Raw genomic sequence first — 288,358 nt, 5'->3', positions numbered from 1 at the left:
TTTAAAAAGAAAGAAAGATACTTAGGAGATCAAATCTACTGGTCTTGGTGATTGGATGAAAGAGGGAGAGAAGGAGTCAAGGTTGACCCCTAGGTTTCTGGCATGAGCAGCTGTGTGGATGGATTGCTATTACTGCCTCCCTACCCCACTCTTCTTGTACAAGTCTCCCCACACTCATCACGATGTATTGAAATCATCCGTTACATGCCCGTGTCTCCCACAGACAGCCATCTCCTGGAAGGCGACAATGAGCTTGTTCTTTGTCTTCCTAGGGCCTGGCAGTGAGCTAGGCATAGAGTTGGCAGCAGTAAATGTGTATGAACTTTTCTTCAGTTCTTATTTCTGTTTCTTACAGGAACTCTCTATCCTTCTGACTGCTCAGGTTCAAAATCTCAGAGGAATCCTGGCTTCCTCTTTCTACCTCATCTACCATATGGCATCAGTCACAAAGTCCCATGTATTCTGTCCCCAGAACATCTGGTGAATCTCCTAGTACCCTGTTTCAGGCCTTCACATGTCTTAACACGTGCAAAGTGATTAGAACAGGGCCTGGGCCAGAGTAAAGGGTATATAAGTGTTGGCTATGATTAAGGACTCTTCCTCAGTCTCCCTGCCTCCTGCTTCTTTCCATTCAGGCCATCTTTCAGAAGGTAGTCCGAGTGCTATCTCTCAAGTACAACTCTGATCTGAAGCCCTGGCTCCAGTGCTCTCAAGACCAAATCCTAAATCCTCAGTGTGGCCTACAAGGTCCCATGTGGCCTAACCTCTGATTATCTTCCCAGCTACACCTTCACCTTCAAAGGCATTCCATTGCCACTGGGATGAAGGGCAAACTCAAGGCCTTCCAGCATCTAAACTCAATGTCCTCACCAGCCTCAGCTCTTTCATACACAATGCTCCAGTTGTGTGTACTTGTCTTGACCATACTCTGGGTTTCCTGCCTCCTCATGCCAGCTCATGCCCTTCCTCCCCAATGGCCCCATCTATCAAAGGCTTATCTTGTCACTTCAGGGTCCCCCTCCGTCAGGAGTACCCCAACATCTACTCTGTATTTGTCAGATCCTACCTTATATTGTGGTTTCTGCACATCTCATTCCTCCACCACCTGGGAGCAAATGGATCGGCCATCTGTTGCCATGCCTGCTCAGCATCTTTCCAATCCTCCTCCTCTGGTGACAGCACTCTGATAATCCTTTGAGATGACTTCATTCCCCCACTCTGGCTGATGAGCACATTTCATTCCTTTGGCCACAGTTATTGGTAGGTGGCTCAAACCAGGCTAGCAGAGAGAGTGAACATCAGCCTGAGACCTATGCTGGAACACTGAGAAAAGAGCCCTCTCTTTCTTCTAGGATTGCTAAACTAGAAGAATAGCAACCTGGACTTGTTTTTTTTTTTTTTTTTTTTTTGGCTGTGTTGGGTCTTCATTGCTGCATGCAGGCTTTCTCTAGTTGCAGAGAACGGGGGCTACTCTTTGTTGCAGTGCGCGGACTTCTCGTTGCTGTGGCTTCTCTTGTTGTTGAGTACGGGCTCTAGGAGCACGGGCTTCAGTAGTTGTGGCACGCGGGCTCAGTAGTTGTGGCTCGCCGGCTCTAGAGCGCAGGCTCAGTAGTTGTGGCGCATGGGCTTAGTTGCTCTGCGGCATGTGGGATCTTCCCGGACCATGGATCGAACCTGTGTCCCCTGCATTGGTAGGCGGATTCTTAACCATTGCACCACCAGGGAAGTCCCCATCCTGGACTTGTTAATGGTCATCTTTACCATTATTTGGAGAGAGGCTTCTTGAGAATAAAGCCAACAGAGTTGGAAAGCAGAGCCACGAGTTGAGAAAGACAAATTCTCAGCTATACCAATTTGAGGCCTTGGATTCGGCCATGCCTGAAATTAGTAGCACCTTGACTTTTCCATGCATGAGCTAATAAATGCGTTCATTTGAAATGAGTATCTGTCACTTCTGTGCTGGAGTCATGAATAGCAGACTGAAGCTGCTTGGGCTATCTGTTGTGTACAAGAGACTTTCAGAGAAGGAAGTTGGGAGGGGAAATCAGAAGAGACTGGGACTAGCACCAGTGTGTGACCCTCTAAGCTTGAAGGTCCACCTGTGGAAAAGAGGAGCAGTTACCTTTGCTGTTGCTCAGACCAACCAAAGTGCCTTCACCTCCATCTCTGCTTTGCAGAAGAACCAAACCAAACATTCTGGTCAAGGTAACAGTTGCTTGTTTTGCTGATGATCATTGGGAAGAGGAGGCTTTTAATGGCTGAGCTTAAGCAGGAGGTGGTTACTCCTTAGCCAGTTGGCTAGCATCTACCATCAGAGAATACTCTAGTCCAGTGGTTCCTAAACTTGTCTGCACATTGGAGTCATCTTGGGATATTTAAAAAATTCTGACACCCAGGCCACATCCCAGACCAAGTAAATCACAATCTCTGGGGGTGGAACACAGGCATGGCTATTTTTTTTTTTTTTTTTTTTTTTGGCCATGCAAGTTCTTAGTTCCCTGACTGGGGATCGAACCCATGCCCCCTGCAGTCCTGCAGTGGAAGCGCAGAGTCCTAACCACTGAAACGCCAGGGAATTCCCGCTATTTTTGAAGTTTCCAACATCAGACACGTTTGGGAACCACTGCCAAAGGTCCCATCTTCCTGTTCCCAAGGCTTACACTTCTATAAAGCAGAGATTCTCCACCAAGTTGACATTAGATCACCTGGGGACTTTTTTTTTTTAATATTTATTTTATTTATTTATTATTTTGGCTGCACCGGGTCTTAGTTGCGGCATGCAGACTTCTTAGTTGTGGCATGCGAACTCTTAGCTGTGGCATGCATGTGGGATCTAGTTCCCTGACCAGGGATTGAACCCGGGCCCCTTGTATTGGGAGCACAGAGTCTTACCCACTGGACCACCAGGGAAGTCCCCGGGATTTTTTGTGTGTGTGTGTGGTACGCGGGCCTCTCACTGTTGTGGCTTCTCCCGTTACGGAGCACAGGCTCCGGATGCGCAGGCTCAGCGGCCATGGCTCATGGGTCTAGCCACTCCGCGGCATGTGGGATCTTCCCGGTCCAGGACACGAACCCGTGTCCCCTGCATCGGCAGGCGGACTCTCAACCACTGCGCCACCAGGGAAGTCCCTGGGATTTTTTTTTTTTAGTGTCCATGTCTGGACCTCACCTTCAGAAATTCTGATTCAGTGGTTTGGGGTGAGACCCCAATACTGGCTGCTATAGACTGAATGTTTGTGCCCATCCCAAATTCATGTTGAAACCTAACCCCCAAGGTGCTGGTATCTGGCAGTGGAATCTCTGGGAGTGATTAAGTCATAAAGGTGGAGCCCTCATGAATGGGATTAGTGCCCTTATAAAAGGGACCCCAGGGGAATTCCCTGGTAGTCCAGTGGTTAGGAGTCCACACTTCCACTGCAGGGGACACGGGTTTGACCCCTGGTTGGGGAACTAAGATCCCGCAAGCTGTGCAGTGCAGCCAAAAAATAAAAAAATAAAGAACCATTGTAGTTATAAAGAAAAAAAAGAGAGAGATAGAGAGACCCCAGAGAATTCCTACCCCCACCCCCACTCCCATTCCCTTTCTCATTCGCTTGCTCTTCCCCTAAGGCAAAAGAATGTTTTGTGGGAAGGATGAGGCTGAGAGAAGCTTCAACAAGCAAATAAGACTCTGGCTCCCCTCCCTTTTCAGATCCTCCTCCTCCTGCCTTCCATGTGGTGAATACATGGCCAGGGCGCCATCAGATTTCTAGAGGCAAGTCTGGAGATCTACCTCTCTCATCCCACTCTCAGGGTTGGCCCAAGGATTGGGTAGGTTTGTCTGTCCTGCTCAGACTGTCCCTTAGGTGGGTCTTGCCAAGGCCTAGACATGGGAGGGGAAAGTTTTTGAGTTTAGGTCCAAATATAAGCAATTAGCAATAAAACTGACTTGGCTCTCCATCCTACTGCCTTGACTGGCTGGTCTGAACTTAGGGTTTGGGGCGGAGTGGTGCACGTAAGTATCACTCTCACACCCCAGCACCAGCATTTGTACCAGCTTCCATTCATTGGTTTTCTCACTGAACTGGACTGCACCATGTCCTGTGTCCTCTGTATATTCCCCAAGCACAGAGACTGCCACAGAAGTTCTCAATATATATAAACTGACTCAGGTCTTGGGAATTCCCTGGCAGTCCAGCGGTTAAGACTCCACGCTTCCACTGCAGGGGGGCACGGGTTCCATCCCTGGTCAGGGAACTAAGATCCCAAATGGTGCATGGCAGGGCCAAAAAGTAAAAAAAAAAAAAAAAAAAAAGTGAGTCAGGTCGTCTCTGAATTCCTACCCCATTTAGGAGATAGGAAGGGATACAAAATATACAAATGGGACATAGTATGATCCCTGCTCTCGGGGTCTCCAGTGACCAACATCCCCGGAGGAGCAGGGAAGACTTCCCAAAGAGGAGGCATTCAGCTGATTCCTTAAAGATGGAGGGGTGTCACAGGAAAAGTGGGAAGGTGCGGAGGTATGAAAGGTTCATCTAAGGGAATATTGTGCTCCCTCAAGGGCACTTGGAAGGGCTGTTCTCGATGATAGCCCCATCCCCACCCCCCCCATCCCCACGAACAGCTTCACTACGGTTCTCCTCAATCCACTCATGTGGGCAGATCAAGAGACTGAGACAGACACTTAGAGAAGGAACCAGTACCAGACACAGAAGGAAAAGAGACTCCTAGAATAGGGCCTGTGGACAAGCAGCATGTGGCACCAACCACCAGTTGCTGCTCCTTTTCTTTTTTTTTTTACTGTATAATGTATTTTTTATTATACTTAATTTCTAGTTCAACAATCATTCTATCAAACATCTAAAATGCATCCTTTGGTTTATGCATTTTACAATCCACTTAGAGAAAAAAAGTAAACATCTTTTTCAGTTGACTCATCTGCAAAATTGGAGAGGAGGTGCTGCTCTTTTCCCACCTCGGCTCTGAGCAACTTCCTTTTGCAGCTGGGGCATCCCCTTTGGGGATGGCAGTAAATATAACATCACTGACCCCTCCTGGACTCTGATTTGATAGAGCCGGGTACCGGTAAAGCCAGTTATTCCCAGGGAAGTCGGCGTCAGGCCTCAGAGGATCACCACAGGCCCGGCTCCTGACTGGGATTCAGGCCTTAGAAGCTTCCTCCCCAACCCCCTCTTGCATCAGAAGCAGAAGCCTAAACCTCAGTGATCTATCTCCCCCAAGCTACTTCAGAAGAGGGGACTTATTCCTCCCTGACACATTTTATTTATAAGACCTGCTTTTTTGAAACAGCTGCTGTTTTATCTTTTGTCTAACTCAGTGGTTCTCAACTGGCGTGGATTTTGTCCCCACAGTGAACATTTGGCAGTGACTGGACACACTTTTGGTTGTCACAACCTGGGGGCGGGGCTGGGGGTGGGGCATGGTACTACTGACATATGGTGAGTAGAGGCCAGGGATGCTGCTAAACATCCTACAATGCACAGGACAGCCCCTGACAACACAGAATTATCCTGCCCAAAATATCAATAGTGCTGAGGCTGAGAAACTCTTCATCTTGCTTAGGGAGAAAAAAGTTTAGTAACACTAGCTTTAAAATATCCCCGTGGTCTGGTCAGCAATAACCAACACAAGGCTGTCGTCTTGCAACTCATCCATAGATTCGTGCTTGCTCTCCTTTCCCTGGGTCCTGTATGGGGAGGAGTGGAGGTTGTGGTATGGGGGATGCTGCAGAAGTAGATAAGGGTCAGGTGGGGATGAGAGATGGGGGTCACACAGGGCAAAAATCACAGGCTTTAGAGTCAGATCTGAGTTCATATTCCAGCCTTGACTACTTCTTTTTTTTTTTAGTATTTACTTTTTTGGCTGTGCCAGGTCTTAGCTGCGGCCTGCAGGATCTTCATTGCCGCGTGAGGGATCTTTAGTTGCAGCATGCGGGAACTTTAGTTGTGGCATGTAGGATCTAGTTCCCTGACCAGGGATCGAACCCCGGGTCCCCTGAATTGGGAGCACAGAGCCTTAGCTGCTGGACCACCAGGGAAGTTGTTTGAGTACTTCTTTTTTTTGTTTGTTTGGGGTTTTTTTGCGGTACACGGGCCTCTCACGTTGCAGAGCACAGGCTCCGGACGCGCAGGCCTAGCAGCCATGGCTCACGGGCCCAGCCTCTCCACGGCATGTGGGATCTTCCCGGACCGGGGCACGAACCCGCGTCCCCTTCATTGGCAGGCAGATTCTTAACCACTGCGCCACCAGGGAAGCCCCGGCTTGCCTACTTCTTTAGCTGTGTGCCTTTAGGCAAGTGACTTTCCCTCTCTAGGCCTTGGTTTTCTCCTCTGTAAAATAGGACAACTCCTACCTTACAGGGTCCAGGTACTCAGCTATTGCTATGACTTCATCCTGAGGTAGTCACAAGCCATCAGAGGAAGCCTGTGAGCCAGGGGGAGGCAAATCAGCTCTGAGTGGTCGCTGGGGCAGCCTGGAGGTGAAATTACTTACGCTCACAGTGTCTGCATTTAGTTCCCTCCAGGCAGGTCCAGTCTAGCTGTAATCTCTCCTTGCAAGGCTTATACTCTTCCTTTTGTTTAGTTCAGTGCCTCAGCGGGTTGTTGCCACCACAGTAATCTGACTAGAGCAGAGAAATACATTGAGGTTGTAATTTGCATTTTGGTCTCCTTGCTGTGGGTGAGTTTCCTCCTTTTTGCCTGGGGGTGGGGACTGAGGCTGTCAGAGGTTGCCAGGCATCAAAAGACATCCCCCAGGCAGGGCTTTTGTTTACTAAGGCCCCGGCTCTAGGAGACTAAAAACTGGGTTATTCCAGAGTACAGGGCTCCCAGCCTCCAGGCTGGGGAGGGGAAGAAGTGGCCCCATCCAAAAAGGTTTGAAGGTTTTCCCAAGCTTGAGAAAGTGAACAGGGGTCTGCGTGTCTTGACTGTGGCTGTTGTCTTTCCTTGAGTAATAGGGACTTTGCACCACTCCCACTCTGATCTCCCAGGACCTCTGATGGGCCTGCAGAGCTTCTGTTTGCTGGGATGGGGATGGGTGTGAGTACCTGTGAGTACTAAGAATGCTGGCTTGGGAGTCACAGCAAAAGACCACTGTGGCTAAGCCAAGCAGGTCCACGAGGATAAATCAAAGTTGATTGACGATTAAACAGTCCTGCCCTGAATATTCTAGATCGGATAAACACAGGAATTAAACACAGTGCTTTAGAGGGGTGGGGGCATTATAAAAAATTAAATTATGTAAACTTACAATTAAATAAAGTATATTCAAAGGTAATAACATTCAAAGTGTGTCACTTCCTAATTATTTTACTGCACTTTGCTATTACACATGCTCTTGGGGTTATTCGTGTCTACATGGTGGAAACGCTACATAACGGTGCACTGCTGCTGGCCTCTTCCCAGCAGCGCCTTCAGTGACATCAGGTTGGCAGCTTGAAATTGGCAGTGGTGGGAGTATTTACACCACAGAAATTGGCAAATGCTACAGATCTTTCCCTAACACACCCCTCCCCCTTTCCCTCAAGTCGTTTGTAAACATTTTACCAGCACAACACTGGGTAGAGGATTCCCAAAACATGACAGTGATTGAATTTCCCACCAGCTTGGCTGGCAGGGGGTTTGGAGCAGATAATGTGATTTAAAGAAATAAATAAATATGACATCTGAGTATTGTGGGTAAAATGAATACTTGCTACAAATACCTAGTCCAGACATACTTGGGGACTCGTCTCTCCCTCCTCCCTTAGAGACAAGAGTGTATACCCACTCACAAAGCACCCCCTAGAGCACCCCCAAAACACCCTGTGGTGCCTTCTGGATGGAATAAGACCCGAAAAGCCATGAGGACAGGTACTTTGTTCATGGCTGATTCAGCAGATCTTCAGACCCCTTCTCAGTCTCAGCAGCTCTCCCAGTTTGCCTGGCTTCAGAATCAGGGCAGTTGAAGCCATGCGGGGAGCAAAGGGGGTTCTGGATGGGAGAACCAGAACGAGCCAGAAACCAGGAATTGGCTCTCAAGCACATGGATCTACTTGGGAGCAGCGAAGATTGTCAGTCAGGGGCAATTCCTCCCCAGGGAACATTTGGCAATGTCCAGAGACATTTTTTGGTTGTCACATTTGGGGGGAAGGGTGCTACTGGCATCTGGTGGGCAGAGTCCAGGATGCTGTTAAACACCCTACAATGCACGAGACAGTCACCCCTCAATCCCACATCAGAGAATTTCCTGCCCCAAACATCAATAGTGCTGAGGATGAGAAACTGGGGTAGGAGACACAGTGGGGAGACACTCAGACAGGGCAGCGTCTAAGAAGAGATAAAGGAAAGGTCTGCTGGCCGGGTAGCTACTCATCCCTCCCTCCCCAACAAAACCCACTTCTGTGAGTGGCCATTCAGTCTCTTATTTTGTGTCCTGTCCTGGTTCTCTAGTCTCTCTCTGGTGATGTCCCTGTTTATCTCAGTTTATCTCCTGGTCTCTTTTTCTCACTCTCAGCCGTGCCATCTGCTCTGGCTGGATCCTTGTGTTCTGAGACGCGAGACAAGCTTTTGGCATTCGTACTCCCTCGGCCACACTTATCACTCCAGCTGCCTTGGCCTGGGAGCTGGGCCAGGAGCTTAGCAAACGGGAGGGTATAAAGACAGGGGGCTAAAGGGTCCCACACCTCCCACCACCCATCTTGCCTTTGCCCTGAGGGCCCTACCTGTCTGTCTCCCTGAGGCCTGGAGCTCCAAACTGCTGTCACCCCCCAGGGCCTGGTTCCTGAGTCAGCCTGTCCAAGTGACCTTGCTCAACCCACAGATCCCTTCCTCCCCACCCCCAGCTCCTTAAATTTCTCCTCTAGCTTAGTCCAGCAGCTGTTACAAAACAACTGGAGTTAGGCAGCTCCTCCTGACCCGGGGCAGTAAGTGACACCAGGCTCATGACTGCCCCTGAGCCCAGTAACTTCTGCCAAGTAACCAGGCACTTGTGGCCTCTGCCCTGGTCCTGGTTTCCAGGACCCAGAGCCCAGAGCTCAGAGCCATGACAAGGTGCCCGGTGCTTGGAACCCAGTACTCAGCATCCAGGCTCAATTACCAGTGCCCATCACCAGGACCCAGGGCCTGGTGCCAGGGCTACTGACCCTGCCCCTCCCACTCACCACCCCTGGCAGACCCTGGCGGCCTAGGCTGCTGTGTGCAGGTGGGCACTGTGTGAGGACAAGGACACTGCAGAAAAGTCTAGTGGCAATTTTTAAAATAAATTGGAGTGACTTTTAAAGTAAAAATTATTCAAATCAAGATTTAAAATAAACGACTTCCCTCGTGGCACAAGTGGTTGAGAATCTGCCTGCCAATGCAGGGGATACGGGTTCAAGCCCTGGTCTGGGAAGATCCCACATACTGCGGAGCAACTAAGCCTGCATGCCACAACTACTGAGCCTGCGCTCTAGAGCCCGTGAGCCACAACTACTGTGAGCCCACGCGCAGCAACTACTGAAGCCTGCATGCCTAGAGCCCATACTCCGTAACAAGAGAGAAGCCACTGCAATAAGCCCGTGCGCCACAACGAAGAGTAGCCCCCGTTCTCCGCAACTAGAGAAAGCCCACACGCAGCAAGGAAGACCCAACGCAGCCAAAAAAAAAATTTTTTTTCTCAAAAAGATTTAAAATAAAAATCGGGGAAAGGGAACTTCCCTGGTCCAGTGGGTAAGACTCCACGTTCCCAGTGCAGGGGGCCCAGGTTCAATCCCTGGTCAGGGAACTAGATACTGCATGCTGCAACTAAAGACCCAGAGCAGCCAATTAAATAAATATTAAAAAAAAAAATTGGGGAAAAGCCCAGCAGTATGGGCAGAGGGAAGAGAAAAGCTGGGGTATAGGGTTGCCGGATAAAATAGAGGCTGTTCAGTTAAATTTGAATTCAGGTAACAAAAAAGAATTTTTTTTTTTTTGGCCATACCACCAGGCTTGCGGGATCTTAGATACCCAACCAGGGATTGAACCCAGGCCCTCGGCAGTGAAAGTGCAGAGTCCTAACCACTGGACCAACAAGGAATTCCCAACAAAGACTTTTTTTTAATTAATTAATTAATTTTTGGCTGTGTTGGGTCTTCGTTGCTGCGCGTGGGCTTTCTCTAGTTGCAGCGAGTGAGGGCTACTCTTCGTTGAGGCACACAGGCTTCTCATTGCGGTGGCTTCTCTTGCTGCGGAGCACGGGCTCTAGCTGTGTGGGCTTCAGTAGTTGTGGCTTGCGGGCTTAGTTGCTCCGCGGCATGTGGGATCTTCCAGGACCAGGGCTCGAACCCATGTCCCCTGCATTGGCAGGTGGATTCTTAACCACTGCGCCACCAGGGAAGCCCCCTTTCATCCACTCTTTAAAACGATTTTTTGACCAAGTGATATAGTCACATGCTTTAAAATTCCATAGGAACAAAAGAACATGCAATGAAATGTCTCTTCTGCCCTGCCTCTCAGCCACCCAATTCCCTTCCCCACTTCCCTGTGTGTCCTTCCAGAGACATCTTACTGCCACAGCCTCATAACTGTCTTCCTGCCTGCAGTCTGGCCCACCTGCCTCTATACTGTGGCCAGCTGGTGTTTCACCTCCAATCACATTACTTTCTGACTTAAAACCCTGCTGTGGTTTTCCATGCTATGGGATGAAGAACAAAATTCCCAGCTAATCAAGATACAAGGCGTTCGGTGCCTGATTCCTGCTCATCTACCTGGACATTTGGCATCATCCCGGCTGGTCTGACACGCCACCGCAGAAACACAACCCGCCAAGTAGTCTCCCTCACTCTCCCAACTGTTCTGGCATCCATGTTCTTGCTCATGTTTCTCTGTCAGACATTTATTGCACACAGACAGCATCTATGGTGTGCCCAGCACTGGGGACTATGAGGGACATGGTGGACAACAAAACTGAAATGTCCCTGCTCCTGTGACTCAAGTTCTGGCAGAGGAGCATTTAATAGACAAATCATTGAAATAAAGCATTTGCTGTGCTAGGGTAGGTCCAGAGCTCTGGGGTCAAAGAAGGCCTCCTGGAAGAAGAGCTATTTAATTGAACAGTCATCAGCCAACTAAGGGTGGGAGATGGGCAGGCAGGGAAGAGCGTCCCAGGCCCAGGAAACGGTTCATTGGGAGAAGTCACAAATCCAGGGTTGGGGGAACACAGAGCTGCAGGGTTAGCAGCCCTCAGGGAGCCACTCTACAGGGTTTGCGTTTTATCCTAAAGGCCTGAGGGGATTTACGCAGGGGAGTGTGTGGGCACATCTGTGGCTGTTCTGAAGAGACTGGATTGGAGGAGAGGACCTTGTTGCTGTTTCTAGGATGGCAGAAATGATGGCAGCCTGGGCCAGCGAGAGGGCACTAGGGATGGAGTAGGAGATATCACAGAGGTGAGGCGGCAGGAGGAGTGACTTCCCAGGGATCTTGCTTGAGAGGCTGGTGGGTCCTGTGATGCTCTCTGGTGATATTTCTAAGTCCAGATTTGGACTTGAATTGGTGGTGCCTGCAAGATGTCCAAGCCAAGACGTCCAGCAGACACGTATGTTGTCAACCTCGGGAAGAAGGTCTGGACTGGAGATTCTTTTTTTTTTTTTAATTTAATTTTAATAGTGTGCCCTCTTTTTAAAAATATATATATATTTATTTATGTTTGGCTGCATTTGTCTTCGTTGTTGTGCATGGGCTTCTCACTGTGGTGGCTTCTCTTGTGGTGGAGCACGGGCTCTAGGCGTGCAGGCTTCAGTAGTTGGGGCTTGCAAGCTCTATAGCACAGACTCAGTAGTTGTGGTGCACAGGCTTAGTTGCTCTGTGGCATGTGGGATCTTCCCAGACCACGGATCGAACCCATGTCCCCTGCATTGGCAGGCGGATTCTTAACCACTGCGCCACCAGGGAAGCCCTGGACTGGAGATTCTTATTTGGGAGTCATTAGCAAAAAGTTAACCGAAAAATGTTATCTACCCCTTATCAACTGTTAGACACTTTTCTAAGTTTTTTTTTTTTTTTGGCCGCGCTGCGCAGCTTGCAGGATCTTAGTTCGAATGTTCGAACCCCGGCTCTCAGCAGTGAAAGCACGAAGTCCTAACCACTGGACAGCCAGGGAATTCCTTCTAAGTTCTTACATACTTTAATTTATTGATTTCTTACAACAACCCTATGAGGTATTGTGCCTTCACTCTTTTTAAATTTTATTTTATTTCATTTTTTGGTCTCATGCAGGGCCTTTTTTTTTTTAATGTATTTTTATTATTTATTTATTTATTTTTGGCTGCGGTGGGTCTTCGTTGAGATGCACGGGTTTCTCATTGCGGTGGCTTCTCTTGTTGCGGAGCACAGGCTCTAGGCGCGCGGGCTTCAGTAGTTGTGGCTTGCGGGCTCTAGAGCACAGGCTCAGTAGTTGTGGTGCACAGGCTTAGCTGGTCCGCGGCATGTGGAATCTTCCCGGACCAGGGCTCGAGCCCGTGTCCCCTGCATCGGCAGGCAGATTCTCAACCACTGTGCCACCAGGAAAGCCCCAGGAGAAGCATTTTTTAACTGATGTTGTTTAAAATTGCCAATGGGTGGTGATGATAAAAAGCAGGCCAATTTTTAGTTTTTTTTATTATGATTCTTTAATTCTCTACCTTTATTGCCCACACCTGGGGCACACCCAAACCATCATTCTACCCTTGTTGGCCATTGCTAGCAATGCTGGGACCCAAATCCACCTGGCAACAGTGGACCAGAGCTGAGTGCTAGGGGTTGTCCTTTCGAGGCATAACGTTCTCAGTTTTCAACCCTTAATTTAAAGGAGCTTCTCGGAAGTTATCTCCTACGGGTAGCCGCCCCTGAGATCTGGATCAAATATTTCTCCTTTATATTCCCATCACATCCTGTGCCTGGTTCTGTCACTGACCTCTTAGGTTGCATTCAATGCCTCCTTCTACATCTAGACTGAGCACCCTGAAAGTACGGACCTGGCGCTATGTATCACAATGTTCTGGCCACATCGAGGTATGTCTAAAGAGGCTGTCCCGAAGTGGAGTGGTTTGGGGAAGGGGCTGGTAGTACACAGGAGGTGTTGTTGAGCAGCCCCAGGATGTCAAGGCCCCTCAGTTAGGGACGGGGTCTTGCAACTAACAAGACTCTTTTATTCTATGTGTTAGCTCAAGGAATGACTCACCCAGACCACTAGCCCTAATTTGCAGGCGAGGAAATCGAAGCTCACAGAGGTCACGAGAATAGTCCAAAGTTATAGAGTGAGTCACTGGCCAGGACTGGACACTCACTTCCTGACCTCTCTGCCAGGACCCTGGCCACAGCCCTGCCTCTGGTTCCATCAGCTCCGGCCTCACCTAGCTCTCCAATGTGCTCATTTAACCACCAGGGGGAGCCAGATGCCCGTTCATGGAGTAGCCGGGCCCAGGCTGAGGGGTGGAATGACCGCTCCTTTGACCGAGGCCCATCCCGACTGACGCCCGCCCGTGAAGCTGGTAAAGAAAGTAGCGAGAGGATTGGGCGGTTATAAGAGAGCCGACGCTCAGGAGCGGTGGAGGCTGGGATGAAGGGAGGAGGAGGGAAGGGCATTTGTTGCCTCCTCTAGCCCTGCTGGGAAAGGGACAGAACTGGAGAAAGGGAGGGCTCTTCGGAGCACAGGCTTCTGCCCCCGCCTCCACTCTGCTCGGTCTTGCTCAGGAACAGACCGGACATTCCTAAAGCTCAGGCAGGAAACCAGGAAATAGACCAGGAGGCCAGCCTCTCTGCAGCCTGGCCAGTTCTTCCAAAGCAACCCCCCGTGATGTGCCAGAGGACCCAGGCCCCAGGCGCCTGGGCACTGCACCCTCCTAGAACGTCCCCTGCACTCTTCCCTCCTGGCCTCCAGGCCCCTTCCTCCCAGCCTATGGTTTCAGACCCATTCCCAGAGCTCCAGACCTGTAGGAGAAACTGTTATCCACCACCAACTTCTAGGTCAAACTCATGATCTGTCCCCCTAAACCTGGGTCTCTTCCAGAGTTCCTTCTCTCAGTGAATGATACCAGTATCCATCTGCTTATTTGCCTCAGAAAACTTCGAGTCATCCTTGACTTTCTTTTCTTTTCCCCATTTTTTCAGTTCCTCTGTCTACCTCTCGGTTTCCACCACTCACTGGATGGAGTGCCCATCATGTCTCACCGGAATTGGTGTTCTTGTTCGGACTCCCTACTGTCACTCCTCTCTCCTTCTCCTCTGAATTCCCTCTCCATGTGGTAGCTTCTGGTAATCTTTTCAGATCATCAATCTGATCATGTCACCCACCTGCTGAAATCTCTCAACAGCTTCCCAGTGCTCTTGCAATAAAGACCATACTCTTAGTATGGCCAGTCAGGTCCTGCATGGTCTGGTCCTTCCTCCCTCTCTGGCCCCACCCTCCCTCTCACTCTCTCTGTTCCAACTACACTGGCTGTGGTCATCACAGGGCCTTTGCACCTGCTGTTTTCTCTGCACGGAATTCCAGCCTTCTGCCTTGTTAACTCCTATTCCCTCAGATCTCTGCTCCAGCATTGCTTTCTCAGGGACACCCTCCTCTTGACCTCCCTGACCAGGTCAGATTCCTCATTATTCACCCTCCCAGCACCACATACTTCTCCTTCGTGTACCTATCATAGTTGTAACTGTCCATTTGGTTGTAGTATTATTTTTAATATTTTATTTATTTATTTGGCCGCGCCGGGTCTTAGTTGCGGCACGTGGAATCTTCGTTGCCGCATGAGGGCTCATGCGGGATCCCACAAGAGCGGCATGTGGGATCTAGTTTCCTGACCAGAAATTGAACCCGGGCCCCCTGCATTGGGAGCGAGGAGTCAACCACTGGACCACCAGGGGAGTCCAGGTTGTAGTATTAATGTCTGTTTCTTTCACTAGACTTTAAGTTCCGTGAGCGTAAGGACCCTGTCAATTTTTGCTCACTTGAAAATCTCCAGCACCTCTGTCCATATATATATATTCTTTTTCAGGTACTTTTCCATTACAGTTTATTACAATATACTGAATATAGTTCCCTGTGCTATATGGTAAGACCTTATTGTTTATCTATTTTATATATAGTAGTGTGTATCTCTTAATCCCAAACTCCTAATTTATCCCTTTCCCAGCTTGTGGGATCTTAGTTCCCCAACCAGGGATCAAACCCTGGCCCTCGGCAGTGAAGGTACAGAGTCCTAACCACTGGACCACTAGGGAATCCGCTTTCCCCTTTGGTAATGTCTGACTTACTTCACTTAGTATGATCATCTCTATCAACGGGCCTTCCTTAATTCAACAAATATTGAGCACCTATTGTACCAGACACTGAGGACTCAGTGATGAGTAAAAACAGACCCCTTCAGATCTGTCTACAATCCTCCAGATACTCAAATATACCTCCTTTCCATGCAGTGCCTATGCACATGCTTTTTTTTTTTTTTTTTTTTTGCGGTACGCGGGCCTCTCACTGCTGTGGCCTCTCTCGTTGTGGAGCACAGGCTCCGGACACGCAGGCTCAGCGGCCATGGCTCACGGGCCCAGCCGCTCCGCGGCATGTGGGATCTTCCCGGACCAGGGCACGAACCCGTGTCCCCTGCATTGGCAGGCGGACTCTCAACCACTGCGCCACCAGGGAAGCCATATGCATACGCTTTTTTCCCTGTCTAGAAAAGGCTTTTCTTTCCTCTCCTTTCTCCATTCCTGACTTTGCCCAGTCAACACCTACCACCCATCAGATCTCAGATTCAGCACCATTTATTCAGGGATATCTTATCTGACTACAACATAGGTCCACCTGTTAGATGCTCTTATTGCTCAGATATTCCACCTTCATAGCACTTAATCACATTTTCTATTTTCACTTTTGTTGTGTGGTTTTTTGGTTAATACCCATCTTCCCAGGAAGCTCCAAGAGCTTCCAAGTCTGGTTTTGCTTACCATCCTATCCCTCTGGTCCTCCACAATTGATTGAATGAATAAGTAAGTGATTCTCCTGCAGCAGTATTCAGAGGGTACTGCCTTCAGGGAAATGGCACCTCTGCTTTGGTGTGAATATGAGCTGGGGGCTGGGAGGGGTGTCAAAGGAGCTCTCACTAAGGAGAGGGCCTAGAAGCTGTTAGTCCCTTCCCTGCCCCTCTCATCCCCGACACCTGTGACTTGGCCCTGCCCACCTCTCCTCCCCCCACCCAAGCTCTCCCCATTGTTCACAGTGCCCCAGTAGCACTGGTCCTGCCCCCACTCCTCTGGGGCTTCTCACACCCTGATGCCGCTCCCTGCAACTCTTCTCCCTGCTCTTTTTCACACGGCTTGCTCCACCTCATCATTCAGGTCAAGTTGAAATGCTGCATCTTTAGAGGACACTTTCTCTGAGTAGGTCTCCCTGTTATTGGCTATCTTTTCATCCAGTTCATTTCCTTCATCTCAGCTCGCAGGGAAATGCATTTATATATTTATCATCTAGGTCCCTAGATGTGTTAGAAGCTTTTGACTACAATAACAGAAAACCCAACTCCATTGGCTTAAACACAAGGAAAGTTGTCTAGTGGTAGGAATGGTTTTGAGGTGGGTTAATTCAGTGAGATTCTCAAGGTTTTTAAGTTCCCCCCATCTCACTGCTCTGCCTCCTGGATGTTGGCTTTGTCCACAGGTTAGCAGGATGGATGCAGCAATTCCAGGCATCACAGTTGGACTTCATGTCATACTAGTAGAGTTTTCTCCTCATTATGGGTCTTAGTTAACTACTGCTGTGTAAGAAATTATCACAAAACTTAGTTTTCTTTTGTTTTTGTTTTTGTTTCCGGTACGTGGGCCTCTCACCGTTGTGGCTTCTCCCATTGCGGAGCGCAGGCTCCAGACGCTCAGGCTCAGCGGCCATGGCTCACGGGCCCAGCCGCTCCGCGGCATGTGGAATCCTCCTGGACGGGGGCACAAACCCGTGTCCCCTGCATCGGCAGGCGGACTCCCAACCACTGCGCCACCAGGGAAGCCCCACAAAACTTAGTTTAAAATAACATTTTAACTGGAGTGTCTTAGCTGGTTGGTTCTGGCAGGTCTCTCATGAGGTTATTGTCAAGCTTTTGACCAGGGCTGAAGTCACCTGAAGGCTTAACTGTGGCTGGAGGATCCACATCCAAGCTTATTCATGTGGCTGTTGGCAGGAGGCTTTGGTCCGTCCATACGTGGGCCTCTCCATAGGCCGTTCCTAATGTAGTGCTCGCCGTCTTCCTCCAGACTGACCAAGAAACCACGTCAGAAGCTGCAGTGTCTTTTAGGACCTCATCTCAGACGTGACACACCACCACTTCTGCTGTATTCTATCATCAGCCCAGCCCTGGTTCTATAAGGGAAGGGACTACACAGGGTGAGAACACCAGAAGATGCGGGACGCTGGGAGGTCATCTTAGAGGCTGGCTCCCACATGGCATTTTTTCTCTCAAAAGTGAGGGAGCCTTTCCTAGAAACCCGGGGAGACTTTTTTTTGTATCTGCTGGCTGCAGTTGTGTCCCATGCCCGTACCTAAACCAGTCCATCCCGAGGGGCGTGGGACCATCAATTACAATCATGATTCACCCTTGGGCTTAGGAGCCATCTCTGCTGAAGCACAGGATGGGATCCAGGAGGAAGACAGCCACCTGAACAAAATCAGGATTCTGTCTGGAATGAGGAAGGGGCGATGAGAATGGATGTTGAGTGGATGACTGTGCCTCTGACGCTCACCTGCTAGACTGTCAACTCCATGAGAGCAGAGGCCAAGTCTTTTCCTACTACTGCATCCCTGGCACAGAAGCCCCACTGCCTGGTACCGGGTAGATGTAACCATTTATGTTAAATGAATAAATGACAAAAAGGAAGGCCACAGGCAGGATGTCTAGGACTGATACCAGGTAGGGATGGATATCTGCAGGCCCCTGGCTCCTCAAGTTCTTCTTAGAACTCAGGAGGCCACCTGCTCCCAGCCCCACTGCCAGCCCCAAGAAGAGACAGCACTGGCAGAATTATTCTCATTTTATTTCTGGAGAAATTTGATCAGATGCAATAACACTGATTCCAGGCGAGGGCAGGGGGCATGGGTACCCCTAAAGCAACCAGTATCCTGTGGCCCAAGGTGCCCCCCATCCCCAGACCTGGGTTCCCCCTCAGTCACAGTTAAATAGAGGGAGGAAGATCTCCCCAGGGAGTCTTGGGAGGGTCTGCCTCTTGCACCCACCCCTCCACGCAGAGGGGTCTGAGCACAAGCTATTTACAGTATTCACATCCACTGTACCCCACCAAACCAAGGCAAATACTACAGGTAGCCCTTCCCCATGGGAGGAGGCCAGAGAGGCTGTGAGTGTATGTGTGTGTGTGTGGGGGGGTCCGCGCGTGTGAGCACACGAATGCACTGAGGGGCTCCAGCCAAAGAGACATCAGTCTATAAGGTGCAGGTTAAAAATAACAGAGAGGACCCAACCCTCAGGGGCCCAGGCCACTTCCAGCTTTGTTCTGTCTCTTTCTCTTGCAGACATCCTGGTAGATGATGCAAAGGAGCCCTCATAGTTGTGCCTGGATCCAAGGCAATCCCTTAAAGGACTTCTGGGAAAAAAGCAGGAGGGGAAACAGTCAGGGGAAACCAGGCTCCAAGCTCAGACGGCTGGGGGTCTTCAGGGTAGAGCTTGAGAGGGCCTCTGGCAGAGCTAGGAGAAGAGAGGGCACGGCTGAGGAGGCCAGGGAAGGCTGCTGGGAGGTACAGATATAGGTCCGGGAGACAGGGAAACCTACCTGTGACCTGCGGGGCCTGCACCACAGCTTTCTTGAGGAAGGCTTCTGCCTCTGCGAAGGGCAGGAGTGCCTCTGGAGTTCGGCCCAGACTCTTGTCCCCAGAGGGTCCTTTAGGGGAGAAGCCATTCTCCTGGTGTGCTGGGAGAGGCTGCAGGCCATTCACCAGGGACCCCGGCGACTCCTTGTTTGGCAGGCTGTGGATGCAGAGGCCAACGCTTAGGCACCTCCCAGTGTAGGACAGCCCAGGTACCCCACAGCGCCAGCTTGACCTTGCCTCCCTGCTCTCGGCCCCTGGGGTTGGGAGCTGGTACCTCCACTGAGGCTCCTGGGGGGCCAGCTCCTCTTTCTGCACAGCCTCCTTCTGCAGCCCGGAGGGCCGAGCCTCTATGGCTTTCACAGGGTCTATCCCTGGGAAGGAATGGCCACCAGTTAGGGGCTGGTGAAAGGATGAGGTCTGAGGATCGGGATGGAAACGAGGGGGACAGGCCTTTACCTGGGCTGGAATTGTTGGCCTTTGCCTCCTTTCTGTCCTGCTTCTGCTTTTAAGAGGAAGAGCAGTCAGGCTCAAGGGGATATCTGGCCCCATCCCACTGAGCTGCTGAATTCTTCTCTCCCCAGCCCAGACCCTGAGCAGACGGCCTCCCTCCTCCACCCTGGATGCCTTTCCCCAACCTCCCTTCCGCACCGGACCTCCACTCCCAACACCGCTCTTGGAGGCATCCTGACCTTGGTTTCAGCAGCTTCCGACTTCCGAGTCCTCTTCATGATTTCCTCCAGGCGCTGTTTGGAAGCCCCACACCAGTTAGGCCCAAGCCCCGCCCTAACCCTCAACCTCCCACCAGCTAGTCCTGGTCCTGGAGTTTCAAGGCCCTTCCAGCTCGTATCCATTCTTTCCAGGCCAGGAAGCCGACCTCACCCCAACTCCTTCTTGTCCTACCCTCTACAAGTCCAAGGCAGGGCCCACTTCCCAGCCCCACCAGCCCCTCCAACGGAGTGGGGACTGAGCCCAGGAGCTGGCCCCGCCCACTAGGACCAAGCCCCGCCCACAGAACTCCCGCCCGCCGCTCTGCACACCTTTTTGCGCTCCTGCCGCTCCTGCTCCTCGCGCTGGAAGTGCTTTTCCCGCTCCAGACGCTGCCGCTCCGCTTCTTCTCGGGACCGAGCTTCGGCCTCCTCTTTCTGCCAGAGAACCCCGTGAGCTTTAGGCAGCCGGCCTCCAGCTGTCCCTCCCGGTCGGCCCCAGGCCCGCCACGAGGAGGCGCCCGCGCCCCGCCCCGCGGGGGCACCTGCTTCTGCAGCCGCTCCAGTTCCTCCTGCTCCGCCTGCGCCTTCTCCCGGGCCTCCTGCTCCTCCCGCCTCCTGGCCTCGGCCTCCCGCTCTGCCCGGGCCTCGGCCTCCCGAGCCAGCTGCTCCTCTCGCATTCGCCTGGGGGACAGAGGAGACTCAGGCTTATACCCAGCTTCTTCTCCAGCCCCTGTAAAGGCCTCCTCCATCCCCGAGGGCGTGCTCACTTGTCCCTTTCTGCCTGCAGCCTCCGCTCCTGTTCCTCGCGCTCCCGCTGCTCCCGGGCCTGGCGCCGCTTCTCAGCCAGGAGCCTAGTGGCCTCTTCTCGGTCAGTCGTGCCAGCCATCGGTTTGCTAGGGGTCACCAGGGGAGCAGGGGCTGGGGGTGAGGTCAAGACTGCTGTATCTGGAGCGGGATCCAGGACCAGGAATCAGCACACACCAGCACAGGCACCTCCATCACCCCTGCACGCCCCCGTGCCTCCTGGACCTCAGGGCGATCCAGGTGGCCCACCCGCCCAACTCCTGCCACCAACTCAGAGCAGTGAGGTCCTCCTCTCTGGCAGGAGCCTCCTTTTGCCAACACCCAGTCCCCAGGCATCTCTGGCAGCCCACACCTCTGACCGCCTGCCCCTCACAGGCAAAGCTGGCTTCTCTGCCCTGCCCACCTTTTGGCCTCTTCTCTCCTTGCCCACCTGCAGGGATCTCTGTGGGCTGCTCCTCCTGGGGCTGGGCTGGGGTGGGTGAGGGCACAGGCGAGGGTGCTGGTGAGGCTGGGGCTGCAGGCTCCTTCTCGTCACTGGCCTTGCCCTTGCTCTGGTTCTTGTCCTCAGGCCCCACCACACTGAGGCTCTCCTTTGCCTCATCCTTCCTCCGAACCCGCCCCTTGGGTGATGCAGTGGTACCTCGGGGGGACGGTGGTTTTGGGGGCAGAGCATGACCTGGCCCTGGGCTGAGGCAGGGAGAGGCAGGCCTGTGCCAGGATGTGGAGGGAGAGGATGGCCGGGCCTTGGATTTGGGACTGGGAGAAAAAAAGAAGAGTTAGACCTTGAGGGCACAGAGTGTCCACGCACACACATGTACACACTTTCAGCATGTCACTTCCTCAGGGAAGTGTCCTCCCCAGGCTTGGGTCAGCACCCCACCTTATGTGCTCTCACAGAAACATAAAATTTCCTTTTAGAGCATACATCCCAGTTTGTAATTACATATTCATTTGTGATTCTTTGATTAATGTCTGTTTCCCCAATAGCCAGTAAGACTAATAAGAGCAAGAACTAGGCCTAGGAACTTCCCTGGTGGCACAGTGGTTAAGGCTCTGCGCTCCCAATGCAGGGGGCCTGGGTCTGATCCCTGGTCAGGGAACTAGGTCCCACATGCATGCCGCAACTAAGAGTTCACCTTTCACAACTAAGGAGCCTGCCTGCTGCAACTAAGAAGCCCACATGCTACAACTAAGACCCAGGGCAACCAAATAAATAAACGTTAAAAAAAAAAAAAGAACTAGGTCTGGTTTGGCTCACAGAAACATCCTCAGCACCCAGAACAGTACCTGGCAAGGACCATTCATGCATCCAGCAGGTATCTGTTGAGTGCTTACCAGACGCCAGGCACTGTTCTAGGTGCTAGGGTACTTCGGTGATCAAAACACTCCCCCCAACCCCCAAAAAAATCCTCCCTCAAGGAGCTTTCCTTCCAGAGGTGGGTGCCTAACACATATTTACTAATGAATGGCTGCCTGGCTGGCTAGCCGGCTGCCTGGCTGGCTGGCATAGGCAGGCGGTGCCGCACTGCCCGGCCCACCTGAGCTCCGCGTTGCCAGTGGAGAGGCGCGGGCGCGGAGAGGCAGGCAGCGACTGGCGCTTCTTGAGGGTGCGCTCTCGGGCCAGGGCACTCTTCTCCTTCTCGTTTTCCCGCTCCTTGTCCTTCTTCTCCTTTTTCTGCACCTGGGGAGGAGGGTTAAGGAGAGCGTAGAGAGGGGGAGCAGAGGTCAGAGGCGCCCACACTGCCCTGGATGGGATCCCTGTCCCCACCACTCACCAGCGAAGCCTCGGGCCGGAGGCGGGCCGGGGCAGGGCTGCCTCCGGCGCTGGCCTTGCGGCGCTCCCCGGCGGGGGCGCAGCGGTGCCCGCTTCGGGGGGCGCTGCACGGCGTCAGGGGGCTGGCGGAGGCCGAGCGAGGGCACACGGGCACGGCTGCGGAGGGATGAGTGTGGTCGGGGCGCGGCCCACTCACGAGGCTGGCCCCTGTCCCGCCTCTCAAGGGGGCTCTCCCAGGACTGTGGCCCCTACCCTGGTCCCGGCCATTTCGGGGCAGGGTGACTGCACTGCGACTCCGTGCCAGGAAGGAGAGGGTGGGCGTCATCAGACGGTCCACAATGCTGCTCTCCCATGGGCTCAGCTGCAGGCTGCGATCTAGGGGGAGATGCCGGGAGAAGCGGGTTACCGCAGGGCCAGAGCAGGCAGAGGCATCCGGAGACCGCCAGGTACCACCCCCATGCTGAGCTCAAGGAGTCTCCTCCCCCAGGAGACCTCTCCCCCCAGTCGTGGGGGTTACACAGGTCTGTCCTGGGGTCTGACCTCCACTGCAGACCCAGGCAACGAGACACTTCCCATGGCAATGTCCTGCAGGGCTAGAGGGTCCCCTCCTACCGCTCTCCCCAGGTGAAAGGGTTCTGCATTGAGTATAGAGAGGAGCCACCCAAGGTTGGTGGCAGATCCAACCGCCCACTTCCATGTCCCACTTCCTGCTCTCAGAGGGCTGGCCTGGGGAGGCATGCCCCATGGATCTGGGACAGTGGGGTTCCTTGTGCTCCTCTGACTGAGGAGAGGCCCAGCTTTTGTGCATCCCATGCCAGGGAGAGGCTGCTAGGGGGGCCTGGCTGCCCTGGGCCACCCTGCTCCGTCCCCTCAGCTGCTGGGTTATTTTTAAGCTTCAGTCAGGTGGGGTTGGTAACAGCAGCTGATTTGGTTGCTAGGCAACAGAGCAACCAAATAAAAGCTGGAGAAACTTATAAATAACTCCTACCATGGCCCCTTCACATGTGAGCACCAGGGCATGGTGGGAACACAGGGGCTGTGCTACCCTCCTTGGCCAAGGCTCTGGAGCCAGCCAAGGCCATGGCTGGGGCTCTGAAAGCAGAGATGGCAGGGTGGCATGGGCCCTCCAGGGTGGAGTCAGAATAAGAGGGCTCCTCCACACACGGCACCCAGGCTCGTCGGGTACTCGGGGGCGAGGCCACCTGCCTAAGGCTGGCCTAGGCCAGCTGGCTGTGGTTGGAGATGAGGCTGCCTGCCCATTCCCACCCTCCACCGCCAGTCCCACCCCCAACCCACCTGCTCTTGAGGCCCCAGCCAGGCTCTCTGCCTGCTGGGTCACTGCCCTTTGTCTCTGTTCTCCTCCCCTGTGGGGCACACCTCTGTTCGCAGGGCCCAGACCCAAATGCCGGCTCCCCCGAGGGGTGCATAGCCCCGAGTGGGGTCGAGTGGGGATGGAGACCTGGGGTATGTGAGGGCTCCTGGGACCTGGGGTTCTTGCTGAGCTCTGGATGAGGCTTGGTGGGGACTACAGGAGCTCTGGAGGGAGGAGGGCTGGGCCTTCTCTTACTTCTACTGGGGGAGTTCCAGAGTGTGGCAGAGGACTTTGAGAGCCGCTTGTTGATTATAGAGTCCACGTGTTTGGGCAGGTTTACTGCCGACACGGAGCACCTGCTCCCACCTGGAGGGGAAAACACACGGCATTAGGGCCGGGCCGGACGGGAGCCAGTGGGGGCACTGAGGCCTTCCATGCAGGATGCTCCGCGGGCAGGAGGGGACAGGGAGGAGTGGGCAGGCTAGGAAGGGGAGGAGGAGGCAGACTTGGCTCTGAGAGGACGGGGGCGGGGGGGGTGGGTAGGTGACCAGAGACAACCTGGATTGGGGGAGCCGACGGAAAAGGAACAGAGGAAGGAGATGGAGTAAAACTAGAGAAACTACAGCCTTCCTGGCCAGGAAGTCACTCCCTAGGGCTGGGTGCTGCAACCCCGCCCCCATAACCACCCAGCGTCGGCACTTGCTGGCACTGCCCAGCCAAGGCTCTATGGCTACAACACCCACGGTACTGGGACAAATGCAGAGACGTTCCTAAACAGAAGAACCCATGGTCAAAGTCACTCACACAAATCCACATATTCATAGGGACACACAAAGACAAAGACGTGCAGGCCCGGGCATATAGAGTGATAGGTACTTCCACATGCATGCGTGTGTGCAGACATGCACAGATACAGAAACAAAAACAACAGAAAGAGGGTCAGACCCAGATGCACACAGGCACAAATACATTGAAACAACTTAATCATATTTGTAACAGCTAGAATTTGCTGGATGCTTACCGTGTACCAGGCACTGTGCTGGGCACCACACACATGTTACCACACTTGATCCTCCCCAACATCTACCTACAACCTCGGAGGCAAGTAGTACTGTTATCCCCATTTTACAGATGAACAAAGTGAGACAGCAAGAAGTCAGAGGTCACACCACACGTGCCAGAGCTGGGATCCTGACCCAATTCCGTCTGACTTGGGAACCCACACTGAGGTACACAAGGCCACAAACAAACCAAGGCAAACACATATTAAGACACATAACGCACAGATCCACGAGCACATACGCCAAAAGATGCACAATGAGAAATAGAGTCTTGCCGTTACATAAAGACATCCAAACACAGCAGTACATACATGCCAGCAAAAAGACCAAAATCCGCGATGGCCCTACGTGAAGAAAACTCAGAGACAAAAATCTACCTTCCAAGACAGATACATAAGGGGGTGGCTGTTTTCTTTAAACATCCAGTGTCTGCAGGGTATTAAAGTGCTCTTCTATGTATCAGCAACTAATAGTAATTGACAGGAGCAAAGAAGGCTAATCTAAAATGACAGAGGTTTGAAGAGCAAACCAAATGAAGAGACTCGACCTCTGACTTGATAGTGGAAGTCCTTGTAAAGGACTTGGCTGTACAGACTTGGGTTTACAGATCATTCCAGAAGGCACAAGTCACATGAAACAGGGCATACCTGCTGCAGGGAGCTGCCAGCTCCTTGCGCTGAAGCTGCTCCCTTCCCCCACCTCTCAGGCCCCAACCTCCCCCACCCACCCTGCGGCCCCTCGGGCGCACTCACTGGTCTTCCGTCCTGGGGAGCTGTGGTGCAGGGCCCCTGCCCAGGACCAGCGCTGCTGCCGGATTTCGGCCCACGTCTTCTTCACTGACCGCTGGATGGCTGCCTCATATCGCTCCTGGTGAGGAGGGGGCAAAGGGGAAGGGTCTGGGCTCAGAATCATTCCTCCTACCTGGGAGAAAGGCCCTCTCTCTCCTGGGACAGTGCCTCCCCCTATGACTGAAGACAGTTTGCAACAGATCCCTTTCAACTTGTTCTTGGGGAGCTTTTCACTGTTCTTGACTCATTATCTGAGTGTATGAGCTGTTTCTCTGAGGATGGAGCAGGACTCTCCGTGCCTGGGACTCCCAGGTGGGCCACTGGCACGAGGATCCTGACCCTGGAGCTGTGTTTGCTTTTAGCCTGAGGCCCCGGGGCAGGGCCAGGCTGCCTTTTCCTTCATATCTTCATGGTGCTCAAGCCAGGGTTCTCCTAACTAGGAGCTCGCTCAGCGCACTCAGACATCTCTGCACACCTATACACACACACGTGGGGCACACACACACACATACGTGTACTGACAGCACAGGGTTGCAAGTGCTCACCCTGGCGTGTACAGAACCAAACACATCTGCACAGATGCCCAGATGTAGTACCCATGGCACACAACTGCAGACACATGAACACAGATGTGCATACACACTAAGCCAGTGTGCAGATGTGTGCACACACACGCACACAGATCCACGTGCACCTGGTCAGAATTCAGCGTAAACGCACCTTGTTTTTCTCCAGTTTCTGCCGCTGCCGCTCCTCCAGGGCTGCTCGGCGTTGCTCGGCTTTGAGCCGCTGCTCCTCCAGCCGCCGCCGGCGCTCCTGGAGCTGCTTCTCCCGCAGCACCTTGGCCTTCTCCTCCTTCTCCAGCCACACTGCCTTCTTGGCCGCTGTGGGGAAAGGAGCCCCAGGGGACATGAGCAGTCCTGCAGCGCCCAGCCCAGCAAGTGTCTCCTCCAAGTGGCCTTGCCTGTTCCTCCGACCCTGGGTGGGTCTTCCCCCTGCCTGCTTGTGGGGGAGGTGCCTCTGCTCTCAGACTCCCCCCTCAAATTGAAGGGCATCCTGAAGATGGGGTGAGGCCTCAGAATGAGGGCTTCCCCAACGGGAGGCCTGTTTCTCCCCCATTGGCCTCATGGTCTCTGGGCACCGAAGGAGAAACAAGCTCTTTAGTGCCAGATCCCCGTCTGACTTTGGGGTCTGCTGTACCGATACTCATGTACTGTGATTAGGAGCGTGAGATTTGGGGTGAGATGAGGCTTCTGGGTCTGAATCTCAGCTACGCCCCTAGCTGTGTGGCTCAGGCAAAGGATTTCATCTTTCTGAGCCTCTGTTTCCCCATCCTCAGAATGGGTAGAGGGTTAAGTGGGATAAGCGTACTGCTCTTAGCACAGTGCACATAATAAACGCTCCAGAAGTGTTAGTGTTACCAATAGGACGTCGATGGTGGTGACGCTGAGGAAGATGCTACTGCTTCCCACACACTTACCCAGGTACTTGGCCCGCTCTTCCCGACGCTCCTTCGCCAGCTTGTGTCTCTCTCCTGCCTTCTTTGCATCTTAATAGAGGGAACAAGAAGAGACTTAGGTCAAGAGCTTCCCCCAAGAGGGGAGTCAGCCTCAGGGCCCTCCCCAAAGGCCTCATTCCATGCCTTTTCTTATCTCCTCCAGGGTAGAGACTCCCTCTTGTGGCATCATCCAGGGCTGGGACTGGGCCCAGGACTAGGGACATCACACATACCTTGCTTCGTGGGAGGGCTGTCGGCAGCTGACACTGCTGTTGGAGATGGCTGGCTGCTCCTTCGAGGAGGCCTGGCATCCCGTGGGCCTGTGGCTGGTGGGGTGGGTCCCCTGATCTTCACTTCTGAGAAAGGGGACTCTTCCTGCTGCGGGGCTGGCCTAGGCCCTACCAGCTCTGGGGGGCTCTCTGGTTCCAGTGGGAGCTGCTTAGGGCCAGTGATGTTCTTCATGGCGGGAGGGGTGTCTGGGGGAGTGTCGGGCACCAGGGCTGACATCGGTGGTGGTGGCGGTGGCGGGGAGGGGTCACCTTCTGGAGAAGGTCTTGGCTCTGGAGGGGTCCTGGCTGCCACATCTGGAAGAACAACACAAGAGAGGAGAGAAAGTCAGATAGAACATCTGTGCCATCAGTTCAACATGTAGCTCTCTCCCTTGTCCAGCTGATATTCATACATGTTTATCGAGTTCCTTCCATGTGCCAGGCCCTCTTCCAGATACTAATGATATAATGGTGAGAAAATGGCCACAGTCCCTGCCTCTGTGGAGCCCACACTCTAGCAGGGCAGACAGACAGATAGCTAGGCGATTACAGTATAGAATAAGTACTATGTCTGGGGTAGCAAAGCAGAGATGGTTAACCTATATTGGAGGGGCTTCCTGCAGAAATTATAGCCAAGCTGAGGTCCAGGATGAGCTGGAGTTGGCAAACCAAGGAAGAGAGGGTTCTGGCTAAGAGAAGAGCATTTACCAAGGGGCAGAAGGGAGCAGGGTGTATCGGAAAAGCTGAGAAGTTTGTAGTAGTTATTAGTGTACCAAATGGTAATGATTGGCTTCCATGTCTGCCTCCCTCGCCTTTCTGCTTTACTTTGGGGTCACAGTGCCCATCCCAAGGCCTGGTGCTCAGGGGCTGCCAGTGCTGGGCACAGTGGGATGCCTGTGTGGAATCCCCAAAAGGGTAGGCAACCAGTGACATCCCCTTTGTCATCTTTTTTTTCTTTCCCAACCACCCTCAGATTTCTTCTTTTAAGATACTGATATTTCAGGGTCCCTGTAAAAGACACCAAAGTGCCAAGTAAGGAAGCCACATGATTTGGTGTATACATGTTCATGTACACATGTGAGCACAAGTACACTATAGCGTAACAGAAAGACAGGCTTGGGAGTCAGCCTGATGAGGGCCTGATTCTGACTTCACCACCCCAAGACAGGAAGAGAGGGCCTGATAACCTTGGGGAAGCCACTCAACTGCTCTAAGCCTCAGTTTTCATATCTGTAAAATGGGGACTATAAGCCCAAGCTGATAGGCATGTCAGTGAAGTGCCTGGAACAATTCATGTGCCAGCAAACAATACTTCCCTCTATTTTCCTGTGGGTCTTACGAAGCTGCCAAAGAGAAGCCTCTGCATGTTGAGCCCTGGTGCCATCTACTGCTGCCCTCTGGGCACTGAGGGGATTGGTGGGGACACAGCCACTGCCTGGGAGTAGGAATCAGGGCCAGGGTCCATGGAAAGGTCAATCTAAGGAAGATTTTTCGCTCTCGCCAGGTGCCTCCACCATGCAGGGTCCTCTGCCCTAGGAATGGTGGCCCTCTCAGGAGGTGACAAACTCCCCATCCCTGTGTGTGACAATGTGTATGCAGGGAAAGGACACTCCCAAGCAGTCAGCTTTGGAACTCTGGGGACCCTTTTCAGGGAGACGGGTGTCCAGTGGGCTCTGAAGAAGGCCGGCTATTTGAATATGTGGCCTCCCCACTAACTGTGTGACCTTGGGCTAGTCACAGGCCCTCTCTGTGCCTTAGCTGCTCTTCTGTAAAATGCAGATAGTAGGACTGTGATGAGTGTTAGTGACAACAATAACCGCTAACGTGTATATTTCTCGAGAGCTTCCTATGTTGAGAGCATTTTACACATATTAGTTTTAATCCTTATGACAATACTTCTGAGGAAGGCACTATAAATATCTTTCACAGAGGAGGAAAGTAAAGCAAAAAGAGGTTAAGTAAAGTAGTTTGAGGTCATTCAACTGGGAAGTGAAGGAGCCTGGACTTGAACCCAGTGTTTGTCACCACAGCCCATGCTCTTAGCCCCACACCCTCCTGCCCCTGTGTCAGGCAGTATGGGGTAACACATGTTACACAATGAAATTATCTGAGGCTCACACTATTTCCCCCTCATTCCTTCCCTTCCAGCTTCCTGGGCTCCAGGCAAGAGCCCCAGCTAAGGCCCTTTTCCCCCAGCGGTCCCTCAAACTCTGCCAGTCCCTAGGCTCACGACAGCTCTCACCAGACCAGCTCCAAAAGGCTGCCTGGTCACTGCTAGTCGACTTCCCAGCCACCCGCAAACTCCTTTCCAATTCCAATGGGCAAAAAAACTAGTGGCAACCATTTAGTGAGTGCTTACTACATACCAAGAACTGAGCTGGGCCCTTTGTATCCCCATCCTGCATCTTCATATGAGCTCTGAGAATCTTATCCCCATTTGACAGATGAGACTATCAAAACTTACCCCACTAAGTGATTTGTCCAGGGTCATAGAACTAGTATATGGCAGAGGCAGGATTGAACCCAGGACTGTCTGGGGCCAGAGGGCCTAGGTATGTAGGTATCAATACAAAGCTTGAAGGCTGAGGTTGAGGCCTGCTTATTGCCATTCTCCTAGCACCTGTGACTGCTACATGTGTTGCAAGGAAAACTGGTAGGCGGCTGTTTGTCTACACCTAGGCAAATCACACCCACCAAGCAAGACAGTGAATTTCCAACTAGCTTCTTTTTTTTTTTTAAAGCACTTTTTTTTTTTTTTAATTTATTTATGGCTGCGTTGGGTCTTCGTTGCTCTGCGCAGGCTTTCTCTAGTTGTAGTGAGCGGGGGGGCTACTCTTCATTGCGGTGCGCAGGCTTCTCATTGCAGTGGCTTTTCTTGTTGTGGAGCATGGGCTCTAGGCTCTTGGGCTCAGTAGTTGTGGCTTGCAGGCTCTAGAGCGCAGGCTCAGTAATTATGGCACACGGGCTTAATTGCTCCATGGCATGTGGGCTCTTCCCAGATCAGGGCTCAAACCCGTGTCCCCTGCGTTGGCAGGCGGATTCTTTTTTTTTTTTTTTTTGTGGTACGCGGGCCTCTCACTGTTGTGGCCTCTCCCATTGCGGAGCACAGGCTCCGGACGCGCAGGCTCAGCGGCCATGGCTCACGGGCCCAGCCGCTCCGCGGCATGTGGGATCTTCCCAGACCGGGGCACGAACCCGCTTCCCCTGCATCGGCAGGCGGACTCTCAACCACTGCGCCACCAGGGAAGCCCGGCAGGCGGATTCTTTTTTTTTTTTTTTTTTTTTTTTTTTTGCGGTACGCGGGCCTCCCACTGCTGTGGCCTCTCCCGTTGCGGAGCACAGGCTCCGGACGCGCAGGCTCAGCGGCCATGGCTCACGGGCCCAGCCGCTCCGCGGCATATGGGATCCTCCCAGACCGGGACACGAACCCGCATCCCCTGCATCAGCAGGCGGACTCTCAACCACTGCGCCACCAGGGAGGCCCCGGCAGGCGGATTCTTAACCACTGTGCCACCAGGGAAGTCCCCCAACTAGCTTCTGACTAGCCCTGTGAAGGGAGTCTCGAAAGAAGTAGAGGGATGAGGCCTGGAAGGGCCTGCACCTGGGCATCAGATGCAGCGGGGTGGAAAGGTCTTGGGCTTCAGAGTCAGACAGGCCTGAGTAGGGAATTCCAGCTCTGCTGTGGGACCTTGGACAGGCCCTGAACCTGTCTGAGCCCCAGTTTCCTCAGGCTGGGGCCTATGGTGTTGGGACCTATGGTGAGTAGGTACACCACCTCTGGCACCTGACAGGCGCTCAGTAATCAGCACCTGCCTGGAAGAATTGGTCCACTTCTTCCCATCTCTGCCACAAGCGCCCACGTGGGTCAGGTCTTCACGCCCACTGCTCCATGACACTGCTCTTCTCAAGGTCACCAATGACCTCTGCATTGCTAAGTCAGCAGCCATTTCCTGGTCCTCATCCTGCTGACCTGTCAGCCGCATTTGACACGGTTGATCCCTCGGTGCTCTTTGAACACTTTCTTCAATTGGCTATGGAGACAACAAGCTCTCCCGATTTCCTTCAACTTGCTGGCTGTGACTTCTCAGGCTTCTTCGCTGGTCCCCCCTTAACTTCCTAACCTCTTAGCACCGGAGTGCCCCAGGGCTCCGGTGAAGACCTCATCTCTTTTTGGTCTACATGTACTCCCTTGGTGATCTCATCCAGACTCATGGCTTTAATACCATTGCTCTGCTGATGACAACCAAATTTGTACCTCCAGCCCAGACGTCTCCCTTGAGTGCCAGTTTAGCTCATGCAACTCCCTACTTGACACCCCTGGATGTCTTACTGATGGCCCCAATTTTTTTTTTAACATCTTTATTGGAGTGTAATTGCTTTACAATGGTGCGTTAGTTTCTGCTGTATAACAAAGTGAATCAGCTATACATATACATATATCTCCTCCCTCTTGCGTCTCCATCCCACCCTCCCTATCCCACCCCTCTAGGTGGACACAAAGCACCAAGCTGATCTCCCTGTGCTATGCGGCTGCTTCCCACTAGCTACCTATTTTACGTTTGGTAGTGTATATATGTCCATGCCACTCTCTCACTTCGTCCCAGCTTACCCTTCCCCCTCCCCGTGTCCTCAAGTCCATTCTCTATGTCTGTGATGCCCCAAATTTAACATCCAAAACTGAGCTCCCGATCTTTCTCCCCCAAACCCTGCTCCTCCTCCAGTGTTCCCCATCTCGGTCAATGGCAACCCAGTCCTTCCAGTTTCTCAGGGCAAAAATCTTGGAGTCATTTTAGAATCTTTTCCTCTTGTCTCACAGCTCACATCTAATGTCTCAGTAAATCCTTTTGGCTTCACATGCCAAGTATATTCTGAATCCAATCACTTCTGTCTCCACTTCTATCATCGTGGTCCAGCCACTATCATCTCTCATAAAAGCCTCCCTGCTGCCATTCTTTGTTCCCCTTTGGTCTTCTCTCACCACAGCAGCAGAATGATTCTTTTCAAGAATAAGTCAGATCAGGAGTTCCCTGGTGGCCTAGTGGTTAGGACTGCAGGCTTTCACAACCGTGGCCCACGTTCAATCCCTGCTTGGGGAACTGACAAAATCCTCCAAAGATGCCCCACCTCAAGGGAGGAAAAACCAAAGGCATCACAATGGCCTCCAAGGCCCTTGGGGATCCTCACTCTCCAACCCATTACCTCTCGGCCTCCTCTCCTCCTCCCCTTCTCCCCCTGCTCCATCTCTTCTGGCCACTGTTCCTTATTTGTGACAGGCATGCTTCTGCCTCGGGGCTTTGCCCTCGCTGTTCCCTCTACCAGAATTCTCTGCCCCAGGATCCTGCATGTCTCACTCCCTCACCTCCTTCAGATCTTTACCCGTATGTGACTTCTCATTCGAGCCTTCCCTGATCCCCTCCTTAAAACTAAAAGCTGTAGTTGAAGTCTCCCTCCCCTTTCCAACTGTATTCTTTTTCCTTCCAACTCTATTTTCCCCAGTAAGCATTAGTAGCCCTTTAACACTGTCTCCCACCCCCAGAAGGTAATCTTCATGAGGGCACACATTTTTGTCTACTTTGTTTAGCTCTTCTATTTCTAAGGCCAACAGAGCCTGGCACACAGGTGCTCCACAGCTATTTGTTGAATGAATGTATCAATGAACTCCACCCTGGCAGATACCATCAGCACCTCTCTTCCTTGGATGACTGCAAACTCCCCCCACTGTCCTACCCGCACCCTTTCCCACTCTGCTCTTCACTGAGCAGCCAAAGTAATTGTTTCCAAATGCAAATCTGGCCATGGTACTCTTCCCCACTGGAAGCTTCACAGTGACTTCTCCTTGTTCTGAAGAGAAAGACAAAATTCTTGAACCCAGGCTGCAAGTCTGGCAGAGTCTGAAGCCCCTGTTTCCCTCCCGATACCTCTTGAGTCCCCACCTCTGCTCCCCTGCTCCCCACTTGCTCTCCACACTCCAGCCACGCTGACCTTTTAATTCTGATAGCCTTGCACACTCCCTCTGCCACAGGGCCTTTGCACATGCTCTTTTCCCTCCATCTTTTCTTATTTAACTCCCATTCACCCTTCAGGTCTTCGCTTAGGCATCATTTCCTCAGGGAAGCCTTCCCTGGCCTCTCTGAACAGGGTAAATTCCTTCATTATATATAGTCATGGCTTCATGTGCCTCTTGTTTGGAGCACTGTGACTGTTACGATTTTATACTTCCTTGTTTGGTTCTTTTGTTATTGTCAGCCTCCCCCTAAGGGCTGGGCCGCATCTGCTCTGCTCTCCACTGCTTCAACAGCAGCTACCGTGGTGCCCAGTATGTGGAGAGCGTCACGAAATGCTGCCGAATGAGAATAAAGCACAGTACCAGGAAGCCACCCTCACCTAAAGCAGGTGCACAGAGGAGGAGATTTTTGCTCTAATAATGAGCAAACCCATGTTGCAATTTCTTGCAAAGGGATGAGCACTTGAAGGGAAGCAAAACAACTCCCCCTCAATTGAGTTTGGGCAGCTTATTGGACTAAGGTAGTCAGGGAGAAGTTAATAAAAGCAATAACGAGTGTTGACTCCAGCAGTTCAACAGGAAAAACTTCCCAAGAGGCAAATAGCACGTTTGGAATTCTTCTTCTGACCTGGAGGACTATTGACCCCGAATCCAAATATTTTCCTCAGAATTATGCCAACCCTGATGAAATATCATTGGGACAGTGTTATTCAGAACAAATTATGTTAAGCCAAATTAATTCCTTGGTTAATTATCTATATGGTGTGGTTAAACCAATATCTGATTATTCCCATTTTCAATCATCAAATGTGATCCTTCAAGCCACCTCATTTTATTGTATTTTTGTGTGTGTCAAATTGTGAGGTTTTATTTTGCTATGCTGATATCTACCAGAAGTATTTGTTAAGAACTGGATAAGTGACAGATAGTTTGTATTCATTTCTTGGCACAAAGAGCATTAGCAGGGCAAAGGTGCAAGAGCTGGTTGCAGGGTCAGTAAGTCTAGTCTTCTCAGAAAACCCAAGAAGGACTGCAGAGAGATCGGGGCCAAGTCTCTCGGAGGGCCTGTCACATGTCTCAGGGTGCTTACTCCCCATCTCCACCCTCTGGGCGCTGGCAGGCCTTTCCTCTCATCCCTCCCCAACAACTGCTCCTGGGCCAAAACTCCTCTCACAATACTGATAACTCAGTCTGCCCTTTTGTCTGCCGCTGCCCCTGCAAGAGTTGGTGGCGAGAATCCTTTTTGCAGCCCAGAGCTTTAGACAGGACCTACCCAGCACAGAGTAGGAATTCTGTGTCTGTTTAATGAACACCTGCATGGATGGATGGATGGATGGATGGATGCACTGTGGATAACATAGTAAAACCCCAAGCTGCTCCAAAGTCTAGCCTCTCTAACCTTAAATGTCTTTACTATATCAGAGCCTTGTATGTGCCCTGCCAGCTCCTCAGCCCAGGAAGGGAAACACAGCTGAAGCCCTACAGTACACCAGGCACCTTCCCTTATCTCATCTAGTTCTTATTACAGCCCCAAAGGGAAAGTGCTATAGGGGCCCCCGTTCCCCAGGTGCGAACACTTAGACAGGTTAAGTGAACTGCTCACGTCAGTGTCGGAGGTAGGACAGGGCCCAAGGCTGTCTGATGACAAAACCCTTATGTCACACTGTTTCTGGTGGGTGTCACATCACCCCTCCCTAAGGCTCCTGCCTGTTCCCTGAAGAAGGAAGTGATTCAGTGGTTCCCCTGGGGAGGTTTCCCCCATGAAGACGAAGGGTGCAGGTGGGGCAGGCAGGCACTGAGCTCAGAGGGCAGGAATGCAGGGAAGGCAGGCTCCTGCCCAGGCTGGCCACCAGGAGCCAAGAAGTGGGGCACCTGAGCAGGTGTGAGGGCGAGTGGCCCTCCTCCAGGAGGCTGAGCAAGGGAGTGCCCAGGGGAGGGGCTGCACAGACAGCAGAGGTCAGCATCTAGCTGACCCCTAGCCAGAGCCTTCCTGGCTCTCGTAGCAGCTCCTTAGGTGGCAGCACTGGACCAGACAAGCGAAGACAGGGAGGCAGACAGAGGGGCAAAGACACACACGCAGACAGAGGGTACACACTGCAGAGAGAGAGACCCAGACAATGTGGACAGAGTCTGCATAATGGCTAGAGACAAGACACGTTTCTTTTCTCTCTCCTGTTACATACAGAAAACAGACCTACTGGGATTCAGAAATCTGCGCATGCACGCGCGCGCACACACACACACACACACACACACAGTCAGGCACCTCCTCCGAGGCACAGACAGAAACCTCAGAGATTCATACAGCACTCAGGGACGTGATGTCCCAGTACATTTACACAGCCTCATCCAGGTCACTTCGGCCCTGCCCCTCTGGGCACTCCTTTACCTGGGCCCAGGGTAAGTCCAGTTAACTGCAGCAACAGCTAATGCTGTGTCAGGCACAGCTAAACACCTTAAAGCTTCAGTCCTTTTCATCTTCACCACAATCCTATGAGGTCGACATTATTACCCCATTTGACAAAGGAAATAGATTCAGAGAGATTAAGACACTTGCTGGTGAGTAGCAAAGCTGGGTTTGGGTCCCAAATCAGGGTGACAGTCGGTACCTTCACTCTGCTACCCAAAGGGGGCAGCCTCCTGGGTTTCCTCTCCTGGAGAGATCTGGGCTGGGAGGATGGGGTGGGCAGGAAGGACAAACCCTGGGAGATGCCTGATCATGGGGCTGGGACAGAGGGGAGCCTTAGGGGGCAGCATTACTCCCAGCCGGGACAGAGCTGAGCCAGCTCTGAAAGGGAGTGAACTAGGAGAGGGACAGCCTGCTCCGGTGGTCCTCCGAACCTGGGCCACAGGCCCTTCGCAGCAGGGCACTGGGGCCAGGCCGTGGGCCTCTGTGGGTGATAAAGCCGGGATCCCACCTGAGACTGCAGATCTGAAGAGCTCTCTGGCCCGGTTGGTGGCCATTGTTCCCAGCCTCCAATCAGGAGCACCCACTTCCTGTTATTTTAGGCGGCAGGAAATGACCCCATCCCACAGCTTGGGCCCTCCCTCAGCCCCAGCAGGGCTGCCCACGCTGGGGCCTAGAAGCTGAGGACAGAAGCCCAGACTTAGACCAAGGCCTGAGGATGGCCTACTGGCTGAACAGCCACCACTGCCTGAGTCCAGGGCCTCCTTCCGGTCCGACTTGCTCAGATTCCAACCCAGCGGGAGGCACAGAGGACCCAGGGCTCTGCTGATTCTACCTCTGCCTGCCAGAGAAAAGATCACAGGGTCCCTAAAACCAAGACGCCCATAGAAGACCAGTCATGCAAGGACAGTGGGCCAGACTCTATCACCAGCTGGCTTGGCCATGCTAATTCAGCATAGAGGTTTGGTGCACAGGCTTTAGAGTCGGATGGACCTGGGCTCAAATCGTGCTTCTGCCAGTACCTAGCTGTGTGACTTTAAGCAAATTACTTCCCTCTCTGAGCCTCATCTATAAAATGAGGATATGGGACTTCCCTGGTGGTCCAGTGGGTAAGAATCCGTGCTGCCACTGCAGGGGGGTGCGGGTTCAATTCCCGGTCAGGGAACTAAGATCCCACATGCTGTGCGGCACAGCCAAAAACGAAAAAGAAAATTTGAATAAATAAATAAAATGAGGATAATACTAGTCCCTACCAGGATAGTTCTGAGAATCAAATGAGACAATGCACGGGATGTACTAAGTGCTACGTGTGGCACAGAGAAGGTCCTTAATAAACAAGGGTGGGAGATAAAGTAGGATCACCAGGAGGGTCTATTCTTGGCCCATATCTCCTCTTATAACTGGGGAGGAACACTAGATACCAGGTTGTCTACCCCCTACCATGCTCTCTGCTCCCCTCGGGGCAGAGCTGCAGCTGAGAGGTGATGGTGGAGATGCTGAAGGCTGTGCCCTGGGGTGCCAGGCAGAGCTGCCACCTCCAACAAAGCTGCATTATCTGGGCTGGCTTGTTGGCTGCCTTACCGGCCCCAAGGCCCAGTGGGGACCCAAGGACATGGTCCCCAGCTGCTTGAGGCCAAAATCCCAACATTAATCAGAACTGAGACCTGCCCTGACCACCCTCAAGTGCCACCACCCCAGCCTGGGCCCTGCTTTCAGTTCCTTCCCTGCTCCCTCAGCCCTGCCCCACCACCAGCTGATGCCCATCCCTGAGGAGGAGGAGCTGGGGGAGTGAACTGGCCTGGTGCCCCTTCCTCCTTATTTGCATATGCATGACTGCACATTAGGAGCTCATTAGAGGCCTCATTATTGGGCCCACCAACCCAGGGAGGGACAGAAACTGTCAGTGGGAGCTGCCAGCCAGGCTGGCTGCTGTATGCAGAGAGGCAGTCCATTTTCTCATCCACTCAGGTCTACGTCAAATGCCTCCTCTGTGAAGTCTTCCACAAGCAGATTCCACCAACCACTGTATCACTGTTATACCTGGACTTCCCAGCAGTGAACACATCGGCTTCCCCCACTGGGCCAGGAGCTCCCTGAGGGTCGTGACTCGGATTCACTTCTCTGCCATCTGTACAGCCAGCACCAAGCTGGCACATGGCGGGCATCAGTATGGCTGCGCTGGATGGCTGCACCCATCCCCTGGGTCTCTCTCCTACTCCCAACTGCCCCACTTCAAGTATGGGGCCCTCTGTTCTCCAGATACAGCCTGGCTCATGTCTGTCTAGAACGCACCTCCCTCTTGCTCTCTGGCCTACATTTACCTCCTGAAGTTCTAATTAATCACACCTCCACCTCAGGCCTCTGAAGGAATTAAAAATAATAACAACAAAAATAAATAGCGTTTATTGAGCATTGACTACATATCAGGGCCTCTCCTAAGTGTTTTATGCGTTTCTCTAACTTAATGATCCCAATGTCTCTATGAGATAATTTCCAGCATTACTGTCATTTTATAGATGGGAAAATTTAAGACTTAAGCAAATTACCTAAGGTCACACAGTAGTAAGTTACGAAGGGGAGACTTAAACTGTCTGATTTCAGAGTCTACACTCTTAAGCAAACTGACTCCCAATTCCTGCCCTCACTTCCTCCATATTTCCTACCTCGCTGCTGGCACCAGTTCCAATAAGCATAACGGCAATAATGGCAATAACACTGTATTGCAGGTGTCTGTGTGCCAGGTTCCTTTAGGTACATCACCTCTGACCCTCACATTAACCCCACAAGGTTGATAATACTACCTCCATTTTCCAGGGGCATAAACTGGCCAGAGGAGGTTAAGTCACTTGCTCCAGTCCACACTTGACCCCTGCTGCATGCTGCCTCCTGTTAATGCTCAGTGTGCAAAGGGAACTCAAAGAGGGCAGGAATCACATCATACACACTCGGTGTCTCAGACCCATGCCTCAAACTCTCACAAGGGCACGTGTAGTGGACAATTCCTTTACTCCCTGGAAGCTCTTGACTCACAAGGACCCTTGTCACCTTCAGCTTCTCTGTGTAGGGACCAGCCACCATCCTGACCCAGGTTCTCATGTAACTCCATCTAGGTCCCTATGTGTAGAAGTCTTCCCAATCCAGGACCCTGTATGCAGGACCCACTCAGGCGCCCCCCAATACAGCCAAGCAACCCGCCCATGCCCTCACGTTCAGTCCAGACATCCCACTCCAGTGCCCTGCTTATAAACCAGCTACTCACTCCAGCCCTCATCTCTGGCCCAGTAATCACCGCCATTCAGGCCCCGATGTACACACCAGTGCCAGAGACCCTCAGCTGCAGAGGGCCAGTAAGCAGATGGAACTGACCCAGCCTAGGCCTCCCTGGGTCCCCTCTTAGGCTCAGCAGAGCCAAGACGGACCAAAGTGCCATTGTTCCAGCCCAGCCTACAAACCTCCCGAACCACAGCAGTCTGACAGCCTCCCCTTTGCGTCCTCCAGCTCCCACACCCACAGGATCCCCTCCAAGCACCCACACTGGCATGAGGAGGATCCCACCCACAGCCAAGAGGCTCCACCTTGTCCTGCACTCTCCGCACCCACAGACACTGTTTCATCCTGGGCCCATGGCCCAGGGGGCAGGGAGGTGACAGGGATTAGGCTCTAGGACTCTAGGGAGGTGTGGGGTTGGGGCCACCTTCCCCTGAGTCAGTGGGAACAGGACTTAGGTCCTCAGTAATCAAGCTCTTCCCTCCCTTTCCAGGAAGAAAGAGAAGGAGAAATCCCTCCCTCCAACCCCAGGCCCAACCAGAAACCTGTCCCCACCCCCTCATCAGCTGCTCCCAGATCCGAAAGGGATTTGCAGAAGTCCTGGGCACTGGTGGTTGGTGGGGTGAGGGGAGGGGAGAGAGCTTTGATGGTCTGGGGCCTGGAGAGAAAGAGAAAGAGAAAGAGGGAGGGAGGGAGAGAGAGAGAGAGAGAGAGAGAAAGAGAGAGAGAGAGAGAGAGGGAGAGAGAGGGAGAGGGAGAGGGAGAGAGGGAGTGTGTGTGTGCGTGCGTGTGCGTGCGTGTGTGTGTGTGTGTGTGTGTGTAAGGGGGGTAGGTATCAGAAGCCTCAGCCTGAGGAATGATGTGGCAGGTCCCTGGAGTGCCGGCCTCAAGCCTTCACCTCATTCTCCAGGGAAAGACTCAGGACCGGAGAGGCTGGGAAGGAGGGCACCAGGGTAGACAGATTTACTTCTGTCCCCTTCCTCCCCAAATCGGCCTGGGTGGGCTCCAGAGTAGGCCAGGCTGCAGGGGAATCGGCCCACTCCCCAGCTCCCGCCCTCGCCCCAAACAATGCCGCCTCCCCCTCCCCCTCGCCTTTATCCGGCGGGTTACTTGGCAGCCGCCGCTAGAGACCTCCCCTCCCCTCTCCTTCCCTCCCGGCCAGCCCGCAGCAGCAACAGGCCCTTTGCGCGGCAGCTGGAGGGATGGGGTGGGGGCGAGGTCTGGGCCAGGGCCTGGGCGTGGGGGCGGGGGGGCGCCAGGGCCTAGGCTTCGGTATGCAAGGCTTCAGGCCTGAGAATGTGGACCCCCGACACACACGTTCAGGCTGGGGTCACACGTGCCCACCGGGGATGGGGAGGGGGACAGACGCCCCAGCTCAGGAGAAAAGGATCTTCAGGGCCTGAGGTGGATCGGGAAGAAGGATAAGGGCAGGGAAGCCGAGGTGGCACTGGGCTGGGGCGGAAGGGTCACCAACAACTCCACATTGGGTTCCGCGCGGATCCTGGCGCCCAGGACGTCCCAGCGCCCGGGATGGGGGAGGGGGCAGCTGTCAGAAGATGCGTCGGTGGCCCAGAGCCGCCGACGCCGCTGCAACCTTTATTTTTGAACTTCCAAGTGGTCAGAGGGCTCGGCAGGGGAGGGGTCCCCGCCGACCGGGCCGGCCTCATCCTCGGCCTGTCCAAGGCCCCACGATCCCCCTCTCTCATCTCGCCTCTGGCATACCTGGGGCTGCGCCGGCACCGGGCTCCGAACGTGAGCCGCTCTCCATGGCTGCGGCGTCACTAGGGAGTCTTCGGGATTTCAGCAGCGGCGACGGCGGCGGCGGCCAGCGGCCAGGATAGGGGTCCCGCGGCGCATCACGCCCGGCCCGGCCCGGCAGGCAACGATTCGAAGGCGGAGGGAGCTCCGGGGTAGGTCGAGGCTGGCTCGGCTGGTGGCCTGCGGGCTCGGAGTCGCCGGCCGCCCAGTGTCTGTCGGCTCCGGCCGCGATCCTGCTCCTCGCCCAGCGCCGGCCCAGTCCCCGCCGCGGCCCAACCCTATTGTACCGCCCGGGCTGGGCCTGGCCTCGCCGCTGGCGCGTACCAAGTTGGATGCGGGGAGGGCCACCCCCGCAGTGCCCGGGACCTAGCGGCCGCGAGCCCGCCCCACCCGCCCCGCCCCCACTCTGGGGGCGCGGAGCCTCGAGCCTGGGGACGCGGCCGCCGCGGAGAGGACGCCACGGCTCCCGGAGGACGCCCGTCGAGCTGTCTCCCCCTGCGGCGGCGCGTTGGTACGCTCCGCAGCGCGAGGCGACTATGTAGGGAGCGCTCTGGTGACTCACCCGCCGCTAAGACTGGGGGGAGCAGGGGGGAGCCGGGATGGAAGCCCCCAATCCCACCTTGGAGCCTGGAAGCTCCGGCTCTGGGGCCTTGGCGGCAGCTTCAAGTCCTCATTCTCTCCCAAACCCACCTCAAACAAAATCCTCCCGGGGGACGTCGGGAGACCTGAAGGAGGGTCGCAAGGAGACCTCTAAAAGGGCTAATGCTTTCTCTCCCCTGGTGATGGCTGGGGTGGCGAGAGGCCCGGCCCGCGAGCCTTGCTGCCGCCCTTCCTCCATCATCCTACGGTTGGTGTCTTCCCTGCTCCTCTGGGGTAATTACAGGCCTGCACCACCGCTTTACCCAAGTCTCTAATCTGCTGGGTCTCTCCCGGCTCCAAACTGGGTGGTCCTGACCCTGAACTTTCCCCACAGACGACCCCTTCAAGCTCCCCTGAAGGATTTTCTCCCCTGTGTCCTGTCGAAGGAGTGAGTGGGTCCCTTCTGATTCCCCTCCTCCAAGAAGTCCTTCCCAGCACGGGGCAGTGGATCCCCGAATCCCCTTTTTAGTGCCAGCTGAGGTGGGGCCTCATGCCAAGTTGGGCCCAGCCTGGGCAGAGAAGGGGGAGCTTGCTGGGAAGGTGGATCGATGATGGTGCTGCAGGGACTGACTGAGGGGTGGAAGGAGCAGACGCAGCTGGGCCCTGCCCACCCCATCCCTGCCCTTTGTCCTGACCTCCAGAAGGTCAGTTGTCTAGTTCTCCATTGCCCAGAGATTAGGCCCAGCGATATGTTGTCCTCCTGCCCCCCTTTCCTGCCAGTGTCTCCTTCCTTTGAGCAGCTCCAGAGAGCAGTCATTTCAAGGGGGAGGGTTGGGAACAAAAGTTCTGGGTCTCAGGCAACCTGGGAGCAGACTGTCCTGGGAGGAGTGAGTAGATGAGGGACTGAACCTTCTTCGAGGGCCGGGGAGGGAATACTACCTTGCCCAGTCCCAAAACATTAGAAAAGGATGATGCTAGAAGGCCTGCAGCTGGAGCTGGTAACCTTAAGCTACTGTCTTAACTTTTCTGAAACCCAGTTAGCTCACCTATAAAATCAGGAAAATAATAATACCATGAGGTATCATGGGGTTGCTGTAAAGGTTAAATAAGGCAACACAGATGAAGTGCTTAGCACAGAGCCTGGCATATAGGAAGTGCTTAACAAATATGATGATGATGATGGGCATTCAAAAGTAAAAGCAGATTAGGATGAGGAGCAGATCCCCCATCTTTGTTGTCAGCCATCCCATCTGCAGGGTGAGGGGACCATGTGGATGGTGGAGTCCAGCACTGTCCTTTGTGAGGTCAGAGACCTCAGGTCCTGCATCTTCCAGAGCTGACCAGGCCCACTCTGAGCCAGGTAGTGACTAGACTCAGAATTCATGAACAGAACCCAGTAGGGGAGAGCCATCTGGGATGGTTCTTCCCCACCCCCACGCACAATCTTGAGGATACAGTAGGGACAAAGACATATATTGGTGGGAATAGTGAGATACCCTCTGTAGCTAGAGCTCAAGAATAGTAGAGGGGGAACATGCCACGGAGCAACTAAGCCCATGCGCCACAACTATTGAGCCTGTGCTCTAGAGCCCACGAGCTACAACTACTGAGCCTGCGTGCCACAACTACTGAAGCCCACGTGCCTAGAGCCTGTGCTCCACAACAAGAGAAGCCACCGCAATGAGAAGCCCATGCGCCGCAACAAAGAGTAGTCCCTTCTCGCCGCAACTAGAGAAAGCCCGCACACAGCAACGAAGACCCAACACAGCCAAAACTAACTAACTAACTAACTAACTAAATAACTAAATAAATAAATAGAAAAAAAATAGTAGAGGGGGAAATGGGAGCTGAAGATGAAGAGATAGGCCAGGGATGGCCTGTATAGGAGGATTTGAATGCCAGTTGGCATCATGATCTACACAATATAGATATTAAGGAGCTGTTGAAGGTTCTTCAGAAGAAGAGTGAGCAGTGCTTTAGAATTGGAAATCCTCCATTGTGTCTAATGATCTAGGATTGACTTTGAGGAGCCCCCTGCAAAGAGACAGTATATGGTATTAACCTACTCAGTGGTTCTCAACAGAGGCAATTTTTTTCCCCAGGGGATATTTGGCAATGTTTAGAGGCCTTTGTGGTTGTCACAACAAGGGGTGTTACTGGCATCTAGTACTTAGACACCAGGAATGTTGTTTAACATCTTGCAATGCACAAGACCACCTCCTGAACAAAGAATCATCCGGCCCAAAATGTCAATGCTGCCAAGGTTGAGGAACCCTTCCCTAGACTGAGGGTGGAGGCACCTGCACCTACCTCCTCGCAAGATGCTAGTGGTGGGGACATCTGGGAGTTAGACAACTTGATGGACAGTTCTCCTGGCCAGCCCCAGGAGGCTTCCTGCACAGCGAGTCCTGGGAAGGTGACTGAGGGGAGCCAGGAGAGCACCGATGCCCTGTGATTGATGCAGTCGGAGTAGGCGGATGGACTGGGCTCCTCTTCGTTTGCCCCCTAATTGACCAGGATCCTTGGTGGATCCCAGGCCCCGGCAACTGATGGGGTTTAGAGTGGGTGTCTCTGAGTTTGGGGCTGAGTGAAAGCGCTCCATGTAGCCCTCCACGTATTAGACATCGCAGAGAAGGAGCAAGCAGGGCACTTGCAAGGAGTTTCGCAGGGGTCTGAGAATGTCTTGCCCTCTTCAGTGAGGGGCTGGGAACTCTGTGACCTCCCCTGTTCCTCCCCTACGGCCCAGGGCAGTCCCCTCCCCACTCCAGGGAAACAGGTTTGAATGAGCTGTTAGTTTCACCGTGAGGCTGGGCCGGGGCTAAGAGACAGGTCACTGAATGGAAATCAGATACAAGTTCTCTTCCTGATCCCCCAGGGAGACAGCAGGAGCAAGAGCATTTACAACCTCCTAGCTTTGGTGGGGCAGGGTCCAAGATGAACCTGATGGAGAGGTGAAGGAAATCACTGGGAGATGTGACAAAGAGATATGAATTGGGACCAAGGCCCTGGAGGCTGTCTCCACTCCCACACAAGTAGGAAGTAGGAGGGGCCTCATGGTGGGGGCAGCTTGAGAGAACAGATATCAGATTCTGACTGCCACCCTACACCCAAGGCGCTGCAGCAAGAAGGGGTCTCTAACCCAGACCACTCTGCTGGGGAGCTGTAGCCTCCAGGGCCCACCCTCTGGGGTTGGGGGTGGGGAATGTCCTCAAGGACAAGGTTGACACCAGCTGCAAAAAGGCCTCCCTCCCTCCAGCTCTTGCAGAGGGGAAGTAACAGAGAAGGATTGGAGGGGGAGGAACTCAGATCCAGGACTAAAGAGGTTCAACCTTTTGGGTTCTTGAGAAGGGGCGTCTAGAGTCCCTGCTAGGGATGGGAAGCTGTCCCTGCTGCATTCTTTTCCTGGGAGAAGGAGATGAGGGTGGGGAGGGGGTGCCTGGTGTTCTTAAATGTCCTGGCCCCAGGGGTGATGGAGAGGGATTGGGAGTTGGGAATGAGAGCCCTTGAAGAAGTCGCTAAGGAGCCAGGAGGAGACCCTCTAGATTAGCCTGAGGTGGACTCCACCCCCACCCTCAATTCAGTACTGCTGACTTTCCAAGGAGGCGTCCCAAAGAAAAAGCGGAATTCCTAAAGGAGGAATCACAGGCAGAGAGAGGAAGAATCTCAGAGGTTATAAGATAGGCAGGGAGAGGCTCCGCCTTCAGTCTCTCCAGACCCACCCTGCCTGACAGCAGGCTGGGTGGGGTGGAGCGCTGGCTGTGACTGTGACTCAGGTTTCTGTGGGCAGCCAAGGGCAGCCGGCAGGGAGGAGCCCAGACCAACAGACAGGCCAGCCAACTGCAGCTTTCACCTCAGCTGTCCTTTCTCCTGGGAATGCAGGAGGTTCTTCTCTAGCTTTGCTGGCCTCCAAGGGCTAGCCCACCCCTGCTTCCTCATCCTCACCCCCAGCCGACCCTCATGTTCCTTCCCAGAACCCTCAGCCAAGGCACTGACACAGGAGGGAGAGTCAAAGGTCACTGCCTCTAGGAAGGCCCCAGAATGTCTGTGCCACAGGGAGAAGAGTATAATAATGATTGGTCCTGCACGGGAGGGACAGACTGGGGAAATCTTGGGTGCTGGCTTATCAGGCTGAGCAGCCTGTTGCCCAACCCCCCCACTCCCCCAGCCAGGATAGCCAGGATGGCTCATGTCTGGGCAAGCTGGTGGTGAAGGCTAGGGGCTAGAATAGAGCTGCCGCAGAGTCAGGCTCTCCTAAGTGAGGAGAGGGTGCTCAGGGACTCCCAGCCAAGCCCTCTCAGAATTGACCAGCCAGGGAGGGATGGCTGGGGCTGCAACCAAAGAGCTATAGCCAGGGACTGACTGTAGGACTTCCGCTTGGTGATGGGTGAGGGTGCGGCCAGCACATTCCCCTGGTATTTCTGGGGCCTGTTTGCTGGGCTGAGTTTTTAGAGAGTGTCTGGAAGAAAGGGAATGCACATTTGGCACTTTGTGCCAAGTGCCTGCATGCATGTCTCACCAATCTTCACAACAACTGAGAGAGATCCAGCAATTTGCCTAAAATGGCAAAGCTGGGATTAAAATCCAGGACTGACTGCTACAAACACCAGTGATCTTTCTTTTCTGGTAACCAGGCTGTGTACTTGTTCTAGGGGAGGGAGAGGGAGAAAGTGACCTGAACTTTATCAGCCTGGATATTTCATCAGGAGGCCACAGTGGTAGGATGCAGGTGCTGGCTGCGTTTGGGGTTTGGAGGCAGATGACAGTTTGAAGAGAAAGCCACTGACGAAATGCTTGGCACATAGTAGGTGGTCATTGAATATTTTTGTAAAGAAGAAACCAGATCTGTGTATGAGCCATGGCCAGTTTTCTGGGACATCCTGGGAGCTTCTGGCTCTGAATTGCAGCAACAGCACAAGAAGCTAGTTTGAAAGAGGGACTTTCCAAGACCATCCCTGGCGAGAGAGGAATTTGCGGAGCATCACTGAGTGGAGGTGGGGAAGTGGAGGGATTGGGGTGGTGGGGAGGAAAGGGAAGTGTGTGGATGGTACAGGACTACAGCAAGCTGCGGACGCCACCCAGCGGCCATAACGCAGCCCATGCAGGAGCCAGGCTCCAAGAGCTCGCTGTGCGCGGAGCACTCTGGGAGTTGTAGTCCTGCTACATTAAGGGCCGGTGCTTCCAGTGGAGCTGTTGGGTGTTGTAGTCCGACGTTTCCTGGGCGGGAATTACCCTCGTTGGCCGGACCACGAGTCCCGTGGTGCTCCGCGGCAGGCCGCGCAGGCGCGGTGAATCGGTGCCGGTCAATCCCGAATGTTGAGAGGCCGCTAACTGGGTCCAGCGGTGTTAGAAGGGGTCACCGAGTGGGTCTGTGTTGTGGTGGGGTAAGGCGGCCGGCACCATGTCGAGGCAGGCGAACCGTGGCACCGAGAGCAAGAAAATGGTAACCGGAGCGTGTGACCTCGGAGGGCGGGGCGGAATGGAGGTGTTCGGGGGAAGGGGCCCGGCGCGGGGCGCGAGTCGCAACTGGGAAAGCTCCTTTTGCTAGCGCTGGGAGGGGGTGGGTCTGCTGGAAGGAAGGAGGAGGAGGCTCCTTGGTGGGTCGAGAGCGGAGAATCGCTCCGGGGTGGTCCCGGGTGTGAGGCAGGTTGGAGGGCCCCTGCAGTAGCTCGGAGACCCCTCCCCCGAGTGCAGTTGGGTGCAAGACCAACAACGACGGCGGCAATAACAGTAACTCCCACTGTTGCTCTCTTACTGTGTGTTAGGTACTGGGCCTGGCATTTTATGTCCGTTATCATTTAATCCGCAAAATACCTCTCTCAGGTGGATAATGTTATCGCCATTTTAAAGCTCAGAGAGGTTGCATAACTGGCCCAGGTTTACAGCTAGGAAGAGTTAGGATTTGAACCCATGTCGCTCTGACCCCAAAGCTAATACTTCAGACTACTAGACCATAATGTCTCTCACACTCAGCTACTGGTTTTGCCAGAAAGCAAGTGTAAGGGGTGGGCCAGAGTAGGGAGTAAGTGCTCTCCCTCTGGCGAATGGCGGGCAGGCTCTCTTCTTGTCCTGGGAATAGTGGGACATCATCTAGTCCTATGAAGTTTGGCTGCAGATGGGGGCTGGGCCTGGAAAGTAACGTGGATGATGTTTTTATCCAAACTGAGGGGACTTCTTGACAGGTATTCCTTTTCTTTAGCATATTCTTATTCCCTCCAGAATTGCCCATTTGTCTTTGTTTTCCCGTTTACAGACTGAGTTATTGAAGGTTGCATGCGGGACAGACCAGGGGCCTTTTGTTGACACTCAGCTCTAGAGGGGATGACTAAACTTCCCTCACACCTTTGCATCTTATACCAGGAACAGCCACCAAAAATGGGCAGCAGGAGGCCCTATTACTCCAGAGTAGTACTGTACATTTTCTCTCAGATCCCTTTTGAGAAGTTGATGAGAGCTGTGGATCTTCTCGCAGAAATAGTAAATAGACAAACATATACAGAGACATTTACTTACACTTGGGGAGGATTTGTGGGCCTGCGAATATACTCTGTGAATTCCTGTTTTGGAGGAAATACTGAGTTAAAAAGAAAAAGGAGAGAATATTTTGCTAGGCAACAATGTCATGTAGGGGAAAAAACATGGATATCGGTTGGAATTCTCATTGGTCTTCAATTTCCTTATCTATGAAATGGGGACAATAATACCTCCCTAGGATTAAGTGAGGTAGTGTAAAATGCATGGGGCATGGTAAATGTTTGCTTTCCCCTCCTTTTCCTATGATATGAATGGATATGAGAAGTCTTCCTGTTTAGTTTTCATATCTAGCTCTTTTTTGCATCTTTTTTTTAAAACCTGAAACCAATATTGAAACTTTTAATACCATTTTAGCAGGAACCTTCAGTCTCCACCCCCCACCCCCAGCCCTCAGTATTCACTCAGTTTTGGTTAAGTGAGGGAATTAGGGAGGGGTAGCAGTGCATTCCGGCCTCAAAGCTTTTGCTACTGCTGTAGTCTCTGCTTGGAACTTCTTTCCCCAGAGGGTAGCTAGCTACTCCTCACCTCATTCAGTTACTCAGATATCATCTTCGCAAAGAGGGCTTCCCTGACCACCTGACTAGTTCTCTCTCCTCTTACTCTACTCTGTTTCTCTTCAAGCACTGTCTATTTCATTTAAAATATTTCATTATAGATTCTATACTTACTTGTTTATTTTCAGTGTCCCCCATGAGAATGTAAACTCCATGAGGGCAGGGGTTGGTTTGTTCACTGCTCCATTCCCAGCACCTAGAATGATGCTTGGCACTAGGCAATCTATACTGAATGAACAACATGAAGGTTTGGTGCATCCTGTCATTCAATTCCTATTGGTACTCACTCGAGGCTTGTCACATGATCCTCTTTGTAGCCCCCTGGTTCTGACATGCTCCCCTTCTTTCCTCTCTGCCTTTGGAGTCTCCCCCTCTAGCAGCCCACTTCCCAATCAGCCCAACCTTCTGTTAATTGCTGCATTCCCAGGTAAGCCTTCCAAAACTTAAATGGTTAATATGCCCAAGTAATTAGATCTCTGCTTTTTGTCTGTGCAAACAGAAACAGCCCATTTGTCTAGCAAACTTTTCCTGAGTCCCAGCTCTGTGCAAAGCATTGTGGGAAATGCAGAGATGAAGCCCTAGTCCCTGACCTTGAGAAGCACATACTCAATGAAAGAGGTGGAAAAATACACAACACAGAAGAATGGTACTGTCTGAGATTGAGTCCTGGCTTCACTGCTTACTTATGTGACCTTGGCCAAGTGTCTTCATTGTTTTTTGGGTTTTTTTTTGCCGTACGCGGGCCTCGCACTGCTGTGGCCTCTCCCGTTGCGGAGCACAGGCTCTGGACGCACAGGCTCAGCGGCCATGGCTCACGGGCCCAGCCACTCCGCGGCATGTGGGATCCTCCCGGACCAGGGCACGAACCCGTGTCCCCTGCATCGGCAGGTGGACTCTCAACCACTGCGCCACCAGGGAAGCCCTCTTCATTGTTTTAAGCATCAGTTTCACCATCTTTATTTATTTATTTTCGGCCACACCAAGCAGCTTGCGGGATCTCAGTTCCCCGACCAGGAATTGAACCCGGGCCATGGCAGTGAAAACCTGGAATCCCAACTGTTAGGCCACTAGGAAGCTCCCACTAAAAAGGTAATAATAGTATCTGTATAATAAGGTTGTTCTCAGGATTAACTGAGGTATCGCATGTAAAGCTACCAGTGTGATAGTGCACCTAAGAACACAGTTGACACTCAGTAAATGTCAGCTAGCAAGCTTCTTCTCTTCTGCTGTGCTTGTCGGATCCTAGTTCTCCAACCAGGGACTGAACCTGTGCCCCCTGCAGTGAAAGCACAGAGTCCTAACCACTGGACTGCCAGGGAATTCCCAGCATCCTTTTTGTTTTAATTGAAGTATAGTTTATCTACAACACTATGTTAGTTCCATGTGCACAACATAGTGATTCGATATTACTATACACTACAAAATGGTCACCATACAAGCATCCTTATCAGGAAAGATATTAACCTTAGTGTGTTTAGGCCTGCCCTTCTTTTGTGTTGTGGCTCTATTCTCCAGAGCGCAGGCGAGTTACTACTTGAGTAGCAGCACTCAGAATCTCCATGACAGGAGGCTGGAAAGTGACAAAAGAGGGATGGACTCAGTCCTGTTACTGACCTTCCTTCCCCAGCTGCTGGGGAGCAGTCACACTGGATTATTTGTGTTGACAAAAATAGTAAGTATGACTCAATAAGTACCTTGGAGCATTAGCTCAAAAGATCAGCCCCTTAAGGAGTTTTGATGTTTTGTTTGGGGCACTGCAAGCTGCCTGAAAACCGTGCAGTAGCTTACCTAAGTGTAGGGCTTGGCTTACTTGCTCTGCTCAGGTTGTGCCTGAAGTACTTGGCTTTGCCAGTATGAAACCACTCTTGTGGTTTCTTGGTCTGCAAAGCATCTTTAAGTCCAGGATCTCATTAGACCCTCCTACCAACCCTGTGATTGGCATGACATATTTCACTGTTACTGTTTTTGTTGGAGAAGATTGAAGTTTAGCAAAGTGAAGTGACAGGTGAAGTCTCACAACTAGTGACAAGTCCATACTCAGAACCAGGTCTTCTGACTATAAACCGAGCATCCTTCTATATGCCTTACTAATTGTTTTAAAATTCTTTGTAGCGATTCAGAATCTCCCTCTTTGAACCTAGTTCAGGGTGCTTTCTGGCACCACACCACAGAGAACCCATTTAAGAACAAAAATAACAATATCTACTTTTATTTATTTTTTTGGTGAGCAGTATGTGGGATTGAACCCGTGCCCCCTGCCTTGGAAGCGCAGAGTCTTAACCACTCCAGGGAAGTCAGGGAAGTCCCACAATATCTATTTCTTGAGTAGGTACTGTGCAGCAGGTACTCTACACATATTATCTCATTGATAACCCTGAAGGGCAGATAATATTATCGCCATTGTACAGATGGGAAAAGCTGATGTTCAGGGAGATTAAGCAGTGGCTTAGGATGACACACCTTTTTTTTTTGGACATAATAACTTACAGGACAGTGCTCAACTCTAAGAAGACTGAGTCTCAGTTACTTAACCTATCTCCTGTAAAATGGGGATAAATAATGTTTGTTTTGCTAACCTCTCATGGTTGTTATAAAGCTCAATAAGTATCTGTGAAGACACTCTGAAAGTTTTATAAATGTTAGTGATCATTATTATTAAACAAAATTAAAGCAGTCTGAAAGTAGAAGTTTTGCAGAAGAGATTCATGTTTCTGTTGGAAGAATGTGCTTATGTTCAGTGACGAAATGGGACTGGTTGAATTGGTTGACCTTTAAGGTCCCATGGAACCTTAAGTTATAAGGGTCTTCAGACTCTGCAACCTCTTGGTACTTTTCTGACTTCCTCTTCTATTCTCTCTTGTGTTTACTCCTCTCTAATCACACTGGTCTCCTAGCTGTTTCTCACGCATGTCAGACATACTCCCACCTCAGGGCCTTACACTTACTGCCTCAAATTTTTTCACCCAGATACCCTTACGACCTTCAGGTCTTTGCACAAATATTATCTTAATGAGGCCTTCTCTGACTACCCTATCTAAAACTGAACCCCACCCCCCGACACACATATAGGTAAACATAAATACTCCCTAATCTCCTTTTGTGCTTATTTTCCTCCATAGCACTTTTCACCATCTGGCAAACCATTTATTTTATTTATTCAATTTATTACTTCTTTCCCTCCTGTTAGGTAGTTCCTGGTACATAGTAAACTTTGAATGAATGATTTTTTCTATACCACAGCTCATTCCTATTTTTAAAGTCTGAAGACCTTTAAGTTGTATATTTATGTCATGCACTATTCCAAATAGGCTTGGTTCATAACTGAAGATGGAGATAGACTTACAAATTAAGAGAGGGTGTGGGGAACCTGCATCAGGGACCCTATTCCCAGATCCCAGGCATATTGATTCTGTGACCACTGACAGATCTATTTAGGACCTTGATTTTTCTTATTGGTAAACTGGGGGCTGCTGCATGTATAAAGTGCTTGGTAACATCATGATATGCATGTTACTTGGCATCATGGTGGGCTGAGGCTCTTGGAGTCTCCATCCAAGGACTCATTAATAATGGAAGGAAAGCTCTCCTGATTTAATGCCTTGGTGCCAACTCTATGGACTGGTTACTGCTGGATTGTCTCCATGCATTCATGCCTAAGCCATTCTAGTGCCAAACCCTTAACTTTACTAAAAATTATTCTCCTCCTTAATAGCTTCCCTTTAATTGCCATATTTGGTATATGGTCTCTTGGAGACATCCTGATCTGTTTTAGTTGAATTCAAAGAGCTTACTTATTCTGAAACTGATTCTCTTTGACTCCCTGGTACAGCTACCTTTTATTTGTTTGTTTTTTAGGGGAGGTTATTAATATTGCAGTTGTGGGGAACAGTGGACAGAATGAACATCGGCTTAGAAACTCCTGGTTTTTGTCCCCCCAAATTACTTTTGTCAATAGTTAGCTGTCTCTTGGGGACTTCCCTGGTGGTCCAGTGGTTAAGAATCCGCCTTCCAATGCAGGGGACGTGGGTTCAATCCCTGGTTGGGGAACTAAGATCCTACATGCTGTGGGACAGCTAAGCCCACATGCTGCAACTACTGAGCCTGAGCACCATGAGTAGAGAGAAGCCTGTCTGCTGCAATGAAACATCCCACGTGACGCAGCCAAAAATAAATAATAAATAAATAAATAAATTTAAAATAAAAGTAATAATTATCTGTCCTTGGTCAAATTACTGAACCATTCTGAGGCTCAGTTTCCTCATCTAAAATGAGATTAGTTTCTGCCCTTTCTGCTTTACAGAGTTATTGTGGGGTGAAAAATGAGATAATGAAAAATAGAATGTAGTATGTAAGCAAAAGGCATTCACATTATTATTCTTTTTTAAAAAAATTTATTTATTTTTGGCTGTGTTGGGTCTTCATTGCTGCACGCGGGCTTTCTCTAGTTGTGGCGAGCGGGGGCTACTCTTCATTGTGGCGCGTGGGCTTCTCATTGCGGTGGCTTCTCTTGTTGTGGAACACAAGCTCTAGGTGCACGGGCTTCAGTAGTTGTGGCACGTGGGTTCAGTAGTTGTGGCTTGCGGGCTCTAGAGCACAGGCTCAGTAGTTATGGTGCATGGGCTTAGTTGCTCTGCGGCATGTGGGATCTTCCTGGACCAGGCTCAAACCTGTGACCCCTGCATTGGCGGATTCTTAACCACTGTGCCACCAGGGAAGTCCCTCACATTATTATTCTGCAGTGACCTCATCACCAGACCATGGGGATGAGGTGAGGAGCATTGGGCCGTGGGAGCCTGGGCCTTAATGTTAGTTGTACTTTCCTCCCCAGAAGACTTGCAGACAGGGAGGCGCTCTGCTCCAAGTCTGACAAGCCTCCATTCAGAAAGGACTGGTTGGGGCTTCCCTGGTGGCGCAGTGGTTGAGAGTCCGCCTGCCGATGCAGGGGACACGGGTTCGTGCCCTGGTCTGGGAAGATCCCACATGCTGCGGAGTGGCTGGGCCCATGAGCCATAGCCGCTGAGCCTGCGCGTCCGGAGCCTGTGCTCCGCAGCGGGAGAGGCCACAGCAGTGAGAGGCCCGCGTACCGCAAAAAAAAAAAAAAAAAAAAGAAAGGACTGGTTGGGTAGCAATCTTGATTTTTCAGCCGTGTTTCTGTATGAGTACATTGATCCAAATGTGCTGCTAACACGTTTCTCACTTTGTTTAACTCCGATAATACCTTTCCCCCAACCTGCTGCTTTTATTCTGTAGTCTTGGTATTTGCTGTTCCTTTCACCTTCCACATCTCTCTTTTTTGGTAAGTAGGTGACAGGATTCTTTATCTGAGAGTTTCTGTGCTTTCAACTGTGGTTGTAATAGAAACCAGTCTAGGTCAGTATTGTGTTCCAGGTACACAAAAGATTGTGTTCCTTTCAGAGTTATCCCTTTCCCGCAAACACTTTAGCTATGTGTCAAGAGAAACATTACTTTTTCCCATGTTGGTGACTTAGAGGGTTATCATTAGTGCAGTGGGCTTCACCTGGTACTTCCTTCCTTCCCCCGGGACCTCTGCTGCTCCTGGATGGGGCCTTGGGAGTGCAGTTAGGCTTGGCAGCTGTGGTGGGATCCTGGGTCAGCAGAAGTCCACCTTGGTGTGTTGGAAGGGTGACTGCTCAGTGCATGAGGTACCTTTCACAGCCTGTTTTTTAGTGGGTCTAGTTTCAGCCCTGACACATTGACCCTAGAGAGCTAAATTCTTTGGCTACTCCACAGGGGGTGATGGTCTTTCCCACCAGACACAAGTAACCTTCCTTTGAATTCTGACAGTTGCATTGAGGCCCATCCAGACTCTCACCAAACTTTCTCTTTTGTGTGGCTTGGTCCTGACTGCCTTTTGAATCTCTTTTAGAGCTCTGAGCTCTTCACCCTGACCTATGGGGCTCTAGTCACCCAGCTGTGCAAGGACTATGAAAATGATGAAGATGTGAATAAACAGCTGGACAAAATGTGAGTGAGCTCCTCTCTGGGAGAGACAGTAATGGGACTCCTGAGCACACCGAATCTACGTGGTCCCTTAGAGCCCAGAACAGGGTTCACTCTCGTTACCAACACTTTGGGTAGTTTCCACTGCTTATTTATTGGGATGTTTTGGGATTGTCCTAGTTTTCCCTTTACCACCAACAGCCTTATGTTCAGACATAAGACATTCAGACCGCATAATATAGTCTGTTCTCTCATTTCTTTCCCAGGGGCTATAACATTGGAGTCCGACTGATTGAAGATTTCTTGGCACGGTCAAATGTCGGGAGGTGCCATGACTTTCGGGAAACTGCAGATGTCATTGCCAAGGTCATTATCCTGGGCCAGCTGGCCATACCGAAGGATTGTCATTGGAAGGCACTGCTTACCACTCGCTCCTTTAGAAAGGCCCTTATTATTCCAGAAGAATAGCTAGGCAGCTGTTTGGACCAAAGAAGCCTTCCTGGTGGTTTAGGAATAACACAAATTATGAAAAAGGGAAGAATGGTTGGGATCATCACTGTGGATTAAAGACCCACTAAAATCAAAGCCAGAGCTCTTCAACTGTGCAGATGTAGCAGAGTAGCATGGGGGTTAAGAATATAGACAGACCTGGCCGTGAGGCATGTGGGATCTTAGCTCCCCGACCAGGGATCGAACCTGCGCCCCCTTCATTGGAAGGCGAAGCCTTAACCACTGGACTGCCGGGGAAGTATGGTCCACATCCAAAAAAAAAAAATCTTAGGGGGAAAAAAAAATAAAGAATACAGACAAACCTGGCTTCCAGTTCTGGCTCCAATACTTAGTAATTCTTAGGTAAGTTATTTTTAACTTCTTTAATTACCAGTCACCTCATCTTTACAATGAAGAAAATAAGAGCTACCTCATAGGGTTTCTGTAAGGAGTAAATGGAAAAAATGAACATGAGCATTCAGGTAAAATGAATGCCCTTTTGTAGTGTGTATATAGAAAGTGTTTGCTATTAATAATATTAGTGTTACATATTATAGGGTTAATAATAAATGATATAACACCTGTAGCTTTGTGGTGATAGAAGAAGGATTCAGATAGCAGAGAGAGAGGACAGGAAAGTGTTGGGACCGCTCTGTGGCTAGATGCTGCTTCAGGGCAGCCACCCCTGTCAGAAGATCAGTGCTCCTTTCCACTGAGAAGTGCAGGTAATCAGCAAGTTGTCACCTAATTGTATGATGCCTTGAAGGAGAAGGGTGTGGAATTGTGCACAGTTGCTTTTCGTTTTTTGCCTTGAATACCTGAAGCTTCAGTGTCTTGCAGAGGCCACAGTTTTTTTCCTGAACCATTTAGTTCCCCTTGCTGGTCCCATCACATCACCTTCCCTATCGTACAGCCCCTACTGCTCTTCCTCACAGTGCCATTGTGTGTTTTTTGACAGGTGGCGTTCAAGATGTACTTGGGCATCACTCCAAGCATCACCAATTGGAGCCCAGCTGGTGATGAATTCTCCCTCATTTTGGAAAATAATCCCTTGGTGGACTTTGTGGAACTTCCTGATAACCACTCGTCCCTTATTTATTCCAATCTCTTGTGTGGGGTGTTGCGAGGATCCTTGGAGATGGTGAGTGCAGCTCTTTACCTTCTGAGACACCTGAAACGTAGTAGGGTCTTAATAAATGTTTGAACGGAATGAATGGGGGAGTGAAAAGAAGGGCTTTTAGCTCACCCCAGCTTCGCTGCCTGAGGTGGTGATGCTGCCAAGTGTAGGATCCAAGTTGGAAATCTCCACATGGTGTTGATGCTCCCTGCTAGGCTGGGAGGGTGGTACGCTCAGCCCTCAGAGCCCAGGAACATCTGTTTCCAGATTGACTTATTTGGTGACAGTTTGATTTGTGAGTGTTCTTTGCTAAGTCTCCCTTATTGGGTGGGGGCCACTGCCTTCTGCACAGGAACTGGCAATCTTGTCCATGTGGAAACCAGCCCCCTTGTTTAGGCTACTGTGGATGAGTCAGTTATAGCTCCATCCCTGGTGGTTTCCCAGACGCCGTGGCTAGGCAGCTGCCCCTTCATTTTCGCACTGTCCCCCAGGTCCAGATGGCTGTGGAGGCCAAATTTGTCCAGGACACCCTGAAAGGAGACGGTGTGACAGAAATCCGGATGAGGTTCATCAGGCGGATTGAGGACAACCTCCCAGCTGGAGAGGAATGACCATCCCCAGGACTTCAGCGTAGCTGGCAGGAGCCTTGTTGGAGTCAGAAAGCCTCAGTGCTCCCTCTGCCCTCTAGAATTAAGTCAGCGACTGTTTAGCACGGATGTTATATATTCTTCTAACCTTGTTTCCCTTCTCCATGTTAATAAAGAGAGGACTGTGATATAGTCCATTTACCCTACAAGTGTGCACATTCAGGAGGGAAATTCTTTGCTCCCTTTCCCTTCAAAGGGGCTGGATGTAGTCATCCTTGGTTGGACTAGAAAGAGCTCAAACCATTTTACATTCCTGTTTGAATTTTCCAAAGTAGAACCCACTTTGGCCCCATTAAGAGGCAAGCCTAGCACATTTGTCCCTGGGTCTTCAGAAAGTCATTGGTGAATGGCCGTAGGGAACCCAGGATTCACTGGGACAGGGTAGGAGAAGCTGGGAGGGGTGGGTCGGATTTGCTAGCTGTAGTGTGACACACTGTAGTGCTTGCCAGGAAAGGGGAACCAGTCATACCAGAAACATTGACTTCTGGGAGGCCACCCAGGTCTCTCTTTCCTCCCTGCTGTTTGGAGGCAACATCTCCTCTTTTTACAGAGGGTCCATCTTTTTTTCTTACAAGTTCTTCAATAAAGACACATTCTTGAGTGAAATCCCAATCATGTCATGTTTTCTTTCTGCTCAGCCCTGGGAATTTTGTTACAGTGGGATGAGGAGACCTGCTAAAAGTTCCTGTGCCCTACCTTGATTTCATCTGGTCTAGGAATGGCTTCTTCCCACGGACCAGAGAGTCTGGGAAACAGGGGAGCAAATGAGGCCCCTTCAGAGTCATTTTTGAGTCTACTGTCTGTAGCAAAATCTAGAAGCAGACCATTATCCCAGACGTGCCTAAAATGGACTATCCTGGGCCCTTGGCCACCAAGTTGGAGGATTTGGCTAGAAAGACCATGTAAGCCTTGGTATTGGGGTGCCATTTATTGAGTGCTTACCATGTGTCATCACGGTACCGAGCACTTTGTATGTATCATCTAATTCACAATAATTCCATTTTTAGGAGGAGGGCCCAAGTTGCCCAAGGTCATACAGCTAGTAAGTGGAAAAGCTAGGGTTCAAAGCCCCAGCCAAACTCCAAAGCCCGTGTTCTTAACTGTGATGCCTGGTTCGCACTGTGGGAGGGTGGGGGAGCAGGCCTGCGGCTCCCTCTCAGTGTCACAGAGCTTAGGATAGCTTTTAAAGGGAGCGATCAGAGGTCATCAGGCCATATTTGGTAGCACTGTTCTTGGGGATGGCCTAGGGCCTTGAGGTCTCAGGCTGTTGGGGTGAAACAGAGCCCCAGGCCTTCCCTGGGGTTAGTAGGCAGGCCTGAGATGAGGGGAGCATTGTGCTTGAAGTGTGTCTTGGTCATAAAGGTTAGGACAAGGGTCCTGGGGCACCAGAGCACACGGCCTGCCTCCTCCAGCTGGGTTAAGCCGCTGAGGAGAGGAAAGATCACTTTTGTGTCCCCAAGTATAGGGATCCCATCCTTCTCTGAGCCTCTTTACCTCCCCCTCCAAGTACAATTGGGGGCCCCAGGGCGTGCACCCCATTTTGGTCAACTGTATCCTCAGCGCCCATCAATGCTGGGTCCAGTCACACCAGAGTTTGAGTGAATGAAGGAGAGATGAAGGGAATGAAGGCTGGGCCCCAGATGTGGAAAACGTCTGAGTGGTGTCTGGACCCTGCCAAGAAAAGTGAGCTGCACCCCACCCTTTCCTTCTCCAGGGGGGTCCTTGCCCTTCCTCTCCCCCCAGACCACAACCAACTTCCCAGCAGCTGTTTGTATGGCGTGAGGTTTTGGATATTTCCTTTCCCAGAATTTAACTTGGGCAACGTTACAGGGTCGGCAAGCTGTGGAAACAAAGCCCCGTTGGTGAGTTCTCGCGGTTACAACCCCACAATTGTGTGATGTGCACCCAGGGGCTAAGGGAAGGGAAAGGGCTGAGGGCTGCGAGCTGTTGGGAACATCACCTCATCCTCTCCCCAGATGAGCCAAACATACAAGGCCCAGCTACCCAACAGCTGGTCCCCCACCCCTGAAGTTAATTAGCTGTAGATTACATATCCCTTTGCTTTACTATGACTGAGGCTGGGACGCCACACCCCGCAACCCCCAGGCTAGGCCATTCCCCATTCATGAGGTACTGGTACAGCCAGCAGGATGGGGCAGGTTTGCCTGGTTGTATGGGAGGGCCTGACTAACCGGGGGGACGGGGGGGTTCCCAAAGAGCCTGGGTGGCTGGAGTAGTCCATGCTGGTGGCTTTTGGACTTGGTGCTGCCTGGGCAGAGCAATAAGGAAAGACCTTGCTCTGCAGCCTTCGGCCACCAGGGGTCTCCAGACCACCACTGTACTGTCCCAGAGAGTTACTATTGGATCCCTGGTTTTCAGAGTTTGCCAGAAGATGCACCTGATGGAGTAAATCTCAGAGGCTGGTCAGAGGCTGAAAGTGCCCCTTTGCTTTAGTCACAACCATGGGACCTGAGAACAAAGCTCACATGGCTGCCTGGCTAAGGGCCTGCCTACTGAACCCAGGGCGCGGGAAAGAACACGTTGGCTAAGAAATCACTGGCTTCCATTCACACCCCAAACTCTCATGCTGGCCTCCTGAGTTGGACGAGCTAGCTCTGAGCCCTCGCCTAACCAACCCCCCTTACTTCCTGAGTCGAGACCAGAGCACCAGCCCTGTTCCCCTGTTGTAAGAGAGTCCTGTTCCTGCCTCGGACTTGCACCCAGTGACATTTCCATATTCAGGTTACACCTTTCTCTGGTGGATTGGCTGCCCCTACGTTTGTACTGGGCATCCAGGTCTGAGAAGGAGGTGGCAAGAGAGGCCCGAGAGCAGAAATTGCGCTAAGTAAAGTTAAAACAGTCTCCTAACAAGCAGTTCATTGTGAATGGCTGGGGGTGGTGGGTGCAGGAAAAGCATCCTCCCGTTCTCTCCCGTTCTCCCTCCCGGAGCTTAAGTGCTACCATGTGCTGTTCCCTGGAAGCCAGAGGGCTGGTGGGAGGGGAGGGGAGGGTGGTGGCAGGCGAGGAGCCTCGCTGTTAACCAATCCCCATCCTTTGATGTAGGGCCAGGCCTGACCCCAGGACGGCCGCTGGCCACTGCCAGGGGAGCTGTGGGATGCAGCGCATTCCTGGGGGCAATTTACGCTTCTGGCGGCAGGAGAGGAAAGTTTCTACTGTGGGGAAGGGGGTGGGGGGAGGGCGCTGCAGTAGAGTTGAGGGCTTGGGTGTAGTACGGAGTAGGAATAACGGAGGGAGCCGAGGCACAGGGCAGCACCCTCCTAACTCAGTCTGGCTCACCTAACCTGCTTGGCTAGAGGCCTCCTCCAGGCAGCATTCTCTGGTGGACCCAGAGCTGGTGAGGGGCAGCACCCTCACCCCCCAACCCTCCGGGCTCTGGGGGCCTGGACTGTTAGCCATGAGGGCATCTAGGACTGAGCTAGGCTAGAGGAGGGCTGGGAGGATGGTGTGATGAGCATGACAGCATGTGTGAGTGAGTGCGGACAAATGTTATTCATAGCAACAGCTAATATTTATTGCAGAGTGACTGTGTGCCAGTGCGAGTCTAAGCACTTCACCTGGATTTCTCGTTTAGCACTCACAACAACCCTATCACTGTTCCTATTTTGCAGATAAGAAAACTGAGATACACAGCTAATGCATAGTATCAATAGACTTAGGACTTGAACCAAAATAGTCCAGTATTGGACACCAAGCTCTTATCCAGTACATTCTGTGTTGCATATGTAAGTGTGTGTATTTCAGTGGGTGACTGTTTCCTTGTATTCCTTGGGGAGTGTGTCTGTATGTGAATTCTTTCAGTTAATGGAAATGTAGCCCTGAGCTGGGGACTGGGGACATGGAGATGCTGGGAGCTTCTATCTATGGGGAAGCAGCTGAAGCCATTTGTGGTGGTGGGGAGGAGAGGAGAGGTTGAAAATAAGAGTCAAGGGCAAGTCCCAGCTCTGCACATAACTTATTAGTTACGTGACTCTGGACAAAGAATTTGAACTCTGAGCCTCAGTTTTTTCGTCTGGAAAATGGGGATAATAATGCCTACTTTGCTGACTGTTTTGAGGATAAAACAAAATGAAGTGTGGGGCTTCCCTGGTGGCGCAGTGGTTGAGAGTCCACCTGCCGATGCAGGGGACACGGGTTCGTGCCCCGGTCTGGGAAGATCCCACATGCCGCGGAGCGGCTAGGCCCGTGAGCCATGGCTGCTGGGCCTGCGCGTCCAGAGCCTGTGCTCCACAACGGGAGAGGCCACAGCAGTGAGAAGCCCACGTAATGAAAAAAAAAAAAAAAAAAAAAATGAAGTGTGTATATTTCCTGTCATAGGCTGAGTGTTCCCTAACTGGCAGTTACGATGAACATATTAGGGGAATTGTCTTGCAAAATTGCTGTGGGTGGATATGTCAGTGTCTGAGTGTGTGCAGATGGAAATTTTGCGAAATCAGGGTCGTGCCTCTATTGTTCATTGCTATATCCCCAAGCGTCTAGCACTACTTTCAGCATAAAGCAGGTGCTCAATAAATTTTTATTCACTGTTGGCTTAGTGTAAGAATGGAGTGAGGAGGGCCCATAGGGAGAGGGTTGAGTGAGCAGTGTGGGCTTCCACTGGGACCAGCTACATATATTTTTTTTAATATTTATTTATTTATTTATTTGGTGGCACCAGATCTTAGTTGCGAAAGGCGGGCTCCTTAGTTGTGGCTCCAGGACTCCTTAGTTGTGGCATATGAACTCTTAGTTGCGGCATGCACGTGCGATCTAGTTCCCTGACCAGGGATTGAACCTAGGCCCCCTGCATTGGGAGCGTGGAGTCTTAGTCACTGCGCCACCAGGTAATTCCCCCAGCTACATATTTTATCGGGCTCAGTGCAAAATGAAAATGCAGAGCCCCTGATTCAAAAATTATTATGAATTTCAAGATGACCCACGAGAGCATAAAACTAAGCCCTTCCGAGCTACAGGCCCATGAAGCCAGCCCCAGCCTCCCCTTGCCTTTGAGCATCACCAGCCCCCAGCCCTCTCCCAGCCCAGCTGTTCAGGAGGGAGTATAAGGAGGCTCCACCCAGGCCTGCCGTGCTTCCCAGGCTGTCTGAGGGAAGGTGAGGAAGGGGAAGGATTGCTCAGTGTGAGCAGGCCAGGGAGGGACTCAGTGACCTGCAGACCTTTACCCCAAGGAGCCCCTCCTGAGCCAGGCGGGGCCTGAAAACAGTCCTCTGCCCTCCATCCCTCTAGGAGCTCACCACCCCCTGGCAAACCACCAAGCAGGCCACGGGGTGGTCTGGGCACATGTGGTCACATTTAGACATTGATTGAAGCAAAATTGTTATAAGATTAGAATATTTAAGGTAACTTTCATTTCCACAGCATTACTGGGATTTTTGAGGATGGGGCTGAGAGATCCTCTGGGGTAGAAGTGAGGAGAACGGTGGGGCCTGCGGGAGGAGTCTTCATTTTCCTAGTTCTGTAACAGAGGCCTGTGGCAACTGAAAGGAAAGAAGGAGGGCTAGACAGAGGGAAGGACTTTCCAGGAATTGTCGAGCCAAGAGTCTCTAGTCCCCAGGCAGATATGGAAAGTCAGGGGTGGGCATGGGGGTGTGCAGAATCATCAAGGCCCTGGTGGAGCAGCAGTTTACCAACACCACGCCCCCTCCCCAGACTATTTGCACACCCCAGGCACACATCTGTGCAAACATCCCTCTCTCCCGTCAGCTTGCCAGACAGATGGAAGGGGTGGCAAGAGGAAGGTTCCAGCCAGGCCCTCCCCAGGCTCCAACCTAGGGTGGTTGGAGCCCAGAGTTTTCTCATTGACAGATCAAGAGAGAAATTTAGAAGGAATGGGAGAATCATGGTAACAGTAATAACAATTGCTAACATTTACTGAGTCATTACTATGTGCCAGGCTTGTATTAAACCCTTTATATTCACTGTTTCTAAGAGGCTCTATAGCATGGTGGGAAAGGGGAAGACTGGGAAGCCAGCCTTGGAGTCGATTCCCAGCTCATCCACTTCCTAGCTATGTGACCATGGGTGAGTCAGTTAACCCATATGTGCCTCAGTTTTCCCATCTACAAAGTGGGGACAATTCTCATACCAATCTCAAAGGGTTGGTGTGAGGAATAAATGAACTAATCCATGAGAAGTGCTCACAATAGTGCCTGGCATGGAGTAAGAGCCCTGCAAGGGTTAGCTGTTGCCATTAGGGACTATCATTATCCCCCTTTTAAAGAGGAGGAATTTGAGGTCTGGAGAAATGAGGTCACTTGCCCACAGTCACAGAGAGGCAGAACTGCGATCCAAACCCAGGTCTACTTGACTCCTCAGCCTGTGCTCTGAACCACCAGGCGGGTACCAGCATCGGCTCTGCCAGGGGCTGTGCGAAGCAGGTTACATGCCTCATCTGGTTCAGTTTAACCAGCCACCCCATTTCATACCCCTGCTCAGGCCTAGAACAGTCCTTGAATCCTCTCTGGCCAGCTTCTGATTCTTGTGGCTGAGGAAAATAAAGCCCAGAGAGGGGCAGCAACTTGTCGAAGGCCACACAGCAGGCGACCACAGGCAGAGCCGACCCACTGATATCTAGGCATTACCAGAGACAGACCAAGGACGGAAGCCCTGGCAGGTGGGATGGGGAACCGGGCTGGGAGTCTGGCCTGGCCTAGCCTAAAGGTGAGCCTTGGCTGGAAAGTCTGCAACCTCTGGCACCCAGACACTCATTTCCTGTCTTGAGGTTTGCTGTGCAAAGAGCTGGTAGAACAGGAGGCAGCTGTGGCAGGGTCATGGCAAGACTGTTTCAGCCTCTGTTGGGGGATGGGTAGCTGAGGCTCACCTTGGGGGTCCAGTGAGCATCAGGGGCCACAGGACAACAGGACAGGGCCAGACTTGGCCTCCTAGGGCCGGTTGAAAGGAGGAGCTGGAGCCCTCCCTTCCTGCAGGGCATTCAGCAGGGGGAGAAGAGAGGGACTGGGGACGTGTGTGCCACATAAAACCAGGCAGGGGGGCCTCAGGAAAGTTTAAAGGGTGAGTCAGGAGAATCAGGGGTGGGATCACGTCGGGGACTGAGTATGTGTTGCAGCAACTGTATGCGCGGAGCCCATGGGAACCCCTTCCCGGGCACAGTGCACCCCCTCACTTGCCTGCTTGCTTCACCAGTGCCCCCTTCACTGAGCTCCCCCCCAAGAACAGCTCACACTCAGAGCTAAGAGCTCGATGTGGATTAATGGATTTAATCCTCACAACAAGCCTATGAGAGCTTTTCAGAGGAGGAAACTGAGGCTCCAGAGGTTAGGTAACTTGCTCAAGACATGCAGCTGTTGAGTGGTGGCTCTTGGACTTGAACCCAGGCAGCCTAAGTCCACCCTCTGCCTGAACACTCACCCCCATCTGATCCCCATCAAGGGCCTGGTTTTCACACCAGCTCTGGGGGAGGGCCACAGCTCTCCACCCCAGCCAGTGTCCTCTTAGGTACCCCGCCAACCAGGCCCCCTCCCCTTCCTCGGACAGTGCCCCAGCCTCGCTCCCCTGCTGTCCCTCTGAGCGGCTCAGGCCAGGAGACCAGACCCAAAGACCCGTTGCAATACCCCCAATCTGAGGGCTAGGATGGGAGGGGGCCCAGACTCTGGAGGTGGGTGAGGATGGGAGGCCCCATCGAGGAGTGGCAGGGCTGGTGTGTACCTTGGCAGGGGGACAGCAAAGTGGGAGGCCTTCGGGGGGCAGGCGGTAGGAGGGTGAGGGGGCCATGGAGGTGGGCCCAGACCCAAAGACAGACAGCCACGGGCCCTCCCTGCCCCTTTTCTGGATCTGTGGAGGGTCTTTCCCACTTAGACCTGACACACACACACACACACACACCCCCCCTCACCCTCACCCCAAACCCCCTTCCAAACTCCCCTACTGCACGTGCTGCCTCCACTTTCTCCCCTGTGGCTGCTCCTTTGGCCCCTGCAGCCTGACCCCTGCCCCTGCCCCTGCCCTCCACCCCAACCACCAGTCCCTCATTGCCAGTCCCAAAGGACTGTGACATCTTGACCCTGGGGGCCTCCCTGGCCTTCTAGAAACACCCTGTCTTTGTTTTGTGAGTTACTGCTCTCTTGGTTTCCCCCCACCTCCCAGCCCCACCTTCTAGGTCTCCTTTGCTGACCTCTCTTCCTCTACAGGTCCTTTGAATGTTAATGGTCCTCGGTTGTGGCCTGGGCACTCCTTCCCTGAGCATCACTCCCATGGCATCCGTCACCATCTGTACACCATGGGCCCCTAATCTCTAGCTCAGAACTCTCACTTGCCTGCTGGATACGTGGAAGCCCACAGCAGTGTGTAACTCAGTGCATCTGACCATCCTCCTTCTGGACCACCACCTCCCCACTGCCCAATCAGAAACTTGGGCCCTGTCCTTGATACTTCCCTCTTTCTAGGTCCTTCACCCCCACAGCCAAATCCTGCCTATCCCACCTTCTTTACTCCTCTCACATTTGACCTTCCCTTCCAGTGCCCATTGTCCACCTCATTGGACCAGCCAGGATTATTCCAGCAGCCTCCTCACCAGAGTCCCTGCCTCTCTCTTCCTCCACGTAGAAGTCAGGTGGCTCTTTTTTTTTTTTTTTATTGGCGTATAGTTGTTTTACAATGTTGTGTTACTTTCTACTGTACAGCAAAGTAAAGTAGAGAGGGCTCTTTCTAAAGCACAACTCTGACCACGTCACTGCGCTGCTCCAGAGTCTTCAGTGGCTCCCCATTTCTCTGAAGTGAAGTCTAACCAGCTTCTGCACCGCCTACAAGATCCCGCTGCCCGCCCCTGTGAGCACACAGGCTCACCTCCGTAAACCCAGAATGTGCGGGTCACCACCATCCCTCCTCCCGCTTCCCCCTAGGTCTCCACCCTACCCCACCCCACCCCCAGCCCAGTCCCTCTCAGCTAGGTCACCACTGGCAGGAAGCCTTCGCGGACTGCTCAATTATGGGCCATCACCCCTGTGCTGCCCCTTCCCCGCCCTGAGCACACCATGTCCCCCTTCTCGGCGACAGGGTCGGGGCCTGTGTCCCCATAGACGGGTCGTCCCCGAGAGCACGGGGCTCCAGACGCAGGCACAGGGCGCGTGAGGGTGAGTGGGGACCGAGCTGCCCGGGATGTGCGTGGGGTGGGGGGTGTCTGAGTGGGTCCCCGGAGGGAGGCGGCTGTCGAGGCCAGGCTGGGCGCGGACCTTGGCGGTGCCTGTGGAAAGAAGAGGGTGGAGGCCCCGCCCCGCCGCGCCCCTCCCGCCTCCCTGGCCCCCCCGCGCCGCCCGCCCACTCCGGCAGCCGCGAGGGGCGGCCGGCAGAGCGACGCTGTTCCCCGCCGGCGCGGACCCCGACGACGCCCCTGCCCGGAGCCCGCGCGCCCCGGGCCGCCCTCGAGGGCCGGGAGTGGCGCCAGGCGGCCGCCCCTGCAGGTAACCGGGGGCGGGGGGTGGGTAGGGGAGGCGGCACGGCTGCCGGGCTTGGGGGCTCCGGGGGCAGGACCCGGCCTGGGCTTCCCCCAAAACTGTCCGGGACAGCTGGGACAGCTGGGCTTGCGCCTCGGACCCCGAGGTGAGGACGGCATGGGGGACTGGGCCGGGGGTCGGCGCTGGTATGCGGGCGCCCATCCTGTTTCCTGCTTCCCGGAGCAGAATCCCAGATAAAGCCCCTTCCTCCCTTCCTTCCCAGAAAAGGGGGCTCCAGCTTCAGCCAGTCCTGGGTGGCATCCCTGACCATGTGTCTCGGAGCAGTCACTTCCCCTCCGGGAGTCTCCCTTCCCGCCTGTAAAATGGGGATGACAAAGCTTCCATCGCAGGATGGTGGAGCAGGGAGGAGGGAGCAGTGGCCTTAGACCCCCCTGTAGCCCCAGGCAGGGGAAACCCCTCAGATCTCCTCGCCCCATCTCTCTCACGATTCTAGTTTGCTGGCGACCTCCCGGTTTCCCGTTTTTTCTGCTTCTGCCCCCAAGTTCCTCCTACTCTAGGTGTCCTGGCAGCGCCCCCCAAACTGGAGACTGGGGTTCTGAGGAATGTCCCTGCCAGAGACTCAGCACCTTGCCGCAGCTCAGGCCTGAGACCTGCGGGGGTGAGGGGACTGTTGCCCGGCTCAGAGGGGCCAGGGGTCTGAGGGCCCCAGAGCAGCCTCCCCAGGTGTCTGTCCTGGGGCTGGAGACATAGTGGCCACGTTAGTCCCCGGGCGGAGAGATACTGTTCATCCAGAGGAGCCCACGAGTTGCGAGCCGGGGAAGGGCAGACCCTCTGAGTTTGCTTGTTGTGTGTGTGCATGTGTGAGCCTGTCAGTGTGTGCGTTTGCGGGGTGTGGGGGGGACAGTGAGTGTCTGCTAGTATGTTATTAATGTGTGTGTCAGTCAGTGTGTGCTTGTGCGAGGTTCTCAGTGTGTGTGAGAACATGCTAGGCTTTTGATGCAGAAATACCACTGACCTCCCTCAGGGGACCCTGGCAACCCAGAAGTCCTTCCTCCTGTCTACCTTCAGCGTCTCTTGCTAAGGCCTGAGCCCTTGTCGGGTGGCAGGGTCCATCCCCTCCTTGGAGTGCCCTTAGTGAAGGCAACCTCCTAGGGAGCTGCCTTGGGTGTTTGGAAGATCTGGGGGCTGTGGAGCTGGGATGGCTGGAGGGTCAGGCAGTCTGGGGTTCCTCTCTGGGGACTGACCCTCACTGGTCTGAGTAGATGGGGGGCCCTCAGGGAGCCCATTCTAGAGCCCAGAAGAGGAGGTGTGGGGGGGCAGCAACCTTGCACTGGGAGTTGGTGGTCTCAGTCAGGGCATAGATGTCCCCACTGGCCTCTCACTGGGCTGGTGAACACCGATAGACCCTTGGACACACAATCACCCCAAAACGATAATGAGGATGCACCACAGACAGAGTCACGCACAGCTGCATAGCTACACTCCCTCCCATTGACAGTCATACACAGTCATACACCAGAACACGCTCTGTTGAAACACATACCACCACAGATGCTGAAGCAACAGACAGAGCATGCACGTGCACGCGCGCGCGCACACACACACACACACACACCACACACCACACACACACACACAAACTCCTACAGACACATGGCAGGCCCTACGTGGCCCAGCCAGACGTACTCAGACAGGACAACACACACACACTCACACTCACCAGGGTCTCTCTCTCCAGTTTCACTCTGTCCACCACAGTGAAAATGAGTTTCCACTCTTTGGCTCAGAGGAAGGGGAAAGAAAAAGGGAGGTGAAGATATCAAACAGGGCTGTCAGCCTGAGCACCCCAACTCCCCCCCTCTCCGGTCTGGGCCAGACCAAAGGTTGGTTGCCCTGCTAGTCCCCCAGCCCACTCCAGGCCCCCCAGTGGCACGCATGGGGCTCCCCTTGTAGGAAAGTGGGGCCTCAGATGAGCCAGTCCCATCGGTGGCCTGAGGCACTTACAGAGCCGGGGTGGAAAAACCAGAGGCACAGTGGCCTCTCATACGGGGTGCAGCTGTCTCTCAGGGTGCCCGTGGAGCTACATGAAGGGGAGGAACCTTACAAGCCAAAGTGTGTGTGGGAGGAGCCAGGGGAAGCAGCAAAGAGGTGACTCTGGCTGCGGTTTTCAGGGAGAACTTTGACAGGTGCAGGGCGTGGTAAAGGTAAATGAGGGCATTCCAGTCAGAAGACACAGCGTGTGCGAAGGTGTGGAGGTGGGAAGCTGCAGAGTTCTCTCAGGGGACGGTGACTACACAGTGAGAGACTGAGGGGGAGGGACCGACAACTACTTTGAGGTCAGATTTCCTAGGGCCTTGTCAGAGAAAGGGCATGAGCTGCAGAGTGGTGCAACCTGGGAATCACTCTGGTTGCTCTGGGGGGAAAGGATGAAGAGGAATCTTACAGTCAAGGAGACCACTTAGGAGGCTGCGCAGAGTTTGAGGAGGAAGGTGATGGGGGCTGAGGTGGGTGGTTGCCATGGGGATGGGAGGCAGGTATAGATGGAGAGGAGTAAGGAGAGAGATTGGACAGGCCTCAGTGATGCTTGGCTGTGGGGATAGGAGAGGGCGGGCCAGGAGCCTTGTACTGGGTGGCCGTGGTCTGACCCCAGAGAAGTCAGGTCAAGGGGAGATGTGGGTTTGAACACCAGGGTCTGGTATGCTTAGGTGCAGGGGGCTGAGTGTTGAGTGTGGCCATGGGTCTTGGGGCTAGTTTAGTGTCTGGGAGACCTGGGTATGTATGTTTAGAAGCCAAAGAGGGTGTGTGAGGCCATATGTGTGCACACGTGTGCCCAGACATCAGTTAAGGAAGTCACGGTCCCAGAAAGGGAATTCCAGGCCTGCTCTGTTCTATGGTGGCGGGGTGTAGACAGCAGATCCTGACCTTGGGAGTCAGACATACTGGGGTTACTTTCTGCATGACTCTGGGTAAGGGACTTGCCATCTCTGTGCCTCAGTGTCCTCATCTATAAAATGGGAATGCTAATACTTTTCTCCAGGGTCCTTTTGCCTGCAGAGAGGTGAGGAGTGGTCTGAGGTCACACATGATCAGGGTGCAGTGCCAAGAACTTTCACCCAGACTTCTGATCAGAGTCTGTTACACCTCTCTGGTTGGATCCTGGGAAGGGAATAGGGAGGGCCTGGCCCTGCTTCCATTCAGATTCTTGGAGAGTTCTGAATTGAGAAGTGACTGTCCCCATGCAGGCTGAGATTTCTGGCTCTTGGAGGGCAGAAGAAGTGGGTGGCAGAGGGTTACTGCCTCTTGGAGAGAGCCATGCCAGCACTGCTGGCTCATCTCCTAGATGGGATTATGGAGACTCAGAGAGGAAGCTGCCTCATGGCAGAACTGAGACCTGAGGACAGGACCCTGGGCTCAGGCTTCCCTTCCTCTCAGAGGCCGCCCTCCCCTAGCAGGGGCCATCAGGAACCTGGGATGGAGGGAACCTTGTCATCTGAGGTTCTCTAATTTCAATTATTTCTGTCCCCCTGGGGGAGGGTAACAATAAGAGTTTATTGGGCACCTACTGTGTATGAGGGCCTGTGTTTGCGTATCTCATTTAGTCCTTGTAACACTACTGCAAGGCAAGGGTCGGTAGCCCATTTAACAGAGGTAGAAGTGGAGGCTCAGAGAGGCCCATAAACTGGCCAAGCGTCCCCTTGCTGAGTGCCAAGCTGGGATTCACTCCCAGATCTGTGAGGATGTACAACTCATGTTCTTCCCACTGACCTCCTGGGTCACTGCCCTCTACAGGGCTTGGTTTGGTGGGGAAAGGAATGTAAATTTAATTGTTGAGCATCTGTCCACAGTGTGCCAGGAATTTTCATACACAAGGTACTTTTTTGAGGGACAGGGAACACGGGGAGTAGCAGTCATGAGAAGGTCAGGCCCAGAGGGTGGCCAGAACAGTGAGGGCTAGCATGGTGTTTTCTAGTATCTCAGAATGCGCTGTGGTCCTGGTGGGTCCCGTGAGGGTTGGCAACCTCTGGGAGCAAGGGGTCCTGGCCACGGGTCCCAGTTCTGCCACTGGCTGTGAGCTTTCCCTGGATCTCCATAGTCCCATCCATGATATGGGCCAGTAATGCCTCCCCAGCTCTCCTTGGAGCCTGTGGGGAGGACCAATGTAGACTGTGTGTGGGGGTCATTTCTCCCTCCTGAAAGACCCCAGGAGGTTGACTGGTCCCCACCCCCATCCAGCATCCACTGCACTCACTAACCAGAAGCTCTCTTGTGTCTAGCCTCCTTCCCTCCCGCTGTGGCGGCTCCTGGCCGCCACACAGCTCTGTGTGGGCCCTCCAGGCCATGCTCCCTCTGACAGGCAACCAAGGCTCAGCTCGTGGCAAACATTCTTTTCATAGTTCCTGGAGCACAGCAAATCCGGCTGCTTAGCCAGGAATGCAGAGCCCCTCCAGCAGCGGCAGCAGGGGCTTGGGCAGGGGAGCCCCTGGAGGTCAGGCAGGACAGGGGTGAGTGGAGGACCCCTCCCAACCCGACACACACACACACACACACACACGCACACACACACACACACACTGCCTCAGCTCCAGAGAGCTGCAAGGCTGTCCTCATTATCTAGGAACTCACTCAGCTTCAGTCCAAACTGACATCGTCCACCACTGGCTGGCTGGTGAACCTGGGCAAATGACTTTTTCCTGAGCCTCTGTTTCTTCATCTGTAAAATAGGGTTTATAATTTAACCTCCAGGGCTTTTGGGAGGCGTCATGGTGATGATGATAATGATAATAGGAAACATATATCGAATGTTCTTTATGCCAAGCGCTGCTTGAAGTCAGCTACATGAAATTAACGCGTTTAATCCTCTCCAGTGCTCTGCGAAGTAGGAGTTGCTCCCATGTTATTGACCAGGAAGCTGAGGCACAGACCACTGAGGTCGCTGCTGGTAAGAGGCAGGGCTGGGAGAAGACTGCAAGCAGCTGGGCTCCAGAGTGGTTCTTAACCCGTCATGATGTTTTAGGCAAGACTCTTAGCCGAGGGCCAGCTCATGGTAGGGGCTCAGAAAATGGAGACTTCTCCCATGAGCCCCCCCTCTGGGAGGAGCCAGCTGTTCACCTCATGGCCATCAGCATGTCAGGTTGGAAAGTTGGGATGGGGAAGCAGGCCTGGGGTCCTGGCCAGTCTCCTTGGGCGCCTGCACTCGCCGAAGCTGGTGGGGGCCAGGGGAGGATAGACTGTCCCCCCCACATCTGGCCTGGGATTTAGCTGGAGGCAGGCTCTGTGCAAGGAGGAGATGTCGCCAGGGGAGGAGCTCAGGAGGAGATTAGGGAAGGCAGCTGAGGGCGGAGGTTAAGAACAGAGTCCCATTGAAGTCGGCTCAGGCACTGCCCTGGCACACTCACCCACCCCACCTTCTATTTTGTAGGACCGCGGGAGCCTTGGTCAACTGGAGTGGGCTCCTGAGGCCCGTGATAGGAGCTGCTCACTCTGTCGCCAGCTGTGCTGGCATCTGGGTTGAGGCAGCACAGGCGGGGGTGGAGGAGAAGTGGGGAGAAGTACCGTGGCTGCGGTCTCCAGGAAGCCCAAGTATACAGGGGTTTGGCCATTTAGGGGCTGTGCAAGCCCCAAGGTTCAGATCCCAGCCTCGGTGCTTCCTGTCACCTTGGAGAATGGATGTCACCTCTCTGAGCCTCAATGCTCCTCCTCCAAAAAATGGGACAGCAGTTCCCGCCTTATAGAGTTATGGGAGAGCATGATAAAAAATAATGCCTGGAGCATGCCTAATGCTATGCCTGGTGCAGAAAATGTACTTGGGATTTTTAGAGACCATTATTATTAAGGGCTAACATGGGTGGAGGGGATGGGGAGCCAGCTTTAAGCTGTGCTTGAGGTCTTTTTTTTTGGCTGCATTGGGTCTTCATTGCTGCACGCGGGCTTTCTCTAGTTGCAGCGAGCAGGGGCTACTTTCTTTGCGGTGCACGGGTTTCTCATTGCGGTGGCTTCTCTTGTTGCGGAGCATGGGCTCTAGGCGCGTGGGCTTCAGTAGCTGTGCCACGCGGGCTCAGTAGTTGTGGATCGCAGGCTCTAGAGCGCAGGCTCAGTAGTTGTGGTGCACGGGCTTAGTTGTTCTGCGGCATGTGGAATCTTGGGATCGAACCCATGTCCCCTGCACTGGCAGGCGGATTCTTAACCACTGCACCACCAGGGAAGTCCCTGTGCTGGAGATCTTTGATTCTGATATTTAAGGCATTTCTCAGGCTGACCCCAGCCAGCCCTTCTCATCTCAAACCATCTGTGTTTGGAGAGGTTAAGAGCCCAAGCTTTGGCACCAACAGCCTAGGCTCTACCCCTCATGAGCTGTGTGACCTTTGGCCAATTACTTAACCTCTCTGTCCCTTGGTTTCCCACTCTGTAAAAAGGAAAGATGAAGAACCTACTTCACTGGGTTGGTATGAGGATTAAATGAGATAATTCATGAGAAGAGCCCAGAACCGTGCCTGGCACATAGTAGGTATACAATAAATGTTAGCTATGATTAGTTAGTTCGTTTATTTATTCTAATTATGTTCAGGGCATTCACATCTCCATACCCTCACACATGGTATTCCCTTAGCCTGGACTGATCACCTCTCCTCACCACCACCCAGTTAAATCCATGTTCATCTTTCAAAAGCCCAGATCCAACATAAGTCACTTCCCCTCCCTGAGCCTCATGGTGAGGGTGTGGGCTGGGGCCAGACAAGCTGAGGTCAAGATGGCCAGTGAGGACCTCCCACCCAAGCTCCAGCAGCCAGTCTGGGCCCTCAGAGAGAGTAGCCTCATGACCCACCTCTGGGGTCATGGTGTCAGAGGGGCGTGGATGGAGGCAGGGCTCAGCTGAGCTGGAGAGAAGGCTTAGGAGCTGCTGGCTTCGGCATCTGGCTGCTTGTGCAGAGAGAGGGCTGGGATGTCAGAGTTTCCATGGGAGCGGGCAGAGGCGAGCAAGCAACTGGGGGAGAGAGTGACGCAGCCGGCAGGCCTCCCTGCCAGGTGGGCTGGCTAGGCGTCCCCTCCCCATCCACCCAGGATGCATATCTGGGCTTGGACTACGGTCCCAGCTCTGCTGTGTGACCTGGACTAGGGCTTATGATAGCCAGGCATCATGGTTGAGCCAGAAATGGGGACCTGGCCATCGAGGGCTGTGACCGTATCATCTCCCCCTGCTCAACAACCCTCCATGGCTCCCCATTGCCTTCCAGAGATATACAAGCATAGCATTTAAGGCTCCTCACTAAATTGCCCGAGGCTTCTCAGTTCCTGCTTGTCCTCTCAGCCCCACAGCACTTCTGGACCTTCCCTGTATCTGCCAAGCAGCTTCCTACTGTCTGAAATTCCTTTTCTTACTTTGTCTACCTGTCAGACTCCGACTCACCCTTCAGGATCCAGCCTTAATGTCCTTTCCTTCATGAAGTCTTCCAGGGAAACTCAAGGGAGGGCAATATTTCCTGCTCTGTACTCCCACCGCCCGGAGACCTTAGTCAATTGTGTGATGGCCACTTGTCTGATGCCTCCATCTAATTCAGGGCAGGGCATGGGGCTGAACCATTTCTTTGTCCCAAGGCCTAGCCTCAGGTCCCCTACCTAGTACAAGCTTCCCCAGGCAGGAACCCTAGTCTATAGTAGGGGCCACCCCAGCTTAGGGCCTGACAGAGTGTAGGGACTTCTCCGGTATGGACCCTGGCCCACAGAAGGGGCTTCCTCAGCCCGGGCCCTAGGACAGGAGGAACTCCATCAATCCAGGGCCAGGTCCCCCATGGGCATTGCTAAGTGCATAGAATGAATGGAGTCTGTGGGGGCGGCCTGGCTCCCTGAGAGGAGACTGAGGTTGGGAGCCAATGTTCCAGCAGGGGCTCCTGGTAAAAAACCCATGGAAGGCGCTGGGGTGGCTGTGAGTTAGGGCAGGAGGCTTCGCCAGCTCCTGGCACCTTCCTCACTGTCTCCCCCTTTTACTCTCAGGCCTTGTCTCTGCTGGCACCTTCAGAGGCCCCTCCAACCTGAAAGGTAAGCTAGATTTGGGGGCAGGGCTCTCTGATATCCCCAGCTGGATGAGGCCTGTGCTTGCTGCTATCTACCCTTGCTCCCTCCAGCTGCAGCAGATGCCCCTCCCAGGCTTGGGGTGGCCTAGCGGGCAGGTGACCTCAGCTCCCTCCGGCCCAACTTGGAAGCAGCTTTTTCTCATTTGTGAACTATTTCGCCCGGCTCCTTGGCGTGGCCGTGTTTGCTTGGCCTGCCCGGGTGCAGTGGCCTGGCCGCGCTCCCGCCGGGCCCCCTCCCTGCCCAGCTCAGCCCCTCCTGCCGATGCCGAAGCTGCCGCCACCGCGCGGGGAAGCCGAGAAGGCCCAGGAATCTTGGCAGGCGTCGGGAGGCAGCGGGCGGCGGGCGGCGGGTGGCGCTCCGGAAAAGGCTGCAAATGCGAAACAGAAGGCGGTGGGGGGGCGGCGGGGGGACTGGTGGCTGAGAGAGACCCGCCTGGCTCGGCCTGGGGCCTGGGGGTGCCTGGGTTTGGTGGCCCACCCATGTCCGGTCTCGATCAGAAGCTCAAGGCCTCTTCTTGGAAATGAGCAATGGCACCAGCTGAGGCCTGAGCCCCCGGCAAGCAAGGGCCGGTCCCCTGGCCACCTGCATGAGGATACATTGTTGCCCTGGGTCCTGTCCACTGCTGGGCCCCCACCTGGCTGTCCCTACCTCCCTGGATGCTTTGTTGCCCCGCAAGAAGCTCCTCCCCAGGGTGGTAGTGGGGTGGCTAGCCTCAGAGATGGGCAGAGGCTGGGGGTCTGGGAGGTAAACCTAGTTACCTGCAGGGAGGGAGGTTCAGCACAAGCCCCCTCCAGCCCAGAGCTGAGAAGGACCCTGGAAGAGCCACAAAGAAAAAGGGACCCTATGAGAAGCCATCTTGCAGGCTTGTCTGGAGGTGGGAGGTGGCGTTGTCAGAGGCCAGGAGCTGGAGCACACAGGCTGCAGACTGCAGAGTGCCAGTGTGCTGAGCCCCAGCTGGGGATGGGGTGGGGTTGGGGGAAGACATGCCCTGGAGGAGGAGCTCTTCTGCCTGAGAGAGGCATGGAAGGCTGCTTGGAGGAGGCAGCATTTGAGCTGGGTCTGAAATGAGGAATAACATGTTTGCCTGGAGGAGAAAGATAGAAAGAGCAATTCAGGCAAAGGCAGGCAGGTGGTACAGGGAAACATCGAAAAGTTTGGGTTGTTTGGATTCAGGATGCTGGGGCTCAGGGTACAGTGGGCTCCTCTCACTCCCTGAACATGGGTGATTTCCCTAAGGGTGAGGCCATGGCCCTCACCCAGGCTGCAACAACCCTGCCAAGGAAGCCCTATTTTTATCTCCAGGCAATCTCTCTCGCTCTCAAGTTTCAGAGCCACAGGTTCTCTGCCTCTTAGATGCTGCCCACCTCAGGAGCCACTCAGTCTTCCTTGACGAGATTTTTGCTCTGCTGTCAGTTTGGAATATTCCACCATCACTTGCCCCTATGAGTATGTTGAACTCTCCTCTGTCCTTCAAACCTCCTTCCAGTGCTGCTTTGCAAATTGAGGTCCCCTGTGGTCTGGGAGCCTCACCTGCAGGGGTGAGGGATGTTAGGACTCTTGAAGCCTGGTTGGGTAGACAAGGTGTGAAGAGGGCAGCACTCCTGTCCTGCCATCAACCTGGATGATAAGGTGTCCTCCAGGCAGCCTTGTCCCAGCCTGATCACCTCCCTCCACCCCGCCAGCTCCCAGATTTCAGGCAGCCCTTTGGCTTTGGAGCAGTCCTCACGCCTGCACATTTAAATTTGAGGGGTTCAGAGTCCCAGTGGCCTGTAGGACAGTGAGCTCAGCTCATGGGCTCTGGGCCCCACAAATCTCCACCCAGACCTTGTGGGCTGCTCGTGGATCGTCCACGGTGGTCAGCCCCAGATCTGACGTTAACATTAAGGCCATAAGTGCTGGCCTTCTAGAGGCTCCCATCAAGTGACCAACAGCTAGAGATTTCAGAACCTGGAACTCTGACAGGATCTAGGTCCAAGGCACAAGAGAGGACGGAGAAAGACTACAGAGAAAGACAGGGTCACAGAGGTGGGTGGACAAATGGGATGGCGACACAGAGATAGGAGGAGAGAGACACACCAGGAGATGCCTCAGATACACAGGCAGGTGAGGATCTGGATTCAGTGACACAGAGGAAGGGACACAGGTGGGCATGTCACATACCCAGAAGTAGAGGAGACAGAGTCCATAAGACTGGATTGGGGGTTTGAGGGTAAAGGAACAGGGCTGTCATGTACAGTTGTACAGGTTGGTTACTGTTCAAGGGCACTCAGGAAAGGCAACGAGTAAGGCCTGAGTTGGCTGGAAGGAGGGGTAGCCTTTTCTACTTGTGCTAAGGCATGTTATAGGCTAGGGAGATTCCATGTAGAAGGAAGGGTCAGAAGTGTCAGAAGTGACATCCAGATATCTGGCCTGGGCACCAGGGAGTGGGGGAGAAGCAAGTAATAGGGGAGAAGGTAGTGACAGCAGTTTGGGTGGAGGTGTATGAGGGACAGCCAGGCGAAAATGCCCAGCTCATAGTCAAACTCAGCAGTCTGGGGCTCAGGAGACAGGTAGCTGGAAACAGATGTGGGAGTCCTTGGTGATGGGATTGGAACTGTGGGAGCTGGGGAGAGCTGGAAACTGCAGGAGAAACATCCAGAGAGAAGAGAAGAGGCCTGAGCCAGCTCCTTGGGGCAAGCCTGGGTCTGCAGAGTGGGCAGAGGGGAGGAGCAGAGAAGAATCTGAGGAAGAGCCTTTCCAGGAAGGAGGAAAGCAGGGTCACAAGGCGGGAGTCAGTGCTGGGGAGAAGGAAACACGAGGTGAGAGGGTGAGGGGTAGAGACAGTTCTTTTGAGAAGCTTGGCTGAGAAGGGCTGGAGGGCGGGGGTGAGGCCTGTGTAGATGTGGGATGCAGAGGCTGGAGACTGGGGGAGGCATCCACAGAGAGTGAGAGGTCCCCGAGGAAGAGGAAGAGGTGTGGAGGGGCCCAAGGCCTTGAGTGGGAGACAGGACCCCCTTCATCTGAGACTCAGGAGAGGGGGATGGGAAAGTGCTCTCTGATCTCTGCAAGCTGAGAGAGAGGTGGGGGGCTGGGAGGCTCAGGAACCCTGGAGAGGTCTGGAGCCACCCTGCTCAGCAGTGGGGGTGGGCATCGTGCCCAGTGAGGGAGGAGGGCAGTCCCTCTGCTCCTCTCCAGGATCCATAACTGCATCCTTGTCCTGAGCAGGCTGTGTGACCCCTGGTCAGTGTCATCTCAGGAGTGGTTAGGGAAAAGGCCTAGCAGGCCAGAAATTTGACTTTAGGGAACTTCACAAGGTGCTGGCCTTTGGCAGCAAGTCACCTGAGGTTTTCAAGGGTTGGAGGAGATGTTGCTTTGCAGCAGGAGAAACTGAGGTTAGACTGAAGGGAGGACTTTCTGGCCACCGGGGTAACAGGACAAGGCAGCATGGAGGGGCTGATGGCTTAGACCATCTCAGTTAACCCTTTCACAGATGAGGACACCGAGGTTCAGAGAGGTTAAGTCACTTGCCCAAGATCACCCAGCTGGTAAGTAGCTTTGCTGAAATGGCAGTTCAGGGGCTGCCGGGACCTAGAGGGCCTTAGGGCCCCCCAGGGCTGGATCCCTGATAGGGAGAGCCTGAGCAAGAAATGCTGCTCACCTGTTGAAGTGGCAGTGACCGGGTTGGAGAGAGAAAGAGAGACAGAGAGAAATGAGTCAGGGCCAGAGACCCACGGAGAGAACAGAGCGAGGCTGGGCGAGTGGGGAGGCAGGAGGCACCGGGGGAGCAAGTGGGGCAGCCGATCCGCAGAAATGTCTCCACAACAGGAAGCGTCTCATAACATACCTGTGGTTTGGCCAGGCCCTGGGCTGCCTGAGCTCCCCGAGGCTTCCTCAGCTGCAGCTGCCCTTCTGGGGTGGGGGGCTTGGAGCAGCAGGAGCCTGCACAGAGCCACGTTCCATCCACCCACTGGGGGTGGGGGGGGCTGCCAGGGCCACGCTAGCCACACCCCTGCACAGTCTGTTGGGAGCCTGTGCCCCACCCTCAGGCTCCCCTTTTTATCTGGACCTCTGATAGCTCACGTGCGAAATGGGATGGGGAGTGGGCAGGCCCTTAAATTCCACAGGATCACCTGGGCCCCCTCTGCTGGTCGCCCCCTGGGACAGGACCCTTTGAGAGGGGACTGGTGGGGAGGGGTCACTGTTGCTGATGCCCCTTCCCCTCCCAAAGCCCTGTCCAGGGAGAGAGGGGTCTGTATTCACGCGCTTCTTCCTACTGGGGTCCATTCCCCTCCCCTCTCAATTGGTCTGAAAGACCCTGGAGCACTACCCGCTCCCAGCCAACCTCCTCGGCCGCTGCTGGAGGAGGCCCAGGCTGCCACAAAACGCTGACTTGGACAAAATGCTGTTTTACGGGGATTTGTTGAAAAGGGGGGAAATCCCCGCTAAGGACTTGCAGCTGTCCAAACACCGCGTCTACCCTGCTGCCGCCACCGCTCCATCCCTTGAATTACCGTCTCCTTTTGCATCCCATCTCCTGCCCCTGCCAGCCCAGCCCCTTCCCAGCTGCCCTGGCTCCTGCCTTCCTTCCTAAGAGGTCACCAGAGAGGGTGATGGACTGCCCAAGGTCACACAGCAGAGCCAGGCTTGAGCCTCAGGGCCCTCCGCCAACCCCTGACACCCCTGCTTGGCTGCCATTCCTCACAGGGAGGCCAGGAGCAAGCAAATGGATCAGCTGTTCCTCCCTGTGTGCCTCTATTCCCTGTGCAGGCAGTTCTTAGCTGAAGATCCTTGATTGAGGCCATGGGAATGTCCCACCTGTTTCCATTCTAGCCAACAGATAAGCCCATCTGGCCTAGGGAGGGGGCTCCCAGGGCCGTGTGACATGTATCTGTGCAAAGTCCTGGATGCTTCCTGGAGTGAGTTATTGGTGTGGTCATTAAATCTGACAGCAAATTGAGCTCATCAAACATTTATGGAGCATCTCTGTGTGCCATCCAAGTCCTGTGCTGGGCATGGAGTCGGGGGAATGTGGCGGGGAGAGAGCAGAAGAGCCAAAGAGGGAAACAAGAGCTGTGAGGGAGACCTGCAGGTGTCAGAGGAGCCCGGGGGAGGCATCCAGTAGGCTTCCAGGATGTCCAAGAATGAGTAGGAGTTAGGAGGTGGCGAAGCAGTAGGGTGAAACGAACGTACAGAGGCCAGAGAGCCTGGGGAGCCTGCAGTGGCAGGGGGAGGGGTGGCAGTGAGCAGGGGCTCAGGGGCGCCCAGGCACCCTTGGCTCTGACGGTGGCCGGCGTTGGGGGGCAGTCCCTCCCACCTGGGCTGCCACGTCGCACCATTCCAGGGCCATCAATTCTCAGCCCCTTCTCTGGCCAAGCCCCCCCACCTGGAGTGGCATAGCCACCTCCCCTCTAAGAGCTAGAGTAAGTTTTCCCTCCCTAAACCCACAGGCAGCTTGGAGCTGGAAGAGAGACTCTCTTTCTCAGTTTGCTTCTCTCTCTGTCTAGCTTGTGCTCTCTGGCGCACTCTCCCCCACTCCCTCCCCCATGGCAGTCTGTCCCAGCAGTTAAGAGCTCAGGTTCTTAACAGACCTCCGCTCAGATCCCGGCTGCCAGCTGTAGCCAGTGGGCGCATCACAGTACTTGTCCGAGCCTCAGACTCCTCATCTATAGAAAGAAAAAGCACAATAGTTCCTTTTTCCCAGGGACCTTGTGGGAATTAAATCAAATGCAGAATATGCAGCACTTAGGCAGTGCCCAACCAGAGGTGTGAGCTGTCATCCTCACTCAGACACCCCTCCCTCCAGAGGAAACACCTGCTCTGGGGCCCTGCAGCAGATCTGCCCCACCACCATGATGCTGTCGGTGCTGGGATGGGGAAAGTTCAGGGAGCTACAGGGTGTAGGGTGGGGATGCTTCCTGGAGATCCACCTTGCCAAGGAGGAAAGAAAAGTGGGCCGCTGGCAAGGGGCCCTGCCCCTGCCCGGGCTCCTGAGTGGACTGGGGGCTCTTCCTCTGGTGCCCGGCCTGCCTGTGCTCCTCCACAGTTCTCCCCACCCCAGACACCCTCCCAGCTGAGCCTGAGGTTGCCTGCACCCTCCATCACCCCCCACGCCTAGTGAGGCCTCAACTCAGCATGGGAAGGGGACCAGGGCTCCCCAGACCCAGGGCTCTCTTGAGTCCTCCTGTGGGGGTGCCATGACCTTGGCCTCTGGCCCACCCAGGCCAGAACTGCTCACTCCCCTCCCCCTGCTGCCTGCGGCAAGCTCTGCCCCTCCACCTGCTCCCCCAACCCTCTGCCCCCCTACCAGGCAGAACATTCTGGCTCTGTGATGTGTGAGCACCACCTCCACCCTAATAGCCCCCCAGCTCAGGTGGCAAGTGCAGGAGGGCCCTTATCCCGCTCCGGAGAGGCCACATGGTGTGGTGGTTAGGGATTGGGGCTCAAGAGTCAGAGTGCCTGGGTTTAGGCTCCGACTGCACCTCGGTTTCCTCATCTGTAAAACAGGGCCGACAAGCCTCGCAGGGCTGCACGTGGATGGAACGTCAAAGAAATGTTAGGGCAGTGCGTGGCCAGAGCTTCCGTCAGCAGTAGCTGAGTGCCAGGCCTACACCGTGTGGCCTCACGAGGCCCAGCACCAATCATGGTACAGATAGAGCAGGTGGCCTGTGTTGAGGGAAGGTGTTCTGGGCAAGATTCTTAGTCTAAGCTTCTGTTTCTATGTCTATAAAATAGGGGATTATAATTTTATGAGCTGGTGGGGGGATCATTAAGAGGATTAGTGATGTGAAGCTGGTGAAGCCCTGCCTGGCACGTGGGGAGCCCTTAGGTGGCAGGTGTTACTATTATGCTGGGGCTGAGGGAGGCTGAACGACCTGCCCAGGGTTACAGAGAGGTTGATGGCAGAGCTGGGCTGGCAGCTTCACCGACCTTCTCCGGAGCCCCCGCGTTCGTTCCTGCAAAGCCCTGAGTGATACTGAGTTTGGAGGAACACCGCACTGCAGCTCCAGACTCAGCCCCACGTGCATCCCTGGGTGTGCACAATGCACCCGCACTCCCTCCTGCGGCCAGATGCAAGTGTGGAGAGGCCCCTGGGTGGGGTGAGGAGAGCCCGGAGCAGGGATGCCAGGGCAAGTGAGACTTTCCTGGGGTGTGTGAAATGCCAGGCTAGTCCACTGTGAAGATATTGATGGGTGCTTGCCGTGAGGCACTGTGATACCTCTAATCATCACAGCAGCCTTGAGAAGCAGGTTGTTAGCCTAGCTTAAAAAAAATTTTTTTTTTTAATTTGTTTTATTTTATATTTTTGGCCGCGACCAGAGACCAAACCCGGGCCCCCAGCAGTGGAAGTGCAGAGTCCTAACCACTGGACCACTAGGAAATTCCCTAGCCTAGCTTTTTTTAAAAAAGAACTTTATTGAGGGCTTCCCTGGTGGCGCAGTGGTTGAGAGTCCACCTGCCGATGCAGGGGACACGGGTTTGTGCCCCGGTCCGGGAGGATCCCACGTGCCGTGGAGCGGCTGGGCCCGTGAGCCATGGCCGCTGAGCCTGTGCGTCCGGAGCCTGTGCTCCGCAACGGGAGAGGCCACAGCAGTGAGAGGCCTGTGTACCGCAAAAACAAAAACAAAACAGAAACAAAAAAAACAAGAAAAAGAACTTTATTGAGATACAATTCACGTAGCATACAATTGATTCATTAAAGTGTACGAATCAATGTTTTTTTTAAGGTATTCACAGAATTGTGCAACCATCACAGCAAGCAATTTAGAACATTTTCATCACCCCTAATAGAAGCCCTGTGCCCATTAGCAATCACTCCCCATTTCCACTCCCCCTGGCCCTAGGCAACTACTCATCTATCTACTTTCTGTCTCTATAGATTTACCTATTCTGAACATACAAATAGAATTAGATAATATGATTTTGTGACTGGCTTCTTTACTTGGTATAATGTTTTCAAGATTCATCTGTATTGTAGCATTTATCAGTATTTCCCTTCTTTTTATTGCTGAATGATAGTCCGTTGTATGGATATACCACACTATCCATTCATCAGGGGATGCACATCTGTGTCGTTTCTACTTTGTGGCTGTTATGAATAATGTCACCATGAACATTCATGTACACGTTTTTGTGTGGACGTGTTATTCCATTTTACAGATGAGGAAACTGAGGTTCACAGAGTGGAAACCTCTTGCCCAGGCTTTCCCAGCTGGTGAGCGGAGGACTCAGGGTGGCCATCCAAATCTGGAGCCTGTGCTTCTTCCCAACCCAGGCCTTGTTCTCAGAGCTGAGCTAAATGCTGTGACAGGGCTAGATCAGGACACAGGAGTGAGGGGTTAACTCTATAGAGGAAGGGATGACAGCTTCCCTGGGCCTTGAAGGACGAGTTGGAGAGAGGAAGAACACTGCAGGCAGAGAACTAGCAGGTACAAAGGCCCAGAAGTGTGAGGCTGCCTGGTGTCTGGGGCAAAGGTATGGGGGAGGGGAGAGGCAGAGAAAGGGGTGGCAGGTGATAGGGTTGGAGACACAGGCACCCACTAGGTGATTAGATTTAAAAGGCCTGAACGCCATGCTGGGCACCAAGGACTTTTTAAAAATTTTTGTCTGCATTGGGTCTTTGTTGCTGCACACAGGCTTTTCTCTAGTTGCGGCGAGCGGGGGCTACTCTTTGTTGCTGTGCGCCGGCTCCTCATTGTGGCGGCTTCTCTTGTTGCGGAGCACAGGCTCCAGGTGCGCAGGCTTCACTAGTTGTGGCACACGGGCTCTAGAACGCAGGCTCAGTAGCTGTGGCGCACAGGCTTAGATCCCACTGCATGTGGGATCTCCCGGACCAGGGCTCGAACCCATGTCCCCTGCACTGGCAGGCAGATTCTTAACCACTGTGCCACCAGGGAAGCCCCTTCTTTTTTTTTTAAATCAATTGATTTTTGGCCACACGGCTTGCAGGAGTTTAGTTCCCTGACCAGGGACTGAACCTGGACCCCTGGCAGTGAGAGCATGGAGTCCTAACCACTGGACCGCCAGGGAATTCCCACAGAGGACTTGATCCTGAAGGCAGTGGGGAGCCCCAGAAGGGCATCGACATAATGTGAGGTCAGAGAGACCTTAGTCAAATCCCAGTTCTGGGACTTCCCTGGTGTCACAGTGGTTAAGATCCCATGCTCCCAGGGCTTCCCTGGTGGCGCAGTGGCTGAGAATCCGCCTGCCAGTGCAGGGGGCACGGGTTTGAGCCCTGGTCCGGGAGATCCCACATGCCGTGGAGCAACTAAGCCCGTACGCCACAACTACTGAGCCTTCACTCTAGAGCCCGCGAGCCACAACTACTGAAGCCCCCGTGCCTAGAGCCCATGCTCCAAAACAAGAGAAGCCACCGCAATGAGAAGCCTGCACACCGCAACAAAGAGTAGCCCCTCTCGCCGCAACTAGAGAAAAGCCTGCGCGCAGCAACAAAGACCCAACACAGCCAAAAATAATAAACAAATGAATGAATTTATATGTTAAAAAAAAAAAGAATCCATGCTCCTGATGCAGGGGGCCTAGGTTCGATCCCTGGTCAGGGAACTAGATCCCACATGCATGCTGCAACTAAGAGTTCTCATGCCACAACTAAGGAGCCTGCCTGCTGCAACTAAGCCCCAGTGCAACCAAAAAAAAAAAAAAAAATCCCGGTCTGCTTCCTAGAGACCTCTGCGTTAGTTTTGTCATCTGGAAAATGGGGATGACAATAACAGTACCTCGTTAAAGTGTTAGGAGGATTAAGTGAGCTTCCATCTCTAGAGAGCTTAGCCCCTGGCTGGCAGAGAGCCAGCCCAGCACATGGTAGTGGGTGTAATCATCAAACAGTTTCTGGCAGAGCTGTGCCAGTGTTAGAGATGCTCTGGAAGGGCATCTAGCTGCCAAGTGAATAGTTAGGGGGAGGCTGTTGTCCAGGGAGGGGTCCTCGGTAGACTTGGGGGGGAGGTGATAGAGAGCTATGGGCAGGATTAGGAGAGGTTTAGTACCTTCTGCAGACTCTGAGACTTTGAGAATTGCTTGTGAATAATATCTAAATTCTGATCTTTTTGTGAGTCCCTGGGCCTGGTGCCAAAGTACCCATGGGCTGGCTTGATGGCCCCTCTCGTTCCTCCCTGCAGCAAGCCCAAGGACGCCATGCGGGGCGCTCTGACGTCCCTGTCTTCGCTGCCGCCGCCACCTCTGCTGCTGCTGTTGCTGGTGCTGGGGTGCGGGCTGAGGGCGGCCGCCAGCGGTGGAGCCGCCGGGGCAGCGGGCTACCCGCCGGTGCAGTACGTGCAGCCCATGCACAAAGGACCCGTGGGGCCGCCCTTCCGCGAGGGCAAGGGCCAATACCTGGGTGAGCACCTCCCCGCCCCGCCTCGGACAGTCCTGACCCCCAACTCCCTGCCTCCCGACCTCCACCAGCTCTTCCCAGGCGCCCCCGCCTCCGGCCACAGCCCCTCAATCCCCACCAAAGACTTTCCCATCTCCACTTTCTTCCTGATGCTGGTCCGGGGCGGGTGCAGAAGTGGGGTGGGGAAGTGGGGTGCCGCTGGCTGGCGGAGATGGTCTTTAGGTAGAGGGAGGGGCGGGAAGGTTTGTGGGGAAGTGGGGCGGGGGGGGCGGGTCGGCTCCGATCGGCTCTAAGGAGGGATGCTGGTGCCACCTGGTGGCCACTCCACCCCGGTCAGGCAGGGATGAGAAGCTCTTAGGGAAGGCCTAGTCTGGGTGGGTTGGGTGCTAAGAGCGCTGGGTGTGGATACCCTGCCGTTCCCAAGGTGCCCACGGAACCTCCTAAATTCCATCTTCCATGAAAGCAGGGAGGGGGGGACCGGGCCTGGTCTTCATGAACAGATACAGAACCTTGTCCCCTCAAGTTGCACCACATGCTAGTATGGGGAGTGGGAAGATGGGTCCCCTGTCCCCACTGTCCAGGCCCCTGACTGTCCCTTCTCTCTCTTTCTCTCTCAGAAATGCCTCTACCGCTGTTGCCAATGGACCTGAAAGGAGAGCCTGGTCCGCCTGGAAAACCCGGGCCGCGGGGTCCCCCTGGCCCTCCTGGCTTCCCAGGAAAACCAGGCACTGGAAAACCAGGGCTACATGGGCAGCCTGGACCCGCTGGCCCCCCTGGCTTCTCCCGGATGGGCAAGGCTGGTCCCCCAGGGATTCCAGGCAAGGTTGGCCCACCAGGGCAGCCGGGGCTTCGGGGGGAGCCAGGGATACGAGGGGACCAGGGCCTCCGGGGTCCCCCAGGGCCCCCTGGCCTACCTGGGCCCTCAGGCATTGCTGTCCCTGGAAAACCAGGCCCCCAGGGGGTGCCAGGGCCCCCAGGATTTGGGGGGGAGCCAGGGCCCCAGGGAGAGCCTGGGCCCCCGGGTGATCGAGGCCTCAAGGGCGAAAATGGAGTGGGCCAACCAGGGCTTCCTGGAGCCCCAGGCCAGGGGGGTGCCCCCGGACCCCCTGGTCTCCCTGGTCCAGCTGGCTTGGGCAAACCAGGTTTGGATGGGTTTCCTGGGGCCCCTGGAGATAAGGGTGAGTCTGGGCCTCCTGGGCTACCAGGACCCAGGGGGGAGCCAGGAGCTTTGGGCCCCAAAGGGCCCCCTGGGCTGGATGGTATGGGGGTACCAGGGCCAGCAGGGGTGCCAGGGCCACAGGGCCCACCAGGGGCCAAAGGGGAGCCAGGCACCCGGGGCCTTCCTGGCCTGATAGGCCCCACTGGCTATGGGATGCCAGGGCTGCCAGGTCCCAAGGGGGACAGGGGCCCAGCTGGGGTCCCGGGGCTCTTGGGGGACAGGGGCGAGCCAGGTGAGGATGGGGAGCCGGGGGAACAGGGACCACAGGGACTTGGGGGCCCCCCTGGACTTCCGGGGTCTGCAGGGCTACCTGGCCGACGTGGGCCCCTGGGGCCTAAGGGAGAGACGGGGCCTGGTGGGCCCCCAGGAGTGCCTGGCATTCGGGGTGACCAGGGCCCTAGTGGCCTGGCTGGGAAACCTGGGCTCCCAGGAGAGAGGGGGCTTCCAGGGGCTCATGGACCTCCTGGACCGACTGGGCCCAAAGGCGAGCCAGGTTTCACGGGCCGCCCTGGAGGACCAGGGGTGGCAGGAGCCCTGGGGCAGAAGGGTGACTTGGGGTTCCCTGGGCAGCCTGGCCTGAGGGGCCCTTCTGGAATCCCAGGACTCCAGGGGCCGGCTGGCCCTATCGGGCCGCAGGGTCTGCCAGGCCTGAAGGGTGAACCAGGCCTGCCGGGGCCCCCTGGAGAGGGGAAAGTGGGGGAACCTGGCATGGCTGGGCCTACAGGGCCACCTGGGGTTCCAGGTTCCCCAGGACTCACGGGCCCTCCTGGGCCTCCCGGACCTCCCGGGCCCCCTGGTGCCCCTGGGGCCTTCGATGAGACTGGCATCGCCGGCCTGCACCCGCCCAATGGCGGCGTGCAGGGAGCTGTGCTGGGCAAGGGGACCAAGCCCCGGTTTGGGCTGGGCGAGCTGTCGGCCCACGCCACGCCCGCCTTCACCGCTGTGCTCACCTCGCCCTTCCCTGCCTCAGGCATGCCTGTGAAGTTTGACCGGACCCTCTACAATGGCCACAGTGGCTACAACCCGGCCACCGGCATCTTCACCTGCCCCGTGGGCGGGGTCTACTACTTTGCTTACCACGTGCACGTCAAGGGCACCAACGTGTGGGTGGCCCTGTACAAGAACAACGTGCCAGCCACCTACACCTATGACGAGTACAAGAAGGGCTACCTGGACCAGGCGTCTGGGGGGGCCGTGCTCCAGCTGCGGCCAAACGACCAGGTCTGGGTGCAGATGCCCTCGGACCAGGCCAATGGCCTCTATTCCACCGAGTACATCCACTCCTCCTTTTCAGGATTCTTGCTGTGCCCCACATAACCCATGCTGCCCCGGCCTCCTCCTCTTTAGCGGCAGAGAGACCTTCTCACTTACAAAGAACCTCCATTTAAAGAAAAAACCAAAGGCCGAACAGAGGCGGGAACAGAGGCGGCCGTGGCCTCGGCCTGAGGAGACTGACTGGGTTTCTCCCGCCGCGCAGGCTGAGGTTGTTTCTGGAAGAAGGTGGCCTGCGTTCCTCTCCCCCGAGTGTCTGTGCAGCGTCGGGGTTGTGCCCCCTCTCCTGCCCTGCCTGGCCTGCAGGCAGGGCCCCAGGACACTCTGCCCAGCTGGTGGAGACCCCTGGCCCCCTGTGAGTGCTGGGCTCTGCTGGGCGGCAAAGGATGCTGCTGCTCTGTGAGTCAGAGCTGAGAGGGGACTGAATTCCCCCACCCATTCCCCCGGGCAGACATCTTCACAGCCCTGCCCTTCCGGCCTGCCCGCAGACGGCCCCTGCTCAAGGAATGGGGCAGGGCCTCCCTCAGTTCTTGGCTGGGGCTCTTCCGGCTGCCCCGGGCGGGACCTCCAGCATAAGACGGTGGGTCCCCTGAAGAGTTTTTGTTTCTCTCCAGGGGAAGGGAGAGGAGGGGGACCATCGAGGTAGCCAGTGGACACCCTGTCAGGACTGCCACCCTAGCGGTGGGGCGGTGGCATCAGGCCTGTCCCTGGCAGGTGCAGGCGTGTGGCCCCTCCTTCAGGCTCTCAGGAAGTGCCGACCCCCCTTCACTGCTCAGGCTGCAGCCATGGGGAACGGTGGTTTGTGAGGGGTAGGGGCATGGGTCTGGGGCAGGATGGCAGCTCTTCACGTTCATCTCCATCCCCCAGGCTGCCCCCACCAGCTCTGGCTCTGTCCATCATAAGGCCAGCCACCCAGACCCCTAGGGACCGCCACAGGCGGGCACGAGGCAGGATGGGCAATCAGCAAACATGAGTAGTCCTCCCTTTCTCTCCTTTCAACTGCTGGGGGAGGGCTGATTTTCTCAGACAAAATTGTAAGGGATCCTTGCCACCCCCAACCCCAGTATCCCCAAGGCAGAGAGCTTCTTGTTTACCCTCAGAACAAGGTGCACACAAGCTTGGGGATGAAGGCCACCGCCTGCTTTTTCTTAATAAGAGCCATATGATGGGTGTGTGTTGACTACAGGGGTTAATCTGCTGGGGCTTCCTCTCCTTCACCCTCTGGTTCCAATTTCCTGTCCTAGGCAGGATTAGGGCCCAGGAGGATGAGGCCCTGAGAAAAAGGGTGCCAACAGGCCCCTTTGGAATGAGTTGGATGTTTCTGCCATTTTCCCCAATCAGAGCTCCGCCCTGCAGGAAACAGGCAGGACCCCCTCCCATGCCCTCAGCCTCTAGTTCAAGCCGAGTGGATAGAGCTGAGGACCCAGAGTGAACCTGCTCCAGCTCTGGCCCAGGCCAGCCTTCCTTCCCACGTTGAGGAAGGAGGCTGGCCACTGACTTCTTTTTTTTTTAAACATCCTTATTGGAGTATAATTGCTTTACAATGGTGTGTTAGTTTCTGCTGTATAACAAAATGAATCAGCTATACATATACATATGTTCCCATATCTTCCCTCTTGCATCTCCCTCCCACCCTCCCTATCCTACCCCTCTAGGTGGTCACAAAGCACCGAGCTGATCTCCCTGTGCTATGCGGCTGCTTCCCACTAGCTATCTATTTTACGTTTGGTAGTTTATATAAGTCCTTGCCACTCTCTCACTTCGTCCCAGCTTACCCCATGTCCTCAAGTCCATTCTCTAATAGGCCTGCGTCTTTATTCCCGTCCTGCCCCTGGGTTCTTCATGCCACTGACTCCCGACTTGTTACTCTGTGGCTCCTCAGGCCCATCGCCTGGCCACAACTTCTCCAAACAAAGCAGACCGTTTGCTTGCTTTAACTTTCAAAAGGAGAGACGAAAACCCAAATCTGCCCAAGTGACACTTCAAGAGCAGGTTGTGGCTACGGTTCCTGGTGGGTTTCTTATTCATCGGCACCCACGGGTACTAAGTCTCAAATCATACCTCGTGGGGCCATCTGCTCAGCCTCCTTCCTGGGTCAAAGCCACTGCCATCTGACCTGTTAGGGAGGCTTCTGTCAGGCGGAAATGCATCAGCTCCTAGTGGGAGCCCAGGGCCCTGAGGAGGGTACAGGGAGCCAAAAAAAAAAAAAAATGCTGTTTCACAGAACTGAGTTTCTGCTAAATGTCATTCCTGAAGCCTTTGGGGAGAGGTGGGTGGTGTTTCCGAAATATTTATGGGATTTCCAGGTGTCTACTTAACTGACTAGCTTTGATAAACTATGTCAGGTTTTAACAATGAAAACTACATTACCTTGTGCATTTTTATATTCTGATTCCTCGTTTTTGTTTTTTTTTTAAGATTAAGGTTTAAATGTTTTCCGTTAGTAATTTCCTTTCTAACCTGGTATAGGAGCTTGGTTCTCTACATACCTATTATGTACCCTGTGTCACAGAAGATTCGGGGAAAAATGCACTTGGGAATCAAAGAAAATGGGACTTCTTTTTGAAAAGAAAAACAACGGTATTGACTGTATTGACACAATCTCAATAAAGCCTGTTGAATAAACAGCACTGTGCTGAAACTGGCATTGATTCAGAGGTGTCTCGAGCCTCTGGATTTCATAAAGCACCCAGGGAGCTCTCTGGGGCTCTTGCTCTGTGCCCTCTCAAGGAGCGTGCATTCCTCCCAGCCAGGGGTCCTCTCACCACCGCATCAGAAATGCTTGATTCTCTGAAGCTGCCGAGGCTCTGCACCAAGTAAATGCCAAGAGGCATTTTAAGAAAGCAAAGTAAAGCAGTGGCTGGAGCTAGGGGAGACGGATCAAGCTTCCCTGGAACATTCCTGCAAGCTCTCAAGGGTAGTGGAGCATGACAGCTGGCTCAGGATCCCAAGGGTCAAGTTTCAACATCTGATACAAATTATGAATGAAATCAGGAATCTTTGCTCCTGTGGGCGGGGCTAGTGCCAGGCCCAACGCTGAAGGCAGGGCCAGGGGAGCTGTCCTGGGAGAAAGCACTGCCCCATAACTTGCCGTACTCTGGGAATCTGGACAGCCGACCTGAGACCAACCTGTGCCCTGAAAAGTGCTGTGGTTTTCCCCAGCCTGGAAGAACCCCATCTTGGCTGAAAGCAGGCCTGTCCAACAGTCCTGAAACCTCAGGCTAGCTGCAGAGCTGGGCATGCGTCTCTCTCCACCGAGGCTGGAATATCCCTCAAGTTTGAGGGGAGGTGCCTCCTCCATTTCAATTTTCCTTTCTTCAGAATGGATGGTGTGCAGAACTTCGCAACAGGCCAAGGCCTTTGACTGAGGCCCAAGATGCAGAATGAGGCCTGGCCTTCACCTGAGACGATGTGCCCCCCACACACACAAAGGTCAGCAGTCCGGTGACAACACGGTCCCCTCTGCATCCTCCTACAGCGTTCTGGTTCCTGGCTGGGCCTGGGTTCTATCTGGGAAGCAACCTATGAAGTCAGGCTCTGAGAGCAGGAAAATCTGGCTTGTTCCTGCCCGCTGCTTGGGCCACTGTGAGGGGTCTCCAACAGGAAAAAGCACCAAACCATGCCTGCTCTGCTTTTCCTGGCTGAACAGCTGGAGGAGTATGCCTCCACAAGCCAGCAGCTTGGGTCCCTAGCTCCTAGGTGAGGCCCAGACAGAGAGGCGTAGGCACAGAAGGGCAAGGGGGGAAGAATCCACTCAGGGCAGAAGAGGAACACAGCAAACAGTGGTGGGATTTAAAGAACTGTTTATTGCTCTGTAACTTCGTCGGGAAGCTGTTAACAAGACCCATGACAGCCAAGGGCCAGGTGTGCATCTAGATCAGCTAGATTCACGTGTCCACCTCCTGTTCCATATAAACTTGGCGCTCGGGGGTCCTGTGCAGTCAAAGGCAGGCTTCCTGGCAAACTGGTTAAATCCCAACAAGGAGAAATGATGCCGCAGATCATTTCCACCTCCCCAAATTCCATGTCCTAGATAATAAAGGAAAACACCACAAGTACTGCTCTGAAATAAAACCTGCCCCGGTCCCTTATGTCTGACTGAGGAGCCAGGAGCACCGAGGCTCTGCAGAAGCCAGGAACCCAGCACCAGAAGGCACCCGTCCCTCCCTCACTGTTCAGTGACCTCCCCAAAGGAGTCCCCAGCGCCAAGGGTGCACTCCGGCCACACTGCAGGAAGGCCGAGGCAGGGAGCCAAGCCTAAGGGAGCCCAGGATTTCCAATCCGAGCTGTAGTTGGTCCTGCTGGGTATGGCGGAGCCCCAGCAGCTGTGGCCCTCACAGATTCTTCTGGAAGACCCGGTGCAGGCTCTGGGCCAGGACGTCAGTCTCCTCATAGCCCTCACAGCTTTGCTGCCAGCTCTCTGGCACCTGTTCCATGCCATAGTAGGCGCCAGCAATGGCCCCGGCCATGGTGGCAATGGTGTCTGTGTCCCCACCAAGTGAGATGGAATAGATGAGAGTCCTCTGGAGGCTGTTGAAGGCAGAGGGGATCTCGGGGTCGGGCTCCATGCAGCGCAGGAAGCAATAGATGGCGGTGGGCACAGATTCAAAGGCAGCAATGCCATTCCCTGTGGGGAAGCCAGATCATGGGAGCTTGAGCCACCCCCCTTCCCGAGCCCCACATGTCCCCAGGCTTCCTGCCACCTGCCACAAGTCAACACTCTCAGCTTCAAGTTGGGCTGCGATTAAGAGCACAGGCTCTGGAGTTAGGCTACCTGGGTTCAAATCCTGGCTCGCCCACCTATTGGCTGTGTGATTCCTGTATCTTGGGTTCAGCTCCTCGTGTAGAGAGTGAATAAAGTTAGGAATTCTCGCAGGGCTGGTGTGAGGGTGAAATGACATCCTAGAGGTAAAGCATTCTGCATAGTGCCCAGAACACAGTAAAAGTACTGTATGAATAAACATCAGTTATCACCATTAGCTGTAAAAAACTAGCGGCCGGCTGCCATCTCTGGGATGTTTATCTTTAAGGCCGAGGGTACTGTCGCCCTAGAACAAGAAGGCGCTGTGCTCGCAGCCTGCCAAGGACCCTACGGAACATGGCTCTGCTGTCTCAGCAACCCTGGCAAAGGTGTGACGGCGGCAGGCGTGACTCCAGGCACCCCTCCCACTCCTGAGCCCAAGACCGACCCTGAAGGATGACGGGTGGGGGACTACCCACCTAGCTCGGACACCACCTCCTCTCTGGTCACTGAGTCCTGCTCTAGAAGCTCCCCAATCTTCTTCAGTCGGCTGGAGTACGGACGCTCCTCCATGCCCAACCTGTGGGTTGGGGGCGAGATTTCAGGGAGGTCGGAGCCAGCAAGGTGGAGAAGGCAGGAGGGGGAAGGGCTGCATGGGAGGGTGAGGCAGGGACGTGGGCATCTGACACTTAAGCACGGGTGTCAGGGCAAGAAGTGGGAAGGGCGAGGTGTGAGCCGCCCGGTTTGTTCTCTGGGACCTGGAGAGCCCTGAGGCACAGCCAAGGCAAAGGGCTTCTTCCCACCCCTCCTTAGGGCCTGCAATTAAAGAAGGAAGGTTTCAGCTTGAGGCAGGGCCACCGCACCAGCATGCACATGCACAGACACGCCTCCAGCCCGCCTCCAGCCTGCATACTCACTCCCGGGCATCTGACACAGACTGGGCATCACTCTCCAGCTCCTCCATGTGGCCCAAGAGTTGTTCAAGGAAGTGCTCACTGGACGACTCACCCTGCAAAGCCAGGTGCACAGCCAGGGCCTGCAGGATGGCACCGTTGTAACCCAGGGAGGAGGCGTGTGTCAGCTGGGCCGAAAGCCGGGCAAACTAGGGCAAAGGTGAGGGAGGCAAAGACCTGCTGTCACAGCACCCAAGCTGCAGAGGAGGGAGGGATGAGAGTGTCCAGAAGCCAGCCCGCCCTAACTACCTTCTGCACATCCTGGACACTGCCATAGGCCAGGGAGATGCCGGCCACCCGCATGGCGCCCCCATTGCCGTAGGAGCCTTTGCCATTAAACTGGGCCCGGGCGGGCTCAAAGACATCGCGGCACTTGGGGCTCAGGAGCTTCCTGAAGACGGTGATCACTCCAGCACCATAACCCCGGTCAGGGTCTTTCTTGTACTCCTGAGCAAACCTAGGGGAGAGAAGGGGACAGTGTAATGATCTAAGAGATGCCTGCCAGGGTTGGGAGAGAAGAAACCTGGCTGGTTTGGGAAAAGAGGAATCCTTGGGGACCTCAGGAGACTGTGCCAGCGGTGCTGTCACTTCTAGCTTGGGAAGCTGCAGCTGCCCCAGGGAGAGTGTCCTGCGGCGGGGTGTGCGGGGAGGGTGTCCCGGCATGCACGGTTGTCACTGCTCTGGTCAAGGGGTGCAATAACTCTGCCCACCTGGTTTGCTTCACCCCAGGACCACTGCCCTCACCTGTGAGCCATGTCCATCTCGTCGAAGGCCTCCTTGGCCAGCAGGGACTGCACCAGCGCCCTGGCCATGGCTGTGTCGTCTGTGTAGCACAGTGCTTCTGCAGGGACAGGGTGGGGGTGGGAGATCGAGCTGCAGGGCTCGAGGGTGGCGGTTTTGGCCTCCCGCTCACTCCTCCTTTTATCTACTACTTCCAGAAGGCCTCAGGTCAGCCTCTCACTCCCATCCAGTTTCCAGGGCTCTGAGTCAGGCCCATGTCCTGCTGATTTCTGGAGGAAAACCTTCCACCCCTTCTGGCTGCCATCACTGCGTCTCCAGTCTTAATGGACCTGCTTTGGGCCTCTCAAATCTCCTGCATATTCCCCACCCTCCAGCCCAACCTATATGTGCAGCCAGAAATAGAGTAGAATATCACTTTCCTCATCTCACTCTCCTGCCCTAATGGCTGACTGCTGCCTTCAGGATGAGGTCCAAACTCACTGCCTTGGCCATCTGAAGCCTGCCCTTCCTCACCCATCTTATATCCCACTGCTCCTTTCCACATCCTCAGAACCAATCCTGGAGCCTGGGTCAAGTCCTTCCCACCTGGGGCTGCTCCCCCGCCCTCCTCTGGCCCTGTCTCCTTCCTCTGGGTGCCCGAGTCTACTGCTCTGGCACTTGTAACACACACCATTGTCATGTGGTAGCTTCTCAAATAGGCTATAAGCCAGCTAGGGCCAAGGACTTGGTTTTATCTGAAGAAGAGACAGTTACAGAGGACAAAGCATACTCCCTAGTGAGCCCCTTCTGTTCCTCACATCTGCCCTCTGCCCTCGCCCCCCATCCCCGCCCTGCTCTGGGTATCCCAAGCCCCAACCCTGCCTTCTCCTCCCCTTTCACCCTCAGGAGCCCCACCCCCTACTTCACCAGGAAGAGAGGCTCACAGGCACCTACTCACAGCCACACTCTCCAGTCTGTCCTCAGAGGGACTGGTCCCTCTTGAAGTGCCCCCCCAGCCCAGTTCCCCAGGGACCGTGTCCTTCTTTCGTCTCCTCAACTCCTCCGTGATACAGCAGCACCCGGTCTCCCTTTGATGGGTCCCTGCACCCTGCTTTCCCCCAGGGAACCATTTCTCTCCCACTCCCAGTCCAGATGATAGGGGATGGAGCCAATGCCACCTCCGGCCCAGCCAAACAGCACCCCATTCCCTGTTTCAGGGATGGACGGGTGACATAAGCCAGGCTACTGAGCCTCCATCAGAGACCTCTGCTGGTGCCACTGTGAAGAGAAACTTCCTCTGCTGGAGATGCTGAGCTGGGAACTGCTGAGGGCCACCCTGTGGGAAGGGTCTGCCAGAGTGAAGCCCACCCAGAAGAACGCAGATCTGAATAAGGAGAGGAACTGAGTCTTGAGGAGATGGCGTGATTTAGCTCTGCTTAAAGCCAGACCTGCCCTGGGACTTCTCAGTGATGCCAGCCAATGCATTCTCTTTTTGCTCAGGCCATTTTGAGTTGGGTTTTCTGCCACTTGCACCCAAAGGGTCCTAAAATCTCAACCTAAAATGTCTTCCCCTCATCTTAACATCAAACCAAAAATGAAATTATAAACTGTCTCCCCGCATCCTGTCTTCACCTCAGCCACAGCTCATCTCTCTCCTTCCCTTCATACCAAACATACTCTATTTTCTCCTTTTCCATTTCCTCCTAAACCCACTGAAATCTAACTACCAGGGTTCAACCTTCTACTGAAAATGCTTTTCTAAGTCTAGACTTCCCCCCACTTAACCTCTCTGTAACCTCACACCAGTAACCAGTGTCTTCATCTTGAAATTCTTGAGTTTTGTTGTTACCCATCTCCCCTCTGCTTCTCCTCCTATAAACTGTTTCCTTCTCTAGCTCCTTTTCCTCCTCCAGGGTTACGGGTGTGGCCCCTTTTTCTTACTATTCTACATGCTCTCCAAGAAGAATCATCCTCAGCCGTGATACTGCGCTGAGATCTGGGTGATGAGTTGACTGCACAGGGAGGGAGAGGCAGAGAGGAGAGAGCTTTACAGGCAAAGGGACAAGCAGTACATGCAAAGGCCTGAGCTAGAGGAGGCACGACGAGAGAGGAAGTGCAGCGCAGACAGCAAGGCCAAGGGTAGTATAAGGTGAAACTGGAGACGCAGGTGAGGGCCGGCCTTAATGTAGGGAACATTAAGGAGTTTGGCTCTGTCCTAAGGGTAATGGAAAATTACTGCAGAGATTCACGAGGGGAGGCCGCGATAAGATCTGCTTTCAGAAGTGCCCTCCAGCTGCGTGGAGATGGACTGGTGGCCCATCTCGGGAGACCCGGGTAAAATGCGTAAAATGAGTAAAATCGGCAGGGACTTAAGTATTGAACTGGGCGCAGTCTAGGCGTGGCTTGCACAGCTTGGAGGTCTGTGTAGCCAAGCCCCGGGCTGGCGAACGTTCGGAGCGAGACGTGTGAAGACGGGGCTCGGATTTGGACACGGTGAATCCGAGGTGCCCGCGGGTCGTGCAGATCGGGCCCCTCCGGCCGCTGTCCCCTCCCTGCCCGAGTCCCTCGCGGCTCCCCGGTGCCCAGTGCGCCCGGCCCCGCCCACCTGTCCGCGCGCTCCCCGGCGAGCCGGGGTCCGGCTCCAGGTCCTGGACCCGACGCAGGACTGACGTCAGGTCGACGGTGTCGCGCGCCTCGTAGACGGCGCCCACGCAGTCCCCGAGCAGCGCGCCCGCCAGGCAGCCTCGGAAGCGGGAGAGGGAGCGGGCCGCCCCAGCCCCTCCGCAGCCCGCCGCCGTCATCACCACCGCCGCCGCCATCCGCGCGGACCAGCCGCCACTTCCGGTGCGGCCCGCGCGCGCCCCACCGCGCGGCTTCCCCGGCCCCACAGCGCCGCCCCGCGGCCCGGAGTCGCAGCTGCCCCGCGGGTGACAAGGGGCGGTCCCGCAGCCTTCGTTCGATTGGGCCCGGCCTCTGTATTTAGCCCGCGTTTCCCCGACCTGTAAACGGCGTCACAGCCGGGCGGGAAGGCCACTAAAGGGTCCCCGAGGGCTGCGCACTGAGCCAGACCTTCGGGCCACTGCCCCCCACGGTCGGCCAGCCGTGCCACAGCAGCCCCAGCTCGGGTCACTCAGTCCTGGGCGGCCACCCCCAAGCCCTCCTCCTGTCACCCTAGCCCCCTCTGGGCCTCCCCTAGGCGTCAAGAGGGCACGCGAGGGTCCAGCTGGGACAGAGCTGGTTAGAGGTCACAGCGCTGGAGCCCAGGGTGCTGGCCTAGCCCGGAGAAGGGCATGGGATTGGGAACATGGAGCTTGAGGGATGATGTTACCATCTTTGCTCCTCCGTGCACAGGAGAGCCAAGAGCCCTCTCCCCGCTGGCTACATGCAGGGGTAGCAAAGAACCGTCTGGACTGAGAACCCCCGACCTTTATTAGATTTGTTCTCTCCATTGCCCTCCCTCTTTCATTTTCCACCAGCCTTCCCCTCCTCCCTCAGCCCCCTTGCTAGGTTAGTTCCAGCTGGCAGGTTTTGAGTGGACTCAGGGTGCGGTTTGTGGTGCGGGTGAAGGTGTCCACCTCCGGCACAAACTTCTCAGCCGGCATAGTCAGCTTCCGCCGGGTGTCCATGCACTTGGTATCCAAGAGCATGGAGTTGGCCTTGCAGGCGATGTCAGCCTGCAGCCGGGCCAGATGCTGGTACAGGGCGTCCAGAGCGTCCCTGGGGAGGAGGGATTAACAACCCACCACCCCCGGCGTGAGGCTGGGAGGTCAGGGCTGAGCTCACCAGCCTTGAGTCAGGAAGACAGCAGGGAAGCTGGCAGGCAGCAAGGGACCCCAATGGTGGGAGGTGTCTCCCCACCCCTCCTGCCCACCCCCCAAACCTACTGTGCCTGCGCCAGCTTCTGCTTCAGGGCAGCAGTGGTTGCCTCTAACTGGTGAACCTCCGCAGTGAGGCCGTACTGTGCCTGGAGGCAGAGGGGCCGGTTGGGAGTCCAGGTCAGCCACACTGTCCTTCTGCCCACGGGTCTGGGGGCTGCCCTGCGCCAGCACCCCTGCTCCACCAGGGATTGAGTCATCCTGAGGAACCTTAGCCGGGGGCCCATGCCCCACTGGGGTGCCCTCGTACCTGGTCCCTGCAGAGTTCCACGTTGGCCCGGTAGGTCCTGGTCTCTAGCCGGGTGTGGCATAGCTTCAGGTTCTGTAACTTTCTGCGCAGATCCTCCTCCAGATTCCGGATGTCCTCCTGCAGCTCGGCAATCTCCTCCAAGGTCTGCAGGGACAAAGTGACTGGTCTCCACCTGGTGCACCCAGGCCGGGGCTTCCTGGCAGGGCATCAGGCTCCTCATCCCACAGCAGGAAGTCCAGGCCCCAGGAGACCAAACGGAGAAGGCTCACATTCTTCTCTTGCCACTTGAGCTCACTGTACACTTTCTCCATCTCCCACAGCCGCTTCCTGAAGGCAAATTCCGTTGCAACCCTCTGGGCTTCCAGTTCGTTGTTGGTCTGAGGACAGAAAGTAGGCAGGGCAAGGGGAGGGTATAAGCTCTGGCCAGCTGAGGATCTCGCTCAGGTGAGGGGTGGGATGCCACATGGCTGACAGGGAACAAAAGACAAGGGCTTGAGTGCATGCTGGGGCCATCTCTTAGCCATGGAGGATCGGGGTAGGGGGAGTGGTCAGTCACCTTGGCAATAGTTAGGGCGATGGCCTCCCTCAGCTCTATGGCCCCTTTCATCTCAGCCTCTGCTTGGTTCTTGTTGAACCGACTGCAGTCATCCCACTGCTGGAGTGTGGTGGAGCTGCAGGTGGCAGGAAATAATCAGAGTATGGCCTCTGCGGGGAGGAAGAGAGACTGAATGAAACGCCCTTCTTACCCGCTGGGGACACGTGTGGGATTAATCTTCAGAGAGATGTTCGGGGACTTGAGGTTGAGAGAGAAGCAGCCTCTGTCAATGTCCAGTGTCTCCATTTTGCCCCGATGGTCAGAGTTGAGCTGCTGTCGGACTTCCTGCAGGAGGCTGGGGACAGAACAGACTGGATTAGGAGCCATACCTCCAAGGCCCTGGAACACAGCCCCCATGGTACTGAAGGGACAAGGAGGGATGGGAAAGCTGAAGTGGCAATGGAGCTGCCGCTGCAGCTGAGACAAATATAGGCACAGCTGGATGAGCTCCCCACAGACAAAATTATGGCACCAAGTGCTTGTACACACCCACAGGGCACACTCCAGTAGCTACACTCACAAGGCTCACACTCCCAGAAAGCCGGGGTGGTGGCACATGGGCTTCATCTCTCATGCTTCCAATGAATTGATAATGGCTGCCTAGAGCAGGTTCATGAGAAGTATTCTGAGACCACGTCCAGGTGGTGCAAAAAGTGCTACGATCAGTGGGTGAGTGGTTTCTGCCACGGGCACAGCAGGGGCAGAAGGCAGCCTGGGAGCCAGTGACTTGTAACCCACGATACACACGTTCTACATTTAAAACACAGCCTTCAAAGGCGGGTGAACATGCCAATGACATAGCTCTCTCTTACCAGAGCTTCTCAAAGGCCTGGCTGATCTTCTGTTGCAAGGCCTTCTTGGTGGCTTCAGTGACCTCTACCTCTTTGTGCAGCTCTTCCTCCACGGAGTCTTTCACCACATCAATGTCACGCCGACTCTCCCGCAGGGTCAGGCACTCAATCGCCACATCCAGAGGCAGGTTCTTGGCCTGCAGGTTCTGCTCTGCTGACTCTTTCATCTAGAAAAGAGAGGGCACAGGAGGCTGGTGGGGCCATCCGCTGGGAAGCAGCTCTCATCCCCACTTAGGCCAAATGACTCAGATGGACATGCCACCAAATACCCTGACCCGGAAGAGAGGAGGGAGAGGGAGGTCCTTGCAGGCAGGGTCTCCTGGCACCCTGCCCTGGCTCCCTGCCTGTGTCAGGGCGTCGATCTCAGCATCTAAATCCGTCAGACACTTGTCCAGCATCTCCTTCCACCAGCTGACAGTATCAATCCTCTCTGCCAGTCGAGTCCTATTGTCATGTTCGTCCCAAATGGTCTGGAAGAGACAGAGACAGATAAAGAGGTTGTCTGGAGTTGGGGGCTATCCCTTTCCCACCCAACTGGGCTCCGGCCCCCAACCTGGTTGTTGGTCTCATTGCAGAGGACCCGGGCCTCCTGGCGGATCTGGTGTGAGGCATCTCGCTGCCGCTCGGCGTTAGTGGACAACAGGTAGCTGTTGGTGTGCCAGTCCGGCAACCGGAAGCGTGGACTGGACTTGACACTCAGCGTGCCCATGGTGCAGGAGCCAAAGGCTCAGGGACCCCAGGCCTGTTCCAAGACACCCACCTCTGCTGGAGGGGGCAAACAAGGCTGCAGGAGACCACTGAGGAAAGCCTCTCCTGGATCAAAGCCCCTGCAAAGGACGTGCTCCTGTCCGTTTCGCTCCAAGCCCCTTCCTGCTGGAAGCCTGCTTGGAAACAGCTCTCCCTACGCTCAACTTCGTGTGAGGCATTAACTAAGTTTCCTGCCACCCATCCATCCACAGACACAAACTGCTGGACCCTACAGGTCCTGGAGCAGGTGAAAGGGGATAATGGGGTTCCTCGGTGTGTGTGCGCCTGCGCGCGTGCGCGCGCGTGTGTGCATGTGCGTGTGCGTGTGCGTGTGTGTAGTGCCAAGTGCTCGGCGGGGCTGGCGGAGGTGGGGGGCAGGTAGCAGGAAAAATAGCCCTTAATCCAGTTTCCACCACTACTTCCAGTAACCAAGTCCTGTGGAACTTTCTTTGCTTTCCCTGCCCCAGCTTTGGGCTAGGGCCCTGCTGGGTCTAAGAGAAGAAGCCCTGTCCCCATCCAGAGAGGACCGGCTTGTTTCGAAGGGGCTTCGAATTGGCACTAGGGAATTGGGGGTGGGGCGCTGGTCTCCTCCCCACCTGGGTCACATTCCCTCCCTCCGCCCTCTGCTGGAGGAGGAGGAGCGGGTGTGTGAGGGGCCCCAGCGGGAGGAACTGCGGTCTGTCTAGTTCCCAGCCCAATCCCTCCCTTCCCCTCCCAGGATAATCATCTTCAGTTTAAATTAATACCTCGGCACAGAGAAAGGAGCGGGAGGGGGAGAGCACCTCCCCACCCCTGTCCCCTCCTCCTCTCACCTTCCCAGCGCTCACTTCCGCCTCCCTTCGCGGGCTCCACTGTTAAGCGCCCCAGGTTGCTAGGCACCCCCCTTCTGCTCGCGGGTCATCACAGCCCGCGTTCAGCTTGGTAACCGCCGGGCGGCGCGGAGGCGGCGGCGGCGGCGGCGTTGGGGCCCAGAGGCCTTCCGAGTAGGAAAGGGCCGGCGGCGGGGCTGGTGCTGCAAGAGTGTGGGGAGGAGGAGGGCATCAGGATATCCCGTTCACTTCATTCACAAGTTAAAAATCTTTACTTTGATAAAGGTTACGCATCGACACGGCAAAAAAATTAAAAAGGTGCCGTACATAGCCAGAGTAATCTCCCAGTCAGGCTCACTCTCCAGCAGGTATCCTTCCCAGAATGTGTATATACTTAACATTATTTACACACATTCTACTGATTCTGTCTTTCCCAATAATTTCATCATCTGCTTTACGGCATAGAAGGAATGATCATCGTAATTGGAGAGGGCACGTCCCTGGGAGAGGTAACAGGTATTAGAAGTAATGCTCAATATCCAACGATTTCTCTAAAAAGGAGAAAGAAGAAAAAATTAAACCGTGCTAGTACCGTTCTAGACATTGGAAGATGTTGACAGGTAATGTACATAACTAATAGGTGAGGTAGGCATTACCCCCATTTTTGCCAGTAACTGAAGAGACTGGTAAGGATGGAAACCCAGATGCATCTGGTCCCCAGGTCTACCTTCTCTCAATTTCGACTCCGCACTGCCCCTCGTGGTGGCGCTGGACAACAAGAGGAAGGCAGGGATGCTCTCCCCAGCTTGCCTGCCTGCTCCCCTCTGAGGCCTGTGCAGAAAAATCCTAGGAGATGGATGCTCTGACCACCATCGTCTTACAGGCGAGGAAACTGAGGCACAGAGAAGTGAGGAACGTGCCCAGGGTCACAAAACTAAGTGATGGAGCTTGGATCTAAACTCAGGCAGTCTGCTCCAGAGGCTAAGTTCTGGTTTGATGGATGGAGGGTAAGAGAGGAGTCCAACAAGAGTCCTCAGTTTTAAAACCTCAGTGATTGGTGGGATAGGGTCACAGTGGGAAGAGAGGCAGAGAACCCAGGGCTTGGTAGGCAAGGGGATGATGAGGCTGGCTTTTGAGTAGTTGAGGTGATCGTGGTGGATTTAGGTATTGCTGTCCAGGAGGCAGTTAGAAATGTGAGTCTGGAACCCTGCAGAAAGACTGAGACTGGAACATTTCCAAGACTTCCTTGATCACAGAATTTTGTTTTTTCACAGAATATTTTCTAAACTCTAATACATGGCTCATAAACCAGACATGCATGGGAATTTGTGATATAGCTCTTTTACTAGGATTAAAGAAGACAGAAAAATAAAAGGTCCTGGACAAATTAATTGCCGGGAGAAATGATAAGATTTTGGCATAGATATTTGGAAACATAACAAAAAGAAGTAAACAAATATGGAAGAATGGTGGTGGCTTTGGCGTGTATCTCTGACCATGGTGGTGGTTTTGGTGTTCATGACTCCCTAGGCTCCTGCACATCCTGACCAAAGGAAGAAGATATTAGCAGAAAAGGTCAGACAGCTGATGGACTGGATTCAGAAAAACAGAGTGATAAGAATGAATGATGCCATGTTCAATCGTTTTGTATTAGAAAAACCAAGAAACTATTCTGTTATTGTGATGTTTACTACTCTCCAGAAGTTTAGATTATGTGTAACATGCAAACTTGCTCTTCAAGAATTTCAGATCTTGGCAGATTCCTGGCAATTCTCCAGTGCATTCAGCAACAAGGTATTTTTTGCTATGGTGGATTTTGATGAAAGCCCCGAGGTCTCTGAAATGCTCCAGGTGATGTCTGTTCCGAATGTCCTCCACTTTTCTGCTAAAAGTAAATTTACAGCAGATGACATTTATAATTTCAAAGAGGGGGTATCATAGCGCAGCAAATGTTCACATGGGTAGCCGAGAGAACTGAGAGACGGATGGTCAATGTCAGAACCAGGAAGCCTATAAATGATTACTATTCCTTCAAGTTAGGGATATCTTTGGCTCTCATCGGTGGACTTGTGTATGTATTGAAATGGAATAGGAAATTTATTTTTAACAAAAATTTATGGGTGGTTTTAGCTGTGCTTTGTGATTTTGATGTCATCTGGTCCAATGTGGACTCGTATACGAGGAGCCCCATTTGCTCAAAGCAATACTCACACAGGACAGACACATTATATTCATGAAGTGCATTACTTTCAGTTTGTAGCAGAAATGTATATCATTTCTCTGTTTCATGTGTGCATTACTACTCTGGGAATGTTGCTCTTAGATACAGTTGCCACCTCTCCTATGAACATTATAAATAGGAAGATAATGTCCATGACTTGTTTGTGTCTAGTTGTAATATTCTTCAGTTGGCTGCTTTCTCTCTTCAGATTTAAAGAACCTAACTATCCATTCCACATTCTCGTGGATTAAAAAGGACCCTAGAGATGTAGACAAGGAAGCAAGAAATTTTTTTTAAATGTGAAAATAAAAACATGAAATAGCAGAATATGAACTCGTAACTTTTTTAATTGATAAAGACTTAGCCAAAGGAGACATGAGGTGCCCTGGAAATAACAAGCTATTTTCTCTCAAAATCTGTGAAGTGTTATGTATCTTCTCTGTTCTTCTCAATTTTCTCCTCCCAGTAAATGTCATAGATTACCTTACTTAGTGAATTCCAATAATTAAAATCCTCAGAGTGTACACCTTTTACTGAATTAGGACAGTGTTTAAAAGTACTTTAGTTAGGGCCTCCCTGGTGGCGCAGTGGTTGAGAGTCCGCCTGCCGATGCAGGGGATACGGGTTCGTGCCCCGGTCTGGGAGGATCCCATATGCCGCGGAGCGGCTGGGCCCGTGAGCCATGGCTGCTGAGCCTGCGCATCCGGAGCCTGTGCTCCGCAACGGGAGAGGCCACAACAGTGAGAGGCCCGCGTACCACAAAAAAAAAAAAAAAAAAAAAAAAAAAAAAAAGTACTTTAGTTAATACTTAGTCAGCTGATCTTATTCTAATATGAAAAATATCTTGATAAGGTATCCATCCCCACATCTAGCTACTGAAGTTAAAACTGTATTGCCTTTCTTGGAGGTGTATATTTGCACAGCTTACTTTGTGTGTTGTTCCCTGAAGGCTTATCTTTCTTTAGTGTGCACTTCCAATGTCTAGAGGCAGATACAGTACTACGTGGTGCTCCATCTCCCAAGTCTTTCCTACTGAAATACGCTATTGTGCTTCTTGATGGTTGTAGATATTACAGACTAATTAAATACTGGATTGTTTCTCCACGATCGTTAATGACTTTTTATCCGGAAAGATTTCAGGTAAATTATCTTTCTTTATTTCTCTTCCAAGAGGGCAATTTCTAACAAAATAGTAGTTCCTATTTTGGTGTTGATGTGAGGTTGTTTTCAATTAAATTTAAATCTAAGGGAAAAATATAAAGACAATTCAGAGGATGAATGATGATTTTATTCACCCTTTTCTGTTTAGAAGCATGCTAAAATGTCAGGTTATTTCCAATATGCAGAAATGTAAAACTGAATGTCTTAAAAGCTGTTCTATTTTGGCCTTTCTACCCTCTTAGGTGGAAAAACAAAGTACAAATTTGGAGATTCCACACCCCCCCACCCCCTTACCTTCATTCTGTCTTATGTAGATAACCAAAGTTACGTTCTAAATAGCTTATTAATGTGCTTGGCAAATGACAGCAAAGTTGTATTTTACTATTAAATTGAACTCTGGTCTTCCCTCTGGAAATTGCTGTTTTAGAAAAGTGAGAACTGTGATTGTGAAAATGTTTTTTGAGCAACAGCAATTTAGTGTCACATTAGAAGATTTCTGCTTTAAATTGGGACTGGCTTTGGCTATTTACAACCAAGTGACCCACCTTCGAGGTACAGTGGAAGATATTATTTATTTATTTTTTTTGCGGTACGCGGGCCTCTCACTGTTGTGGCCTCTCCCGTTGCGGAGCACAGGCTCCAGACGCGCAGGCCCAGAGGCCATGGCTCACGGGCCTAGCCGCTCCGTGGCATGTGGGATCTTCCCAGACCGGGGCACGAACCCGTGTCCCCTGCATCGGCAGGCGGACTCTCAACCACTGTGCCACCAGAGAAGCCCCAGTGGAAGATCTTGATGTTTATTTTTATTTTATTTATTTATTTATTTTATTTGTTTATTATTTTTGGCTGCGTTGGGTCTTCATTGCTTTCCGCGGGCTTTCTCCAGTTGCAGCGAGAGGGGGCTACTCTTCGTTGTGGTGCGCAGGCTTCTCACTGCAGTGGCTTCTCTTGTTGTGGAGCACGGGCTCTAGGCGCGCGGGCTTCAGTAGCTGTGGCTCACAGGCTCAGTAGTTGTGGCTCACGGGCTCTAGAGTGCAGGCTCAGTAGCTGTGGCGCACGGGCTTAGTTGCTCACGGCATGTGGGATCTTCCCGGACCAGGGCTCGAACCCGTGTCCCCTGCACTGGCAGGCAGATTCCTAACCACTGTGCAACCAGGGAAGCCCTGAAGCTCAGGTTCTTGATGTCTCATCGCAGAAAGAATTCAGTGAGAGACAAAGTGATAGGTAAGAAGTGGATTTATTCAGAGAGCTCAGAAGGTGAGAAAGGCCTATCTTGATTTTTTTTTTTGTATGAGTTGTTTGCCAAGGGATTTGGGTATAGTTGCTTGAGTAAATTGCACTTTTTTTTTTTCGGTACGTGGGTCTCCCACTGTTGTGGCTTCTCCCGTTGCGGAGCACAGGCTCCGGACGCGCAGGCTCAGCGGCCATGGCTCACGGGCCCAGCCGCTCCGCGGCATGTGGGATCCTCCCGGACGGGGACACAAACCCATGTCCCCTGCATCGGCAGGCGGACTCTCAACCACTGTGCCACCAGGGAAGCCCCAGAATCTTATTTTAAAAAAGACTTTATCTTCATAGAATACATCTTCACATTAGAGATTCCCACAATGGGAAAACAACTTATTACTTATAATTTTATATCTGTGGACAGACTATTTTAGGACAAGTAAAATAAACACATTTGAGGATTAAGTCTAGGTTTAGAATCTGTAACAATTTGAAACATCTATAAAGGGACCTCTTCCCTACATGGAACTTCTCTATATTCAGGAACTCTCCAGGCTCTTCTTCCTAGGATTTAGAAATCAGTAATGTGAAATATCAGCATTTCTAATTTGCCAATTTACCTTGGACATGTAACCATCAGTAACTGGTATCGACTGAACAGAGCGGGGAAGTTTGCAAAAACTAAACACTGCCTAATTTTCTGCAAAGTCTTTATTCTCGAATTAACAGTCTCTCCCTTTCTCTACCATTCTAGGACAAATATAGAAGTCTGATCAGCTATTGAGAGCAATAACGCTGAATTCCCTTTAAGAGTTTGATAAATTAAAAGGCAAAAGCTCATATATAATGTTTAGTTATACGGTGAGTCTTGTGAGAAGCTGAGAGACACCCCATTAGCTCCTCAGCATAGAGAACTCAGTCTGACAATTTTTTGGTTACAATTGCTCTCAAATCTTTCCTCAAAGATTACATTCTAAAAATAACAAGGTGATTAGGAGAAGAGGTTTGTCTCACCAATGGACTTACCTATTTCCTCCTTACTGTGAATTGAATGGCATGACAGAGCAGAGGCAAGGGAGGTGTACAATCAATTTTCAAGGTATTACGTCTAAAAGGTCAGAGCTTCCATCGCATAGCAACAGCTGTGCAGATGCCCTCATCATGATCGTTGAAATAACAAAGCCTAGCAAAGGTGAAAGCTGAGAGTGCCAGTCCCTGGAATATAGTCACAACTTGTCCAATGTCCCAGTGACTATGAAGAGGGAGGGGCTGCAGCCAGGGAATAGTCCATTGCAGAGCACGGATTCAAATAAGCAGCTGGAATTAGGCCCAGGAGCAAAACACTGACAACCCTCTCACCAGTCCAGTGGAGACATGCAGCCTTGGAACCAGAATGGTGGCTGGGTGACAGGTGAATGTCCTGTATTCCACACCATCCTGGGGTAGGTTGGTCCTGGAGAAATGCTGAGACATGAATGGTCTGACCACTGGTGCTCGGAGGAACAGAGCTTGTCCTCCTCAGGCACCACAGAGGACGCGGCCTCCAGAGCCGCCCTGTCGCTCCTTAAAGGGTCTTAATGTAGATACTAGTAATACTTTTAAATTAAAGATTTAAAACACACCTTTTAATATAGTAAAAAATAACACTATTTAAAGGAATACCACAAACGGCAAACATTTATGATCTAAAATCTTTATAAAAGTACAAAAATAAATTAGAAAAATTAAACTCATAAAATGGTTAAGCAACTTTAATTTTACATTTGTATAAAATACAAGTGAAAACCATCTGAATGATGGTGGTGACTGAAATCCTGTTTGGTAAAGTATCCTATTCCTATGTTGTTTTTGGTTTTGGTTTTTGCAACATAATGTGCAATTTCCATTTGACAGTTTATGTTGCAGTAAATAAAGAGTAATATTGTACAGTTAGCAGTTGCAAGTACTTTTGAGTTGGGCTGTTTCTGAGGTCAGTTAGCAAAAAAGTCCATTAACATTTTATTTCAGCTGAGAATCAGACATCATATAAGGCTTCATAATCCTAAACCACGAATATGTCTGCTTTGTTTTATAAGTAAATCTTGAACCCAAGCATTACTCTTTTTTAAAAAAAATCTTTATTGGAGTATAATTGCTTTACAATGTTGTGTAAGTTTCCCAAGGATTATTCTTTTTTTAAAAAAATATTTATTATTAATTAATTAATTTATTTAGGCTGTGTTGGGTCTTCGTTGCTGTGCACAGGCTTTCTCTAGTTGCGGCGGGTGGGGGCTACTCTTCGTTGCAGTGCTCGGGCTTCTCATTGCGGTGGCTTCACTTGTGGAACACGGGCTTCAGGTGCGTGGGCTTCAGTAGTTGTGGCACTTGGGCTCAGTAGTTGTGACGCACAGGCTTAGTTTCTCTGCAGCATGTGGGATCTTCCCGGACCAGGGCTCGAACCCGTGTCCCCTGCTTTAGCAGGCGGATTCTTAACCACTGCGCCACCAGGGAAGTCCCCCAAGGATTATTCTTAAAGGAAAATATTTTAATAGAGAAAAGTATGAGACAAGTGCTGCTCTATAAAGGCATTGCAAAGATCTCTATAGACTGTGGAAATTACAGAAATAACAAAAGTGACAGAAGGCAGGAAAACAGTCATGTTTTTTCTACAGATAAAACTAAAGATTCCAGTCCCCTTTATGATAGAGACATTTTATCAAGTAGAGTAAAAATGATCCCATCCTTTCCTGGCGCTGACAAATTAACCTAATTAATTTCCTAAAAGCATCTGCAAGGTATGCAAGTCTCAGCAGCCAGGGAATTTGTCAAATGATCAGACGACTGAAACATGGAAACTACAAGAACTGAGAGTTCAAGATGTATGGCCCCCCTCCAAACAAAAACCACCTCGGGATTTTACCTCAGACCGCCACCTCACTTCTCCACGCTTTAGCGTAGTGCTCTGAGCACCCTTTTCCCTGGAGTCTCAAGCAGGTGAACTCTAATGTAATTGGTGACTTGTTCTGTCCCGTCCAGCACGTCTCATTACTCAATCAGAGCAATCGTCCGATTACTGTCTGCCTAGATAACCGTCATGCTTTTCTGGTACTACCCTTAGGGATGCTACAGCCTGATTTATCAGAGCATGCCTTCGCATCACCGTTACACATATTTCCCCCATTTAACTGTATGCATTTGGGTGTAGTTATTGACGTTTTTAGAATTTTCCTATATCAGTGTAGTTACTGGGCAGATAGACAGTAGAGTGATTCTCTTCAATTTGTCAAACTTAACAACTGACACACAGTTAAAAAAAACCTCAACCGGGCTTCCCTGGTGGCGCAGTGGTTGAGAGTCCGCCTGCCGATGCAGGGGACACGGGTTCGTGCCCCGGTCCGGGAAGATCCCACATGCCGCGGAGCGGCTGGGCCCGTGAGCCATGGCCGCTGGGCCTGTGCGTCCGGAGCCTGTACTCCGCAACGGGAGAGGCCACAACAGTGAGAGGCCCACATACCGCAAAAAAAAAAAAAAAAAAAAAACCTCAACCCATCAGCATTTGTTAGTTAAGCTAACTAGTGCTTCTTCAGCATCAGTAACAAGATCCTTTAAGAAAACAAACTGTACTGTTAGGGTTGCACAGACTCTGGTGACATGTAGGTGGGAGAACACTGGGGTGAAGAACACATAATAGCCAGAAGAGAACAGACTGAATTCTCTGATGTTCTGGAGAACATAAATAGGGTAAATGGAAATAAGGAAGGGACAAGTTTTTAATATTTAGGCTGGACTGCTTCCAAGTAGTGAGTTACCCCCAGGTAAGGAGCTCATCCTCACAGGGATTCCTGCTTGCTTGGAGGCCTCACCTCACACTAGGGTTCCTTTGAGTCCAGAGATGGCAAAGGAAAACATGTGGGCTGTGGAGAGTGTGCTCCATCCAAAGGGACCAACCACTCCTGAGCTTCCCCTGGTGGCAGCTGTGAAGGGATACTGAAGGAATAGTGAAATTGATGACCCTCCTTACTTTTTAAGGGATTTTTATGTGAGATCTTCTGATTTTTTAAATATTAGGGACTAATAAAAATATTTTAAATACCAAACAAAAATTATTTGCAGACAGAAATTGGCTGCCAACTTGAGACCTCTGATTTTACTCTATTAACTTCAATTATGAAATGAAAAGTGATATACCTGAAGCTATGCAGTTAGGACAGTTGAGTGCTGGTTTTCAAAATTTCAGTCCAGGGTTTTCTTGCATATCATACCTGGGCTGTGTATCCACTTCAGTGCCTGTGACGATTCCCCGTCCATTTCAGTTTCTTTTTATCCTCCCTATTCTTAAGTTCTTTCACTGCCTGGCAGAGTTTGCAAGCCTGGCTTCTTGCTTACCCCTCTTTCCACACCACCCAGTGTCTTAAAGGGAGGTGAGTCTAAAAGACCCAATGTCTTTTATTTAAGGTGGGGGAGAAACTCTTTATTTATTTATTTATTGAATTGTATTTTCCATCACTTTAATTTTTGTTTATATGGAGCCCCAGCCCCAACAGGCATTTTTTTTTTTTTTTTTTTTGGCCGCACTGCAGAGCATGTGGAACTTCCCCAAGCAGGGGTCAAACCTGTGCCCCCTGCAGTGGAAGTGCGGACTCTTAATCACTGGACCGCCAGGGAAGCCCTGGGTTGGTGGGGGGCCAGCGCAGCAGAACCTCTTTAAAACCTGAGTTCCACCTACATGCCCAGCACTATTACGTACCCTCCATCTATTAACTCATTTAATGTCCCAACAGCCCTACTATTATCTCATTATAGTGGAGGAAACTTGAGATTTAGAAGCATCAAGGAACTTGTCTATTGTCACGCAATCACGCAATCCAGGTTTGAATTCAGGACTTCGTCATTATTAAAGCCTAAATTCTTTCCACTCTATCACACTACCTCCCTTTACCTAAGCCTGAAGTGCTGTAATGATGACCACAAAACAAAGTTTGGAGCAAAGCTTTTCTTTTTATTGCAGTTATTAGTGAAAGTTACACTTCAAACTGAAGCTAAGCAACACTAAAACCATTAATATTTTAAAATCAAGGATTAAAAACAAATACAACTAAGAACACTTCCAATACACAGAATGGCAGAAAAAAGAGGAGTGGTTCTGTCACAGGACATTTTAGTGACAGTTTGGCTCAGAAAGAATTATGACAATTTCTTTAACATAAAATATTGTAAGTGACTGAACTGCTTAAAAAGCGGCTTGAAGCTTCTCAATCTCAACCCTAGGTTTTTTTGTAGTAAATTTTTTTTGGGGAAAGAAAATTTAAAAACCCCCCAAAAGTATTTTTGTTTAAAAATTTTATTTGCCTTCTGCTCATCTTAATGACATATAGTCTTTAAGGAATTAAAATGACAACCATATCCAAAGCCTGGCCCCCAAGTACACAGTGATAGGACTCAACATTTGGTGTTTCTAATTATACAGTGATTACATATATATCATAGACTAGCTCCCACCCACCATATAATCCAATTTCCTCTTAATAAAATGTGGCAGTCAAGTTTAATATCATTCAAGATTTTATCTTGTAGCATATTACAAACTCAGACTTACTCCATTGTTTTAACTAATGTTATCGGGTAACCAAACATTAACAAAGGAAGGCTTATAAACATTTTGAAATTCTGCAGTCTCTAAAGTACTACAGTAAATTGTTCTTACTTATGAAAAGCCAACAAAAAATATAAGGCCAGACCAGGTGTAAGACAGGATAGGGAAGATGAGGAAGGAGGTTTGAGTGTCCATCATTTTACCATGCTGGAACTTGGTATATTTGGCAAGAATAGTCAGTGTGGAAAAGGGGGATGGAGAAAGAGGTTACTCTGATTTTATGTAATAATTCAGTTTCAAAACATACTGATATTAACTCCCCAAAATATTTCACATCTGCAGTACAAATAGGCACACACGGTTAAGATGGTTAAAAAGTAAAATTTAAAAGGCTATTTGTCCATCTGCAGGACATTTGCAGGAGGCCCCACCTCCCCACATGTCCTATATTTACATTTTACTTCTCAGAAAAGCCCCTTTTAAAAGAGTGCTATTTCCTGTCCACTACTTCGGGCTTAAAAAAAGCAGCAATTATCTCAAGTGGGAGCAGTTAGCAATGCTTTAGGGGTGTGTATTTGTGTGTAATATAAATGTTCTCTAGAGTGAGTGGTCAGATTACACTGGAATGGTTATATTACAATTTTAGTCCCCCAAAGAATAAAGAAACACATTTTTTCTATATAAACTTATGTAATACACAATGTTATAAACATAGAATATTTACATACACACACACACACACACACATCACTGCTTCCCACAGCCTATGAATGCATCCATATACTAGTTCACAAGAATGATCTTTATTCACAAGATACAGTAATACTTTCATGGGGTCCATAACTGAAGACAGATATTAAAGCTACATATTACAGCAAAAATTGTTTAAAAGTATTCCTGATATATCCAATGTTCTCAGCTATCTCACCCAGCAAGGTGGATTTTTTGTTCATTTTCCAAGCATGAATCTCCCCAACTTTTCAGTACTTGTAATTCTCATTATCCTATAAAACTAAGATAGATCTCATCCATGTTAGTGATGAGCTGAAAAAGCCCAAACTGCCTGCAACAAGGGGAGATCAGCATCTATAGAGATAAAAAAATAAATGTTGAATGCATTCATACCCTGTGTACCTAAAATGCATCCTTTTATTTCTTAAACAAAACAAAACACAAACCAAACTTGTCTGTTTCAACAAGGAATTGCTTACACAACCTGTGGTGATGTGCCCTTTGTTTTTTTCCTAGAAACAAGAGCCCCTTCCCCTCAGGAAAGTGGGTAAGCGTGTAGAAATGTAAGGTTCTGCCCACAATCCATAAAGATAACTGGGTCAGACGCCAACAGGCTGCCTGATATCACCTGCAGATGCTCAGAACTGAATTTAAATGAAGAAAAAACCCTTTTACTATATTTTAATTTTTACAGGTACATGGTGATTGGAAAGCAACGGTCAACTCTGCAAAGTGGTAAGTGAAATAAGCACACTTTCCTTCTTAAAACCTAACCCCTTACTCCAAAAAAAGGTTCCAAAAAAAGGTACCAAAAATCTGCAAGAAACAAAGGGATAACTATCTGGTTGTACAACAGCCTTTGATGCCAATCTGTAGCAAAAATGCCTGAAGGCAAAAGGCAAAGTTAATTTCTGATTATCTGATGGTTTCACCACATTAATCTAACTCAAAATACAATCACAGCTGCCATAGCACCACTAAAAGGAGTTTGGTTTTTGAAGTTACACTTTTTCCAAAGATTATTATAAAGAAAAATTCAGCCTGTGCAATAAATATCTAACAGGGGAGAAACAATACATTTGTAGGTGAACACCATACCATGATAAAGCCTCAGTTTCTCTTACACTTGTTTGATAAAATGATCTAGGGTAACTAAAGACAGTTTCATAGAAGCAAACTGGAAATGAACCCTTCACACAACAATATTCTTTTATCTTCAACTTCTGAATAGCTTTTCTTTTGGAGAACTCAAGCACTGTCACAAACATTATCCTATTCTTACAACTACTTTGTGAGGGAGGTGAGGGCAGGTATTATCACTACCGTTTTATAAGAACCTAGGCACACAGAGATTAAGGAAATTGCCTTATGGACACAGAGCAAATTAGTGGTAGAGCTCTGACTAAACTCCAAATCTCAGTTCAAGTTTTAGAGCCCTTCCTACTCTCAAAGGCAACAAGTTCTTAACAGTCTTTTTCCAGTTGTGATCTTCTAAAATTTCCTGCATTTTAAACCTATTTATGTCTTCTCCTTTACAGCTCAGCTTTGACTAGGAAATGAGTTTAAGAAAACTTTTAATATGGAATTCTGCACACACCAAGAGGCATATATGTGAGAGAGAAATCAATATCTATAGAACTAAGGTCTGAAAAAATCATTATGTAAATTAAGAGGAAAGAATAGTCTTAAGTATTCATTCAGTGTAATTTTTACATATTTAAGAAGATGTGTCAGAATAAAAGTAACAAATCTTCTGAAGTTTAAATCAGAGTCTGATTCATTAAAACCAGGAGCTACATTAATTTTCCTTAAGAATATGGGCATCTCTGTTAGAGAAGATTGAAATATTACTTTCAAGAATAATTTCTTTTATCACTTTGCTGTAACATCATATTTCAGATATATATTCTGTTCATATTACCACTCTATAGCTAGCAAAAAACTCTATGGATAGAGATAATACCTGCAGCACTAACACTTTCAGTCTTAATTCTCATTTAACCAAGTTAGGATTTCTTTCCATCTATATTAACTAGAGTTACATTCTAATGATTCTCATTATCTCTTTTTTTTGTTTTAGTCCTCCCCCTTTTATTTTTAACAGTGTGTGTGTGGAGAGGGAAAAACTGCGCAATTCATAAATGGCATAAAACACTGATTACATCCCAATATAGAATAATGGCACTCAAGTAAATCAAAGAATTGTAGGTCAAAGAAAAAATTTTAGAACCCAAACATGAAAACAGTATTCAGAGTCTCTCAATCAAGCTATAACTCGCGACATGTGATCTTCCTTTCCCACGTATTTTAAAGACTCTATTATTTACTCATAGTAGAATTCTATCTAAACTGCCTCTAAATCCTTTTTCTTTTCTTTTTTAAAGAGGAGAAAGGCATTGTACCCTGGGCTAAGAAATGAGAAACCTCCTGGAAAACTTGTAAAGAATCTTACAGGACAAAGTATTAGAAGATTTTGGTTAGTGCTTGCTAGTCCTGATTTTTGAATTAGAGAAAGAGCACAGGCACATTTGCAGGATCATCATCAATACTATGAGATCATTTCCTTTCTGTGAAACAGGGAGATACCTGCAGTTAACACTGGAGATCCAAATCTGTTGCTACCAAAACCAAAGGTTTACCTGCTACCAAAGGCCCCTCTTGTTAAACTCCCTGGGATCAAACTGTATCCATTAACCTGGTTGGACCATCTATGTTAGGCAGAATTCCCCCTTCATTACAATCTACCAGTGTTTCCCCCAAAGCTGTTATCAAAATATATTTTCATTACAGGAAAGACTACCTTGTCTGGAAAGGTCCTGTTTTGTGTTTTCTATATACAGGGAAAAGCTGGAGAAGCCGTGTTGATAGCAATGCCATGGCTCTATTTAAGGATAAATACTTCATTTCTTTATTCAGAAGCAACTTCTCTAATCAAAACAGATGCAGCTTTAGATCTGGGACAACAACATAAAATAAATTTAGGTTACAGAGACACTCTTCTTAGGTTCAAATGGCAACAGTTCGTCTTTTACAATGTGACTGTGAGAACCAGACAAATATCAAACAATTGTAAGGTTTCTCTCCAAGGATTCTGGCAAAGAAACCTTTTCCTTTTCCTCATTTACCCCCTCACTACATACACTTACAATCCCACTAGTCCATTTCTTCACAAAGATCTCCTATCACATCTGCAAACATTTTTTGTAGAAAGAGTCTTTCCTTCTTTGGTTCTAAAAATAAAGGGCCAAATTAAAGGATTTTTGTTTGTTTGTTCTTCCAACTAAAGCCATGAAGTAAATAAAGATGGAAAGTTTTAGGCATTAAATCAGGGTAACCTCCCTCTCTAGTTTCTGGCATGGCCTCTTAAACTTTAAACATAAAATTACAGATGTGCATGCAGTCAATTTTTAGAAATAATAAAAAAAAAAAAGGCAAAGAAAATAAAGTTCTAATGACCAACAATCTCATCTGTTTTCTACTCACATAAGCCTATTCATGACAGTTCTAAGAGATGACTGTAAACTTGAACGAGTCACCAAGTACTTCACCCTGGTAATTCAGTTACTGATGCCAGGTACCCTGACTTATGGAGCCAACCAGTTAAAAGAGCAAAATAAGCTCTATGTGTCAGGTTCCTATGAGCTTTTGGAAGGAAAAAAGAAAATAAAGGATGATTTCTACTCAAAGCTGCCTTAAAAATATTGATCTACAAGAATTATATGCCTGTCAATCTAGGACAATGTTGAAGCATAATGAATAAAACTATTAAAATTATAACTACAATAAATATCCTTAAGAGGGGAGCATATATTTGCAATAAAAATATATCTGACTGATTGAAACATATTGAGTTTTTTAGTATCAACAAATTCCTATAATCAGAATACCAACCTTCAATTAATACTTGATGTAGGGGTAAGGAAGAGGCTGTGTGTGTGTGTGTGTGTGTGTGTGTGTGCATATCAACCTACTGAAACTGGCAAAAACGTGGGGAAAAAGTGATATGGCTAATGTCGATACGAAATCACATGCTGATTCATTTTAAATCATTAAATTTCACGTAACATAAAAATAATACTTTTTTCCAATTACAGTTACTTGAAACTTTCTCATTTACCCCTCTCAGTGAAAGAATGTAGTATGGCAAAATGTCATACATTAAACCCTGTTAACTTAGAATTTAAAGCTCAGAGGAGGGATAAAGTTTATCTTTTAATCTCTTACAGAAAAAAATGGCTTACCAAGCAAATTCACCATGTAAAAACACAATGGAAATATTTTACCTGTTTAACAGAATTCACTTTTTTCATGCACCTTTATAAAAAGTTAATGTCAATACAAATAATCTTGATTTATTCACTAGGAAACTGGAGTAAGCATATATCCTTGAAATTAATTTTCTATAATCATACTTTTAACTGTCTTCCAATTAATTCACATTCATAATTATTACTTAAATTTTTAAGTAGCTGAAATACTATATTAGTCTTTATCTCTGATTCTACCTAGCCACTTAAACTCTGTTTCTTCACTGATGAAGAAGAAACAACTTTAAAAGTATGGTAGGGTTGAATCAACTTTAAAGGTATGGTAGGGAAAAGATCAGGGTAGCAAATCTTCCACATAACATAATCATGGTGGGGGCTGGAGCACCCCATTTCAAAGTCAATTATCACTGACTTCTGGATCATTTGCTATTTGTTTTCCAGGCCTATGAGAATGGTATCACAATCCTAACACTGGATGATGTATCCATTTAAAGCAGTTTCAATGTAGCTGAAGTTAGAAATAAGAGGTGTAAACAATCAAGTTGCCCCAAAACTGCAGATCAGGTAAAATAAATCCAATCCATTAGTATTAGTTTTCTACTTAAGGGAAAGAAATCTAAAGAAAAGCCCCACCTCCCCTCCACGTTTAGAAATCTGTCTGAAGACTGTCTTTAATGCCCACTATTATAAACAACATTAAGTATTCTAAGTTAGAAAATAGTGTTAATGGTTTATTGGTAAAAATCCAAACTCTAGACTTTATGGAATTAGTAGTTTGGTTGGCATATTAACATTCCATCTTAATCTTTGCTAATATTACAAAGAAAGAGGAAAAGCTAGAGATATCTATAAAAATAAAATACCTTAAAACCAATATCTAAGCAAAATATAAAAGTTGCGCACAAATTGCCAATAAATATAAACATCACGATAGAAAAATTAATATTAAAAAAATAAACTCGTAATTGCTATTATGACATTATAAAAAATGAAAAAGTTTAATGTGCATGTATATTTGCAGACAGACATAGTACACTCCAAACAATCAATATAATTTTACTATCATTATTACATAATGCAGCATACAAGGTTACTGAGGTGTGGTTTTTTTTTTTTTTTTAAGTCTATTTTCTGGAAGAGTGCTCACCAAATTCACAAGCAAGAACTGGTTAGGGGATCATTTACTGCTGTTTACTACTTCCTAGTTCAGGGGAAAATTGCTTTCTGGTAGATTACTAAATTTCCAACCAGTATGAATAGTCCTGCTATTATCCTCCCTCTTACTTATTTCCTCCAAAGCCCAATTCTACCTGTTCTATTTCTAATTAATTGATCATATAGATGCACTGTCATCATTTTTCACCTATGCTAGAAAAAAGAGGGAAACATTTAGAATATTTCTTGCTGCCTGAAAAAGAAAAAATTTCCCTAAAGATAGAGAAATAATCATTTTACTTCTCCTCTTACACTGATTTCCATGATGACTTGGCTCCATCTTTATAAGCAGTCTTCTTTAATAAAGATTAATTAGAAAAGGCTGCCAGTAGATATTTACAGAAGGGTCAATATGCTGGGGGGGAAAAGGTAGCCTATGACATAATTTCTGGCAAGTTACCTTTGCCGTTGGGCACTTACTACTATATCCATACTCTTGTTAAAAAGTTAAGCAAACTTGCTGTTTTATATGCCTTATATAATACCTGCAACACAGCTAAGAACTGAAAGGGTTAATTCTGTTAAAAACTGTGTTTTTAAACTTACAAAATATATTTGGTGAGCATTTACTTAGATACTTTACTGAATAAAAGCTTTACTTGGTTCCCTTGGACCAGATTCAGAACAACAAATAACATTATTTATATGAAACGGTCATACTCTTGGAATTCTAAAATAATTTATCTTTCAAATTTTTAGCCTCATGCTATTTGAAAAATAAAAATCTACAGCACCATCTTCTGAAAAGGCACTTTCTAAGAACCGCCTTACTTTAAAAAATGATTTAAAAATTTAATTCAGTGTCTACCCTGAAGAACATCTCTGCTTTACTGACACGCTAACATAGACACAACATTAGAGTTTGGTTACCTAAGACATTGATTTCAAAAAGGAAGGGAGACCAATGGCCAGATAGATGATTTGATAGCATCTTAATTTTGTCACACTGTTGGCTACCTGATATTTCAATAGAGCTTCTCATTGGTAAATCTCAACCCTCCATACGAAATTTATTAAACTTCTATTTTAATTCAAATTAAAATCTTTAACTTCCATACTTTAAGAGCAAAAGATTCTTACAACGATGTAAAAATATAGAGCACTATCTTTGATGGGTAAAGAAAAATAAAATTGAACTAGCAGTAGATAATATTAGCACAAGCCTTGACCATTATATCTTAGTTAAAAGAAATGATTTTGACCATCATGGAAAATTATAAACTGAAATGTACCACTTTTAAAAGTAGGAAAAAGTTAAAAATATTTTTCCCTTTGAGGCTATATATATATATATATATATATATATATATATATATATATATATACACACACACACACACACACACACACACACACACAGAGAGAGAGAGAGAGAGAGAGAGAGAGAGAGAGATTCAGTTTTTCTTCCTGGGAGTCAGCTTAGGTTTCACTAATCACAGCATCATTTCCAATATTGCCACTGATCAAAAATGTTCTTAGTATAAGCAGGAAATTTTTTAAAAAAGGTTTTTTGGAGAAAATTCTGACTTTCACATCTATGTACTGATTTTACACATTATTCTTGGCTTGTTTTCGACTCCTGTCGAATCACAAAGTGCTTTATATGATCAAATGAGAGGGAAAAAGGAAAATAAAGACAGACTTTAGAGTCAGGGTTATACTGCCACTCACAAAGGCCTCACTTGATATAAAGTCTCCCAGGTATTATTATTGAAGCTTTAAGACATCCATGAATTCTCAAAAAGAATGAAAAGGATTAAAAAAGCCAAAATAAAGATGCCAGTTCAATGGTGTCCTTTTGCAGCTTGACTGATAACTCATAAAAGATAATTTAAGTAGCAAGTTACTGTTAGGGGCAACTTGTCTTTAAAAACTATTCAATAGGAGAACATCTAAGAGGATGAGTTAAATAAATATTTAACCCAGGTTTAATGATACTGAATAAAATTTATGCCGAGCTGTCAGTTAAGCTTCTTGGCAAAACATCGCTATCAAGTTTTAATAGCAAGACTACAAAATATTCTAGCTGAATCCAAGTGGCTAGCTTCACAGATTTCATAAAAATCACCACCCATGGCAAATTCATGTTGGCCTCTGAATCAAACACCCACCAAATTCCTTGAATAAGAGTCTCTAATTCCTGGTCTATAATCCATCAATAATAGATCCTTCAGACTGATTACTGGCACTCTGAGTGGTCACCTTTTCCTTAAACACTGAGATCCTCAGCCAGCCGTTTCTACTGAATGGCAACTCAGCTTCTATCTCCTTAGTCATACTTTAAGTCTGTCATGACTAAGCCTGTCATGAGGTCTGTCATACTAAAATCCATTAGAGAATATATAAGTAAACTTTAGGCAGTGGTGGGTCATCAGAGAACCTAGTTTGGAAAACCAGTATAGGTGTTTAGAGGGCTAGAAGTCTCCATGCTAGAAAGTAGAGATGAATCTTTATCAAGTGCCTTCTAAAACACCCAGTACATTCCTACTAGAATCCCACCTAGACTCTCTTGTAGGAAGATAAATAAATTAATAGGTTACAAACAGGAAGATTTCCACAGAAGAATACTTTTTCTGAGAAACTTGTTAAAAGGGCACCTGTACTCCTGTGAAAAATATGCTAAAAACCAGTACTGAGGAGGCTGAGGTACCCTTTTCCAAAACTGCTAAAGTAAAAATACACATTTCTAAAACAAAGAAAGAGTATCCTGATATTAAATTGAAACTAAATTGGCAGCACCCTTTGTTACCTTGATATTTCATGTTCTTAAATCTTATTTAGGAAAAAAAAAAAAGTCTAACACTAGCCTTGAATCCTGCTCATTTCCTTACTGTTAAGTGCAGTAACTGTCAGACTCTACTTCATTAAATAAATATAGCAGCTACGGTATTATAAATGCATGGTCCTCAATGCCAGTAACTTGATACTGTAATATAAAACATGTATCAGCACTTTACACATTTGCCATCCAGAATATACATTAAACTCCCAATTCTGCTTCACATGAAAATCTATTATACCAGTTGCTGGGACTGACATTTTAAAGTCGCTCTTATATCACAGAAAACAGCAGACAGAAATTTAGCATTCATTGTATAGTTAGTGAGCAAGGGCAGGAACAGAAAGGTCACTGTTGAGTTTCATGACCATTAAACTCAAAACCACCTTTTTTTTTTTTAAATAAAAAAGATCAGCAATTCTACAACAGAAGTATAATAATGAAACAAATTTCAAAGAATATTTGCCAGTTAGTATTTACCTTAAAGTTCTAAGCACAAAGTTTCTTATAATTAAGTTTGATATACCAATTTGTTAGTAAGCAAAATAGAATATACTATACATATTCTTTCAAGTTAACCAACTTTAAACTAGCAATGTTGAAACTCTAAGAGCACCCTAAAAAGAACTCACTTCAAAGGTAAAGCTTTATATTAAAAAAAATTTTTTTTCCTCTGTAAAAGTCCTTCTAAATAGTTTTAAATTATGGGCTTTACTTTAGCACATGTGAGATTAAGTGACTGAAAATTAGGTAAAGCAGGTAAATAGGGAAAGGTTATCTACAGTTCTTCCCTGGGCCCTAAAGTTTTCCACATCAATCTGTACAGCTCCCACTGATAAAGGAAGATGTTTTACTCATACTGAGCAAACATACGCCATCAGGTTTTTACCACCTAGGATATACTATTTTCTTCTCTTGCCTATGTTCTTGACTATATTCAGTGAAATTTCAATGTAAAAAAAATACACTCTTTATAGAAAGTTTTTGGAGGAGGGGGGAGGGTTGGGAGAAAAATGTATACACTACACAAACATTACCTTATGTAAAGAGCTTTAAAACAGTGTTGTAAATTGCATTTCAGACACTTCAATATAATAAACATACAAAATACAGTACTTTCTTAGTTTTCTGGCAGAGGGACAAAAGATTTCATACCTGTTGGAGGATATGGGCTCAGATTTTAGGCTCAAAATACAGTAAATTGGCAATAAGTGTGGATTATAGGTAAGAGAGAAACTAAAGAGCTAATCCATTTGTTTTCATGTGCAGATGGAATTCTGAAAGGTTAACAACAATGCCCACTGGAAACAATCTGTAATATCTATACTCTGAACCAGTGCAAAAAAAAAAAAATTAAAATGCAATTTTCATGAGTTACAAAGTGCAAAGCTCCCCTGAATCCAAGGTTACTGATAAACTCGGTTTTGACAGCTTTATAGTATTTTTTAATATCTTAAAGTGAAGTCAATAAAACAAAAGTTTCGCAAAACTTTTTTCAACATTTCAGTGATTTAACTCATTTCAAATGCTCAAAGTCCTAACTTCCTTTGTCACCATCACCCTAATTTTAAGAGGAAAGTTACACTGGTGATGAATTAGCAAAAAAAGTTTTTAAAATATCATTTTATATTTTCCTGACTCATTTTAGTAAGTGAAAATGGGCACCTTACCAGTATGATTCTTCAATAAACATGATCTATTTTCAAAGAATTTAAATATCTTCTAAATCTTAAGCTAGTCGCTGTCATTACTTAAATCAAAGTTCTTCAACCTTATTTCTAATATTCAAGGTCAACACTCATTTAGGAAATTTTACTTCCTTCATTTTCATTATGATTTTTATAAGACATGCTTTAAACTTGAAAATTACAAAACTTTCCTTCTGAAATTAAGGCTATATACTTTGCCCTTTTAAAATTATGGAGGTGCCTGTTTCTCCCACTATCTGTGGTAAAGATGTCAAACAGACACAGCTTTCTTTTAAAACTGCTTATTGCACTAAAAGAGAGCAAAAACAAGTTGTCATTTCTTAAAATAAACATGATTATATTTCTATAAAAGATGTTGCCAATATGATTCTATAATTATTAAAGCACTATTCTAATAAATATAAAATAAAAGGAAGCTATACTTCAAAACACATACATATATGTTTATATATATACAACACACATATATATAAAAATATATATATATGAAAATCACATTAAGGTATGAGAGGCAGCAAATAAACTAGTAAAAAAAAAACCAAAAAAACCCTCCACAATCCCTTCTCTCCACCCAATTTCAGAGGCCTCAACCCTACACAGTTCCAATCATTTAAAATATTTACCCTTTATAAAAGTTTTAAGGGATTTCCATGTATAACACATAGAAACAGAAGACTTTAGAATACATACCACTTATATATAGAGAGAGTTACAACTTCTGATAAAGTTGTGTGTTTTTTTTTTTTTATATATTTATAGCAGCTTTAACAAACTCACTAAAGAAAAAGAATAGTTTAGGTTGCTACTGCTTATGTACACATTGCACAAATGGCAAATGTAAGTTGAGAGTAGGAGGGGGCAGACATTCACTCTCACAAAAACATATTTTTTATATATATATGTGTGTATATATATATAGATATAGATATATATAGATTCTTAAGAAAGCAATACCAAGAGTTGAGGACTCAGAATTATGTATGAGACAAGACAGGAGTAGGGCGTGCAAAATAAAAATCTAGTTTGCCATGCTTCATATTCAAATGAACCAGATACATGAACATCTGAATGTTACTGGTAGCATCAAGGAAAAACAAATGTAGTTGATGAAGGCAAGCGTGGTAGAGAGAGAAATCATAGTGGTGGTGGTGGGAGGATAATAAAAGGGAAAGAAAGTTCCCCAATGGAATGAACTATAAAATATATACAGAGATACATATATATCTATTATCAGTATAGATCCAGATATATATGCATATGCAGTATGCATGTATATAAGTAAAATATACAGATAACTTTTACAAGAATACATGAATGCACATTTTTTGCACACATAATTGTGAACAATCACTTTGATTATTCATATAGGTGTGTTTTTTAAAAAACCATCATTTACTTTTTCTTTACTTTTTTTTTTTGCAAAGAGTTGTGCTGCCAAGCAACTTGAGGTAAAGGCATTAAAAGGGTTAGACTACAAGAAAGTGAAAACAAAATGACTGCGATACTTCCTACAGGAGACCGCACAAAAAAGCAGTTGGCTGGTTTCATATTGCATAATGGTGCTGTGTTCCTTGATGAAGTAAACAATCTTCCTTGTATCAACATAAAGATCATACCCTGGCCCCCACACAGCGTTGGTTTCTGTATGGCTGGAGGCATCCCCACTCAGCTGACTCCACTGGAAACATAAGTTGTATGTTGATTCATCTTCCAGTTCTTCCTCTCAGAGAATATTCTTAGACTTTTTAAGCAAAGTACATTGTGCGTAAGGTATCTTGGTGAATCTGTACAGCCTTGGCAAGAGCTTGTGGATCTCGTCCATTGCTCTGTCCTGAAACGTGACTTCCTTCAGCACTGTAAGAAAAGTGGCAGTGAACACAAAACCAAACCCTATTCTGATGTAATAATTCTGAAAAATATTATTTGTAGAAAATTTTTTAAAAATTTAAAAAAATAGAGGCCAGTATAATGAATTCCTACATATCCATCATCCAGTTTCAATAATTATTAACTCAAGGCCAATTCTGTTTTACCTCTCACCTCTCCAGGACTATTTAGAAGTAAATCCAAGACATCCTATAATTCTGTCTGTATATATCACTTTTATTACCAATAATCTCTCCCTTGAATTAACCTGGTAAAGCAACAAAATCACTACATTACGCTATTACTAAGAAGCCCAGACTGCACATTTTAATAGGAACCCTCATCTTGGGCAGTCAGTTCTATCATAGCTTTTCATTTGGATCACTGACTCTTCTAACAGCCTGTGGAACTTTAATTCTAAATGGCAGTACTTTATGGCAAAGAGAGAGGCACCTACTTACATGTAAACACTTAAAGAAATTTCCCACGAAAATCCTAACACACAGAGCATACTTGGATTTGGGTGAGAATCTGTACTTGTTATGCTTTTATATTACCTGTCATGTTCTTTGTCCACAAGATGATATCTGGCTCTAAATGCTACCAGGTGAGCATAATACGCTGGTGCAGGTATAGAAACAGATCGTGTGCAGCGCACGTAAGTGTGGCAGAGCTGGTAAGTTAGCAGTTGAAGTTCATCTGCAGTAAAGCAGTTATCATCCCATAAAACATGATAGTGTGAAGGACGGCTGGTACCCTAGAGAAGGCAACGGAATATTCTGCTGATTTCTAAACTTTTAAATAAATATTCACCACAGACTAAGTTAAGTGAAAAAACAAGCTTTGTACATTAGCAAAATATATCCTAATTTAATAATCAATAAAAAAACATTTAGTTGATCTGGGGTATATATCCCAAAGAAGTAAAAACAGGGACTCGAACAGATATTTGCACACCTAGGTTCAAAGCAGCATTATTCACAATAGCCAGAAGGTGGACACAATCCAAGTATCCACTGATGGATGAATGTATAATAAAAGGTGGTGTGTGTATGTATGTATGTATATGTATATATATATGTATATATATAACGGAATACTATTCAGTCTTAAAAAGAAAAATCTGCCACATACTGCAACATGGATGAACCTTGATGATGTTATGCTAAGTGAAATAAACCAGTAACAAAAGGACAAATATTGTACAATTCGCTTACATGAGGTACCTGAAGTAGTCGAGTTCATAGAGACAGAAAGTAGAATGGTGATCACCATGGGTTGGGGGGGATGTGGGAATGGGGAGTTAGTGTTTAATGAGTACAGAGTATCAGGGAAGATGAAAAAGTTCCATAGATAGAAGGTGGTATGACTGCAGAATAATGTGAATTACTTAATGCCACAGAACTGTATATTTAAAAATGGTTGAAATGGTACATTGTATGTTGTGCGTTTTTTACCATAACAAAAAAACAAGAACATTAGTTGAGCTCCTATGTATTAGTCACTATGCTAGGGACTGTGAATTCAAAGAAAAACAAAGTAAACAATGTCAAAACAATGGAAACATAATTCAGTAGAGGAGTAGAGGAAATAGAGCATCTGTAATTATAAAACAACTAATAAATGGCTATAGTACTACTGGTACTTAGTCCTATATGAGAATACCAAAGGAAGTAATTGTGAGGGTGAGCCCTGGGGGTTCTTTACCAAGAGGGGAATGAGTGAGATTTGGCCATTATGGGATGGGTAGGGTGAGGAGACACTGGAGAAAATGAACAGCCTTAACAAAAGCACGGGGGCATAAAATTTCATGGCATATTTGGGGAATAGCTAATAGACTAGGATGAACAGAATATGGGGCATAAGGGGAAAAAGATGAAATTGAAATGAACATTTGGAATCAGACTGAATGACATGCTTAGGAATTTGGACTTTCACCTGTAGGCAGCAGGGAAAGCACTGCACAGCTTTTTTTTAATAGGAGAGGTTTTGGGTGTGATAAGATTGGGGGTTTTATAAAAGTAACATCAGCAGTAATATGGAGGATGGGTTAGAAACAGAATCATGATGAAGCAGAAAATAGAAAATCTGAACAGACCTATTACTAGTGATTGAATCAGTAATCAAAAGCCTCCCAACAAATAAAAGTCCAGGACCAGACAGCTTTACTGGTGAATTTTACCAAACATTCAAAGAAGAATTAATACCAATCCTTCTCAAACTTCCAAAAAATAGAAGAGAAGGGAGCTCTTCCAAACTCATTTTACAAGGCTAGCATTACCTTCATACCAAAACCAGACAGACAAGGATGCCTCAAGAAAAGAATTACAGGCCGATATCCCTAATGAACATAGATGCAAAAATCCTTGACAAAATATTAGCAAACCAACTTCAACATTAAAGGGATCATAAACCATGATTAAGGGGGATTTATTCTAGGATGTGAGAATGGGTCAGCATCTGCAAATCAATCAATGTGATACACCACATTAACAAAATGAAGGATAAAAATCATATGATCATCTCAATAGAGGCAGAAAAAGCATTTGAGTATTTATAATAAAGACTGTCAATGCAGGTATAGAGGGAACGTACTTCAACATAATAAAGGCCATATATGACAAGCCCACAGCTAACATCATACTCAATCATACTCTAAGATCAGGAACAAGACAAAGATGCCCACTCTCACCACTTTAACATAGTTATTGAAAGTCCTAGCCAGTGAAATTAGCCAAGAAAAAGAAATAAAATATTATACAGATCTTCCTTGACTTCCGATGGGGTTATGTTCCAATAAACCCATTTTAAGTTGACAATATCCTAAGTCAAAATGCATTTAATACACCTAACCTACTGAACCTCATAGCTTAGCCTAGCCTAACTCAAACGTGTTCAGAACACTTATGTTAGCCAATAGTTGGGCAAAATCATCTAACACAAAGCTTATTTTACAATAAAGTGTTAAATACCTCATGTAATTTATTGAATACTGTACTGAAAGTGAAAAACAGAATGGCTATATGGGTACAGAATGGTTGTGAGTATATCAGTTTTTTACTCTTGTGACCGTGTGACCTATTGGCAGCTGTGGCTTGCTGCTGCTGCCCAGCATCATGAGAGTATTGTACTGTATATCACTAGCTGGGGAAAAGATCAAAATTCAAAATTTGAAATACAGTTTCTACTGAATGCATATCACTTTCGCACCACTGTAAAGTCAAAAAATAGTCAAACTATCATATGTTGGGGACTGTATATTATAAAGCTATACTAATTAAACAGTATGGTAAAAACAGGCACATAGATAGATCAGTGGATCAGAATAGAGCCCAGAAATAAACCATGCACATATGATCAATTAATTTATGACAAAGGAAGCAAGAACTTACAATGGGGAGAGGACAATCTCTTCAATAAATGGGGTTGGGAAAACTGGACAGCCACATGCAAAGAATGAAAATGGAGCACTATCTTATAGCATACACTATACACTAAAATTAACTCAAAATGGTTTAAAGATTTAAATGTAAGACCTGAAACCATAAAACTCCTGGAAGAAAACATAGGCAATAAGCTCCTTGATATAGGTCTTGGTGATGATTTTTTTTGATCTGACACCAAAAGCAAAAGCAACAAAACCAAAAATAAACAAGTAGAACTACACCAAATTAAAAAGCTTCTGCACAGCAAAGGAAGCCATCAGGAAAACAAAAAGGCAACCTACTAAATGGGAGAAAATATTTGCAAATCATGTATCTGATAAGGGGTTAATATCCAAAATATATAAAGAACTCATACAATTCATAGCAAAAGAAAAAAATCCAGGTGAAAAATGGGCAGATCTGAATAGACATTTTTCCAGAGAAGACATACAGATGGTCAACAGGCACATGAAAAAAAGGTTAACATCATTAATCATCAGGGAAATGCAAATCAAAATCACAATGTGATATCACCTCATAGCTGTTGGAATGGCTATTATCCGAAAGATTAGAAATAACAAGTGTTGGTGATGACAGAAAAGGGAACTTTTTTTTTGCGGGGGGGGCACATGGTGGGGCATGCGGGATCTTAGTTCCAGGGATTGAATTCATGCCCCCTGCATGGAAGCGTGGAAGTCCTAACCACTGGACTGCCAGGGAATTCCCTGGGAACTTAAAAAAAAAATTTTTTTTGTATTGAAGTATAGTTGATTTACAATGTTGTGTTAGTTTCTGGTGTATAGCAAAGTGATTCAGTTATACATATATATACATTCTTTTTTATATTATTTTCCATTATCGTTTATCACAGGATACTAAATATAGTTCCCTGTGCTATGCAATAGGGCCTTGTTGTTTATCCATTCTATATATAATAGTTTGCATCTACTAGTCCCAAACTCGCAATCCATCACCCCCGCCACCCTAGCAACCACAAGTCTGTTTTCTATGTCTGTGAGTCTGTTCCTGTTTTGTAGATAAGTTCATTTGTGTCATATTTTAGATTCCACACTAAGTGATACCATATGGCATTTGTCTTTCTCTTTCTGACTTACTTGACTTAGTAGGATAATCTCTAGGTCCATCTATGTTGCGGCAAATAACATTATTTCATTCTTTTTTATGGCTGAGTAGTATTCCATTGTAATATACATACCACATCTTCTTTATCCATTCATCTGTTGATGGACATTTAGGTTGTATCCATGTCCTGGCTATTGTAAATAGTGCTGCAATGAACACTTGAGTGCATGTATCTTCTTTTCTTTAAAAAAAATTTATTTATTTAATTTATTTATTTTCTCTATTTTTTTGGCTGTGTCGGGTCTTAGTTGCAGCACGCGGGATCTTTTGTTGCAGCGCACAGGTTCTCTCTCTAGTTGTGGCAGAGGGGCTTCTCTCTAGTTGTGGTATGCTAGTTTTTCTTTCTCTAGTTGTGGCGCACAGGCTCCAGAGTGCATGGGCTCTGTAGTTTGTGGCATGCAGGCTCTCCCATTGAGGTGTGAGAGCTCAATAGTTGTGGCATACAGGCTTAGTTGCCCTGCGGCATGTGGGATCTTAGTTCCCCGACCAGGGATCGATCCCAGGTCCCCTGCATTGGAAAGCAGATTCTTTACCACTGTACCACCAGGGAAGTCCCTCATGTACCTTTTCTTTTACTAAATTCCCTCACTTCCTTTCCTTCTTTTTAAAATATTTATCTATCTACCTACCTATCTATCTATCTGTCTATCTTTGGCTGCTTTGGGTCTTTGTTGCTGCGTGTGGGCTTTCTTTAGTTGCGGTGAGAAGGGGCTACTCTTTGTTGCGGTGCGCGTGCTTCTCGTGGTGGCTTCTCTTGTTGTGGAGCATGGGCTCTAGGCACGCGGGCTTCAGTAGTTGTGGCTCACAGGCTCTAGAGCGCAGGCTCGGTAGTTGTGGCACACGGGCCTAGTTGCTCCATGGCATGTGGGATCTTCCCAGACCAGGGCTCGAATCCGTGTCCCCTGCATTGGCACGTGGATTCTTAACCACTGCACCACCAGGGAAACCCCCTGCATGTATCTTTTGTATTTATAGTTTTCTCTGGGTATATGCCCAAGAGTGGGACTGCAGGATCATATGGCAACTCTATTTTCATTATTATTTTTTAAAATTAATTAATTAATTAATTAATTATGGCTGCATTGGGTCTTCGTTGCTGCGTGCGGGCTTTCTCTAGATGCGGTGAGCAGGGCTACTCTTCGTTGCAGTGTGAGGGCTTCTCATTGCGGTGGTATCTCTTGCTGCGGAGCGTGGGCTCTAGGTGTGCGGGCTTCAGTAGTTGTGGCACGTGGGCTCAGTAGTTGTGGCTCACAGGCTCTAGAATGCAGGCTTGGTAGTTGTGGTGCATGGGCTTAGGTGCTCCGCGGAATGTGGGATCTCCCGGACCAGGGCTAGAACCCGTGTCCCCTGTGGCAGGCAGATTCTTAACCACTTCGCCACCAGGGAAGTCTTGGCAACTCTATTTTTAGTTTTTTGAGGAATCTCCATACTGTTTTCCATAGTGGCTGCACCAGTTTACTCTCCCACCAACAATGCATAAGAGTTCTCTTTTGAACCCTCCTACACCGTTGGTGAGAATGTAAATTGGTGCAGCCACTATGGAAAACGGTATGGAGGTTCCTCAAAAAATTAAAAACAGAAATACCATATGATCTAGCAGTTCCACTTATGGGTATTTATCTGAAGAAAACAAAAACACTAATTCAAAAAGTATGCACCACTACGTTCATTGCAGCATTATTTGCAATAGCTAAGATACGGAAACAACCTAAGTGTCCATCGATGGATGAATAGAAAAAGAAATTGTGATATATATATATGGACATTATGCTAAGTAAAATAAGTCAGACAGAGAAAGACAAATGCCATATATCTGGAATCAAAATGAATAAATGAAAAATAATTTAAAAAGCACGGTCAAAGATACAGAGAACAGATTGGTGGTTGCCAGAGGCAGGGGTGGGTGAAAAGGGTGAACGGTTTTTGTTTTTACTTTAAATAAACACCACCACCACCCCCCCCATGGAAAAAAAAAAAAGAAAAAAAAGAAAACAGGAAGAGACTAAAAGCAAGGGGAGCAATTAGGAGGCTGCTGCACTAGTGCTGGTATGAGATGATGAATGTATGAAGTATGAAAATGGCAGTGGTAAAGGAGAAAAGAGACAGGTTAGTTCGTACAATAGCAAATATTTGTTTATCATTTTTCAGACACTGTGCAAGATTTTGGGGATAAAGTTCAAATTACTACCAAATCCTGCCTCCCCCAAATTTGTATGTTTATAATGCATGTATAATATATTGTACATTCACACATTCAGTATTTACTGAACACTCACTATATGCCATGTCCTGTATCAGGTTCTGGGCACACAGTAATGAATAAGACACACATTCCAGTGATGAGACAGATAGCACATAAATAAAACCATCAGAAACTGGGCTATCAAGATAGACCTAGAGTCTCTCATACAGAGTGAAGTAAGTCAGAAAGAGAAAGACAAATACTGTATGCTAACACATATATATGGAATTTAAGAAAAAAAAATGTCATGAAGAACCTAGGGGTAAGACAGGAATAAAGACACAGACCTACTAGAGAATGGACTTGAGGATATGGGGAGGGGGAAGGGTAAGCTGTGACAAAGCGAGAGAGAGGCATGGACATATATACACTACCAAACGTAAGGTAGATAGCTAGTGGGAAGCAGCCGCATAGCACAGGGAGATCAGTTTGGTGCTTTGTGACCGCCTGGAGGGGTGGGATAGGGAGGGTGGGAGGGAGGGAGACGCAAGAGGGAAGAGATATGGGAACATATGTATATGTATAACTGATTCACTTTGTTATAAAGCAGAAACTAACACACCATTGTAAAGCAATTATACTCCAATAAAGATGTAAAAAAAAATAGAGAATTAAAATATAGGGTAGCATGGAAGACTGACTATGTCTGTGGCTACATTAGATTCCACGGTTAGAGAAGGCCTGTCTCTCTGAGAAAGAGACATGGAAGTGAGCTCTGTATGATAAGGAGGTCTTGTAAGATCAGGGGAAACAGCATTTCAGGCGCAGAGAAGACATAGGGCTAAAGTCCTAACTATTTACAATTCATTCAGTTCTCTCCCATCACCATTCTAGTCCCAACCACCAGTATCTTTTGCTTGGACTATGTTAAAAGACTCCTAACTGATGTCCTCAATATCACTCTTACTCCCCAGTACAAACAGTACTTAAATAAGAGTGAATTAAAAAACAAAACACACACCCAATTATGTTAGTGTCTAGTTTAAAGTATTTTAATAGCTTCCCAATGCACTTAGACTAAATCCAAGTCCTTATCTTTGCTCAACAAGGCCCATAGGGTCCAGCCTAGGCTACCTCTCTAACTTACTCTCATACTGCAGCAGCAGCCTCCATTTGATTCCTTCAGTGGACAAATTTTTTTCCACCAAAAGGGCCTGTATATGCGCCTCTTCCTCATTCTTGGCTTGGTTAACTCCTACTCATTCCTCAAGATCTTATCTTAAATGTCATTTCTCAGGGAAGCTTTTTGTGATCTCCCAATCTAATCTAAATCAGTTCCGCACTGAAGTCTCTCTTCCTATCTTTACTTTCCTTTTATTGCACCTAACCCAATTTATAAGTATGTATTTGTGCGATGACTTACTTAATAAATCTCCCCCAATACACTAAAAGAGGAAAGGATTGTGTTATTTGTTCACTCCACATACCTAGTATCAACACCTATCTTCTAAGAGGTACACAATAAATATCTGTTGATTGAATAACCTCTGCCTTTTGGGACCTTATAGACTAGTGGAAAGGGGAGAGAAAGAAAAGTTTGATTACAATGCTGTGTAATAAGTGCAACAAAAAGGTATGCATAGGGTGCTCAGGCAGTGCAGAAAGGGGCACTTGTCTTGGGGAAGGATACAAGACTACTGGGAAGAGCTGATGTCTGAGATGAGTCTTAAAGGATGAGCAGGAGTAAGTTAGGGAAGAAATACTTAAGGTAAGGAAGCAGCATGGACAGGATACTTATGAGAATTACCTAAAAAGTAGTTTAGAATGGCTGCAGCTGTGTTGTATGTTTGTGTATGTAAAAGAGAGGAGACAGTCATACACAGAGGAAGAGAAAAGGAGAGGGAAGGAGTAGGAGGGAAGAATAGGAGGGAAGAATGGGAGAAAAGAGCGAGAGACAGAGAGACTGAGGGTATAGCAGCAGCGCAGGGAGCAGGATAGTGGATATAAGGACTTGAGTCTATAGGTTGTCCTAGGAAGATGAGACTTCACCTTCAATGGATGTGAAGCACTAAGGAGATGAATGATAGGATCTTAGCTTTTTTTTTTTTAAATAAATTTATTTATGGTTGGGTCTTCGTTGCTGCACTGTGGGCTTTCTCTAGTTGCGGCGAGCGGGGGCTACTCTTCACTGCGGTGCACAGGCTTCTCAGTGTGGTGGCTTCTCTTGCTGCGGAGCACAGGCTCTAGGCGCACAGGCTTCAGTAGTTGTGGCTCGTGAGCTCTAGAATGCAGACTCAGTAGTTGTGGCGCACGGGCTTAGTTGCTCCACGGCATGTGGGATCTTCCTGGGCCAGGGCTCGAACCCGTGTCCCCTGCATTGGCAGGCAGATTCTTAACCATTGTGCCACCAGGGAAGTCCGGATCTTAGCTGTTTTAATTAATCTAATGAGAACAGACTAAATGAGGGCACCCAGGATCATCATGTAATTATATAGGAAAGTAATAATGAGAACTTGAACTAAGCAGGGGAGGTGAGGATAAGAATAAGAGATAGGGGCTTCCCTGGTGGCACAGTGGTTAAGAATCCGCTTGCCAATGCAGGGGGCATGGGTTCGAGCCCTGGTCCGGGAAGATCCCACATGCCACTGAGCAACTAAGCCTGTGCGCCACAACTACTGAGGCTGCGCACTAGAGCCCGTGAGCCACAACTGCTGAGCCCACGTGCCTAGAGCCCACGCTGCACAACAAGAGAAGGCATGACAATGAGAAGCCCGTGCACTGCAACAAAGGGTAGCCCCCGCTCGCCGCAAGTAGAGAAAGCCCACACACAGCAACGAAGACCCAACACAGCCAAAAAAGAAAAAAAAGAATAAGAGATAGGTCTTAGACTAAGAAGATAGATTCTGTAGAGTTCAGGGATTCCATTAGATAAGGGTGGCAGGTGAGAGGGTACAATCAAAAATAACTTCAAGATCTGGAAATCAGGAGAAAAGTTGTATCTGTAAAAAGAGATTTCAAAGTCATAAATATTACTTGAACTTAAATTTTTTTTTTTTCGGCTGTGCTGCACAGCCTGCAGGATCTTAGTTCCCTGACCAGGGACTGAACCCAGGCCCACGGCAGTAAAAGAGCTGAGTCCTAACCACTGGACCGCCAGGTAATTCCCTGAACTTAAAATTTTAAAAGGTGGGTGGGAGTTTCCCTGGTGGTGCAGTGGTTGAGAGTCCGCCTGCCGATGCAGTGGACACGGGTTCGTGCCCCGGTCCGGGAGCATCCGACGTGCCGCGGAGTGGCTGGGCCCGTGAGCCATGGCCGCTAAGCCTGCGCGTCCGGAGCCTGTGCTCCGCAACGGGAGAGGCCACAACAGTGAGAGGTTCATGTACCGCAAAAAAAAAAAAAAAAAAAAGGTAGGTGGAAGAAGAACGAAACCTAGAAAAAACAGAAGGGTAAGATGACAGGTAGGATAAAATGTGTAGTGGAAGCCAAATGGTAGACGGTTTTGATGAGTGCATGATTATAACAGAGTCAGAAGTTACAGAGATCAAGGAGCAATAATGGTGGGGCAGAAGGCAGTTTGCTATAAGTTGAAGAGGAAATAAGTGTAGTCTTTTTTGTTCTTAATGTAAACCTTTTATAGAAGTAAATATATATAGAAAAAAATTCATGTACCATACGTGTAGACTGATGAATTTTTCACAAAGAGAATATACCCATGAAACCAGCACCCAAATCAAGAAACTCAATGTTAACTGCAACCACAAAGCCCCTTTGTGCCCTCTCAGGGTCACTACCCTACCTGCCACCCTGGGTTCCTTGGGATACATGGAGAGAAACTTAAGGTTAAAATATGTACTCGAATGATAATAGATTTTATCTCAGAAGGTACTTTTAACTTTGTTTTGCTGACTGTTACCACCCACCATGAAAATGTAACACATTGATTGTACACAGGAGCAGTTATAAGAACAAATGTAAGTGAGTAGGACAATAATTTTAAAGCCCTAAGAGTGAAACTGGGGTTATTGTATGTGGGACATATAAAGCTTTAAGATTCAGATATACAGTTAGGTACATCTTCCTGAAATTTCTATTTTAATCAATGGCAAGTATACTAAAATAATTTTGGGCTACATCTCTCAGATATCCTGCGAATGTGGATTCACTCTCTGCTGCTGGAAAGTTTGAGAAGCACTGAATTACAGCTTATGTTTTACTAAGTATAGCTAAAAAATTAACAATAAGATTTTCTGAAAATAAGACTTAGAATTATTTAACTGAAACTTAAAGCTGTAATTCTACAACTAAACTCTTTCACATGCTCAATATCTGCCAGTAAATGTCAAAGTTTTCTATGAAGTATTATTATCAAAAAGAATATATCAAAGGAACAATCAGGTATTTTAGATTTTTTTGAAGTTTTACATTAAATTAAGGACATAGTTTAGGGAGATGCCTTCTATTAAAATACTTATATTCTGGTACTTTCGTAGAAATAAGTCCCTCTCAAGGTGAAAAAGGGGATATGATTTAGTTACTGAAAGTTTCATCTAATTTCATGTGGAAAAAATCTGAAGTGCAGAGAAGAATATTTCTTTCTCTTTTTTCTGAGATTAAAAAAATATGCCTAAGAACAGAAGTTCCTGAATAAAAACATTTCACCCAAAGTATAGGCTTACCTGTATTCCAGCATGGCTACAGAGGTAAAAATCAAACTCATATGGGTGTGTAATGTCTGTATCAACTGTTGTTCCAGCTGGGATATTGCCACTTCTTCCGACCTAGATTTGTTTGGTCAAAGTTTAAACAAACAAGACAAAGGTAAAGAATGTGTCTGAAAGCACTTTTAAAAAGATATAAATACATAGGCTGATCCCATGTTTCACTACTTTTGGCTTGAAATATTACTTAAGCAGGCATTAAGAGCAGACCTTATTCTAGTCCTAGTTCCTGTTCTTAAATGTTGCTGAAAGTGAAAGCTGATAACAAAGAGTTATTAGTCTCTACTGATGCTTAGTTGGTAGTTGATCGCAATATGGGTAGAAAACTTAAAAAAAAAATTTTTTTTAAGTTACTTTAAGTGCTCCAATTTATGACATCTGTGCAGAGCAGGTACTCTTGAATGTGCAGTTTTATGAAAATAAGCATTTTTCTCAGAGAACCCTATATTTTTAGAGGGAAAGAATGCTGACAACAGCATCAACTGGAGTCACCATTTGTTAACCATTTATATGCCAGGTACTTTACATACGTTATTTCTAATCCTCATAATCCTGCAAGTTAGGTATTATTCCCATTTGTCTGGGGGGAATCTACAGCTCAGGAATACAAAATAACTTGCCCAATAGCATACAATAAAGGGCAGAACTGAGAGTCAAAAACATGGAAATGACTGCAAAGGCCCTATTTCTTTTATTTCATATTAGCAGTTTCAACATCTTGTAAGAAAACAGATACCGTGATTTTCTCTGAATAATACATGATGTAAATGAAAAAGTTCGAAACTCCTGATAATGAAAGTCTCCTAATAAAACACTTTAAATGCATATATATACTTACCTCTACCTCCTTATCCCTAACATATTTAAAATCATTAATTGTAAGTCGAGGTTTACAAGGCTAACAAATCAGAGACTCTTTTACTGACTCAGACATTATTTCTGCTGTGTGAGGGACTGTTACCAGGTGGTGGCTGGAGTTATATCTGTGTGGACCAACCAGCTAGCTTCACCAAATCACAAAATAAAGAAAACAGTTCATAAACTACTAAATTATGCCTATTCTTAACACACAAATCTCCTAATTAATATATATTTAAAAGTTTTATTCTCTTTAGAGAGGCGGCAGAATGCCTGGGTTCATATCAGAGCTCCACCAGTTTCTAGTCATGAAATCTAGGGCACGGTATTTTCCTCTCTATGCCTATTTCCTCATTTATAATTATCTCTCATCTATTATGATTAGTAGATTTAGAGCAAAGATGAAAGAGAAGCAAACAAATGAAGGAAAGGCACAATTAAACATCAGTTGCAAGAAATCATGAAATCTAACTTAGGTTTTCCTGATCTAACTTTTGAAGAAACCTTTGGTTTTCTAGGTACAGAAATGTAATTTGGGGCACAGGCCTTTAACAACATGGAGGCCAAAATAAAACTATCATTACTGCTATTAGAGATGTGGTATAGGACAGTGATTAAGAGTACTCTAGAGCCAGATTGCCTATTTTGAGTCCTAGCTCTACCAATTTAACCTCCATGTGCCACAGTTTCCTACTGTGAAAAATGGGGATAATAATAATAAGTACCTCACAGTGTTGTTTGTGAGGGTTAAATTTATAAAAAATATCCAGAACAGTGCCTGCCATTATGCCCTCTTTTTCTCTATCACTACCACCATTACCACCACTCTACAACTAGGTAACCTCCACTGAGTGCTTAGCATGTGCCAAGCACAGTTCTAAGTACATTACACATTTTAATTAAAAAAAAATCCTTTCAAAAACCCAAATAAGGCAAATATTAATATTATCCAAACCTTGCTCAGAAAGAAACCGGCACAGAGATGTTAAGTTCCTTGCCCAAAGCTACACAACGAGTGTCATCAAAGACCAGATGTACCAAAGACAAGACACACTCCTTTCTTTTTCAGTCTTTTCTATTGACCCCCTTTCCCAAGGGGACGCTGGCCCTTGTACTCCTCAGATTTCTCCGCTCTAAGGTTTACAGGATGGGGGCAGAGCGCTGAAGAGGACAGTTAGTTTGCATGAATTTTCACTAATCACTCTAGAATGTCCCTAGCTTGTAAAATTAATTTTTACAAGATATTTTAAAAATAGAACATACCTGTTTTCTTCTGAACATTTAAGGAAAATATGAATAAAAAGAACAATTTTAAAACTATGCGTTTCTTCACAACAACGAAAAAGTATAATGGGATTTTGAACATTTGGAGGGTTACTAGAAATTCTAGAAAGTTAAAAATTAACTTATTTTGATGCTTCTATACTCATAATCAATCTGCTTTGCTGTAACCTACTACTATATATCAGAAACTCTGCTGTTGGCAGAGAGCCTCTGTTAAGTGCTCTATGAACTATGTTAGATAACCTTTGATTATAATAGTATTACAATAAATGTAAGATTACCCTTTCAGTCCTATCAGCACAAAATAATCGAGTGTGATGTCTCTTCTGAACTACAATGTAAGTTATTCCGGGTTGATAGTCTTTCTCCAAACTGATGCAGGCTTCTCGAATTGCTAGTAGTTCATAATATAATACCTAGAGAAGATGAAATGGAAAGATTTGATCTAGTCAGTTGTTCTCCTATACATACTTCAAAGTAAGACAATGATTTAGACTTAGAATTTCTTAAACTCATCACCTCACAGCTAATTATACTTCTCTATTCCATTTTAACTATTATCAGAGCATGGTCTTAGCAATCAAGGCTTACATATCCAGTAAATATTTTAAAAGGGAAAATCTAAGGAAGTATCAACATTTGACTTTAGGAACTCTCAATTAAGGTTCCTAACTTCAGAACTAGACACCATATTATAAACACAGTATCTGATTTAACCACAGGATGATGAGAATCCCAGGCAACCAACCTGCCTAAACTGCCCCTCTGAAACACCATCCCGATAAAAGATGATACGAGTAGGTTTGAACCGAGTTGACTTATAAAACTGAATGAGAAGTTCTCGGACCATGGAGGCAAGGTCCTGGATGATCTCCTGTCGGGGTCTCTGAACTCTTACTGTAGCACAGTATCTGCTTGGGTGGGCATCCATACTACCTACAACCTAGGTTGAAAAAAGTAAAGAAAACATAGAAATTAAGGTATTCAAAACTATACGAATATGAATTTTACCATAAAAAAGTTGAAAAAAAAGGAAAAGGATTTCATTTAAATTTGTATTTTATTATAACCTTAACTATTTATCACAGTTCATTTTGAAAGTAATAAAAATAGATAATTCCAGTGAAGAACAGAATAAAAGACCCAGTCTAGGGTCAAAAACTATTTTCCCATAAGTAGGCTGTACTTTATATTTAACAATTTGGTTCTAATGTACAGATGTTGCTGGTAAACCTAAATATTAGTAAGGAAAGAAAGACAAAGAGATGTACATAGAGGAAGGAGATAAATAAAAAAGAAGGTCCATTCAAACTCTTGATTTCTCTTTATAGCTCTTACAGTTTAGCAAACTACCCCAGAAGCTATATTCAAGATGACTTTGGCATTACCTTAAGAACTCTTATGCTTCATAAATTTTAAATCTTGGTTTTGAGAGTAGCTATCTTAATTTTTTCTCTCTGTGTCTTAATACTGTTATGTGTTTGGAGCAGAGGGAACTCTGAAGCATGAACTTATAAGTTCTCCTTGACTGTAGTCACTCAGAGATCTACTGAAGCATGATCACTGGAACCAGAATATTTAAAAGTGTTCACACATCACTGATCAGAGCCTGGGCCAAGAACCAGCTGGTTATTCTACCTCCAGCTTCTCTTTCTTCTAGGGTAGAGTATCTATAACAAAGTCATGCTTCAAAAATGGACCTCTGCACCTCCATGTTCACTGCAGCATTATTTACACAGCCAAGACATGGAAACAACCTAAGTGTCCATTGATGGATGGATGAATAAAGAAAATGTGGCATATACATACAATAGAATATCATTGGGCCATAAAAAAGAATGAAATCTTGCCATTTGTGACAACATGGATGGACCCTGAGGGCATTATGTTAAGTGAAATAAGTCAGACAGAGACAAATACCATATGATGCCACTTATATGTGGAATCTAAAAACAAAAAATCCCAACTGAGTTCACAGATATAGAGAACAGACTGGTGGTTGCCAGAGGGGTGGGGTATGGGTGAAATGGCTCAAAAGGTACAAACTTCCAGATGTAAAATAAATAAGCCATGGGGATGTAATGTACACCATGGTGACTACAGTTAATACTGTACTGCATATTTGAAAATTGCTAAGAGAGTAAATCTTAAAAGTTCTCAGCACTTGCAATTCAGGGGACGCCAGTTTGATCCCTGGTCAGGGAACTAAGATCCCAACATGCCTTGGGGCAACTAAGCCTGGGTGCCACAACTAGAGAGCCCTCGCGCTGCAACGACAGAGCCCACGCACTCTGAAGCCCAGGCGCCACCAGGAAAGATCCTGTGTGCCACAACTAAGACCCGGCGCAGCCAAAAAAAAAAAAAAAAAGTTCTCCCCATAAGAAAAAACTTTTGCAACTATGTATGGTGACAGATGTTAACTAGACTTATTGTAGTGATCATTTCACAATATATATGAATATCAAATCATGTTATACACCTGAAACTAAAATGTTATATGTCAATTATATATCAATTAAAACATAGATAAATAAAAACAAACTATTTCAAAACAGTACCTAAATTCCTCTCAGTAATTTAAACATCTTATTAGAAACCAAGATATGGAAAATTCTTACATTTCTCTTCAGTCTTAGGTCAGATTAGAAAATAACCAAGAGTTTTTAAAAAGTGAGCTAGAACTTGTCTACTTCTTTAGGTACATGGAATTGTATCTGCTTTTTAAAATTTTCTCTAAGTAAAAAAAAAAAAAAAAAAAAAAGGAACCTGACCATTTCTTTTCCACTGCTAAAAATAAATCCATACCCCGTCTGATGGCAAAAAAAAGCCTTACAAAATCTTAAAAGCCTCACAGTCTGCTATAATACATTCCAATTCCCTGCATTTGGAATTCCTCAACACACCAGATTTTTGCAATTTTAATTTACATCACTATCATGGTAGTATCTATTATACTACATGGCATTTATTACTTACATTTTTTCTCACACTAGTCTTTAAGTTCTTGGGAATAGAAGATGTATAGCAAAAATAATCAAATTCTATTTACAAGACCTCTGATAATTATAAAAGAAAGTGAATATTTGGTAGAAATGGATTTAGCAAAAAAGGACAATGACAACCCAGAAGTCCAAAAGAATTTAAATGTGCTTAAACTTCCCTGGAAAACAACCCTAAAATAGCAAATCCTAAGTAAGTCTTTAGAAATTTTGTATTATTTATCTTCTCTAGGAACATTTTAATGAATATCAGAGATTGCTCAATACTACCTCTAGGACACTTGAAATGTACACAATTTATGCATAACATTAAGAATACAAGGAAATATAATTTATTAATAGATAAAAGTCAATTTTCTTCATTAATGAAAAGAGCTTTGGAAAAATAAGTGAAAAATTTAATATTACTATCATTTTCAAGGAAAGATTTATCAGATTTTAAAAATTAAAAGTAAAGATGATAATGAATGATGTCAAGCAATTTTCAAGTTGGGTAAAATATCATCTGGCTTTATGAAGTTTATAAGAAATACACTTTTGAACTGACACAGAAAGGTTACAAATATAAAGGTGGGCAAAAGATAGAACAGGCAGATGTTAAAAGTAAGAGGAGCAGTAATAAAGAGTTCAAGTGCAAAGTATTAAAGTGGACAAAGATGAAAGATATTTTATACTGAAAAAAATGCAATCCAGCAAACTTATATGTAATGCATCTTTCTGTAACAAAGACACTACTGAAATACATAAACAAACTCTGAATTACAAAAAGTAACTGAAAATATACAACCATGGAGAGGTCAAACAGACAAATTGAAGTAGGATACAGAAGACATGAGTAATATAATTAATAAACTTGATTTAATAGATATATACAGAACTTGCAGCCTCCAAACCAGAGAATAATCATTCTTTTCAAAAACCCAAAGAACATTTGAAAGTCGGCTCTGCATAGATCTACATATAGATATATATATTTATAAAACTTTATAAATATATTTTTTAAACTTTGTATTTATAAAAGTTGGTTTCAAAGAAAATGTCATTAAAATTCAAAAAGTTAAAACTGAAATGTTGATCTTTGTCTAAACTTTAGATAAGATAAACCTGTCTAAAGATACTCACAGCAGCAATAGAAGGCTTCTTCCCATCACCAGCTGGTGGATGAGTGACATCTGCTCCCAAAAAGATCACTGGTTGCTGGAACACAGAAGGTCTTAAACACAGTTTTAAAAAGAGTTAGATCATTTTTTTCATTATTCTTTTACCTATTTCACACTACTGCAACACAACTGCAAGTTGCTGGCATAGCACAGAGGAGGTCCGTTATAGACAACTTCATAGGCTTGAACTACTGACAGCTTTATTCTCTTAAATCATGAATCTCCATTAAGTGAAGTATTCAGAGAAGTTTTCTGCCTTAAGCAGCAGTGCTGGTGGTTGCAAAGGTCAACTGCTGCTAGCATTCTTAATAGACATAAAATGATAAACTTCTTCATATTAATCCACTGATTTGTATCAATCGTTCTTTAATCTACTTACATTTTAAGCCAGTGTAATCTCTCAAGGAGATAAAGAATCATTAAACCACACTGGAAGGGATTATGGGACTCTACTACTCCCCCGCCTCTGACCAAAAGTATAAAATTTGAGTAACATACATTTAATAGTCATAAAGTAGCTAGCAGTTCATTTTATTTTTAAAACTGTATCCTTTAAGATTCAAATGACTCTTAGTTCTTGGGGTTGTTGATAAAATTCTACATTCATGTCATTTATGAATCTCATATAGGGATGGGAAGTAGAGGCAGTATGGAAAAACAGGAAAAAAAGAGCTTCTGTGTCAACAAGATATTTAATTTTTTAGAGCCCTAGCTGCTTCAACTATTAAAAGGAAACCTGTTGTTCAATTCTCCAAATAACAGCCTCTTCCCCAGCACCCTATTTCTAGGTCATTACGTGTCATACTTCCTAAGAGCTCTTAGACATGATGGTGATATAACAGTAACATCTGTTGTCCCACTGACTCCGCCAGGAGTTGATATGGCTTCCTTAATTGAGATGCCCCCCCTTCCAACTCCACCCAAAGCCCCTAAAGGAGGGAAGAAAGGCTTCCCTCACTTTCTAGATGAGTGAGTTGCCTCATGACACCAGCTTGAAGATGACTACCAAACAATGAGAAAGTTCTTCAGGCTGGGCTCTCCAGTGAAAAATAAATAAAATTCTCAATACTTTCTAGCCGGGGATGAGGTACTTTGCATACTAAATGAAAATGGAGATGGGAGGGGATTTTTCATAAAGAAATCTTGTAAATTTTGCCAATCAAAATTCTTAAGTTTTTGCCAAAATATCTACTTATCTCCCATGGCAGGAATCATCAAAGGTGTCTCTTACACAGGTCTTAGATATGGCAATACAGAGAAAAATTAATATTTTATTAGGTGATTAGCTTATCTTACCTTTGATGAGGTACAAGAATATTATTGATCCCTCCAAGTTTAACATTTATCTTTAGGCACAGGTTTGAGAGAGTTTGAGGGGATGTTTTTATTACATTCTTGACTTGAACACACTGTGTAGCCATACCCAAAAGTGTATCTCCAACACGTTTCACCTCCGCTATGGAACAAATACAAATACCTCTAGTTATAAAAAGGCAAATTTTACTGAAAATTAAGCTGCTATGTATGTTTCCCCTTGTGAAATACATCACTGTATTACAGGATACCAAAACTTATACCAATATTAAAACAATGTTATTAAAATTTAAAGTATACTGCTTTTTTTTTTTTCAGCCATGCTGCGCGGCTTGTGGGATTTTAATTCCCCAACCGGGGACTGAACCCGAGCCCTCTGCAGTGAGAGCGCGGATCCTAACCACTGGACCGCCAGGGAATTCCCTATACTGCCTTATTTGATTATATAAATGTGCAGAGTTTTGAGGGCATTCAAGAGTGCAATTAGTGGGACTTCCCTGGTGGTCCAGGGGTTAAGAATACGCCTTCCAATGCAGGGACGCAGGTTCGATCCCTGGCGGAGGAACTAAGATCCCACATGCCGTGGGGCAACTAATCCTGTGCGCCACAACTACTGAGCCCATGTGCTCTGGAGCCTGCGTCTGTCTGCAGGCCACAACTAGAGAAGCCCTCACGCTGCAATGAAGACCCAGAGCAGCCAAAATTAAAAAAAAAAAAAAAAAAAAGAGTGCAATTAGTAATATACTGTCTATCTTAAATGTTTTAACTTGTTACCTAGCCAATTAAAATAAACTAGATCTTTTGAATGAACTGCTTCCAGCATTTCTGAAAACTGTGTTCTACAATATACAACTATAAAATATGAAAAAAAATCCTAAAAAATAAAGTATACTTACTGCCTTGAAGATTAGCTTAAGTATTTAGTGATATTTTTTTCCAGTTGTTTTCTTCATATATAAGGAAGCATACTTTTGTCTTCACGAAAATAGTATAACCACAATAACCGAAAAACCAGAGAAAAATATCATACATAAACCCTTATTAGTATTTAATTGTACTCTCTTCCAATAATGTTCTCATTTGCATTATTTTAATGCAGTTATAATCACAGTATACTTATAGCTTTCAATCCGATTCTCTAAACTTTAATTTAGAAATATAGAGGTATTACTGTATAAAGGTTTTTATCCTGTTCCTTTCCTTATCCTGTTTCCTGTTCCTCTCCCCCTCTCTGCCATTGTAACTACCATAAAGAGTTCGGTGTACATAACTTCTTATATATAACACATGGAAAACACTTTTAAACAAAAATTGAGAATATACTATACACTCTATTGTGTAACTTGTCATATTCACTTAATAATATACTACGCTCTGAATGCCAATATATAGATGCCCTTATTATTTATAACAACAGCAGTTACTTTGTTTTTAAATGCCATAAGGTATCTAACCACTACTCATACACCGACATATTTTTAACTTTTTCCAGGTTTCCATTATTTCAAACAATGCTATGAATAACATCCTTGTATATTTAACTTTCATTTGGTTATATAACTATAGCTTCAGGATAAATTTCTACAGGTAGAATCGAGGGATCAGATATATATATACTTAACATTTTTATAGATACTGAAAAGTTGCCCTCTAAAAAGGTTTATTAATTCATTCAACAAATATTTAATGAGCCACCTAATACATGATAGTACTGTGCGAAGCTCTGGATATACAGTGTTAAGTCAAGAGAGACATTGTTCTTGCCCTCACAGAGCTTATAGTCTAGTCAGAGAAATAGCCATTAATTAAATAACTTCAAATTTAACATTGTAACTGTGCAACAACATAAAGGAGTGGTAACAAGGTGCTGTAAGACAATAGAAGTGAGAGAATTTGACCTTGTCAGGGAGGTCAGGCAAAGCTTCCCCAAGGAAGGGATGTCTGAACTAAAATTCAAAAGAATGTGTATTTACTTGGTAAAGGGTGGAAGATGGATTATGAGAAGCAATACAGGTAGAAGGAAGAGGATAAACAAAGAGTTTTTGTGGGGAAAAAAGAGCATAAAGTGAGATGAATTCTGAAGAGGTAAGAAGTCATGGATTAGGGGCTTCCCTGGTGGCGCAGTGGTTAAGAATCCGCCTGCCAATGCAGGGGACACGGGTTCAAGCCCTGGTCTGGGAAGATCCCATATGCTGCGGAGCAACTAAGCCTGTGTGCCACAACTACTGAGCCTGAACTCTAGAGCCCGTGAGCCACAGCTACCGAGCCCTCGTGCCAGAGCTACTGAAGCCTGCGCACCTAGAGTCCATGCTTCACAACAAGAGAAGCCACCGCAATGAGAAGCTTGCGCATCACACAAAGAGTAGCCCCCACTCGCTGCAACTAGAGAAAGCCTGTGCGCAGCAACGAAGACCCAACTCAGCCAAAAATAAAAAATAAATAAATTTATTTTAAAAAAGTCACAGATTAGAACATGCAAATCCTTGGAAGATAATCTTAAATATCAATTTTACCAATTGTATCATGAAAAACTACTGAAGTGGGGGTGATAGGGAAGGGGATAAAATCAGATTTGTACTTTAAAAATACCACTCTGGACATTAGCTATAGCACCAAAGCATAAAAGATTAGAAGTCATCATTTCCATCTTCACAACAACAACAAAAAAAGCTGAACAAACTGAAAATCAATGACTTGTCTTAGTCTTAGATCCATCAGAGAAAACTGCCACCCCCAAAACAGGTGAATACAGAGAATCACAGCCAAGATCAGCTTATTAGAAGCAGAAGCTGATGAAGCCATTAACTGCAGGAACAATTAAACACTGACTCCTGGGAATTCCCTGGTGGACTAGTGGTTAGGACTCCATACTCTCACCGCCAAGGGCCTGGGTTCAATCCCTGGGTGGGGAACTAAGATCCCACAAGCTGTGCAGTGTGGCCACAAACCAACCAACCAACCAACCAAGAAAACAAAACAACGAAAAACAACATGTACAAAAAAACCACACACACTAACTCCTATAACTCAATAAGAAAAAACCCAAACAATCCAAATAAAAATGACCACAGGACTTGAATAGACGTTTCTCCAAAGACGATCTACAAATGTTCAGTAAACACCTGAAAAGATGTTCCACATCACTAATCATTAGGAAAATGCAAATGAAAACCATAAAGAGATACTACTTCACACCCAATAGGATGGCTAAAATAAATAAATAAGTATTGGCAAGAACGTGGAGAAACTGGAACCTTGTACACTGCTGACAGGAATGCAAAATGGTGCAGACTCTGTACAAAACAGTAAGGCAATTGCTCAAAAAACTAAAACAGAATTATATAATCCAGCAATTTCACTTCTGGTAATATACCCAAGAAAACTGAAAGGAAGGACTGGAACAGAGAGCTGTATACTCATGTTCAAAGCAGCATTATTCACAGTAGCCCAAAGGTGGAACTAATCCAAGTGCCCATTGATGAACAGATGAACAAAATGTGTATATACATACAATGGAATATTATTCAGCCTTAAAACGGAAGAAAATTCTGATACATACTATAACATGGATAAACCTTAAGGACATTATGCTTAATGAGATAAACAGTCACAAAAGGACAAATACTGTATGTTTTATTCAGTCAAATTCATAGAGACAGAAAGTAGAATATAGGTTTCTAGGGGTTGAGGAGGGGAGATGGGGAGTTAGTGCTGAGTTTCAGTTAGGGATGATGAAGAAGTTCTGGAGATGGATGGTGGTGCTGGTTGTACAACACTGAATGTACTTAATGTCACTGAACATTGTTACTTGTTAAAATGGTAAATTTTTTGTTTTATATATTAGTATATTTTACAACAAAAAAGGGGAAGAAAATTCTGATACATACTACAACACAGATAAACCTTGAGGACATTACCCTAAGTGAAATAAGCCAGAAACAAAGGGATAAGTATTGTATGATTCCATTTATATAATAGGTAAATTCATAGAGACAGAAAGTAGAATAGAGGCTACCAGGTGTTGGTGGGTAGGGGAATGGGGTGTTACTATTTAATGGGTACAGAGTTTCTGTTTGAGATGATGAAAAAGTTCTGGAAGTGGACAGTAGTTATGGCTGCACAATGCTGTGAATATACTTAATGCCAGTGAATTGTGTACTTTAAGGTGGTTAAAATGGTAAATTTTATGTTATGTATATTTTATCACACATATACAGAAAAACTTGTTTAAAAATAGTTAATTCAGGGGCCTCCCTGGTGGCGCAGTGGTTGAGAGTCCGCCTGCCGATGCAGGAGACACGGGTTTGTGCCCTGGTCTGGGAAGATCCCACATGCCGCGGAGCGGCTGGGCCTGTGAGCCATGGCCGCTGAGCCTGCGCGTCTGGAGCATGTGCTCTGCAACGGGAGAGGCCACAGCAGTGAGAGGCCCTCGTACCGCAAAAAAAAAAAAAAAAAAAAAAAAAAAAAGTTAATTCAGGAACACTCCTGTGAAAACAGTACCTCAGAAGGAATGAAAACTACAATCAAAATTTGGCACCTGGGACTTCCCTGGTGGTCCAGTGGTGAAGACTCTGAGCTTCTACTGCAAGGGGTTCGATTCCTGATGGGGGAACTAAAAGCCCGCATGCCACGCAGCGTGGCCAAAAAAAAAAAAAAATTGACACCAAGTGACTGATTTATAGAAGGCATCACCTACACCAACATGAGACAAATGTAGAGGTCTCAGGGCTCTGGCAAAACAGGGCAGGACTACAGAAGAAACTGAAATACAGGCAGCAGCACTCAATAAACAAAAATGAAATTTAAAAAGTGGCAGATGATTAAAGAGTTTTTCTATGAAAAAAACAAATGGGATGACAGCTATAAAGGTGCTGGGTTTTTTTGTTTTTTTTGTTTTTTTTTTTTTGCAGTACACGGGCCTCTCACTGTTGTGGCCTCTCCCCTTGCGGAGCACAGGCTCCAGACGCGCAGGCTCAGCGGCCATGGCTCACGGGCCCAGCTGCTCCGCGGCATGTGGGATCTTCCCAGACCAGGGCACGAACCCGTGTCCCCTGCATCGGCAGGCGGACTCTCAACCACTGCGCCACCAGGGAAGCCCAAAGGTGCTGTTTTTGAAAATAAGAATTCCAGAATGATTTAACACTTGAAACTATGTGAGTAGATAGTTTGATTTATAAGTAAACATAAGCAAATAATTTTTTAAAAAGTGAAGGGGAAATATGACGAATAAAAACTAAGGGAATCTGTTGACAGTAGACTTGCCTTGAAATAAATGATAAAAGACGTTTTTCAGAAAGAAGGAAAAGTATACAGGTCGGAAGTCCAGATCTATATATAAAAAAAGGTCAGAGAAGGAATAAATAAAAGTAAAATAAAATCTTTTACTTTCTTATTCTTAACTGAACTAAGAGATACTGTTCAAAATAATAATAGCAACAATATATTGTGTGGTTACAACTTACGGATAGGTGAAATGAATGACAGCAATACTGTAAGGGGGAGGGAGGAATTGGGAATACTTTGTTATAAGGTATCTACACTATCTGTGAAGTGGTACAGAATTATCGAAAGCGAACTCAGATTAGTTCTAAATGTATACTGCAAACTCTAGGGAAACCATTAAAAGTAAAAAAAAAAAAAGTATAATTGATGTAAGAGAGAAAATGGAATAATATAAAACGCTCATTTAAAACCATAAAATGGAGGGGCTTCCCTGGTGGCGCAGTGGTTAAGAATCCACTTGCCAATGCAGGGGACATGGGTTTGAGCCCTGGTCCAGGAAGATCTCACATGTCATGGAGCAACTAAGCCTGTGCGCCATAACTGCTGGGCCTGCACTCTAGAGCCTGCGAGCCACAACTACTGAGCCCGTGTGCTACAACTACTGAAGCCTGTGCGCCTAGAGCCTGTACTCCGCAACAAGAGAAGCCACCGCAATGAGAAGCCTGTGCACCGCAACAAAGAGTAGCCCCGCTCGCCACAACTAGAGAAAGCCCACGTGCAGCAATGAAGACCCAATGCAGCCAAAAATAAATAAATAAAATAAATAAATTTATTTTAAAAAACCCATAAAATGGAGAAAAAGAGGGGAAGATAAAATATAAGACCCAGGGACTTCCCTGGTGGCGCAGTGGCTAAGACTCCACGCTCCCAATGCAGGGGGCCTGGGTTCGATCCCTGGTCAGGGAACTAGATCCCACACGCATGCTGCAACAAGAGTTCACATGCCACAACTAAGGAGCCTGAGTGCCACAACTAAGGAGTCTGCCTGCTGCAACTAAGACCCACCACAACCAAAAAAAAAAAAAAAAGACCCAAACTACATATTGCCTACAAGAAACCAATTCTAAAATAAAGTGATACAGAAAGATATACCATGCTAACACCAATAAAAAGAAAATTGAAGTCGCTTTATTTTTTCACACAAAGTATATTTCAGAACTAGGAAGATTATCAGGGATAAAGAGGGGTATTACATAATAATAAAAGGGTCAATTCTTCAAGAAGACAGGACAATCTTTAACATGTATGCAGCTAAGAAAAGAATGCCAAAATAAGTGAGGCAAAAACTGATAGAATTGCAAGGAGAAACAAACAAATCCACTATTATAGTGGAGACTTCAATGCACTTTCATCAGTAATTGACAGATCCAGCAGGCAGAAGATAAGTATATATTCAATAGCTGACTTGAACAGTACCATCAATCAACTGATTCTAAGAGTCATTTATAAAATACTTCACTCAATAACAGCAGAATACACATTCTTCTCAAGCTCACATAGAACATTCATTAAGGAAGACCACATTATGGTCCTAAAACACACCTTAACAAATATGAAAGAACAGAAATCATACAAAGTATGGTCCCAGACCACAGTGGAATTAAACTAGAAATCAATAATGGAAAGATAGCCAGGAAATCCCAAAATATCTATATATTAAACAACATAATTCTATGAGACGTGGATTAAAGAAAAAGTCTTGAGAAATTTAAAAATATTTTGAACTAAATGAAAATGAAATACAACTTACCAAAATTAGTGTGATGCAGTGAAAGCAGTACTTAAGAGACAAATTTATGGCACTGAATGCAGAGAAGAAAGATTTAAAATCAATAATCTATGTTTCTACCTTAGAACGATAAAGAAGAACAATATAGGCCTAAAACAAGCAGAAGGAAAAAAATCTTAATTAGAGCAGAAATCAATGAAATTGAAAATAAGAAATCAACAGAGGAAAATGAAGGAAACGAAAAAGCTAGTTCTTTGAAAAGATCAAAGAAATTCATAAACCTCTAGCCAGACTAATCAAGAAAAAAACAGACAACACAAATTATTAATATCAGAAATGAAAAAAGGGTCATTGGCCCCAAGGACATTTAAAGGATAATAAAAGAATACTATGAAAAACTTTAGGCCCACAAATTAGTTAACTTACATGAAGTGGACCAATTCCTTGAATGACACTACCAAATCTCACACAGAAGAAACAGATAATCTGAATAGGTGTGTACCTATTAAAAAAACTGAATCAATAATTAACAACTTTCCAAAAAAAGAAAGTACCAGGCCCAGATGGTTTCACTGGCGAATTCTACCAAACATTCAAGGAACAAATGATACCAATTCTCTGCAATCTCTTCCAGAAAACAGAAGCAGAGGAAATACTCATGATTCTGAGGCCAAAATACCCTAATACCCAAACCAGAAAAAGACATTACAAGAAAGGAAAACTACAGATCAATATCTCTCATGAACACAGATGCAAAATCTTCAACAAAATATTAGCAAATTGAATCCAACAATGTGTAAGAATTACATACCATCCCCAAGTGGGATTTATCCCAGGCACGCAAGGCTGGGTTCAACATATCGAAAATCAATTAAAGTAATTAATCACATGAAGAGAAAAAAAAGAAGAAAAATCATATGATCATATCAACAGATGCAGAAAAGAACACTTTGCAAACTCCATCATCCATTCATAATAAAAACTCTCAGCAAAACTAGGACTGGAGGGCTTCCCTGGTGGTGCAGTGGTTGAGAGTCTGCCTCCTGATGCAGGGGACATGGGTTCGTGCCCCGGTCCGGGAAGATCCCACATGCCGCGGAGCGGCTGGGCCCGTGAGCCATGGCCGCTGAGCCTGCGCATCCGCAGCCTGTGCTCCGCAACAGGAGAGGCCACAACAGTGAGAGGCCCGCGTACCACACACACACAAAAAAACAACAAAAAAACTAGGACTGGAGGGGAACTTCCTCAACTTGATACATAACAATTATAGAAAGCTTATAGCTAACATCATGTTTACTGCTGAGAAACTAGATGTTTTCCCCCTAAAGTCAGGAACAATGCAAGAATGTCTCCTCTCACCACTGCTATTCAACATCGTATTGGAATGCCTAGCTAATGCAAGGAAAAGTATATAAAAGTATACAGACTAGGAAGGAAAAAATAAAACTGTCTTTGTTCATAGAGAACATGACTGCCTACTCAGAAAACCCCCCAAAATTTACAAAAGCTTCCTGGAACTAATAAGTGACTACAGCAAGGTTTCAGGATACAAAATAAATATACAAAAATCAACTGCATTCCTAAATACTAAAAATGAACAACTAGAATTTAAAATTAAAAACACAATACCATTTATAGTAGAAAAAGAAAAAAACAATATACTTAGATATAAATCTAAATGAGGAAAACTATAAAACTCTGATAAAAGAAATCAAACAAGCTCTGAACAAAGAGATATTCCATGTTCAAGGATAGAAGACTTAACATTAAGATGTCAATTCTTCCCAGCTTGATCTATAGATTCAATGTAACCCCAACAAAAGTCTCAGCAAGTTATTTTGTGATACTGACAAACTGATTCTAAAGTTTATATAGATAGGCAAAAGACCTATTAGCTAATACAGCAGGGAAGAAGAAGAACAAAGTCAGAGAACTGACATCATCTGACTTCAAGACTTATCACAAAGCTAAATTAATCAAGACAGTGTGGTTTTAGCAAATGAATGGACATACAGACCAATGAAACAAAATAAAGAGTCCAGATATAGACTGACACAAATATAGTCAATCATTCACAAAGTAGCAAAGGCAATTTCATGGAGGAAGAGAATCTTTCCAACAAATGGTGCTGAAACAATTGGAATCCACATGCAAAAAAAAAAAAAAAAAAAAAGAAAACAAAACAGTCTAGATACAGACCTTACACCTTTCACAGAAGTTAAGTCAAAATGGATTATAAACCTATATGTAAAAAAGAAAACTATAAAACTACTAGAAGATAACACAGTATAAAACTTAGACTATAACACCAAAAATGAACTGTGAAAGAAAAAAATTGATGACTTTATTAAAATTTGGACTTCATTAAAATTTAAAACTTGTGCTCTATGAAAGACACTTAAGAGAAGACAAGCCACAGCCTAGGAGAAAATTATTTGCAAAATAAGTATCTGATAAAACACATGTATCCAAACATACAAAGAATTCTTAAAACTGAACAATAAGAAAACAAACACATCAATTAAAAAATGAGCAAAAGATTGGAACAGACATTTCATCAAAGATATACAGATGGCAAATAAGCACATGAAAAGGTGCTCTCTCTCTCCCTCTCTCTCTATTTTTTTGGCCAAGCCACGCAGTAGGCAGGATCTCAGTTCCCCAACTAGGGACTGAACCCATGCCCTCTGCAGTGGAAGCACGGAGTCTTAACCACTGGACTGCCAGGGAAGTCCCGTGCTCAATATTGTGTTATTAACGAACTGCAAATTAAAATTACAATAAAATACTACTACATGCCTATTAGAATTGCTAAAATCCAAAAAACTGACAATACCAAATGTTGAAGAGGATGTAGAGCAATAGGCACTCTCATTCACTGCTGATGGGAATACAAAATGGTACAGTCACTTTTTGGCAGTCTTATCATTTGATACAGCAGTTGTGCTCCTGGTTACATACCAAATTGAGTTAGAAACTTATGTCCACACAAAAACCTGCACATGAATGTTTGAGCAGTATTATTCATAAATGCCCCAAACTGGAAGCAATCAAGATGTCCCTCAACAGGTACATGTATAACAAACTGTAGTACAACCACACAATGCAATATTAAATATTATTCAGCATTAAAAAGAAATGACTTTATCAAGCCACAAAAAGACATGGTGGAATCTTAAATATTGTTAACTGAAAGTGGCCAATCAGAAAAGGGGACATACCATATGACTCCAACTATATAACATTTTAGAAAAGGCAAAACTGTAGAGACATAAAAAGCCCAGTGGTTGTCAGGGGTTTGAGGAGATGGAGGGAGAGATGAGTAAGTGGAGCACAGGGGATTTTTAGAGCAGTGAAACTATTCTTTGATACTGTCATAGTAGATACGTGACATTATGGATTTGTCAAAACCCATAGACCTGTACACATAAAGAGTAAACTTTAATGTAAACTGTGGATAATATGTTAATAATAATTTATCAATACTGGTTCATTAAATGTACCACTCTAATACAAAATGTTAAAAATAGGGAAATCTGTGTGCAGGGCAAGGAAGGCATATAGGAACTCTCTATACTATCTGCTCAATTTTTCTGTAAATCTAAAACTGTTCTAAAAAATAAAATCTATTAATTAGAAAAATCACTCACTGAATCACTGAGTGAAGCAGTGTAAAAAACGGACTGAAAGTGAACTAGAGGGAATGAAGGCAAGAATATCAGCTTGGAGGCTATGGTAATATCAACTTTCTCTCCCATCAACAGTGTATGAGAATGTATATTTATTCATGCCTTTGCCAAAAATGGGTATTATCATTGTTGGTGAAAAATAATTTGTTCTAGTTCATATTTCTTTAATGACTAATGAGGCTCAGCATCTTTTCATTGATAATTGACCATTTGCATTTCTTTTTTACGTCCTTTGTCTTTTTCAGTTGTTTGTTCTTACCTTGATTTACAAATTCTTTGAGTTTAACACATTCTGTATTTTATCACAACTTAAAAAAATCTTTTGAATTTTATAACCATCATTTTTTTTTTTTTTTTTTTTTTTTTTTTTTTTTTTTTGCAGTATGCGGGCCTCTCACTGCCGTGGCCTCTCCCACTGCGGAGCACAGGCTCCGGACGCGCAGGCTCAGCGGCCATGGCTCACGGGCCCAGCCGCTCCGCGGCATGTGGGATCCCCCCGGACCGGGGCACGAACCCGCGTCCCCTGCATCGGCAGGCGGACTCTCAACCACTGCGCCACCAGGGAAGCCCCTATAACCATCATTTTTAATCACTGCATATTATTTCACCAACATACCACTTACTCACTGTTTAAAACCAGTTCTTAGTAGTTTTTCAATGTCACAGATATCATTATGAAAATCTTGTACATAGAGATTTTTCTACATTATGAATTCTTTTCTTTGAACATATTTTTGGAATGGGAAATACTGAACTGTTGACTGCAAGCACATTTTTATACTTTCGATGAAAGGATATTATCAATTTATAATGCCATCAGCAATATATTAAAATACAAGATTCACTGCATACTCACAATCACTAGGTAGTACAGTATTTAAATATATTTGCTAATTTAGTAGCATAAAAATTTTCCTTTTATTAATTTGCACTTTTCTTTATTGGTGAAAACCAACATTTTCTCAAATATTTATTTGTTTTTTCTTGAGAAATTTTGGTTTATATTCTTTGCTCATTAATGTAGGGGAATATAAAATTTTTTTCCTTTGAATGCAATAACAGATCCATATGGATATTTTAACTAATAATAAACTAGCCCTTTGCTGTCTCCATTTGCTGCAAATATTTTTCACGTTCTATGGTTTCCTTTTAATTTTAGTTAAGACACCTGTGATGTATGGAAAATTTAACTTTTATGCAGTCAAATCTAACAATTTTCTTATGTGAATTCTATCATTTTAAGCTTAAATAATTATACTCCATTCAGTAGTTTGAAAATTATACTTTCTTTGTGTTTTTCCATGTTTCAATGATTTATACTTAACATATTAATCCCATAAACTTTAATTTATTTACAATAATAATAGCTAACATTTATTGAGCATTCACTACATGACAGGTGCTATCATAGACCCAGTTTACATATGTAAAATTTATTTAGTCCTTACAACTACCTTCTATGGGTTAGGTATTTGTAGTATCCCAATTTCATAGATGAGGAAACTCAGGCTTTGTGTGGTTAAGTAATTCAGGTAGTATCACACAGGTAGTATACCTGGCAAAACCTGGGTATTAAGCAGCATAGTCTGACTCCAGAGCCTGTGCTTTTAACTGCTACATTATACTGATACTCAAGTTATCTCAATGACATTTTTAATAAATAATTCTTCTTTTAATCATTGTTTTGTAAAGCTTCCTTTACTGAAATTCTTTTCACAGGGTCTCAGACTATTTAGTTTGCTCTCCAGATTTGTCTTTTTATAGTAACAATACATGTTTTTAAATACTATAGCTATAAAATATATTTTAATGTTAGATAGTTTTAGGATATGTATTAGCATAATTCTAAAAGGAATATTTTTTTCTTGGCCGTGCCGTGCGGTAAGCAGGATCTTAGATCCCCAACCAGGGACTGAACCCATACCCTCTGCATTGGGAGCGCGGAGTCTTAACCACTGGACTGCCAGGTAAGTCCCTAAAAGGAAGACTGAGTGCTTGAGGAAAAATGCAATCTTAATACAATATCCTTACCATACACTGGTGTCTTCCCTGGCAGGATGACAATAATGAGCTGTAGCCCAGAGTACGTGTTCTTGAGATGCCGGAACATGGGCTCCACGCTGTCTGCCCCCTGCGCGTATTTGCAGAAGCAAGGCTGGCCCTGGATGGGCATCCCTGCATCTTTAGAAATCTTACGCAGCTGGTCCGTGAAACCCCTAGAAGGAGAAATCACTAAAAATAAAACCTTTGTCTAGTCAGCAACACCTACAAAGTAGTAATGGGAAGTTTGGGAAGGGAATGGAGAATGAAGCAAAGATTTGTGTGCTCCGTATAAGAAGAGGTCACCAGACTACTGATGTTAAGGGCAATGGTTGGTCAGAAATCTATTTTGCAAACTAAGGACACTACTGTACAGTTATGTGGCATTTTGTAGTTCACAAAGGACATTAGTAGTAGAGTGTGCTGGTTAAGAGCTCAGCTCTACAGGTTCCAGTTCTAGTTCTGTTACTTACTAGCTATGGAATTTCAGGCAAATTTTTTCAGTTTCTCTCATCTGTAAAATGACCACTTTCAATATAGGGTTGGTGTGAAGATTAAATGAGATAATACATGTGAAGCACTTAGCACATTGCCCAAGACATGGTATAAAAGCTTGATAAATTTAAGCTATTATACATTTTCTATTTGATCCTGACAAGATTCATAAGAAAGTGGTAGGTAAGGTATTACTGCCATTTTATAAATCAGGAAACAGTTTCAGGGACATTAAGTATTTGACCAAGGTCAAATGCTTATTAGACAAATGGCAAGAGTAAGAACTATGAGCTAGTCCAGAATTTCTTTCTACAATAATACATATCTGACACTAGGATAGCAGGAAAGATTCTGTCCTCAGAAAAGATTAAAAAAAACAAGAAAACATTTAAAAAGAAATGAGGCAGACAGCACTTTAATGTACTTTTATCCACACTGAAAAAACAAAAGACTAATAATTTCTTATTTAAACAAAATTCTGCACTTAGCCTAGGATAAATAAGTAATAATGTTGGGGTTTAACAATCACTTTACTTGTTTTTAAAACAAATACGGTCCTAAGTCAAGGATCTGAGTGATCTTTGCTCAAAAACACTGATTCCCTCAGGACAGAGATGGAGTTTGTAGGAATTCCTTCTCCTTTTCCTTATTAGTATTTAATTCAAGAAAGTATGAAGTTGAATATTTTCAGTTAGCCTAAACAAGAGCCATAAGCCCAATGATTGTGAGACTTCTATCAAGCCATGAATAACAAATGTAAAATGAAAAGAATAACTTGAAGCTTGAAAAACAGTTGGAGGTGTTTTCTTTGGTCTCTGGAGGTCAAGTAAGATAATAGCAGCATTGTCCTTAACTGTCCTCATGACATTTTACTTGAAAGCCAGGGGATAAAAACTATACTAAAAAAAATATACTAAGTGAACCTTAAGACATAAGATTTGGAGCTAATAAAAAGGAGTGAACAGAATTAAATAGAAAATAATTTTTCTCACATGAAGGAGGCAAATTCTGAATTGACCTGGGGTAAACTGGTCTCTACGTCGCTCAAGAACTATTCATTATGGGCATATTTTATAGGATCTGTTAGCGGAGACTTAAATTAGACCATAATCATTTTCTTAGGGAAATTAGATTCCAGAGGGGAGACAAGAAACTTACACAGATAATTATAATATAATTCTATTTTATACAGGAAGTGATAAGTACAAATGGAGAGGATATTGATAAACTACTATGTTTACTACTATGGGTTATTTCCAGCATCACAAATCACAGAAGACTGGCTATTATTTAGAAATGTAGAGATAGGAAGGAGGCATTTTCAGTAAAGAGCAGCATGAGTGGAAATGGAAAAAAATACCAGACAGTTAGAGGGCATACAGTACTCAGTTTCTTTGTCCAGAATATATGAAAATGGAGAAAGGACTTAAGAGGCAAATGAAAATTTTTAAATGTTATACTGATTTTTAATGTTATTCTTTGTCAAACAGAAACCTAAAAGTTTTAGAGTGGAGGTAGTCACAAGTGGAGCTGGTGCTCTTTTCACAGTAGCACAACTCCTCAAACAAGAGTAACAGCAGAAGCCCTTGAGACTGCCAATGCCCCAAAGATTAGAGAGTCCCAAAGGAGAGAGCGTAGAGGAGAAAGGAAGCCAAAGTGATAAAAAGAAACCAGGAAGGCAAGAATGGAGAGAATGTCAGGAAAGTAGTCAATTGTACCTAATGCTGCACAAATTTTGAGGAAAAATAATGGCTGAGAAGAGACCATTAGAATTGATAAGCACAAAGATACTGAAGATCTTCCAGTAACCAGTTTCAGCAGACCACTAAGATTTCAAGGAAGGAGACAGAATGGAAGCCTGGAAGCCTTAAGTCAGGTAAAATGAAAAATGAAGATTTGGGGGGGTTTGTTTTAAATTTAAACAGAAGATTGTTGAGGGAAAGAATCTGGAGAAGAGGAAAAGTAGTGGAGATGCAGGTCAAATTTTGGAAAGTAAGGAAGTGAAAATGAGAAATTAAATGACTCTTTCAAAGAACTCAATTGAGAAATAAGGATGTTATTTAATCCTCATTCAGTAAATAGGTACTATTATCTCTATATTTAAAAGGTGAAAACTGAAGCATAATGAGATTAAATAAATTATCCATGGTAGTAAGACTAGGAAGTGGCAAACCTGAGAATTATATCTAATCTGTTCGCCATCAAAAGCCAATGGTACTCCTGCTATACCACATAAGCTAGTCTATTAGGATGCTTGTAAGAATGAAGCAGTGACTCAGATATGACCAACAAATTCAGGAATCTTCATTAAATTAATGAGAAGAAACATTTTTAAAGGTTCAGTGATTAAATATACTTCATATTGAGGCAACACTGGTTAGAATATTAGCTGAGTAATTTAAAACTGAAATACAAAATGGTCCCAAAGTGAAACTAATGACAAGCCTTACTTCAATATTTCTTCTCTGCACTGCCTCTGTGTGGCAAAACAAGCTATAGCCCACATTTTGATTTCAACTCCTGTGTGGAACTGTTTCCCTCGCATGTCCCATACTCCATGGCTTGGTGTTGCTACTGTCCGATTCTACAGAGAAAGAGAAATAATAAGGCAAAAATGAACAAACATTTAATATATAACTTATTTGAATGAGCTGAAAATAAACATTTCAAATTGCTGAACTGATATATATGTGACATTCTACATGGAATAGGCCGTTCTAAATCAATATTTTATATTTTTATCATAGAAAAACAAAAGTTCTACTAAGTTCAAGCAAAGACACTGATCTTGAAACAAACAAAAAAAATTGTTGGAACAATAAAACACTTTTAAATTCCAGACTTAGCTAGGAAGCCCTTCTCTCCATACACAGAAACTGTATGATTATAATTTAAAAACTATCAAGAGGTTTTACCCGGCCACCATACTGGAGCATAGGTGCTGGAAGTACGCGTCCGGTTACATGGGCCATTTCATCCCGAACTTTAAATTGAAACTCCTGAACAAATGGATCTGTTTCATAATTTGCACTTCTTACCTAACAACAGAAAAAGTTTGTAGTTACTTTCAAAATTCCCCCAAATTCCCTGCTTTAGAACCCTCTTTTTTTTTCACTGTGTCAACAATGTTTTATAATACTGACAGGTGTAGATAATGGTACCCTCACTATAGAGCAGATAATCTTAACTTGGGGGCCACAGATCATGAGTGGACTGTAGGAAGTCTGTGAACCTCCTGATAATTTACAGAACATTTAAATGTATTAGGTTGCATAATAAGAAAATTCAACTATTTATGACTCATGGAAATGGTAACTTTATATGATTAAGCCTCATATACTTTGGGAGGGTGGTTGAGAGACTGCAAGAGAAATATAAGGTTGGCCAAAAAGTTCTTATGGGTTTTTCCCTAATATCTTATGGAAAAACCCGAATGAACTTTTTGGCCAATCCAATACCTGACCTAAAAATGGTTAATTACTTCTAATTAGAGGATCTGGATATATACTATTGAAATTTATTTTATGTAGATCTCGACAGCAAATATCAATAATCCTAAGGCTTTTTTTTTTACTAATTGATTATAAGTTATACAAAACCTCCTTGAATATTTTCAGATAAAACACAGCACATTATAAAATGTACTTAAGAGATACACTGGAGACAGAAAAGACAGCCACTATGAGATACAGATTATAATTTTTATGTAATACCAATACATGCAAAGATAAAGAATTTATTGTAATTCAATGTAGACTTGAATCTCAAAAGTGTAATTCATGCTCATAGTGTGCTATAATGTGTTTTTCAAAACATATTTACTTAGTCTCAGAATAAAGGTCAAACAAGGTTACAAAAAAAGGCAATGCTCAATTCTTTGAGTAACACTCTATTAAAAAACACTATATAATCTAAATATGTAAAAAGAATCTCCCCACAATGTGCAGGAAAATTTGTTTTCTAAATTAGGCATCTAATTAATGCATCTAATTAATGTATCTTTTCTTCAAGCTCAAATGCCATTTTTTTCTGTAAGGTTACAAACAATAACAACAACTACTATTTACCAGGAGCTGGTAGGTGATGTGCCTGGTGCTAAATGTTTTATAATTAATTTTCACAATAACCTATGACTATAAAGTAAGTCTTTTATAATCTTTATTTTACAGAGGATAAAATTAAAGCTCAGTAAAGTTAAATGATTGGCCTAAAACCATATAGCTAAGCAAGTGATATATAATTTGAAACCATGTACATTCTGATTCTAGAGTTCCTACTTTCAATCACTGCACCAGCCTACCAGATGCTATAATTATAATAATACAATAATAGTAACAGTAAGTGAGTAAAGAAGTTAGACTTTGAACCCAGAGCTGTTAGATTCCAAAGCCTGTGCTTTCAATCACTGTACAATATCATCTCTCTGAACAAAAAAGCTGTAATAAATGAGTTAGAACTAGTTATTGAGATTTTATAGAGATAGTGAGAGGTTCTACTCTCTTAAAGGTTTTAAAGTTTTGACATAGTAGATCAGAGAAAAATCCATGATGAGAACAAGCCTGTATTTTCCTAATTAAATATCATGTAATAACTTACTCTTTACAAACTATAATGGAAAAAAAGGTCTTCTTTTTTTTTTTTGGTAATTGCCTTACAAAATGAAAGAGCCACTTCTGTAACCCTTTTCCAACAATCTCTAAAACTGCTTTTGAAAGTGTTATTAAGTTGTTTTGGGTAATGTTCTTATTTCTAGATTTTTTTCTCTTCACTTGGGCAATTTACATGGTATTCAAGAAGAGAGTAAGATAAGATCCAGTTGCCTTCATTTTTCATTTTGTCTTAATTCCGTCAGTTTTAAATATTGAGGTCTCTTTTCTCCCCATTTAGAACAAGGAGACAGCTTAGAGAGCCCATACGGCTGGAGCTGTCTTATATTTCTTTATTCATCCTGTACGGTTACCAGTGTTTACAATGGAGCTAAGCCATCCTACTTTGTGTGTTAAGACTCTCACCATTGCTAGTCATAAAACTTTGACTTTTTTTCCTTTTCTCTTCCTCTTCTAGGTGGAAGGTAATGAAGGTCCAGTTTGCTAAACTGAAACATTAGTTTTGAGAGTATCTGTTCTGAATCTAATTAAAGAGCTTGGGGTTAAATTAGAAGGATCTAACCCTTTTCATAGAACCCACTAAAATTCACCCCTAGAATACCACTAGATTACTTCCATAATCTCTTTTAATTCTGACAGCCCATGAAATGGTAATAAGGTATGAGTTGATAAGGACATGGTTCTTTAGAGCTCATCCTAATATGTTTTTAATTTTCATTTCTAGGGTTAAGTACTAACCAATCTGCTAATTTCCTCTTGTCTATCTGGTGCAGATCTTGCTGTTGCTTTGATCATAGTGGAGGTTTGATTGTCCGTTAGCTTCTTGATACATCGTTGCCCTGCCACAATATTACAGACCTACAAATGGAAAAAAGTGTTGTACTAGATATATACATCTTTCTTAAAATTCTGAGTGCCAATTACATGTGAGATTAAATTTTAATATCTACTGCATTAAACCACTTCTATTTAATATCATGTTAAGTAAAAAAGCAGTAAACAATACTGCTTTACAGTATGATTATAATTAGGTAAAATGTACACTGCATAAAAAGGCTGAAAAGAAGTGCACCAAAATGCTAACAGTGGTTACATTTAGAGTGGTAGGACTGTGGATGAATTTTTTCCCATATTATTTTATAGCTGAAAATTTAGAATAAAAGGAAATTTAAAAACAGTTCAGTCTCCAAAATAAATGTGAGAGTATGAAGTAAGTTATAGGTCATTAAAAACCCCAACAGAACGATGAATAAGAGGATATTAATAAACAGCCTAAACACATTACTTCTAGTGGCAGATAGGTATGTTTCTGCTCCTGCCCCACTTGCAGACAGGGAAGGTGTGGGTACTTCAGCTGAAGAGTATACTTTTCTCTGAAATACTGTGCTACTGTTCTCTCCACAGTTTGGCCATTTTCTAACTGTAAAGGAAAGCTGGAAAAAAAAAATTACACATTAACAACTCTTATCTCATTATGAGCCAGCAAAACTCCCAATCTACTAACTAGAGCAAGCTGCCTCACATCATCTCTGCTCTGACAAACACCAGCTTTTCTTACGTTTGATGACTGGCAGGCCTTCTTGTTACATTACAAACACGGTATTTCCGTCTCATTGTTCCACAATGAGTCACTTCAACCTTCAGACCTGTTCCCAACAAGAAAAACTGAGGTTATAGAACTGTCACATGTAAAATATTTATAACTATAAAGCCTGTTCACTACTATTAAAACTCAAATTCTAAACAGAAAATCTGTGATACAGGCAATGTGATATTAACCAAGGATTTTATATATAACATTGTTAACAATGGTTACAATCATGATAGACCTAACTCCAAACCTTTTCCCTATTCTATCAAGCTATTAAAAAATAGTATAAAATTTGCAAAGCCTGTTTATCAAGGGATAAAGTTCTCCATTAATAAAAAACCCTGCTTATAATGCAGGTTTTTATGCTGGTCAAAGGAAGGAGCAAAGGGAGTTATGATAATTCTCAAGATATTCTATAACCTTCAAAGTATGTGATATCTGATTTGCCCAGTAATCACATACTGACTGAAGATCATAATTTCATATAGCTGAAGAAGAAACTCCTTCAAAGAATTTTAAAGCAGGAAGGAAAAAAAAAAAAATCCCAGGCCCTTTTAACAGAAGTGGAGTGACAATTTCGTTGAAGGATAATATAGTGATACAGTTCTTTTACTACTATTAGAAATCAAATGCAACCAAAATAATTCCTAGAACAGGTAATCCAGACCTTCTTATTGAATCAGTGATCCCTTTGAGAATCTGATGAAAGCAATAAATTCTCAGAAAAATGCAACATACACTTAATTTAGCATATGATTTTAGATGTTCGTGGATCTGTATGTCCATTTGTGGACCCTAGGGGTTTGCAGATCCTAGGCCTGCTTTAGGAAGTGAAGCTGTGGGCTTTTAAAACACTGGCTGAAATTCTTTGGGATGAATTTTCCTATGCAGTGGTGTATAAAAGAATTTTCTGAGATGATGCATTGTTCTACATCTGTGCTAAAATCACCAGCAACATGTTACCGCACACATGAAATGTGGCTAGTGTGACTAAAAAACTAAAATTTTTTTTTTTTTTTTTTTTTTGCGGTATGCGGGCCTCTCACTGTTGTGGCCTCTCCCGTTGCGGAGCACAGGCTCCGGACGCGCAGGCCCAGCAGCCATGGCCCACAGGCCCAGCCGCTCCGCGGCATGTGGGATCCTCCCAGACCGGGGCACGAACCCGTGTCCCCTGCATCGGCAGGCAGACTCTCAACCACAGCGCCACCAGGGAAGCCCAAAAACTAAAATTTTAATTTAACTTTAATAAATTAAAATTTAAATAGCTACATGTGGCTAGTGGATACTCTTGGAGCTATCTAGAGAAGAGTTAACAAACAGATACAGTGGCTACTGGTCACAGATAAGCAACTCCATTTCTAAGGCCTATACTCCGAAGGAGGAAAATCTAAAAAGGGGTAGATGGAGGACAACTTTTAGTTCCCTGATAGTATTTACGGTTATACTTTTGTATTATTTTCCTTTTATATCTGTGTACCCTATAGTTCAGAGGTTCTCAACCAGAGGTGACTCTGACCTCCAGGGAATGTTTGGTAATGTCTGCAGACATTTTTGATTGTTATGACTGGGGGTGCTACTGGCATCTAATACATGCTAGATTTTGGAATGCTTGGATCCAGGGATGCTGCTAAATTATACTGCAATACACAGGACAGCACTACCTCCCATCCCCAACCACGACAAAGAATTATCCAGCCCAAAATATCAATAGTGCCAAGGTTGAGAAACCCTGATACATTATAACTTATTTTCGTATCTACTAACTGCAGAACCAAACACAAAGTTCAATCATAGTAATATTTTCTTATGACATATCAGCATAAATTAAGATGTTAAATGGACACAGTGTCACTCTACCAGATTGGTATGAGGTTTTCTTAAGAACTACTCCTAACTGAATCAGTGAGAAATAGTTTTTATTAGTAACTACCTTTATAAAACTAAAATTTCAGATCAATTAGAGCATTTACTATGCCTCTATAAATAAGACTAGAAAATACTACCAAGAGAAGGCCTTTTAAGAAGGAAACACCAACATATGAAGAAAGCAAGATGTAAAAATATTGTTTAGGGGGAAAACACAATAGAAAAATTTAAAACAAATTTCTGTTATCTATACCACTTAGCAATTTGTTTTCAAATCTTCCCCTTGAATTAAAAAAAATTATCAGTAAGGTTCTACAAGCCTACTAAATAAGTTTTTATCAAAAATAAAATTGATGTAAAGCAACTATACTCCAATAAAAATTAATAAAAAAGTAAAATAAAACAGATACTCTTACATACATATGGTACTTTTACCATAAACTTCCTCCAGTATTTCTGCTATTTAACTATGATGAATTACTGCACAAAGAAACCACCCTAAAGTTACCATTAAATATTTAGGAAAAAGTTCAACTAGAACCAAATAATATTGTACTAGGAAATCTATTCATTATAGCACACTTTGTATCACTATTTAACAATTTTCATCAAATTCCTCATGCTAACTAAAAATTAAACCCAAATACATAATACAAAACATGTAACTTTGATTCTCTTGTGTAACTGAGGTAGGAATACATGATGTACTTTAAAGAGTCCTCTTTAAAAAAAAAGCCTTCTTGACTTTGAATGGAGGAAAAAATCATCAGTATGTCAGTTAGATCCAACTCAGATTTTTCTACCCCAAATCTACAGTCATAGGTGACTAAGGATTAGATCCAAATCCAGGGGTTAGCAAAAAGCTGAAATTTTAAAAAATGGACTAGATAATTCTCTGCCCAGGTCCCTCCCCAAACCCTCCATCCAACAAAAAATGTTTTTGGCTTTAATAAATCAAATATTTAACCTATAAACTTGGCTTTACCTTCACTATAACATCAACTTTATAATGCTTTCTAGTCATTTTTTCAGTCATTTCTTTGGCCCCCTGAGCAGTTGAAGTTAAGATCGAGTCCATGCTCTTCGGGCAGCAGTTGAATCCTTGTTCTGTACATCTTGTATTTTCTGTGATAGAGTGGTGATATGAGTTGATTGCATAGTTACCGCAAAATAATGTAAGTGACTTCATGATATCAGAGGTGGTAACTAAGCAGCAACTCCACTGGAAACCATGGCATTTAGATGATCACATACTAATGGTGGGTAATGCACTACCTCCCAACAATGCTAACTGTGCAGTTAATACAGATTATGAAAGGACAATGGTATGATTGCAATATAAGAATATATAACACTTTCTTATTCTGGCACTTAAATAACTTGAGATAAATGGATGCCTATTTTCAAAGCAGGAAGAATTTTCCTTTAAATGTTTTATTACAATGACCATCTCTCTCCTGGTTACTAAATGGCAAAAAATAAATGATTACTGGAGCAAGCAGGATGTATTCAACTATACTAATTGACTGGGGGAACTGAAAGATGTTCAGAGAACAAACTTCAATGCTTCATTCATACCACAAGCTAAAAATTGCCTGTAACAAATAGGTAAAACCTTAAAATTAAACGACATAATTATTTCTGACAATTTAAGATCTAACATTTAGTTTAAATAGAATTTATACTATTCATTCTAATTAGAGAATATCTAATTTCTCTTTGTGTCTAAATAATAAAGAACTAAATACAGTGGAGTCACATCTTACATGAGGATTAGGTTCTAAAGTCATGAACAAGGCAAGAATTTTACATAATCAAAATTACTGTTGAAAAATCCCTTAAATTGCAGATAAAGTACACCATGTGTGGGTTTGCACATAAAAGTGTACATGTATATAGAAAACAACAATTATATAAACAATAAATATATACAAAATATAAATTTTAGGACACAACTGAAATTAATTTTTAATTTTTCTCTTTGGAAGACCATGTAGAGATGAATTTGTATTAGTAAAATATACATACGATGCAACACCACTGTATACATTTTAGCTACTAACTATAAAGTAGTCAAGATCAATGGTCAACTGAATAACGTATATGAAATTACTAAGTTTCAACTCTAGAACAACACATGAAAAGGCTAGTCCCATATCCATAAATTTACAAAGGAATAAAATATTCTGCTATCATTTCAGAAAAATAAAGAAGTCATTATATTATTGATAGAATATGTTCAAAGAATGGCTCCAGTTCTGAAGTGACAATGTTTTTGGAATAAGCTTCTTATTTTTAACAGTATCGTAGAAGCATTTTCCTAACAGATATTCTTATACCTTCAGCTAGTAAGGGAAAGTACTGACAAAAAATTAGCTAGTATCAATATTAATTCCATTACTTGGTATTTCTTTCATTGACACACTACCTAAGATGTTATGGTAATGAATTTAAGGTGACATTTTATAATTAGTCCATATTTTTACTGGTGATGTTACATGAACAGATTTATATCTTAAAAAATTTCAATGAAAGTTTGTTATATTCATGCATTTTACAGTTAAGATGTTCCAAATGCTAATTAACTCACCTTTTATCTCTTTGGTGAATTTTACCCGATGAGAATCAGTCAGAGGTCTTGGCTGCTCATCAATATTATGAATGTCAAGAACTTCACACATGAACTGAATTACAGGTTGTGCTTTGTAGAAGGCAGTGGCAGAAACTAAGAAGAAAAACACAAATAGTACAAATTAATGTTTCCTTTAAAAAAATCCAAAAACTTGATCTCAGGCTCCATGATAATTAACTAATACAGAGTTAAAATTACCCTGTTATGTATACCTATATACATATAAAAATATTTCCAAAGTTAAGCAGTTTCAACTTGAACTGTTTGACTGGAAGACAAGCACAACAGAAAAGCCTAATATTACAGTTTATAATCTATCTATTATCATGGGTAACTGAATCATTCCATTTCCTACTACATGTACAGAGCAGTGTTCTGGCTATGAAACAAAGTCTGTAAGGGGACAAAGAAGGCCAGAGCACCTTAAAGAAGAAAAGGTTAGGTATTATTTCTTAAACAAAGCTTTTTGTGCCACCCTAGACTGCTTATCTATTCTAGCGAGAGCTCTCCCTGTCTTGCACAGATTTGAGAAGACAATGGTATTAAATGTTACTAATGCTAATCCAAGCTACAGGTAGTAACAGTAAGGTGTATCTGCCCAATGTTATCTAGCTACAGCCAGCAGTCTTCCAAGAGCCAACAAGTACGATTTCTTAATCTTGCGTTTTGGAACTAGAAGAGCTTCACCAATAGTTAGTAGACCACCATCACTCATTTCTTAAATACATACTTACTGACTGCTATTATGTGCTATAAAGGCACTGGGATACAGTGAAAAGTAAAACCAAGACAGACAATAAGCTACGTGCTATCATGTTATTTTTTTATTTAAAAACATGTCTACTGTGGTGCTCTTTCTCTTATTCTCCTTGCTTTAGGATTAAATGTCTTCCACAAAATGTCCCTCATCTCTGGAAGGATATTTATCAAGGCTTTAAGTAGTTATCTCAGGTAGTAAGGCTACTGTAGATATTTTTTATTTTCTTCTTTTTGACTTTATCTTTAAATCTTCACTTTTTAATAGTGAGCACATATTACTTTTTCCTTTATTACAGAAATAATATATGAATGAAGTCTCATCCTAAAAAATTTAAACAATATAGATATGCGCAGTAAAGACTTCTGGTCTCCAAGCATCTTTAAGAAGCAACCATTATTAGTACTTAGGTATGTATATATCCTACTCTTTTAATATGCACTTCGAGATAAAAATGCAAATACAACTTTCTTTTTTAACATGAGATCAGATAATAGACGTTCTATGACTTCTTTTGTTATTATTTTTAAAACTAACAATGTGTCTTAGAGATCTTTTTATTCTGCAGTTTGGGTGCATGGTAATTAAGTGCATATATATTCCTTTCCCCTCTTAATGAAAAGGAACACAAATGATAAAACATTAGAAACACTATTTTGGCCTTTGATTTCTTTTTTCTCATTATATATCTCAGAGATAGATCTATATGTACTAATACGCAACTATATCATTCTTTTTCACAGCTGCAGGATATCTCATTGCATGGACCTACTTCATGTCCCTCATGATGGATAGTTATGTTGGTTTTGTACTTCCATCCAAATAAACTTTAGAAATACCTCCACAATTTCAAACTAACTAAAAAAAGAGAGACTGGTAAGACTGTATTAGCATTCTGGGTATCTTATTCAAATCCACAGTACTTTAAAAAAATGTATACATTACATTCTTCTATTAAAAAATGTGAGAATATTGTTGTACATTAAAACAAGGCTGGCAGGACACATACCAAATAAGCACATAGTGCTTCTGTGTTAATTAAAAAAAAAAGTGGATAAAGGAAAATAAATACATGGTAATTAACATGCTTATTTTGTCTTTCCTTTAATCCTACAGGAAAATTTTCTTCACTGATTATAATACTAGCATTCACAACTAATGTGTCTTATCTCACAGAGTTGAAACTACTAAACAAACATTATTTATCCTGTTTAACATTCTATTAATTTTCCTTAGTGTTCATCCCACTCTTCTTCTAATCGTTACTGTTCATCCCACTCTTCTTCTAATCGTTACTGTTCACCATCTTCCCCACAGCAATGTGGGCATCTGAGGTAAAAATTAAAGTTAGTGAAGGAAAGCTCTTACAAAAGATGGGATGAAATCAGTGAGTACAGTTGAATTAGGCATGAATTTCAATCAGCAAAGATCTGCCTCTCTATCCCTTGGTTAAATCCTCAACATTTTATAAACTTACATATTTATGCATTTTTTCCTTCTTTCCCTTTCACAAATCAGCTGAGTTTAACTGAAAAAGTAATATTTACATTTAATATTTTTAAAACCTATTAACAAAATATACATTAACACACTAAAGGAAATAAACATACAATCATTTCTACAGATAATTACCCTCAAAAAAGCATTAGATAAATTCAGCACCATAACTAGAAGTCTCACAGTACCAGGACTAGAAAGGAGCTTCCTTAATTTGATAAAAGTTATCCACCAAAATCTATGGTAAATTCAACTTCATTTAATAGGAAGTGTTAGCTGGCACAGGAATGCAAGCTAAGAGAAGTAAAAGGTAAAAAGATTGGAAAGGGAGAAACAAAATTATTATTCTTCACAATATGATTGTCTAGAGAGAAAACCCAATAATCTATAGATAAATTATAGAATTAGACAGTTCAGTAAGGTTGCTAGATTTAAGATCAACATATAAAAATAAAATTACATTCTTACACACTAGCACCCAACTTAAAATGTAATTTTAAAAAGATACCACTTAGGGCTTCCCTGGTGGCGCAGTGGTTGAGAGTCTGCCTACCGATGCAGGGGACACGCGTTCGTGCCCCAGTCCGGGAGGATCCCACATGCCGCAGAGCGGCTGGGCCCGTGAGCCATGGCTGCTGAGCCTGCGTGTCCGGAGCCTGTGCTCCGCAACGGGAGAGGCCACAACAGTGAGAGGCCCGCGTAATGCAAAAAAAAAAAAAAAAAAAAAAGATACCACTTAACATCACAACAAAAAAAACATAAGACACTTGAGATAAAATCTGAACAAAAGATGCATAAGACCTATAGAAGTTAATAGGTATCTTTACTACTACAGAAAATCTACATAAATGGAGTATATACCTTATCAGTATAAATTATTTGGAAATTAATCTGCAAATTCAAGGCAATTTCAATCAAAATACCAATAGGATATAACCCCCTTGACCTCTGGAACTTAAGAAGCTGATACTAAAATTAACACGAAAGAGAAATGAAACAAGAATAGCCAAGATAGTTTCTTTTTCTTTTTTAAATTAATTAATTAATTAATTATTTTTTGCGGTACGCGGGCCTCTCACTGTTGTGGCCTCTCCCGTTGCGGAGCACAGGCTCTGGACACGCAGGCTCAGCAGCCATGGCTCACGGGCCCAGCCGCTCCGCGGCATGTGGGATCCTCCCGGACCGGGGCACGAACCCATGTCCCCTGCGTCGGCAGGCGGACTCTCAACCACTGCGCCACCAGGGAAGCCCCAAGATAGTTTTTAAGAATAAGGTCTGCTCTAACATTCATCGAGATCTGTTATAATCCAATTCAAGTCAAGAGACTATGGGGACAGACACACAGACCAGTAGAACAGACTTGGAAGCCCACCTTATACAATATACAAAAACAAATTCCTATTCAGAGACTGAACATGAAAAATAAACATTTAGAGGAAAATATAGAACATCTTTATGATCTTGGAGGCAAGAAAGAATTTCTTAAGATATAAAAACTATCTGGGCTTCCCTGGTGGCGCAGTGGTTGAGAGTCCACCTGCCGATGCAGGGGACACGGGTTCGTGCCCCGGTCCGGGAAGATCCCACATGCCACGGAGCGGCTAGGCCCGTGAGCCATGGCTGCTGAGCCTGCGCATCCAGAGCCTGTGCTCCGCAACGGGAAAGGCCACAACAGTGAGAGGCCCGCGTACCGCAAAAAAAAAAATAAAATAAAAATAAGATATAAAAACTATCATAAAAGGGCTTCCCTGGTGGCGCAGTGGTTGAGAGTCCACCTGCCAATGCAGGGGACACGGGTTCGTGCCCCAGTCCAGGAGGATCCCACATGCCGCGGAGCGGTTGGGCCCGTGAGTCATGGCCGCTTAAGAGTGCGCGTCCGGAGACTGTTCTCCGCAATGGGAGAGGCCACAGCAGTGAGAGGCCCATGTACCGCAAAAAAAAAAAAAAAACTATCATGAAAAAATACCATAAACAAAGCTAAAAAAAAGAGACAGGCTATAGATATGTGTAATACATATAACAAATGATTAGTATCCAGAATATACAATAAGTTCCTATAAATCAAGATATAACAATAAAAGTGGCAAAGGATACGACTAGGCATTTCATAGAACAGAAAATCTAAATGTCAAAAAACAAATTTTCACTAATTATCTTATTTGTACTTAAGGAAATATATACAAAAACTATATCAAGCTATCATTTTACATCAGTCAAGACTGGCCAAAAATGTTAAGACCGATAACACAAGCTGACAACAAGCCAAAGGAAGACTGAAGAATGAAAGCTCTCATACAGACTGTAGGAATATAAACTGATACAGTCAGTTAGCAACAAATGGTAATTTATAGTAAGTTTGAAGATGAGCATAATTTTCAACTCAACAATTTCACTCTAGGACTTCCCTGGTAGTGTAGTGGTTAAGAATCCGCCTGCCAGGGCTTCCCTAGTGGAGCAGTGGTTGAGTCTGCCTGCCAGCGCAGGGGACACAGGTTCGCGCACATCAACGAAGACCCAACGCAGCCAAAAATAAATATAAGTAAAATAAATAAATTAATTAATTAAATAAATTTTTTAAAAAAAGAATTCGCCTGCCAATGCAGGAGACACAGGTTTGAGCCCGGGTCTGAGAAGATTCCACACGCCATGGAGCAACTAAGCCTGTGTGCCACAACTACTGAGCCTGCACTCTAGAGCCCGCGTGCCACAACTACTGAAGCCTGCGTGCCTAGAGCCCGTACTCCACAAGAGAAGCCACCGCAATGAGAAGCCCGTGCACCGCAACAAAGAGTAGCCCCCGCTCGCCGCAACTAGAGAAAAGCCCGGGCGCAGCAATGAAGACCCAATGCAGCCATAAATGAATTAATTAATTAATTAATAAAACCCCAAAGAACAATTTCACTCTATTGGAGTATATACTCTGCAAAAATTCCATATCTGTGAAAGGCAACATGAATGAGAATGCTTATTGTAGCACTGTTTATAATGGTAAAAAGAATGGAAACAACTTAAACACCAGCCACATGGATAAATTTGTACTACATGCATATAATTAAAATTAATGGACAGGTGTTAGAATTCAGATAAATACAATTGAGAAGTAAAAAACTTGAGAGGAGTTTGGTAGAAAATGCGATCTTACCAACTACTTAGATTGCCATTATCTAGATATGTATAATATACACAACTAAGGCAAAAAAATTTACCAAAATAGACTAGATGTCTCGAATACCAGGATAGTCTTTCAATTCATGAACATAATATCTCTGAATTTATTAGTCATTCCAGTTTCATTAAGGTTTTGTGATACTTTATAACTCATTAATAATTGATAAAAATTTTGTTGCTGTTGGAAATGTATCCTTTAATCTTTCATCACTTACTAACTTATTATTATTTTTTAAATTTTATTTATTTATTTATTTTTGGCTGTGTTGGGTCTTCCTTTCTGTGTGTGGGCTTTCTCCAGTTGCGGCGAGCAGGGGCCACTCTTCATCGTGGTGCGCGGGCCTCTCACTGTCGCGGCCTCTCTTGTTGCGGAGCACAAGCTCCAGACGCACAGGCTCAGTAGTTGTGGCTCACGGGCCTAGTTGCTCCGCGGCATGTGGGATCCTCCCAGACCAGGGCTTGAACCCATGTCCCCTGCATTGGCAGGCAGATTCTCAACGACTGCACCACCGGGGAAGCCCACTTACTTTTTAAATTAGGTTTATTTTCTTCTTTTCATGGGTAGCAGTGTTAGAATAATGAGAAAAGGATAGGCTTGGAAATGAAATAGATTTTAATTCTAGATCCAGACTTGAAATTCAGAGAAATCATAATTCGTTCACTGCAAAACTAGAAAAACATCTAGTACTTATAGCATTAGGGTGAAGATTCAATATAAGGTACCTACTTGTGCCCAGAACATGGCAGGAGCTCATCAGAACTCTTTTTCTCATCTTTGAAGAATTGTCTACTCATGTCTTTTGCTCTCTGATTTACTGAGGTTTTAATTCTAGGCAAAATCATTTTGTCAATGTAAACTAACTCCTTGAAGAGGCTGATGGGAGAATGTTCCATGAAAAAGCGATTAGGATTCTTGAATTTGTATTTTACTGTGTCAAAATTGAAAATTTTTGTTAGGACGCAGCTAAAATAACAGATGTGAAAAAAGAAAATAATAAATATTTGCCATATTTAAGATAACTAGGACTACAAGTACCAAAATGAGCCCAGGTCCAAAGGATGAGTATAAAATAAAGCAGTAAATAATGTTGGATCCTGGTAAAAACATAACTACAATCATACTTTAACCTCCTGAGAGGTTATGTGCCTCAATTTTATATGTAGACTTTCATTGCTCTGAAGATATAAGAACAGAAACTTATACAATGTCTTTTTATGGTAATAGTGAGCAATTAAGAGGCCACATTAAACATCTTGGCATGTCTATTATTACCTAGCAAAATAATATTAACATAGTACTCAGGAGATATTGATAGATGAAAGGATTGCTTTTCTTTTTCTATTTTTAATATAAAATATCACATATTTACTAGAGTGTCACTAAACAAATTACAAAGTGAATGTCCACATAACAATATTCATAACAAGAACTAAATATTGCCAGTATCCTAGAAACCTCTTCCCTATCCCCTTCCCAACCTTAACTTCCCCTCTCTCTGCTAGAGGTAACCAAAATCCTGGCTTTTATGGTAATCACTTCTTTTTCTTTATAGAATTACAACATAAGTACAGATCACTAAGGACCACAATTTAGTTTTCCTAGTTCTTGAATGTTATGTAACTGGAAACATAAAGCATGTAATCTTTTTGAGTCTTTGGCTAAACATTGTTTCTAACTCATCTATATTAATTAAATGTAACTAGTTTCTTCATTTTCATTGCTCTAACACTGTTGAAGAAATACACAATTTATCCACTCTGATTTTGATGGACAGGGAATTCCCTTGCAGTCCAGTGGTTAGGAATGGGCACTTTCACTGCCAGGGGCCCAGGTTCAATCCCTGGTCAGGCAACTAAGGATCCCAGGCGTAAGCTGCCCCGCGGCAAAAAAACAAAACCAAACAAAAAACCAAAAAAACCTGATTATTAATGTTGGTGGACAGTTTATGCTGGCACTTTCCTTTGGTTATTAGAATAAAGTTATGAATATTCTTATGGCCTTTTTTGTTTTTGGCTGCACCACGCAGTATGCGGGATCCTAGTTCCCTAACCAGAGATCTAACCTGTGCCCCCTGCAGTGGAAGAGTGGATTCTTAACCGCTGGACCACCAGGGAAGTCCCTAGGTGGCCTTCTTGATATACGTACACACATATATTTCTCTAGTAGAAAAGGCAATATCTGAGCAGAATTGCTGAGTCATTAGGGATGTGTATCTCTGACTTTCCTAGATAATGTCAAACTCTTCCAAAGTGGTTTTAACAAATAACTCTCCCACAAGCAGCATTTAAGAGTCACTGTCTTGCCAAATTTTCACCATTAGTATCGTTAGACTTGAATTTTAGCCCTTCTGGTGGATGTGTAATGATACCTCATTTCAAAAAAAAAAAAAAAACAATTTGAGGTATAACTTACATACAATAAAATGCATTTCAATTGTAAAGGTCAATGATTTTGACAAATGTATATACATCTATGGTATTACCACCCCAATTAAGACAGAACCTGTCATCACCCCAGAAAGTACTTTCCTGCCCTTATGCAATCAGCTTTCTGTCACATCTGCCACAGGCAAGCACTGATCTGATTCATTTTATAACAGAATAAATGGTTCCAGAATTTCATATAAATGGAATTATACTGTATACACCACTTTGTCTAGCTTTTTTGTACATCTTACTTGAGATTTATCCATACCATTGTATAAATTAGTAGTTAGTTCTTTTTAGCTGCTGGGTAGTATTTCATTGTATAAATAAATTACAACTTGTTTCTCAGTTCACTTGTTGCTGGGCATTTGGGTTGTTTCCAGTTCCTAATTATTATGAACATGTAAACATATATGCACAAATCTTTGTATGGACCTATTTTTTCATTTCTCTTGGGGAAAGACCTAAGAATAGAACTGGTAGGACACACGGCAAGAAAATGTTTAAATTTAAAAGAATCTGCCAAGGGCTTCCCTGGTGGTGCAATGGTTAAGAATCCACCTGCCAATGCAGGGGACACAGGTTCGATCCCTGGTCCGGGAAGATCCCACATGCTGCTCAACAACTAAGCCTGTGTGCCACAACTACTGAGCCTGTGCTCTAGAGCCTGCAAGCCGCAGCTACTGAGCCCACGTGCCACAACTACTGAAACCCACGTGCCTAGAGCCCATGCTCCGCAACAAGAGAAGCTACCGCAACGAAGAGCAGCCCCTGCTCGCCGTAAATGGAGAAAGCCTGCACACAGTAACAAAGACCCAATGCAGCCAAAGATAAATACATATTTAAAAAAAAAAAAAGAATCTGCCAAAATATTTTTCAAAGTGGTTGTACAATTTAATACTCCTACCATTTCTGATTGCTCCACACCCTTGCCAACACTTAGTATTGCCAGTCTTTTTGATTTAGTGAATCTAGCAGGTGTGAAGTGATATCTCACTGTGGTTCTTACCTGCATTCTCCAGATGACCAATGATGTTTAGCATCTTCTCAAGTGCTTACTGGCCATTCCCATAATCTTTTGTGAAGTGTCTGATTTTGACCACTTTTTTAAACTGAGTTATGCAAGTTTCTCATATATTCTGGACACAAATCTTTTTTTAGGATATGTTATGCAAATATTTTCTCCCAGCAGTAGCTTGCCTCTTCATCTTCTTAACAGTGTTCTTAAGAGAAGGTGTTCATTTATATGAGGTTTCCAACATATTAAGAAATCTTTGCCTACTCCAAGGACATGAATATTTTTCCTCTTTTCCTACAAATTTCTCAGTTTTAATGTTTTTTTTTTTTTCGTACAAATACTCAGCTGTTCTAGCATCGTTTATTGAGAAGACTATTCTTTCCCCATTGAATGTTGGCCCCTTTGTCAAATATCAATCAACCATGTAAGTGGGTCTATTTCTGTAGCTATTCTAATCACTTCTTACCCTTTTGGCTAAGATCAAGTGTAGTGTCTATAGCTATCCTGTAACTTGATTTGTATGTCCATCTTTAACCCCAATATCACAGCTTTGATTACTATAGCTTTATAGCATGTCTTCAAATCAGGGATTATGAATCCTCCAACTCTGTTCCTCTTCAAAATGGTTTTAGCTATTCTAGGTTCTCTGCATTTCCACATAGATCTTAGAATCAGCTTGTCAATTTATATTATTTAAAAAAAAAAAAAAGCCTGGTGAGATTCTGGGATTGTGTTGAGTCTACAGATCAATTTGGGGATAATGGATATCCTAAGAATTTGAGGCTTCTGGGCCAAGAACATGGTATTTCTGTTTATTTATGTCTTCCTATCTTTCTCAGGAATGCTTTGTAGCTTTCAGTGTAGAGGGCTTGTACATCTCTTTTAAAATCTATTCCTAAATTTTTTTTTTTTTTTTTTTTTTTTGCGGTACGCGGGCCTCTCACTGTTGTGGCCCCTCCCGTTGCGGAGCACAGGCTCCGGACACGCAGGCTCAGCGGCCATGGCTCACGGGCCCAGCCGCTCTGCGGCATGTGGGATCTTCCCAGACCGGGGCACAAACCTGTGTCCCCTGCATCGGCAGGCAGACTCTCAACCACAGCGCCACCAGGGAAGCCCCCCTACATTTTTTGATATTATGAATGGTACATGTGTTTTTCATTTTTCTAATTGTTGAATGCTGGGTATTATTTATTATACTGCTAGTATTTTCTTTTTGTATATGCAACTAGTGTCTTGTGATCTTGCTAAATTCATCTATTAATTCTAGTAGGATTTTTTTTTGGGTAGATTTCTTAGGATTTTTTACGTAAACAATTATGTCTTCTGCAAACTGAGATAGTTGTATTACTTCCTTTACAATATTATGCCTTTATTTTTCTTAGACCACCAGCACAATGTTAGACAGAAGTAGTGAAAGTATTCTTGCCTTCTTCTTAATCTTATGGCAAAATCATTCACTCTTTTTATCATTTAGTATGATGATGCCTGTATGTTTTTCTAGATGCTTTGATCAGGTTGAAGAAGTTTCCTTTTACTGCTAGTCTGTTATAAATTTTTATCATGAAAATGTTAAAATGTGTCAAATGATTCTTCTGTCTGTTGAGAGGATTACATTGTTTTTGTCAGGTGTCAGATTCTGGGGTATACTAGCCTCATAAAATTGAGTTGTAAAGCCTTTCTTCTTCTGTTTTCTGAAAGAATTTGTGAAAGATTGGTATTATTTTTCTTTAAATGTTAGATAAAATTCAGCAGCGAAATGATTTGGGACTGGAGTTTTCTTTGTTAGAAAGAATTATGGATTTAATTTCCTTAATAGATACAAGGCTATTCCAATTTTCTTTGAGCCAAGTTTTGTAAAGTTGTGTTTCATTTATCAAATTAATTGGTATAAATTTGTTCCTAACATTCCCTTATTAATATTTCAGTTCTGAAGGATCTTTAGTGATAACCCCTTCTTTCATTCCTGACAATAGTAATCAGTTTTGTTTTTCTATTTTTCTTGATTAGCCTTGTTAGGAGTTTAAAATTTTTATTAGCTTTTTAAAAGGAATTAACTTTTGGTTTCATTCACTTTCTATATTGTTTGTTTTCTATTAATTTTTGCTCTGATCTTTATTATTTCTTACTTTCCACTCACTTTGGGTTTAATTTGTTCTTCTTCTACCTTAAGATAGAAACTGTGTGTGCTAGCCTGCCTCTGAGACGGTCCCTAATAATAAGTCTTGCCTCATGGGATTTGCACGTTTGTGTCTCTCCTACACTGAATATAACTGGTTTATATAACTAATAAGACATTACAAAACTGGCAGAATATAGCTTTCAATGCTAGGCCTTAATGTCATTACAGCTTTTGCCTTGCTCTATCATGGATTACTTGCTCCAGAGGAAGCCAGCCACAATATCATGACGACACTTAACCAGCCCTGTAGAGAGGTCCAGATGGCAAGAAACTAGGCCTCTAGCACAAACTTGTTACTGAGTTTTACAGATGTAAAACAAGACTTAACCATCCATTGAAACATTCATCAAGTACCTACTATATCAGGGACTCCTTTGTGGGTTGGAATTTAAAGATGACTCAGACAAAGCCTCTGCCTTTTAAGAACAGATCCTGGGTTAGGATGGCAGAGGAACCACAAGCAGCTCATTTCATTCCTTCCTCAAACTCCACTATAACCATGGTAAGGAATTAAAAGAAAGAAAGAAAGAAAAAAAGAAAAAAAGACATAAACCTAGAAGGACGGGAGAACAGAAAACAGAAAATGCACCAACATTTTAGAAGATGAAAAGCAAGTAGACAAGTTGTAACTGACGTAGCAGATAGAATCCTCAGAAGGCGTGAGAAATGGCAGTACTAGGTACCTCTGAAACTGGTGATAAAAAGATGGGGGTAGTACAGAAAAATGAAGAGGAAAGCTGTTTGAGAAGCAGGTAGAATCCTAGGTCCCTTGTTCAGCTCCATTCACATTGCGGAACAACTGCCTCGTCTTTATCCTGGCATAAACTGTAGGTCTATTCTCTGGAAAAAGTAAAAGACTTTTGGAGGGAGGATGTCAGGCACTATTAAGGGCACAGGACTGTACCCAAAACAAGGAATTAAATGACTATAAATATTAAATGCTGAATGCAGACATTCCCCAAGCCAGAATCCCCAACTTGGCTTCCAGATCGCAGGTAATGAAGACTATTAACCTTCAAGCAGGAGTTTGGAAGGCTCATCTTTGGGTAATTTGACCAGGTAAGACCTAAGGATAAACTAACATTATAGGTTCCCCAACATCAGCCCAATCAAATCACCCTATGATAAAGCTCAAAGTAAACAGGCTCCACTGATGAATTCAAAGCATCTAGTCAGTGTTTTAGAGTCCCAATGCATCATGAATAAATAATCAAGGTTACTATATACTTGAGGGAAGCTTCCAAAATGGAGGATAATGATCAAAACAAACAAACAAACAAAAAAAGAATTTGGAGGAAGCATAAGCCTGTGTAAGAAAAATAATACCCCAAAATAAATTACCTACAGTGAGCCTAGAGAAGATACTACCATATATGAAACAAGAATAGTATGCTACTATAAAATAACATTCAGGAGATAAAAAAGAACGATTAGAAATTTTAAAAAGCGAAGGGGGTTAGAAGACGAAGGTAAGTAAATTTTCCAGAAAGTAAAGTAATACAAGGGAAACAAAACCTCACTAAAGCTATTTAAAAAGTGGAGCACCACTTTCAAATTTATGAAGGAAAATTATTTCCAACATAGAAACCCAGCTGAACTTTCATTTAGTTTGTTGGTACATTTTCCAATGTGTAAGGCATCAAAAATTTTTTTTTTTTTTTTTTTTTTTTTTTTTTTTTTGCGGTATGTGGGCCTCCCACTGTTGTGGCCTCTCCCGTTGCGGAGCACAGGCTCCGGACGCACAGACCCAGCGGCCATGGCTCACGGGCCCAGCCGCTCCGCGGCATGTGGGATCTTCCCAGACCGGGGCACGAACCCGTTTCCCCTGCATCGGCAGGCGGACTCTCAACCACTGCGCCACCAGGGAAGCCCAGGCATCAAAAATTTTTGCCTCTTGTGTACCCTTTTCTCATGAAACTTCTAAAAAAGAGGGGAGGGGTAGGAAGGGATACAGATAGTGAAGTTTGATCCCAAGAGGACAGCTGTGCACCAAATATGAACATACTCTATCAGACTGAAGCAGTATGGATCAAGAAACAGATTTGATTAGACTATCACTGAAATTCCTGCTGCCATTATACTCTTTTTCTAATGTGAGGATAGACTAGACAAGCCTGATACAGGTATCTTTACTTGGCTGAGCTTGACCAGTGCTGATAAAGTTCCTGCCCTGCTGCCTGACCCTTTCACCCTAAAGAAATATTCTGCTTTGATCTACTTCTGAGGACTAATTGAATACTGTAAAAATCAAATTATTTCTTAACCTCAGGGATCTTATACCTGAACTTAAGACAAACATATGAAGCAAGCAACACTGATATTGTGATTAATAAATTACTTATTAGAAATCTGTTTTCCTTGCAAAGGAAGCATATTCAGTGAGAACTTTTGACTCGTAAGCAGCATAAATTATAATTACCAAATTCTACAACCATTTATATATTATGACTACTTTCTTCTAGCAGCAAAATAGTGAATGTTTTATAGAAAGCTACTTTTTACGGAAAAGCACAAGGAAGTAAATAAAGTATATAAAAATAAAAAACATTTCTCAACTCAGATGTCCTGGGTCTGAGATTTGTCTGCCAGGAATCTTGCCTCTTAAAGGATGCAGTAAAGAGCTGTGAATATTAAGGGCATAATCTCTGGAATCAGAAAAATTGACCTCTATCATTTAAATATAAACTATTGTGCCTCAAATATAGTTATATCTAAATATACCTTTAATAGGTTATAGTACATATAACAATACATTAATAAAAATATAAAATACAAACTATGTGACATTTCGAGGGAGAAAGTCACTTTAGAGAAAGTTTAGATTTTGTCTCTAAACTTCAGTTGGGGGGTATCACTTCACTCATACAACTGTGATGAAGTTCATAGGAGATACAGTTGTCTTTTGGTTCCTGGGGGAGATTCGTTCTAGGACTCCCTTTGGATATCAGAAGTCGGTGGATGCTCAAGTCCCTTATAAAAAAATGACATAATACAGTCGGCCCTCAGTATACATGGTACCCAGGTGACAAGGGCCGACTGTAATTAATGTAAAATGTTTAGCATTCTGCCTGTGGTAAACAAAAATATCTTCAGGGACATACAACTAATAAACACCAGATTCACTCTTTTTTGGCTGTGTTGCACGGCTTGTGAGATCTTAGTTCCCTGACCAAGGACTGAACCTGTGCCCTCGGCAGTCAAAGTGCGGAATCCTAATCACTGGACCACCAGGGAATTCCCCAGATTCACTCTGATGCTCTTAAAATGCATAATTACAAAAATTAAATGCAAGTTGCAAATGAGTTAGGCCTAAAGGCAGGCCAACCTAAAAAAATATTCTGCATTTCACTGACTCTAAAATGCCAGTTATGGTAAGGTACCGCAGTATTGTATGTATCCTAAAAGAGAAATTTGCCAATTCAACTGTGACAAACCATCTACTGCAAGACATCTCCTGGTTTCAGAGATAATGAAATGTGAAAAAAAAATTTTTTGTGTGTCTAAGATTGGTAAAATTCATTAAAGTTACACAGTTGAGAGTCAGGATATTAAACACCATGAAAACAATCATTTTGAAGACAAGATTAAGTCACACAATTAGAATTAAATTGCTTGCTTTCTTAAAGTACTGTTCCATGCTTATCTCCACCACAAATTTCACCTAGCTCCCACCTGTCACTTCCTCAGAGAAAAGTTCCTTGAACACTGAGACTAGAATGGATCCCTTTGTTACACAGTCCCACTGCACTTAGTACTTCCTCATAGTACTCATTGTATTGCTCAATACTAATCTTCTCTGGTTGATTTCAAGTTCAATAAAGACTATTTTGTTCAGTGCAATATACCAAGTGGAAGGGTTGTAAAATCAAAACCACACAAACAAGAAAGGAAATATAAGCAAGTAAGGTGGTCAGTGTAATATTTTCCCTCATTATTTTTCACAGCAGCATTATATATTATTGACAATTTAAAAATAAACTCATTTAAGTGCCTTCTTAGCACAGTAGGCAGCACGTCAGTCTCATAAGAATAAACCCATTTAAAATTTTAGGCTTTGGGACTTCCCTGGTGGCGCAGTGGTTAAGAATCTACCTGCCAATGCAGGGGACACAGGTTTGAGCCCTGGTCGAGGAAGATCCCACATGCCGCGGAGCAACTAAGCCCGTGTGCCACAACTACTGAGCCTGAGCTCTAGAGTCCACAAGCTGCAACTACTGAGGCTCACGTGCCACAACTACTGAAGCCCACGCATCTAGAGCCCGTGCTCCCAACAAGAGAAGCCACCACAAGGAGAAGTCCGTGCACTGCAACGAAGAGTAGCCCCCGCTCGCCCCAACTAGAGAAAGCCCGTGCGCAGCAACGAAGACTCAATGCAGCCAAAAATTAATAAATAAATAAATTAATAAAATAAAATAAAATTTTAGGCTTTATTTCATTTCATTAAGATAACACAGATCTTTTTGTTTCCTTGCTTCACAGTGGCACCTGAAATTATCTACACACTTTGTTCACACAAATAAACATACTGTCACATGTTTCCTGAGACATATAGCCTTATAGGTCTATCTCTTCTCCCTATCCCAACCAAACTATTTCATTCCTCTTCCTTCTTTCCTTCCTTCTTCCTAAAGGGAACCACTATATTGAAACTGGTGTGTATTTGTCCCATCTATGTTTTTATGGTTTGTTTTTTTCTGTTTTTTTTTTTAACATCTTTATTGAAGTAAAATTGCTTTACAATGGTGTGTTAGTTTCTGCTTTATAACAAAATGAATCAGCTATGCATATACATATACACCCATATCTCCTCCCTCCTGCGTCTCCCTCCCACCCTCCCTATACCACCCCTCTAGGTGGTCACAAAGCACCGCCATCTATGTTTTAATAATTTTACTGCATTTGTATGTATCCAGTATATACTTAAAAAACAAAATTCACATAAGTAGTAACATAACCTTTTGCTATTTGATCATCCCCCAACATTGTTTTCAATAATAATCCATGTTGATATATGTAGACCTGGTTCATTCATTTAACTGTTACATAGTATACCACAATATAACAATTTATGTACTCACTCCAATGTTTACTTATTCTGTTATTGACAGGAATCAGGCTGTTTCCAATTTTCTGCTATTACAAATAATGTCTCAATTTTTGCAAGATACCTCTATGGTATATTAAGGTTTTAAGACATGTTCAATTTCATCTTTACTAGATATTGAAAACTGCCTCTAAAGTAGTTGTATCAAATCATACACCTATAAACAGTGCATGATAGTTCCTTATACTTTATCCTCACCAACATTTGATATAAGACTTAAATTTTTATAGATCTGATAGGTGTGAAACGGTACTGATTTCACTTGCATTTTCCTGATTACTAATGAATTTGAGAATCTGATTTTCTATTGGCCATCTGTGTTTCCTCTTTTGTGAATTACCTATTTTTTTTTTTTTTTTACTGATTGCCTTATATCCCATAAAGCTCTTGGTTATATATGCTGTAAATATTCTTCTAGCATTTTAACTTTGTTTATGTATTTATGTATTTATAAGTTTTAAACTTTGACAGAGCCAAGCTTATCAGTATTTTCTATTATGATTTATACATTTTACATTTTGTTCAATATTAGAGATATTCTCTTACTTTTTCTCTGAATGAATCTTATCTTATTTTTTATTTTGGCCGCACCACACGGCATACAGGATTTTAGTTCCCCGACCCGGGACGGAACCTGCGCACCCTGCACTGGAAGCATGGAATCTTAACCACTGGACCTCCAGGGAAGTCCCTGACAGAATTTTAAAGTTTTGCTTGACAAATTTTAGATTACAATCCACTTAGAAATAAATTTGGGATATGATGTGAGATGGGTCTAATTATTTTTTTCATATAGTTAACAACTGCATAAACACCATTTATTAAACATTTTACTCTTTCCTCAGTGATTTGAAATGCCAACTTAATATCAACAAGGTTTCCATACCCACACACACACACACACACACACACACACACACACACACACAGGGCTTATTTCTAGGCTTTATATTCTGCTTCATTAATCTGTCTGTCCCTGCAGTTTAAAAAGTGTGCTAAAATTGTTACAGTTTTAACATAAGGAGGGCAACTCCTCCTTCTTTACTCTTCTTTAAAATTATATTGATTTTTCATCGTCACTTATTTTTTCCATATAAATCTTAATATTGACTTATCAAGTTTCACTATATACCTGATTGAGATTTTACTTGAAATTGCATTTACAGATTAATTTTGGGAGAATTGACATCTTATCAAACAGTCTTCTCAATAAGCCTAATATATTTCTTTCATTCAGATCTTCACTTATATCTTTCAATAAAGTTTTATATTTTAGAGACCTCTCAGAAATCTTTTATTCCTGTGTATCCCCTTTTCAACCCAAACTCTCAATGTCATCACATTTTCTAAAGCTCAGTTAAGACATCATTTACTTCTACAAATATTTTTCTAACTTTCCAGGCTCAATTAGATACTCCTCCTCCATGTTCTTGGTTTTATTTATTCATTCCTTGCTTAGTATGACCAAGAGTTGTGCCAGGCATGGAGGTAGACTGGTGAATAAGATGGACAGTCCCTAGCTTCATGGAGCTTTCATTCTAACAGGAAACAAAGAATAATAAACACTTATAATTCAAGGTGACACATGGTATTACAGGGGAAGTATACTGTACTATGGGAATACATAAGAGAAATACCTAACTCAGACTTGGGGGAATGGCTGGATGGGGGGCAAGAAGGGTGTCAAATACTGCTTCTCAAGGAAGTAACATGTAGACTGAAACCTGTAAGAAGAACAGAAGTTAGCAAACACAATAGTGACTAAATATCATAGTACTGACATCCTTGTCTTACTCTTGATTTTACTGGAAAAGCTCTGCTGCTTAACTGTAAAATCTACTCTCTGAATATGTTTCCTCCCTTGGCTTCCTTGACACCATTTCTTGGCTCTCATACTGCCTGTGATAATCATTAACTGCTCACTGGTTCCTCTTCCTTCCTTAAATGCTAGTATTCTCCATGGCTCTATCCTTTTCATTCCTGTTTTCAATCTAAATACTATTTCTAAAGTTTTTCCATTTTCAGAGTTTCAAATATGGATTTATATACTAAGGAGTCCCAAAACTTTTACTTTTAGCTCACATCACTACAGATTTTCACATCTGCATTTCCAACTACATACTACATGACTCTGTCCTTATGTTCCATAGAATCCTCAAGCTATAGACATATTTACATTTGACATATTTATACATGGTGTATACTGCCAGCTAACCAGCAACAGCAGACCTACCTCCCACATTCAGTATTATCACTCATACCTGGTATGAATGAGTCACTATTCTGAATGTATGTTGGTGAGCATGCCCTTCTTGAAAGCTAGTTTATAAAAGCCAGCACAGTTAGCTAGCACAGTCACTGAAGGTTTGGGAATATGAAGGTTGTTTCAAAGACTGAATAATCATAAAATTCTGTAGGCCAAGCATAGGGTTTTGTTTTTTTATTTTTAATATGTCAATTTGGCTAGGCTACTACTTGTCAGTTATTCAATCAAACACTAATCTAGGTATTGCTGTGAAGATATTTTATAGATGTAATTAAAGGGATATTATCCTGGATAATCTGAGTTGGCCTCATTCAGTCAGTTGAAAGGCCTTAAAAATGGGGCTGAGGTATCCCCAAGAGAGAGAAGAAATTCTACCTATGGACAGCAGCTACAGCCCATACCCATGTGTTCTAGCCTGCCCTTCCTGATAGCCTACCCTAAGGATTTCAGACTTGACTAGCTAGCCCCTACAACTGTGTAAGCCCAATCGCTCTCTCTCTCTATGTGTCTCCTACCGGTTCTGCTTCTCTGGTTGAACCTAATACACTAAGATTGTAGCTTTACTTCCAAAAACCAATTCCTTCAAAAACCTAGTAAACCTTCTGGTCTATTCATTTCCAATCAGTTCCATGTACCAGTAACTATACCCAAAGTTTTTTTCTGGACATGGTTTTTAAACCTAGTTTTTCAACTTAATCTTTGTAATATGTTCCTTCCTCTCCATCCCACATTAGACCATCACCATCTCTTACCTGAACTAGTGATTGAAAAAGCCTCCTAACTGGTTTCTCAGATTAGTTTTTTTCTCCTCTATCTATTCTCCACACTGCTGCCAGAGGTCTCTTTCTGGAAAACAAATATGATCATGTCACTATCCTTCTTAAAAACTTTTGAAGTCTTCCTACCTACAGGATAGAGGTAAATTTATTTTCTATTTCATTATTTTCTGTTTTTAACTCTTATTTCCTTCTATTTTTCTTTGCATTTAATTATGATATTTTTCTAACTTATTAAGATGAATGTATAGGTTATTGATGCTTTTCTTCTTTTCTAATAGGCATTTAATTTAAGGTTTTAAATTCTCTCTAAGCATTGCTTTAGCTAATCATACCAATTCTGATATGTACTATTTTCAATACTCTTCAGTTCAAAATATTTAAAATTTGTGATTTCTTCAACCAATGGGTTATTTAGAAATTATTTTTTAGTAATATCCAAAGCTGAACTTTAAGTTCCCATAGGAAAATAGCAGCAATTTATTTCCAAAATTTCCCACTTTCCTCCTAGAACTCAATACAGAGCAACAAAGATAATGTAAAAAAGAGAGAAAAGAAAAGGAAAAAAACCCCTACATCTTTAATGAACCTAGGAGACAATAAAAACCTGAAAATGCCAAATTGTAAGTAAATATGGCCCAAAGTACTTGGGACTAGTAGAACCTATGCAAGGGAGAAAGACATGAAAGATGAAAGAAAGCCTAGTGGGGCAAGAGTAAATTTTCACTCTAGAGAGAGAGGGTCCTATTCTAAGTGGGAACTGCAATGTTTAGTTCTGAGATTGAATGGGGGAAATCTCAGAAGGAAGTAGAGAAAGGAGGTGTAGAAAGTGTCATGAGAGTGAGTAGAGGGTGAACTAGAAGTGACAGATCTCAGATAGGATTACCCTTTTAAAACCAAGGCTTGCATTTTTCCTCTATAATGTCAAACTTGGAGAAAAGTTAAAAGAATAGTACAATGGACTACCATGTACCCTTCAGAAATTCTCTAATTGCTAATGTTTGAGCAGGTACTTTAAAAGGCAGGAGCTGAATTCCCCTGTTAGCAGAAACTCCTTAAACATATATTACTCAGAGGCAAAAGAGATGTGCTTTATTTTGACGAAAGAACCCATCAGAACAACAGAGGACAGAGGCCTTGAGCAGAGAAACCTGGAAAACCACCTTGCTCCTAATGTCCTGTCCCACCTCCCTCTCCCACTCCAGTCTCTTCTAATAGGTGGTTTGGGAAAACTCATCTCATTCAAATACGAATAACAAAAGTGATAAGTATCCATAAAAAAATACCATTTAAAACATGTAAAAAAGCAGCACAACGTCCCTGACAAAGAAAACTCAACAGAAAATACCACCACGAAGTAGATAAAAAATTATAATGCTATCTTTTAACATGAATTCAAAACTTCTTAATGAAGCTATGAAGAAAGATCTCAGAGCAGAAATTTAAGAGCTAAGGGGAAAGACAAACAGTTAAGAGAAGATGAAATAAGCACTGAGAACTCATGAAAGAAATGGAAGAAAAGGACTTTTTCAAATTCAAAAAATGAAGACTAAAATACAATGAGCAAATGGTAAAAATTATATCACAAAAGGCACAGTAAGGAGCAAGTAGGATGGAATTTTTTAAAAAAGAAAATAAAATAACAGATTAAAAAAAACAATAAAAGAGTTGAACCTACATTTTCAAAGAGAATTCCATGTTTTAAATAAAACTGACCCAAAATGCTCAACACTGAGAAAAAAATCTAGTAAAATAATTGTAAAAAATATTTCCCCAACCAGACAAAAAAAGCAGGTCCCTTCTAGGGAAAAGAAAATCTGCTGACATCATATTTCTCTACTGAACATTCATTGTCAGAAGACAGTGGGAAAATACCTTTAAGAAACTCAAGAAAGTGTGATTCAGATAAACCATAATGGAAAAGAATATTTAAAAAAAAAGCATGTCTGTCTCTACGTGTAGAACTGAGTCACTTTGCTGTGCAGGCAGAGATTGCCACAACATGGAAATCAGCTATACTTCAATAAGAAAACATTGAATGAAAAAAAAAGTGTGATTCAATCATTTTATGTCTAGCCAAGCAGTCCTTCAGGAATAAGGCTATAGACAAATGGTTTTCAATATGCAAAAACTCAGCTCTTACTCATATGAGCCCTTCCTGAAGTAACAACTTGAGGACAAACTGCAACCAAGAGATGACAGGAAAAATTTTAGCAAAAGGACTTGCAATTAGCACCAATACATATAATTGTAGATTTAAGATGAAAACGAATGAACACACAGGTGACAGAATGGAATGTAACTGTTAACATGCTCAAAAAACACTGGAACAGTAATATATACAAATAAATGAATAACAGAAAAATCATAAAAAGTAGCATAAACTCACTGATTGCATTTTACAGTAATAGACAGGAGTCAAAGTTGAAAGTCAAGTAGTATAAATTTAAGCAAAATCATAACAACAATAAAATAATGCTATATTGGCTAAAACTAGTTAAAAAAGGAGAGGGAGGAAAGAAGGGAAGGAAAAGAATAAAGCTAGGGCTTCCCTGGTGGCGCAGTGGTTGAGAGTCTGCCTGCCAATGCAGGGGACATGGGTTCGTGCCCCGGTCCGGGAAGATCCCACATGCCGCGGAACAGCTGGGCCCGTGAGCCATGGCCGCTGAGCCTGCATGTCCGGAGCCTGTGCTCCGCAACAGGAGAGGCCACAACAGTGAGAGGCCCGCGTATCGCAAAAAAAAAAAAAAAAAAAAAAAAAAAGAATAAAGCTAATATAAATGTTACTCATTAAGGAAAGCAAAAGATACTGCTTTAAAGAGAGAGAAAGATGAGTATTATATGAAGGTATGAAGGTAACCACTGATGAGAAAAAAAAAAAAACTTTCCTAATAACAAAACTAGCATTTAAAAAGCACAGAAAACATACCACATGGATTATAATCATTTTGTTAGACAATGCAGACTTTTGGCCCAAAAGTACAAAAAAGTTACTTTATCATTGTAAAGGGTATAAATCACAATGAAAAATACAGATAGGTATACATATGCTCCCAATACTATAGCAGCAACATCATGAAAGTGGAAATATAAGAAGAAACAGAAACACAATAGGAAATTTCAATTTATTTCTCCCATTCTGAGACAAGTAAACAAAAATAAATAAGGAAATAGATGATCTAAACAACATAATCAAAATTGAAGTGCTGATGGATATTAATTTAACTCTATCCTAAAAAATGATTATATCTTATTTTCAAATAGCTATTGAACTTTCATTCACAAAATCTGACCATATATTAGGTTACTAAAAAAAAAAAACCCTCAATAAATTCTAAAAATAGAAATACAAACCACATTCTCTGATTAACAGCACAATGAAACTAGAAATTTATAACACAATCAGAAAATAAAAAGATCTTCAATCTGAAAATTTAAAAAGTCTCTCAAACAACATTTGGATAATATGGGAAATACAAATGAAATCTGTGGTGTTTTGAGAAAATAATATAATAAAAAACTAGATATTAGAAGCTTTGGAACATAGCTAAAACAGTGGTAAGAAGAAAAATAACTGGTTTTTTTTGGGTTTCTGTTTGTTTTTATCTTTGGCCACGCCACACGGCCTGCAGGATCTTAGTTTCCCGACCAGGGATCGAACCCACGCCCTCAGCAGTGAAAGTGCGGAGTCCCAACCATTGGACCACCAGGGAATTCCCGAAATAATTTTTTTAAATACTTTTTTTTTTTTTTGCAGTACACGGGCCTCTCACTGTTGTGGCCTCTCCTGTTGCGGAGCACAGGCTCTGGACGCGCAGGCTCAGTGGCCATGGCTCACGGGCCCAGCCTCTCTGCGGCATGTGGGATCCTCCCGAACTGGGGCACGAACCCGTGTCCCCTGCATCGGCAGGCGGACTCTCAACCACTGCGCCACCAGGGAAGCCCTTAAATACTTTTTTTAATAAGAAAAAATGAAATTAAATGTGTTACTAATATAGTTCAAAAAGTAAGGAAAGGGGCTTCCCTGGTGGCACAGTGGATGAAAATCTGCCTGCCAGTGCAGGGGACACGGGTTCGAGCCCTGGTCTGGGAAGATCCCACATGCTGCGGAGCAACTGGGCCCGTGAGCCACAATTACTGAGCCTGCACGTCTGGAGCCTGTGCTCCGCAACAAGAGAGGCCGCGATAGTGAGAGGCCCGCGCGCTGCGATGAAGAGCGGCCCCCGTTTGCCACAACTATAGAAAGCCCTCGCACAGAAACGAAGACCCAACACAACCATAAATAAATAAATAAAATAGGGCTTCCCTGGTGGCGCAGTGGTTAAGAATCCGCCTGCCAAAGCAGGGGACACGGGTTCGAGTCCTGGTCCGGGAAGATCCCACATGCCGCGGAGCAACTAAGCCCATGCACCACGATTACTGAGCCTGCACTCTAGAGCCCACGAGCCACAAGTACTGAAGCCCATGCACCTAGAGCCCGAGCTGCACAACCAAGTAGAGCCCGAGCTGCACAACCAAGAGTAGCCCCCGCTTGACCCAACTAGGGAAAGCCGTGCGCAGCAAAAAAGACCCAATGCAGCCAAAAATAAATAATAAATAAATTTAAAAAATAAATAAATAAATAAATAAAATAAATTAAAAAAAAAAAGTAAGGAAAAACAACTAAATTAACTGAAGAAAAGTGGAGGAAAAAATTTATAAAGCTAAAAAGAGAAATTAAGGAGTCAGAAAACAGAAAGCCAGAGAACTAAGAAAAAAATTCAAAAGCTCTTTGGTGGGGGGAGGCGGTGGGGTGAGGTGGGGAGAAACTACTAGTTGATTGAACTACCTCTCCTAATTAAGAGTAAAAAGGAAAAAGCACAAATATAAAAAAGAAACTATGGGGATAAACCACAGAAGTAGACAAAACTAAAAAAAAAAAAAAGGAACTACTTAGTAAAGATACGTTAGATATAGATAAAATATATATTTCTAGTAAGATATAAGCTACCAAAACTGAATCCAGGGAGTCTAAACAGACTGATTTTTCACAAAATAAATGAAAGATTTAAAAGAGCTACCCACCAAACAAAACAAAACACACCAGGCCACAAGATTTTACAGGGGAATTCTACCAAATCTTAAAAGAGCTGATAATTTCAATACTATTTAAAAACTGTTGTACATTTTAGAAAATGGGAAACTTCTAAATTCTTTATGAAATAAAATATTAATACCAAAACTTGAAAAAGACTGCACAAAAAAGAGAAGATTGCAGATCAGATCAATCTTACTTTTTTGCAATTTGATTAAAAAGGTAAAGCATTAACTAACAGATTCCAGCATCACATTAAAATAATCCAAAAATACAAGTTTAGTTCAGTGTTTGTTAAAAAAGAAGAGAAATATATCATCAGCTCCATAGCCACTAAAAGACATCTGACAAAATTCAACAACCATTCTTGATTAAAAGTACTCAATAAAATAGGAACCAACAGATGCTCCTAAACATATACATACATATATGTATTTAATGCAGAAACACTGGAAGCATTCCTTCTAAAGTAAGGAATAAAAAGAGGATGCCCACTACTCTCTAATGGTTAACACTGTCCTATCTAATTAGTCAATATAATCTGATAAAAAATATTAGAGGTATAAAAATCCAAAGGAAGATGTAAACCTATCACCATCATAGATGAAATGATTATAACCTAGACACTGCAAGGAAATCATTGAAAAGTTAATGGAATTCAATAAGGCAGAGAGAAAAAAGTTACTATACAGAAATTAAATGCCTTCATGTACATAAACAATAACCAGTAAGAATCTATAAACCCATTTAATAGGGAAAAAAGAGAGAGAGGACATATCCAGGAATGATAATAAGAAATGTGCAAATTTTATGTGAGGAAAACTTTAAAACACTCCTGAAGTAAACAAAAGTAATCCTGAACAAATGGAAAGGCATAGTGTTTTCTTGGATAGAAAGACTCACTATCTTAGGACTCAGTAACTTAATTAAAAAATATAATGAGGTCACAGTAAAAGTAACAGTCCATCCTCCCATAACCACTAGTTCTGACAAGGTATTTCTAAAGCTTATATAGTGAGATAAGTAAGAATGGCCTAGAAATCCTGAAGAGAAAAATGAGACTAGCCCTAGAAGATATTAAAAGTTATAAAAGAAAGGACTGACTGAAACACACAGCCCCACCAAAAGACAAATTTCTACATGACAAAAAGCAAAAACAAGACCACACCAAAGATCAAAAGACAAATAACAACCTAGGGATAATATTTGCAATTCATATCACAAAGGGCTAATCTTGATTTCAGAAAGCTCTCTCAGTAAATAAGACCAAAAATCCAACAGAAAAAAAGGAGCAAAGGACATAAAGAAATAAGGTGGCCCTTACATATGTGAAAAGATGGTCCAATGCAAAATAATAGTACATAAGGAAACTATTTCTTGTAAATCTGATGGACAAAAATCTAGAGTTTGACACCTCTAGTGGCAAAGGTATAGGGAAACAGGTAGTCTCATTTACTGATGCAAAATATTTACAATCTCAGTGGAGGGCAATCTGGCAGTAACAATCAAAATTACAAATATATTGACCCATCAATTTCACCTCCTGGAATCTATCTGAAAAATACAAATATATGAATGATGTTCTGAAATGGAAAATAATTAAAAACAGCCCTAGTCTTCCCTGGTGGCGCAGTGGTTGAGAGTCCGCCTGCCGATGCAGGGGACATGGATTTGTGCCCCGGTCTGGGAAGATCCCATATGCCGTGGAGCGGCTGGGCCCGTGAGCCATGGCCGCTGAGCCTGCGCGTCCAGAGCCTGTGCTCCGCAACGGGAGAGGCCACAACAGCGAGAGGCCCGCGTACTGCAAAAAAAAAAAAAAAACCAAAAAAAACCCAGCCCTAGTATACACCTAAAGATGACTTTAAAAATACATCATCTCGACGTATCCCCACAATGCAGCTGAAAATAATGACAAAACTATGTACTGATCTGGAAAGACCCAGGGATCCTTGGAGGAATGGTTGATTACAGGTATAGAGGAGGAAATACAGGATGAATCTGGAAAATTCTGCTGTGTCAGAAAGCAAGAAAGCTATCAAAGACAATGAATTATCAACAGGACAATGTGATTTTCCACATAAGAATTCCACCTAATGTAAAAGGAATAACAGAATTAGAAAAAATACCAGTTGGTAATCCCTAGTGAAATAAATGACTCAGGTAACAATGATCAACGAATGGAATATCAGTGACTGAAAGATTGATTGGGAAATTTACAATGGAGAGATCAGGCCTACTGATCTCTGAACATACTAAGCAATCTTAGTACCACTAAAGTTGGGACCACTATATACTATATGCCTCCTAATATGATACAATAGAGAGCATTTATGAATCAGAATTGAATCGAGCTTACAGGGCCAACTTTCATTTTCAGGAAATATAGGGGATAGAGGAAGAAGACAATGACACCACAAGAAAACAAAAGACAAATCCAGATTTTTGGATATTCTACAGGAAAAGTGAAAGTTTCTACAACAAGTCAATGACATAAAAAAGGAAAAAATAAAACAAAACTAGAGGGAAGGAAATGGCACTACTACATTTTTAAAAGGCATAATAGCCAAATGTGATGTGTGGATCTTGTTTAGATCCTGATTAGAACCAACCAACTATAGAAAGATATATTTGAGACTATCAGGGAAATCTGATTATGGACAGGGAATTAGAAACTACAAATAAATGATTAAATTTTTTACATATGATAGTGGCATTGTGACTGTGTAAGAAAACATCCGTATTTTTAGAGGTGCACACTGTCGTAGGGAAAAAATAACATGCTGTATGGGATTTGATTTAAAATTACTACAGTAGAGGAAGAAATGTACATAGTTTAAGCAAAGGCAGAAAAATCCTGACAGTCTGGATATTGGCTACCTAGGCAGCAGTTTATCATACTAGTCTCTCTACTTTTATATATACTTAAAATATTCTTAAAAAAAAAACACCTAAAAATGAGAATGCAATTAGCACCACATTAAACATCAGTAGTAGGCACAATCTAAGGGTCACCAAGACCAACAGACTTCTCTTCCTTTAAAATATGTATTTCATAATGAAATACTGACTTATATAATTGTTAAGGACAAAAATGAGTTATAATTGCTCAGATGATCATGTCAAGGCTTTTACATTTGCTTTCATTTGCTTACTTCATGTTTAGTAGCATTCCAGGAAAAGTTCTCTACAAAGGATTTCTAAATGAAATGTAATAAAAAATAAAGGTTTTTCCAGTTTGTCTTAATATATGTCCAAATATTAATTCAAGACACCAGTACATATAATTACATATAAAATGTACATATATACAGACACACACACACAGGCCATATAGAAATCAACTACCCAACACAGAATATGGTTTTAATTCCCTTACCATCAATATTAAGCATCATTTTCCACATGGCAGGCCGAACAGACTGATGGAATCCAAACCAAACTTCCCTGCCCCCTCCCAGAGGGTGGTCATATCCTTCTGGAGCTGAGAAAAAGGAACGCCCCACAGGCGTATATCTACAAAAATTAAAATGGCATGTTCAATCTTTTCCTTCCCATTGAGTATTTAAATCTGCAGAACAGGTGAGTCTAGAGTATATAATCTTAACTTATCATAATAATGCCTCTCATTATGAATATATGAAACTAAACATTTTCCAAATTTGTGAAAGCAAAAAGCAACCACTCAAAATGAAAAAACACCATCCCTCACTGAAATTCTCTATACTTAAAACTAATGTTTGAATAAGATTAAATTTTATTTAAAATAGTTTAAAAAAATAGTTCTAACCTTAGAAAATGCTAAAGAATAAATAATTATTGATCAAAAAGCTACTTCTATAAATGTTGTTTGTAGGACATAATATTTTTCTTTAAAAAGACACACTGATCCTATACATATACACATAGATACACATATACACGTGAGATGCTAGTGTGATTAAAAAAGTAACAATTTCAACACACTTTGATACTGCTATACAAACAATGAAATTACCTTTAAAACACGGTGATTTAACTAAAATACTAAAACTGATAATGTATCAGTTAGTCAAGATTTATAGCTCCTAAGAAAAAGGGTTAGACATTTTTTTCTGAAAAAAATAGCTATGCTAATGATGTGCATTTACTTTCACAAGTCAGAGAATTTTATGTAACATACTTCTCTCAATGAATTTGTATGCATGCTATTCTTCAACTGAGATAATCAAAATATACAACATCTGAAGATTAACCAAAGGAAGACTGCACAACCTACTTTTGGGAAGAAAGCTTTCATACTTAAAATCTAAAGAAGAAAAAAAAGCCAGAAGCACCCACTTCATGGAGGGCAGATGTCGTAGCACCACATCAACGGCATGGACAGGATTAGTGCTGATTGGCTTGTCTAATTCCAGTGGCTCTGGCAAGGTCCGTCCTGTCAGTACTTCATGTAGTAGGTGCCAACTCACCCGAGAGACAAATTTGATTGACACCTTGAAAGGTCGATCTTTTCCACCTTCCCCAGGTAAAGTAACATCTAAATCTACCTGTTGATGGGAAAAGAGTCAACTGGTAAAAGTTTTAAAAGATAAATACAATAATTTTTAACTGATACAAATATTTAAGAGAAAACAAGGCAAATATAAAAAAAAAAACAATCTCAATGTGAAATCAATAGACTAAAATGTAAATAAGTTATTTATGCCAGCATTCTTTGTCATTGCAAAATATGGAAATTACCTAAATGACCATTTAGGCAGATATAAAAAAAAAGGTAACGGAACTGCTATGGAATAATTTCCAAGCTACACTGTTATGTGAAAAAAAGCAAGTACAAAAGATTACAAATAGTATGCCATATTTTATGTGAGAAAGGGGGAAATGGAAAAATATTCATATATCTGCTTATTTTTGTAAAAAGAAACACAGAAAGCATGAATCAGAAACAACAAAAAAAAGGAGTTACTTTCAAAGGATATGAAAGAACAGACTGGAAGAAATAAAGGAGGGATTAACAATTCTGAGTATATTTTTCAGCTTAGTTTTGACTTTTGGAAGCATGTTAAATTAAATTCTATAACATTAAAAAAAATAAAAATAAGATCAACAAGGATGGAGAGAAAAAACTAAAACTGAAAAGATACAAAATCAAATGAAACCAAATGCATTTCAAACAAATAACATAGCCAGATTGAAAGAATATTTTTAAAAAAAAAAGAAAGAAAGAAAAGAAAACACTAATTCAGGTAACTCCTGAACATAATATATTGACTATACTCTTGGTTAGGCGTGTGGAGGAGGGGTGGGTGGGAAAGAACTGCATACAAAATAAAACCTTAAACTCTTACTACTATGTTTGTTTTCTGTAGTGATATAGTGCAGTAATTCAGAAACTATTTTATATGTACTGTAGGACTGAACAAATAAGTAAAAGTGGTAATACTTTGGAGAGTCAGGGGTTTAAGGGAGAAGGAAGACACAAATATGCAATGTAGGGAGTAAAGGAAGAATCCTTTTGGGACAGACTAGAACTGGAAGAATCAGTCTGAATTCATGATTTCCAATAAACATATTGTATGATATTGCATACAATAAGTGGTACTTGCAGGATACATATGTTAGGTATATTATATGAATGTAATATTTATTATCTGTTTTGTTTATCTATTTACTTATTTATGTATTTATATTTTCTATCTCTATCCATTGAAAGGGCTTATAAGCACATATACCCCAGCAGCAATGAGCACATCCAGTACCCAGATTTTGGTTTCTAAATTGTATTCCCTAACTAAAAGAAACCAGTGTACCTTTGAGATATGGCTGGTTGCAGGACTACAGCAGGGAAAACACAAGGTGAACCTGGAACATCTTGTGCCCAAAAGTAAGGAAATACTCAAAAAAAAAAAAAAAAAAGATGTGTCATGACAAAAGCACACAGGAACCAACTTAAAGGGGCTGCCACAGGCAAAATCTGGGACAATTTGGGCAAATAAGGATAAAGAACTAGAAGAGAAGAAAATGCGCTCCCTTACAGTAGAATAACAATGATTAATGTAGAAGGAATGACAGAATTAGAAAATCACCATTACTACATAATAATAAACCTTCCAAGCAAGAATCATCCGTTACTAAAAAAGTCTAAAGAGAAACGGGATTCTTAAAAGTATCTCCCTTATAAAAATTAAAAACTTTGGTGCATCAAAGGGCACAATCAACATAGTGAAAAGGCAACCTATGGAATGTGAGAAAATATTCCAAAACATATATCCCATGAGAATACATAAAGAATTCCTAAAACTCAACAACAACAACAAAACCAAATAACCCAATTAAAAAATGGGCAAAGGAGTTGAATACACATTTCTCCAAAGAAGATACACAAAAGGCCCATAAGCATATGAAAAGATGCTCAACATCATTAGTCATTAGGTAAATGCAAATCAAACCCACAATGAGATATTACCTCACACCCAATAGGATGACAAATATCGAAAATTCAGAAAACAACAAATGTTGGCAAGGGTGTGAAGTATTTGGAACCCTTGTCCACTGTTTGTAGAAACATAAAATGGTACAGTCACTATGGAAAACAGTATGGTGGTTTCCAAAAACACTAAAAATACAATTATCATTTATATGATCCAGCAACTCCACTTCTAGGTATATACACAAGAGAACTGAAAGTAGGCATTAGAAGAGAGATTTGTACACCCATGTTGCATTATTGCATTATTTGCAATAGCCAAAAGGTGTTCATCAGTGGATGAATGGATAAACAAAATGTGGTATATACATTCAATGGAACATTATTCAACCTTAAAAAGGAAAGAAATTGTGACACACGTGACAACATGAATGAACCTTGAGGACATTATGCTAAGTAAAATAATCCAGTCACAAAAGGACAAATACTGTATGGTTCCACTTATATGAGGTCCCTAGAGTAAATCTATGTTCAAATGGGAAAGCAACCCAAGTGTCCATCAACAGATGAATGGATAAGTAAAATGTAGTATATACATACGATGGAATACTATTCAGCCTTAAAAAGGGAGGAAATTCTGACACATGTCACAACATGGATTAACCTTGAGGATACTATGCTAAGTGAAATAAGCCAATCACAAGAGACAAAACACTATGATTCTACTTATATGAGGTACTAAGAGAGGTCAAATTCATAAAGACAGAAAGTAGAATGGTGGTTGCCAGGGCCTGAGGGGAGGGAAAATGGGGAGTTAAGTGTCTAATGTGTACAGAGTTACAGTTTTACAAGATGGAGATGGATGATGGTGATGGTTGTAAATGTACTTTGCCACTGAACCATACCTTAAAAATGGCTCAGATGATCAACTTTATGTTATGTGTATTTTACCACAATTAAAAAAAATACTATCTCCCTACAAAAGAAAGAAGAATAACTTGAAAGGAGAAACTTGGCAGATACCAACTTAACCAAGTGATCGAAGTTAACATCACCATTAACAGAACAAATACATATTATGTGCCTCCTGATACGATGCATTATTAAGGAAAGAACACTTATGTAATAATATTCCTGCCAAAAAAGCTTACTCAGGGGCTCCCTGGTGGTGCAGTGGTTGGGAGTCCGCCTGCCGATGCAGGGGACACGGGTTCGTGCCCCGGTCCAGGAAGATCCCACGTGCCGCGGAGCGGCTGGGCTCGTGAGCCATGGCCGCTGAGCCTGCGCATCCGGAGCCTGTGCTCCACAATGGGAGGGGCCGCAACAGTGAGAGGCCCACGTACCGCAAAAAAAAAAAAAAAAAAAAAAAGAGCTTACTTACTCAGAATCTAACCAAGAGGAAGCACCAGAAAAACACAGAGGGACATCCTACAAAATAACCTGCCTGTAATCTTCAACCATGTTAATGTCATAAAAGAAAAAAAAAAAAAAAAGGCTGGGAAATTGTTCCAGAATAAAGAAGACTAAAAAGATGTAACATCTAAATACATTCACTAACCTGGATTGGATTCTGTACTAAAGGGGAAAAAAAATGCTGAAGGACATCATTGGAACAAATGACAAAACTGGAATAGGGGCAGATTAGACAAAAATATATCAATGTAAAATTTAGGAAAGTTGGTAACTGTACTATGGTTTTTATCCTTGCTCTTAGGAAAAACACATTAAAGGGCATAATGTATAAAACCTACTCTTGAATGGTTCAGGAAAAAATAAGTATGTATATGTATCTCTATATATAGCTGTCTCTATAGATACAAAGAAAGTAAAAGAGAAAGGAAAGAGAATGATAAAACAAATGTGGCAAACTTTAAGAACACTGATGAATCTGGGTATATATGAGTTCTCTGCATGATTCTTACAACTCCTCTTTGAGTTTGAAATTATTTCAAAATAAAAAGTTAAAATAGATAAATGATACATATATAGACTACAATAAAATGGCAATAAGTGCATTTAAAAGACATTGCAAAAGTACAGCTTTCTGATAAAGGAATGCATCTTACCCCTGTAGTTGCCACAGGAAGTGGATTGGCTGTGTAAAGGCTTCTTTTTCCATCATAAACTGGTCTACGGTCCCCAAATATAGTTACTTTAAAATGCTGAACCATTGAGTCAACCACCTCCCTAAAAAAGGGAAGAAATGCATTCATATAATCCTCTGCATCATGAAATACAAAAATCTTACCTAAAGTAATTTCTTACACTATTTAAAGCTGTCCAAATTCTAAAAGATAATCATACATGGTAAAGATTTTGCTTTCAGGACCATGGCTTAGGATACCAGAAAGATTGATTTCTGGGAAGGGATGATATGAATTTCACAAAAGACAGAGAAGAATGAATCCAGTGAATTACTTAATCATTTTGGGACACAGTTGACCTGCAAAATATTATCCTTATAAACTGATCCAAAATCCCTTTTACCATCTCTAAGCACTACCTGACACATTCACCTCTCTTTATCAAAGAATATGATGCTCTTTCCTTTGTGCTCAAAAAGCACCTAGTACATATATCTATTAGAACACTTACTTCACTGTATTATAATTATTATTATATACTTCACTTCTACTAGACTGTGAGATTTTTAAGAGCAATAAACACACCCGTATCCTGTACCCCCCCCATCCCTCTACCCACCCATTCTTCCAATGGTATCTAGCCAGTAAGGATATTTTGAAACCTCCATTTTTTTACCCAGCAAACATTTTTATCCTATATACTTACATGGAATTATATTAAAGTTTTTTTTAGACACTTTAAAAAATTTGCAGACTACAGAGAGAATAATACCAAATATCCACAAATCAATATTTATTTTTACGTAAACATAATTTGTAAAAGCAGTGGAAAGATATCTAGAAGGGTATGTATCAAACAGATACAGTGGTTAGTTACCTCTGGAGAAAGAAGTGAAGAGAAGAATGATTTTTTATTTTGTTTACACAATATAAACATATTACAATGACAGTATACTCACATAGTACTGGTATAATTTACAATACATTTAAAAGAATGGGAAAAAAATTCAATTCTAGCCCAGTGAAGTAGAAGAGAAAGGAGAGAAAAAAGCATTTTCTGGAACAAAATAATTAAGCTGATTTGATACCCAGAGGAATTTTCCAAATGTTCAAAATTTCTATTTCCCTGCCTTTCAATTTTATTTTGCAAGTATTTCTTGCACCAGTCTTTTACTTTCCATTACCAATTACCATCATCCTAAATTAAAACCTCATGTCCTAGTACCTGAATTATTTTGTTTCTTTTTTTTATGTCTTTAATTTTTTCTTCTCCGACCCAACTTATATCCCACTGCTAAATGAGTCTCCAAACCCCACTTTTATTCTCCAGGTACAAAAGCTTAAGTTAATCATGCTCCTCAGTTCATGCCACATTATCATCATTCATCTATATAAGACTCCTCTTCTAACTAATTGATTTCTGTCCTTCCATATTCATTTCTTATTCCCATTCTTCCCAGTAAGTTATTTTTTCTAATGTGTTTGATAAACATTCTTCTGTTTGTATATATTCCTAACTTTACCCTCTGCACTAGGTTCTTAAAATCTGTTCACGTTGCTGTGGGACACTTAGTTCCTTGTGATGCAAAGTACTCCACATGTTGTCTACTTACTCTCCCAGCAATACAGACTCAGAGTATCTTTAACAGTCAGCCACCAAAACAATGCTACAATGCAGTATCTCCTTCTATGTCCCCTTATGAACTTGTGTGAGAATTAATCTCTGGCTATATATACCCAGGAACAAAACTGTTAGGTCCAAGTGAATTTTATCAATTAAATGATGAAGAACTGCCAAACTGCTCTGCAGAATGGCTGCACTGAACAATCCTCCTGGAGGTTCCTATTTCCCTACATACAGACAAGATTTGGCATTATCCAGCTTTGCTTTCTAATTTTTGCTAGCCCACTAAAAGCTTGTTTTATTTAGATTTCTCTTATTACTAATGAATTTGAGCATCCCTTCATTATTTGTGTTTCTTCTTTTGTGAATTCCCTGTTTGTTTCCTTTGTTCATTGTCTATTGGGGTCCTAGTCTTCTTGTTGAATTGAAGGAGTTTCTTTGATATTCTAATGTTAATTCATTAACAGGTTTAGTTGTTGCAAATATCTTCCCCCAAATGTTACCTGCCTGTTAACAATGTCCATGTATTTACTGAACTGAAATCTTTAATGCTGTATCATCAAATTAATCATTTTTTCACCTTATGGTTTCATGCTTTTAAGGTTTTAAGAAATAATCTGCAAATATTAACTCACAAAGATGTACTATGTTTCATTAACTCTATAATTTTATCTATATTATGTTGGTCACTAATCCATTTGAGGTTATTCTTTATAAACAGTATTATGTAAGAACTCAATTTTATTTTTCTCCCTACCAGTTTTCCCACACCATCTACTAAACAATCTATATTTAACTGATCAATTTATAATGCCAGTTTATCTTATTAAGTTCTGATCTGAGTTCTCTATGTTGTCCCAGTGGTCTCCTTGTCTGTTCTTGGACCAGTATCATATGTTTTCATGATTACTGGAGTGTTTTATTATGTTGTAATGTGGGGTATGGCAAGTTCCTTTTCTTTCTCTGAGATATCAATAACTTGGAAATTCATGGAAACATTTATTCAAAACAAATTTCGAGTCCTCCCCCACTGCCCCAAACTATCAATACAATAAGGAAAAGAAACATATCTAGTGCCCTACATGTAGTAAATAATCAAAAAATATCTGTTGGGACTTCGCTGGTGGCACAGTGTTTAAGAATCCGCCTGCCAATGCAGGGGACACGGGTTCGAGCCCTGGTCCGGGAGGTTCCCACGTGCCGCGAAACAGCTAAGCCCAGGCGCCACAACTACTGATCCCATGAGCCACAACTACTAAGGCCCGCACGCCTACAGCCCCGTGCTCCGCAACAAAGAGAGGCCACCGCAGTGAGAAGCCGTGCACGAGCGGCCCACCCCCGCTCTCGTCACAGCTGGAGAAAACCCGCACACAGCAACAAAGACCCAACCCAGCCAAAAATAGATAAATAAATTTATTTATTTTTAAATCTGTTGGTTAAGAAACCCTCAAATAATACAAACTCGAGAGACAAGGCTAGTATGCTAAAAACAAATTAGTGTATTAAAAGCTACTGACAAACTACCACAATAAACAAAATAAAAGAAGATGAAACATAATACGGGTAACTGTAAAGTCTAAACACTTCTGTTTGAAAAGTTCAACTGCAATAAGAACAAATGAGAGGATCTAAACTTACCCACTGCTCTCGTGCAAAGGGGCTTTAGGTGACTATAAATCCAAAATCAACTAATACTGGGATGTAGTTTCTTCAAAATTAAAGAATTCAGGTTGCATATATTTAAATACCCAGTATAAGGCAGGTAACCATCCCATCAAATATTACACAGGTAATTTCAAACTCTGGAGTAGTACTCTGTGCAATTTGGAAAAAACTTAAGACCCTAACAGAAGAAACATAATCATGAAAAGGTAATCCTGATAGAAACTCACACAATATGAGCAAAAATAAATCAAATTAAGGACTCTTAGTCTAGAATAGGAAAGAGTCAAAGGAAATTAGAGAAGTCTTCAGCTATTTTGACAGACTGTCACGTGAAAAACTGAGTAGAGTATCTTCCTTGTATGGGAGGGCAGAATTAGGACAAATAGTTGGAAAATATAAGGAGCTAGATTTTGGAACAAAAATTTCCAACATTTGCTAACCACCACAGTTATTCATGAGTGGATTACACTATCTCATAAAGTACCTGAGTTCATCCTTGCTAGAACTGTTCAAAAAGCACTTATGTCAGAGAAGATACCGACTAGAAGACTGAAATGAATAATGTCTACAATCCCCTCTAACAGTAAAATTTAATTAAGAGAATATCAAATAATGAAACTGCAGATCATAACATCAGATACAGAAACTCCTTTATAAATAATTACACTAAATATTGATTTGAACTTAAGGCTTCTGAGCCTTTACAGAATGGTATTAGAATTCTATGTACATTGGGCAATTTTAACTTTAACCTCTTACTAATATGATATAATTAAATGATATATTTAGACTTTTAATGGAACTTTATTATGCAAGTTAACAAAATGACAAATGCAGGAACTGCAACTTGTCATTTTTTATCTCAAATGATACTGTAGCAAAGCGTAGTTTATTAGAATATTCATCAGGCAGGCATGTGAAACTAGAGGAAAAACTCTCTAAAACAGTAATTTATCTAGTCATCTAGTCAGCTGTAGCAGCAAAGGTACTCACTGTATTATGAAGAAAGTTTGAATTGAGAAATGGCCAACTTGAGGAACCTTTAAAATATGTGGTAACATATGTACTGGAGAAAAAATAAGTAGACATGAGTTTTTAGTCTCACTCTGCCACTAAATTGTTGGGAAATTTACTTGGCCTCCCTGAATTTAGTTCCTTTATCAATAAAAATGAGATAATAGTCTCAGGGCTGTTATAGGGACCATGTGGGATATTAGTGAAAGTACCTTGGGGGAAAAAGGTAAATATGTATCATACTATTTTTATATAAAAATTCAAGCATAATTATCTCAAAATCGTACTTCAAGAATGATATTGAGGTACTGAAGTCTTCCTAACAACAAATACACATTACAATGCAGTAGCATCAAATATAGTAAATAATACAAACAATGAATTCTGCTAATTAACAGAAACTGTGAATTGAATTTTCCCCTACATTGTAGTTTGTGGAGCACTAGTCTTTTATTATAACAATGAACAATGGGGGGAGGAATCTTTTGTTCAAATGTAGAAATTTCAGGATAACATTTTAAGGGTGTACTGTTAAGCCAGCTTCTTAGCTTACAATAAAAAGTAAAGCCACCATAACCAAAATACATAAAATATTTTAACTTCTAAAGCACTATGTAGGAAAGAAAATTGGGAAAGAAAATCTGAGTAACTGGGTATAAGAACTTCTAACCAATCTTTAGTGGCTTCCTTTTACTAATAACCTTAGTCTGAAGAGGGAAGAATTCTTGCAGAGAATAATATGATGCATTTCTGTAGAACCTCAGGACAGAATTTTAAAATCCTGAAGAATATCTGGCGATCACTACAAAAATGGAACCTCCCTGAGTACATTAGGTCTTACACAGGGCTACAGCCTACCTTCCCACTCTTACCTCAACCACCACTTCCTATATTCTGGTACCAAGTCTTTTGACTCCATGATGCTCTGGTGCACAGACTGTAAAGTAAAATTTAATATTGTTTTCAGTAAGTTCCACTTTACCACCTGACTCATACAGCAGAAAAAATGGTAAGAGAGGGAAACTTTAACGTAAAAAGGAGAGGAAATTATTTTCCTGTTAATTGTTACTATAAACTCACAGAGACCCATCTTCATCTCATTTTTAGGTACCTCTTAATTCTCTGCTCCCAAAAGGTAGAATGGGAAATATTATTTTAGTCTTTAGAAGACATAAAATAGTATTTTCCTCTAAAAGTGACTATTCACCTTAGTTTAGTATTCCCAGCTACAATAAATTAATCTGCCACTATAATACAGACAGAACAAAGGAAGATTGTTAAGGTATAACAAGACGCTAAAATCACCCAGAGGTTTATAAAACACAGCAAAAACAGCTAACAGCCTCTCTTAGTAACCTTCTAACCTCTAATTTATCTTCATAACTCTGTACTAAGTAGCAGAGAAGGTAGCCATACCTTTGCATCAAGTTAAAGTTTAAAGATGCAGAGTAGAGGAGAAAGGAGTTATACTAAACTATAACTTGATAAAGATCAACTTTTTAATAGCTGATAAAAAGTTGATAAAGATCAACTTTTTAATACCTTATAAAATTTGAAGTACATCAGAGCATTTTACCATAAACTATCTTTTTTTTTTTTTTTTTTTCTGTACGCGGGCCTCTCACTGTTGTGGCCTCTCCCGTTGCGGAGCACAGGCTCCGGACGCACAGGCTCAGCGGCCATGGCTCACGGGCCCAGCCGCTCCGCGGCATGTGGGATCCTCCCGGACCGGGGCACGAACCTGTGTCCCCTGCATCGGCAGGCGGACTCTCAACCACTGTGCCACCAGGGAAGCCCACCATAAACTATCTTCACTGCCAACTCATATGGGTGTGAATTCTTTCATAATCTTATATAACCACACTAGCTCATCTAGTAACCATTTCTAGTATTCACAAACAATTGATAGATTACTTTAGACTGAGCAATAGATTTTTAACTCAATGTGGCTTACACTCAATGTGGCTTACACTAACAATTCTCCTCTAGAACACTTCTCCCTCAGGCCACCATTGACTTAATAGACATAGCCTCTTTTCAGTCTCTACGTTCCTCGCTTCTTTTAGCATTTGCCACTGTGATCAATCCTTGAAAATCACGATCTGTGCTTTACTTTCTCTGAAACAGCTTCTACTTTGTCCTGGTTCTCCTACCTTTGCAATCTCTAAGTGTCTTCACTGGCAACCTGAAACAATAGTATCCCCAGAGATCTATTCTTAGTTTTCTTATCTTGACGCTACACACTCTCCCTAGCTTTTAACTATCACCTATATGCTGACACATCTCAAATCTCAACCTTGACTTATTTCCTGAGCTCTAGGCACTTATTTCCAATAATCTATTGAACTTATCCAATTTGATGTTTCTTACACAATTCAACCTCCAAATAGTCAAGAGAAAATAAAAAACTTGGTCCTTTCACCATCTGTATTTCTGTTAAAGCCTTCAACATTGTACAAGCAAGGAACTATGAAGCCATTCTTATCTCTTCCCTTTCTCTACACACCTAAATTATTCATTCTTCTTCTAAATCTTATATCTAAGCCTCTTATATCACCGCCACTGCCAGTGCTATTAGTTAAGTCTTAGAACACACTATCTCTAATCTAAAAAAGTAGGTACCAAACACGAATTTGAAAAGATACAAGCACCACGATATTCATAACAGCAGTATTTGCAATAGCCAAGACATGGAATCAACCCAAGTGCCCATCAACAGATGAATGGATAAAGATGTGGTGTATGTGTGTACACACACACACACACACACACACACACACACACACAGAATGGAATATTACTCAGCCATTAAAAAGAATGAAATTCTGCCATTTGCAGCAACATGAATGGACCTAGAGAATATTACGCTTAGTGAAATAAGTCAGACAGAGAAAGACAAATACTGTATGATATCACTTATATGTGTAATCTTAAAAATAATACAAATGAATGTATATGCAAAATAGAAACAGACTCACAGCTATAGAAAAAAAACTTCAGTTACCAAAGGGGAGTGAAGAGGGGGGAGGAACAAATTAGGGCTATGGGATTAACAGAAATAAACTGTGTATAAAATAGATAAGCAACAAGGATATATTACATAGCATAGGGAATTATAGCCATTATCTTGTAATAACTTATAATGAAGTATAATCTGCAAAAATACTGAATCACTATGCTATACACCTGAAACTAATATTGTAAATCAACTATACTACAAATTAAAAAAAATAGGGGACTTCCCTGGTGGTCCAGTGGTTAAGAACCTCTCTTCCAATGCAGGGGATGCGGGTTCGATCCCTGGTTGGGGAACTAAGATCCCACATGCCGTGGGGCAACTGAGCCCACGAGTCACAACTAGACAGAAGCCCGCGTACCGCAACAAAAGATCCTGTGTGCTGGAACTAAGACCCAACGCAGCCAATAAATAATTAATTAAAAAAATAGTATTAGAAGTGCTAGCGGCTATGCTGGAGTATGAGAAAAAATGGTTAGAAGTATTTATATTTAATTTTCATCTAACAATTACAAATTGAGATGGACTAAAATTCATGAATAGGGATTGACACTGGTATCCTCATTTAGTCCACATCAGACGATCAGGTGTAACATATGTAGGTACACAAGGAATCCAAAGAGAATAATGGGAGTTCTGCAACGTAAGAGTTAACAGTGGAACTCCCACTCATTCATTCATTTTCAGCATGTTGTAACTTATTTCCGTTCAAGTGTGTGGCACATATTCTATCAGGTTTTGGTACAGTAATCAGAACACGTCAAATTACTAAATCTATTCTTAAATAGTTTATTTCAAAATATTGTTTCCCACCTTTAATTTTTCTATAGTTATGCAATGTTAGAATAGTAGTACATGTCCATAAATTAAAATTTTTTAAGTGTGTGTGTGTGTGTGTATTTATTTATTTGTTTGTTTGTTTATTGTTGAATGCATGGGTAAATATGTTTTAACTAATAGGGATGCATGATCAAAAGTTTGAAGACTACTGCAATCGCCTTGCAAATGTTCTCCATGATTCTGGTCTTTCTCTTCTCTAATTCATTCTCCCCACTGCCATTAGAAATGCTTCTTTCTTTTTTGGCTGCATCATGCCACTTGCAGGATCTTAGTTCCCTGACCAGGGATTGAACCTATGCCCTTGGCAGTGAAAGCATGTAGTCCTAACCATTGGACTGCCAGGGAATTCCCTAGAAATGCTTTTATAGAACCCTCCTACACTGTTAGTGGGAATGTATATTGGTGCAGTCACTATGGAGAATAGCATAGAGGTTCCTCAAAAATCTAAAAACAGAGTTGCCATATGATCCGGCAATCCCACTCCTGGGCATATACCCAGACAAAACTATAATTCGAACAGATACATGCACCCTTATGTTCACAGCAGCACTATTTACAATAGCCAAGACATGGATACAACCTAAATGTCCATCGACAGATGAATGGATAAAGAAGATGTGGTATATATACAATGGAATATTACTAAGCCATTAAAAAGAATGAAATAATGCCATTTGCAGCTACATGGATGGACCTAGATATTATCATACTAAGCGAAGTAAGTCAGAAAGAGAAAGACAAATACCATATGATATCACTTACACATGGAATCTAAAATATGACACATATGGGAATTCCCTGGCGGTCCAGTGGTTAGGACTCTGAGCTTTCACTGCTGAGGGCCTGGGTTCAATCCCTGGTCGGGGAACTAAGATCCCACAAGCTGCGTGGTATGGCAAAAAGAAAAAGGAAAAAAAAAAGACACATATGAACTTATCCACGAAACAGAAACAGACTCACAGACATAGAGAACAGACTTGTGGTTGCCAAGGGAGAGGGCGGAGGGGAGGGTTGGACTGGAGTTCGGGACTAGCAGACGCAAACTATTATATACAGAATAGATAAACAACAAAGTCCTACTGTATAGCACAGGGAACTATATTCAGTACTCTGTAATAAACCATAATGGAAAAGAATATGAAAAAGAATGAATACACACACACACATACACACACATAAAAAAAACTGAATCACTTTGCTGAGCACCAGAAACTAACACAACATTGTAACTCAACTATAATTCAATTAAAAAAAAAACAACACTGAAAAGAAAGAAAGAAAGAAATGCCTTTAAATATAGTTGTTCCTCATTTGCTCAAAAGCCTCCAGTGGCTCTCTACTCTTTCTGAATTCACAAGCCTTAGCATGGATTTAAGATCCTTTATAACCTACTTGCTGGCCAACTTTTTCAGACTCTAGCTACTCTATTTATACTGGCCTATTTCTGTTACATAAACGTGTCATACCTTTGCTCATGCTCTCTCTCTATGGATTATTCTTTCCCCTAGTCCACTGGGTAACTATTCAGCTCAGGTAACAATGTCATGTACCCTATCCTCCTCGCTAACCAAAAGCAGGAATCATTACTCTTTTATTACAGCACATACTGCACATCTCACAGAACTTGTCACTCTATACAGACTATATAATCCTTGGCAGGAATCATGTCTTATTTATCTTGTTATCTCCAGAACTTAGCACAGTGCCTGACATAAACAGGGGCACAATAAGTTAAACAGTTAATGAAAACATAGGGAAGTTTTTAAAAATGATCTTTTTAAAAGTTACTGCAGCCTTTAGAATTATAGTTCTAGTCAAGATCCATATATCCTGAAATCTAGTACTAATAGCATTTTGCTTTGGTACAATAATATGGTACATTCAGATAACTGCTTTAAATTAATTTAACTCAGCCTAAGAAAAAAAATGGAGCATACTAGAAGTAAACAAGTCAAGGCACATCCTACAATGGAATACTATACAGATGTTATTGTAATTTAAATCTACACAAATAGGTATTAGGAATAAACCCTACCTACTAGTTCCTGATGTTTAGGCATATATTTATTTATAAGAGTATCTTTGAATTTCAAATATATTGTAGGAATATTAGCCAAAAGGTTAATTTCTACTGAGTAATTTATTTAAATGCTACTTTAAAATAATTTTGAGATTTGAAATAATCACCATCTATTAGCTTTCCTATCTTCCAAGTGACTAACAACTAACAAGGAAAATAAAACTTGCTTTTTTTTTTTAACTGACATATTTTGCATGATATAGTTTCCCCAAGATAGCTAAACATTCAAAACTATACCATTTGATTTTCACCGGCAGTGTTTTCTGGTGTATGTCTTCTAAGTCATTTTAATCAGAAGTATACCCCTCTACAGATAAGACACCAAAAGAACAGCTGGCAAAAGAAAAAAATAATTGGACTTCATCAAAATGAAAAATGTTTGTGTTTCAGAGGATACCATCAAGAAACTGAAAAGGCAGCACAAGGAATATAGTCAATATTTTATAATAACTTTGTATGGAATATAATCTATTAAATATCAAATCACTATTTTGTATACCTGAAACTAATAAAATAATATTGTAAATAAACTATATTTCAATTAAAAGAAAAAAGAAAAAAATGTTTAAAAGGAAGTAAAAAGGCAAGGTGCAGAAAGGGAGAAAATTTTTGCAAATCATCTTATCTGATAAGGTATAAAGAACTCCTACAACTCAGTAACGAAAAGGCAAATGATCCAATTTAAAAATGGGCAAAAGACCTGAATAGACATTTCTCTGAAAATATACAAATAGCCAATAAGTACACGAAAATATGGTCAATATCACTAGCCATCAGGGAAATGCAAATCAAAGTAACAATGAGATACTATTTAACACTCACTATGATGGCTATAATCAAAAAGACAGATAACAAATGTTAATGAGGATGTAGAGAAACTGGAATCACCCACCACACACTGCTAATGGAAATGTAAAATGATGCAGCCACTTTAGAAAAGAGTCTGGCAGTTAGTTCCTCAAAAGGTTAAACATAGAGTTACCATATGATTCCCCTCTTGGGAATACACTCAAGAGAAATGAAAACACGTCCCACACAAAATTCTGTACATGAATGTGCATAGCAGCATAATTCTTAAGAGCCAAAATGTGCAAACAACTCACACGTCCATCAACTGATGAACTGATACACAAAATATCCATACAATGGAATATCATTAAGCAATAAAAAAGAATGAAGTACTAATACATGTTACAACATTATGTGAAAACGTGAAATGGGGCTTCCCTGGTGGCGAAGTGGTTGAGAGTCCATGCCCCGGTCCGGGAAGATCCCACATGCCGCAGAGCAGCTGGGCCCGTGAGCCATGGCCGCCGAGCCTGCGTGTCCGGAGCCTGTGCTCCGCAAGAGGAGAGGCCACAACAGTGAGAGGCCCGCGTACCACAAAAAAAAAAAAAAAAAAAAAAAAACGTGAAATGAAAGAGGTCAGTCACACAAGGCCACATATTGTATGATTCTATTTATATTTAAATGTCCAGAAAAGGCAAATCTACAGAGACAGAGAGTAGATTAGTGTTGGGCAGGGACTGCAGGGAGGGAGGCAATGGGGAGTGACTGCTAGTGAGTATGGGATTTCTTTGGGGGAGGACAAAATGTTCTAAAGTATGACTGCAGTGACAGTTGTACATTATCACTGTGAACATACTAAATGCCACTGAATTGCACACTTTAAATGAGTGAATCGTGAAGTATGTGAATTTTATATCAATAAGGATGTTATTTAAAAAAAAGAATGTCCTGTATTTCCCTGGTGACGCAGTGGTTGAGAGTCCGCCTGCCAATGCAGGTCACACGGGTTCAATCCCTAGTCCGGGAAGATCCCACATGCCGTGGAGCAACTAAGCCCGCGAGCCACAACTACTGAGCCCACGCGCCTAGAGGCCGTGCTCCGCAACAAGAGAAGCCACCGCAATGAGAAGCCCACGCATTGCAACGAAGACTCAAAGCAGCCAAAGAAAAGAAAAGAAAACAAACAAAACCCAATGTGTTAAAAAAAAAAAGAAAAAAAGAATATCCCTCTCTTGGCACACTACCCTGTTATTACACTATGCCAATAATATTCCTAATAACAGTAGAAGAGAGTTTCTTCAAACACTCTGACTTGCTATTTCTATTTAAAAGCCAAAATCATATCAATATAGATTTTTTCCTTCTAAGATTCAATCATTAGAATTACATTACATCCATATGCACTATGCACAAACATTCAGCACTATGTCATTAATCATAATAGAATAGTAACAGCAATCATACTAGTACAATGACTATAAGATAATGTTTAATTTGTAAAAGAAAATTAAACCAAAAACTTCGATCACAATCTATTACCAACTATTTCAACATTCCTTCAAATCTTTATGCAAGGAGATCTTGCATTTATAATCATGCTGCATACACAACTTTCCCCATCTATTTCACTATTTAACAATTTTGAATAAATATGGAACAGTCTATTCACAGTTTATCCTCACATATATTTAGTAGCTGGACAAACTAGCATAAAAATCTCAAGTTACAGACTTTATACTTCAGGTCAAAATATTTCTAGAAATTAATTTTTAGTTATTAAGACCATTCACTTGTTAAAAAAAAACTAGAAACATCTGAAATCTGCTTTACATGCTCTTTTAACTAATGATGATTTTATAATCAAATAATTAAATAGGGAAAAAAAGAAACACATAGACACACACTCCCCAAAGAAGTGAGGAAAGGATAAAAAAAGCAACAGACAGAAAGTCTAAAGTAGAAAAATTGACTCACAAGATGATTCACAAGCATTTCCTGGATATTTTGTCCAAGAAAACTCTTCTGACTAAAGTGGAAACTTGTTTGGCTGCAATACATCATTCTACTATTATGATTAATGCCACAGTGCCAAATATTTGAGCATGTGGCATATGGACAAGAGAAACCTCATATGTGTTGATTTAAATACTGCTGCATTTTGGCCCATAACTGTTTAGTTCATACTGAAAAGGAATTGTAAAGTTCTATTTAGTTTCTTCTAACTTCTAGAATTCTAGTTGTTGAGGTGTAAGAACTGAACCAATTTAGGAAGCCCACCAACAATTTTAATTGACTAATTACATGATATTGCAAAAAGTGAAGACAAAAGCTAGGCTTTTGAAGAAAATAAAGGGAATAAGTTTTACGGATGTTGACATAAAATTAAATCAATATTATTAACAAAGTACAAAGTTGGTTAACGCCAATTTTAGAGTCCCAAGGAAGTCCTATAGCTCCTAACAAAACTCAAATAAAAGGTACACGATAAAAAAAAATTTCCATTTGGGAACATCTAAATTACAGATCCTTTACTCCTACTGACAAATAAGGTAAGAAGACAAAGCAACATAAAGATGAAATACAACTAGGGACGCCAAAAGGACTGTAAGTTAAAACCAGAATGTACCACACTAATTTATTATATACATTTTCCTCCCAAACTTAACCAACATGTTGAGCATCTACATGTGAAACTCTATGGTACGCAACTTCATATACACACATGTAACATGTGATTATTCCTCTACCAAAATAAAGGTAGGAAAAAGAACAAATCTGATAAACAATTTTGTTCTTTTTTACCCAACGTTATTGCCAATGCCCTAGTCCCTCATAACTCATCTGAAATACTAAAAAAAACTTCAATTGACATCCCTCTAAGTCCCAAGCCTCCAACTCCTACCACTTCCTCAATTCCATCCCATTTTGTCTTCAAGTGATTTTTGTTTTTCTAACATTTTCATCATATAATTTTCTTATTCAATAAATAACATATAAGAATTCTTCTCTATATACTGCTAAAGTTAGGGGCAATTTTTTCAGGCAGGGCAAGGTGGAGAGGCAATAATAAGGAATTCAGCTAAGAAATATCTGTCTTAGACATTCTATCAGTTAAGAGACTTCCTTAGATTAATAAATGCCTTTTAAAAATGTAAACATCTACCAGAAAGGTCAGAATTATCCTTCATTCAAATTTACACATTAACACCCCCATTTTGAGAAACAAGAAAAAGGGAATTTGAGAGTGCAGCATGAGACAGTTGGTCCCTATAAGCCCAAAGACGGACAAAAGAGAAGGACACTAACATAAAGACTAACCTATATATCCTAGGAGAGATGGGTAGGGAACTGAAAATCCGTATCTAGGCATACAAAGCCCTCTATAATGTCCAGTCCTCTTTCCTGTCTCCCACCAACACACTCATCCCATTTTACTTTTATAACCATTTCATTCATTTTACTGAGTATTTATTATGTGCCAATCATTGAGCTAAGATCAGGGCTACAAAGATGATGATAAAGAATATTACTTTTCATGAAGAGGTTATACTGAGAGAAGAGGGTAACAAATAACGCACTAAAAATACTGTAACGAAAGTGTACACCAACCAAGTACTACAAGGTCATAGTAGAATGAACTACCATCTGGCCTTTCGGCTGGAACCACCATCTTCCAATAATTCACCAAAATGACCAACACAAAGGGAAGGAGGAGGGGTACTTGCTATATGTTCTCTAGGCCTTTTAGAAAACATGGAGTTGTTCCTTTGGCCACATACATGCGAATCAAGAAGAAAGTGATACTGTAGATATCAAGCAAATGGGCACTGTTCCATAAGGAATGCCCCACAAATGTTACCATGGCAAAACTGGAAGAGTCTACAGTATTACCTTGCACAATGCTGGCATCGTTGTAAATAAACAAGTTAAGGGCAAGATTCTTGCCTAGAGAATTAAGGTGCCTATCAAGCACATTACGCACTCTAAGAGCCAAGACAGCTTCCTGAAATGTGTGAAGGAAAACGATCAGAAAAAGAAGGAAGCCAAAGAGAAAGGTACTTGGGTTCAGCTGAAGCACCAGCCTGCTCCACCCAGAGAAGCACACTTCATGAGAACCAGTGGAAAGGAGCCTGAACTGTTGGAGCCCATTACCTATGAATTCATGGCATGATGGGTGTAAAGAAAATAAAAGACCTGGACTGTACATATGTTTCTCTTAACTGAGTAGAAGTGTTGTGTCCCTTCTCCCAAAGAAATATTTAAAGCACATTTTAACTGTGTCTGAATTCAGTGGGTGACGTCTTTACTTTTCAAATTTAGTTGTTTTTCTTCCTGAAAGATGTGAGGTAATTTGTTGTGCAATATACTCCACTGGTTAATAAACTGCCAAATATTATTTGTAAAAAAGAAAAAGAAAAAAAGAATGAACTACCATCTGACTATGGAGTTCAAAAGGTTTGTCTTGAAAAATAATAGAAGTTTGCCAGATAGGTAAGGGCAGAGAGGGCATTCCAGGTAGGAGTTGCAGAATATGAAAAAAGATAAAGGTTAGAGCCAAACTAAGAAAGGTATGCTATACTAAATTTGGCATATTATTCTGTAGGCAATAGGGAGCTGAATATATTTTAAAGTAGGGGAGTGATATAATCAGATTTCTTATTTAAAAGAATAACTACGCCAGAAGTATGGATACTTAACGAGAATGGGGAGAGAAAGAAATGTTAGGGGAGACCAATCTGAAGATCATTACAATAGTCTAGATAACAAATAAGGGTCTGAAACCAAGGTGGTAGCAGTATGGATGGAGAGGGGCCAAATTAGGGAATAACTTCTGAAACAGAAGCAATAGGACTTGATAACCAACAGGAGGAAAAGGAAGGTCTAGTTTGGGAATTTAGGTAGAGGAAAAGAATATAGTAGTATGAGCGGAGTGTGGGGATTGGGATTGAGAGAATAAGTTGTTTTGACCTGTGTTTGAAGCACTTTATAGATATTCAGGTGTCAAGTCTGAAGCTCAGGAAAGAGGTGGAGGCTACAGCAAGATTAGGAAGTCATGTACTCATAGATGGTAGCTTATTGTAGTACCTGACCAGAACCTCCCCCTTAAGCCTGGCTTAGGCTCACTAAACCTGGTTCTTCTCAATTGTTGTACCTTTGTTACTGCTGCCTCATCTTTAAAAAAAAAAAAAAAAGTATTCTCTTTACTACACGATCTGCAATTCTACCAACTGTTTAGATTAGCCCATTTCCTTTCCTTCTTGCTATACAAATATTTCTTAATGACTATTAAGTCAGGATTCTGGAGTGCTGGTCTCACCTTTGCTATTAGAAATGTTGAGTAAGCCTCTCAACCTTTCTGGATTTCAGCTACAAAAAAGGTATCAGGAAAAAAAAAAAGGCATCAGATTAGTTGATATTTTAAGATTCCTCCACTTGTAATACTCCACAACTTGCTTCCTGACCTCAGAAAGAACTCTTTATTACATGTTAATTATAACACTCATATGATGGTTTTCTTTTATATGTTATTAAAAAGTCTCTTAGTGCTCATTCACTTCATATTTCTTATGTGTCTTATCTCTTCTTCTACTAAATTACAAATTTCTTGACAGCAATAAATCTACATTTTAAATGAAGGTTCTTAATAATAATACTTACTGAGTAAGAAAAGGCTGGGGTATTTGATAGTACAAACTAAAAGGCTAAGTTAAACATCATTGTTTTCTAAATATTTTGTCCGTAAGTCTTTTTTTTTTTTAAACCCTCCTTTGTGGTGTACACCACGTCATAAATTCCTTTTCTGTTCCTGTATTATCTAAACCACATCCATATCCATAGTATTTGGGGAAGTGAAAGAAGCTTATTGAAAGCAGATTGATAAATCTTTATATACCATACATACTTGTTCCTATAAAAGAGTAGGGAACAGTTAGGAGTTGAGGATCAGGAGAACAGAAGGCATGAAACCATGACAACCACCATCATCTTAAAGGGAACATCACGAAAGGGGTAAATAAGGTCGAGGTGGGGTGGGGAGAAAAAAGAAAGCACCGATAAATATTACCTAATAGCAAAGGAAAAAATGCTCACTCTGATTTCAAGAGCACATAAAAATGACTTGCATCTTTTCTATTATCACAGAGAAAACATGAATTTATGTTATAATGGAAAAATTTCAAGGCTGTTTGTAGATTTTTCCCATCATCACACCTCTGAAGTATAGTCAATTTCAAAGCAAATTACCATCTGTTCTTGGTCAAACTGTTAGACATTATCATTGCTATTTAGATATACAAGATAAACATAATTTCTAAAGCAAAGACAAATACCAAAAGCAAAAGATCTCTGAATTCTTACCTGTTCACTCTCCTAGGACACTTGTCTGGTTTAATATCTACCTCATAGAGGTAGACATCAATCTTTGGAATTTCAACTTGAAAACAGTTAGCCAGCAATTTAATGGGTTTGCCCATGGTGCCATAGCCAGGTCTTCTGGGCACCATGAGTAGGGGCTGGGCCCCAACGGGTCCTGCCAGGGAAGGGGGAAAAAAAGAGAGAAACACTCTTACAAGCTGCATTTAATAATCTTGTCAACCAGAGTAAGTTAGAATTTTAAGTACAGCTGATAATGCTTGAAGTCTAGTGCTGAAAGATGACATCATTTCTAACACCAATTTCTTTCACCCCACTTTACTTTCCTCATTAAAACAAACATACAAAGAAACAAAAGCTGGGTACCTCTGGAATATTGTTTTGGAAGGGGTAGAAAGGAGCATACAAACCCAGGTGAGCATAAACAAAGCACAAATCGTATCCAAAAAGTATGCGACCAATAGCAAAGTAAACTTAAAGAAGGGTAAGAGCAGATGAACAAAATAAAAACAATATACAATAAAAAGGATCAACAAAATCAATTATTTGAAAAGATAACTAAAATTGATAAATTCCAGTGATTTTTATAACAAGAAAAAAAGGCTTAAGTAACCAACATAAATGGAAAAAAAAGGTATCAGTATCACTACAGATACAGAAGACATTACAAATATTGTTAATAAATTTGAAAGTTTGATGAAATAGACTAAGTCCTAGAAAGATACAGCTTACTGGTACACAAAAGCATATAAAATTTGAAAAGTTCTCTTTTCAAATAAAATAAAATGTAAAATGGTGCAGTTGTTTTGGAAAACAGTACAGTGGTTCCTCAAAACATTAAAAATAGAATTACCATACGATCTAGTAGATCCATGATCTACTTCTGGGTATAAACCCAAAAGAATTGAAAGCAGGGTATTGAAAAAATAATTATACACCTATGCTCATAGCAGTACTATTCACAACAGATGAAAGGTGGAAGCAACCTAAGTGTCCACTGATGCATGAATGGAAAAAGAAAATCTGGTATATACCTATAATGGGACATCAATCAGCCTTAAAAAGGAAGGAAATTCTGACACATGCTACAACATAGATGAACCTTGTAGAGGTCATGCTAAGTGAAATAAGCCAGTCACAAAAAGACACCGTATGATTCCACTTATTAATACCTAGAGTAGTCATATTCATAGAGACAAAGTAGAAGGGCGGTTGCCAGGGGCTGGGGGAAAAGGTAGAAAAAGGAATTGTTGCTTAATGAGTATAGTTTCAGTTTTGCAAAATGAAAAGATTTCTGGCGATTGGTTGCACAACAATATGAATGTACTTAAATACTACTAAATTGTACACTTAAAAATTGCTAAGATAGCAAATTTAATGTTATATATATTTTATCATAGTGAAGAAAAAAACAAACCCTAGGTGATATCTAGCATTAAGTTTTTGAAGCTCAAAATGTTGTAGCTTTGTTAAACAAAATTCAAACAATAAATTCAGTTAGTAAATTAGTAACTATTATCTAAATGAATTTACATTTAAAATATCTGTAAAGTCCTGTAACTTTTTGAAAAAATTAAATCCACAATTAAAAATATTCACACACATGCACACACTAAAAAATTCCAGATCCAGATGGCTTCACTAGAGAATTATACCAAACATTTAAGGAAAGAAATAATACTAATCTTAAACAAATTCTTCCAGAGAATAGGAAAAAAGATAATTAACAACTTTTCTTCACTGTGGATGAAAGTACATTAAAGTGCTACCTGCATCACCTATTTTTAAATTTTGTTTTCATATATTTGTAAGATCTTTTCTGAGGGCATAATCTTTCCTGCTATCCTAAACTGAGATAGGTAATAATGAGTAATTCTAGACTAGGTCATAGTTCTGGCTCTGCCATTTATCTAACCACTTGCCCTTTGTTAAATATTAATAGCCCTGAAATTCTATTTCCTGATCTATAAAATGGAAATAATACCTAATCTGCCTCTTTCTTATGAATCCTGTCAGGATAAAGTCAGAACATGAACAACAGATAAAATTTATCAAGCTCTTACCAAACCTTGTAATAATTTTTTTTTTTACTATTGAAGTATAGTTGATTTACATTGTTGTGTTTAATTTCTGCTGTACAGCAAAGTGACTCAGTTATACATATATATTCTTTTTCATATTCTTTTCCAATGTGGTTTATCACACGATATTGAATATAGTTCTCTGTGCTATACAGTAGGACCTTGTTGTTTATCCATCCAATATATAATAACTTACATCTGCTAATCCCAAACTCCCAGTCCTTCCTTCCCCAACCCAGCCTCTCCCTTGGCAACCACAAATCTGTTCTCTCTGTCTGTAGTCTGTTTCTGTTTCATAGATATGTTCATTTGTGTCATATTTTAGATTCCACATACAAGTGATATCATATGGTATGTCTTTCTCTTTCTGACTTACTTCGCTTAGTATGATCATCTCTAGGTCCATCCATGTTGCTGCAAATGGCATTATTTCATTCTTTTTAATGGCTGAGTAATATTCCATTGTGTACATATACCACATCTTCTTTATCCATTCATCTGTTGATGGACATTTAGGCTGTTTCCATGTCTTGGCTATTGTAAATAGTGCTGCTATGAACACTGGGGTGCATGTATCTTTTCGAATTACAGTTTTGTCTGGGTATATGCCCAGGAGTGGTATTGCTGGATCATATGGCAACTCTATTTTTAGTTTTTTGAGGAACCTCCATACTGTTTTCCATAGTAGCTGCACCAATTTACATTCCCACCAACAGTGTAGGAGGGTTCCTTTTTCTGCACACACTCTCCAGCATTTATCATTTGTAGATTTGATGATGGTCATTCTGACTGGTGTGAGGTGATACCTCACTGTAGCTTTTTTTTTTTTCCTCACTGTAGTTTCGATTTTCATTTTTCTAATAATTAGCGATGTGGAACATTTTTTCATGTTCCTGTTGGCCATCTTTATGTCTTCTTTGTAGAAATGTCTATTTAGGTCTTCTGCCCACTTTTTTTAGTGGGTTTTTTTGTCATTGAATTGTAGGAGCTCTTTGTATATCTTGGAAATTAAGCCCTTGTCAGTCGCATCACTTGTAAATATTTTTCTCCCAGTCCCTAGGATGCCTTTTCATTTTGTTTATGGTTTCCTTTGCTGCGCAAAACCTTGTAAGTTTGATTATAAATCATACCAATGTTTTCTTAGGTCAGTCTCCCAAGGCAATAGAAATAAAAGCAAAAATAAACAAATGGAACCCCAAACTTCATAATGGTTTTATAGATGAGGAAAACTGAAATGATTTGCCTGAAATTTCATACCTAGTAAGTAGCAGAACTGGGATTGGAACCCATTCTGCTGTGCTCTCTATTTTGTTCCATTGATATATTTGTTTATCCTTTTGTCAATAATACACTGTCTCGATTATGATATTTTACAGTAAGTTTTGAAATGAGGTACTGTCAATCAGTTCTCTGACTTTAATCTCCTTTAATATCATGTCGTTGTTCTGGGTATTTTGCCTTTCCGTATAAACTTTACAATCAGTTTGTCAATATGCACAAAATAACTTGCTGGGATTTTGCTTGGAATTGTGCTAAGTATATAAATCAAGTTGAGAAGAGCTGACATCTTTATACTGAGTCTTCCTACCCATGTATAATAAAATATCTCTATTTATTTAGATTTTCTTTGATTTCTTTGATTTTTTTAAATCAGAGTTTTGTAGTTTTCCTCACATAGATCTCGTACATATTTTGTTAGATTCATACCTAAGTATTTCTTTCTTTTCTTTTTTTGGTGCTAGTGTATAAGGCTACAATAATCGCGACAGTGTGGGTTTTCGTCAAAGAATAGAAAAATACATCAGAGGAATACACAGCCCCAGAATTGAACCACACAGTCAACTGATCTTTGACAAAGGAGCAAAGGCAATTCAACGTTAAAAGGACAGTCTTTTCAAGCAATGGTGCTGATAAACAAGTGGATGGATATCCTCATGCTAAAGGGGAAAAAAAAAAAGAATCTGGACACAGACCTAAAACTTTTTTCAAAAATTAACTCAGGGGGGACTTCCCTGGTGGTGCAGTGGTTAAGGATCTGCCTGCCAATGCAGGGGACACGGGTTTGATCCCTGGTCTGGGAAGATCCAACATGCCTCAGAGCAACTAAGCCCGTGTGCCACAACTACTGAGCCCGCGTGTCACAACTACTGAAGCCCGCGTGCCTAAAGCCCGTGCTCCTCAACAATGGAAGCCACCACAACGAGAAGCCCGCGCAGAGTAGCCCCTGCTCGCCGCAACTAGAGAAAGCCCATGCGTGGCAAAGAAGACCCAACGCAGCCCAAAAATAAATAAATAAAATAAATTTATAAAAATAAAATAAAGGGAAATAGTTTCCCAACTAGTGGTTGTGATACAGAATGTCTGATTTTCAGTAACCTATTCTTAATTATTCCATGCTCTTAAGAAGGCATTTTGTTCCATCTTATCCAGATTTTTTAGTTTTCTTTAGCGGAAGTTCTGAGCCTAATAAAATAATCTGTCTACTCCACACGGAGAAAATTCTATAGCTATTTAACTACCTGCATTTTCTTACAAATTGAGTGATCTGAGGACAGAGTTTTTGAGTGACTCATATTTCTATCCCTAATACTAAAGAGCACATCATATTAAGTCCCTTGCCCTGATTCCACGATTACAGAGCAACCTTCTATTTACTGTCTGTATACCCATATAGACGGCCGGAGGGAGATAAGTCGCTGACTAGTCAACATGAATCTTCTTTATGCTCTGGAAATAGTATTTTTCTTTGTAAATGATTAAATTGGCATTATGATTTATATATTAGTTTCTTGTGAACTTGGTTAGCATCAATCGGTCCCTCAAGGTGATGATCAGCTCTGGATGCCTGAAAACCAAGAATCAGGATCTGCAAAGCTAGGGACCAGACTGTGGAGCACAGTGACCCTCTGTCATACTACTTCATAAATTTGTTTGAGTAATCTGAATCCCTTCCATTACATTTTCAAGTTTCACGGTAGCAAATACACTGTATATAAAATGTTATATTCTGTTCCCACTTAACATAGCATCATAAGCATATCTGTATTACTAAGGTCTTCATAATCATAATTTTAATGGTTATGTAATAATACATTAAGTTGATGAAGTAAAACTGACCAGGTTCCACTCAAGAATATTTAGCTTGCTTCCAATGTTTCACTATTATAAAGAGTGAAATATAAGCAGTTGTAGTGGATATTCACAGGATTGTATGCTAAACACAACCCCACCCTTTTCCTCCACCTACTGGCTATTATCTTGAAAACTACACATTCTCTCAAGTACTATACGAATACCAGCAATTGATATGTTCTTACGTGAATTTGACACCACAACTGACTCGTCTAGAGATGGACACCAGAACCAAGAGAAAGTAATAAGCCTTTTCCCTGGGACTTTTTTTTTGTTTTAACTTGGGACCTAAACAACAATCAGGCATTTCCTCTTCAGGGACTAAAGCTGTGAGATATAATAGCTGTTGGAGATCAGGTGTTCTGATGTGTAGAAAAAGCCAATCAACAGTGAGAGAAAATGGAAGCCCACATGTAGAGAGCTACAAATAGAGAGAAATCAAAATAAGAGATGGAGTAGTCTGATACCATGAGTTACTAGTTCCACCTGCTCCAGATGCAAGCTCAGCTGCAAACCTGTTCTTCCTACTGCTTGCTATTCAACCTGCCTTGGATTCCATGAGCCAATAAACCCCTTTTGCTCAAATTAGTTTCAGTTGGATTTCTGTTATTTGCAACTAAAACTCTTAACTGATAAAAAGAGTAATTATATTAATTACTTCAACTGAAGTATGGTCTCAAACCTGAGTTCAAGTTCCAGATCTAATGACCAGGGGAAAGTCACAGCCTCTAAGACTCAGTTGTCTATTATTATTATTTTCACTTATATGTGGGATCTTTTTTTTTTAACATCTTTATTGGAGTATAACTGCTTTACAATGGTGTGTTAGTTTCTGCTTTATAACAAAGTGAATCAGCTATACGTACACATATATCCCCATATCTCCTCCCTCTTGTGTCTCCCTCCCACCCCGCTACGTGGTCACAAAGCACCAAGCTGATCTCCCTGTGCTATGTGGCTGCTTCCCACTAGCTAGCTATTTTACATTTGGTAGTGTATTTTTTTAAATACACTGCACAACACAATGATTTGACATACCTGTGCACTGTGAAAAGATTCTCCCCGTCAAGTTAATTAACTCATTCATCACTCCACATATTCACCTTTTTTGGGGGATGAGGGGGGACTTAGAACATTTAAGTTCTACTCTCTCAGCAAATTTCAATCATACAACAGAGTATTATCAACTATAGTCACTATGTTATACATTAGATCCTCAGACCTTATTTATTTTATAGTTCAAAGTTTGTAGCCTTGTACCAACCTTTCCCTATTTCCCCCACTCCCTGGCAACCATTTTTCTACTGCTTCTGAGTTTGACTTTTTCTTTTTAGATTCCACATATAAGTGATACCATGTAGTATTTGTCTTTGTTTTATTATACTTAGCATAGTGCCCTCCAGGCTCATCCATGTTGTCAGAAATAACAGGATTCCCTTCTTTTTTAAGGTTGAGTAATATTCCACTATGTGTATATGTGTGTGTGTGTGTGTGTGTACACACACATATCACATTTTCTTGATTCATTCATCCGCTCGCTGATGGATACTTAAAATAGTCTCCATACCTTGGCTATTGTGAATGCTGCAATGAACATTAGAGTACAGATATCTCTTCAAGATAATGGTTCCGTTTCCTTCGGATATATACTCAGAAGTGGGATTGCTGGAATATATGGTAGCCCTATTCTTTTTTTTTTTTAATATTGGAGTATAGTTGATTAACAATGTTGTGTTAGCTTCACGTGAATAGTAAAGTGATTCGGTTATACATATACATGTGTCTATTTCTTTCAAATTCTTTCCCCATCTAGGTTATTACAGAATATTGTGCAGTTCCCTATGCTATACAGTAGGTCCTTGTTGGTTATCTATTTTAAATACAGAGGTGTGTACATGTCAATCCCAAACTCCCAATCTATCTCTCCCCTCCACCCTTCACCCCTGGTAAAGGAAAATATGGTAGCTCTATTTTTAATTTCTTGAGGAACCTCCACAGTTTTCCATCGTGGCTGTACCAGTTTATGTTCCCACCAACAGTGTATAAGGCTTCTCTTTTCTCCACACTCACAACAGCATTTATCATCTTGTCTTTTTGATAAAAGTCATCCTAACAGGTATGAGGTTATATCTCATTGTGGTTTTGATTTGCATTTCCATGATGACTGGTGATGTTGAGCACCTTTTATGTACCAGTTGGCCACTTGTATGTCTTCTTTGGAAAAATGTCTATTCAGGTCCTTTGTCTATTTTATTTTTTTTAATAATCTATCTATCTATCTATCTATCTATCTATCTATGGCTGCGTTGGGTCTTCGTTGCTGTGCGGGCTTTCTCTAGTTGCGGTGAGTGGGGGCTACTCTTCGTTGCGGTGAGCAGGCTTCTCTTGTTGCAGAGCTCAGGCTCTAGGCGCGTGGGCTTTAGTAGTTGCGGCACGTGGGCTCAGTAGTTGTGGTTCGCGGGCTCTAGAGAGCAGGCTCAGTAGTTGTGGTGCACAGGCTTAACTGCTCTGCCCTCTGCCCATTTTTTAATTGAGTTGGTTTTTTTGCTATTGAGTTGTAAGAGTTTCTTGTATATTTTGGATAGTAACCCTCTATCAGGTATGTGGTTTGCAAATATTTTCTCCCATTCTATAAGTTTCCTTTTAATTTTGTCAATGGTTTCCTTTGCCGAGCAGAAGCTTTTTAGTTTGATGCAGTCTCACCTGTTTATTTTTGCTTTTGTTGCCTTTGCTTTTGGTATTAAATTTTAAAAATCATTGCCAAGACCAATGTCAAGGAGCTCACGTGCTATGTTTTCTTCTAGGAGTTTTATGGTTTCAGGTCTTCTGTTAAAGTCTTTGATCCATTTTAATTTTTATATATGGTATAAGTTGGGGTTGAGTTTCATTCTTTTGCATATGGCTATCCAGTTTGCCCAACACCATTTACTGAAGAGACTATCCTTTCCCCACTGTATAGTCTTTGCTCCTTTGTCAAAAACTAACTGACCGGGCTTCCCTGGTGGCGCAGTGGTTGAGAGTCCGCCTGCCGATGCAGGGGACGCGGGTTCATGCCCTGGTCTGGGAAGATCTCACATGCCGCAGAGCGGCTGGGCCCATGAGTCATGGCCGCTGAGCCTGCGCATCCGGAGCCTGTGCTCCACAACGGGAGAGGCCACAACAGAGAGAGGCCCGCATACCGCAAACAAAACAAAACAAAACAAAACAAAACTAACTGACCATACATGCATGGGTTTATTTCTGGGCTCACACTGATCTATATGCCTATTTTTATGCCAATACCACACTGTTTTGACATAACTTTATAATATAGTTTGAAATCAGGAAGTTTTCTTTGTTCATCTTTGTTCATCTTTCTCAAGACTGCTTTAGCTATTGGGGGTCTTTTGTGGTTCCACATAAATTTTAGGATTGTTTTTTCTATTTCTGTAGAAAATGCCGTTGCAATTTTTTTCTTTTTTGCCATTGCAATTTTGATAGGGACTGCACTGAATCTGTAGATCACTTTGGGTAGTGTGGACATTTAAACAATATTAATTCTTCCAATCAATGAGCACAGGATATCTTTCCAGATATTTGTGTCTTCTTTGATTTCTTTCATCAATATCTTACAGTTTTCAATGTGTAGATCTTTGACTTTCTTGGTTAAATTTATTCATAAGCATTTTATTGTTTTTGATGCTACCGTAATGGAACTTTTAAAAAATTTATCTTTTTGATATTTCGTTGTTAATGTATAGAAATCCAGTAGATTTTGGCTCTCTTGTTCTAAATTTATTTATTTATTTGGCTGCATCGGGTCTTACTTGCGGCACGCAGGATCTTCGTTGAGGCATGTGGGATCTTTCGTTGTGTTGCATGGGCTTCTCTAGTTGTGGCACGCAGGCTCCAGAGCATGTGGACTCAGTAGTTGCAGCACGTGGGCTCTCTAGTTGTGGCATGTGGGCTCTAGAGCGCACGGACTCAGTAGTTGCGGTGCACGGGCTCAGGTGCCCCACAGTATGTGGGATCTTAGTTCCCCGACCAGGGATCAAACCTGCGTCCCCTGCACTGGAAGGCAGATTCTTAACCACTGGACCACCAGGGAAGTCCCAAAATGTAATAGATTTTGTATATTGATTTTGTATCCCACAACTCTACTAAATTCATTTATTACTTCTAACAGTTTTTCATGCAGTCTTTAGGGTTTTCTATATATAATAGCATGTCACCTGCAAATAGAGACAATTTTACTCCTTCCATTCCAATTCAGATGCCTTTTCTTTCTTTTTCCTGCCTAACTGTTCTGGCTAGGACTTCCAGCACTATTTGAATAGAAGTGTTGAGAGGAGGCTTCTTGTCTTGCTCCTGATCTCAGAGGAAAAGCTTTCAGCTTTTCACCACTGAGTATGATACTAGCTGTGGGCTTTGTCATATATGGCCTCTCTTATGTTGAGGTACATTCAGTTACCTTATTTTTAAAAATGAGATAAAATGACCTATACATTCTAGATGTGCCTGGCACAGAAGCCATTAAAAAAAGTAGTAGCTCTTCAATAAATATTAATATAAATAAACAGCTACAACATTTCACACAACTATGCTAAGTGAATTTCTCTGCATCAAGCACCTACTGTTTTATTTGGGGGAGCTAGAGAGGGAAAGTGGCCTATAGAATTTTTTCCTTCAGATAAATTTCAGAAAGAGAACTACCAGGTCAAAGGATAGGAAAAGAAACATGTTTCTGACTCTTGGTATTTACTACCAAACTGGCATATAAATGCATTACTATCACCAGATGTCTCTCCTATGCCCTCTCTAGCATTAGGCATTACAATTTTAAAAAACCTTTTATGTGTTTAAAAAAATAACTTTCTGCTGTTTTATTTACATGTGACGACTATCAAGATTGGCTTAATAATAATGTTTTACTTTTCTATAGCCCCCATTCTCTTCTGAAATTCACTGCCCCCACAGACAATTTTTTAAAAATCAAAAACATAAAAAGTCATTTATCTATTCTATTTATTGAGCAATTATTATGTTCAAGGTTTTATAGATACATGGATTAATTAATAAGTCAGTTACTTTGCTTAAGTAGTTCACAATATACTCGGGGATATCCCAAAATTACAACAATAATAGCTAACATGTATTGAGTATTATATATCTGATATACATTTCTTACAACATAACTTTTTTTGTTGTTTTTTTTTTGTTTTGCGGTACGCGGGCCTCTCACTGTTGTGGCCTCTCCCGTTGCGGAGCACAGGCTCCAGACGCGCAGGCTCAGCGGCCATGGCTCACGGGCCCAGCCGCTCCGCGGCACGTGGGATCTTCCCAGACTGGGGCACGAACCCGCGTCCCCTGCATCGGCAGGCGGACTCTCAACCACTGTGCCACCAGGGAAGCCCACAACATGACTTTTGAGGCAGGTACTATATTATACTGAGGAAACTGAAGCACAAGGAGATTAAAAAACATGTTCACAGAAAGTGGCAAAGCTAGGATTTGCAAATAGGCAGTCTGATTTCAGAGCCTGGGCTTTTAATCAGTACACTATACTACTACAAACTAACATGTGCTGAAAGTCTATCATTCATTAAGTCATCCATTCATTGACTCGTAAATGTGTTCAACAAATATTTACTGTATCCTAAGTGCCAAACATTGTTCAAGTGAATAATAATTTTAATAATAACAATAAAGACCTGGTCCTCATGAAGGTTTTATAGGGGTGTGGGGCAGATTACACTGTATTTCTTTTTTGCCGATTAGGTAGTAATAACTGCCATAAAACAATAAGATAGGTTAGGGCTTCCCTGGTGGCGCAGTGGTTAAGAATCCGCCGGCCAATGCAGGGAACACAGGTTCGAGCCCTGCTCTGGGAAGATCCCACATGCCGCGGAGCAACTAAGCCTGTGCGCCACAACTACTGAGCCTGCGCTCTAGAGCCTGCGAGCCACAACTACTGAAGCCCATGCACCTAGAGCCCGTGCTCCTCAACAAGAGAAGCCACCCAATGAGAAGCACGGGCACTGCAATGAAGAGTAGCCCCCACTCACCGCTTAGCCCGCGCACAGCGACAAAGATCCAACGCAGCCAAAAATAAAAATAAATAAATTTATTTAAAAAAAAAAGATAGGTTATGGGGATAGAAAATGTGTGTGTGTGGTGGGAGGTAGTTAGCCATATTAGATAGGTTTGTCAAAGAAGACCTCTTTGAAAAGGTGACAAGTAAGCGTAAAACAGAAGTGAAAGAAAAAGTCATGTAGACAGCTGAAAGAGCCTTCCAGGCAAGGAAAAATCAAGTACAAAGGAAAAAGCAGAAGTTTGCTTGATGTTTGATGAACAGCAAGGAGACCACTGTGCCTGGAGCAGAGAGAACAGTAGGAGATGAGGTCAGAAAGATACTGGGAGATCAGATCTTATAGTATTTGCAAGCCATGATGAGGTCTTCGGATTTTATTCTGAGACATGAGAAACCAAGAAAGGGTTCTGAATCAAGAAGCATTATGATCTGACTTAAACTTTTTTTAAACAATCACTCTAGCTGCTGTATGAAAAATTATATGTAAAAGTACAAGTAGGGAGACCAGTTAGTAGGCTAGTCGACTTTCCAGGCAAAAGATAATGTTGGCTAGGGCAGGGGTGGTAGCAGCTATGGGAATGAGGTCAATGTGGAAAATATTTAGACGGTAGACCTAATGGGAACTGCTAATGGATTAGGTGTGGGGTAGGAGAGAAAAGAGCTCTCAAAGCTTTTCGGTCTAAACAACTAAAAGAATTGGAAATGCACTTACTGAGACAGGAAAGACTCAGGAATAACAGAAAGCTTTGAGAAGAAATCAAGAGGATTTTTAGGACATGTTAACGTTAAGGTTTCTGTACAAGTAGGTATCTAGTAGGCAGTTAGATGGGTGTGGAGTTCAAGGGAGAGGTCCAGGCTGGAAATGTAGACATGAGTGCCCTTGGCATATTAGTGATATTTGAAACCACTGGACCAGAGGAGATCACCCTGACTGTGGCAGGATACAAAAGAATACTAATAAGCTCTGGGAAACTCCCAGTGTTTAGAGATTGGGGAGATGAAGATGAAACAGCAAAGGAAGCAGAAAAGTGATAGCCAATAAGGTTGGAGAAGGACCTAGAGAATGTGGTGGCCAGGAAGCCAAGTGGAAAAGGAATGTCCAGAAGGAAGCAAAGTAATCAAATGAAGTTGAAGAGACAAATAAAATTAAGATTTGGGAACTGACTACTGGGTTTAACAAATTCTTTGTTGACTTTGATAAAAGCAATTCCAGTGAAGTTCTAGGGACAAAAACCTGACTGCAGTAAGTTCAAAAACAATACCCTGAGGGGACTTCCCTGGTGGTCCTGTGGTTAAGACTCGACACTTCCACTGCACGGGATGGGGGTTCGATCCCTGGTTGGACGGGGAACTAAGATCCCACATGCCTTGAATCTGATCAAGCTTTTTGGTCCTAGCAGTTTACTGTAAATTTAGAGAAACACGTTAAATTACACCATGAAGATGGAATGAAAATCCAGACTGTGAGAAAGTCTAAAAGGACAAACAATCCATAAATTGTAGGGGGAAAGAGGGTAGAAAACTTACAAATTAAGAGGCACTTAAAAGACATATCAATCACTCACAATGTGGGAAACTTATCTGGATCCTGACTCAAAAATGAAATAAATTTTAAAAAGGCAAATTGTTAAAAAAAAAAAAAAAAGAATAATATCTGAAATTTGAATACTGACTGAATATTTAATATAAAGGGTTATACTATTATTTTATGCTGTGATAATGGTACTGTGGGCTATTTAAAGAGTCCATAACTCTCTTTTTTTTTTTTTGGCTTTGCCTTGCAAGGTTCCCCAACCAGGGATTGAACCTGCTCCCCCTGCAGAGAAAGCATGGAGTCTTAACCACTGGACCACCAGGGAACTCCCCTATATCTCTTATAGATGTACTTAGTAGATATTTATAAATAAAATATTATTATGTCTAGAATGTGCTTCAAAAAATACAGGGGAGGGGAAAGTAGAACGGACATGACTGGACATGGGCGATGGGTACATGGGAGTTTATTATACAGTTCTGCATATACATCCTCAATTTTTTATAATAAAATGTCTTAAAAATTAGGAAGAGAGGAATGTCATTTCCTTTGCATACTGAATCTCTTCACTATACCGTTATACAGATAAGGAAACTAAGATTAAGGAAGATTAAAAGCACTGCCCAAAGTCACAATTAATTTTTTTTAATAGACTTTATTTTTTAGAGCAGTTGTGGGTTCACAGTAAAACTGAGAAGATAGAGATTGCCCATATGCCTCCTGCCCCCACATATGCACAGCCTCCCCGAATATCAACATCCCCACACCAGAGTGGTACATTTGTTACAATCGATGAACCTACAATGACACATTATTACCATGTTAATTTGAGAGCCGGGATTTGTTTCCAAAACCCATGCTTTCTACACTATATTACACTGATGAATTTTTTCTCCATTATTGTTATTTTCCCTGATGCTTTTTATACAAACTGGTAAAAACCAAAATTCTGTTTCATGAACAAGCAATGTAACAGAACTCTACTGTAATTGACTATAAAATCATCGAATTTAAGTATACAAAATATTTTAATGTAAATTATTGGAAGAAATAATTCTGTCAATACAACAAATTATACTTCCAGAGAGGCATATTTTAGTTATTTAACAAATACATATATTGCCCACTAGAGTTGAAAATGTAATTACACAGAAATAAAAAGCACTATCTGGAATTTCTACCTCAAACTTTTCTTTTAGTAGCTATAGCAAGTACTGACTAATAACAACTAACCATGTTAAACTTCAAACAAAAAATCATACATTTTCGGGCTTCCCTGGTGGTGCAGTGGTTGAGAGTCCGCCTACCGATGCAGGGAACACAGGTTCGTGCCCCGGTCTGGGAAGATCCCACATGCCGCGGAGCGGCTGGGCCCGTGAGCCATGGCGGCTGAGCCTGCGCGTCCGGAGCCTGTGCTCCGCAACGGGAGAGGCCGCAGAGGTGAGAGGCCCGCGTGAGCAAAAAAACCATACATTTTCAAAGCATATGTGTGTGTTGTTCACTGACCTAACAATCTAACATGTACTAGTGAGTCCAAAGCTAAATTATAGTCTATAGTAAATGTGATTGATGAAAATAAGCAATGAATAAATAAGAATCAACTATAGCACTACTATAGCCTATTACCAAATTATGGATTTTCACTGGGAACTTTTGCTTTGATATGCATGGGATACCTCGTTTCAACCATTCTACTTCTAGAAATTTATCCTAAAGCAATCACTGGATCACTATACAAAGATGTATGTATTAGGATAATTACCAAAGTTTTAGTTATAATTTTATAAAAAACTGGAAAGAAATCTAATCCACCATCAATGACACTAATTAATAATATAAAATTAAATGCGGGAATTCCCTGGCAGTCCAGTGGTTAGAACTTCGTGCTTTCACTGCCAAGGGCCTGGGTTCAATCCCTGCTCTGGCCTGGGTTCAATCCCTGCTCTGGGAACTAAGATCCCACAAGCCATGCAGTGCAGCAAAAAAAAAAAAAAAAAAAAAAAATTTAAATGCTATGTACTCAGTAAAAATTATTATATTGCTATATTGCTATATAGATCTAAGTAATGATAAGGAAAAATATCCATGATACAATACTGAGTAGAAAAAGCAGGTTAAAAACAATTGATATGATGACAGATGGATGAACATTTGAGAAGATATACAAGAAAAAATTAGCAATGGTTTTATCTGGAGAATGGGATCATATTATTGTCATTTCTATTTTAGACTTTCCTATACTGTTTGCTTTTTTAAAAATAATAAACATGCATTTTTACAACCAGGAAAAAATTTTTATTTTTGTTTTGAAAAAATAAATGTGTTGACCTCAAAATTTGACATAATTAAATGCCTCCGTTTACTAGTTAAGTCCACAAGGCTAGACTAGTAAACATCAGCATGAGATTTCAGTAACTTCTTATCTACTAAGTCTACGTATTCATTCAATGAACCTGTACAAACACAATGCACTTATATCAGATTACATTTATTATATTCACTGTAGCTAAATAATCACTCTAGAACATTCAGACTGTTGGGGGTTAAATTTCTCAGATGCACTATGGGGAACCATTATTTCAAAGCCATTTTTCCCCCTGGAAAAAAGTAGCCCAAGCACTATGGAAATGCCTTGAGATTTATTTTATAATTAAAGTTTGGGTAGCTTTTGAAAAACTTTGATCACCCAAGCAAAAATTTAGAAAAATTTTGAGTAATTTTAGAGAATGCCACTTTTATGTTAAATACACAGATAGAGAGCAAGTCCTAATTTAGAAGCTATAAGTTTCTTCAAACAAACAAAAAAAAGGACTTCACTGCTAAGATATGTCTATTTTGCAATCTATTGTTCAACATTTTTTAAAATTCAGAGATATATTAATGAACTTCTGTTGTTAGATTTAGAAATCAGTTAAAATATCAAATATTGGTAATGACTCAAAAATTGTATTATGTAAGCCTACAACCGAGAACACTTTCTTGCAAAAATGAAGAATATAAAAATATCCCATGACTATATCCTACAGATATCTTCTGATTTCTCAAGAACCTGATAATTTAGAAACAACGGAGGAATAACTGGCTGATTTAAAACAAAGAATTCTTCCAGATTATTTCATTAAACTAACATTCCAGACTAATGTACATAATTTATTGCAACCAAACCACAGAGAGCCCCCATTTAAGATATAAGAGAAAGCATCAGTTGTGTAACAAGATTTTGCTAATCTCAGTAGTCTTTTTTTTTTTAAAGCAATGGGTAGCCAAAGAAAATCATTAATATTAAAAACACAGATAATGGCAGAAAACTATAGAAACTCCAAATACAGAAAGGCTGTTCATGTATCCTAACAGCATAACCACTATGGTTGAAAAACCACACAATATTCTTTCTCACATCTGTTTTGTTAATGAGCCAAGAATGAGGGTCTATTGAGTATCCTAGACAACTGAATTAGAAGCAGGAATGTCTCGTGAATGCTGTTCATCACAACAAACCGAGACTAAACAGGTTTGGAAAGAATACTATTCTTAAATAAATTATCTTTTTAGCTTTACCTTCCTGAAAACAGATCACTTGCCTTTTCCTCCCATCCATTAAAACAAAACAAAACAAAACCACACGTCAATTACTTAAGATCCTAGTTTTAAGTATTATAAGAGGAAAAAAATTTTTTAGATTAACGAAATATAATATTTAATTCATCTTTCAGGTAGACCCTCAATTATTTTAAGACTATGGAAACCAGTGTGAAAAAAGATGGTTGTGATATAAAGCAATGTAGTATTCAATTAGAATCCAACAGTTTATGACAATTTGGCAAGAATTCTATCTCGAGCCAGGGTTTTTCCATATACAACATAGAACTTTTCCTGGAAATGTCCCCTATACGGGGCCTCTGGACTCTTTGCATACTTTCAGACCAGGCCTACAGGACCAAACAAATGCAATGTTCCCACTGGAGAATATAAATTAATTCTAAATTATCAACCTATTACATAAAATTCTCTGAAAGAGCAAACATAGCACTTAGAAACTGTTTCATTCATTTTAACCACTTTCCCAAATTACTTAATTAAAAAAAATTTTTTTAATTAATACATTTATTAGCTTGAAAATTGGTTTAAAACTTTAAGGAGTGGTTATATCAGGGTGATGAAATCAAGGATAATTTTTTAAAGTCTTCATCATGTTAATCGAATTACGTTTAAGGGTTTCATAGATGTTCTTTTTCCCGCTTTACTTTCAAGTCTTTGTTTAGAAGAAAAAAGTTGTTTCTTGCCTCCTTTACAGTTTTCCCTCAGGGCTTTCTATCACTGTCAGAGAAATTAAATTCTAAAACAAAAATCAAAATAATCTTGCACATTTTTATAAGTCCCAATGCCAGTCAAGAGCAGTAAATACTAGGAAAAAAGTTATTATGACCACTCCAGAGCAGCACTAGCTAAAAGTTAAGCGACAACAAAGTAGAAAAACCTTTTCCATGTTTACAATTCATGCCCTCTAGACAAAACAGTATTTTATCTTCTTCAAGACAAAAATCTACAAGTGAGAAAATCTATATAACAATAAAAACATTTCCCAAGGGATTAAAGAAATACTAAACTGAAAACCTAATGGCATTACATATTTTAGTACTTTGAATCCACAACTTTTATCCACCTCATCCAAATTTAGCTTCCACACATCCTTTGGAACTTGTTCTCAAATAACTTTTCTTGATTTTTATTATTAAAGAAACACAGAGTCCTAAAACAACTACATTCAAACAGGAATTCAAGAATATAACTAAGAAACATAGTCTATTCACTTTTGCAAGACTGTATAAGACATCTATCAAACATGTCAGATCACTTTGCATTATTATTAATTTAAGGTAATAGAAAATGTTTTTCTTCCATTGGTAGGTAAGTACAATTCCTTCTGCCCTTAACAGTAGTCTAACTTTACCTAAAAATACAGACTAGAACAGTACTGTCCTAAAAAATAGCTACTCAGGAGAACTGATATCTTAATGAACATTTCTGCTTCTTTTATTCCCACTTTATTTGAAATGAAAATATAACATATATACTCTTAGTCCAGCTGTAATTAAAGCATAAAAAAATAGGGTTTCATCAGAAGTTCCCCTAACTAAGGAGTCATAGGCACAGATCTTAAACTATTGATTATTATTATTTAAAAACCAATTGTGCCTGCCAGCTTTTTGGTTAAATCAGAGTTCACACAGTACTAAATCACTACATTACAATGTAGTGACATTGTAATGTCACTATGTGCCAGGACATCCTTTAAAAAATCACTTAAAATATTACATGCAAAAGGGAAGAATAGACAAATATTAACTTTTAGTGAAGAACGATTTGCCAAGAAACAATTATATAGAATTTGTATCTCTAGTCCTCTAATGTAAATAAATTTAAGTTTTTTATGTATCCACCTAACAATTAGAATTTAAAATATTTTGCCATAAGATGATTCCTGAGAATCTCCACACAAAAGAAAAACTTAGAACAAATTGGAGAGCCAAGATCCAACACTGACTCAATAGACTATCAGAGAAAATATGCATCTAAAAATTTTTAAACCAAAATATGTATCTGTCAAATTCTTGATTTTAGACTTAGTTGCACATTTTTCCCCACTATGCTTTCGATTTCACTTGCAGCATAACAATTACACGTCTCAGGAAGAATGAAAATTTTGTTTTTGATGATGACAATCTTAAGCCAAATTATACTTTATCTTCATCATTAAATTACAGTCAATCATGTATAAACTGCACTGAAGAATAAACATTGTGTTTCACGATGTCCAAGCATATGGCTGACAAATCTAACTATACCTCCGCAGATGTGAGAACAGTTAAATAGGTATATATTTCAGCAACGGCCCATGCAAAAAGAAGTAAAACTTATCTATAGCTCAAGAATTCTTAGGAGCATTTACTGAATCGTACTTGGCGAGTTGGATCCCTTGGCTAGGCAGTTTGACTTCAGAAGTTTCTAAGATGTTGTCCATGTATTTGGGAATAATTTCACATGAAAAACCCAAAAAAGAAAAGAACCTTAAAAAATTTTTGGCAATATCTTTAAAATTTTAGGATAAGTAGTAAAGTGTTTAACTTTCATGTTTGTTTTCCAGGCTCAACAACAGAACAGTTATGTAAAAATCACGTATAGCTCCCAAATCATCACATTCCCTAAACAGTGTATTAAGAGAACTGGAAAACAAAGGCAAGACAGTTTCGGAAACCTACAAATCAATGATAAACAAACGAGAGTCTAAAGCTCTTCACAATCTAGACAAATCTTTCCCTTTTTAAGGAAACGTGAAAAAAAAAAAAAGGAGCATGCAAAAGAGACACGGTAAAAATTGATTAGAGAAAATTCCATATAATAAAACTTGTAATAAACCCTTCTCCCCAGCCCACCTCTACAATTCCTAAGGGCTTTTTGCATCTATTTGACAATTATACTCCTTAACGTAGTCAACAAAATCTTTAATGTCATTATGTCACTGGTTTCTTTCATATAAGTTTTTCTTATCTAATATTCAGGTGCCTCCCAAATTGGCAAAATGAGATGTGAATTTCAGGGACTTGTGGTACAATTAGTAAGAAGACACCCGCCACTTAATATTTTCATAATTAATTTATAAAACTGTGACTGGCTGGATGAAGCATACTTCCAAATTTAACATACCAAATATGATCATTTGGAAAGCAAATCGTTATGTAACACCTACTTTATGTCCTTCAATTAATTACAGACCGTAAAAAGTGCTTTTTCTTTTTTTAAGGTAAGTACTGCCCATGATGCAATTTTTTCTCAAGACTGTCATATTTTCCCAAGGAGGGAAGCAGTTTTCTTAAATTCCAAATTTCCAAGAATATGACAGCCGATTCTCTAGGGAATATAGAATGAAAACATTTATATATAGTCAGCAATTTTAAGATCTACCTCCTCACATAAGCAGTGATCCAGGCTGATATGACATTTCCAAGATCCTCAGGAACTATTATATGTACCATGCTGCCACAAACATAGATGAGAACTCGGGGATGGAAGAAATTCCATCTTGCATTTGACGTTGCACTAATACCTGTTTCAAACTTAATTCTCATCTGTTATCTTAATGTATCTTCACAACTACATAAGGGAGATACATAAGGGAGAATGCTGGCCACCCAGTGCCTCTACGGGACACAATACCCGATTAAAGAATACACACCCCATTGTATCTTCAACTGGAGTAACAAAAAAGATGGCAAACCCTTCTAGACTCCGGGGAAAAAAGAGTAATATGGCCTAGGGAACCCCAAACTTCAATCCTTTGAGCAGTGTCTCTTCCCCGCAGTGTCATCGCCTACTCCGTGGATCCAGGGAACTGCGGCGGGGCTGCGGGGAGGCGGAGGAAGGGCCGGGCGGGGGGCCGAAGGGGGACGGCGCTCACCTCGCGCACCTGGGCCGGGGCGCAAGGGAGCGACGATGCTCTGCGGTTACACCCAACGGACGGACCAGCAGCTCTGACTCACTCACCTGCGGAGCCGATTTCCATTCATGGAGCTGGGGGGAATGCTTCCTGCGAGAAGGGCGCCCGCCACTGAGGGCAAGGAGGCGGCGCAGGGGGCGACGCGGCGCGACAGGAACCCTCACTCGGCCCCGAGGCGGGGTGGTGACGGCTTCTCCTCAGCAACCGCACTCCGAAAGCTCTCGTCAGGAAGAGCGGCCGTCGGGAGGCAGCGCGCAACTAGGAGAGAGGAAGAAGCGTGAGGCGAGAAGAGACGGGCTCCGTGCGGAACTTGCGTCGCCCGCGGCCGCCTACGATCCCAGCACCCCTCCACGACTGCGGCGCCGCCGCCGACCTCCCTGAGGGCCGCCCCCGGAAGCCTGCTGGCGTCAGTTCCGCTGCCCGGGCTCTCGCCCGACATCCAAGCCTCGCCTCTCCGCCCTAACCGTGCGGGCGCGACGTCTGTGCGGGCGCGGCCGCCGCGGAGGACGCAGGGGAGGTGTCGCGGAGCGGGCGCCGAGCCTGGGCGGGGCCTGGGGCGAGCGCGATGGGGTGCGGCCAGCGGCCGCGAGCTGGGCGGGGCCTGCCCTCCCCCGGTCCTCCGCCCGGCCGTGCCGGCTGGAGACAACCCCGAAGGGCTGGACTCCTCCCGCCACCTTGGTGCGGGACAGTGCCTGCCCGAGGCGAGGTCGCGGAGGGCGGCATAGCTAACCTGGACAGGAGCCTTCGTGAAGCGTGGCTGGTCTGAGGTGCAGGACCAAGACCTGCAGCTGTGAAGGCCCCGGGCCAATCTTGTCTTGGGGAGAGGCCCCCTGCTTCTCGAAGCCCTCCCGCCACGCCCAGTTGGGACCGACCCACGCACCTCCTCCTCCGCAGGCGGTCAAGTGACCACCAACAGTTAGTTGATCGAGCCTGTCGAGTTGCTTTGACGACCATTTTTTGGGGGGGCGGGAAATGTACAATATAACTTGGGGAAAGATTATGAAACAGGACTTGACACAAACATCAGATCTTATAATTTCCATATTAAAAACTCTTTAATAACGCCTGGTCACACCAGGACCCAAACTCCATCGCGGGGCCAGCTGTAGGCCTAACGGGGCCCCTGCCTTTCCCCTCAAGCGAGACTCTTCCTCATCATTATGCGACAGCTATACTGGTCGGCCTCCCCTAACAGGGAAAGCGCTTTTCTATTAGACCTGGAGCCTCTCTGCTTCTGGTTCCCTTGGCCAGGAGCCCTCTCCTTCCTCTTCACACTCACCCCTTGCCCTCCGCCCCCCAACCGCTCTTCACACCTCAAGACATTTCAGATGCCTTTCCCGGACCTCCGATCTATGGTGAGGTACTCCTGTATACTACTATAGTATCTCCTTAATAACCCCTCTCCCAATCTGCAATTTTTGTTCACTAGTATATTGGGTGCCCCCTCCTCCACTAGAATGTAAGCTTTATAAGGTTATTAGGACCAGCACGTTAGTATTTGTTGCCTGAAAGAATGTGATACTATCTTATTCAGGTTGAGGAATGATTCATGATTTTTCCCTGTCTCTAAGTATCAGTAATGTTTAGACTTTTAACAATCAAAATACATTATTTTTTTTAAAGCTTGGGACAAAGAGGAAAGGGGAAAAAAAAATCCTATCTTTAGTTCCCCCCCAGTCACTGTGGGGCTTTGGGTCAGTCACTTGAACCTCTGGGCTTCAGTTTCCTCACAGTTGTTGTGAAGTTAGGCAATGTACATAAAGCACCAAGAAAATCCTCCCTAAATGTTAGTGAGGGCGTTTACTATTGTTATCATCTTTTTTGTTTGTTTGTTTGTATTTTGCAGTATGCAGGCCTCTCACTGTTGTGGCGCCTCTCCCGTTGCGGAGCACAGGCTCCGGACGCACAGGCTCAGCGGCCATGGCTCACGGGCCCAGCCGCTCCACGGCATGTGGGATCTTCCCGGACCGGGGCACGAACCCGTGTCCCCTGCATCGGCAGGCGGACTCTCAACCACTGCGCCACCAGGGAAGCCCCTATTGTTATCATCTTAAAGCACTTATTAGATGCACCTACAGTAAACACTTAATAAATGGATGGGGTTCAAACCCATAGCTGACTCCAATTCTGCCTCACTTCTTCCTTCCCATCCTTACTCCTTATACTGAAAATGCCCTCCCCGATTTCAAAATATCAAATGTCACTAGATGAAACACTGTATCTTAAAAGTTACTTTCAATCTTTGACTCTACACAATCCAAGTCCTTAGCAGCATTCAACAGGGGTAAATACCAACTCTTTTGCGAGAGTCTTTCACCCCTCAACCGGTTCCCTAAATGACTGCAAGCTTCTTGGCTTTGTTGACACGGATTAACAGGATTGGGACCTTCTAATTCAGCCCAATTTAATAAATGTCAATGATGCCTTCCCATCTACCTCTGCTATCCACGGACCCCACCTGTGAGCCCATTATGAAAGGCTCATGAATTGTAATATCAGGAAGTAGGAAGGCAAAAAAGTTTGAATGATTCTGCCCAAAGCCAAGTTGTATGAGGCTCTCCCCTGACAACATGCATATCCTAGTTTTGGATAACCTCATTCCCAAATGAGTCTGCTCTTAAGGGTATAGTGCAGGGTCTTTGTGTATCTTAACTGTCATAGCCCCAGTGCCTAGAACAGTGCCTGTGCCTCGTACATAGCAGCATCCCATAAATATCTGTGGGGCAGGTGGATGGACCAATAAATAAGTGGGCTTCAAGAATGGCAACTCTGCCCTCATCCCTTGTGGTACTGGTTGCTCTCAGAAGGGAGAACTGTAAAATAGTATAGAAATCTTGGGGGCAAAGAAATCAGTGCCCTCTGAAAGTTGCATTCCAAGCTTCCTGTGCTAGAAAAATATCACTGGATGAGGAAAGCAACTGGATAGAACCCTTTCCTCTTGCATGGGCTGAAGTTAGCCGCCTTGGCACTTTGAAATCTCTTCTCCGAGACAAGCAATTTTTACACAGCAGAAAGGAAGCTACTATGTACTGCAGCAGAACACAATATAAAACATACTGGCTTTAGGGACAGTCAGAGCTGACACCGAAGGCCCTCTGCTACTATCTGTGATTCTAGGAAAGTCACTCTCTCTGAACATCACATTCCTCATCTGTAAAAACCAGAGTAGCTAGTAGAGCAGACACTGCTTGATGCCTACCCAAGAGCCTTTTATCCCTTCTTGCCTAGCAAACATGACTTGTCTTTTCTAATCCACATGACTCATAGGATAACTTGTAATTAATCTAAGTCACTCATGATGGATAATCTCATTTGCTTTGCCAATGACAGAATAGTGGGAAGATGACCCATTTCTAGCAAATGAGACGTTAGGCCAGATCTGCTGGGGCTTCCAGGGATTCCCTTTCTTTAAAATGAAACGTTGGGAAAAATTAGTCCCTCTTCTGCTAGACTTTGTTCTGTCAGCATTTCCTTCCTGGAATTATAGCAGCCATCTTGGGATCCTGAGGTGAACTAGCATGAGGATAAAACAACACAAAGGACAGCAGAGCAAAAAGACTGCAAGAATCTGTTATGTTGGTATTATCATTGAGCCAGTGAATTATCCAACCTTGCAGCCATATGAAATCAGGACTTCTTGTCATGTGATAGTTTCCTTATTTAAGCCAATTTACTTGGGTTTTGTTATTGCAATTGAAGGTAGCTGATAAACTACTTCACACGAATGCTGTGAAGATACAACCAAATTATAATGGATACTGTACAAAACACCTAGCCAAGTACTTCAAAGTACCCAAAGTCCCTATTCCTTTTCCAGTTCACTTCCATTAACAACCCAAAAACCTGGCTAGGAGCTCCCACTGCCTCTTTTACAAGGAAAGTTCCTTGCCTTCAGAAGGTGGGGAAGGTCCCTAGGAAAGTTCCTCAAAATTTCTTTGTCCCAAAAAGACACTGCCAAGAGGACAGTGGTGAAGCTGCTGCAGTCTAGAATAAGAGGACAGTGTGTTCCTGCAGGGTAAGCCACAGTGACCTAAAAAAATCTTGATATGGTATCCTGGGAAGGTAGTTGTGGTACTTAAATGGAGAGCTTCTAAATGCACCTCACCTCCAGCAAGTCCACTTTTCCAGCTCCTCAACGCTGCTGCTTTAAAAGAGTGCTTCTGTCATGCTCTGTGCACTTTCTAAGCCTGCCAGGTTTCCTTAGCTTACAGCCAAAGGAATAAATATCTTGAAAACTAGGAAGAAAAACGGAGAGCTAATTTTCCAATTCGATGCTTCTTTACATTCAAGCAGTACAGACAGTAGTCTGAGGATGGCCCAGGCTCAGAACTTGAAAATATTCTTCTTTTTGCACTATAACCCTTTCCTTTAGCCGCCAAACACTAACTGCCATGTGGTTCTGGGGTCTATTAAGCCAAGTGATACCCAACAAATACACAGCCTCATTCTACCCTAAAGGCACTTGACAGACAAGAATGTGCTACAGTATATGGTGCCAACTGACAGGGCAGAGGGAAGGCTGCTCAACCAATCCTGAAAAGGGATATCCAGGGGTGCTAGGACAAGCCTTAGATCAAACCTTGAGCTCTAGGACCAGATAAATCAGGCCTTGGGCTCCCACCATGTTTTTCTCTTGAGTGGCAACCAACAGCCAAATGCTGAAATCTTTTTAACATCATTCATTTATGGCAATGAAATTTATAACCAGAATGTGGTATAATGATTATCTTCCCATTCGCTCTGCTAAACACTTTCTGCTTCATTAACGGTCATAAATTTAAGTCTTGTTTCAACTGCGAAAAATCTCCTCCATGTTCCAGTTTGCTCTTCAAGTCCAACCAACCTCACTACTCCTTGCTGCTGAAAAGGAGCATGGGTCTGGCTGGCTTGCTTCCAAGGAAATCTCACAGGGGTAGCCACAGGTTAGCAATTTGAACACTTGGCCTCCAGAGGAATGCTAGGCCCACTTTTGTACACACTAACTGCCACTGAAATTTCTCACTGAGCCCTGTGCCAGAATCCTTCTCTGTGCCATCTTCCCCCAATACACAGAAATAACAATACTCTAGGAGTACCAGGGAGGAATGCTGAACTTACATGCTTGACAACTGCACCAACAGTTTAAGACACAGAATCACAGAACCTTGAAGCTCAGGTGAAAGTAAGAAAAGGTGATGATAATCTGGTTGTTTCTGCTTACCTGAAGATTCAGGAATACTGAGCCCATCCTGTAGACTCAGTATCACTTCTTGCTTCTCCCCTCTGTACTCAAGAACCACAGATTTCTAGCTCATTTCTACTCACAAATATTGACCCCCCTGATACACGCTATGGCCCTGAGATGACGAAAATGAATAGAATGTAGTTTCTGCTCCTAGAAGTTCACAGGCTCTGGGGACTTGTTAGTCATGACAGTAAACAGAGCAAGTTGCTAAGTGCTACTGAGTGCACTGGAACACCATCTATGACACTAGTTAGGAACAAAATTAGGTTTATTTTATTCTTTTACAAGCATCTCCTGAGGACAGGAGGAAGCTGGAGGTGGAAATGGTGCTAGTGGTTGTGGTGAACAACCTGGAAGTCCCAGTCTTAGCCTGGTTTAAGTTAGGTTTTCCAATGCTCATTTTCAAAAAATACTGGAGAATGACCATATACTTACGAGATCCCAGAGAAGATGGGGTGGAAGACAGTAAACTAAGTAGAAAAAAATAACCCTCCCCCTTCATTGCAGCAGTTTTCATGTTGTTAATCTTGTCTTTCTTAAATCCTATTCCACTCTCTTGACTATTCTCCCATCTCATTAAAGCAGTCAAAAACATACAAGGTACTTAGGAGTGATCTGACCAGTCATCTTAGGTTCTACTCCCTCTCCTCATCTCGTTTCCTACAGTCGTACACTAGGTTTCTCTTGCTCTACTCTTTCTCTAAGCCATCTTGTTCATTCCTATGGCTTTAACTACCATCTATATGATTATGAATTCCATATCTATAACTACAGTTTTGTAGTCTTCCCTGAGCACCAAAACATAAATGTTTACTGGAAATCTTAACCTTGCTACCCCATGGGAACCTCAAAACTCAGTCTAAACAAGGCTAATTGTCTTTCTTCACAAAATTTACCACCTTCCCTCTATAGTCTCCCTCTCCCCCCAGTCTTGGCTAGAGGACTGTCCCAATATACTCACTTGCTCAAGAAGAGTGAACATTATTAGCCTCTACTCCTCTCTTCCTGTTCCATCATCCATTGAGTCCTATTAATTCTATCTCCCTGAGTGTCTCTCCAATTTGCTCTTTCCTTTCTATCTTCATTGATATAGTCCTATAGCCTTGTTCCAGTCCTCATAATCTCTCTAAATGGTACCAGAGAACCATTTGGCTACTGATATCCACCACCAAACTTTTTAAACTCCTTAAGGAGAGAAACACTGTTTTCCTCATTTTTGAATTGTGCCTGCTTACTCCCCTCATAATACTTCTAGACACAGTGCTTCGCATGTTTGTTGAATGAAGAATAAATGGAGGCCCTGTGAAGTGATTACATACAATCTGCAGTTTCAACATTCTGGAATTTGTTTTACCCACTTTACTCCTTTAGAAAGTGATGGTTCTGCTCTTCTAACAATCTGTTATTCTAACGTAAAATCTATCAGAGATTATAATTAATCCCAACAGTTTGCTTTGCTAAGAAAAAAAAAGAGAGAGAGACCGTACTTTAGAAATAGAAGCCACTGTTGTCTTTATAAAACACAGAATTGTGCTGCTGCTGTTGCTTGCTTCAGAAGAAACTGTACATTACAGCTGCTGGGATAATTTTACAATGGACTGGACAAGGTACAGCTCAAAGCAGGACACAAACACAAGTCTCAAAGGGAAACAAATGCAAACAAGTACACAGCTGTGGGGCTCTAGGGATATTTCCCCAACCATGCTGGACTTGAGAGGGATAAAAAGTTTAGAAACTAAAGTGAAACCCAGAGTAGACACACATGCCCACCAGATGGCTGCTAAGTGCAACATCACACGCCAATCAGGTTGGACTGTGTGCACAGGAAAGTCATTTCATTTTTCCTTATTGCTACTACACCAGGGGGGTCAGTGCATTCGACATACTGTCTTTACTTGCACAATCCTTGGAGGTTTTCCTATTTTCCTTTTTAAAGAAGGAAATCTGCCTTCCCCACCTTATTGGTTTTTTGCTTTGTTTTCTTTTGTTTTGAGCCCATAACCTCCACTACCTTTCTTGGGCTCCCAAACAGCAGCCAGAGGTTCTAAGTCAGTAGGAGTAGAGTAAGGGGAGAGCACCAACCTAGCCTCTCTCCCTGTCCAGGGAGAAGGTAAGTCCTAATAAATGGGCGAAAAGAGAAAACCAGAGAATCCCTTCTCCCCAGTCTGCTTAGAAGGCCAAAGAGGAAAGAGTGCCCTGCATAACCCTGCCATGATCAGACTTTAAGAAGGAAGGCATCCCAGCTACCATCCTGGATTGGCCTACGCCCAGCAAATATAAATAAAAATAACTTCCCCCAATGTAATTTGCAAAACTGCATTTTAGTTAGAGACGTCTCTCTACCCTGAAGGGGAAGGAACTTTCATCCTTCTTTGTTACACATGATGCCAGGTCTAAAACACTGTCCCACCAGCCTTGCAGATACCCTATGGGCCAGCTAAGAAGTCACAGTGTCCCCCCTGGCTGCCCATCTTGCTGGCCTCATTTACAGAATTCTGGACAAGAAAAAGAAAACTATCCAAGAACATCACTGCTTAGCCAAAGAGGAGGCTGCAGTGGAGCTACTGAGTAGGTGGGAGCTTCTTAGGGAGGTTTCACACTGTTAGGTACCTTTTCAGCATTAATCTAAGCCTAAATTCCCAAAAACAACAGCCTTAGGCTTATCCCCAGAGACCAGCAGTAGCACCTCAGCCCCAGTGAGTTAGGCTGGACTGGAAAAGTGATCAATGAGCAGCGCTCTCCTTTCCCAGATTTTAGCCAAATTCTCTCCATGCTCTTCTCATCCCTCTCGTCTTCTCCCATGTCTATCCCCTAACCCTTCAACACTGGATAACCAAGTAGGTCAACCCTAGGACATCCTCAGAAAAGGGAGGCCCCAGGTAGAGAGAAATGAAACCAGATCTAGAAAACGCAATGAGAGAAACCAACTCCAAAGAGTGGACAGGTGTGGAAGTTGCCAGAAGCCCTCCTGATTTCATGCCAGTTGGGCAGGCCTTCTGCTATGCCCTCACGTAAGTTTGGGGGCAGTCCAGCCCAGTGAGGACATCACTGGGCTTGGGAAGCAGATTCTTGGTCTTCTGCAGCCGAGGAGCTAAGCCTGACCTTGCCAGCGAACAGTGCGATCACTGTAGCCATGCAGAGAATTCATCATCACAAAGGCAGATAGGCAGGCAGGCCAGCAAGCAAGCTGAGTGAACAGAAAATAAAATAAAAGGAGGCCAGGGAAAGAGAGAAGAGGAAAAGGAAGGTAAAAGAGTGGAACAAAGGGAGCAGGAGACTTCTCTAAGAGGATGAGGCTGGGGTCTCCCCAGAGCCTAAGTAAGAAGCACCACTTTAACGAAATCAAAGAAAGCCAAAGCTTGTTGCCAACACCACTTCTCAACCTGCATGCACCACCTTTCAAACAAGAATAATCCTCAAGGTCAAGGGTGTTTTTCAAGTTTCAAAGATAAAAAGAAAGAAAGAAAATCACAGCAAGATGTCATATTCTTGCCATTGCCCAAGCTGTTTCTTTTGCTTTTATTTCTTAAATGGCATGTACAATGCCGAAGGGCTAAAAAATGCATTTCAAGCCTCAGTTCAAAACCCAACTGGAGAGAGTGAGGCAAAGAGAGAACACAAACTTGCTGCTGAGAGTAGGTGGCTGCCACCAGCTCTCAACGGACATTTGCAAAATGCTGGTGAATGACTGGACCCTCCAGGAATACTGCCCTGATCCCAGCCCCAAAACATACCCGAGAAGAGAACACTCAGAGCCCACTGTCCCAAGAGAACTCCCCTCCCCAAAGGGTGACTGAACACGAAATAGACAGTATATGAAGGCGATGGGCAGGGCAGATGGAGTGTTGGCATCACTCTCTTTAGGCACTTGTGTAAGGAATGTAGGCTCTCCAGTGAGCTGCCTCCTCCCAGAGCCCTCCATTCTGTTCTTCAGCTGGGCTGTGCCCAGGGGGCACCCCACACTGTAGCCAGCAGGGAAGAAGTAAAGGAAGAGTTACTCAACAGTCCTGATGCCTTCTCCATAATCAATGTTTGTGCTACGTCTTGTGAAGTTGCTGAACAAAGTAGCCAACCAGAACAGAACCTGGGATAGACTGTTTTGCATAGCAAATCTGGGTCTGTACAAAGGCTGCTGGGGAGGGGAAATGGTAGCTCTAACTTCATATGCCCATATTCAGACCGGCCTTCCTCTGGCTGGCCTCCAAGCCTGAGCTAGGTCTAAAGTGTCATGGCTTCATCACCAGATTGGGGCAAGCCCAAGCCCAGACTCCTCAAAAAGAGGAATTTCCACACTGAAGCTGCAACTCCTCATCCCAAGCAGTGGGACAGGAAAAAATGAACAGTCAAAGAATGAGGAAGCCTTGCTTCAAGGCCAATAGGCCCCAAGCTAGAACCCCCTACTTTTCCAGTTCTGCAACACAGCCAAACCCCACCTCTACCCAGGAAGACAGGAAAAAAAAAAAAAAAAAAAAGCCCATGCCACCCACTCACATGCCCTAGTGGGAAATCAGGAAAAATTCATTTGTGTAAACAGAAGCAAAAGGGAGCAGCAAAATTCCCCAGCCTATCCACAGGACACACTGAAATCTGGGATAAGCCAAAGTGTCAGAGGACAGTCCAGAGGAAGGGAAGATGCACTTGCAGAAAAGAGTGCAGGGCAGTGCAGAAGGGGTGCCTGCAGCAAGAGAAAGATATTATCTGCACAGAGGAAGGGTGGAGACTGAGCCCCACCTTGGGGAGATAACCACCCCCTACAGAGCCAGGCCAAAGAACAAGTCAGGTACATAGTTCCTTCTGACGGCTCAATGTTTCTGGGATGTAAACTCACTGGGCATGGGAGGGATTTCCAGATTTTGGCAATAGACTCAAGTTATGGTATAAAAATAACATTTAGTTTTTGCTTTTTTTTTTTTTTTTTCTTATTTTAGACCTAAGGATCGTTTGTTAAAAGACACCCCAGTTAAAAAATACTGAAACATAAACAGACTTGACCATCAGGGGAAAAAAAGAAGCCAAGAGTGAGAAATGCTATGAGAGTAACTCCAGACCCAGGCAGGTGGGGAGGAAGCGGGGACAGGGAGAAAGGAGACATAAGTGGAAAGGCCAGAGGCCAGTCACCTCAGCAGCTCCGAGAGACTTGTCAGGTCTGAAAGTGCAAATGTCAATGGATTTTAACCATCTTGAGGTGGCGATCTTTTTAAAAGCTCAATGAATATGGAAGTCAACTCCTTCAAATGCAAAATAGCTGGCGCTCTGGCTGGAGGCTTGTTGGGTTAGGGGTATTTCATCCCCACCTACCTCCTCCCCCACCCCGCCCCCACCCCCCCCAAAATAGGTACAAAAGGTTGCAGTTCTGCAGCATTACCGTTACAGGGAAGGCACTGGTTACCCACCAGCAGGCGGAAGGAAGACAGGGTCGTGTCACTTCAGAGCTAAGTGCCATAGTGCCTTAAGTCTTACTAGGGGCTGGATGTCTGTCAGGGAGAAGGTGTAAGGTGGGGTAGAAAAGGTGGAGAAAGAGGAATAAGGGAAAGAGGAGTGGCAGCTGGGGAGGGGCAACCAAACCATTAGCATTAAAAATCATCCTACGAGCTGGATTCTCAACCCATTAAAACATCTAGTATCCTAAAATATTGATCTGCATCTGGTTTCGTTTTTCTTCTTAAACAAATCTAGACCTTTTCTGATTAAGGCTCCTAAAAAATCCTGCCCTCCTCCCACCCACTTTCTCAAGCCCCTCACTTTCCCATCTAAAGTATCCAACCCAAACCTACCAGCTTTTGTCTGCAGGGCTGCAGGGCCGACCTTACCAAGCTGTCAGGCATGAGTCTTTAGCACTGTGAGTCACATGCGACATCTGTGTGTATGGTGGGCACCGGGGCTGCCTCTCTTGGTCCAGTGGAGTCAGGGCCAGATGTGACAAGATGGGGTGAGGGGTGGAGGGCATGAGGTGAATATCAGAGATTTCTGGCTGGTGGTCTGGCTTACTGGCCCTGTTCCCCACCCTTTTGCCCCCTCTGTAGAGGAAACAAGGCCTTCTGCATTCCTCCCTGCCCCACCTCCCTCCTCCCTGCTTCCTCTGGATTTGGGCGGCACAGCTCTTGGGGCTTGGAAAGCTTTCTTCTATCCAGTGAGGTAACAGCGTTCTGCCTTCAAGCGAAGTACATGGTGCGCAGAGTATCCTGGTGAACCTGCACGGCTTTGGCCAGGGCCTGGGGGTCCCGCCCATTGCTCTGCCCCGATATGTGGCTCCCCTCTCCACTGAAAAGGAAAAATGAAAGAAGTCCTTCCTGGTGAACTGAGCTGCTAATTCCTTCCCCCACCCCTAGGATGCCAATTCCCATAACAATTTAAGAGAAAACCCCAACCCAGATTTGGGCTGACGAGCCCAAGGACATCAAATTGGACAATACTCATTTCCTACTACCCAAGGAAAATTGAGAGGGTCTGGTACCAGAAGCTGAAGCAAAAAGGAAGCCAGCCTGATCCCAGGCCTCACCTGTCATGCTCCTTGTCCACTAGGTGGTATCGTGCCCGGAAAGCCACCAAGCGGGCATAGTAGGCAGGTGCTGGAATTGAGACGGAGCGTGTGCATCGTACATAAGTGTGGCACAGCTGGTACGTCAAGATCTGGAGCTCATCCGCTGTGAAACGGTTGTCATCCCAAAGGACATAGTAATGGGATGGTCGGCTGGTGCCCTGGGAAGATAGGAAGGTGAGGGGCCCCAGGTTGGGCAGAGGGGATGGTTGATGATAAGGAACAGGATCACTATTAAGAGTATGGCTGGGTTGGAAGACCCACCCATGAAAAGGCAGACACAAAGCCACCTATGTCATAAAGCACCCATCTTATGGGCAACCTGCCTAAGACGTTCAAAGTGCACTTATGTTCAAGTGCACAAAGGGCTTATTAAGAGAACAATCCTGATTTGAATGCCACTCAGTGAGGAATGGTATATTCTAGAGGCAGTGGGAATAATCAACTAATCTTTGACCCATTGGAAACCCCAGGACATAGCCCAGCTACCTGGATGCCTGCGTGGCTGCACAGATAGAAGTCAAACTCAAATGGGTGGGTGATGTTGGTGTCCACAGTGGTCCCAGCTGGGATGTTACCACTCTTCCCAATCTGTATAGAGACAAAGACAACCGAGATCCCAAGACCTGCATGACCCTAACTAGGGCCCCGACTCAATTCTAATCTGATTCCATCAGAATCCCAAGAGTAAAGTAGAAGTTGCTGTTCCCAGAGGGTACTGGGAATTGAAATAATAGGCTTCTAAAGTCACACAGACCTGTGTTTAAGTGCTGCTTTCACCATTTATTAGCTGTGTGATCTTAGCAAGTCATTTAACCTTTCTGAGGCTAAACTGGAGATAATAACAGTACCTACCTCACAGGGCTGCTGTGAGGAAGACGCCTTGTACAGTGTCTGGCACATAGGAGAAGTTCAATAAATGGAAGTTCCCTTTCCCTTCTCTGGGAGCTGGTCTATATATGGGGTCTATAGGCCAGGGAGCTAGGAGGAGGGAGATGAAGTATAAGGGAAGGAGGGGAGAAGGGGGAAACAAAGGGAAGGAAGCAGCAGAAGAAGGACCACAAGAGCTAGGGGGAAGAAAGGGACCAGGGAAGATGGACAGGCCAAGGACAAAATCCCCAGATTTTATTTCAAGGGCTTCTTCCATATTAAGAGAAGGGAGACAAGATAAGGGTATGGGTGGCTTCCTCAATCCCTCACTCACTCGCTCATTCTTGTCAGCACAAAAAAGGCGGGTGTGATGGCGTTTCTGCACCACAATATAAGTGATCCCGGGCTGGTAGTCCTTTTCCAGTTTGATGCAGGCATCACGAATGGCCAGCAGCTCATAGTGGAGGATCTAGGCACAGGGTGAGGAGGGAGACAAAGAGACATACAGCTCCTCTTGAGTTCACACATCTTTCTGAACTAAGGGGTTGCCACTTGTAATACGGCTTTTTGTTCAGCCTCTCTTTATAAGCTGACACCCAACCATTAGAGATGATAAGCCCTTCCTATCAAAATCAGCCTTATACAGGCATACCTCGGAGATACTGTGGGTTCAGTTCCAGATCACTACAATAAAGTAAGTCACACGAATTTTTTGGTTTCCCAGTGCATATAAAAGTTATGCTTACACTACGCTATAGTCTATTAAGTGTGCAGTAGCAGTATGTCTAAAAAAAAAAAAAAAGTATATACCTTAATTTAAAAATACTTTATGGCTAAAAACTGCTAACTATCACCTGAGCCAGTGAGTCATAGTAGTAACATCAAAGATCACTGATCACAGATCACCGTAACAAATATAATCATAATGAAAAAGTTTGAAATACTGCAAGAATTATCAAAATGTGACACAGAGCCATGAAGTTAGCAAATGCTGTTGGAAAAACGGTGCCGACAGACTTGCAGGACGCAGGGTTGCCACAAACCTTCAATTTGTAAAAAATGCAGTATCTGCGAAGCACAATAAAGCGAAGTGCAATAAAACGAGGTATGCCTGTAGACAGTTCACCTGATATGTTCCTATAAAACCTAGCTGGGAGGCTTAGTATCAGCAGAGAGCACTCACCTGGTTCCTATGTATAATTAGACCTAACATCAAGACACAGAACCAAGGTTCAGAGAGAAATCACAATGCCCAAAGTAAGGCTGAATTTAGGATCAGAAGGAAAATGGAAGTTACCCATGAGCTCTAAGAGCAGACAGGATTGGGACCACCATAGAAGACTAGACAGAAATGGGTGTAGAGGGACTAGATAAATTCAGTCCTGAAAAAAAGCAGTATTATACAAAAATGGACTAGCTAAAGAAGCCACAGGTGAAAAACCATAGTCAGTAGTTGCCTTGTGGCCTTGGATGTCGGGTATAGGGAGTAAAAACTGTATGGTAGAAGTAAATACAATTTAGAATCAATTAGAACTAGGTTTAAACACAAGCTTTATCTAATTTTATTACCTTGAGCAAGTTACTTAACCCCTTTAAGTCTCATTTTCTCCACATTGACTAAAGTTACTAATAACATCAGCCACACAAAACTGTTGTGAAGACTAAAACAAATAATTAAGTAAAAACATAAAAAACCTAGCAGTGGCTTAGTAACTGCTGACTGCTTTGCTTATTAAGCAGTTTGAATTTTAACCCCAGGCTATGTGAGGCCACTAGACATCTCTAAACACAGACATGTTATGATAAACGCATCTGGCATTTTAGGAAACACTGTATGACTTGGAGGAAATTGAGCATAATGGTTAAGAGCATGAACTTTGGAATCTAACCAATTTGTCTGAATCCCAGCTCTACCACTTATTAGCCTGGATGACACTGAAGAAATCATTTAACATTTTCAAGCCTCAGTTTCATCATCTATCAAGTGGAATAATAATTATTTCATAGGGTTATTGTAAGCATTAAATAGAATACATACAAAGTGCTTAGCTCAGTCTACGGCACATAAGAGGTACCCAATAAATGGTAGTTATATTACTATGTATTAAATGGTAGTCAAGGAGACCAGTTCAGTACACTAATCTGAACAACAGAAAATGAAGGCTTAGCAGGGAGCAAGAATAGGAGGAACATCGTGAAGGTCAATAGCAGTGATTCTCAAAGTGTGGTCTCCAGACCAGCAGCATCACCTAAGAACCTGTCAGAACTACAAATTTTAGGGCCCCATCCTAGATTCACTGAAGCAGAAATTCTAAGGGTAGAGCTCTGCAAACTACTTTAATAAGCTCTCCAAAAGATTTTGATGGATGCTAAAGTTTGAGAACCACTGGTCTAAAGAATCAGTCTTCAACATGGACCAACTAGTAAATAGGCACTGAGGGTCTTTTATTACAAGAAGAAAGGTCTATCAGTGATTGCACACACCATCTCTCAATTGTGATCTCTGCTTCCAAGACTACTCCATTTAGCAAACCTCCCTAAGTAGTAGCACCTCCCAGTGTCAATAGCTCAGAAAAGACAGCAGTACTCTCTGCTACCATCAGGCCACCCGGCCTCAATGTGAAGGTTTTCTTGACCTATTGTGGGCCCTACCTGGGGGAGCTGGCCTTCAGGAACCCCATCTCGGTAGAAGATGATGCGGGTAGGCTTGAAGCGGGTGGACTTGTAGAACTGGATGAGCAGCTCACGTACCATGTAGGATAAGTCTTCAATGATCTCCTGCCGTGGTCGCTGCACCCGCACAGTAGCACAGTAACGGCTGGGGTGGGCATCCATACTGCCTACCACCTGATAACCAAAGAGGCAGGATCAGCTCCCAGAACCTCCACCCTCCCAACACTGTTAGGTTCTGGGTTTGGGGAAAGGCCTCTTAGCAAAACAACTATGCAACTGAATGAGGTTTTTTGGATTCAGTAAGCCCTGGTTCAATCTCTGTTCTATCACACATGTGGAAGTTACTTAACCCACGTGATCTTCTTGTTCCTCCTCTGAAATGGAGATAAGAATACCACCTAGTTGCAGTGCTGTTGTAGCACATATAAGTCATCTTGTACAGGGCCTAACCCACAGTGGGTAATTGATAAGTTTGATTTCCCTACTCCTTGCAGAGGGGCATGTGAAGGTTTGGCACTACTAGCTCAAAGAATGACCTCATTCAAAAACAAGTTTATCTTTTTTTCAATTCAAGTGCTAATCTACGCTAGGAACCATAGTGAAGAGTGTCCTTGTGGGTGGTGGGAATAACATCATTTTCTAAGGGGACAATAGCCAAAGCCTACTAGGATGGATGGCCACGAGGAAATTAAAGATAAGCATAGTATAGGGTTCCCCACATTTACTGAGATAGGCCCAGTCTGCCTAGAGAAACTTGAGGGTTGAAGAAAGAGAAGTGGGAAAGGAGGCCTGGTCCCTTTAGCCAATTCAGAAGTCCCTATGAGACAGGGAGCAAAGATGTCAGGAGAGGGATTGGAGAGCTATCTAATCTACTAGGTGGATCAGGGGTAGGGAGGGGGAAGAGTAAAGGACAATCACAGCAACTAAGTAACTCCCTTAAAAGGGATTTCAGAGAAGAGATATGTTCGTTCCCATATTCCAAAAGTGGGCAGAGAGAGAGAGAGAGAGGGAAACTCGAACACAGAACAAAAGTGATGGAGACAGGGCCAAGTCTCTGGCCACAGCCTACACTCTCACTGCTCTCTCTCTGAAAAGAAAATGCCATGCAGAGTTAGTTTTATTAAGAAACCAAGGGAGTGGTTAATGGGGATGATCAGCTGAAATAAAAAGATCTTGTGAAGGGTCAAGCACCAGAGCTGAGGGAAGGAAATCATGTGTAGTCTTGGGGGCTCAGAGCTAAGAGAAGAACCTTATGAGGAAGGTGGAAAGTATCACTCACTGCTGTGATAGAAGGTTTTTTCCCATCCCCTGCTGGGGGGTGTGTAACATCTGCTCCCAGGAATATCACTGGTTGTTGAAAGACAGCAGAGCTAAACAAGGAAGAGAAAACAAATGGTGAGGAGTTGGGTCTTCTCTTCCTGGCACCATCTAGCACCCACTTTGGTCCTCTCTCCCTTGTGTGTGATTCACTTGGCCTGGACAGGGTCCTATCTTTTCACCAATCACCAGTATGGTACCTTACTTGACAAGGGCAAGTGGGCAACAGAGTTCATACCGTTGGTGTGGAACTAGGATGTTGTTAATGCCACCAAGTTTGACATTGATCTTCAGGCAAAGGTTGGACAGAGTCTGAGGCGAGGTCTTGACCACATTCTTCACTTGCACACACTGTGTAGCCATTCCCAAGAGTGTATCTCCAACACGTTTCACTTCAGCTATGAGCAGGGAGAGAACTGATTAGTGCATTCAACAAATATTTACTGAATGCCTCCTAGATGCCAGGAAGTATATGAGGTGCTAGGGAACACAATGATGACCAGAAACACACAGGGTCCCTGCTCTTAATAGTGCTTACTATCCAGTGACTAATTTTAAAAATCATGGAAAGTATAACAATGATAAATGCTACAACAGAAAACTTCATGGAGCTGTGAGAGCATATAACGTGGGGGTAATAACCTAGTCAGGAAAGGATTCTTGAGTAAGTAATGAGTGAACTGAAATCTAAAGGTAGAAGAGGACTTAGAAGGGAGAGGGAATATGGGAAAGAGCATTCCAGGCAGAGGGAAGAGCGTGCAAAAATGTACTCTGATAGGAGAAAGCAACATATATTTGAGAAACTGAAAGGCCAAAGTAACTACAAAGGAGAATAAAGGAACCATAGTGTGAGAGAAAGAATGTGGTCATTAGACCCATCTAGGGAAGAAATGAGGGTAGCTTAAGAAGGCAGCTGTCAAGATGGAAAGAAACAGATTCAAGAGACTATATACGTAAGGGAAAACAATTTTTATGGATAACCTCTGAGTTTCTAGATTTTTGTAATAGAACAGATAGATCATAAGTTCTTTTTGAGAAATTTTGAGTTTGAAGTGTTTTTTGGTCATCCCAGTGAGGATATCCATCACGCAACTGAGTATAGTAGTTGGAAGTTCAGGAGTAGTCTGAAGTCTGAAATGGAGATGTAAATTTATGAGATATTTAGGTACAGGCAGTAATTGAAAACATGATCTTGAGATCACCAAGGAAGAGAACAGAATGAAAGGAGAAGAGGGCTTAGACTTGTATCTTTGAACTCACCATACTTGCAGAGCAGGAAGAAGATGAGTCTGCAAAGGACAAAAATTCAGAGAACCAAGAGAAAGATCAAGACAGTATTCTATCATGGATGCCAGGGAAGAAAGAGTGTTTCAAGAAGGAGCAAGTGTTCAACTAAGTCAAATGCTGCCAAGAGATTGGTAAAATGAGGACCAGAATTTTGTGATAGTGAGGCAAAAATTAATGTATAGAGGCAAAAACTGTTTTTGGTAATACAAAGTACCAAGGAGGAGATGTAGGATCAATGAACGGTATGATATGTTTTCAATGGGATAGATTTGAGAATGTTTAAAAAGCTAAAGGGATCATTTCTACTTCCAAGAGATAAAGTTAGAGGCAAACCAGTGTCTCTGCACATAACATTCAGAAAAGCCAAATAAAATATAGAAATCATCTTTTTGTAGGCAGCAGAGAAGTGCTAAGACAACAAGAACTGGAAGAGTTAACACTGCAGAGAGGGAGAGAATCTCACAGAGGTGAGCCATCTGCTGCAGCTGCTTTTGCCCTGGGTACATGTGTTGATTCTAGGTGTGGGCAGGAGGCTGAGATTCTAGGCTTTGCACCAAAAGAGGAACCACTGCCAAGGGACAGAGAAAGCAACAGTGTCTGGCGAACACAGGCTAGTTCTAAATGTGAAAGGTTAAAAAAAAACATTTAAAAGAAAACACAGACTAGTATCTTCGTGACCTTGGGATTTCCTAAACAGGACTCAGAAAGTACTAGCCATAAAGGAAAAATATTGATAAATAGGACTACATTAAAATTTTAAATTTCTGTTCAACAAAAGAACCCATTAAGAAAGTAAAAAGGCAAGCCACAGATATGTATAATACATGTAAATTTAAATAAAGGAATTATAAAGAACATCTATAAATCAATAAGAGAAAGGTAGTGAAGCCAGTAACAAAAGGAAAAGACTTGAGCAGGCACTTCTCAAAAGAGGCTCGTGAAACAGCCAATAGAAGTATAAAAAGATACTCAACTTTATCAATCACCAGAGAATTTAAATTAAAAGCAAAATGCAGTATAACTAAACACCCATAAGAATGGCTAAAATGAAAGCGACAATACCAAGTTTGGTAAGGATATAAATAACTACAACTCTCATTTGCTGCTGTTGGAAGTATACATTTGTACACTTAAAATCCCTCCTAGTTACACACCCAATAGAAATGGGCATATATGTTCAAAGGACATGTACAAGAATGTTCAATGAAGCATTATTTATAATAGTAAAAACTGGAACCAACCCAAATATGTCCATTAACAGTAGAATGTATAAATACATGTAAATTGTGTTATTATCATATAATGGAAAAATTGTAGCAAACTACAACTAAACAAACATGGATAAATCTTACAAACATAATGTTGAGTGAAAGAAGCCAGACACAAAAAAAGGAACATGGTATATGACTCCATTTATATAAAGTTCAAAGACAGTCAAAACTAATCTATGGTGTTAGAAGCCAAAATAATAGTGGTTAACACTGATGGGGAGTTGTAGTGATTGGTAGCCTGGGATTGTGGTAATGTTCTACTATCAGAACTAGGTACTGGTTACCTTGCTAAGACATTTTGTGAGAATTAATTGACTCAACACAAAAGATCTCTATATGTATACTGTACTTCAATAAAAAGTTTACATTAAAAAAATTGTACCAGTTTAGTGGAGAGGAAGGAGTTAAAAATACTAAGGACAGGGTGAGGTACGGTAGCAGATTAGAACTGGACAAACGTGACACTATCCTTTTACACTCTCAGGGCAATCACAATGCATGTGGACCTTGCTTTGACCATCACATGGCCTACCAGGAAGGAGGATGAAGGATCTTTAAAAGAATCTGACTGTTCCTCTTATCTGCAGGCTTAATTCCTAGGCAATGCCCCCATTACCTAAGTGGTATTCAATATAATCAAAGAACAGCATGTAAGTGGAAGGAACCCAAGGTCCTAATCAAGGTATGAGACTGGAGAGAGGTATAACATGACTGAGCCCAGGGAAGGGAAAATTTTCTGAGTAAGCACTGACTTCTCCAAGCATGACGCACTATACTCCACATGCAGGCCAAAAACACTGGATTCTCCCTTTATGGAGGAAACCAGAAACATGGATAATTATTCAAGGCAGTTCTCCTAAAAAGCATCCGATAAATCAATAAGAAAAAGGTAGTGAAGCCAATAAAAAAAGGAAAAGACTTGAGCAGGCACTTCTCAAAAGAGGCTAGTGAAAACAGCCAATAGAAATAGAAAAAGACACTCCACTTTATCAATCACAAGGGACACCAATTTATGGCCCAAGAGAGACATGGACTGGAGGTGAACCAACTTCCATAAGTATTGAGTATCATGTGAGTGCAAGGCTCTACCTTGGGTATATATGTGCAGAGGGAAGAAGGTTTCAGAGCAGAATCAGATCCACTCCATGCTCAAAACAATATCAAGCAAGACCGTAATTGATCAGCAGCCTGATACAATTTCTAGAGGAATCCAAAAAGAGACGAGTTAATCCTGTAGGTAGGATGACAAGAGAAAGCTTCCAGGAATAAGTACATTTAAACTAGGACTTGAAGGATAGAGAAGAATTTTAAGGGCAAGGTGGGGGATAAAAAGAGTATTTAGATATGCTAGGCAAAGGCAAATGATGTAAGCAAAACCAGAGACTAGACAGCAGAGACAAGGAATGAGCATTTAGAGCATCTACTATGTCACAGGCACTGTGTTAGATGCTGCCTTTTATGTAATTAATTAATGTGGCTGAGAAAGGTTAGATAATTTGCCTAAGACAGTAAACTGGCATAGCCAGGATTAAAATCCAGTTCTATCTAATTCCAGAACAAGTCATCTTTCTGGTATGTGTGGCAAAGGGAACAGTACCTGAAGCTGAAAAGGTTAAACTAAGATCAGAGCCCTAAAAAACTTTTATTTTGTGAATGGGGGCTAATGAAGGTTTCTTGGGTTTTTTTGAGAGTACAATCACAAAAAGTCTCATCCAGTAACCTATACAAGAAAGATTTAAGAAGAAATGTTAGAACTAAATTGAGAAGAGTGGGTGGAGAGCAGGGAATACATCTTAATACTGTAAAAAAGAGCATTAGAGGTGAGGCAAAGAGAAGACAGACTGTTCCCAAAGTCTGGATGAAGGTACCCAGAAGCAACTGTGATGCCAACACAGAAGAGAAAAGTAAAGAGAAGGACTTACTGGTAGACAGAGGAGACAAGCTACTAAAGAGATGGTTCACCAAAACACTTTGTAAGAGCAGAGAGCACATCTGTTTTATCCACCAATGTATTCAGGATCTAGCAGTGTTTCTCTTCACACACAGTAGGTGATCAATAAACTCTTGTGGAAGGGAGATAGGTCAAAGGGAGAGATCGAAACTGCAGAGAGGTCAAGGGTGGAATCAAGATTTTAATAATACAATATAACATACAGTAAAAATAGTTGGTGACTGAAACAACTGAAATGGATGAGAATTTCACTAGAATGAAAAGGCAGAGAGGGCAGAGTACAGAAATCTGGGAAATGCCAGGCATTCCTGGTAATGACAAAAACAATTAAGGAGAGACTGGAGAAAATATCAAGAAGTCAAGAGGAGAAAGGTCATTGGTGACCCTCTGCAGAGGAGGTTTAGGAGAATGGCAGAGGTAAAATAAATGAAAAAGGCTAAGGAGTAAGTGGCTCGTGAGGAAGTGGGGGTAGAAAATGTAGAGAACTCATTTAAAAACGTTGATGAAGAAAATAGGAAGAAAAAAGCTAAAGGGGATGGCATGACTGTGGTAATGTGCTCTAGGGTGGGGAATCTAAAGATGTTTGAGGGTTCAAGGGTCCCAAAGGTAAAAGGATGGAATAGAAACAAGAGCACACGTGGGTTGAGTAAGATAAAAGGGGAGACACCTCTTCCTTTGAAGAGGAGAGGTGGAGAAGGAAAAAAAGAGTAAGAGAAAAGCACTGAGTCAGAGATGTATATAGTCATTCTCATTCTTAAAAAAGAGGAAAAGAGAGGGAAAGCTTCTCAAAAAGTCTACATCATTCCCAGCAGTGGAACACCAACAGAACCACCACAAATTCTGCTTGGGTGTGCTGCCCTATGTCCTGACAGACAACGCACTCCTAAGGATAGGAATCTGGACTGACCCATCTCTGTATCCGGCTCAGCTTAGCCTGGCATACACACCAGCACACAGAGGACCCCAGTAAATGTTACTGGGAAGAACTGTGAGCAGGTAAACAGGACCAGAGATGACTAACTGGCTCATATAGGCTAATATTTCTCCTCTAAGAAGAGCACTGACACTAAGGAACAGCTCTGGCTAGAGCCAAGAATCCACACTGAGTCGTCCCTAGGATCTTCCAGGGAGCTACCCTAAGAAGAGTCCTATCATCGTAATCACTGTCCCAACAGAACTGTACCATACACTGGCGTCTTCCCTGGCAGGATGACGATAATGAGCTGCAGCCCTGAGTAGGTGTTCTTGAGATGCCGGAACATGGGCTCCACGCTGTCTGCCCCCTGCGCATATTTGCAGAAGCAAGGCTGGCCCTGGATGGGCATCCCTGCATCCTTGGAAATCTTCCGCAGCTGGTCTGTGAAGTTCCTGTAGCACAAGTATGGTCATGACAGGAGGCAGGTAAGTCCCACTTTAATACCTCTAACCAAATGCCTCCATCTTAGGTGCCTAGCACTATGACAGGCACCGACAGATTATAAGATGAATGAGACATCATCACATCTAGTGTAAAAAGCACATTTACAGTTGGATAGGACAAGATAGAGTTTGCTAAGTGTTCAATGGTATGAGCAGAGAGCTGAGGGAGCCCAGAGAAGGGACCTGTGGGAATTCTCAAAGTCCCCCACGTTGTCCCGTTCAAGCAGCTGGTTCCTATGTTTCAAGTCTACAGCAATAGGAAGATGCCCAAGAGGAAGGCCTCTTGGCTCAAATTAAAATAAATAAGGTTCCAACAGTGATCAGAGCACAGGAGATGCTCAGAAAAAAATGAGCTCCCTCCTCCCCTACTGGTTCTTTGAAGCCTGAGAGCAAATAATTAAACAAGCTTCTTTCTTTTGGCTCTAGAGCTTTACCCTAGGAAAGGAAGACAAAGCTGGAAGAGAGGGTTCACATGCAATAGATTAAAAAAAAAAATCGAGCTACATAAATATAATGACAGACTGAAAGGAGCAGCAGGAAATTCAATTGTGAAAGTCCTGCGTTTAGATTAAAAGCAACAATGTACAAATAGAGAATAAAAGCAATTGTTTAGGGGATGTTATTATATAGCATATAAATATCAATAAGATGGATTCAAAGCCTATACAGTGAGGAAATAAATTTTTTACTTATTAGTTAAAAAGAAAAAAAACCCGTAAGATTAATACAGTACAACACTGTTGTATAAAATTTTAAATCACTTATATACATATAGGTACATAAAATACATAAATTGGGTAGGAAGGTTATAATAATTCATGACAGTGACTGCATCAGAAAGGAGGAACGGGACTAGAATGGAGGATATAAAGGAATGTCAAATTTATCTTTAATATTTTATTTACTTTTTAAAAAGGATAAAATAAATATGACAATACTCTGGATGATGGACACATGGATGTTTCCCATATTATTCTAATTTAAAAATTTTTTTCAAATAAACATTAGAATAAAAAATATAACCTATTATTTCATGTAAATAGGAGCCAGGGCTCTGAGGGAAAACTGACAGTGTTTCTTCCATTTCTCTGCTTTGTATACAACTACAGTATAGCTATTTAAAAAGCCAATGTGTTACCAGATTCCATGAATAAGTGGGTCTCTACTTCAAGGAAAGCGGTTTTCCCTATCTTCTATTACCAGATCACACTTGGGATATTATGTCCAGTGCTGGGGGCCACAAAGTGTTTAGAGAACTCTAGGATGGAGAAAGTCTTAAAATCCTGTCCTAAAAGTGATACAATTGAGGTAACAGGGCTTCTTTAGCCAGAAGAAAATTCTGAGGGTTGACTCCAGGACTCCCATATACCTCCCCAATTACCAATTTCTCCACCTCATCTCTTCCCCCTTTTGTCTCAGTGGAAAGGGTGGCTTTTCCTGTGCTTTGGATCCCATTCCCTCATACACATGTAGGAACTTTGTTCTATTTCCATTCTAGTTTCTCTGGGTTCTATTCTCTGGGTTCTGGCCTCTGTTCACTATGCACATTCTCCCTGGACAATCTCATCCACTGCCACAGCCGAAAACTCTCAAATCTTAATCTTTAGCCCAGAACCATACATGCAACTGGGTACCCTGACCCAGGTGTACAAGTCACATTTTTACTCCCTGAATCTAGGGATCATTGCAAGAAGGGGTTGTCTGATGAACTGACTCCTTCCAACTCTGAGATTCTAGGTTTATCAGTTTCTGTACCCCAAAATATCCAAAACAACAAATTGCTTCTCAAAAGAATGGGACAGGGGAAGGACACGGGAATGAGAGAGAAACACACCAAGAGTGGAGCTACCAACAATGTGACACAAAGGCAGAGCGCTGAGAGCCTTTCTAATATTGGTTAAGGACCAGCCCTCCAAAGCCTGGCCAAGGCTAAGAGCAGCCTGGCCTAAATGGGGCTAAAATCCCAAGAACCCAGGAAAGGAGACAAGAGGAACACATTTAAGAGAAACTATAATTGTGCGGAAGTAGTTATGTATCTGTGAGGGGAGAAGGAGGGCCAGAGTCTCCATATTCATCAGGGGCTGCTGTAACTAATTCTTATGAAAATCCCAAGGCCAGCTGAACCCACCAGGGCACACATCTCTACTAATTCTCATCACTGCCCAAAGTGGTCAGCTCCACTGATTCTTTCTCAGCCCCAGAGCGCACTGACCTTACTCCAGATCCAGAGGGAAAAAAAAAGCTACCACTTCAAAAGACTGCAGGAACACTGAACTGTACACTTTAAATGGGTAAATTTTGTGGTATTTGAAAAATATCTCAATAAAGCTGTTTAAAATAAAGAAGACTGCAGGGGAAGGGTTGGTGACTTCTTCACTTATTCACTCATTCAAGACCATTACTCCCCTAACCTGTTCCTTTAAACCATTTGGCTATATCACTTTCTTCATTGCTATCATCTACTCCCAGCCACTCAGCCACAGGTGGCTCAGAGGCCCTTACAATTCATGTTCACCTAATTCAGGTCACTTGGACCCGACTGAACAAATTCTGTGCACAGGAAAGGACAGCTCAGAGTACCAGCTGAACTTTTATTTCCAATTAGGAATATAAGCTTTGAAACCTCAGAACTGATTTGATCCCAATCTGACACTTTCTTGATATGCAAACCTTGTACAAGTTACTTAACCTCATTGAGCCTCAGTCTCCTGAAAATGGAAATACCACCACCTACTCACTGTGAAGATGAAATAAGAGGACATAAAATTAGGTACAATGTTGGCACAAACATTATAGTCATCACTACTACTGTTTACCACCCGTGTTAATAATTGTAACAATAAAATAATTCAGGTCTCCCTTAGGAGATTCATGTCCTGAAATCATCATCTCTGACACAGATATGGCTCCTTATCAAGACTCCTGACCACAGATGGACAGAAAAGAAGCAGGCAGAAGTGTGAGCCAGACAGCACAGGTGGGGAGAGTCAAGACTCAGAAAGAACAGACTACAGATCAAATCGTGGCCCCCTGGGAGTAGAGGAAGTTAGGCAGCTCTAGGGTCCTTCCCACCCTTCCATCCATACACCCAACCTCCTTACTTGAGCACTTCTTCTCGACACTGTTTTTGGGGTGCGAAGCAGGCAATGGCCCAGACTTTGATCTCAATTCCATTGTAGAACTGTTTCCCCCGCATGTCCCAGACACCCTGATTGGGTGTGGCAATGGCCCGGTTCTGAGGATAGGCAAAGGGGGAGTCCAGGTGAGCCTCAGTAGAGCCAGGTGGGTAGGGGAGCAAAAGCCACTGGCTATATAACCCAACCTCCCCCCACATGTCCCAGAGATGTTGTCTGGCCCTGACCCTGCTCACCCGGCCGCCGTACTGCAAGATGGGCGCCGGCAGCACTCGCCCTGTCACCTCCGTCATGTCATCCTTCACCTTGATCCCAAATTCCTGGATGTAGGGATCCAGGTTGTAGCTGGCATTCTTCATCTGTAAGACAAAAGAAGGGGATCTCAGGAGAGCAGTAGCTTGGCAATACTGCTCACCCTCCAGGTCCCAAGCAGAAAGCCCTGAAGAACAGCTGAGGCTGGCAAGAAATAGCCCTAAAAAGGGGGTTGGGGGGAAGTGGAAGATGAGGTAAGTGGGAATAGATAACATAGGGAAGTAATACAGGAGAGAAAAAGAGATAGGAAACAAAGTAGCTACAGGGTCAAGAAGCAAGAGCAGTCCTATGGAGTCCCAGGTAACAAATCCAGACTTTTGTTTTCCTAAGGGTCCTGCCAGGGCAGAAAGGCATTTATGCTACCAGGGACTCCCATGACTGAGCAACCAAGCATACGTTTCTCTGCATCCTCACTGACCAGGCGGCTGATCTCCTCTTGTCTGTCTGGGGCCGATCTAGCTGTAGCCTTTATCATGGTTGAAGTCTGGTTGTCAGTCAGCTTCTTAATGCAGCGCTGCCCAGCTACAATGTTACAGACCTAAGGAAACAAGAATATGCACCGCTGGCTTGAGTATAGTTCACCCTATACCCGGAGCCCCATAGTAAGGGAAGAGGACTTGGCTGTCAGTCCTAGAAACGGACTAGAAAATCCCTTGTGCATAGACAGTTAAGTTAGAAAATATCCACGTGCAATACAAAAGGTAATACAGCCACTTTGTGATTAAGAGCTTAGGATCCAGAGGCAGATCTGGGCTCAGGGCTCATATATTAAATAGGGAGAACAGTAACAATCTCCTAGGACTGTCTGGAGACTAAATTAAATAAAGCACTTAAAGAACCAAGTACAGTTCTGAACATTGTAAACACTCAGTAAGTTGTAGCATAAATTATTATTTACCAAAGAACCCAGTCTAGAGCTCTTCTTAATACTAAAAAAACGCAATACACACAAACTGGATGCCTAGGTAGTAGACAGCTCTCCAACGGTAGCAGGCAGTCAGTCGTTCCACACTGCAACACACCAGGAGAACTGACAGTGACTCTTAACTCTTGAGCCCGAGCCTACAGATGATCACTGAGCCCCTGGACTACAGAAATCACTGTCTGCTGACTGACAGTGTGCTCTGTTGTTGTGATGAACATCCTGCCACATGGTTCCTCTGTACTGGGCCCAAGAGAACACAATGGAGATCAGAAAAGGCTTTCTAGTCATATATAAGACTTTCATTGCCCAATATACTATATTCAGGAAGCAGTGAACAGGAAGCCTTTTGGCAAAGTAGAGAGAACTCAAGAACACTTGAGTTTGAAGTCCAGCTTTGCCAATTCTAGAAGATGCTACCTTGGGCAGGACTCTTAACCACTCTAAGACTCTGCTTCTTTAATTTTAGCCACCGGAAAAAGCACTAGCTGTCTCTTGAAGCTGTTGTGAGGATTCAGATGAAATGAAATATAAAACTTGTTCCCATAGGGCCAATACACTAAGTACTGCTTCTCTGCCTAACTTCCAGAGTTCATGCTGAACAATGGTAGGGAAAACCAGGACAAGGTCACCTGCCCTTAAACTCTGTACCTCAAAGAATGAGTCAATTCCCTTAATGAAAATCCAAAATTGTTAAAATTTGTGAGGTTGCTCTCTTGAAGGTAACAAAGTTGTAGAACTCTTTACGGATAATTTCAACTACAGAATCAACACTGGAAAAAAGGCTAAAGCAGGGATGTAGAGAAATTGGACCCCTTGTGCATTGCTGGTGGGCATGTAAAATGGTACAGCTGCTGTGGAAAACAGTAGGGTGATTCCTCAAAAAATTAAACACAGAATTACCATATGATCCAGTAATTCCACTTCTGGGTATGTACTCAAAAGAAATGAAAGCAGGGACTAGAACAAATATTTGTATGCCTATATTCATAGAAGCATTACTCATAATAGCTAGAAGGTGAAAGCAACCCAAGTGTCCATCAATGAATGAACAGATAAACAAAATGTGGTATATACACACATCAAAATATTATTCAGCCTTAAAAAGGAAGGGAATTCTGACGTATGCTACAATATAGATGAACCCTGAAGACATTATGTTAAGTGAAATAGGCCACTTAAAAAAAGGCCATATATTATATAATTCCATTTATATGAAATGTCCAGAATAGGCAAATCCACAGAGACAGAAGTAGATCAGTGGTTAGTAGGGTCTGGTGAGGAGGGCAGAAGGAATGGTAAGTGACTATTAATGGGTATGGGCTTACTTCTGGGGGCGATGAAAATGTTTTAGAATCAGACAACGGTAATGGTTGCGCAACTCTGTGAATTAACTAAAACCCACTGAATTGTACATTTTAAGAAGGTGAGTTTTATGGAATATGAATTATATCTCAATAAAGCAATTCTAAAAAAAAAACTATCACCTACAATAGCCTATGTGATTTGACCCCGTACCTCTCTCCAAAATCATCTCCTACTACTTCTCCCCTCATACACTACATGCCAGCCACTAAGCCTTCTGTCTCTCTAAGAAGATCCAAGCTCCCTACTGCTTTAGAGCCTTTGTACTCACTATTAAACTCTTGCCTGGAAGGCTCTTCCTTCAGGTTGTAAAAGGTTGGTCCTATCTCATAATTTGGGACTCAGCTCAAATGTCTCCTAAAAGAAGCCTTCCCTGATGGTCCAGTGGTTAAGATTCCGCACTCACACAGGTTCGATCCCTGGTTGGGGAAGTTCCACATGCCGTCAGTGTGGCCAAAAAGAAGAAAAAAAAAAGAAACCTTCTCTGACCACAATAACTAAAGTGAATCTCCAACCCTCTCCACCCTTATGACTATCCCCTTAACCTGTTTTATTATTCTTATAGCACTTACCACCAACTGAAACTATCTTATTTATCAATTTATTATCTATCTCCCCCTTCTAGATTATAAGCTCCATGACAGCAGGGACCTTATCTGTCTTGTTAATCTCTGCTTTCCCCACACCTAAGAGCGTATGACTCATAGTAGGAGTTCAATAAATATTTGTTAAATAAACAAGCAACAGTAAAAATCAAAATACATAAGTTATTCACCTTGGAAACTATTGTTTAAACAGAAGTAATGTCAATTTGCTAACAAATCTCAGCTTGCAGTAGATATTACCCAAAGCCTATCTACTTAGCTGTAATTGCCGTTAAAGGCTTCTGTTTACATCTCAGAGAACATACTGTCTTCATCCCACTTTCTGTGCATCAGCAGCTATTATTAAGTCAGAGTTCTTGGGCTTTGGGATCTCTTCTCCCCTCAGCCTAATTTCCTCTGGTTAGTTCTGAAATCCCAAAAGCTCACAGAAGGCTTAAGTTTTGGTCCCAGCTATCTGACTCCTGCTGCTAGAACAGAGTAAGACGGTAATCTAGGCTAGTGCTTTTCCAACTAAAATGTTCTTATGAATCCTCTTTAGATTCTGTTAAAAGAGATACTGATTCAGTAGGTCTAGGTGGAACCTGAGATTCTGCATTTCAAACAAGCTCTCAGGTAATACCTATGCTCTTGGTCCACTGACCACACTTTGAGCAGCACTGGACTAGACAATGAAGCAGTCAGAGATAGTTTCTCATTAGACATTTTGGCTAGTGTATAGAAAACCAAAAACAGCCCAGTGGTTCTCCATTTGCATTCTATGACTTAATGCAAATGACTTAAGCGCATTACTATTCTTTCTTTAATTGCAGAATTTCAAAGGTCTGCTGAAGCATAAAAATATGACAAATCTCGGAGCGAAAACTTTTTCAAAAGGAACACATTGGGTTTCCCTCGTGGTGCAGTGGTTAAGAATCTGATGCCTGCCAATACAGGGGACACGGGTTCGAGCCCTGGTCTGGGAAGATCCCACATGCTGCGGAGCAACTAATAAGCCCATGCGCCACAACTACTGAGCCTGCACTCTAGAGCCCGCGAGCCACTACTGAGCCCTTGAGCCACAACTACTGAGCCTGTGCACCTAGAGCCTGTGCTCCTCAGGAAGAGAAGCCAATGCAATGAGAAGACCGCGCACTGCAACGAAGAGTAGCCCCCGCTTGCCACAACTAGAGAAAGCCCGCACACAGCAACGAAGACCCAATGCAGCCAAATATAAATTAATTAATTTTTTTTAAAAAAAGGAACACATTGATCACTGGGGATACAGGATTCACGTTACAGGTAACATTCATGTCCATTTTCTGTAAAATAAAGTATACTTGTATCTTTAGGTCATTTAGATCCCCAGCTCCAGACAAGGGAAAGAGAAATTAAGAGGACATGAGTGTAGGTATCTGAAATCTCTGTCCTGAATGAACTAATTACTTATTAAACAGTAAATACAGCTTTCGCCTCTGCCTGGCAGTCCTGAAAGAATACGAGAGCAGGATGCGGGATAAGTAAAGAACTCAGCAGTTAAGAGCGAGGCCTACATTTCACAGAATGACCTCCCAGAACATCAATTTTCCAAACCTAAAAATGATGAGAGACTACAAATGGAAGAAGAGACCTCTGATGATCAGTGTGCAGGTACCATGTTTGTTCCCCAGCCAGGCCATTACTTGGCAGTCTCACCTCTAGGGGCAGGTAGGTATGCTTTTGTTCCTGGCCAACTTGCAGGCAGGGCAGGTGGGGATACTTGAGCTGAAGGTTATATTTCTGCTTGAAATACTGTGCCACTGTGCACTCCACAGTCTGTCCACTCTCCAGCTGCAAGGGAAACCTGTTTGGGGGAAGGGAAAGAGGTGTCATAGCCCAGCATTCAGTAACACCTTTCTAGACCTACAACCATGGGAAGTGCCAGACTTGACTTCATCCCTATCCAACCTCTTTGAGCACTCCCACCACTCATGGGAAAGCAGAGGAAATACAGGGCTCCAAGAGTGAAGCCAAAGATTTGAAAGGCAAGTTCCACAATGGTCAGATGATATCTGACTCATCTGTATTTCTAGTGTTGTGCATGAAGCCTGACACACAGTAGGCACTCATAGTCCAGCACAGTCTGAGGTGAAGAAGGTAGATGGAATCAGTGACAACTTTCCCAAGGGTCTAGCCTAGGATCTCAACTTTCTTTTTCAGGAGGAAGAATAAGTTGAGAGAGATCCTAACATTTATAGAACTGAGAAAGAAGCCAGAGAAAGACACCTGCTCTCTAGTAAACGCCCAAGAAGGAAAGGTGGAGACCAAGAAGGTAAAAATGTTAGGGAGGGTATCAATGGATCTGGGAAGGTTAGGGGAGGGATGCCAAATTCCCACAGCTTATCTTCAAAAACAGGGCTCATCCTCAGGGTCAGGTGTGAGTGCAGAGAAAGTGAACAGAGTATGTTGAAATATCGGCCCTCTTCCACCAACAGTATGGCTTAGCAGCCCTGTCAACTTACGTCTGATGGCTGGCAGGGCGGCGGGTAACATTACACACGCGGTATTTCCTCTTCATCTGTCCACAGTGGGTCACTTCCACCTTCAGGCCTGGGATACACACACTGCTTGTCAGGGTTGGAAAAGGTTGCTCATGTGCCCAGGCTTGGCCTCTCCCCTGAATATATCCCAAGGGGATTTCCTTTTAGGACTAAAGAGAAAGTAGCATTGATTCCCCTCCCCGCCTGGTTGGGTCCTCACCCTTGATCTCCTTGGTGAAGCGCACACGCTGAGAGTCCGTGAGGGGCTTGGGCTGCTCATCTATGTTCCTGATGTCCAGCACCTCACACATGAACTCAATCACTGGCTGCGCCTTGTAGAAGGCAGTGGCTGAGACTGTGGGGACATGGTAGGTACAGCTCAGCTCAGGTTCTGTCTTCCAGAATAAATGGAAGCACTGCTCTTTACACCCTCTTCTTTATAGGGTATTGGGATGGGGGAGGGGTCCCAGGGCTGTAGGGATTAGACTAGGAGTGTGGTTACAGAGCTGGGAGGGATGAGGCTGGGAGTGTGGTCACTGGATGCAGGGTGCCCCTGGCTCCATAGCTCTCCCCACTCACCATCAATGTTGAGCATCATCTTCCACATGGCAGGGCGCACAGACTGGTGAAAGCCGAACCAGACCTCGCGCCCACCCCCCAGCGGGTGGTAGTAGCCCTCAGGCGGTGAGAAGAAGGAGCGGCCCACAGGGGTGTACCTGGCAGGGACAGGCAGAGAACTGGTCCCTCGGGCACAGGCCCCCACCCTGTGAGGCATCCTGGGCACGGAGGAGCCCTGGCCTGGAAGGCAGGACACCAGGGCTTTAATTCCAGCTCTGATCCTTTACTAGTTGTGTGACTGACCTTGTGCAAGTCTCTCCCCTTTTACTGCCCTGCAGGGACAGATGGGGTGAGGTCCAAAGATATGTAAAAGGGACAGGGCCAAAGCTTTAAACCATCTAAATGTATATGCACACTTGCCTGGTATATGGTAGGGCTTCAAAGAATTTTTATTTGAAAGGCACACGGTGGGACCTTAATATATGCTCATTCCCCTCCTCCTCCCACAGCACTTCTGCCACCACTTGTAGCCCAGATACTAACTACACCCAGTACCTCATGGATGCCAGGTGCCTCATGGCCACATCCAGGGCTTGCACAGACTCCAGGGGAACGGGGATCTGGCCACTAACCAAGGCCTCATGCAGCATGCGCCAGCTCACAATGGCTAGCCACTTGATGGAGACCTTGAAGATTCGATCCTTCCCTTCCCCAGGGATTGTCACCTCAAAGTCAACCTTCAGGAAAGAGAAGGGGATGAAAGATTGCTGATGCTGTCCCACGGTCCAATATTCCTTGCCTTGCCCCTATTATCCTTCACCCCATAGATTTCCCAAGAATCTGCTTCTTAAGCTGATAGGGACTCACAATGAAAACTTCAGAGTAAATCCAGCCCCTCAGTCTCCAGCCACCTTGGCTCAGCGTATCTGTCCCTCTCAACCACACTTAGTAGGAAGTCCCTTAGGTCTATTTTAAGTCTAATCTCAGTCTGTTTGGACAGGGACAGACATACAGGAGGCTAAATAAACATCAGCACCTACCCATCCCTCACCCTAAAACACATTTTCTCAGCACAAAAGACGAAAGGGATCTCCGGACTGCCAGACTCCAAACAGGCTTAGTTGAGTCCTGTCCCTCCCCAGACCCCTGACACAGGTCCAGCCTGACTCCCAGCCTTACCCGCTCATTGCCAATGGGCAGTGCTGTGACAGTGTAAATGTTCTTCTTTCCATCATACACGGGCTTGCGATCACCAAAGATCTGAGGCTTGAAATGCTGGACCATGTATTCCACCACTTCCCTGTGGGGAATGGGAAAGGCCAGTGGAAGCTGAAAGACTGCCACTTCAAGCTCTTGGAAGTAATTTAAACTCCAAGCAATGTCCCATCTACTATATTCTGTCCTACCAGCTACTAATCTCTATTCTAAGCAGTGCTTCTCAAGCTTCAACATTCATATGAATCACCTAGAGATCTAAAATGCAGATTCTGATTCAGCAGATTTAGAGCAAAGTCTGAAATTCTATGTTTCTAACACGCTCCCAGGTGATATTTTTGGTCCTCGGATCACTAAGGCTCCGAAGGACCTAAAAGAATGGTTGTGAGTGCCTTCCGAGCAGAGGGCGGGGCTGAGGGGAGAAGGGCTTAATCTCAGGGTCTGTCCAGAATCAGGAACAAAATCTAGGCTGTTCCAATCCCCAAGCTGATGATCAAGAAAGGTAGATGGGAAGAAACCTGAATTGGAATAGGAATAAAGTGTGGAAGAAGAACCTCATCTCTTCCATCTCTCTGAAGTCCTTAGTTCTACCACCCTGTTTTCTCTCCATTATCATCTCTTTCTTGATTTCACTTCCCGTCCTCTGCTACTTAAGATTCCAGAGTATCCATCTAGCCTTCAAAATCCCAGTCCATCCAACTATCTGAACCCTTCGCTTTTTAAACCAAAGCTCTTGAATACTATTGGATAAAAAGACTCAAACTATACATTGGAAGCAACTGTAAACACACGGTTTTAATGCCAATTAGGCCTCAGTGCTGCCCAGCAATCTTTTTCATATCTCTGATTGCTTCCATCCTCATAGATTGTGTCAAACTTTCTCCACTACCCCCCTAACGACAGAATCCACTCCTACCTCAGATCAAAAAGCATCTTTAATAATTTTGAAAGGAGTAGAACAAAGAAGGCAAGGCCACCCTCAAGTTCCCAGACATATAAACAAATATTTATATACACTTGCCTCTTTTCCTCTTTCTTTCCTCTCACACTTGAAATATCCCTTCCATATATAATTTTTAAACATCTGAAAATATGTTCAACTTCACTCAGTAGAGAAATACAATTTAAAATTAGACCAAGATATAATTCTCTACTTATCAGAATGACAACAATTAAAAAATCCAATATACTGAATTGGTGCGGATATGGGGGGATACCTTACTGATGGGAGTATAAATTGGTACAACTTACCTTAAAAAAAACTGGCAACATCTTAAAAATTTTAAATGTATTATGCCAGCAATTCCAGCCTAGGAACTTATCCTACAGATACACTTGTATCTGCGTGCAAAAATGTATCTATATTAATATTCTACACAGTTTCATTTTTGTAGCAAAAGTTTAGATTCAACCTAAATGTTCTTGAATAGATTTATTAAATAGGTTACAACATATCCATTCAATGGAATATCTATGAAGCTATGCAAAAGAATGAGACAGATATGTAGGTACTGATATGTATTACTTTCCAAATTATATTGTTCAGTGGAAAAAAGCAAGGTGCAGAGCAGTGTATATAAGATTCTGTATCCTGTGTGCTTTAAAAATGTTCTATAAACATATATGCTTGCATATGTATAGAAAAATATCTGGAAGTGTACTCAAGAATGGTAATAATGAATGCATCTGGGGAAAGGAACTAGGAGACAGGAGGCCAGGGTAATACGAGACATTTTTCATTGCTACTCTTCCCGTAATATTAAAATTTTTTTTTACATTGTGCATATATATATATGTCCTCCTGCCTCAGCAAGGACATCCCACTCATTCCTCTCCTCTCTGTCTTGTACCTTTAACCTCTGCTGCACTAGCTCCTTCTCGGTTTATAAACATACCCATGTCTCATTCTTAAAAACTTTTCATTTATTCATTTCAACAAATAATGAAATGCAGTAGGCACTATACTTGACCCCTATAATCTTCTCTAGCCAACATATCCCCTCTCTCCCCATGCTTCACTATCAAGCTATCTAGAAAAAAGCTATCTGTTCTCACTATCCCTACCACATTACCTTCCATTTATTCCTTAACTCAGTTAGATTACCAGCCCAACTCCTCTACTGAAACTACTGTGGCAAAAGGTACCAATTGTCTCCTAATAGCCAAAGCCAGTGATATTTTTCAACATTTACCTTACTTAGAATCTCTTCCTCAAGAACTTTCTTGAGTTTGGTGATATCACCCTCTACTAGTTTTTCTTTTACACCTCTGGATTCTCTTTTAAGGCTGTGAGACTCAGGAAAATAAGGACTACTGGACTTAGTGGCTTAAACGTGCATTACTTACCTGTTGACTCTGCGAGGACACTTATCCGGCTTGATATCCACCTCGTAGTGGTAGACGTCGATCTTAGGGATGTCCACTTCAAAGTAGTTGGCCAGGAGCTTGATTGGTTTCCCCACGGTGCCAATGCCAGGCCGGCGAGGTGCCTGGAACACCTGCTGCAGGGGGGGCAGGTAGGTGCCTGCAGCTACAAGACAGAGAGGCTGGTGAGGGTAGAGTCTGGTAATCTCCTTACCACTCTGATCAGAGAAGGCACAAGGCCTCCTAGAATGGGAGCAGCAAAGTGTAGGAAAAGCCTCTTTCCTGCCTACCCAACCCAACTGAGGGCTTCCACTGGCTGAAACAACCCAGGCTCATTTTTTAAAAACTGTTTCCAGTTAGGAAAATTACCCTTGTCGTCTATCTTAAATTCATCAAATGAGTATGTAATATCTTCGTATTACATGTTAAGTAGACGGGCTAAATCTGGCTCTAGTAACAAAACTCTTTCTTCCCTCTACTAGATGAAGACTCCTTCAGGTATCTAGCAGACCAAGAAAGCCTTATTATCTGTCAGCCAGATGCTCACTTCACTCATCACCATCCTGAACACAAAACAGTATCATCTTAATGCTTCTCTGCACTGCAGGCAGGAGGAGGACCTAAAGAAGGCCAAGTGCGGGGGCGGGGGGATGCGGGGAGGCCACGCAAGGAAGAGGGCAGTGTCTGAGAAAAGATTCAGGCAACCGAATGGCTGAGGATGGAGCAGAAAAGGAGAAAAGGCTAAAAGGACAGATTCTGGAGACTAAGGAAAGGAGAGAGGCTGGAACTGGAGGTCACAGCCCAAAAATGCTTGAACTGGGAAGGAGGAAAGGCTGGAGTTAGGGGCTGGGGCAAGATAGTTTAGAGTTGAGAGCCTGGGCAAGAAGCAAGGCTGCAAGTGGGGAGACAATGAAGAAGTTCAAAAGAAGAAAAGGCTAAGGAATGAAGACAGGCTAAATATAGGAGACTGAGGCAAGAGTAAACTAGAGTAGAGGACTTGGGAAGGAGGGGTAGACATTAGCATCCTGGAGAAGACGAGATTACTGCTTCTGGGAAGAAGAATACAAGATTCTTTCCAGGCCCACAGCTCCTTCTACACAGAGGGCCCAGACAGTAGCAGAAGGGGTTTAAGACAGAGGCAGCCCTTGGGAAAGGGCTAGGGCAGGGCCATCTCCCACTACTTTCTCCTCTATTGCCACCAGTCTGATTGCTGCCCCTGGTTTTATTTTCTAGCTTGAGGGGAAAGGGAAGAAAAGAGGAAACTGCCTAAGAGAACCCTCTGTCAGCGTCTACTATTGTCTTTGCCAGCAGAGGACCAGCCCAGGTGGGAGGAAAGAGGGACAAAACAGCCCAGAACCTCCCATTACCAGAGATCTGCTTTCACAGTTGGCGAGGCTGGGGGGATGGGGCATATCCTCAGCCGGGGGGTCAGGAAGAGGTCAGAACCATTCAAGGGAGGGGCATGCTTTCCAGAGCTAAGCTGCTGTGTCTCCTTCTAACCACCTGTCAAGCCTACCCTACTCCATAGACAGGGAAACACAGATGGGAATGGTGGCCCAGCCTGGGGAGCAAAGGCCTTCAGGATTCAGCTACCTGGGGAAGGGAAAGCTTAACTACTAGCACCTGGCCACATACCCCAGAAAGAGCTGAACAGAAATTATACACAAGCCATAGATAAACGTATACATCCAAACACATACTTAGACCTGGACAGTGTACCTTCATACACATACCCCTCACCAGCCTAGATTGTGAGTTCTTCAAAGATACAGACTGTATCTGCCTTGGTCACTGCTAAATCTCCAGTGCCTGGCATATAGGTGTTCAATATACAGATACTAAATGAATTAACAAACAGATCCATAGACACACCACAAAGAACACACAAGCATACACAGCACACAAACACACAAACACCTGCACACTGCTCAGAAACAATTATAAACCCAGCACAGGACAAACATGACCCTAGTGGAAGTAGCTGGTAAGAGATACCCTTTCCCTCCCCAAGTTCTTACATTCCATTCACCTCCTTAGCCTCCCAGGCTGAATAATTGTTAGGAGCCTTGGGAGAAAGACATCCCCTAGAGCTAGGGGCTGGGTAGAAATGATGGGGGATGGGACAGACACTCTAGCCTCAAAGCTTTCTCTCCCCCAGAAACAGGACTACACACCAGACTTAGCCTTAGGCACCCTCCACTCCTAGGAGGCTTTGGAAAAACAGGGAGCCCCCACCCTCCCCTTCATACCCAAACTAGGGAAGGCAGGAGGAAGAGAGAACCTCTCTCCCACTCCACTCCCCTGCAAGCCTTACAGCAGTACAAAGTTCCTCCCCTAACCCCACCCTGCCCCCAGCTTTTAGTCTGAGAAAGGGAGACACTTCCCTTCAGACCCAGACAGGGACAGACGGCCACTTTGTGATGCAGATGAGGGCCCCAGCACAGAGGACAAAGCTTGGGCCTTGGGGGAAAGGGGCGGGGCCCTTCCCTGCAGACAAAAGCAAGGAGGGAGGGGCTATGAAAAGGACACTCCCCCTCCCCCATCCTCAACCAGCCCTGAGAAGGAAAAGTAACAGAGCTGAAAGGCCTGGCTCAGGGATTCCTTCCCTGCAGTTCTGAGGCCCACATACCTCCCAATAAGCTAGCCCACTCAAAAGACAAACTCAAGGCTGGGTTAGCTGTCCGGTAAGCAAAGAGTAAAAGGCCAATCGTTCCAAAAAGAATTTGTCCACACACTGAGTACACACAAATTATTAAATATCCACACATGTGCTTAACCCATTTATGTTCACACTGGAATGTGATTCAATTCAAAAAATAAAGACGTACTTGTGTCAGGGCCTAGACATTCGTTGGTTCCACAGATAAATCAGACACCACCTCTACCCTCTGGGAGCTCCCAGTCCAGTATATGTGCTTGTAACACACCTGAGCACAGAAGGCACACCTGGCCCAGTGAAGCCAGCAACAATACCTTGCTTTGTGTACATACTGTGTCCTCAAACCTCCAAGAAAATAGTCCGAGCCTAGGAAGGAGGCAGTTATGGGATCCCTCCACTCACAGCTTCCAGAATGAATTTCAATTACACCTTTTGATGAGGTAAAGCCTGCCCCATTAGGCTACAGCCAACTCCAGATACCAGGCTCTAGTTCCTTCCCTAGAAGCTATAAATATGTAGCATGAACCAAAAAAGAAGTCAACTTTTTCATCACTCTAGAGACCATTAGGAATTCATCATAATAGATCATTAGCAGGCTGGTATGGGTGCCAGCTCCCAGCAATCCATCTGGACCTCTGTGACCTCTACTACTCTAGTCCCTGGGTTGCTGCAAGTAGTCTCCAGCCCAGAAAACCAGGAGAGCTCCTGGAATGGAGAAAGGGGCCTAAGGGAAGGAAGAAGTCGTTTTCTGAAGTCAGTTGCTCCCTGCATCCCACCTTAAGGTTTACACAGCCTTTACAAGGTTGTTTTTGTCCTGGGGAAAGTAGTCACTAAGTACTTATAGATCACTGAATGGATGACTGAATGAGTCGGCAGGAGCTATTTCCTTAAGGGGATTAGATCTGGTATAAAAGACAAAGATGCTTCAACGAGAAATGAAATTCCTGTCCCAAATGGAAATCCTATTCCGCCCCACCCCCCCGCCCCCGAGATCAAATGGAAGGAAGTAGTGAGACAAGACCTAAAGGATTCCCAGGTCCAGACTGCTCCTCCCATCAAAAGGGTAAGAGACAGGACACAGGAGGTGCCACCACTACACAACACATCCAGGGTCTCTGGTCTTCTTGGGACAGCCTTGCCTCAGTTTCTCCTCTATTCTTACCGCCTTTTCTCCTGATTGTAAATAAGGAGAAGTTAAGGCTATCACCTGGGACACCATGGTGAAGGCTATAGACTTCCCCCTATCCCAAACAACTTATTTGTGACAAAAGGCTAGCTTGACGACCTTGGGTCTAATAACATGGCCCTGACAGTTTCTGGGGAGTAGAGAGAGGAAAAAGAAAAGATACTCAGTGGGGGACAACAAACATAAAAATATTAAGCTATAGAAAGATTAGGCTGTCGACTCAGGAGACATTCAATAGAGAGGTCATTTTCCTTGGATTAAAAGATCCCAACTCTGCTCACTGTTGGTCCGGGCAAACCAGGCAGAAAACCCCTTCTAGGTAAACCTGGTCCTGGCCTTGGTACCTCAGTAACCAACACATTTTTTAAGGCCTGTCTTCAAGGAAAACCCGTCCATAACCTAAAACATTGCTTCCATCCCAGTCTTTCCTCATCCCAGTGGCAGAATAAGGCACTTTAGCAGTTTCCCTCAACCTATTCTTGGCAAATTATGACTGAAGGTTTTCAGGGCCAAGTGCAAGAGCCCCAAGATGGGGAAGGGGCCCATTTCCACTTGTACTCTGCCAGCATAACCTAAGAGAGACTGCCCAACAGTGCGCTCCTTTTTCCAAGCCAACCTGCGGGTCTGGGGGTGGGGGGTTCGGGCGGCCACGCCCCCACCACATCGGGCAACCCGTTCCAGCTGCCACCTCCGCGCATGCTCCGGCGCCTCCGCTCCATCTCCCTAGATTGGGTGGTGGGGGGGGATCCCGGGGCTGGATCCCCACCCACTGCCCCCTGACCCTCGCCCCCGCGTCAGGCCCGGCTGGGGCGGAGCTCACAGCCCAGCTCTGGCGCCTTCTCCCAAAAGACATCAGCCCAGCCCAGCCCGGCTGAGCCCCCGCCCCCGGCATGCGGCAGCTCTGGGCCCATCTGTGTCGACCCCCTCCTCTCCTGGACACCTGGGGCCCGCCCCCTGCCACCTGCCGGGCCTCTCCCTAGGCCTCCCGGGATCTCCGAGTGTCCCTACGTGCGTTGAGGCCCTTCTCCCAGAGCACTTCCCACCTCCAGGAGTGCATACAGCCTCCTTTGATAAATGGCCCCCGTCTCAGAGCTCCCTTCACAAGGTTTCCCCCGGAACTGCACACAGCCCCCTTCAAACTGGGCCCCCCATCTCATAAGAGCCCCTTTCCTCACTCAGGAAACCTTTCCTCACTCGGAAATCCTGCTCTTCACGCGGGAGTCCCCTAGTCCTTGGAGCATGCACCGTGCCCCTCTGCCGGGGGCCCTTACCTGCTCCCGAGGGTCCCGCTTCCATCCCATATACCCGTGCGGAGGTCAGGCGGCCCGGAGACTGTGGAGTCCAGCGTGAAGGGCCTAGGTACCCCGCACTTTAGCTGCTTGGGCTCCCGGGCCGGGCTCGGCTACCCCCCCAAGCCCGGCCGCTCGCGCCGCCGCCCCCGCAGCCTCCGTTGCAGCCGCCGCCGCGGAGCCTGCAGCAGCTCCCCCAGCTAGCGCCCGGCCAGCTGCCAGTGCGCAGGCGCGACCGCCAGGCCCAGGGGGCGGACGGGAACGAGTCAAACGGGGCGCTCCGACAGCAACAAAGGCCAATGGAGAGGGGCGGGGGCACCGGGGACCGGAGGCAGCGGCCCCTGGCGGTCACCCGTCGCCATGCAGCCCGGCGAGAGGGCTCCGGTAAAGGCGCCGCGGAACCACGCAGTGGCTTAAGTGGGGCGGGGCGGGAGGACAACCCCCCGCAGCAGCCTCCGGCCTTGTCTTTTCCCCAAACCTGTCCCTCCAAGCCTACACACAGCCTCCCCCTTCACACAGGGCCACGCGCACATTTCCACCTCATTCCCAGGTCACCCTCACACACTCCGAGAGCCCCGTCACCCAGGGGCCCTGCCTCCCACCTCTCCTCCCAATCACCCTCATCCTTCAAGCTTCGGCTGCAAGCGATTGCCTCCGCGAAGCCTTTCTCCGTCCCTAGTCACTGAACTCACTGACGCCACCCTCTCTTCCAGGCCGACTACCGGGCGCTGAGACCACAGAAACGAATGAGACTGCCTACCCTGGAAGATGTCGCAGTCTCAACTTGAGTGCAGCTCCTGAGCTCTACCTGCGGGACCTGGGAAACACCTGTCTCCACTCTCTCATCTACAGCTTACGCCTGAACTCAGTCAATCCGCTTCTGCCCTCACCATGTCACTTAAAACACTTTTTGTGTCGAAATTCAAAGGATAATTTTCAACTCTTATTTCTCTGCAGCATCTGACACTTTGCCTCTCCTTCGTTTTTGAGGCTTCTACTTGGGCTTCAGCATTTTCTGAGGTCTCCTATTGCCTAAGCCCTTTTCAGCCTTCTTCAAGCGCCCCCCTCTTGCTTTTGATTCATTAAATAACAGTGTTCACCATGGTTTCAAACCCAGATCTCTTCTCATTCCACTCCCCACTTCTCCCTTAAAGGTCTCATCCATTCTTATGGCTCAACTATCCTTCCAAATCTCTATTTCCAACCACGTCTCAGACTCATATTTCCAAGTGTCTGCTGGACAGCTCCACCTGGATCTACCAGCACTTCAAATTTCAAGAGTCCAAAACCAAACTCTATCTTTCCCCCACAAACGTGCTTGTCCTATACCTCCTGTCTCTGCGAAGGGCACCTTCATCCCAGAAATGACAGTTTCTCTCTCTCCCTTGCTTCTTCCCCTATACAGCTGTTCACAAAGACCTGACATGGTTACCTCCTGAACTGCTCTCGCATGATCTCCCTGACTTTCTTCTGATGGCTCCTTGTGTTGGTGCAGACCTTTACCACACCTTGCCAAAAGTATCACAATTACCTCCTTGCTGGTCTCATGGTTTCGGGGAACATTTCTCCTATTTGGTCTGCATCAATTGATAGGTGGTAAGAGACCCCAGCTCAAACATCACTTTTCCATATATTCATTCATATGTATGCATCCATCTGTATTTTTTGATGCCTACTTTACACTAGATGCTGTGCAGAAGGCTAGAAACTTAAGAGAGAGACCATATCCAGTCGCTACCCATTGGGAAGATTAATTTCTGACACTTTTCATAGTATGCTTTGCTTTTCTCTAGAGAGGTTCTCAAATAGCAGACATCAGAATCACCTGGAGGGCTTGTTAAAACACTGAATGTTAAGCACCGCCTCCAGAATTTGTGATTCAGTAGGTCTTGAGTGGGACCCAAAGAATACATGTTTCTGGTAAGTTTCCAGATGGGGCTGCTGCTGCTGATCTGGGGACCACACTTGAAGAACTACTGCTCTACAAGATAAAGTTAAGAACAAAGACTCTAGAGCCACACTGTTTTGGTTCCAATCCTGGTGCTGCCATTTACTAGCTGTGAAAATTACTTAACTTCTCTGTGTCCCAATTTCCTCCTCCCCTATTTTAGGGGGTGAAAATAGTACCTCCCTCATTGGACTGTTATTAATATATATAAAGACCTTAGAACAGTACCTAGAAGAATGCAGGTGAAGTATTGGCTACTACCATAATTACTGTCTGTCTCTTGTACTACATTCTAAATTCTTTAAGAGCAGGGACCATATCAGATGCACTTCTGTCCCCCCTTAGTGGTTGGCACAAGCTGTGCCCAGAATGGTCAGTAAATTTGGGTTGATCTGTATCAAATAGATGGCATCAAAACATCCTCAGAAATAGCAAGATCTTTGCCTTGGTGTAACTAAGCTAGAAGCTCAGCATTCCTTAAGAAGAGTTTGAATCCCCTGTTCTAAATATGAAGCCTCACACTTAACTTTGTGGAAAGGCACTGGTCACTATTCTGATCCACCTCCAAAGTGGCTAGTGAAGTCAAGCCTGGTCCTGGCCTTGCAGGGTCTCTCTGCAGAGTGTCTTCATCATCAAGGATTTCACTCTTGGCTAGGCAAAGTGGTAGAGTATAAAGGAATTCCAGATAGTATCTTGTTTTCTTATTCAGACTTCTTCCAGTAACTCCTGATGTACCTTCCCAGAAAGCTATTGGCTCCTTCTGTTTCCAGTTCAATCCTTCCATCTCAATCCATAGCTAAGTCACACCCAAGGACCTCTGCTATGCAGGCCAGACCTCAGATCTTTCCACTTACACAACTTCCCTAAACCCAGAGTTTCCTGGCCCCAAAACAACAAGAATGGCCTAAGAAAAAAACTGTATCTCCATCTATACTTTCCTTTTTTAAAATATAAAAAAAACAGCCTGGGAACAATGAAATTAAGGTAGTATAGTAGACATAAAACAAATCGTATACCCTATTATCAGAAAATGAATCACTAACACCTCCTGCATGCACCATCTCTTTTTATCTATAATATAATGTATTTCTTATATAATATTTCAGGAGATAATTTTAAAAATCAGAAATCATGAACAATGGAATTAACAAATGTCACCTGGTACTTTGAAAAGACTTATGCAATTGGTAGACTTTTTTAAATTATGCTATCATTGACATACATAAACTGCACATAAAGTATACAATTTAATCAATTCTAACATATGTATCAACCTGTGAAACCGTCATCACAATCAAGACAGTGAACATATTTATCTCCCCAATTTTAAAACTCATCACAGAGATTTAACAAATACAAGGGAATTTTTTACATAACTATAGACTAATGAATTTGATACCTGATCAAAAGTTTAAACGACAATTTTTTTCCTTTAAAAAATTCAAAACAGAATAAAAAGCAAGAATTGAGCAACAATTAATGAGGACACTGAGAAAATTATCAAAAATTACCAAACAGCATCTGGCCCAGAAGGTTTACTGTGTAATATTTCCAACCATTCCTTAAAGAGATAATTCTGTTCCATGTTATATGAATGGTTCTAGAACATGAGAAAAAGGGGAATTTTCCTAATTTGTTCACAATAGCAGATAAAGATCCACATCTCTTATCATATGATGATATTACAAAAAGAGATCTCAGGAATATGGATGCAAAAATCACAAGTCAAATACTAGCCTACAGAATTCTGTAAGAGATTAATTAAAATTAGGATAATAATATTAACACTTAACATTATTAAGTATTTACTTAATATTAAGTGTCAGGCACTGTTCCAACACTTTACATAAGTTAACTCACATCATCCTCACAAAAATCCTGGTGCATCATAGAACATATAGGTGTGCTTGGGCTAAGAAGCAACAGGTCAATAAACAGCACAGGCAGGTACTATCATTAAAAATAAAGACACAGAGGGACTTCCCTGGTGATCCAGCAGTTAGGACTCCATGCTCCCAATGCAGGGGGCCCGGGTTCGATCCCTGGTCAGGGAACTAGATCCTGCATGCAGCAACTAAAAAAGATCCCACACACTGCAACAAAGATCCCACCTGCTGCAACTAAGACCCAGCGCAGCCAAATTAACTAATTAATTTTTTAAAAAATGAAGGGCTTCCCCGGTGGCGCAGTGGTTGAGAATCCGCCTGCCAATGCAGGGGACATGGGTTCGATCCCTGGTCCAGGAAGGTCCCACATGCCGCAGAGCAACTAAGCTCGTGTGCCACAATTACTGAGCCTGTGCTCTAGAGCCCGTGACCACATCTACTGAGCCCGCGTGCCACAACTACTAAAGCCCGCGTGCCACAACTACTAAAGCCCACGTGCCTAGAGCCCGTGCTCCACAATGAGAGAAGCCACTGCAACGAGAAGCCCGCGCACCGCAACGAAGAGTAGCCCCCGCTCGCCGCAACTAGAGAAAGCCCGCACGCAGCAACGAAGACCCAACACAGCCAAAAATAAATAAAATAAATTTTTTTAAAAACTAAAAAAAAAAAAAATGAAGACAGAGAGGCTAAGTAACTTGCTCAAGATCACACAGCTTGCAACTGGCAGAGGCAGTACATGAACCCATGCTGGATGGTTCCAGGGTCAACACTCTTTACAACACTATATGACATTATTATTAAAAGAGCAGCATATCACAAGCATAAGGGTAATTCAGGGATGGTTCAAAAATAAATATATACCATATATGTAGATTAACAAAAAATAAACAGGATAATTGTAATAGATAAAAATATTTGATAAATTTTAAGACCCATTCTTAATAAAAATAATTAAAATCAATCATCCTTAACAATAGAATATCTGTCTTTAGCTAGTGGAGAAGCAGAGATGCTTTCCTGTGTGTTTTTTTTTTTTTAGGGGGGGGTACGCGGGCCTCTCACTGCTGTGGCCTCTCCCATTTTGGAGCACAGGCTCCGGACGCGCAGGCTCAGCGGCCATGGCTCACGGGCCCAGCGGCTCCGCGGCATGTGGGATCCTCCCGGACCGGGGCACGAACCTGCATCCCCCACACCGGCAGGCGGACTCCCAACCACCACGCCACCAGGGAAGCCCTGCTTTCCTGTTTTTAAGTAATAAATGAGGTCATTCTTCACCACTAATACTATTTTAATACTGCTTTGGATATTTTAGCCAGAGCAGAGGGAGTCAGAGACAGAGAAAGAGAGAGAGAGAGAAATAAAATTGAGTATTTAAGAAAAAATCTTTATTGCAGTTGTTGCAATTATATAATAGGAATATACAGTCTTGCTAATTTTAAAATTAGTAAGACTAAGTGGAAAATTCAAGAAAATAAGCAAAAATCTATAGCATTCACTGCTGGTATAAGTAATAACTAATTAGAAACTATAAGGGTAAAATATCTCATTTAAAATACTTAGAAATAAATTTAATGAGAGATGCTTGTGTTCTATGAGAAAATCTGTAAGAATCAATAAGACATAGAAAAAAGTAAGTTAAGTAGAGTTGACAGTGAAAACTCTTAAAGAGAGTTTTCTTAAATAGAAAAAGTGAGTTAAGTAGAGAGAGATGCCAAGTTCCTGGATGGAAAAACCAAATAATGTAATGATGTCTGTTGGACCCTTGTTTTCCAGCCCCAAGTTCTGAGGACTAGCATCAGGTATTTCCATCATTCCCTGTGTATTGAGCTTTAGAAATACAAAGAGATAAGGATGTATTAGAGCCAGTTCCTACCCCTAAGAAGAGACAAACATACAGTTGAGTGCTATCTAATATAAATACCATGTGAGATACATTTGTAATTTTAGATTTCTAACAGCCACATTATAAAAAGTAAAAAGAAACAGGTGAAATTAATTTTAATATTTTATTTAACCTCCAAATATTATCATTTCAACATGTCATCAATATAAAAAGTTATTAATATTTTACATTTTTTATATAAGTCTTTGAAATCTGGTGTGTTAAGACTAGCCACAAATTTAAGTGCTTAATACATGTGGCAAGTGGCTACTGCACTGGACAGCACAGATGGTCATTTCAATGCAATTTTGAGTATGACAAAGGCAAGCATGGGTGCCATGGGAACTAAGAGGAGATATGTCTAACTCAGTCTGGGATAATCAGGGTAGGTTTCCTAAAAGAGATACCTACTTAAACAGGCCTGGGAGGATGAGCAGGAATTAGCCAGGCAAAGGAAGGATGGGAGAAAGGCATTCTAAGCAGCATTAACGGAGAGCATTGAAAGTAAGAAAGAGCACTTATACCAGGAACTATCAGTAGTGCTATCCTAGCATAAAGAAGGAAGCAAGAAACACTGAGAAGAGGCTAGAGAAGTACACCATTCCCAAATCTGCCCATTCTCTCCCCAGCCTAAGCCAGGGGAGGGGCAGCAGGGGGAGGAATGGAAGGAGCTGTCCCTGGTTCTGACATCCAAGGGAGATTCACAGTGTAGTTCCACCCAAGCTGGAACTGACCCAGATCAAGTCTACTTCTTTGGGCTTTCTACAGCACACATGGAAGCCCCAAAACCCTACACCTGGGCTGGCAGAACAGGAGAGTCCTTTGGATAGGCTGGCCCTGAGTGGGTTAGAGAATGTTATGAACATCCAAGTCTAGGAACAGAACTCTGGGATATTGAAGTTAAGGGTCAGGTATGTCCAGGAAAGGCATCCTCTTTAAAATAAAAGTAGATGTAGACATACTATACCAAATGAACCCCAAAGATGGTAGTCAACCTGTGGTGTCCTATCTTGATCCCTTAGTGAACGTAAATAACAACTCAACTTTCGACCCAGAATGTATCATCTGGGTGGATGTTACCAAGCTGCTGATCAGTGGAAAGGATAGGGGCAGAATTAACTCCTATTATCTTCCTTCACCTCCATTAATACACAAGGGGGCTCAACGGAAAAGTATTTTTAATAAATATGGCCTCAGTATATCAATGGGCAAGGAAAAAGACTGTCTGCATAAGTAGGACTATATAATTATCATTCATTCTTAAGAAAGTCAATATAGAATAATAATCCTATATCTATTAATTTAAAATTTTTTATTACATACTCAGTGATCAAGATATTGTGATGGAACTGATACACTGGTATTTTATACCAGTACGATCCTTTGGAAAGCAATTTGGCAATATTTATCAACAGCCATGAAACAACCATGTTTCTGCTCTTTGACTTATGATATTCCACCCAGTTACATACTGAAACATTTGGAATCAGACAAACCTGGTTCAAATCTAAGCTCTACCACATGTAAACATGTGATCTCAAGCAAAGCATAGCCCCACTATTAATTGTAATTTCCTCATTTATAAAAATCTCATAGAGGACTTCCCTGGTGGCGCAGTGGTTAAGAATCCGCCTGCCAATGCAGGGGACATGGGTTCGATCCCTGGTCCGGGAAGATTCCACATGCCATGGAGCAACTAAGCCCGTGTGCCACAACTACTGAGCCTGTGTTCTAGAGTCCGCGAGCCACAACAACTGAGCCCACATGCCACAACTACTGAAGCCCACGTGCCTAGAGTCCATGCTCCGCAACAAGAGAAGCCACCGCAATGAGAAGCCCGCGCACCGCAACGAAGAAAAGCCCCTGCTCGCCACAGCAAGAGAAAGCCCACACGCAGCAACGAAGACCCAATGCAGCCAAAAATAAATAAACAAATATTTATTTTAAAAAAAAAGAAAGAAAGAAAAGCAAGGAAAAGATAAACCCAAATTTCAAGATGGCAGTTACATCTGAGAGGGAAAAGAATGGGACTGGGTTTTGAAGGAACACAACTCAAAAGGTAAAGGTTAAAAAAAAAGCAAAAACACAAAGATAAAAGTAATATTCTCTTTATCTTTTCTTTTCTTTTTCTTTTTTTTTTTTTGGTAAACTGAATGGTAGGAGGTTGGGTTATAGGTGTCTGTTACAGCATTCTTCTTTATATGTATGTATGTTATAAATATTCTCTTGTAACTATCTATGTGATATTAGGCAACTTATTTAGTCTTACTGCACCTCAGTTTTCTCCTCTGTAAGTCAGGAAAAACAATAACACCCACACCTATAAGGCTGTTGGGAGAATTTAATTGTTTAATATTGATACATATTAAAGTGCCTCAATTTAATGTGTAAACGTTCATTTACTGCCTGTTTTCAGTGTGGTACTCTGTACCTCAATTATACTTACTGTCCCCCAGACTAAGACTGCTTTATCCTCTCTAGAGAATAAACCTTCAGTCTTCTATCAGGTTGTATATAGCAGAGATGGGCAGTCATCTGACGATTGTGAAGCCAGACAGGATCTAACAGATTTTTACCATTCTTTCAACCTATCTTCCTATTTTCAGCCCCACTTCACCCCCATGTCCAGAGATTCCTGGTGCCTCCTATTCCAAACCTGTGTGTGTGTCTGTGTGTGTGTATGTGTGCGAAAGAAAGCTTGAGAGAGAGAAAAGGATGGTGGTCCACAGGGAAAATTATCAATAGTTTGCCTTTGGCTTTCTCCCACATCACTTTAGGATTTAGCTTTCTGGGATATGCAAAGTCAGTGACCATTGGTCCATAGGCTTCCTAACTTCCAAAATTTTGTAACTGTTTTCTCCTTTTTACAATGTATTATTTATTTACTTATTATTTTATCCATTTATTTTTGTTTTGTGGGGTTAGTAGAAGAAACAGGTAAATATGGGTGTGTAATCCACCATCTTTAATCAGAAGCAAGGTCTCATTCTTAAATATGAGGCAGTGGAAGCAAAGGAAACCATTAACAAACAGTTCATACAGCTCAATATCAAAAAAACAAACAACCCAATCAAAAAATGGGCAGAAGACCTAAACAGACATTTATCCAAAGAAGACATAAAGATGGCCAACAGAGGCTTCCCTGGTGGCACAGTGGTTAAGAATCCACCTGCCAATGCAGGGGACACGGGTTCGAGCCATGGTCCGGAAAGATCCCACATGCTGCAGAGCAACTAAGCCCGTGTGCCCCAACTACTGAGCCTGCGCTAGAGACCATGAGCCACAACTACTGAACCCACGTGCCACAACTACTGAAGCCCGCATGCCTAGAGCCTGTGCTCTGCAACAAGAGAAGCCACCACAATGAGAAGACTGCACACCTCAATGAGGAGTGGCCCCCGCTTGCCGCAACAAGAGAAAGCCCGCATGCAGCAACAAAGACCCAACACAGCCAAAAATAAATAAAATAAATAGTTTTTAAAAATGCCAACAGGCACATGAAAAGATGCTCATCATCGCTAATTATTACAGAAATGCAAATCAAAACTACAATGAGGTATCAGCTCACAGCAGTCAGAATGGCCATCATCAAAAAATCTAGAAACAGGGCTTCCCTGGTGGCGCAGTGGCTGAGAATCTGCCTGCCAATGCAGGGGACACGGGTTTGAGCCCTGGTCTGGGAAGATCCCACATGCCGCGGAGCAACTGGGCCCGTGAGCCACAATTACTGAGCCTGCGCATCTGGAGCCTGTGCTCCGCAACAAGAGAGGCCGCGACAGTGAGAGGCCCGCGCACTGCGATGAAGAGTGGCCTCCGGGCTTCCCGGGTGGCGCAGTGGTTGAGAGTCTGCCTGCCGATGCAGGGGACACAGGTTCGTGCCCCGGTCTGGGAAGATCCCACGTGCCGTGGAGCGGCTGGGCCCGTAAGCCATGGCCACTGAGCCTGCGCGTCCGGAGCCTGTGCTTTGCAACGGGAGAGGCCACAACAGTGAGAGGCCTGCGTACCGCAAAAAAAAAAAAAAAAAAGAGTGGCCCCCCCCTTGCCACAACTAGAGAAAGTCCTTGCACAGAAACGAAGACCCAACACAGCCATAAATAAATAAAATAAATAAATAATTTTTAAAAATCTAGAAACAATTAATGCTGGAGAGGGTGTGGAGAAAAGGGAACACTCTTGCACTGCTGGTGGGAATGTGAATTGGTACAGCCACTATGGAGAACAGTACGGAGGTTCCTTAAAAAACTACAAATAGAACTACCATATGACCCAGCAATCCCACTACTGGGCATATACCCTGAGAAAACCATAATTCAAAAAGAGTCGTGTACCAAAATGTTCATTGCAGCTCTATTTACAACAGCCCGGAGATGGAAACAACCTAAGTGTCCATCATCCAATGAATTGATGAAGAAGATGTGGCACATATATACAATGGAATATTACTCAGCCATAAAAAGAAACGAAATTGAGCTATTTGTAATGAGGTGGATAGACCTAGAGTCTGTCATACAGAGTGAAGTAAGTCAGAAAGAGAAAGGCAAATACTGTATGCTGACACATATATATGGAATTTAAGAAAAAAAATGTCATGAAGAACATAGGGGTAAGACAGGAATAAAGACACAGACCTACTAGAGAATGGACTTGAGGATATGGGGAGGGGGAAGGGTAAGCTGTGACAAAGCGAGAGAGAGGCATGGACATATATACACTACCAAATGTAAGGTAGATAGCTAGTGGGAAGCAGCCGCATAGCACAGGGAGATCAGCTCGGTGCTTTGTGACTGCCTGGAGGGTTGGGATAGGGAGGGTGGGAGGGAGGGAGATGCAAGAGGGAAGGGATATGGGAACAGATGTATATGTACAACTGATTCACTTTGTTATAAAGCAGAAACTAATACACCATTGTGAAGCAATTATACTCCAATAAAGTTGTAAAAAAAAATGCCAACAGGCACATGAAAAGATGCTCATCATTGCTAATTATTAGAGAAATGCAAATCAAAACTACAATGAGGTATCAGCTCACACCAGTCAGAATGGCCATCATCAAAAAGTCTACAAATAATAAATGCTGCAGAGCGTGTGGAGAAAAGGGAACCCTCCTACACTGTTGGTGGGAATGTAAATTGGTGCAGCCACTATGGAAAACAGTATGGAGCTTCCTTAAAAAACTAAAAATAGAGCTACCGTATGATCCAGCAATCCTGCTCCTGTGCATATATACCAAGAAAACTCTAATTTGAAAAGATACATGCACCCCAATGTTCATAGCAGCACTATTTACAATAGCCAAGACATGGAAGGAAGCAATCTAAGTGTCCATCGACAGATGAATGGATAAAGACGATGTGGCATATATATATATATATAATGGAATATTACTCAGCCCTAAAAATGAATGAACTAATGCCATTTACAGCAACATGGGTGGACCTAGAGATGATCATACTAAGTGAAGTCAGACAGAGAAAGACAAATATCATATATCACTTATATGTGGAATCTAAAAAAAGATACAAATGAACTTATTTATAAAACAGAAACAGACTCACAGACATAGAAAACAAACTTATGGTTACCAAAAGGGAAGGGGGGTAGGG

General features: G+C 44.1%; 7 protein-coding genes and 3 pseudogenes across 14 annotated transcripts; 4 read left to right on the top strand and 6 right to left on the bottom strand.

Moving 5' to 3' along the window:
• Positions 1-17,963: 17,963 nt before the first annotated feature.
• Positions 17,964-40,430, bottom strand: MAP7D1 (MAP7 domain containing 1; the record flags this gene model as incomplete). The annotated part of the gene is made up of 18 exons (XM_079727152.1): positions 17,964-18,548; positions 18,735-18,928; positions 19,046-19,136; positions 19,228-19,270; positions 19,461-19,514; positions 19,809-19,913; positions 20,021-20,159; positions 20,246-20,423; positions 20,713-21,038; positions 21,821-21,963; positions 22,058-22,212; positions 22,309-22,431; positions 23,624-23,734; positions 25,182-25,296; positions 25,938-26,101; positions 26,698-26,766; positions 26,949-27,299; positions 40,385-40,430. 18 exons carry the CDS (start codon positions 40,428-40,430, stop codon positions 18,538-18,540), a joined length of 2,418 nt encoding a protein of 805 aa, XP_079583278.1. The 3' UTR covers positions 17,964-18,537.
• A 5,874-nt stretch (positions 40,431-46,304) lies between these two features.
• TRAPPC3 (trafficking protein particle complex subunit 3) lies at positions 46,305-56,910 on the top strand. Of its 2 annotated transcripts, none has more exons than XM_079697086.1 (5): positions 46,305-46,439; positions 53,972-54,069; positions 54,312-54,411; positions 55,493-55,675; positions 56,143-56,910. In XM_079697086.1, exons 1-5 carry the CDS (start codon positions 46,398-46,400, stop codon positions 56,260-56,262), a joined length of 543 nt encoding a protein of 180 aa, XP_079553212.1. In that variant the 5' UTR covers positions 46,305-46,397; the 3' UTR covers positions 56,263-56,910. The 2 variants fall into 2 exon arrangements, with proteins under 2 accessions (XP_079553212.1, XP_079553213.1); XM_079697087.1 differs by lacking the exon at positions 46,305-46,439 and adding an exon at positions 47,118-47,178.
• Positions 56,911-83,866: 26,956 nt separating this feature from the next.
• Positions 83,867-86,656, top strand: COL8A2 (collagen type VIII alpha 2 chain; the record flags this gene model as incomplete). The annotated part of the gene is made up of 2 exons (XM_079696927.1): positions 83,867-84,123; positions 84,738-86,656. The coding sequence occupies exons 1-2, from the start codon at positions 83,880-83,882 to the stop codon at positions 86,654-86,656; spliced, it is 2,163 nt and encodes a 720-aa protein (XP_079553053.1). The 5' UTR covers positions 83,867-83,879.
• A 3,741-nt stretch (positions 86,657-90,397) lies between these two features.
• On the bottom strand, positions 90,398-95,844 carry ADPRS (ADP-ribosylserine hydrolase; the record flags this gene model as incomplete). The annotated part of the gene is made up of 6 exons (XM_079698423.1): positions 90,398-91,238; positions 91,832-91,932; positions 92,270-92,454; positions 92,555-92,762; positions 93,050-93,146; positions 95,631-95,844. The coding sequence occupies 6 exons, from the start codon at positions 95,842-95,844 to the stop codon at positions 90,946-90,948; spliced, it is 1,098 nt and encodes a 365-aa protein (XP_079554549.1). The 3' UTR covers positions 90,398-90,945.
• A 684-nt stretch (positions 95,845-96,528) lies between these two features.
• On the bottom strand, positions 96,529-99,305 carry TEKT2 (tektin 2; the record flags this gene model as incomplete). Its single annotated transcript, XM_079697100.1, has 9 exons — positions 96,529-96,742; positions 96,910-96,989; positions 97,151-97,294; positions 97,420-97,527; positions 97,707-97,821; positions 97,897-98,040; positions 98,558-98,763; positions 98,941-99,066; positions 99,150-99,305. 9 exons carry the CDS (start codon positions 99,303-99,305, stop codon positions 96,529-96,531), a joined length of 1,293 nt encoding a protein of 430 aa, XP_079553226.1.
• A 2,305-nt stretch (positions 99,306-101,610) lies between these two features.
• Positions 101,611-102,624, top strand: LOC307064082 (dolichyl-diphosphooligosaccharide--protein glycosyltransferase subunit MAGT1-like; annotated as a pseudogene). Its single transcript has one exon. The product of its transcript is annotated as a dolichyl-diphosphooligosaccharide--protein glycosyltransferase subunit MAGT1-like (transcript).
• Positions 102,625-105,877: 3,253 nt separating this feature from the next.
• On the bottom strand, positions 105,878-122,695 carry LOC307064078 (succinate dehydrogenase [ubiquinone] cytochrome b small subunit, mitochondrial-like; annotated as a pseudogene). The gene is made up of 2 exons: positions 122,653-122,695; positions 105,878-106,356 (listed from the first exon to the last, which is right to left on the bottom strand). The product of its transcript is annotated as a succinate dehydrogenase [ubiquinone] cytochrome b small subunit, mitochondrial-like (transcript).
• AGO3 (argonaute RISC catalytic component 3) lies at positions 122,471-219,590 on the bottom strand (the record flags this gene model as incomplete). The annotated part of the gene is given in 22 exon segments (XM_079720559.1): positions 122,471-122,890; positions 123,460-123,659; positions 134,329-134,430; position 136,344; positions 136,346-136,368; positions 136,372-136,389; positions 136,794-136,928; positions 137,261-137,455; positions 140,634-140,724; positions 141,968-142,127; positions 154,718-154,902; positions 157,672-157,805; positions 158,137-158,259; positions 160,567-160,686; positions 161,114-161,261; positions 161,387-161,474; positions 165,876-166,010; positions 193,560-193,696; positions 194,501-194,709; positions 198,656-198,776; positions 216,059-216,230; positions 219,551-219,590. Coding segments are annotated over 22 exon segments (2,646 nt in total). The 3' UTR covers positions 122,471-122,781.
• Positions 213,374-213,872, top strand: LOC307048755 (large ribosomal subunit protein eL21-like; annotated as a pseudogene). Its single transcript has one exon. The product of its transcript is annotated as a large ribosomal subunit protein eL21-like (transcript).
• A 28,171-nt stretch (positions 219,591-247,761) lies between the features above and the next one.
• Positions 247,762-277,046, bottom strand: LOC307049155 (protein argonaute-1; the record flags this gene model as incomplete). 4 transcript variants are annotated; one of them, XM_079698555.1, is made up of 19 exons in its annotated part: positions 247,762-247,870; positions 248,109-248,308; positions 248,637-248,738; positions 249,352-249,486; positions 251,670-251,864; positions 252,970-253,060; positions 253,246-253,405; positions 258,700-258,884; positions 262,037-262,170; positions 262,297-262,428; positions 262,800-262,919; positions 266,945-267,092; positions 267,751-267,838; positions 267,989-268,123; positions 268,348-268,484; positions 268,882-269,063; positions 269,506-269,626; positions 271,888-272,071; positions 277,022-277,046. In XM_079698555.1, 19 exons carry the CDS (start codon positions 277,044-277,046, stop codon positions 247,762-247,764), a joined length of 2,583 nt encoding a protein of 860 aa, XP_079554681.1. The 4 variants fall into 4 exon arrangements, with proteins under 4 accessions (XP_079554681.1, XP_079554682.1, XP_079554683.1 ...); XM_079698556.1 differs by having other exon boundaries at positions 262,306-262,428; XM_079698557.1 differs by lacking the exons at positions 271,888-272,071; positions 277,022-277,046 and having other exon boundaries at positions 262,306-262,428; positions 268,882-269,093; positions 269,506-269,625.
• Between the last annotated feature and the right edge of the window lie 11,312 nt (positions 277,047-288,358).

Source organism: Hyperoodon ampullatus (assembly GCF_949752795.1).
Source record: "Hyperoodon ampullatus genome assembly, chromosome: 2".
In the NCBI taxonomy this organism is placed as follows: domain Eukaryota; kingdom Metazoa; phylum Chordata; class Mammalia; order Artiodactyla; family Ziphiidae; genus Hyperoodon; species Hyperoodon ampullatus.
This window is presented reverse-complemented; position numbering and strand designations above follow the sequence as displayed.

Bases quoted from the DNA above. Each gene is read 5' to 3' on its own strand.
- TRAPPC3 (XM_079697086.1), top strand. From the start codon at position 46,398: ATGTCGAGGCAGGCGAACCGTGGCACCGAGAGCAAGAAAATG. The intron at 46,440-53,971 runs GTAACCGGAGCG...AATCTCTTTTAG, and splicing joins GCACCGAGAGCAAGAAAATG to AGCTCTGAGCTCTTCACCCT. The intron at 55,676-56,142 runs GTGAGTGCAGCT...ACTGTCCCCCAG, and splicing joins TGCGAGGATCCTTGGAGATG to GTCCAGATGGCTGTGGAGGC.